The following is a 288,358-nucleotide window of genomic DNA, read 5'->3' on the forward strand; positions in this document are numbered from 1 at the left end:
CTACAGATGGAGCCTGGCTCATCCAGGCTGGGGCTGGTGAAATTTTTGCCAGTCCCCACCAGCTGGCAGCTCCCGCCAGGGGGCATGCACGCATGAGACGCTCACGCGCCCCATGGCAACAGAGCTCCTACCGAGTCCGCACCGCCTCCCCCCGCAACCGCTGCGGCCGTTCCCCCTTGCCACCGCGACCCCCCAACCCTGCCTGTCTCCGCTGCCCTGCCGCCGAAGGATTGGGACGTGCGTGCGCGTGAGATGCCCGTGCGTCCCAGTTCAATGTAGTCCCTGTCCACCGGCGCTCGCCAGAGTGGAGGCTCTGGCAGGTGCCAAGCAAAGATGACAGGGGCTACATCTGTATGTCGGGTGCAGGGATGAGCACAGAGGGAGTCCACAGGCAGCAAGATCTACGACTTTCGTGCTCTAAAAGCACTATTTCAAGAATGTATTTTTGCTGCTCTTGTTTGTCATTTTATTCAAAAACTTTATTGATAAAAAACGGTTATCACATAAAATGGTGGGAACCACATGGTAAAAGTTGCCTATATAGGCATGATACACATTAATCCTGTGTATATAAAAAAATATGTATTTGAATAAATAAAAAAATAGTTAAAAGTTATTTAAAGAACACCATTCATATCCTTCAAATTTTGGACAAATTAGAATGGAAACAGAATTACATCCTGGGAACAAGTGATGTCAGATCTCTTTACACTTCAATTCGACATCAAGAAGGATGTGACCACACTCTCCACTATTTGACAACTCCAAATTACCATCCAATCAAATCAATTTCATTATGGAAGGCATTGAATACATACTGCAACATAATTACTTTGGAACGAGGGCGTGTTCTATATTCAAACCTGTGGGACCGCCATGGGCACATCCTTTGCCCCTTCATATGCCAACCTATTCGGCTCCAAGTGGGAGGATGATTGGATATGGTCAAATAATAAACATCAACAAAATATCATACTTTGGAAGAAATACATAGACGATATCATCTTCGTCTGGGGAGGTGCAGAGACAGAACTGGAAGAATTCAACTGCTACTTAAATACCAATTTACTCAATCTTCATTTTACCACTGTCACAAGCAAAGAATAAGTAATTTTTTTAGACCAGGAAATTACAATAGAAGAAGGTACAATTACCACTAAAACATACACAAAACCAGTTGATGGTAATAACATTCTCCCCATATAAAGTAACCCCATCACAGAAACTGGGTCAACAATATTCCTTTAGGACAGTATAAGAGACTACGTAGAAATTGTACAAACAACATACATTTTTAGAAGAAAGCGAAAACCTAACAAAAAACTTTATGCAAAATGAATACAAAGAAAAATTTCTACGTGATCAACTAAAAACAGTTATAAACCTCAATCGCCAAGAAACCATTCAATACAAAGACAAAGGCCCTCAAACCAAACAAGAAATAACGTTCATTACCCAATTTAATAGCAATCATCACATCTTTGAAACCATCCTCAAAAAGAATTGGTCTATTTTGAAGCTAGACGAAGACCTAAAACCCCTTCTGACAGAAAAAAACAAGAATAATATACAAAAAAATAAATAAAAAAATCTTAGACAGGAACTGGTTTCTAATTTCATAAAAACAAACACTAATTGACATGAAACAACTACCAACGGTTTAATATAACATAAAGGAACACATCTCATGTCAATCAGAAGGTGTAATCAGGGCCGGATTAACAATGGGCCTGATGGAGCTACAGCTCCAGGCCCACTCTCCAAATAGGCCCATTTTGTAGAGGAGGACTGGGGCTTTCCAACGAGTCCAGCCCCGCGTCGCTAGCCCCCCGGGAACCGGAGATACCGCAAAGCAAAGCTGGAACATTTTCCCCATAGGATAACATAGAACCCGCTAATTCCGCCGCCCCCACCCATTTCCGACGACTGCCAGTTCCCCCCCTGGAATCTCAGAAGTTCAAAGTTCAATCTCATTCTAACACAAATCGCTGGTCCTTCAATTTGATACCAGGCTGGTTCATATGGGTTAATTGGTTCCAGAGATATTGCGGGTAAATCGATTTTTTTTATTTCTGAAATGTAATTTCATGGCTGCTCATGTTCTTTGAGGGCAGATTTCTCTGGAACCAAATGGCCCAGTTTCATGGGACCAATTTCAATCCCACTTAAAAGTTCTTAAATATGATACTGGTCTCATGTAAATGGGTCTGTTGGTTACGAAGATATAGCTGGTTAAACGATATAGCTGGTAAAAGAGGGGGGGGTTTCCTCTCCCCTTCACATCAGAAAATGCAGGGACTAGGCTCATGTCCCTGCATGATCCTGGGACCATATTCCCGGGTAAATCCCTGCTGCATTTTCTGGTGTGAAAGGGGTATTATTAAAAATAGCCGGTACCTGCAGTGCTCTGAATACAGCCGGGCAGCCTCCCCGCACTCTGTCCGGCTGTCAATGGCTGTCACTTCTGCCTGACAGCGGCTGTCCCCCAGTTACTGCGAGCATGTATTCCCCCTTGGCAATGAACATGTAATCCCATATGGCAATGAGCATGGAACCCCTGGCAATGAGCATGTAGGTAAGCAGCATTTATGTAGCTTCAATTTTAATTGGCATTATGGTGTGTGGCTTAACATGTAATGGGCATTATGGTGTAAATTTTTAATGCGCACCTTCGGCGTGCAATGTCCCTGTTTGAGAAGCATATTGTAAATTTTGGCTCAATTGGTTTTGGTATAGTGTGTATTTTGGCTCAATCCATGTGGGAAAATATGAATATTGCCTTAATCTGTGTGGCATAACGTGAATTTTGACTCATTCCATGTGGCATAATGTGTAAGAGGCAAGTACAATATAAGAGGGTTACTTTTGTGTTGCATGATTTGTATAAGGGGTATATGGTGTGGTAAACTTAGTTGACAACATAAAAGATGCTGAAATGTTGTCTACCAAGTTTTGGCTTTTAGTATTTTTTTAGGACTGGAATTCCGCCTCACCCCGCAAGTATTTTAGGACCACTCAACCAGAACACTGGTCATGCCACCCACATTATTAGGTGCTGGCCACAACCCCTATTATTGCGCATAATAGGCCCTTGATAATTTTCAGCTCCAGGCCCATTTCAACCTTAATCTGGCTCTGGGTGTAATATATCTTCTTTGCTGTCCCTGTGGTCAACAGTACATAGGACAGACAAAAAGACAGTTAAAAATAAGGATCTGAGAACATCTTTACAATATCAAAAGAGGCCTCACAACGCATAGTCTATCTAATCATTTCACACAGGTTGATAATAATAACACAACAGGTTTACAGTTTATTGGTATAAAGGTTAACTCACATTAGAGAGGTGGCAATTTAATTAAACAATTAAAACAGACAGAAACAAAATGGATTTATGAACTTCAAACACTGGTCCCAAAAGGGATGAACATAGATTTCAAACTCAATGCATTTTATAGATATATATTTAAAACAACTTTTCTTTCTTTTTCTTTTTCTTTCTTTTTATAATCTTTCTCTTTCTTCCTATCAAAAAGCACCTTTAGAATTTTTTTTATTTATTCAAATAAATATTTTTTATATATACACAGGATTCATGCGTATCATACCTATATGTGGTTCCAACCATTTTATGTGATAATTTCCGTTTTTTATCAATAAAGTTTTTGAATAAAAAGACAAACAAGAGCAGCGAGAATACATTCTTGAAAAAGAGCTTTTAGAGCATGAAAGGCATAGATCTTGCTGCCAGTGGACTCCCCCTGTGCTCTTCCCTGCACCTGACATAGGAACTGCAAGCCGTGGCCGCCGGACTATGGACCTTATTCTAGTTCACTCTTAGAGGAAAATTCCTTCTCAAATGGACAAAACCATGTGCACTGCAGGTGGGGCAGATATAACGTGCAGATAGAATTAGATTTGGGTGGGGTTTTTCTTCAAAGTAAGATCTATATTGCAGTGTAGAAATAAAGCAGTCAGTATTTTCCCTGCACAGAAACAAAGTAACTCACCCAAATCTAATTCTATCTGCACATGTTATATCTGCCCCACCTGAAGTGCACATGGTTTTGTCCATTTGAGAAGGAATTTTCTTCTAAGAGTGAACTAGAATAAGGCCCCATGTGACGTCACCATCTACACAAGACAGGGTAGACAGGGCAGGGCAGTGCAGGAGATGTGCGGCTTCACGCCACAGAAACAACTTCTCCTCCTGCAGTAACACGGACCTTGTGTCAGAGGTAGGGAAAAACTAGCACCACAGACTACCACATTGCTCAAGAAGAGCTGTAAACATTTTATTATTAACCTTTTATTTTTCTGGTGCTTTTTCTCATCTTTTGTCTCACTTTTTTTATTTTAAAACCTTAACAAGCGCTCAACTCCTCCTTATGGTATGGGGTAGCAATGGTCACCCCCTGGACCTTACACCTTGGGTGGCAGTACTGCTTGCACACCCATAGCTAAGACCCTGGATGGGACAGACCTAATTGTCTGTTCCCTATGCCCACAGTATAGTCCTTTTGTTGGGATTTCAGTAGTACTTTAAGATTTGCCTTTCTGAAATGTGCACTTTCGCAAATGTTCCAGCTATCGCCACACTTGAAAACCCTGCTGCCCGGCCCTGTTCAGGTGGATTTCCAAAGTTAGGAAGTGCAGGAGGACCCACTGAGAGCAGGAGGACTTTTCCCACCTGGGATCAAATTGCCTCAATCCACCATCTTGAGGTCCCAGGGAGAGCCCAAATCCAATTAGGGCTTAATTGGACAAAGTCTTCACTGAATCCTCCAGCGGCACCAAATAGGATACCATACAAATAGAGAGGACCAGCGAACTTTCCCCCATTCATCACCCCCCCCCCCATAGCAGAGTTTTTGGATACAAAAATTATGGTCAAGTGCACTTACCAGTTGGACTGATATTCTCAACAGTCGAGGCCTTGTGGTTTTGTGATCCATCCCACCAGTGAGATTTTTATATTTATTTTTTATGTAATTGTTATATGTATATACAGAGGCGTAGCGCCGGAAGATAGCATGGCGCCGGAGCTGTGCTAGCACCGGTACCGACAACTCGCTCGCCCGTTCCCCCGCTCGCCCGTTCCCCCGATCCCCTGCCCGCTGTGTCCGGGTCCGGGAGACAGAGAGAGACGTCCACTGCTGATATGTAATATTCACTTCTCATGCTGGAGTCGGACCACTAGCCAATGGGCACTTGCGGTCCAGCAGCCAATCAACTGGTGGCTGCTGGACCACGAGCGCCTATTGGCTAGTGGTCCAGCGCAGAAGAAATGAATTTTACATAGCAGCAGTGCACGTCTCTCTCCGTCTCCCGGACACAGCGGCATTATGGTGTGTTATATAGTATGTCATGGGCATTGCGGAGTGTTATATAGTATGTCATGGGCATTGCGGAGTGTTATATAGTATGTCATGGGCATTGCGGAGTGTTATATAGTATGTCATGGGCATTGCAGAGTTTTATATAGTATGTCTTGGGCATTGCAGAGTGTTGTATAGCATGCAATGGGCATCATCTGTGGGCTTATGTGTAATTGGAATTACAAAGTTCACTAAAATGTGCAATGGGCATTACGGTGTGGTATAATGTTGGTCCGTGTCCACTTTTCACTGCGCAGGAGCCTCACCTACTGCATATTGGGGGGGCACGAAACATGTCCTTGCTCCGGGCGCCGTGGCACCTAGCTACACCACTGGGTATGTATGCTAATGTTATTGTAAAACAATGATATTACATAAAGAATTTATTAAATTCAAACCATTGTTTATTCACTGTAACTCCAGCGCTGCTTCTTTGTTGTGAAACACCCACAGGGATTGACTACCCCTGTACCACAGTAGCTGCTTTTTGGGGGACACCTCATATACAGTACCAGGCGCCCTTTTTCTGTTCTTTAAAAGAACAGATATTTCCTTTTTCACTTTCGCAACTATGACTACCAGTGATAGGAGCGCACTGAATATTAAGGGAGGTATTCAATCCCGGGTCCCAAATGTTGGTACTTCCTAACATAAGGGACCCTGGCCCATTTTCGGTCCGCTCGCCTGTTTATCGGCAGGTGGGATTCAATGTCCCACCTGCCGATCGGTGAAAGGGGGTATGTCTGCGAAAATGGACGTGGATTGTCAACATCTGGCCATGATTTCGACAATCCATGGCCGTTTTCAGAAAACCGGGCCTGACCACTGTCGTGAAAGACAGCATTGAATAGGCTCCCACTGCTATTTCTCCCATTGGAAATAGCGGAGGCGATTGAATACCTCCCTAAGCATGTATTTTGAAGTAGGGAATAACTCTTGGGGGCACCCAACACATTAGAAATGCTGAACATGTCTCAGAAGATGTGGAATGCCGCATTATAATAGGGCAATTCTGCCAAACCCCACCCCAATGTTTTTTGAGCATGTAGTGATTTTGTACATTTTGCAGCAATTCGGTGCAGCACGCACACGGTGCACATTAAAATTGTGAGGCAATTTTCAGGTGAAAAAAAAAATACTTTTATTTAATGAAATCAAGGAGGTTGGGCCTTTGTACTTAAATATTCCCACTAGCTTGCAAACAAAGCATTTTTTAAAGACCGGAAATAGGGTATTTCATTAACATATGCTGTATTGCCACAGCATCACATTATCAAAGTCATTTGCTGACCTGTGTATGTCACTAGATAAGGTCCATGTTTGTTGCCATGGTTGCAGAGGTTGCTAAGGACAAACAGTATTTAACAAGCCACAGTGCCTGTCATATTACAGCAGCAGTGAATGTTCAGCAGGCAGAACAAATTTGTCCTGCGATCAGGTCTGAATTAGGCCCTGTGTAAGTACATTTGTGTAAATATACAAGCAGCATGTACATTTTTTATTCAGTACTTTATCTGATGTATTTAAAGTCTGCAAACTATGTATTAATGTAACTCACCAGATAAGGAGATATTTTAAAATGTACATTAAATCATACCTACCAACTGTTTTAGTCTTTGGGTTGCAGGACATGCTGCACTGTAGGTTTTCTGAGAAAAGAGCAGGACTATGATCCGAGGGGCAAAGCTACATGTGAAAGGGTGGGGCCAAGCTCTAAGACCCTTGTTTTTGTAATTTTCGGGCACGTGCCCAGTACTCCCTGAGTAGCTGTGCAACTCCCAGCTCCTTCCCCGCACTGAAAGAAGCCATGTGCACGGCATCTATCAAGTGAACACTAAGCAGTGGTGTTCATCTGCTCCACTGAACTTTTTTCCCCGCCCCCGGGACACTGCAACCCACGGGAGGGACAAAAGAACAGTGTCCAATTAGCAGAACTGTCCCGATGTAATCGAGTTAGTTGGGAGGTATAAATAAACACATGACATAAATTGTGTACACATATGTCCAAACTATGGCCCTCCAGCTGTTGTGAAACTACAAGTTCCATCATGCCTTGCCACAGTTTCGCTATTAGGGAATGCTAAAACTTTGGCAAGGCATGCTGGGATGTGTAGTTTCACAACAGCTCGAGGGCCACAGTTTGGACATGCCTGCCCTATAGTCTTCTATACATGTGCCACTAACACAAATGGCTTTTTGTTCTTTAATACACTACTGTACATTGAGAACTTGTTTTGCGTTTTTGCAAAGAATTAAGTATGCAATAATTATGAACCAATCAGCATAAGTGGCAGCACTTGATTCATATTTAAGGTTAATATTAATATTTTTGTACATTTAATAAATGTGCAAAAATGTCTTAAACCAATCACATAGGGGATACTTTGTAACATGCAAGAAATATATACAAATAGAGTACATACGCAGCAAATATGTAACAGGTTTCCCATATTTATATCTGCTCAGTATTAAGAGTGAAACATTGGATCTGCTATAATCCTAACATGGAATAATGTACTGTATGCAGAAACTTTCTGTATGGGTTAAAAAATGAACAAACCAAAGGACAGGTTAATTCATAATACTTGGCTTTTCTTTTAATGCTGTCATGCTGAGGACTGCTTAATGCTTACGCCTGGGTGCCAAGCTCTCTGGGACCTGTCAAGAAAGGATCTTTAAGTGTAATCTCTTGGTGGATTAAGGGGAGATCATATCTGTAGTGCTCTGTGAAGGAAATTATTTGTAGCACAATAAAGGTGACAAAAGAATTGCGATAAAATTTTGACAAAACGTGGATTTCTCACACTAAGAAATCCTGCTCATTGGTTGATGCTGCTTAAAGTGACATATGTCAAACTTCAACAAATAGCTTTGTTATGAACTCTATTTTCTAAGATACTATTGTAAAGCGCAACGGAATCTGCTGTGCTATATAAGAAACTGTAAATAAATAAATAAATAAGATGCATTGTGACTCAGTGATAACTGGTGAAGAAATCCTGTAGAGTTTCAAGTTAGTGTGTAAGTCAGTGGTTCCCAAACTGTGTGCCGTGGTACCCTGGGGTGCCTTGGTACACTTGCAGGGTTGCCTTGAGTTGGTGGTCCAGGAACATGTCAGATTCTTTATAATCAATGTAGCAGGCAAAACCAGTACTTTTGACTGCCAGTCATAACATATGTGGACAAACAGAAGTGAATCTTGACCCTCACCAAATAATGGGGCAGATGTATTAAGCTTTAACAAGAGATAAATGCAAGTGTGATAAGGAGAGATAAACGTCCGGCCAATCACCTGCTAACTTCCATGTTACAGGCTGTGTTTGAAAAAAGTCAGTAAGGAGCTGATTGGCTGGACGTTTATCTCTCCTTATCACCCTTGCATTTATCTCTTGTTAAGGATTAATACATCTGCCCCAATGGAACTTAAGGATGACAAATATATGCAATTTACTTTTTTTTTCTTCTAAATGTCTCAATAAGAACTTTCGGCAGAGTGGCACCATGAAGAAGATTCTGATAGTCTAGGGCACCGTGATTCAAAAAAAGTTTGCGAACCACTGGTTTAAGTTATGAAGCGTTAATGTCACAATCATCCCACACCAGCTTCACATGACAACTCTGTGCTCAGGATTGGTAATGGAGTCACTACTTACTCATGTCCTTACTTGTTGGAAAGGCCCAGCAGGGGTCCTATCAGCTGCTAAAGGAAAATAAGGGCCAAATGTAATAGGGTGAGATTTTTGGAGAGTTTTCCCATTTTTTTTAAGCAGCAATCAATTACACTGCAAAATCAGTTTGATTTTGCCATGTAATTGATTGCTGCTTTAAAAAACATGGGAAAACTCTCCCAAAATCTCTCACTTTCTGAAACTCTCACCCTATTACATTTGGCCCAAAGTGTCTCATTTGCAGCCATGGATAGAATTTTTTCCAATTTATTTTCAGAGAGGGCATGTGTACAGCCAGGGCTGTTTCTAGACACGTTGTCTCTCCCAGTGCTAACAAACAAAAATGCCCCCCCCCCCCCCCATAAATAATTTGTTAGTTAATTTAAGTGGTTTGGCTTGTTTAGAAGGAGTGTGGTCTAGTAGGAAAACAATTACCTTACACCTCCCTTTTGCAACCTGCATGACTAGTGTTAGGTGTCTGGGTAGATGCCCCGCCTGTCTCTCTGTCTTAGCACGGCAGGTGGGGACAGCGGCTTCTCTGCCCGGGGTTCGGGCAGTGCTAGGCCGAAGCATCGGGGTGTTGCTTGGCAATGTACCGAGCGTCCACCGCAGATACAGTAGGACGGGGACCAGTTTGTCCGGTGCTCCTGACCTCACTTCCGCCGCGGCGGGCAGAGGATTTGAATAAAAGCTGGCGTCTGCTTGCAAATGGCGCCGGTTATAGCATCCTGGTTCCTGCCTTGTGCGAGTTCCCAGTGGTGTGTTCCTGGTTCTTGGATCTCGCTCTGTCAGAGTCTCCAGTCGGTTCTTGTATTCCTGCGCTGCTACTACCTGATCCCAACTGTGGTTAACATCTTCCCAGATAAGTCAGGGGTCTCCCTGCAGTCCTTTCTACTCCCAGTATACCTGCTATTACATCTGCAATTTTGTGTATTTCCTCACTGTGAGGTTGGTACAACCTTTTAGGTTGTTTTAACTCAGTGCGGAATTCTTGGGTTAGTTGTTACTTTATACCATCACTGTGCATTGTTGCACCTGCACCGTATACCTCACCACCTAGGTCCACCGGTGCAACTTTATATACTATCTATGTGCATTGTTGCATTTACATTGTGTTTAATTGTGACCACCATTGTGCTTAATAGTCACCTTGCACACAGTTACACCCGGGTTGTTCCCCATTCCCGGGGTGGTTCTGGGGGTTTCCCAGCCTGCCCCATCGTGGTTAGTCAGTTGTCCTCTTGCCCCAGATTGTCTCGGAGAACACGTTGTCCACCTTAAAAGCTGACTGCATCGGGGTTGAACCAGCTTAACCAGCTCCTTCGAATGTGGTGGTTACAGGAGAAGCCTAGTTCCAGCACGTGTTCATTGACAACAGTCTGGGGCAATAGAGTTAGGGGGCAGGTCTGCTGTGGCCAATCCCAGTTCCGTTTGGGCCGCATCTACTAGCCCTAACAACTAGACATTGGTTACTGCAGGAATGGTCGTTCCCATGCTTAAGTTGGCTGGCTGAAGGCCACAGTGACATACATTAAATATTATGCTGCACACCTTGATGCTGATTACACATTATGCTGCACACTGTGAAGCCCATGATACATTATGCCCCACACGGTAATGCCCATTACACATTATGCCCTGTACGTATTGCCCATTACACAATATGCCCCACATCGTAATGGCCATTACACATTATGCGCCACACCGTGATGCCATTTACACAATATGTCTTACACCATGATGTCCATTATGCTGCACACCGTGATAGCCATTATACATTATGCCCCACACCATGATGCCTATTTTATATTATGTCACACACCATAATACTCATTACATATTATACTACACACTGTAATGCCTATTACATATTATGCCACAAAAGTGGTGCTTGCCTAAATGCTCATTGCTTCTCGGTTGATCCCAGGCATTACATGCCCTTTGCCAGTGGTTTCGTGATCAATGCCAAGGTTTCATGCTCCAGAACTGGACCCTCAGATAGCTGGAAGCAGCAGCAGCAGCACCGTCTGATCCAGCCAACAGGGTAGCTGAGCGGGTGGTTGTGCACTGTGTGACAAGATGAAGCATCTCTGAGCCCTTATAATGGCAGAGATTCAAAGGGGGAGGGACCAAGGGAGAGCTGATAAAAGGAAGAGCCACAGCCACACTAGCTCCATCAGGGCTGCGACCAGCTGTATGTAGAGTGAGTGACTGTGACTCACTGAACTCCAGCAGCGCCCTCATAGCCTGGCGCTGTACAAACACGCATACCCTTGTAAGCTTGCAGCAGGGCCCTCCTACCTCCAAGTCTGTCTGTTGTTACCCAGTTTGTCTTATCACTGTCTACTATTGTAAAGCGCAACGGAATCTGCTGCGCTATATAAGAAACTGAAAATAAATAAATAAATAAATACCCAGCATATGTGTATAGCCAGTCCTGGGGGGAAGCTGGCTCCTCGGCAGCGGACCATCAGTGCAGTCACATGGTGGACGGTGCAGTGCCCCATGCGACTGAACGGCTTGTCTGCCTCTAGAAATGGCCATGTGTACAGCTTCCAGATTTGGCAATGCCCCCCCCCCCCCCCTGTCCTGTCTGTCCTGAAAGGAGTCCTTGGTATTTTCTTATCTGGCTTTCAGTCTGGGGCATCCTCAGTTCACCTCACATACAATGGGACTACTTCATCCAAATTTACAATAATTACATTCGTTGCCTACGAAAAGGTAATTATTGCAGTACACATTGATCATCAGAACATACATTATGAACTTCTTAACTTAACTATACAATTAGCCACACACACAGCTGGAAGTAGGATATTGGCCACAATAAATGAAAGTGTGGGTGGGTAAAGAAAGTGCATGCAGTATGTACAGTACAGTAGCTCTATTTGGCAATTGTAAGCTCCTTAGAGCAGGGCCCTCTTTCTCACACTTCAATTACCCTCTATACCCATATCTCTTCTCACTTGCAATAGTTAATCTCTACCAATGACAACTGGTAGTACGCGGACAACTTCCCTACATTACAACCGTATTGTGTGCTGACAATTGTGATGCTAACTGCTACCTGTGCTCTGTTTTTGTTTTTTAGTTACTATAAGTTTAATTCTGTGTGCACAAATATTGTTCTAATGTTTGCCATATGTATGGCACAGTGAACCACTTGTGGTGCCTTATAAATAAAATGTAAGAATAATAATGCTCCATACCGCAAGTCATGCAAAATGACTACATGATGACTGTTACCCAGGTCCTACGACTGCAGTTATATTAAAGAGAACCAACTCAATTGGAGCACATTTAGAGAGAGATCAATTTTCTCCGTGACCACAAGCGGATGACAATGGAACTGGCTCTTGCTGTGTTCCCACTTTGTGCTGAAGAAGCAGAAATCATTATGATATGGATGCAGAAACGCCAAGCTGATCAGATAAAGTAAGGGATTTAAACTAAAGGTTCAAAGTAAAATGATTAAAGAGCTACATCTCAGTGTAAGGAAAGACATTTAATATGTAACAATAAAACAGTAACTCCTTCTAGCTGGTAAAGCAGGATGAAGATAGACAGAAAAAAATCATATGACAATTGTTCATGTGCCCTATTCCTTTATCCCCGTTCTTCCTGTGTCACATATAAAGAGGTCTACTAAATGTATAACACGCCAATGAAAACCATGAATTCTCCCTTATGGGGCTGATGATTCTGTGCATGGATGTAAATGGTGAGCTTTAGCATATCGCACAGATGTAAATGTACATGTGTCCATCCTATTCTGTGTCAGAATGATCTGTCTTTGCAGGAAATACTGGTTTCGCTGAGGGAACGAGGCAGCGTGATTGTATGGAACTAACTGGTGGGAGGGACATGACTGTGTTGTGAACGTGGAGGTAAGGCTCCATGTGGACAGGGAAGAGAAGCCTATTTCAGATGTATTACTTGCATCTAGCATGTGGCTGGTGAAAGTTCTAATACTAGTTATGACAGTTACCACGGTTGGCATAGAAACAGTGGGCGGTGCAGCGTCCCCTCATCCACAGGTGCATTAGCTTTACGGAATCTTGTATTTACTTTAAGGTAATAAATCTGGCAGAACCAGCCTCTGTATGGACAGGGACTAAATGGGATGAATCCTGTTAGACAGTGGCATCACTAGGGTGGTGCCAGAGGTGCAGGCCGCACCTGATTATCACCCTCAGATAGGGTAGCACCAAAATGCTGGCTCCTCCGCAGTGACAGGTACTGCAGTGTGACATTCTCCTGCAGCACTCAGCTTCTCTCACAGAGGAGATGCTAGGCACATCCCAGACTGATATCATTGAGATGTTATGCAAGGTCATGCCCTATATATTAGACCACGAACCCCATTATAGAGTGTGCATTTGGTGCCACCAGACCCAGTGACTCCAATGCTGCTAGATGAAGTATCCTAAAACCAAGCATGGATGTTATAAAATGTGATGCAGCCCATAATCCCTACTTCTTCTACTGTTTCAATAAACTATAATTATGTCAATAATGTCCTTTAATGTTGTTAATGGCGTTTTGCCTTTTTCTTACCTGCCACACTCAGTGGTTCAGAAAAAATGTCCAATTGAGCCTAATAATATTATTTAAATTAGTTAGGCTATTGGAAACATATTTAGAAAAATAATAAATTGAATCTCATTATTCTCCAACCTGAAATTCCTGTTTATGCAATTACTGTATAAACATTTCAGTTCACATTGTACTGTACGTCTCTGCTTTTAGCATAATGGATTTCAACAGTGTTTCTCTGGAGTATGTACAGAAAGTATTTCATGCACAAAACAAACTAAAAAACAAAAGCATAAATACATATTACATATAATCTGAAGAAAAGTATATTAGGTTACAATCTCAGAAAATAGGAATTGTGAAATACTGTATATAGATAATTTTTATTTGGTTTAGTGTTAATATTTAAGAGTACTGTATGTACATATATGTGCATATATATATATATATATATATATATATATATATAGCTACACTTTCTGTTTGAGGAGACACACTGGTGGCATCATTGAATTCATACAAATCATTTCTTCTTAAACAGAAAGTACATAACCATTTTATTGTACTGGAGATAAGCTATATTTAATGGAACCTGTTTGAAAGGGATCCACTGTGCTCATTTATTCTCCAACATACTGTTTATACGTTGACCCCTGAAGAAGTCTATGTATACAAACGCGTAGGGTTTCGAATATGTCATGTGTCTATTACAAATGTAGCAAACAAAAAGAACAGATGTTGTATAATTTTATGTTTTTAATAAAAATTATTTGTTACCATATGGATGTATAGCAACTGTCTTTCACCTTGAAAACTTTTGGTGATAGACTTGAAGGTGGTGGATTTTGCTAGCGCTCTCTATAATTACCACACCTATTCCCCTATTCCTTGTCATCTCCCACTAACAGGGGGGATTTATAGAGTAGCTGCTGCCATTTCTGTTAGCGGATCTAAGGTCACCTTTGTGTATATATATGTCCATTTCTCCGGCACTCCTGTCAGACTTCACCAACCTTGCTCTGGTGCCTTCCTGTGGCAGAACAAACTTCCACCACTCCTATATTGCACAAACGAGGCGGCACTCAGGAGACTTTTCAAACAACTTTTAGTGGAATCAAAATGTGCATCAATGTTTTGGGGTTCAACACCCCCCCATCAGGACGATAGTGAACCCCAAAACTATGATGCACAATTGATGCCACTAAGAGTTGTTTGCAAAGTCTCCTGAGTGCCGCCTAGTTTGTGCAATATATATATATATATATATATATACACACACACAGCATAGGGGGTCGGCGGCACTCGGGGCTTGCGGTAAATTAACTACTCTGGAGACGTTCTCTAGTTCAACGTTTCAACGCCTGCAGCGTTTATATCAAGAACAGCATATGAGATACAAAGTGTGAAAACTCACCATTTATCAGGACCAGGTACAGTGAGGTAGGCGCCTCTACCTCCTTCCTGCTTCCCGGTGGAAACCCGGTTGCTCGGAAGTGATGTCATCAGGCTGCCTCTGTTGCCTGGCAACCTGTGTACATAAACAATCAATATGTATGAAACATTCAGTGCCTGATTTACAAAATATAACAATAAAAAATGTTTGCTATTGGCAGAAAATATCATAATTGTATTAAAGCATGTGTGATAAGTACAGACGTATACTTTGCATAAATAAGGTGCTGAGTGCATAAATAAATGGCTATATACAACTTTGGCGCTAATATATACAAGGTGCTTAAACAAAAAAACGATATGTTATCAAAACGTGTCTGTGATATTAAACAATAATACACAAAAAATCGTGAAAAACTCCAAAAAGTGCTGTAGCTGCTTTGCTCATGTTTACCAATAAAAAATCACTATATTTTTTTAAAGACATTTTTTTTTTATAACAGAGCAAAGCAGCTGAAATGTTGAACTAGAGAACGTCTCCAGAGTAGTTAATTTACTGCAAGTCCCCTTGATGAAGTCTTAGATGACGAAACGCGTTGGGTACTGCCTGCTGACTCCTCCATAAATAGATAAGTTCTGCTATTACACTTTTACCTATAACCTTTTATATATCTCCGATTTTTTTAGCGATATTTCATGTAGGCATTTTTTACTTAGCTTCGCATTTTTTTTATATACTGTTTTTTCTATGAGATTTCTTGTACTGTATGTTCTTACATAATGCTATTGTGCATTTTTATATGTATTAAATAAAACTTGGGTACTTGTTTCCTAGCACGGCCACACCGATTCAGATCGGGGTGGTCGTGTCGGAAAAATCGGGTCGATCGCATCGCATGCGATTTGGTCGCATGCGATGCGATCGACGCGACCGACCGATTTTTGACCCGATTTTTTTCATTGAATCCAATGTAAATTGGGTCCCTGGGACCCAATTTTACATTGGATTCAATGAAAAAAATTCCCAACCCCCCCAAATTTAAGCGCGTTAACCCCAGCCCACGATAGACGCCAACCCGAAGCGTGGCGAGCGCAGCGAGCCCGCGAGGGGCGGCGGTACGCGTCCTCCGACCTTTTCATGCCCTACTATCCACGTCGGCGTGGAGTGAGAATAGAATAGTGTGGCGAGCGCAGCGAGCCACCGAGCCCGAAGCGTGGCGAGCGGACGCGGATACCTTCACAGGTAAACGCGTCCCTTCGCGGGCTTCACAGGTGTCCGCGTCGCCACGGACACCTGTGAAGCCCGCAAGGGGACGCGTATAACTGTGAAGGTATCCGCGTCCCCTCGCGGGGCTCGCTGCGCTCGCCACGCTTTGGGCTCGGTGGCTCGCTGCGCTCGCCACACTATTCTATTCTCACTCCACGCCAACGTGGATAGTAGGGCATGAAAAGGTCGGAGGACGCGTACCGCCGCCCCTCGCGGGCTCGCTGCGCTCGCCACGCTTCGGGTTGGCGTCTATCGTGGGGTGACGACGGGGACATCTATAATGTGAAATGGGTCATATTGGCCCATTTCACATTTTTTCACATTTTTACAGCATTTCAATGTTAAAAAATATTTTAACATTGAAGCCTATGCAAAAATCGGGTGCATCGCGTCGCATCGCGTCGGGACCAATGTTAATGGTCCCGACCGACGCGATGCCCCCGATATTGTCTCCTAGCCGGCAAAATGGACCTGATTTCAAAAGAAATCGGGTCCATCGGGGGTAATCGTGTCCCTTAAGTAAGGGACACGATTACTTAAGATTGTGGCCGTGCTAGGAAACAAGTACCAAAACTTGTATATGTTTTAAAAGTAAAATGTTTCCACGCACTTGGTATCAAAAAGAGCCCTTTAGATATCTTTTTTTCTTTTTTTTTTTTCCTTTATCTTGCCACTAGAAAACTTCTTTTTTTCTTTTTTGCCACTAGCAAACAACTAATTATGGTAACTCGGTTTCACAACTTAAAGTGTTATAAGGTTGAATAAAAGTCGTTAGGAAAAACAATTGAGTTGATTGTCATGCTCTGCTCCTTAGGATTATAACAACTATTAACCAAGGCTAGGTTTTTGATAAAATCACTCTAGAGCAGGTAACAAGAAGGTGAACCAACCGCTAAGAGAAACTAACAAAAAGCTGATTTATCCTTCCCTCCGAGAGATGGGTCCTTATATTCCTCTATATATATATATATTCTCCTTGGCTGTTTTAATGTATAGGCTGCTGTATGAATGTATGTATGTATACATGTGTTATGTAAACTTATATGTTATGTCTTTTTTTTCATAAAAAAATATAATAAAGATGAATAAAAAAAAAAAAAGTAAAATGTTTCCTATACAGGTATTTGTAGTCGCTTAGACCTCTATCCAAACCATTGTATCTTTACGCCACACCCCTTACCAAGGTGTTTTTTTCTTAGAGGTCAGCTGACACCCTTTTTTCTAAAGGTATACCTGTTTTTCAATACACAAACTAGGTTGTTCAGGACATAAGTGGCGCCCTACATCATCCCTTTTCTCCCTGGATATATATATATATATATATATATATATATATATATATATATATACATACAATCTTTGTAGTCCGGCAACTCCTGTGCTGACAGGTTCAGCTTTTTAATACTTGCCCGGGTGCGCGCTTAGATGGTTGGAATCCCCCCACATGCATAACATAACAAAAAAAGCGTCACTCCGGGTCTGGTGTCACACAACATACTTTACTGCGTAATGTCTACGCCGTTTCGGGCCAAGCCCGTTTTCAGGACAAATGTCCTGAAGATGGGCTGATTATCTTCCTGCGCTAATTCATCCATTATGATAGAAATGAGTCAGAACACATCACAGCTTTTTGCATTGCTTCAAAGCAGCCGGAGTGCCCATGCTGATCCCTATCCGCCATCAAAAGTACTTATAATGGCCATGTGTGTATTAGAACTGGACCATGGAGCAATGAGAGAAGGTGCTTTTGTCTGATGAATCCCATTTTTCTTTACATGAAATGGATGGACAGGTGTATGTCACTGAGGTCAGGACTTGCAACTAAGCCTGACCCCTAAATCTGTCTCTGATATAATTTGCCTGTGGAAAAGATGGCACCAGTATGCACTATGATAAGAGGACAAGCTGGCAGAGGCAGTGTGATGCTCTTGGCAATGTTCTGCTGGGAAACCTTGGGTCCTGCAATAATGTGGAGGTTAGCTTAACATGCACCAATATATTGTTGCAGATCAAGTACAGGCCTGTATGGCAATGGTATCTGCAGGTAGCAGTGGCCACAATGTGTCCAGCCACACTTATTCAGGAATGGTTTGAGGAATATGACAAAGAGTTCAAGATGTTGACTTGGGCTTCAAATACTCCAGATCTCAAACCAGAGACTACCAATGCTTAGTGACTGCAACCTCCGGCTGGCATTTTCCAAAGCTCTGGTGATGATACTGGATGTATTGCTGAGAGTGTCATGTGGGGGATAGTGTTCAGTGCATGTGACTCCCAGCTGGAGTCTGCTGGTAGAAAAATCAGCTGATGCTCTGTGTCCATGTGGAGAAATATCTGTGGCTGGTTAACTTTTTGCTATTAGGTACAGAGCAGGGCAGAAATCAATAGGAGCAATCCATGATACAGTAGCTGGCAGACAGAGTGGTGCACAAGAGGCAACAGGTGGTATAGTCGTAAACTCAACGCGTTTCTCTGCAATTTGCAGCTTTTTCAATAGGTGGAGGTAAGGTGTGGACTTACCTAATAAGGCTTTTTTATTTAATATACAGTATGCCCAATAGTATTATTGATATTTGTATGTGATTGTTATTTGTCAATTTTTGTTTTGTGTAAATTATTATTATTAGAAGTCATTGATATTAAACATTTTTATCTTATGCTCACAGTGTCTGTGATGCATTGGTAGTGCTCCATTTTTTTTTTTATATTTCTATTTGTGTGGAGGTTTACACTCCTCGATTTGGGTGAGCAACAGCCAATACGTTATATATGGCACCTTTATTATTTTATGTTATTGGAAAAAAAGTGTATCCTTATTCATTTTGTGTAGAGAATAATGTAAGTATTGGATGGATCTTAAATCATGGCATTTTCATTCAGGCTGCAGTGCTATTGGCTTTTAGTAATTGATTCCCTTTCTTCATCATTGTATGTCCCATTGGAAAGGTACACACCTAGTATTGGCCATTCTGGATTGAAAGCACATAGGACCTTATTATAAGCTAAGCCGGGCACACACTATGCCATGTGTACCTAGCGACATCGCCAGCAGGGGGTGCATACACACTTCTTGCCAATATTGGTAGCTCCATAATGCTGGACGTGGTCATGCTGAGATATGCTAATGATTTTTTTATATCAGGCATTGCAGGGCTGACGGTGGATGTTACTGACAATGCAAAGGAGCCACATAGCGGGTACACATTAGACTATGTGCCTCATATGTAGACATCATCTATCGGACCAGATGACATATTGTCTACTATGTACCTATCTTAATGATCTCTGAGCAACAGTGTAAAACTGGATAGATGGAAAGAATTTGTACAATTGGCCTTAAGCATATACAGTATATTGGGGAACTATAATTTCTGATTTACTTACGCAGTTTGGAGTATAATAAGGTGGGTGCAAAGCATACTGTATATGATTTCTCTGTTTAAATTATTTGGTTACTTAACTCTGGCATGTAGACCATTGTTTACACAATGACTGTTGGAGAAGCATTGTTAACATTTACCAATGGAGTCTGCTCACTACCAAAATGTGCTGGTACAAGACAATAGTTTAAATAAAAAAATTAAAAATTAATATTAAACAGACCTGCACTGAAAAAAATACACCTGGTAAAATGACTCACCCACGTACTCTGGTAATCTTTTTAATATTCAAAAGGAGATGTTTTAAAATAGCAAATAGCATAAAATTAATTGCAAACGCTCAACAATAGCATTCATTAATTTGAACCAAAGTAAATATAGCCACTGACTGGACAACTATATTAGGACTTATTTAAAAGCTGTATTAATGTATTCAATGTCTAAATCATCAGACTTAGGCCCTGATTCTGGTTGGTTCGCTAAGCAGAGGTAATTTGCTGTTTAGCGAGCCTTCATCTGCCCATCTGCATCTGCCATGCAAATGTCGGCTGGCCAGCGAATATACCCATCGCACTGCGAGAGAGCTCAGCCAATCAGAGGGCTGCCCAATGTTTTAAACAATGCTGCCGCCCCCACTGTCCCACGCCGCCTGCTAGGGCTACAGTGTGCTGGTGCTGGAATCTGGGCAGGGCACACAGGTGTGGGTGCCGGGATGGGGACATGATACACATGTGTGTGGGTGCCTAGATGAGGACAGAAGTATCACTAGCGGGCAGCGGGGGTCAGCGGTGGCGGCAGAATTGTTTAAAACACTGGCCAGCCCTCTGATTGACTGAGCTCTCAGCCAATCTGAGGGCTGCCCCGTGTTTAAAACAATTCTGCCGCCACCGCTTGCCCCCGCCACCTGCTAGGGCTATGCTACTCCTATGCCCATCCTCTTCCATGCCGCCAACGGTCCCTCTGGCCCCCTCTCTCCATCACCGCCGAAAGCGTTCCCTCTGCCCCCTACCCGCGGTTTGCATTTGAGCGATAACATGTAGTTAAAAAACCACATGCGATCGCGCCTGCAATTCGATAGATATTATGTGTAGAACATAAGATCTATCGATGTGTCATTCAACGGTGGGCCCACGCATTGCATCGAATGGTCCCTTTTAACATGCATACAATCATTTGATTTATTGGCCAAAATCTATGTGGTCGAAATCTAATGATTACATGCAAAATCTCACAAGTGTATGGGCAGCATAAGTATTTTGCATCTAGCAGTCACTGACGCCCATCTATCTTATGGTCAGGAATAAATGTGCCCAAATGAAAGCTCCTCTCCTTGATTAAACCTACTGTATCAAAATACAATAACATTTTATTATGTACTAAATACCATGGATATACTAAATTTTGAAACCATAAAATATGTATTTAATTGCGTCCATATTTTCAAAATAAATATATATATGACGAGCTGCACAATTCGCTTTCGGGTGTATTGTTAGTTAAAGTAAGTTGTCAGAGTATAATTACACTGGGGGAAATGTAATAGGGTGAGAGAATCAGAAAGTGAGAGATTTGGTAAGAAATCTCCAGTTTTTTTAAAGCGGCAATCATTTACACTTCAAAATCAAACTGGTTTTGCAGTGTAAATGATTGCCGCTTTAAAAAAAACTAGAGATTCCTTACCAAATCTCTCACTTTCTGATTCTCTCGTCCTATTACATTTCCCCCTGTATGTGATTTGCTTCTGTGATCTTCTTTTCCTAATGTTTCACGTTAACGGTGTGAGTGATGTCAAACGTCTTGTTATCTGAACTCTACTAAAACAAAGTACTTGCATTTTAGCAAATTGAACCTTAAAATAGAATGTATTTGAAAAGCAAAATTAGTAGCACAAAGGACATCAACATGACACTTGGTAGAATAGTGAAAAGCAGATAACCTCTAGATTACTTATCTCCGGCTTGTGTTAAACAAATACAGGGAGAGGCAACACAATATGGCATCAATAATTAAAACACATGTTGCTTGTTTTGTATCATCAGGTTACACTTTCCTTCAAACCGTTTATTTTTATTTAAGATTGTGAAAGTACTGAAAATACAAAATAGTTATGTAAATGGTCTACAATATAGTATATCTGAGAGCAGAAAAAATACGCTATTGATAGTTTGGCTCAAACAGTTTATCAATTATTGACATAGATGATTAATTTGTTTTACCTGCTTCTCTACATTATTAATTTATCTCCTTCAGTAGCGACCTTCAGGTGAAGAATGATGCACAAAAGAAGTTGTCGTGTAGTACTGGAAAAGTAAAATATCAATGTCTAGACAATGGATGAATCACTAGTGAAATAATGAGGTATACAAATTAGAAGTGTAACAAAGAAAACATTAAATCAGCTGGCAAAGGACAAGCCTCAGACCACAAGATTGAGGCATCGCAACCTCTTATACAGGTTGAGAATACCTTATCTAAACATGTACTTTTATTTTTTTGCTAAAAACCTACTGGCCACATCGGTAACTGGCACTACTGGGGAAATAACATGTAACTGGCACTAAATATTTGCAAGGACATGATTGCTTGGCATTAAAATTCAGTGCCTGAGATAGTATCCAAACTGTGTTTCATGTTTTAAAACCTTTTTTCATGCACGAAAAAAAATCTATTTGTGTGTATTTCATGTGTCTGATGAGCTTATACAACATAAATGCTAGATATCTCAAGATACATCTTTCAAATATAAAAATATTCCAAAATATGGAATAATCCGTTATCCAAAATTCTTCTGGTCCCCGCCATTTTGGATAAGGGTTACTCAACCTGTATCTGCTTTTTTTTTTAAAGTGAAAATAATCGACGATCGAATGGGATCAAATCGAGATTGAATCAAATGGTACGCTAAATGCATTCGATTTGACTATTTAGTACAGATCTGTACTATATAGTTTTGCCTGACAAGACTATTTTTCTATTCGATTTACACTACACAGGAGCGCGCATTGGGATCGAATCTGCATCGAATGTAGAAAAACCTTTCCATGCCCATTCGATTTTCTAATCGATTTTGCTTCTATAAGCAAAATCGAATAGAAAAAAAGTGCATATCTCACCATGTGTACAGTATTTACCCTTAGATCCCATTATCAGTCACACCATCAGTACTTGAACCAGACTTATTTGCACATGCAGTTTCTCCTTCTGGCCATGGGCACTTATGCCTGAGGTTGTGCATGTGTGTATGCAGCTACTTTCATTGACACGTCCATGACACTCCCATAACACACCCACTGAATGGACTATATTTTTAGCCGCCCCCAGTCCATCACTCGTCCACTACTTTTCTGATACAATGCTTCTCTTTCATAGCAAAGCTTTTGTGTGTACAATCTACTATATGTAACACATTTGCCATACCACTTTTGCAAAAAATGCACATGCAAACAATTGCTCAGCTGTGAGAACATTGGCATTGGGTGCCGTTTGCAGATAACTCAAAAACAGGCCTAGGGTGCATACACACTGTACATTTTTTTTAACCAATTTCATTGAAAGAAATTGATGACCAATTTCCCTTGAACTAAGTGTCCTGGATGAAAGATGTTGACGAAAGACGAAAGATGAAAGATCTAGCTACAGTTTATAGGCTCTTTTTGAAAGATATCCAAATAGAGCTGCATGCACAGTTGAAGAACAACCTTGATGAACAACTGGCGGGTATGCGCATCATCATTCGTCGTTCGTCGCATTCACACTGAAAGATATTTTTACCAATATCGTTCAGAAGGGCAAAAATGAACGAAATTGGTCAAAAAAATTGTACAGTGTGTATGCACCTTTACAGTGCCTTAAAAAGGGAGTAAAAACTTGTTAAAGAGGTATCAATATGAATTACCTATAAATAAAATAAATCATTGTATCATTGAATAGAATCTGACAATTAGCACATCTGAAATATATCCTGATTCCTTGTCAATAGCTTACAAATAAAGTGATCACAGCATAATTTTATCAATGATACGATCAGAGATTAAAGTCATGAATTCTACATTAAAAGACCATAAGGTGCTCCATCTGATCTCCTCGCTTTTCCTTCATGTTTAAGTAATATGCGGTGTAACCCAATAGCACAGGTGCAAGGCAGGATGAAAATGAAAGGCAGATTAGTCAATATATCAGGCTCCAGCTGAATGCAAGCACCAGACTCAAAAAAGAGAAAGTCGTAAAATGTGTTGCCAACAAAGCACTAAGAAAACCCAATTACATTAGCCACAACCCGTGGAGAGAGTGTCTGCCGTTCCAGGTTGATTCAGTAGTTGTCCATCCAGAACTTGTAATGGGGAAAAAAAAGAAAAGTCGTTTAGAGATTATAATGGAAGATGGTGAGTAGAATAAGCAAAGTCAAACCTTTAATTGCTATAAGTCTAGTACGTGTACCAGTGCTTGTGCAGATGGATTACAATGAGGTGGGGGCTATTGGAAAATGTTTTGAAGATAATGATAACAAAAAGGTTAAACGATATATTTACAAGAAATATCTAATACGTTTGAGAGTAATAACTAATACATGGTGCTTGCACAGTGCTAATATTTCAATAACAAACCATTAATAATATATTTGTGTTGGGTAAAGCCATAATAAAATGCCCTACAAATGTTTAATAGCAATTTCCATTTTTTGCAGTTGGCATTGAAATTGATGGACATCTGGATACTGATTCAGATACAGATGGTGAGTATTCTCTTAAAAGCAAGTCTGATCATGTGTACTATTATTGACATTTACAGTGTATAGCATCAATATGTTCTATAGAGCTATGAAAAGCCTGCAAAGAAAGTACAAAATGATAGCATACCACTAACACCAGTGCAAACTAAAGTCATCTATAAATGGGGGCACTGTATGGAAAGTATTTTCATGTGTGTTGTCCTGCTTTTCACACAATTCTTCATAACAGATTAAAATATGTAATGTGCTAAGTTAAAGGCATTAATTAGAAATTCACATACTAATATACAAATATAAACTTGTAGTTATTTAATAAATAACTACAAGTTTATATTTGTATATTAGTATGTATATTAGTATGTGATTTTCTAATTAATGCCTTTAACTTATCACATTACATATTTTAATCTATTATGAAGAATTGCATATTCATTAAGAACAATGACTTAAAACATACAGAATTCTCCCCAAACACTGTAAGAGTAGCGTATTTCTTTAGAAAAGAATGGACTAGCTAAGCTCTGAATACTGTACATATAATGCACCGCTTATCAAGTGCTCTCTATGGCAAACTTCAGAGAGAAGTACATTTATTTAAAAAAAAAAACGTTAGGAAACTTCTAATGGTGTTTGATAGTACAAAGCTCAGTGGTAGCTGTCAGTAGGACTTATTTCATAAGTTTTCTGAAGATGAATCTATCCTTCCTTAGCTTTGCATTTTGGAAACCTTATTACAATAGCCTGCTGGATTGAGTAGGTGGGAAATGGAGATTACACAGGAAACTACAGTACCTGAGGAAATGAACTGCTTCAGGTTTTTATTAAAAGAAAATCTATTTGAAATATATACTGAGTATATATATATATATATATATATATATATATATATATATATATATATATATATATATATTATGTTAGAGATTTATGCATGCTATACAGTATATATATATATATATATATATATATATATATATATATATATATATATATATATATACATATACACAGTGGTCGAAGTGGAAATTTTGAAGTGGGGGTATGGAAATTTTGAAGTGGGGGTATGGAAAAGTAAAGAGTGAATATAGTGCGCACCTTCGGACACCCCCCTGTCCATCAACGTCCCCTGCCAGACTGCCCCGTTGTACAGGGGTATTACAAAAGCACAATATGTGCTGCTGAGTGATCAGAGAGCATCCTGAGGGGGAAAAAAAACTTTTTTTTTTATCTTCAGATTAAAGTGGGGGTATGCCATACCCCCGTATACCGCCCCACTTCGACCACTGCATATACATATATTACATACACACAATATGCATGTTACTTTGACATTTTAGATATCATGTATTTTGTACCCAGTTTTCTTGTGATATTGGTTTACTAGTAGTGCAAAAAAATTGCAGATCTATGCATTCATATGTTCCTACATCTAATATACACACAGTAAAATATTTCCTTAATAACTGTGTGTACAACACAAATGTGCTTTACCTGTTCATGCCACCACATTTCTTATAGTGTGTACACACGGGGCAATATCGCTTCCGATGTTGCCGATATAGCGAACATCGGAAGCCATATCGCATGCAGATCGCATGCTTTTTTAGGGCTTGCAAGCCCGATGTGCTGCCGATGCGCGCTCTCGTGTGAGTGCAAATTGGCAGTGAAATAGAGAGGGCAGCCAAGACAATATAGTGCAGATCTGCACTATATAGTCTAAATTGTCCCTCTGCATGCATTCCATGCCATGCGAGTCCCGATGCGATCTGATCGTACCGGGACTCGCATCTCACGGCATATCCTGCCGTGTGTACACACATTTAGATGTGGTCATTTACATATTTAGCTATTTTGTAAATAAATAAAAATAAATATTTTGCAGGCAGGTGTATTGCTTCCCAGATTTGGTTTGCTTAGGCACAAATGAAGCAATTTTTAAATTGTATACATCGGTAATAGTGACACTTGATATATAGGCAGCTCTTATGTCCTATGAGGGCCACATGAGCAGTACATTAGCAAAATTAGAGGAAAATACAAGAAAAACTATATACTATAAATGGCTTAAAATAATCAGCCAATGATTTGTGTAATTTACTGCTTTTTACAATATAGAGAGAGTAATAATATTGCAATTTCCACCCTATCTCATTAAAAGAACGAGATTATGGGCTGGATTCTCTAATAACCCCCGGTGCACATCGCCGGCATTCGCATTGTTAATAAACGCATATGCAGTAATTTATGGGATTATTAACTCAAATGCGATGGGCGACGATGTGCAGCAGGTTCCCACTTCCCTCCCTGCACCCTTACCTGGCTGTAAGGGCTCTGTTTCCTACTCCCTGCACTCGGAAGTGGTGCAGGCAGGAGGAGATCACTGGTCTGGGCAGCACAGCAGGAGGCTGCCCGGACACAGGTGAGGGAGATGTGTTGTGAATCGGCATGGGGTGCGCGGGGCAGCGGGGGACGCGAAGGGAAGCCCATAGGCTTCCATGGGGTTACGCCATCTAGAACTGGAGTAACCCCACGCAGTGAAGCCCCGGCGGTGGGGCTTTGCTGCATATGAAAAACAGGGTTTTTACTGCATTTTTAGTTTGGTGAATCTCGCCCCTTATGTGATACTGTAGTGTTTGTAAAGGTCACACGTTCTGGGTGACTCCAAATATCCCTATCATGTATATCAAATATGTATGATGTAACAGCAAATTATATGTAGCCCAGCCAGATTCTACAATGGTTACTTAAGCTTCTGTTAGATGTTAGTGGGTCCCTCTATCCACTGTAACAGGTTAAATATAGGACTAGTCTATGTATGTCATACAATAATCACTTTGCTATAAGAGAGCAATGTAAGCTCTATCCATTTCCACTAGTACAAATGTACTATTACAGGGGGATTGCTGCATTTTAGGATTTGAATCTAATACAGTATCTCATATCTGTTTTACTGCAAGTTATAGAGTAAGTGACAGGATTAGCGTTGTCTAGCAGGAATTGTGCTACCATGACTCATGTTAGGTTAAATGAAACACTATGGCTAAAGCTTGACTACTGTGGGTTTAGGCTTTGTTAGTGTTATATCTTGGTAGTTAATAAGCAGCAGAATAAGGATCTCGGTAAGGTTTCTTTGTTTGTCATTTGACTATTTTTAAAAGTGAATGCAAGAGAATGAAATCGGCACGGCCAAACTGCTTCTGTGCCCAGGATACCAGAAGACCAGCAGCATTATGTATCATTCCATTTTCTAAAGCCACAATGACCTGGGTATTTGTATTTGAATCTCTACCTGTTACACCTATTACACTGCATTGTTATTAATGTTCCCTTCTCCCGCAGATGACGAAGATGAAGAGAACACAAGAAGGAATACAGGAGGCAGAAAGTCATCCCAAAAAGCATCTCAGATTAGAAATGACAGTGACGATAATAGTAGTGAAGATGAGTCACCACGAGGAAAGAGAAAGCCTAGATGCAGACCTAAGCCAAGAGGGGATGGTGATGATGACAATAATGACAATGATGATGATGATGAAGACAATGGAGGCAATAGGAAAGCAGGTTACAGGAACAGAGGCAGAAACACAGCTAACAAGAGGCTGAAGGAGGAACAAAATAATGAGACAGCTGAGAAAAAAGGGGCACAGCAGAAGGAGGATCAGAAGAAACATGGCAGGTATTGTTGTGTCCTGTAACTAGGACAGCAGCAGCTGCTGGCATAGATTCCTAGTCACAATCCTTCTCCAAATCACATGAGCTGGAATGATGCTGTATCGTACCATAATTGTTCCTTACGTATTGGATGAAGGTATTGTTAGTTCAATATACAGTAGATGTTGGAGCACAGTTGAGATTCCCGTTATCCTTATTGATTAATTGCCCTGCTTTTGTTGTAGAAGTGTGAGCTAGTAATTTTTTCACTAGGAAAAATCAGATTTTGTATATAAGTGGGACAATAAATGACTATAATACAGTACATTTGATTGTAACTCATCACATCCCAGTGTAATGTATCATAGCCCCTAACACATCACAGCGCAGAACTGAGATCCCTCGCTAAACTGGACTACTGTAATGTGCATGAAATAAAACAAAACAAAGACAAAAGAAATACTGAAAGTTAGTAATCTAGAAAATATATTGGGTAAGAATCTTATTTTTCTAATTGTTCGAAATATAAAAGTGCACTATAAATTAAATTGCACTGCACAGCTGTTGTACACAAATAATGTGGAATGGGTACGCATGAATTAACTACTAATGGGTGTGGATCAGTTGGTCACCAGCAAGTTGTTAGACAGTCATTAGGTCAACACCATTAGGTCGACATGCATTTAGGTCAACATGTGTCTAGGTCGACATGCAGGAAGGTCAACATGAGTGTATGTTGACATGGGTTAGGTCGACAGGGTCATAAGGTTGACAGGGTCATTAGGTGGACAGGGTCATTAGGTCGACATGGATAAGGTCAACTGAAAAAGTCGGCATGTTTTATTTTTGTATTTTTTTTTACCCTTATGTCGACACAGTCAACATAAACACTAAAATGTACTACCATGTCCCCTCGCATGGCTCGCTGCAATCACCATGCTTCGGACACGGTGCCTTGCTAGGCTCGGCACACTATTCTATTCTCCCACCACACCCTAGTGGATGGTAGGGCATGAAATACCGCCTGTCGGCACATGTCGTGTGGATATGTGTCCCGAAACTTACCACCACGTCCCCTTGCATGGCTCGCTGCACTCGCCATGCTTCGGGCATGTTGCCTTGCTACGCTCGGCACACTATTTTATTCTCCCACTACGCCCTAGTGGATGGTAGGGCATGAAATCCCGCCTGTCGGCAAATGTCATGTCAACATGGACACCGGAACGTACCACCCTGTCCCATCGCATGCCTCGCTGCGCTCGCCATGCTTCGGGCACTGTGCCTGGATACACTCGGCACACTATTTTATTCTCCTGCCTTTCCCTAGTGGATGGTAGGGCATAAAATACCACCTGTCGGCACATGTTGCCTCAAAAAACAGTAAAAAACCCCATGTAATGACCCTGTTGACCTTATGACCCATGTCGACCTAATGACCCTGTCGACCAAACCCATGTTCACCTAATGACCCTGTCGACCTAGCCCGTCGACATAAAGTCTTGTTGACCTTACTGCATGTCGACTTAAAGTCATGTCGACCTAAACTCACGTCAACCTATCTGCATGTCGACCTAGTGGTGTCGGCCTACTTGGTGGTGACCCAATGACCGTATCTCCTACTAACACTAGGAATTGACAGGTTGACCACGAGACATGCAGCATGGGGGCCCCTGGCAATAGGACCTCCTCTGCTGGCCTGGTTAGCATGGGGCTGTGTTCCTTAGGGAAACCAAGCCCACAAAAAAGTTCACCACCAATCCTTCCATGGAAAGCAACCACATGCTGACAGCATTAGGTCTCTTCCCTAACGCGGGGGAATAAAAATGGTAAAAATTTAAAATATTGTATAACTGGCAAACTACATGTTCAAGCAAGCCCTGCTCAGGGGCAAACGCAGGATTTTCAGAAGGGGGTTTCCAGAGGGGCAGAGCAAAGCCGGGTCAGTTAAAGTATTATAGATAGACCAAATGTATATAAATAATAATAAATATATATAGTGGAGTGGGCTTATTATTCATTATTTTCTGGTGGGAGGCCAGCTTGCTTGACTGCAGATATCTCCAATTTCTGAAAATAGATTTCTTAGATTTTAATGGAATTAAAAACTAGAGAATCCCACCTACCAAATGGTATTGGGGACTAGGGGATCAGCATTCAGGAGGCAGAGCAATCTGCCAATGAGGATATAAAACTACATACCAGGTGTGTGGAGCTGGAGCAGTAACCAGCTGCTGTAAGGCTGATATCTCTGGTTTTGGGCAGAATAGAGACAAGCTACTAGTGTACATCAAAGGGGGAGAGTCCCAGTTTTTGGAATATACCCTCAGAAAACCTCTAAGTCAGACAGAACCTGAAATATCTGACTGGGAAAAGCAATTAACAGGCTTGGATGGGGACCACTGCTTTGAAGTCAGATATCTCCGGTTGCCAAGGGCCGATTTTTAAAATTCTTGTACCACTGGAAAGAGGGGACCCTCAGCTTTCAGCCTAGAGCCCCTAGACTCCTGGGGGGCTTCTGGGTACTCAGAAACCACCCCTGCGTGCGCTACTGCTGCTATTCCTAAAGTGTATGAGAATGCTAGTCATTGCACCAAAAAAGTGTGTTCTTACTTCAAATCAGCAATCAAGATTCCCTTTAGGTCAACATTATACACATGCAGTATGTTATATCATTGACTAATTTAGCTAATATATTTAAACTTGTTTCAAAATAGCAAAAACCGTAAAAGAGTTTATTCTGCTTTATATTGGACAGTATATTTAAGCCTATTTATCAATTAACATTTGCGGGATATTCCCTAAAAAAAAAACAGCATTTTCAGGGGAATCAAGCAACTGTAATTTATCATTCAAATGTACAATAGAGGGACTGCAGCAAATATCTACAATATCTTATGTGGTCCTTCCATTTCCAACAGCAGCCACAGTCTCCATAGGCTTCTATGAGGGCTGTAAAGATTTATTATGCTCTAGAATGCATGGCATTCTGGAGTTTGGCCGATAGATAACGCCATCTCCAGGTGTCGTTATGCTATATAAGCCTATGGGCTACATTTTGCAAAAAGTACTAGGTTCTCCTGGCAATGGCCCCTGCACATGCTTGGTCAATGGACTACACATGGACAGTAGCACACCGGAGTCCTTGTTCCCACGGGTGACTTTTGATACATCCGTCTGAAACGTAATTTCTTAAGTGGCAAAAATAAATTACAATTGTCAGGTCTAAAACATGATACTTTATAGGTATAACCCTTAATTCTCTTGCTATGGTGAATCCAAAATCTAATATATATAATATTCAATTGTAGTAAATTCTATACTTCTTTAGCAGAACCTCTTTGAGTTATCATATAGGGGCAGATGTACTAAGCCTGGGAGAGTGCTAATGTGGAGACAGATAAACTACCAACCAATCAGCTCCTGTCATTTTTAAAACACAGTCTGTATCCGAGGCTTATGTAGATGTCTGTCTGTGAATGTTTTTGTGTGGAGCACCAACAGCAGTACAGAGAAAGTACAGATCATAAATACCGGTAACTATGACAAATTAAATGTGACTTTTATCGATAGTAGCAGTGTCATTGTTTAGGTAAAATAAGTATTTTTCTGTGGAAATACTTAAAATTCAAAAATGAAAGTTTGTTCACAAATGCAATAAAGGGTACATTTACTGAGGCCTCTAAAAAATCAAAAGAGGTGATATTACCCGTAGTGGCCAATCAGATTCTGTCTATCATTTTCTAGGATGCAATAGAGAAATTAGAGACAGAATCCCCTCTATTCATTTTTAGAAGCTTTAGTAAATTTAGCCCCAAGTGTTACCTGTAGCAGTAGTCCGCAGCCACGACTCTCGAGGCTCTAGGTTTTGTCCAGGCTTAGGTACAGGTGACTTAATTTGTACCCCATTCATCCAGTGAATAGCCAGGGATAGCCATAGAACCTGGACTGTTGGCGTGGCTTGAGGACCACAGTTGAGGACCACTGACCTAGCAGCCAATCAGATTATGTTGCTTTGCTACTACATTTTAAGAGATTGTAGAAAATGCCTGACGGTTACCATAAGTTACGAAACCTTTTATTATCATTTGCCTGTGTACAAGTTTTTATACTGTAGACTCCACTTTGTGAAAATTGCAGTAGAACATTTTTTATAATCCATGTAATAAACATGTAGAACAGAGAATACAGTAGTTTAAAAGTAAGTTGAAAACAGTTTAAGAAAACTGAGACTGTGATTGTGCCCAGCAAAATCCAAACACGCATGCTCTGTTTTGTACCTGTAGTTCTGCTATGTCCAGACTGTGCGGTGTGTAATGGTTTTTTTGGCTGGAGGCTCCCTTGTCTTGTTGTCTACCAAACAGGAATGCACTGACAGACAGCAAACCTATGAGTCACAACTTATACCGTTAATTTGGATTGGTTGGCTCATTAATGGACTTTATTATTTTATTAGCATTCTTATACATCTCCTCTTACTTACCTAGTATATTGTAGATCACGAAGGCTTCTGTGGAGCTAAACCACCCATTGTTCCATGTATATACATTACCTAGTTCCAAAGTAAACAAAGGGATGCTGTCTTAACTACAATATACTGTAGCCTGCCTGCTGTCTCATCAACTAAGATGTAATGCATGAGTAGAGGCAACAATTTCCCTTGTGCATGGAAAAGATTATCTTTTCAAGCATTTAATATTTAGTGATCTTTGTCAAATTAGAACATACAATTTGCATTAAACAAAATGAAGGTAATGTTATTAGAAAATGAATTTAAATCACTTTGAAATATAATCAATAATAAAAATAAAATCAGACACAATGGCCCTTTCAGATCTGATCACAGTACAAATTTGTTCTCAAAATGGGAAAAACCATGTGCACTGCAGGTGAGGCAGATGTAACATGTGCAGAGAGTTAGATTTGGGTGGGGTGTGTTGAAACTGAAATCTAATTTGCGGTGTAAAAATAAAAATAATAGCCAGTATTTGCCCTGCACAGAAACAGAATAACTCCCCCAAATCTAATTCTCTCTATACATGTTATATCTGCCCCACCTGCAGTGCACATGGTTTTGCCCATTTTGAGAACAAATATGTACTGAGATCAGATCTGAATAAGGGCCAATATTTTTTATTTTCATAGCGAAAGTACTTACACCAGAGAGCTGCATGTCTTATACATCCCAACAGGCCTGAATTGTGCTGCACAATGTCATTGCTTTTTATACAAATCCCTGTGACGCAAGCGTAAGAGCCCAAATAAAGTTGTATTTATTGATACTGTATAACCTGCAATTCAGATATTAGAATATACTTTATGTGGCCTAACTAGAAATTTAGTGACCCCCTACCAAAAAAATATTCTGCAGAACCCTGCCCCCTCCTTATTTAGAAATTATTACCTACATGTTCATTGCCAAGGATTTCTTGCTTATTACCAGGTGTTTCATGCTTTTTATCAGGGGTTACATACTTATGCCAGAGGGTTACATGCATGTTGCCAAAGGATTCTAACTCATTACCAGGGGTTTACTTACGGCTCACCAGTGCCCCATCTGGTACTTCTAGTTAGTGCTGTACACATTGCACTCCCATGATAGACACTAGGGGGAAATTTACTAAAGGAAATTTGTAAAAAAAATAGGTGTATTTGTATTTAGAAATACACTTCTTTTTTACATTTACTATCTCGAAAATACGGCAATTCGTATTCGTATTGATGTGATATCAATACGAATACGAATTGCCGTATTTTCAGGATAGTAAATGTCAAAAATAAGTGTATTTCTAAATACAAATACACCTATTTTTTACAAATTTCCTTTAGTAAATTTCCCCCTAGATGTCCAGGAGGACCTCTAGCTTATGGACCAGATGTATCAAGCTTCAAAAAGTGATAAAATGGAGAGTGATAAACAGCCAGCCAATCAGCTCCTACCTGCCATGTTACCAGGTTGGGTTTGAAAAATGACAAGTAGTAGCTGATTGGCTGGTTGTTTATCACTCTCCACTTTATCACTTTTTGAAGCTTGATACATCTGGCCCTATGTTTCCTCCATGGTGATGGACTTTTTTGGAGGGCTGCCTTAAGCAAATTCCAAACGGATGGCCTGACCGCATAGAATCTGTAGACAGAGACCCTGCGCCCCTCATCGCCGGCTGCACCCGCCACCGCTTCAGCTGCGGTGGCATAGTTACACTACTGGATATAGTAAATTGTCTCTGAATAAGAACAGAAGTATGCAAACTGTAGGTTTTAAGGGCAAATGTGCAGTAATTTGTCTTAGTAGTCCTGATTGCCCAACATGCAATAGATATCTTTTATTTATTAAACCCAAGTTCTCTATTTTCGGGGACCCACAGGAATGTCACAGAAATACTGCACACTGACACTTGGGTCTCATAACAATGTCACACTAATGCTGGGTACACATCAGCATGATGCTGCTCGTGAGCGGGTCATCACAGGAACGTACGAACTGCTCACGAGCTGACTGAGCCGCCGACCCGCACAGAAAAGGAACCTGATATGATCGGGTTCCGATCATGACGCGCACCCACTACAATGGTCATTTCTCAGATCCTACCTGCTGCAGGTAGGATCTCAGAAAAGATCTAACGAACCGCAGGGCCGAGCATCGAATCGGGATCACATAAAAACGTCAGCGAAATGACCCAAAACTTGGCCAATTTACATACAATCGGTCAAGATTGTATCTAAATTGGCTCATTTTGGGATGTCCAGGTGTGTACCCCACATTACACTGAGATTCTAAACAATGACACATTGACACTTAGGATCCCAGAACAATAATAGAAAAATGACACATTGACACTTAAGGGGAAATTTACTAAGATGTGAGTTCTATTTCACATGGGATGTTGCTATGGGCAACCAATCAGATACTACCTATTCTATTCTAGAAGGTGCTAGATAAAGTAGATCATGATTGGTTGCCCGCAGCAACATCCCATGTGAAATAGAACTCACATCTTAGTAAATTTCCCCTTAAGTGTCAATGTGTCATTTTTCACACTCTGTGAAACAGACCAATGATACTTTGACACTTGGCATCTCAGAACAATTGAACACTTAAGGTGCCCATACACTAGTAAGATTTATCTTCAGATCTGGCTGGTTGGAACAAAAACATGGTTATGGATGAGTGACCGTTTGTCAGTTTTCCAGCATTTCCAAGCAAATGGTCAACTGTCATTTGCTCTCATCCATAACCATGTTTTTGTTCCAACCAGACAGATCTGCAGATAAATCTGCGTGTGTATGGCCACCTTAATTACACATGGGGTCCCAGATCAACTGCACATGGCACTTCCGCCTACTTAAATAAGCATGTGCTGTTTCCTCTGCACTGGAATGGTAGCATACTACCCTGTCTAACTGTGATAGCACATCTTAAGTTTGAGAGTACTGAACAAGGAAGAATAACTCTTCCAATAGATTAAATGGGTTTATCAATGTATATGCATATAAATAAAGCTAAAATAGCATTTATAATATTTATTGGAAAGTTGTAAACCATAGCACACTAGTACGTCTTTTCCACCACCACAATAACTGGGCAATTATAGACGTGCGCACATTGAGTATTAGGGGTGCACAGGCACACCCTAATACTATGCCCACCCTTATGAACACCTCCCTGCCACTAGCAATACCAGCAATACCTTTTAACAGAGATGTTATGTGTGTTTTGCATTATTAATTGTACTAGAACATTGTCATATCACTACATATCTGTGTCATCCATATATGTTTTTGACTTTATTTGCATGCACTGTTACACAGAGTCATAAGAAGATTAAAACTAAAATACTCAAAAGATTGGTACTTATGTAGTATCCGGGCACATCGCATCGCATCGCATCGCATCGCATCGCATCGCATGCGACCAAATCGGATGCGATGCGATGGACCCGATTTTTCCATAGGATTCAATGTTAAAATGGACTGAGTTCATTTTAACATGGAATTCAATGGGAAAAGGGGTCCTTTTCATACTTCTACTATCCAAGTGGGCATGGAGTTGGATATAAACCTGTGGCGAGCGTAGCGAGCCACCGTGCCCGAAGCGTGGCGAGCGTAGCGAGCCCTGCGAGGGGACACAGAATACCGCCCCCTCGCGGGGCTCGCTTCGCTCGCCACGCTTCGGGCTTTATATCTAACTTCATGCCCACTTGGATAGTAGGGGTATGAAAAGGACCCCTTTTTCCCATTGAATTCCATGGACTTCATTTTAACATTGAATCCTATGGAAAAATCGGGTCATCGCATCGCATCGCATGCGATATGGTCGTATGCGATGCGATGCGATGCGATATCGCATTGCATCTGATTGTATGCCTTAACTTAAGGCATACAATCAAAAAATCGGGCGCCCAGATACTACATAAGTACCAAAAGATTATGGTGTGGCTAAAAGACGTTTTATATTGTACCGAGTGCCAATAGATTATGGAAGACACGCCTGATTGGCGGTGTTAGACACACCCAATGGGCAGTGTTAGACATGCCCAATAGGTGGTGCTAGAGACACCCCTTTGACGGTGCACCCCTTAACAACATGTGCTGCGCATGTCTATGAGGGCAATTACTCAGTGGAAAAGGGTTCCTGAACAACAACCCCGGTCCAGTAACCCTGGAAATCTGCCCTGGGTAGCTACCAGGGTTGTACCCGGGTAAAGGTGTAGTGTTTCACCAACAGGGGTGCTTATATTGTTTACTATTATTTTTGCTGAGCAAACTTTAAAAAAAATATTTAGTCAGTTCATGACAATGGGCAATTATCTAGAATTATCAGGCTCAGTAGTGGGCTGTAGCGCTGACTACACATTGCATGGAGGGGGGGGGGTTATTGCATATAGACATATCTATAATGTTATATGAAATATATCTGTAGGTCAGCGATGGGCAGGCGGGTATCGGCCGGAGGGGGTTTGGCTGCCATCAGCGGACAGGCAGCAAGCAGGTGGGTGGCGGGAGGCACCTGCACAATGGCCAGCCTCCCCTGCCCGGGATTAAAAACCCAGGTAAGAGCCATTTCCATGGCTCGTTATCTGTGTTTTACCTGCTAAAAACCCTGCTTTAATCCCAGATAAAAACTTTTACCTTGTCACCATTACCACTGACAAATATCCCGGGTTGGTGCGCATTCACATGCAAAAACCCGGGATTTTTTAAGCTAGAGGAAAAGCGGTAATAGGAAAGGAGAAGTGAAGGTAAATGCTGAGTCCTGGGTGCAGCAGCTCAGTGAAGCACAGTGGTGCTGCCAATGACTGTGGCAAGGCAGCCAGCACATATTTTACATACAACATTGCATGTATTTTTGTTTATATGTCTAAGTTGACTCCCCAATTATGCAATGTTTGGTTGGTGCTGAATGCATACAAAGATATTTCTTGCAAAATAAATAGAATTAAATGGAATTTAAATAATAACTTGAAACAAGAAAGTCTAAATAAATACACTTAGACGTGTAATGATACATAGACCGATGCCGTTTATGTTGTAGAGATTATTGGCAAAGTTATTTCCAGGAGAAATAATGTGGCCTCTAGGGATGGAAAGCTAAATATAGATATGATGTTAATTAGACAGAACACTATCTTTACTTCAGTATGAGAATGCTTTACATGTCTGAATCTCTGTGACATGATTAACGATTTGGCTGAAAGGACACATGTATGTCAGCAGCATGGAGTGTGCTATGTTTGTCGTGTAGGGAAATTACACTGTAAGCTTCTATGTTCTAGAGACTGATATAAAGGATTTACTACTCTGTAAAAAGTGACGAGCAATATGTTGGCGCTCTACAGATAATAAATAAATAATTGTTTAACATCGTAAATGAAGAAGAAATTGTGGCCAGAAGGAGGAAAAATCATTAGAAGTCTATAGCTTCTTTTATACTGGACGGAGATGGCCGAGATGGGGGAGGGAGAAGATGTCATGTGACGTCAGCTGCCCAGCCCAAGCAGGCATTGACACGTCTGAGTTCTGATGGGCCCGCTCTGAGTTTCTATGAGCATGCCCACCGTTTTTGTGGGCACGCCCATGAAATGCTGGGCAGACCACAGTGACCTCCCCTGCCTGCCCCCTGCCCGCCCAACAGTGAGTGAATGCCCCAGTGAGTGTAAAACTCGCTGAAGGCATTCGCTCTGGGGGCTTGCACATGCGCATATTAGCGTATTGGGACTAGGGGAGAATTCGGAGCTGAGCGATCAGGTCTGAATCGCCCCATTAGTTACAGCTGGTGATAAGGCTGGTATGGGAACAACTGAGCTTGCAACTAATAAACATTGTTATCTACAGTATTTCAAATCCCAGCATTCCAGTGTTGTTACTTATGAATGCCATTCATAAAGGAAACAATATGTTTGTGGAGGTGACCTTAAAAATGGAGACAATAAACCAGTTATTTCCTTTGAAAAACCTGGTAAATTGTTATGTCATAAATCCTTTCTACATGACTCACAGATGATAAGGCTTCAGATGGATAAATAAAATACATGCTTTATACCATTGAAATTTACCTTCTTCAAAGGACTTTCAGAATATTTTAGTCTTCATTGTTAATTGTTTGTATCCGGTGCTCTGGAACCATCCCCTAGAGCAGGGAGTGTGCATTCATGTGTGTGTGTTTAGAAACAATTATATGTGTGTGTATATATGTATGTATATATATATATATATATATATATATATATATATACTGTAAACCCGCTCAAAGCAAATGCTTTGAAAGCTACTCTGCTACCTTGTGATTGTCTCTGTGTTTGTGCATGTGTGAGAGAGAAAGAGATGTAGTTTCACTCACTGCCAACAGATGCCAGTGTTTTGAAGACACACAGATGGACACTAGACAATATATATATAAATATATATATATATATATATTCCAGGGGTATCCTCCACACTGAAGGCGGGGGATGTCAGGCACTCGCCTTTTTATAACAAAAGATATCCAATCCTGTTATAAAATCCAATCCAGGTTTTTTATTTTTACATCTAGTGATTTAAAGTCAGCATATCACAACTGTAATGTTTCCATGTGTGCCCCGACGTTTCGGTCCAAAATGGCGGACCTTTATCAAGGAGCCTATAAACACATGGAATAAGTGTTTTAGTAACCTGCCAACAGGGTACCAAAAAAAATACATCTTGCAAACGCATATACACATAAATAAAATATTACATTACTTGGTCAACATGAAGTCACAGCAATCAACGAAGTCATGGAAGGAAGCCCATGGTCAGAGGAGCAGCAGCTACCTGACACTGCCCGGGCCCGGCATTTATACCCTAGACATACACCTCTTAAGTGAGGACACCGCCTCCAATCCAGCTGAGCCGCGCTTCCGGAGTCACCGGAAGTTCGGGACCCGGAAGTGTCGGCATTTGGCACGCACGAGTGGTACGCATAGACTTCCGGGTTTCCCCGGCTACTATGATGAATTCACTCGGCGTTACGTGACTTGACCCGCAAGTGTGGAGCGCACATACTTCCGGGTTTCCCCGGCTGTTGTACTGCTCCTGCACGGATCTGACATTAATGACATATCTACACAGCGTCATAAGAAAGAGAAAAAATGACATATCGATACCGCTGTGATAGCTCTTAAACGTAGGGGCCATATTAAACTTGTTTAACAGAGTTATAATGTACTGTCAGAAATTTATATAATCGGCTTATTGTTTTTTTCATTAAAACGGCAGAAAAACGGCAGAAAAGCTGAATCAGTGTAGTCTGGGTGAGCCGGGGATATTTTAACCTGCTTTGCGTGGCATAACAAATTGTCTGCAAACTGCAGATAGTTGGTCTAACTGTATTTAATCAGTTTAATATTGTATTGATCACCAATTTTTTCATTATTATTATTATTATTATTATTATTATTATTATGTGCCACATCCAGCAGAAAAAAAGGGGGAGGAGGGGGTGTGTTTGGACACATTATTATGCATAATCCTAGCACAAATTGTTTCATAGGAAAAAAAATTGGATCATTATGTTGTTCAAATTAATGTGTGGAATCTACTATATATTTATTGATTTTTTAGGATTTTTGTGATTTTTATTGTTTATTATTTTTTATTATTTTATTTATTTTTATAATTATTGTTTTTACAATTACTTTTACATGGAGGAGCATGTATGAACTGTTACAAATATTTTAATAAATTATTTAAATAAATTATATTAAATAAATTATATTTTTATATATATTTTACCTAAGTACAATAAGAAATGATAAATCTTGTAACCTATTGGACAAGATTGGGGCACAACTGGACACCTACAAGAACGAACTAATTTCTTTCAAAAGGAGTAAACTCACAGCTGTCACAGCTGACTATCAAACTCATTCTGTGTACAGATGGCTGTCAGGTGGCAACAGTGGCAATTCCAGACGCAACCAACGCCCATACAAACCACGACGCCAACAATACCAACAACAAGGCAATAAAGGCTCATCTACCTCGGCTTTAGCATCAGACACTGAACTTTCCGGACAACAATCCGATTTTTTAGACGAAGTGACCGACAATACCCGAAAGCCAAAACGACGACCAAGAGGAAGGGGTCCAGACCACACCCTCGTCGCGGAGGTTCTGGGAAAAAGAGATCGAAGACCTGTCAGAACCTAGTCTACAATCTTTCTAACACCACATTGACCCCGGCCATGCTATCAGTCCTCTCAAGGGGATTGTCATTTGTCCCTACCACCACACATGACAAGTTCGAACTAATGTTGACATCTTTAAGTTTAGCAGAAAGCTCAGATTACGGGAACAGTTTGGGGACTCTACAGTGACCACGGATAGACCGACATTTAAACCAAACTCAACTTTTGACCCTACATCTGGAAATCCCAGCATTAAAACATTTTCAAGATTAATGGAACTGGACTCTCAAAGATTGCCCGACAAACCTAAATATCATAACTTAACTCTCGATGAACGCACTGCTCTCAATGAGCTGAAACAAAATACTAATATAGTGATTAGACCTGCAGACAAGGGGGGTGCTGTCGTCGTGCAAGACTGGAAACAGTACCATGAGGAGATTACCCGGCAACTGGGAGACAATAACACCTATCAGTGTGTTAACCACAATCCGATCCCAGAATTTAAGAAGCAAGTTGATAATCTCTTAGCCCGTGGTTTATCCTCCAAGTGGCTGACGAAAGGCGAGTTTGATTTTTTAACAGTACAATTTCCAGTCTGCCCAATCATTTATACGTTGCCAAAAATCCATTAATCCAACACGCAACCGCCGGGCAGGCCTATCATCTCTGCTAGATCCTCACTTCTCCAACCCCTTGCCAAATTCATCGATTACCACCTACAACCATTGATTACAAATAGTGATACTTACATCAGAGATACAGCCGATTTCATCGAAAAACTCCAACAGATAGAGATCACTGGTGAATTATATCTTGCCACAATGGATGTGAGTTCACTTTATACTGTTATTCCCCATACAGATGGTCTCAGAGTGTTAAAAGAGAAATTGGGTGGGAGAATGAACCAGTAGCCTCCGACAGCCTTTTTAATCGACATGGCGACCCTGATCTTAAGCTGTAACCATTTTATTATATGACAAGAGATACTACGTCCAAGTGTCGGGTACCGCTATGGGCTCAAACCTGGCGCCGGCATACGCAGGACTGTATATTGTCGATTATGAGAACACCTATATACTTATGAAATACAGAGAGCATATTAGGTACTTCAAACGATTCATCGACGACATTTTCGTACTATGGTCTGGTTCGAAAGATCAGTTCCAGAACATGGTACTGGAACTTAATAACCTGGAGCACCCGATCAGATTCACCCACCAGATCGAAGCCAATGAGATTAACTTTCTTGACATCACAGTGAGCCTAAATGCGGGGGTTCTACAGACAAGTGTTTTCCGGAAGCCGACGGATCGAAACACTCTGCTGTCTGTAGAGAGTCAACATCCGCCAGCTCTTAAAGAAAACCTGCCCATCTCCCAATTTATGAGGGTCATTAGAAATAACACTCTACCCACCACCATGGAAGAACAACTAAAAGAGATGACCACAAGATTCATTGAAAGAGGCTACTCGAAAGTCACACTTGATAGATGTTTACGGAAGGCGCGGCATAACATGAATAAAGTCCAACATAACGTTGACACCTCAGTTCGATCTAAAACCACCCAAAGAATGATATTTGTAAACACCTATGATCACGCCTCACCTGAAATTCAGAAGAGCATTAAAAAACACTGGCCCATATTGGCAACTGATAACACATTGAAACTAAATAAATACGGACCACCGATGATGGCCTTTAGAAAAGGCCCAAATCTGAAGGAAATATTAATGAGACCGATGGCCACCCCCACTGCCGAACAGAACACCACCTGGTTGTACTCGAGAAGACCAGGGTGCTTTCGCTGCACTGGTTGCACAACATGCAACAGTATGACCCAGGGTGCCACTTTCCCTCATCCTCATTCGGGCAAAGCCATTAAGATTAAACATAGATTACATTGCCAAATGGACCATGTGATATACCTGCTAAATTGTCCATGCGGTCTCGCTTACGTAGGGATGACCACCCGTAAGTTCCGCGAGCGCATGGCGAATCATCGGAACTCTGTGCGTGCGGCACTCGAGACAGGCAAAGCCGAACTGCCCATTCCACGGCATTTTTTACAAGCAAATCATCAAATATCCACCCTGCGTTGCCGTCTAATAGACTGGATTCCACCACCACTACAAGGAGGAGATCGGGGTCTACAACTAAAGAAAAAGGAAAGTCGATGGATTTACCAACTTGGGACATTGGCCCCCAGAGGCCTCAATGAGAATAATCCATTGAACATTTTTCTGAAATAGTCGACCACTGAAACTCCATGTATCTGTACATTTGCCCCCTCTGGGGTTATTTGGGTTATCTGGATTAGATCCTGATGTATATTTGACTATCCCCTGATACACTTTTTTTCTAACAAGATTTTTCTCAAAAGCAGTCATTTTTGATTGATTTTTGAATATTCCTCATTTTTGGATAATCTTTGCCCCTTTTTCTAGATATATCCCCTTTTCTCTAGATACTCCTCCTTTTTTCCAGATGTTTCCCCTGTTTTGGGATATCTCCCCTTTTCTCTAGGGATCCCCATAGTCTAGTGGTCCTAATTTTTGCCCTTTTTTCCTATTTTTTGCTAGATATTGCCCTTTTTTCTAGATGTTCTTTCCCTTTTTCCTAGGGGTCTTCACCTTCTAGGGGTTTCCATTTTTCTAGGTATTCTTGTATCTCATAATCTAGCAGTTCTCATCTTTCACCAGATATTCCCTCTTTTTTCTTGATACTCCCCTTTTCCAAGACACTCCCCCTTTTTCTAGGGGTCTTCACCATATAGTGGTTCCCATTTTTTCTAGATATTGCCCTTTTATCTAGATATTCCCCTTCCTCACGGATGTCCTTCTGCTTCGGGATATTCCCCCTTTTTTCCAGGGGTCCCGATCACCCAGTGGCTTTCCTTTTCTCCAGTTGTCCCCTTTTTTTCTAGATATTTCCCATTATCTAGTTGTCCCCATTTTTAAGCAATACCCCCTCATCCCGCTAAAATATATATAAAAAATATAATTTATTTAATATAATTTATTTAAATAATTTATTTAAATATTTGTAACAGTTCATACATGCTCCTCCATGTAAAAGTAATTGTAAAAACAATAATTATAAAAATAAATAAAATAATAAAAAATAATAAACAATAAAAATCACAAAAATCCTAAAAAATCAATAAATATATAGTAGATTCCACACATTAATTTGAACAACATAATGATCCAATTTTTTTTCCTATGAAGCAATTTGTGCTAGGATTATGCATAATAATGTGTCCGAACACACCCCCTCCTCCCCCTTTTTTTCTGCTGGATGTGGCACATAATAATAATAATAATAATGAAAAAATTGGTGATCAATACAATATTAAACTGATTAAATACAGTTAGACCAACTATCTGCAGTTTGCAGACAATTTGTTATGCCACGCAAAGCAGGTTAAAATATCCCCAGCTCACCCAGACTACACTGATTCAGCTTTTCTGCCGTTTTTCTGCCGTTTTAATGAAAAAAACAATAAGCCGATTATATAAATTTCTGACAGTACATTATAACTCTGTTAAACAAGTTTAATATGGCCCCTTTGTTTAAGAGCTATCACAGCGGTATCGATATGTCATTTTTTCTCTTTCTTATGACGCTGTGTAGATATGTCATTAATGTCAGATCCGTGCAGGAGCAGTACAACAGCCGGGGAAACCCGGAAGTATGTGCGCTCCACACTTGCGGGTCAAGTCACGTAACGCCGAGTGAATTCATCATAGTAGCCGGGGAAACCCGGAAGTCTATGCGTACCACTCGTGCGTGCCAAATGCCGACACTTCCGGGTCCCGAACTTCCGGTGACTCCGGAAGCGCGGCTCAGCTGGATTGGAGGCGGTGTCCTCACTTAAGAGGTGTATGTCTAGGGCAGGGGTTCCCAATCTTTTTTGAATCACGGCACCCTAGAGTATCAAAAAAATTTTCACGGCACCCCTAGGCCAAAAATAAATGTATTAGATTGGGTTAATATGTGATTCTTTGGGTCATGTATGTGGTAAAGGACAGGATTTGCTTCTGTTTGTACACATTTTATTATTGGCAGCCACCAGCATTGCTTTTGCTCATAAATAATTAACCATTGATAATTTGAGTTGGTCCTGGACTACCAACCCAGGGCACCCCTGCATGGGTCCCGAGGCACCCCAGGGAGCCACGGCACACAGTTTGGGAACCACTGGTCTAGGGTATAAATGCCGGGCCCGGGCAGTGTCAGGTAGCTGCTGCTCCTCTGACCATGGGCTTCCTTCCATGACTTCGTTGATTGCTGTGACTTCATGTTGACCAAGTAATGTAATATTTTATTTATGTGTATATGCGTTTGCAAGATGTATTTTTTTTGGTACCCTGTTGGCAGGTTACTAAAACACTTATTCCATGTGTTTATAGGCTCCTTGATAAAGGTCCGCCATTTTGGACCGAAACGTCGGGGCACACATGGAAACATTACAGTTGTGATATGCTGACTTTAAATCACTGGATGTAAAAATAAAAAACCTGGATTGGATTTTATAACAGGATTGGATATCTTTTGTTATAAAAAGGCGAGTGCCTGACATTCCCCGCCTTCAGTGTGGAATGTAATTGGGACTGTGTCTTTAAAACACATTTCCCTTGCCAGGCACCCCGATAACTGACTCTAATATAGTGTGAGTGCGGTCTTGCTCTGGACTATATATATATATATATATATATATATATATATATTGTAAAACGCAACGGAATCTGCTGCGCTATATAAGAAACTGTAAATAAATAAACAAATATATATATATACGAGCAAAGATGAAGGCGTCACTCTGGGTCTGTGTCAACTATTTTAATGGTGCGTATCAACGCCGTTTCGGGACCTCTCCCATCATCAAGTGTCCGAAACGGCGTTGACACGCACCATTAAAATATTTGACACAGACCCGGAGTGACTCCTTCATCTTTGCTCATATACACACTTCATCTTTGCTCGTATACACATAGGGGGTCTTTACCTCCTAAGGCAGGCACCCGGGCAAGATACATCAGCCTTTTCCTGTGGTCATAGGAGTTCCGGGTACTACAAATATATAAGTCCAAGCTGTTAAAAAGCACGGACGAAACGCGTTGAGGGACCTTTCTAACTGTCTTGGACGCCCACCTGAACTGCCGTGGAAACAGCATCAGATAAGCGTCATTTATTTTACTACATTGTACGTATTATAATTGTCATTATTTGCGGTGACAATAAACTGTGTTTGCAATATTACACTATTGTGCTCTCTATTTTTCTCACCTATCCCACTACCCCGGCACGGGTTGCTGAGGAAGAGATTTCAGGGAGAATCCATGTGGATGAAAAGCTATACCTGGGTTGCCATTTTATAAACATATAAAGCTCACTAAACAGTGGTGGGATACCACTGCAAACGGTACTAATATAACTGTGGGGTGCCGTTTTGTCCACCTGTGGTGAAGGGGAAACCATTATACTCGAGATTCTGCACTAGGAGGCGCTCTTCTCACCTTTTGTATATATATATATATATATTTTGTTAGAGAAACGCACACTCTTCAAATGGAGGAAAAGGAGTGCCAGGTCTTAAATCAATAAAGTCTTATACCAATAACATTCAGCCAATGATAGGACCAGCACATCCACTTTATGAATAAAGCAAAAAAGCATACATTTATTTAGAGGCAATGTATAAGGCCATGATACTTAACATGGGCAGCAGCAGATCTACATGAGTACAGCATGGATTTTGAATTGTGGCAGCAGCCGTGGGTCACACCAATACCCTGACGGGCCGTTTCGGCGCTCAGCGCCTTTCTCAAAGGGTATCAACAGGTATATGCCCAGTATAGCCTTAAATAGCAGTGGAAGAAACCATACTCACATGTCAGATGCGCCACAGACGCCATCCTTGCTGTGCTGCCATCGCTCCGCCTCCCTACTTCCGCCCGGCGTCAGGTACCTGCACCCGGAACCAAGTCACAGGGATAGGAATCATAAACGCACGTATACAGGACGCAGGGGGCTGTTCGGGCAGACGCACCGCACCGGATGTTGTCATTGTGACACATCTATCACCATGGAGACCCGGCATTTCAATTCAGTCTATAGTACAAGCAAAATATATAAACACACAAGAAAATACCAACAAAAATAAACGGATATGCATTGTCCAGCGTATAACAGTGGCAAGATGTAAATGGGTGGATGAATTATATCAATCAGTCATACATGACATCCACTTATATCTCCCATCATCTACTATTGAGACCACATATACACTGGGCATGCATTATCAAAATTAATAAAAACTAAAAGGAAACTTATAGAAGGCACATCTAGGTAACAATAGAGATCTGTGGACGCAATATTTACATACTTAATGCCAGAGGTCCTAAATACCTACAGGCTCCATTATACGGTCCCCCACACACATCTAAATAAATACTGACATATTCAGTTCCTCATTGAGGCCTGAAGGGGCAAGCGACTGCAGGTTGTAGATCCACTGGCTCTCGCGTTGGAGCAATCTCTTGTGCCGATCACCCCCTCTTCTCAATGGGGGGGATGTGGTCAATTGGCATAAACTTAAACTCGTTCATCCGGTGGCCACAGCTGGCATAATGCCTTGCAACAGGAGGAGTGGTGTTGTGTACTTTGATTAGTGCTTTCTTTATAGAGGAGCGATGTGCCGCTATTCTCTCCTTCAAAGTTCGGACAGTTTTGCCCACGTATACCCTGTGGCAGGGGCAAACCACAATTTACACGACATATTTAGTGTCACAGTCCATCCGGTGCTTCAACCCATAAGTTTGGCCAGTGATTTTATGCTGCCAATTGCTGCCCGTGATAATAAATTTACAATTCACACACCCAGAGCACCTAAATGAACCTTTTTTGGTATCCAGCCATGTGCCCACTCTATCCACTCTAGGACTAATGTCCGAGTATACAATTTGTTGTTTAATGTTTTTACTGCGTTTATAGCAGAAGAGAGGTGGTCTCCTGCATGAATCTCCCAATGCAGGGTCTGTGCTCAGTATGTGCCAATGGGCCATTATCGCGGATCGCACCAGACCAGATGTAATAGAATATGTGTTGGAAAAAAACATTCTGTCCATTTTCTCCTTCTTTTTAGTTGCTGTCTTCAAGAGTTCATCTCTGTTTAGAGCCAGACATTTGGATCTGGCCTCATTGATCTCTTTGATGCCATATCCCCGCGTATTAAAACATTCGCCCATTCTGTCAAGGACCTCAATTAGTTCTCCTCGTTGTGATGTAATTCGTACTGCCCTCAATAACTGGGCATATGGAAGCCCACGTTTTAGGGGTTGTGGGTGGAAGCTGGTTGCTAAGAATAAACTATTCTTGTCTGTTGGTTTTTTGAACAGCTTCGTAACAAATTGACCATCCACAATAGATACAGACACATCGAGAAAATCTATAGTGTCACAGCTATATGTGTGTGTGAACCGAATGGAGCCTGGGAGGGAGTTTAGCAGCAAGACAAACTCATCCAGCAAGTCCTCTCCTCCAGTCCAAACAAAAAACAAATCATCTATTAATCTAACGTACATAGAAATAAAACGAGAAAACTTAACATTGGACATAATGAACTTGCTCTCAAAATCATACATAAACAGGTTCGCGTACGATGGGGCCATGTTTGACCCTATCGCGGTCCCCTTAAACTGTAAATAAAAACTATTATCGAAAAGAAAATAATTTTTATGTAAAATAACCTCAATGAGCAAAATCAAAAATTCAATAGCTGGACCAGAGTAATGAGGACTTGCACAGATGGTTCTCCTGACTGCCTCAACTCCCTCCTCATGGCCAATATTTGTATACAGGCTGGCGACATCCATTGTCACCAGCATGCTGTTGGAGAGTGGCTCACCAAATTCGGATAACTTGTTAAGGAAATGTGTGGTGTCTCTTAGCCAGTAGGGAGTATTTTGAACAACAGCTTGTAGGTGAAAATCTACGTACTGGGAAATGGGCTGGCATAATGATCCAATAGAAGAAATTATGAGTCTCCTAGGTGGAGACTCCATGGACTTATGGATCTTAGGTAGCACATAGATGAGGGGTATTCGCGGCTACTCCTGTGTCAGGAAATCCGCTATCCCCTCATCTATCCAGCCATTAATTAGTCCCAGACCAATAATAGAGTCAATCTCCACTTTGTAACTGGCGGTGGGGTCAAAACATAATTTTTTGTAGCAGGTGGCATCCATTAACTGACGCAGAATCTCCTTTACATATTCAGCATAATCCAACACTACTATCCCCCCGCCTTTATCAGCGGGGCGGATGATAACTTCTTTGTTCTCACGCAGGGACCGTAAGGCCAATAGCTCATCATGCGTGAGGTTGGACCGCTGAATATGTACCTTTTTCAAGGTAGGCATCACGTCATTGCGTACTAATCTCATGAACGTCTCTATGGATGCATTGTTACTCGGGGGATCGAATGAGGACCGCACTTTAAAAGGATTGGTGTTAGGAGGAGTTATAACAGCCTTTGGAGCTTGTCTCAAAAAATAATCTTTGAGCCTCAACTGTCTATGGAACACAGGCCGAAGTAAGCGTACTCAATAAGGGACTTACTTTCGTCCCTACATTTAAACAAAGGCCCTTCGACTGTGAGACTGAATTGTACAAATTCCATAGCCAGTTTTCTTTTCGATAATAGTTTTTATTTACAGCTTAAGGGGACCGCGATGGGGTCAAACATGGCCCCATCGTACGCGAACCTGTTTATGTATGATTTTGAGAGCAAGTTCATTATGTCCAATGTTAAGTTTTGTTGTTTTATTTCTATGTACGTAAGATACATAGATGATTTGTTTTTTGTTTGGACTGGAGGAGAGGACTTGCTGGATGAGTTTGTCTTGCTGCTAAACTCCCTCCCAACAGACAAGAATAGTTTACTCTTAGCAACCAGCTTCCACCCACAACCCCTAAAACGTGGGCTTCCATATGCCCAGTTATTGAGGGCAGTACGAATTACATCACAATGAGGAGAACTAATTGAGGTCCTTGACAGAATGGGCGAATGTTTTAAGACGCGGGGATATGGCGTCAAAAAGATCAATGAGGCCAGATCCAAATGTCTGGCTCTAAACAGAGATCAATTCTTGAAGACAGCAACTAAAAAGGAGGAGAAAATGGACAGAATGTTTTTTTCCAACACATATTCTATTACATCTGGTCTGGTGCGATCCGCGATAATGGCCCATTGGCACATACTGAGCACAGACCCTGCATTGGGAGATTCATGCAGGAGACCACCTCTCTTCTGCTATAAACGCAGTCAGAACATTAAACAACAAATTGTATACTCGGACATTAGTCCTAGAGTGGATAGAGTGGGCACATGGCTGGACACCAAAAAAGGTTCATTTAGGTGCTCTGGGTGTGTGAATTGTAAATTTATTATCACGGGCAGCAATTGGCAGCATCAAATCACTGACCAAACTTATGGGTTGAAGCACCGGATGGACTGTGACACTAAATATGTCGTGTATATTGTGGTTTGCCCCTGCCACAGGGTATACGTGGGCAAAACTGTCCGAACTTTGAAGGAGAGAATAGCGGCACATCGCTCCTCTATAAAGAAAGCACTAATCAAAGTAGACAACACCACTCCTCCTGTTGCAAGGCATTATGCCAGCTGTGGCCACCGGATGAACAAGTTTAAGTTTATGCCAATTGACCACATCCCCCCATTGAGAAGAGGGGGTGATCGGCACAAGAGATTACTCCAAGGCGAGAGCCAGTGGATCTACAACCTGCAGTCGCTTGCCCCTTCAGGCCTCAATGAGGAACTGAATATGTCAGTATTTATTTAGATGTGTGTGGGGGACCGTATAATGGAGCCTGTAGGTATTTAGGACCTCTGGCATTAAGTATGTAAATATTGCGTCCACAGATCTTTATTGTTACCTAGATGTGCCTTCTATAAGTTTCCTTTTAGTTTTTATTAATTTTGATAATGCATGCCCAGTGTATATGTGGTCTCAATAGTAGATGATGGGAGATATAAGTGGATGTCATGTATGACTGATTGATATAATTCATCCACCCATTTACATCTTGCCACTGTTATACGCTGGACAATGCATATCCGTTTATTTTTGTTTGTATTTTCTTGTGTGTTTATATATTTTGCTTGTACTATAGACTGAATAGAAATGCCGGGTCTCCATGGTGATAGATGTGTCACAATGACAACATCCGGTGCAGAGCCCGAACAGCCCCCTGCGTCCCGTATACATGCGTTTATGGTTCCTATCCCTGTGACTTGGTTCCGGGTGCAGGTACCTGACGCCGGGCGGAAGTAGGGAAGCGGAGCGATGGCAGCACAGCAACGACAGCATCTGCGGCGCATCTGACATGTGAGTATGGTTTCTTCCACTGCTATTTAAGGCTATACAGGGCCGGAGCTACCACTAGGCAGCTTTAGGCAGCTGCCTAGGGCGCTGGCCACTAGAGGGCGCTGCTACATCTGTCAGTAAAAAATTAAGGATGTCTATAAAAGAGTCATCCTTTAACATTGTGGTAGGCACTGGAAAAGTGTGTGCACCAGCGCCCCTGCCCCCAGGCTGTTATGATTTGGGGGCCACCATCTGCCTGCAGCCGCGCTACATACACACATGCTGCGCTTGCTGTTGAGACGGCTGACCTGATGCCGCTGGGGCTGACTTGAGATTGAAGAGGCTGAGAGGTGAGCGCTGCGTTTCCTGCTGTTCAGTCTTTAGATCTCTCAGCTTTCAGTTTCTATCTCTGGCAGAGAGATCAGTCAGCTCCGCCCCCACCCCAGCACTCAGACTCAGCCTCTCTAGGCACCAGCAGCGTGAGCCGAGGCAGATTTTCAGCAGGCTTCATCAGCACATGACAGACAGTGCCTGCAACATGATGACACCAAGACAGAGGACTTCAGCCAGATGCCACGGAGCCATCTGTCAGTGAGCAAGGCAGTCTTTCCAGCTGCCATTGTTGTAGTTGAGTGCAGCATGGATGGGAATTGTTGGTATGCACACTGTGGGGGGGGGGGGTATTAAGATGCACAGTGTAGGGGATGGGAGGATGTACAGTGTAGGGGATGGAAGGATGTACAGTGTAGGGGATGGGAGGATGTACAGTGTAGGGGATGGGGGTGGTATGCAGTGTGGGGGATTGGAGTGAGGTTGTACACTGTGTAGGATGGGGGGGGGTGGGATGCACTGTGTGGGGGATAGGAGGATGTACAGTGTGGAGGATGGGGGGTGATATGCACAGTGTGGGGGATAGGAGGATGTACAGTGTGGGGCATGGGTGGTGGTATGCACAGTGTGGGGGATAGGAGGATGTACAGTGTGGGGGATGGGGGTGGTATGCACAGTGGGGATAGGAGGATGTACAATGTAGGGGATGGGGGTGGTATGCACAGTGTGGGGGATGGGGGGTGGGATGCACAGTGTGGGGTATGTACAATGTGGGGGATGGGGGTGGTATGCACAGTGTGGGGGATAGGAGGATGTACAGTGTGGGGCATGGGGTGATATCCACAGTGTGGGGGATGATATGCACAGTGTGAGGGATGGGGGATGTAGAGTGTGAGGGATGGGGGATGGGATGCACAGTGTGGGGGATAGGAGGATGTAGAGTGTGGGGGATGGGGGGTGGTGGTATGCACAGTGTGAGGGATAGGAGGATGTAGAGTGTGGGGGATGGGATGCACAGTGTGGGGGATAGGAGGATGTAGAGTGTGGGGATGGGGGGTGGTGGTATGCACAGTGTGAGGGATAGGAGGATGTAGAGTGTGGGGGATGGGGGATGGGATGCACAGTGTGGGGGATAGGAGGATGTAGAGTGTGGGGGATGGAGGGTGGTGGTATGCACGGTGTGAGGGATAGGAGGATGTAGAGTGTGGGGGATGGGGGATGGGATGCACAGTGTGGGGGATAGGAGGATGTAGAGTGTGGGGGATGGGGGGTGGTGGTATGCACAGTGTGAGGGATAGGAGGATGTACAATGCGGGGGATGGGGGTGGTGTGCACAGTGTTGGGGATGGGAGGATGTACATTGAAAAGAAAAGAAGGAAAAAATATTTATTAAACCATAACGTTGGAAACACAGGGATACTTATGAAATGCCCTTCCGTGCTTTCACCTTACTTTCTGGGAAGGGGGACTTATGGGGGGAGCAATCGGCTGAACTTTTGCCTAGGGCACCACTAAACCTTGCACCGTCCCTGAGGCTATACTGGGCATATACCTGTTGATACCCTTTGAGAAAGGCGCTGAGCGCCGAAACGGCCCGTCAGGGTATTGGTGTGACCCACGGCTGCTGCCACAATTCAAGATCCATGCTGTACTCATGTAGATCTGCTGCTGCCCGTGTTAAGTATCATGGCCTTATACATTGCCTCTAAATAAATGTATGCTTTTTTGCTTTATTCATAAAGTGGATGTGCTGGTCCTATCATTGGCTGAATGCTATATATATAATACTTTATATATATATATATATATATATATATATATATATATATATATTCCATGTACAAGGATCACACTCTCCACTAATAGTCCAGCAGCTGCCAGGGTGTCAGCTCAGGAACTCCAGATTACTCTGATAGTCCAATATTGCAGAAAAAAATTAGGACACTCACCGGACTTTCAATTTGGATGTCTTTTTAATCCATCTCAATCCATCAAAGTATAAAGTGCAATGTGCATGACAGTGGGCCACGGGCCAACGTTTCGGTCCACCTTTGGACCTTTCTCAAGGCCCCCACTCTCACCTCCTAAAGGCCCTTATTCTGATCGGTGCGTACTTTCCCGAATTCTTACGTAGCGGGCCGCACGCCCGTAGAAACGCCCACCGAGCCTCCGCATACGGACGGACTCACTGTTTAAGAAGAGGGCGTGTGTACGGACGACATACCAACCTTGCGTGTGCGGTGGACACGCACAGAATCGGCACGGTCTTACAGCGTAAGCACGGTCTTACCGCGTCAGAACGGACGGGAACCTGGCCGTACGCACCGATGCGGTGTATTTACGCACAAATCACCACTATTATCAGAACACCCAAATCTGTAACATGACCCACTTATGCAATTAGGCTACCTCATTCAAAAGGGATTGTTTTTAATGGTCATCTATTATTTATCTAATTGATAATTAAACACTTTAATATCACTTTAGATTAACCCTTACATCATGCTAAGTTCACCACATTCTTTCTTGCCCCTTTACGCCCATGTGTTATGTATGCATATTACATCATCAATTATTCTTCACATGCAAACACACACATACACATCAACACACTATGTACATCTTTACATTACCCTTCACTTTCAACCACTTTTATGCACTAAACCCATCTATATATACTGTATATCCCTTTTGCACCTTACATAAATTAACACCACTATTTATACTTATATACTTATATTTAGACTTATACTGTAAAATTATACATTAACACACAGACCACTTCTAACTTTTATGACAACAATTTATTAACAGATAACAAAATAACTTAATTAAAGGCTTCAGACCAGGAGGTCGCATACATTCTGGACCTCTTCAGCCATGTGCAGAAGGTGCTGGCGCAGCCTGAGGAGGGCCCCTCTCAACCCCTCGCCTTCTTGCCTCTGGTCATCTGTGGGCATGTTAAAGGGGGATCAACATTAATTATGCTATTCAGGTCGACCTTGTACAGTCAATCCTAAGTACCTACAGCATGAGAATTCATACATACAAACAATTACATAGGCAATACTGTTTGTAATGGAAAAAAAGATGGGCACACACACACAGTGGCTTACACTACACAATATGTGAGTGATAAAATTGCCAATGTATGTATCAAAATCATAACAACACTTGAGCCTCACTCACACTTCTCCTGCCTTAACACTCACCAATCTACTAGAAAGCTACATCCAATAGAACATGCCACATTTTGTCATACATATATACCTGCATGTCACTGCTTAATAGCTAAACTGCATGATAGATAGATACATTGATACATGGATGAATGGATGGATGGATGGATGGATACCACATTTAAAGGCTAGCCTAGTCCCTCTACCCCTTACTTCCTGATTCATTGTCACATTGCCAGATAGTTGAAAGTGCAGCACTAATCCGCTTCCATACACCAAACAATTTCTAAAGGCAATCCATCCTACAAAATAGCTTTGCAAAATACATGGCAACAACCAGGGTAACTGCCCACTTGTGACTCCATTATAAATCAGGCCTGGCCATACTCCATTGATGTTTTATTTGTGCTTGTATAGAAAGGCCCTCCATAAATAAACACTCATCACCTACGTGAGCCTCCAGATTCCACGTTTTCAGCTTGGCCCTATAACCCCTAAGTGTGTCTGTTGTAATCCACTTTTGTCTATTAATTAATAATAGAGTAAAACACACTAGATTCAGCAGTGGTACCTAACAAATAGAAGTACCACCAATTATTAATGATGCCTTATGTTTACCTACCACTTCCTTCAACCTCCAACACTTCACAGGCCTCCTCCTCGTCCACGACCTCCTCGGCCACCTCCTCCTGGCCCATCACCTCGGAGGCCACCTCCTCCTGGCCCATCACCTCCGAGCCCACCTCCTCCTGGGCCACCTCCTCCTGGGCCGCCTCCTCCGAGCCCACCTCCTCCTGGGCCACCTCCTCCGAGCCCACCTCCTCCTGGGCCACCTCCTCCAGGGCCACCTCCTCCTGGGCCGCCTCCTCGGAGCCCACCTCCTCCTGGCCGTGCTCACGGGCCTGTCTTGCACGGTCACGTGCTGTAAGAAAATTCAAAATGCAGAGTGTTAAATAAGGCACATGATTTGTTCATTCATCATGCAGCAAAAACAATGACATATTAGACCCACATTACAGCATGTCAAACATGAAGTACCACACATATAGTGTATGCCATGTTTAACTCGTGATCAGCTATGTTACCTTATTGGCTAAAAAAAGGTCATGGAAGCATTAATGTACAATTGGCCATTTAATGTGTAAACACTCACATCGTGCAATGCTGGCCCTTCTTTGCTGGAGCAATTCGGGCTGGCGGCGCCGCAGGACCATCGCACAGCTGGAGCGGCGATGGTCCTGCGCACCTGGGTGCGCGCGAATATGCGCCTGCGGGCCGCGGCATACGCATGGCGCTTCTGCCGGTTCGTGATGAAAGGGCCCGCATGGCCCAGCCTGATCTCCATAACGGAGACCAGTGCCCTCAGCTCCGCAGCAGAGAATGGGGCTGCTCTCCCATAGGCCGCCATCTTAGCAATGGCACAATTCAAGCAATCATGTCCTGTAATTGGTTGTTCAGAGTGATATTTGGTATTACCTTTATTGTTCATTTTGTCATTAACAGCGTGTATGCGCCACAACAGACGGCTAAACCATTGCATCGCAAAACAACACTTGCTGTACCTTTGCATAGTTGAGCAGACCATGCCATTATTTAGTATCTCCAAAACAGACAGGGTGAAAGAAGTTTGCAACCCATTATATATAATCTATTACATTCACCAAACATGGGTGAAAACAACAGGTGAAATAGTGTGCATCACTAGCCAGTTACACCTAACTGTACAAGGTACTAAACAAGACAGCTTTATTATAGTGAAAGCTATACACCAGAAACATAGCAAATAGTGCAAGCCCATTTCCCAATATTAGGCCATGGTGCCATGTGAACATTTACCTTCTACCGGCCCACACTAGAGATGTGGAATGAAATGTACCTAGCATCAAGCCAGTATTTGGACACCTTTCACATGTGATTTGGATGCAAGCACTGATTACTATTGCCTGAGTGGTGGACTGGATTGACATATGGAATGGGTTAGTGTCAGTTGTAGTACATACCAAACAAGTGCACAGTACAAATGTACTTTCACATATACATTTCATGTCTGGCCACAGTTTGAGGTGTTTATTGGTGTTCAAATCTGCCATTAACTAGTAAATCAGACTTAGCAAGTATGCCTGTTTTTTTTTTTTCGCTGGTATGTGCGTGGCCTATGCGCCGAACGGTTGACGCTGCCGTACGGAACGCTGCCGCACGGAACGCAGGGTGTCGCTGATGTACGCCAATTACAGAAATAGTATATAAAGGTGTGCTAGACAACCAAAATGTTGCTGCAAACATGGCTGGATCTCAATCTGATGGAGACCAGGAGTGCCAGGAACTTTTTCAACGCATGGACTCCAGCACCTCCTATGTGCCCCTCAGCACAGACCAGCCAGTGGGAGAAGAGCAGTCTGCTGGGCCATCCACATCAGCCCAATCTGCAGCTGGCCCATCTTCTGCCTCAGCAGAATCATTGGGAACACAACAGGTGGCTTCCCAACAGAGTAGCCTGGCCAGCACTTCAAGTACAACGACAGGTGGCCGTGGCCGAAATAGGCCAACGGAGGAACCAAGCTGCAGGAACATGGCATTCGAAGCGCAGGAGCTTGCCATACTGGTACCCCGCGCACGGGATTGGATCAAGTGTCCACAGGACAGGTTGACACACACAAGGAGATGGAAGATTTGGGAGGACATAACTGCGGAGATTAATGCGGTAGCTCCACAAGTTCGTGAGGCGGAGCAGGTTAAGAAGAGGCAAGTTCATGTGTGTAACATTTGAGCAGTACAAGACCAGTAATGTTTAAAATAGATGTTAGATGGAGTTGGTAAATGGCCGGTCACATTGCTTGGAGCCACAGACATGATTGCCATGTCATTTAATGGATAGTTAGTGTAGGGTGAGTGTGAATGTATCTTCTAAGGGTTGTTTTTATATTTTTATAAAATGTAAGTTGTGTGTAATGAAGCACATGTTGTAATCTGTTGCAGATTGCAATGGTTGCTACAGCAAACATCAGGAGTGACATGTAGTAATATGTAAACTTTGATTGCAGGTGGCACGACTTCAAAACCAACCTCAAGAAGAAATTGACCAAACGGTGGGAACACAGCCACACCTCTGGGGCTGGCCCCATGCCAGGCCGCCTGAAGCTCACCCCCCTGGAGGAGATGGCCGAGTGCTGCATTGCAGTAGAGGAGGTCCGGGGGGTGAGCAACATGGATAGCGAGGCCCCAGCGGAAGTCTTTGCTGCTTTTGTTGAAGGTAATTATTTGGCATGCCATAAGTAGTTGGTCCTAATTTGCTTGGAATGTGTTGTAATTGTAATTTTGTCTTTCACCAGCATCCCCACCGCTTGGTCAAGAATCTCTTGAGGAGGTGGCGGAGTCTGTGCCACCTGCCACCAGTGGCAGGCATGTGCAGCAGCCACCGGCCGACCCGGATTACGACAGGTGGGTGCAGGTGCTTGGGCAGATTCACTAGCAGGGAGACTTAGCCTCAGAGCGGATGCGTAGGACCGAGGAGGTCATGCAGGGTTTGGTCAGCACCCAGCACACAATAGCTGGGAGCCTGCAGGCTATGGGTGAGGCCCAGCAGGCCATGGCTGCCAGCCAGCAGTCAATAGCTGCAAGCCTGCAGGTGCTGGCAGATCAAGCCCTGCGCCAAAATGACCTCCTCCTCCACCATAATGAGCTTATGGTGAAGCTAGTTTCCAGCAATAGGGCCCTATTGTCATCCGTTATTATTATTATTATTATAATTTTATTTATAAGGCGCCACAAGTGTTTCGCAGCGCCGTACAAAGGAACAATACAAGGAGACAAAACTTGGCATAACATTGAATAAATAAAAAAAATACAGTACAAATAAAGAGCACCACAGTTCAATACACATTACAGCTTAAATGTAAGTAGTGAGGACCCAATCAACATACAACTAGAGGCTTGAGGCCAATGATGGAGATGAGTATGAAGATGGTCACTGAGTGTTGGAGTAAAGGAGAGCTGTGAGTGAAATGTGAAGAGAAGTAGGCTTTGACAACAGGAGGGAAGAGGGCCCTACTCGGAGGAGCTTACAATCTAGTAGGAAGGGGAGACATTCCCACCAGCAGCACTCCCTGCTGGCAGATGGGGAACACCATCCCCCCCCTCACCAGCATCTGCTCCACCTGGGCCACCATCCTAACGTGGCCGTGGCCGAAGAGCTGCTGCACGTGGCATGGAGCCTACCAGGGCCAAACGTGTCCGCAAATGAACTTGTGTCCGCATTAATCTCCACCCTTATGTCAAATCTTTCATTGAGCTGTGTGTGTCAGCTTCCTGTGTCCAATCCCGTGCAGAGGGTACCCACATTTGCCCTCGTTTCGAATGTCTTGTTTGGTTCCCCTGTTGGCCTCTTTCGGCTACCATTACTGTCTGCTGTACTTGAAGTGTTGGTGCTATACTTTTGTTGTGAAGCCACCTGATGTGTTCCTAATGATTCTGCTGTGGCTATGTATGTCAGAAATTCTTTTTATTTTTGTAATTTATTTTTGCACTTTCCTGCCATGGTACCTTTTAATTTGTTGCATGTAAGAAATAACATGCTTCCCATTTTATTTTTGAGGTTATTGTAATAAATGTATATTTTTATCCCCAAATGTGTGGTTTAATTGTTAAATGTAGAAGTGACATGTCTATTCCTATTAGTGATAGTAAGTTCTGTCCATTGGTTGCAGTGTAAATGTGTGTCCAAAGTGCAGCATATATTTGTGTGTTTAGAAATGGTCCATTTAATGGTTCCAATTGAAGCACTGACAAGCGTGTAATTAATGAGTAATGAGTAAAGGAGTGGATTGTATTGTGTTCAGCTGACATTGGTTGCGGTGCGCCCGTACTGATTAGGCATTCCGATTGCCTAGCGCTGGGGTAGCCAACCCTAGTCCTCGAGAGCTACCAACAGTGCATGTTTTGCAGGTCTCCTCACAGAATCACAAGTGAGCTAATTAGCTCCATCTGTGTATCTTTTAAAATGTGTCAGTGATTAATGAGTGCAGCTGTGCAGCAGCTAGGTTGTCTGGAAAATGTGAACTGTTGGTAGCTCTCGAGGGCTAGGGTTGGCTACCACTGGCCTAGCGCATGACAGAGTGGTGTCCGCAAAGCAATACTTGCTTATGAACACTGCATATTTCTAGCCTTTTGGTTCGCGAGCATTCGGTGTGCTGTCTGAATGCACGCCTACCAGAATGAGTGCACTCCCTCGTGTCCGCCCATGTTTACGCCCAGTTTAGCCCACTTTGAAACTACGCCCCTGTGTATTTCCGAATGACGGCCATAATACGCCCACATCTCCCGAGTGATTGCGGTGCACATTTCTGTACGGTATTAGTGAGAACAAGTACGGAGACCATGCGTGGCACATGCGCATAGCGTTGCCCACGCATGCGCAGACAGCTAAAAAACGCCATCCGAAAGTATTCGGAAATTTACGCATCAACCAGAATAAGGCCCTTAGTGACTTTAATATCCACTTAAATGTCCTTCCCTGCTAGTACTAGTGCTAGTTACCCAGTATTACAACTTGTCAGATCCAATAGTTGAAATGGGTAACAGCATATCCAAATTAAACAGCAGCAAACCAATGGGTCTTTTCCAAAATCACTGTGTCCTGCAGGCACCTCCCCAAAATTATATTGCTTGTCTGAAATCTATATTAAATTAAAGACACAAAACTGTTCCCCTGATGAAGTCTTTTTAAGACAAATGCGTTGGGACGTTTCTGTACATTGTTATTTGTGTCTGGAACAACTTTCTGAAAATAAAGATATCGAAAGAACTGCTTTGAGTGCTTCACTGGAGATTGGATCACCATATTTATGGACTGTTGTTCAATTAAGGTGCAATTCCACAACTGGGTGTTTTATATATATATATATATATATATATATATATATATATATATATATATATAAAAGGTTTAGAGTGCGCTTAAGAATACACAACAGTATGAAATTAAATTTAAAACATTTATTCCTCAGTCTTCACAAAGACTTCAAGCTTTAAAAGTACAGCAGGTCTGTTGCAGGTACAGATGGTGTAGTGGGCCCAACGCGTTTCGTCAATAAATTGACTTCATCAGGGGCTTGGCGGACAATAAGTCAGCAAGACATATACACACTTTTGTAAAGTAAAGGATCACATACAGTGTCCAACATATAAGGGAATAAGGCTCAATGCAGGACCCGAATAGGCATTGAACGTAAATAATCGCCACACGTAAGCTGCTAATGCATCAGTGAGATTTTTGAACTACATAGATCGTTCACACAGTGGTCTGTAGTTTCTCAATATCAGGCCTAAATAGGCAGTAGGCATATAGAGTCTGGAAAATGTATGCAAATGGTGCAATTATGTGGTCAGAGACCAACATCAACTGTTCAGTACAAAAATCTGGAATGGTTCCTAAGACACTTCAGAACTATTGGAGTGAAACCGGAAGTGTACAGCCTGGGATCCAGCAACAGCCATATACATGTATATATTACACAACAAAAGTGGAAGAGCGATAGGAATCTCTTCAGCAGAATGTTACCAAAAAGGTTATTGATAGTCCATGACTTAAACAGTTATAGATAACAGTCAAAGTACTGAATGACTTGTCCGGTATCTTTTATTTGATCGTGGGATTTTCATACAGAAATGGAAGTAACCCAACGGGTTTCATCTTATCTATCAAGACTTCATCAGGGGTGTATGTCTTCCAAGAAAATGGTGTTTACAAGGTAATAATTCCAGAATGATCAGAACCAATTCTGAAATGGTGATATTCAATATGAATACCCTCTAAGTGTGTAACTGAACCAAGAAAGTAAATTGGAGATTTTACAATCAAATATCAGCTTGTGCCTAGATTTGTCAGATTTCAGGAGAGCTATCTGCAAACTGAATGTCATGTCAACGGTAAGGAAAACAAATATATAATATATATTTATATAAACCATATGTATTTTTGGAGTCCTTGCAGATAGATATTTTATGCACAATAATGGATGCACATCCACCTCCACATGAGCTCCACAATGTCTGTGGGGCTCATGTAGAGGTGGCTTGGGACATGATGTTTCAGTTAGGTTAAAAAAATGAATATACTGTATCTATAAAAAGAAAACAGTGCTTCTTAATGCAATTAAACTCTGTAACAATCTGTTAAAACAAGTCTTCCTTTGAACTCTTTATTGAGATAATATAACACTAAAGAAATGGTGGAACTTTTCTTCCTCACAGTTTAAAAGCCATTCCTTCACATATCATTATTGTATGACAGGTTAAATAAATAGATATTTTAGCATGGTTAAATGCAGGAAGAATGTGATCTCCTCAGTATACTGATCATGTGACTTGCTTACATCATACACAGCCATTGTGATATTAACTGACTTTGAAAGAAAGGTCACTGCTTTGTAGAAAACTCAGATATCAACTGTACCTACTCACAATGTAAGGTACGCTCAACCTACAGCAAATATGATATGAAAATAATGATTGATAGATAGATAGATAGCAAAGGTAAAATTAAGGTATTATAACCAAAATAGGTTGATCATGTGCAGGACCGCCGACAGGGGGGTGCTAGAGGTACAGCTGTCCCGGACCCAGCCCTCTGGAGGGGCCCGGGCAGCTGCCCACAGTGGCATGGCACCTCCCCCCGCACCCGCACAATGCATCCCCCACCCGGCGCCAGCAGCCAGGCACGCACAATACACAATGCAGCCTGCATTACTAGTGGCGGCCCTGATCATGTGACTTATAGATGTAGCAATTATTAACTGTATCTATTTATACAAATATGTCCTCATATACTGTAGATTTAGTCACACCAAACTGCTGCCATTCGGTCCGCCAGATTCTTGGTCTATTCAGCAAAATGTGCTTTTTATTTGCACAAATAAAACAACTGGAAGCGAAAAAAAATTGAGCTGATGAATTTGATCTGTGACATTTAAAAATGTCTGTAGTGTATGAATGCATTTGAATCCAGGGCAGTGACTAGCTAACCCATGTGTCTGGGGGGAAGGCAGATACATCTTAACATCATGACAATGTGCCTATTTTCATTTGCAGGACTGTAGTAATCAGAGCAGTAATCTCATTGTTCCTTTGACCCTGATTAGATAAGAATCTTTTCATTCAGATTTGAAAGACTTTACAGTCTCCAAGAGGGTCATAGTCATTTGAAAAACTTACATTGTTATATAAATATATGTATGTATTGGAGTTTCCAGTTGCTTTCAGAACTTTGAATTTCATCTATCAAATAAAATCTCAGCCCTAGTCCAAGCGATAAATAATTTACCTACTGCTGTGAAATTAACATTCATGAGTTCCCCTTCACTGCCAACTGACAACACAAAACATGAAAAACACAAGTGACTGGCTGTCATCATGGGGAATCATAGGCTGCAGTCAGTCAGCGGTAGAACATTTGTGTCATTTTTACAACCATTGCCAGACCAACACTGAAGAAAGAAAAAAAGATTTTAGGCTAGAAATTATCAAAAGTAAAAATTTTATTTGGTTGAATTTCTGAAAAAAAAGTTTTGGTATGTCAAGAAATTTGAAAATTGTGTGTTCACTTATGTTTCCTTAGTTTTATAGGCTGTGATCTTGGAGAGGTTATATTAGAACCATTGCGGGTTTAGTTTGTTGCCCTTTCCCGCACAGGGAATTTGGAAACTTTTTAGTATGGGGCTGCAGATGTTCATATCTAGGAGATCACTGTTTTACAGGGCCCTTGTAGAAGTCAGTTTAGATTGACTTTGATCTACGAAGGATAAGAAAAGAATTCGATGAGAAGTGACAATCTAATGATTTTTCTCCCATGCGGCCGCATGTGAGTGGACGTGTAAGCATACGCATACACTCGCATGATAGTTAGTGGATTTGGGTGGTGGGGGGCATGGACATTTGGCGGGGCAGTGTTAACCTGATCATTAGGCTGTGAATATACACAGCGCAGTCAACAGGTCTGAATCAGGCCCATAGTATGTTTGCAAATGTGTGTAACTAAGCCCTCCGAGTATCACAATCATATACTTTGCTTAAAGTAATAATGACAGTCACTTTTAATTTTGACAGTGATTCCCAGTCATCATCATCCTCTGATGATGAGTCATTGACTGAGGAGGAAATGGCAAAGCTGATGGAACATGTTGAGGAAAAGAAGAAGCTAATATCTACCATTAGGAACAAGCCCTGGCGCATAAAGAAGAAACTTTCCATATTAAGGTACAATAACAGTAAGGAATGTCAGTCATTTAAATATCTGTAAGTGAATTTAGTTTTCTATGTAAAGTAATGACTATGGCCAATGGCCTTGCAAGTGTATAGATCACATTTGATAAGTGAAGGGTCCATTTGCTAGAAGTAATAGAATCCTTACAGTAAGTGTGAAAAATTACATATTCTATGTTAGAAAACAAATGACCATACATTGATAATTCCCAGCTACAGTAGGTGCGTTCTGTGGGGGCCTAGCACACACCAAAACATGTGGCAGTCCAACCACTACCAATCTCTGTGTATGGCACTTTCCTGTCATATTAGGGTATGTAAAGTATGCAACAAAATCATTTAAAAACTTGGTTCCTACACATTATGATAAATGCATTTTGTTTACACACTGAAGAACTCAGCACTACCCCTGTAACAGGAGATGGTTCATACCTCACTTCTTGGCCATGGTATTGTTGGCAGTCACTTTTGTAAGGCTGCTGATAGAATGGAACAATATAAATGTGCCATCTTTGGGCTGTACACACATTTTTGGTCAGTTTTCTCCAATGAAAAGGAATGGGCGTAAATGACTGTGAATGAATATGGATCGGCAAATGTATTATCTTCATGTGTTCAAGAGAGTTTGTGCTTAAACATTCCCTTCAAAATTTGGTTCCCAAGGTAGATCCCAGCAAAGAAAACTAACAGCAATGAGCTTGGTGCTGATACTAGACAGACATTTTATAAATATATAAACCAATTGATATTTACAGCTGCAGTAGACCAACGTGTCTGTACATGCACGCTCAAGGTTACACTCCAATGTCTCCTCACCTGCAGTGGTATAATTGGGTGAACCTTTCCAACACCAACCAATATAAGTCTCTGCGCTTCTTGTATTAAAAAAATTGCATTCATTTGCCATTTTTGACAATTGATGCTTGATTTGGGTTAATTCAACCATTATCTAACAGATTCCAGCAAAGACCTCAGGACAGACAGGGAACTATACAACTGAGGAAAGCAGGACATTTCTCATTAAAGCAGGGTTGCCTACCCTCCTGGAATGGATGGGAGGGTCCCGGAAATCAGGTCCCCCTCCCGGCCCCCTGTAAAGAAGGGCAACCCTCCCTCAAAGCCGCCCGGCTCCCGCAACCCCCCTAGAATCCTAGAGGAGGCAAAACGTCATCATCCCATTGTCGGTTTCTCGTGGGGTTTTGGATCCTATATAAGACTCCGCCGATTGGTGCCATCTTCACTCCAGCATTGGGGAGGGTAGAAGATGGACCTCAGTCTGCAGGTGGCGTGGAGTGTGTGCTGTCATGGAGTGCTGTATTTAGGTGCTGTATTGGGGTGGAGTTTTGGGTTGCTGTCCAGTAGTGCTGTACAGGGTGCTGCTGTCCTCAGGTGCTGGCCTGTGCTGTGTTAAGGGGTGTTGTGCTGTGCTGTACAGAGTTGCTGTACATTATGCTGCAGTCCTTCTGTGCTGTCCTGTGCTGTGCAGGGGTGCTGTCTCGTGCTTTAAAGGGGTTCTTTCCCATGCTGTAAGGGGGTGCTCTTCAGTGTTGTAAGGGGTTCTGTCCTGTGCTGTAAAGGGGTGCTGCTGTCCAGTGCTGTAAAGGGGTGCTGCTGTCCTGTGCTGTAAAGGGGTGCTGCTGTCCTGTGCTGTAAAGGGGTGCTGCTGTCCTGTGCTGTACAGGGGTGCTGTCCTGTGCTGTAAAGGGGTGCTGGTCTCCTGTGCTGTACAGGGTTGCTGTCCTGTGCTGTAAAGGGGTGCTGCCCTGTGTGCTGTAAAAATAAAGGAGTGCTGCCCTGTGTGCTGTAAAAAAAGGTGCACTGTCCTGTGTGCTGTAAAAAATAAGAATAAAGGTGTACTGTTCTGTGTGCTATAAAAATAAAGGGTCACTGCCTTGTCCTGAAAAAATAATGCGGTGCTGCCCTGTGTGCTGAATAAATAGGTGCTGTCATGTGCTGTAAAAGAGTTCTTCCCTGTGTGCTGTAAAAATAAAGGGGCACTGTCTTGTGCTGTAAAGGGGTGCTGCTGTTCTGTTCTGTACAGGGGTGCTGCTGTCCCATGCTGTACAGGGGTACTGTCCTTTGCTGTTAAGGTGCGCTGTCCTGTGTGCTGTAAAAAATAAGAAGTTGTTGCTGCCATGGGGTCGATTATCATCCCAGATAGTTAGTTGGAAGACCACTTCTACTATATTAACTAAGTAATTGATTGTCCAACAGTCTTTTGCAAGAAAGTTGAAACATGACAGCTGTCACCTTGTTGAAAAGCGGATTACTGAGGCCATAACAGCTATGCTGTGTTAGACGTGCGGCCTGTATTCGCCATTAGTGCAGTGGCATTTAGAGAGTTGATGGAGGTACAGTGTTCCCGGTACCAAATCTAGTCTAGATTCCACTGAACTAGACAAGCAATTCCCAGACTGTACAGGGACATTAAGAAAAGTATCCTTAGTGTCCTGTCCTATGTGCGCCGTAAACATATATAGGGTTGATGTCCTGTAGAGGGGCTTTTAGGCACCGATGTGGGCGCCACCGGTGCTGATAGTGCTGGAGGCTCAGGGGCGGAGGTGGGCGGAAGTCTTCTTCCGGCCAGACTCTCTTTTCAGAAGTGGTGGGGACATTACTAGGCAACGCCCTGAGCTTCCGTCCTTTCTCCCTGATTTGGGGTTTTGGGTTTGGGTTTGGGTTTGTACCCAGGTAACATCTGTGCATTGTTGTATGGTTCTGTTTCCATATTTAGGTTCTCTGAGTGCAGTACCTTACTGTGTAGGAGCTGACACTACACTGCAGCTCTTACCAGGGGAAACTCACATCATCCGAACCACCAGAGTTCTGAAAACAGTGGTTTGGGCAATAAAGGCTATGCACCTCTGCTAAGCTACGCCAATTGCACAAGGTCACACATTCTTTTTGCTGGCAGGTAAGTGAGGGTGGGTAAATGATTTGCCACAAGACAAACTTCCAAACAAATGTGGGCATCCACTATTTATTAATTCCTATCTATCTTTAATTGAAACCGAAAATTTCTGAAACCCAGCTCCTGATTGGCCGCTAGGCCAGCCAATTGCACCATTCGGAGTGAGAAGCGATGAATATGAACATTCAGCGCTTCTCAGTACACGATGGTGCCGGTTGATCTTTATTTTGTTTTGACAAGTATGTGGGCTACCGCGGATAGAAGAGGACCTGATCCATGCCATGGAGATGTAAGAATCAGTATGGATGTGGTGTGTGTGGGAGTGTAATAAAGTTCTACATTTCTTGCGTGTGTGGGGGGGGTTATTTGGCTATGGGTTCTGCTGTGGGATTACAAGTCCCAGCATGGCCAATAATGCCCTGCATGCTGGGACTTGTGGTTCTCCAAGTCCCAGTATGCGGTGGAGGCTTGCTGGGACTCATAGTTCCACTCATAGTTCCACAGTAGAACACAATGTTTTTTTCTATTTTTTACACCAAGATCAGCCTGGTACCCACCGCCCACGGGTACTGGAGACAGCACCAGGCTTCAACCTGGGCAGGTAAGTTCTGGAGGGGTGGGGGTGCATCATTGGGGGGGGGGGTCCCCACTTCCCCATGCCCCTGACTGGTCAGTAGGGATGAATGCTTTGGCCACGGGACCTTATATAATAAGTGTGGCATTACCCTGCTGGCTTGTTGGGCCTGATGCTGGTTTTATTTTTCAAATACATTTTTTTTCTAAATCCATCCTTGAAATCAATTTACATTTCTGTAAAACAAGAGAGGAGCGACACAAATCTGTGAATAGCCTTTGAAACCAGAGCTCTGACATGTAATGAGCTTCTCTTTGGCAGAGATCAAATTTTCGGTTTTAATTAAAGGCAGGTAGGAACGCAATACTGCTATCACAGTTACAAGGTGATGCACAATCTCTGAATGATTGCCCTGGATATGACACAAATAATGAAAACTTTTATATTTAATATATAGTGAATGCACATATTTTTTTGGAAGTTTCTTGTGGAAAATAATTTACCTGACCTCACCTACCTGCCAGCAAATAGAATGTGTGACCTTGTGCAATTGTCATAGCTTGGCAGAGGGGCATGGCCTTTATTGCCCAAACCACTGTTTTCAGCACTCTGATGATGTGAGCTTCCAGTGGCAAGTGTTGCAGTGTCAGCTCCTACACAGTAACAATAGTTGGGTGCACTTTGGTCACCCAGGGGCATTCACCCCCCACCCCCTCAGTGATGCCACTTGGTCCATTTAGTCCATCCCATTAAGTGTGAGCTTTTGAAAGCTAATTTGTTTTATAAAACTGATACACATCACAGAATGCAATCACTCAAGAAATGCAAAGTCATATGCCTGATTTCTGTATTTTTATTACTTTATAAAATATATTGATTTTATATATATATTTTATAACTTTTTTATCCAATTTTAAAAGTTGGCATAAAGCCTCTTACCTCTTATATGCATTTTCAAAAGTCCCTCTCAATGCCAGGGGTGCCGGATGACTGCCCGACAGGCAGGATCCTGACAGTCCGTATCCCGACATCGGAATCTTGATTGCTGGTGCTCCGACAGGGGGATCTCGACTCACAGGGGCCATTCTCCCTTGTGGGGGTCCACGGCCCCAATAGAGGGAGAATAGAACCTGTGTCAAGCAAAGCGAGCAACCAAGCCCGCAGCATGGCAAGTGCAGTGAGCCCGCAAGGGGCTTCTGTACACTCGCCCCCCCTGTCGGAGCACCGGCAGTTGGGATTCTGATGTCGGGATACTGACCTTCGGGATCCCCCTGTCGGACCACCATACCACACCCCAATACAACACCTCAAGGTACATGTCCTACCTCTTTTTATTAGGGGGGTGCACCTGGCCATTTTGGGGGTTTTAGTTTTGGATCTGTATTTATTTTGTGTTCTCTAGGAAGTTGAACCGAACTAGGTCATCTCTAGGATATATTTTTGTGTGTAGTAAACTATCTTTCATTTATTTATTGTGTTCTGTAAATGACCTCCAATAGGGCAGATAGGCAGCACCCAATTTAGGGCAGACAGGGCAGCACCCAGATATATGGCAGGCAGGGCAGCACCCAATTATAGGGCAGACTGTCAACACCCAATTGAAGGGCATGTAAGGCAGCACTCAGATATATGGAAGGCAGGGCAGCACCCAATTATAGGGCAGACAGGCAGTACCCAATTATAGGGCAGACATACAGCACCCAATTACAGTGCAGACAGGGCAGCACCAATTATGGGCCTTATTCTAGTTCACTCTTTCTGACAAAATCCTTCTTAGATGGACCAATGTGCACTGCAGGGGGGCAGATGTAACATGTGCAGAGATAATTCGATTTGGGTGAGTTATTTTGTTTCTGTGCAGGGTAAATACCGGCTGCTTTTTTTTTTTACACTGCAATATAGATCTCACTTTGAAGTAAAACCCCACCCAAATCTAACTCTCTCTGCACAAGTAACATCTGCCCCACCTGCAGTGCACATGGTTTTGTCCATCTAAGAACTAGAATAAGGCCCTATATGACAGATAGGCAGCACCCAATTTAGGGCATACAGGGCAGCACCCAATTATAGGGCAGACAAGGTAGCACCCAATTATAGGCTCGACAGGGTAGCACCCAATTATATGGCCGACAGACAGCACCCAATTATTTGGCAGACAGGACAGAACCCAATTATATGGCAGACAGGCAGGACCCAATTTTAAGGGCTGTACCGAATTATAGGTCAGACAGGCAGTACCCAATGATAGGGCAGTACACAATTATAGGGCAGACAGGCAGCAATATGGCAGACAGGACACCCTTGACTGATAGAACAGAGCAAACAGGGCACCCGGGACTAAGACAGCAGACACATCAAGGACCCACCTGATGCCACCACCCATAGACAAACACAAAGGTCCCTCCTGCTCACTCTCCTATGCTGGAGTGAACATGGCGCTGATCGTCGGGGAAACTCTGAGCAGGACTCGGATCTGAACATGCTCATCCCTTCTTTTTACTCATTATTAAGCTTTTCAGACAAATACTGTATACCTAAAAATGTACATCTTTATTGGCAAAAGATATACCACAGTATATAAACCAAGTGTATAACTGTTCATCAGGAGGGATAGGCCAGGGGGCTGGGTGCCATGTGCCCCACGGGCAAAAAAAGCCATGAAGCATTGGAGCCACTGCTGCACTGTGTGTATATACCGGACAGCCTGGAAGAATGATCCGCCCACCTCCTGGCTGTCAGGGTGAGGCTGCGGATGCTGTGTGGGGGGCTGATTGCTGTATCCATCATCACAGAGAAGGGGCTCTGTGAGAAGCGGAGCTTAGTGGCCCATGAGGGAGCAGAGCTTAGCAGGTGGGGGAAGGGGGATTTGGGCTGCCCAGCATGTGTTGAGCACTGCATGACTGGCTGTTGCATGCAGTCAGAAGTCTTCCCACAGTTCTCCTCCCCTCCTTCCCTTTCTTTCCACATGTCATCAGAGTTAAGCTCCGCCCCCAATACAACAGAGGAGCTGATGCTAATGCAGCTTATCAGTGTTGCTGCGGCTGCCAGGGCCATAACTACATGTGTGCCAGTGTCGCCTTGCCCCCAGTGCATTTGCACCACTCTCCTTCTGCCTGCTGCTGCCCTGTATGTTGTGTGTGGTGGCATCATGTACAGGGACCCCATCATCTATGCCAACCTTGCCCCTTCCAGATATGGCTGCTACTGCCAGACCTCCACAGCCATCAGTTACTTGCTATGGGGCACCCCCTCTTCAAGGAGGAAGCCCAGACTGCCAGATACCAGGACAGCACCCTGAACTTGATCACCCCCATTAGCATGGAGAAGCAGGGGAAGATCAAGCAGTAGCGCATTGTCCACTTGGAGGTGAAGGTGCAGGAGCTGAAGAGCAAAAAACACTGGCACTATGCAGGAGCAGGAGAAGCAGCTGAAGGGCTGGGTGCATGAGCTCTCCAGGCACGGCTGCCAACTGCTGCTGGGGGGAAGGGACACTCAGTGTTCTGAGAGCCTCAGCACAGCCTGTTCTGGGTGTCTTCCGGTGGCCCCATCCTCCAGACTGACTGCCAAACCATAAGGGGGTAGAAGAGAGGGGAAAGAAGCCCAGCCCACTACATTTGCAAAGATCTGAACCAACTGAAGGGGGTAAGAACTGAGGCCATTGAAGGTTGAGGGGGGCCAAGAACTTTGGTGTGTGGCATAATGTGTAATAGGCATTATGGTGTGTGGCATAATGTGTAATAAGCATGATGGTGTGTGGCATAATGTATAATGGGCATAATGGTTTATGGCATAATGTGTAATGGGCATTACGATGTGTGGCATAATGTGTAATATACATTACAGTGTGTGTGTGTGGTATAATGTGTAATCAGCATAACAGTGTGTGTGACATAATGTTTAATGGGCACTATGGTGGGCCGCCCCCTCCCGCAGCTGCATTCTGCATAATGTGTAAACAGGCTGTGACCGCTCCCGTTTGGTTTCAATAATAGCACTACTGTATGTTGTAATGTGAAAAACGGACACTAGTGTGTGGTGTAATGGGAATAACAGACACTACTGTACGGTGTAATGTGAATTGGTACTGATAGGTGACCCCGGCCCTTCCCCATGAAGTCTTGCCCCAAAATTGTTGTCGCTTGTCTTCTGAACACACTGGCCCTATTTTCAGTATAGGGGGCACAGGCGGGTGTGGTATATTATCCCGACAGACGGGATTCCAACAGTAATTACTCAGACGTCGGAATCCCGACTGCACAGCGTGGGGACCGCAATGAAGCCCCTTGCGGGCATGGTGGCGAGCTGCGCTCGCCACCTATTTTATTCTCCCTCTATGGGGATCTTGGACCCCCCACGATGGAGCAGTCGGGATTTCGACATCGGAGGAATGACTGTCGGAATCCCGACTGTCGGGGAGCCGTCCGGCACCCACACAGGGCACCAAAACGTCTAGTTATAGCACTGGCTGCTTACTTGGAAAGAGGTGGTCTGTCAGTGATAAGGAGCATCCGGCTGTACTCCTGCAGCTACTTCCACATTAAGATATTGTTTTTTTTTCCATTTAAAGTCACTCTCCCATCCAGGGTCTGTGGCTTACACAGCTTCAAGGAGACGGGCAGAGAGTTGGGGGCAGCTAGTGGGAACTGTGGGGGGCTGTGGGGAGCCGGAGTAGGGAGACAAAGGGCTCCAACAGAATGGGCCGCTCAGGCATCTTGTGCGTGCGTGCTCCCTTCTGCCTTATCTTCCTCTTCTCACATAATGATCAGTGAGAAGCAGGAAGTCAGCTCTGTCACTTTTGTCCAGTTGTTAATAAAGTTTAGACAAAAACATTTCACTGCTGAACTGAAGCTGCACTGGATTAAGGAGACAAGGGGTGACAGGCAAGAGTCCATAGGGCCATTTTATTTATGCATGAAAGGATTCAAAGCATGAAACAAAGTTTGCTTAGCATTCAAGTTCTCAGGCACTGAATTTGATTGCTAAGCAATTATTTTCTTGCACATATTTATTTAGTGCCAGTTACAGATGTCCCCAATAGTGGCAATTACATATCATGTCCCCAGTAGTGCCAGTTACAAATGTTGCCAGTAGTGCTTTTAGCAAAAAAAAAAATACATTCCGGAAACTATGTTTTTGGAATCATTTTAATAACCGCTGTCCAGATAAGGCAGGGCTGGGCAATTGCGGCCCTCCAGATGTTGAGGAACTACACATCCCAGCATGCCTTGCATCAGTTTCAGCATGGCCACATAGCAAAACTAATGCAAAGCATCCTGGGATGTGTAGTTCCTCAACATCTGGAGGGCCGCAATTGCCCAGTCCTGAGATAAGGGATACTCGACACGTATGATAAATTTGTGTAGTAGCACCTGTACTTGTCTCCAAAGCTTAATATTGTAGATGTGCATCATTGGAGGGACAGTAGTTGTATAGACAGGCAATAGGTCTACCCAAAATGATCGATAGTCACACTTTTGGAGAGGTGTTTTTAACCTTTGCTTGGCAGAGGTTAAAAATTTAACAATTTAACATTTGTGTATTGACTATTGTCATGGAGATTTTTTGAACCTGTTGACTTGTACCTGTTGACATTAGTCACAGTCGACCTTTTACCTGTCAACCTTTTGACCAAGTAAACCATATGAATCTCTAAATAGACACTGCCTATTTGGTCTCTGGAACTCTAATATTGCCATTCAACCCCTATCCTTATTGCAAGGGGCTGTTTTTCTGGAACCTCAGATCCACTGGCTGATTTTTTTTTTAAAGATATTTTTATTAATTTTCAAATAAAAACAGCATGATTACAAAATGACATAGTATAGTAGAAGAACAATTAGAATATTGAAAGATAATCATAATAGCAGTCTAGCATACAACATATACTGTATGAAATGAATAAGAATATGTAAAGAGCAATAGCGCCATAAGATAAGTCAAGTTTTAAAAAGGGGGGGGGGGGGGACCAGAGTAAAGGGACACACAAATGGGGAGGAGAGAATGGATAAGGGTAGGGAAACCTATAAAGATCTGAATCGGAGATCTATGATTATCAAAATCAACGAAACTTTGTAATATGTCATCTCAAAACATTACAAATTATAAGCCAGCAGCCACTTGACTAAGTGGGTTTGGCTGATTTTTTTTTCAATTCAAACTTAATTTATTAAACATTTTTAGGTCCACAACAGGAATATACACGAGTTGCAACATTAAATTAAATATTTTATTATAGTAGCATTTCGGTCCCGTGCTCAATTATATATATGTAAAGTACATACAGTTGTGCTCATACGTCTACATACCCTAGCAGAATTTGTGATTTGCTTGCCATTTGTCAGAGAATATGAATGATGACTCACAAACTTTTCTTTCACTTATGGTTAGTGGTTGGGTGAAGCCATTTATTGTCAAACAACTGTGTTTACTCTTTTTAAATCATAATGACAACAGAAACTACCCAAATGGGGCAAGCTCCAAGTGGATTGGAGATCTGTGAAAGATTGTATTCTGGATGGATTCACTAATTGGCTGAGACAAGACAAACCAACAGATGACCATTGTTTGAATTAAGAGTTTTGTAATCTAGAATCCACTGGTGAATTTATAATAGGTGCAGTCTTTGTGGTGCAAATGGGAAAAACTGTATCCATTTCTTGAATATTTACCTCTCCGGAGGTCCCGAACTGACAGCGGCAGCACTGTAGAAATCAAAATTGTGCAGCTGCCATTTACAGTACCTGGTTTATTTGAACATGCACATTAGAGTCTAAGCCCTCTCAGATTTCAGATTCCACAGTGCTCCTGGCAGAGAGGAGGGGGCCAGGAACAGAGGAGGCTGCACACGGTCCTCCTCCTCTCTTAATGTGCCCATACACTAGTAAGATTTATCTTCAGATCTGGCTGGTTGGAACAAAAACATGGATATGGATGAATGACAGTTTTTCAGTTTTCCAGCATTTCCAAGCAAATGGTCAACTCTCATTTGCTCTCATCCATAACCAGGTTTTTGTTCCAACCAGCCAGATCCAGAAGACAAATCTGCATGTGTATGGCCACCTTTAAAACGTCCCTGCTCTGATCATCCAGAAGTTAAGTACTGAAACTGTATCTGACACTTTGGTGCCAGCTGATTGTATCGGGAAACATGATAAGGCAATTGGCAGCATCATTAGAAGGATTCTATCATTACTTTAATTGCAACAGCTGTACTGCTTTGATTCATGGGTGTTATTTAGCTCACTTGTTATAGCTCTGACCACTTTGTAGAGCTGTAAGAGAAGTAACCTACTGTACAGTAGATGCCTGAAAATATTATCATGCACAGTGTGTTTATATTAGTGTAGGAGTTCCACTGAAATATCTGACTGCAATCACTGTCTTAGTGGGATGATTTCAAGTTGACTCGGTAAGCAGAGAAAATTGCTGCTTACTGAATGCTGAAACACTCGTCTGCCAAACGGCAACCACACCCCCCAGCCACCAAATCCCATCAGGACCATGCGAGGGGGTGTGTTCGCTAACATATGCCCTCGTATGTATCTGTTAGCAGGAGAAATCATTTGATGGTCTCCAGTGGGCGGGCAGCATTTATCTGTTCATTAGTAGGCTGCGAACAAATGCAGCCTAGCGTACAGGTCTGAAATAGGTCCAGGATGTCATATAAACTGGAAGTGTGACCATGCACCCTTTAAAATATATTAATTATAGAAATATTTTGTATGCACCATGAAGGGGTTGTTGTATGCACAAAGCCCCTTCAAGAAGCATGGGCCCATGTAATCAGTCCCCTCTCAGCGCCATGGGTAACATACTGTACCTCTGTGACAACTTGGACTTCATAGTCCCAATAAGATGATTGGTCTGTGCAGACTAATTGCCATCTTGCCTCCAAGCAGAGCCGGCCCTAGCCTAAATTACGTCCTAGGCAAGATTTTGACTGTTGCCCCCTAGCACCGCCACTAGTTCCGTCTCTGACCCTGCTCCCCTTTCCCAGCACCATCAATCCTCATCATAGCAGTTATCATTTTGGTGTCCCTACCCGCAATATTTTAAATAGAACCAGCGCACCCATTCTGTGCCTTTTTTGCTGAAAATTCATCTTATTTGCAATGTTATGACCAGCATACACAAGGAGCTTCTGATGATTAAAATGATATGCAGCATGCCTATATTCTGTGTGCGACTGTGGTTGTACCTGCATACGGAATGCTATGTTACAGTGATTTCCATGAATACACTATTTCATATGCAGATACAGCCTCACTCACACACAGAATATAGGCATGCTGCATATCATTTTAATCAGCAGAAGCTGCTGATGCCCCTAGGCATTCCAAATGCCCTAGGCAATTGCCTAGTTGGCCTATGCCTAAGGCCGGCTCTGCCTCCAAGTTGAGAAATATGTCTCATGAGCAGGTTACAGCACGTTACAGTATAGCAGGTTCAGTCCACATGCAGTCAGTATTAAAGGCAGTAGCATACAGGCTATCTCAGCATAGCAGACTCTTAAAAGGCTCCAATGGTCCCTATACTATATAGAGATGATCCGAACCCCCCCCCCCCCCTCGAACTTACCTGATCCGAGGCCGGATCCGAGGAGTTTGATGGTGGCCGCCATATTTCCGAGTTCGTAACGAGGCTGGACTTCATCTTCCCGCTGTCGGATTCTCGCGAGACCTGGGGATATATAGTTCCGGGCGGTCGTCGCCATTTTCAAACAGGCTGGTCATGTGTCCGTGCTGTCTGCTGAGGGGGGGGTGAGGGGGAAACCTGCTGGGGGGATGATTAATGCATAGAGGGGGGCTGCTAGTGCTACAGGGGGGGCTGCATTATTTTAATTAAATAAAAAAATTCAAAGCAAAAAAAAAAGTTTTTTATTAATTACTGCTGCCAGTGCCCAGGGTGCCCGCATGTGTGCTGTATTTGTCCAGGGGTGCCCCCATGTGTCCCGTATCAGTCCAGGGGTGCCCGCATGTGTGCCGTATAATCTATGGGTGCCCCCATGTGTCCCGTATCAGTCCAGGGGTGCCCGCATGTGTGCCGTATAATCTATGGGTGCCCCCATGTGTCCCGTATCAGTCCAGGGGTGCCCGCATGTGTGCCATATAATTCCATGGGTGCCCCCATGTGTCCTGTATCAGTCCTGGGGTGCCCACATGTGTGCCATATAATTCCAGGGGTGCCCCATATCAGACCAGGGGAGCTGCCCTTTTTTTTTCATGAAAATTAAAAAAAAGGTTTTTGTTTTTTTACTGCAAGGGCTGTTAAATGTGCTGTAGTCCAGAGTGCTGTATAATTCATGGGGTGTTGCGAAGTCTGCCATATAATTCAAGGTGTGCTGCTCTTTTTTATAATTAAAAGAATACAAATTTATATTTTTACTGTAGGAATGTGTCTGCCATATAATTCCATGCCTGCTGCCATGTGTGCAGTATCAGTCCAGGGGTGCCGCCATATGTGCTGTACAATTTATGGGGTGCTGCAGTGCTTAGTCTGCTGTATCAATCCAGGAGTGCTGCAATTTGATTATTAAAAGAATAACTGTTTTTACTGCAGGAGTGTCACTATGGGATGCGGTTAATTTCCCGGCGGTCGGGATCCCGGCGGTCGGAATCCCGACACTGGAATCCCGACCGCCGAAATCCCGAAACTTTCTCCCTCCGTGGGTGTCCACGACACCCATAGAGGGAGAATATAATAGCGTGCCGAGCGTAGCGAGGCACCGGGCCCGCTGCGTGGCGAGCGCAGCGAGCCCGCAAGGGGGGGCGATCCATGTCCCCCCCTTGTCGGGATTTCGGCGGTCGGGATTCCAGTGTCGGGATTCCGACCGCCGGGATCCCGACCGCCGGGATATCATATCGGATCCGTCACTATGTGTGCCGTATAATTCCATTTGTGCTGTGTCAGTCCAGGGGATCCGCCATCTGTGCCGTGTAATACCATGTGTTCCGTCATGTGTGCTGTATCAGGTCAGGGGTGCCACCATCTGTGCTGTATAATTCCTGGGGTAAGCCAAGTCTGCCGTATAATTCATGGGGTGCTGCCAAGTGTGCTGTATTAGTCCAGGGGTGATGCTAAGTATGCCATATCAGTCCAGGAGTGAGCCAAGTCTGCCAAATAATTCCTGGGGGTAGCCAAGTCTGCCTTATAATTCATGGGGTACTGCCAAGCATGCTGTATTAGTCCAGGGGTGATGCTAAGTGTGCCATATCAGTCCAGGGGTGATGCTAAGTGTGCCATATCAGTTCAGGGGTGCTATTAAGTGTGTCCCGAATCAGTCTAGTGTTTGTGCCACCCACTTGTGTCGCTTATCATAGTTATCCAACTACTTCTGTGCAACCTTTTGGCCTAAAAATAATTTTGTGAGGTGTGAGGTGTTCAGAATAGACTGAAAATGAGTGGAAATGAATGCTATTGAGGTTAATAATAGCGTAGGAGAAAAAAACACCAAAATTCTGTGATTTTAGTGTTTTTTATGCTTTTTAAAACCCAAAAACCAAAAATGGGTGACAAGCAGGGCCGTCTTAATGGCATTGTGGGCCCTAGGCAAAGCAATGCACTGGTGCCCCTACTAAAGTTTAAAAAATCATAACTTCCTGCAGTGTCTCTCCACCTGCTATCAGCCTTCAGCAATTAGCAGATTACAGCCATTACTTTTTTGGCTGCAGGCTGGTAGAGGATGTTTCCCAGATGCTCTGATTTTGTGTAATTTAGAAACAAAGCACCTGGACAGCAATCTCTACTAGCCTCACATGAGACTCCAGAGGCACCAGCAAACCTCAGCTCCAAGGCACCTAGGGCAAGATGTATCAAATGGAAAATGCGGTAAAACCCCGGTTTTACCGCATTTTCCTATGTATCAAAAATGATACCGCAGTGAAGGGTATTGCCACCTTTGGGTGGCGATACCCTATAGAAGCCTATGGGCTTCTTTTCGCCGCCCGCCGCCGACGCAAACCCGCCGCCTCGCCGACCCCCCCTCTGGCTTACCTTCCTGAAGGGTCCTCCTGGACCCTGGAAGGTAAACCTCTCCTCCCCCTATCGACGCAGCCGGACGTCCTTCCAGCTGCAGGGGGGAGGAGGAGGCGCAGGGGACAGCTTGCTTAGCTGTCCCCGGCGTGACGCCGTGTGAGGGATGCAGGAGCGGGCTGGGAGGTGACGGAGACCCCCAGCACACCACATTCCAGGTATTGCGGGTGGCCTCCGTCACCGCACCGCAATGCCAGCCGCATATGTTAGTACATATGCGGCGGCATCGTGGCGGGGGGGCGCGAAGGGCGGTGATGTATTTTAATACATCCCGCCCCTAGAATTGTTGGGCCCTTAGTCAACTACCCAGTAAACCCATGCATTACGATGGCCCTGGTGACAAGGAGAGAGGCTGCGGGTGACACAGAGGGTGACGGGGAGTGGGTGAAGGAGAGAGGTAGTGGGTGACAGGCGGAGTAGATAATGGAAAGAGACAGTAGGTCACAGGGAATGAGTAACGGAGAGAGGCAGCAGGTGACATGGAGAGGGTGATGGAGAGAGGAAGTGAGTGACAGGAAATGCGTGAAGAATAGAGACAGTAGGTGACAGGGAGCTGGCGATGAAAAGAGGCAGAGGGTGTCAGGTAGTGGGTGACGAAGATAAGCTCTGAGGGAACCTGGAGGGCAACAGGGAGTAGGTGAAGGAGAGAGGCTGTGGGTGACAAAGGGGGTGACAAAGAGAAGCTGCAAAGGAGGCACAGCGTGACAGGGAGTGGGTAAATGAGAGAGGATGTGGATGACAGGGCTTAAATTATGGAAAGAGGCAATGGGTTACAGGAAGAGGGTGACAGGCATTGGGTGACCTGGAGTAGTGAAAAGTGTATATATATATATAATTAGCTTACCTGGGCCCAGTAGTGAAGGATATGGAAGGCGACTCTTCCATCACTGGGCCATGTTTGAGTATGAGAAGAGGGCTGACAGGCCGACTGACATCTTTATCTTAGTAAATGTTTTAATAATAGGTTTATTTTTTGAACTGGCCATTATCTGGGCCAGATTCTCTAAGCTTCAAAAGTGATAAAATGGAGAGTGATAAACAGCCAGCCAATCATCTACTACCTGCCATGTCACAGACTGTGTTTGAAAAATGTCAGACATGAGCTGATTGGCTGGCTGTTTATCACTCTCGATTTTATCACTTTTGAAGCTTAGAGAATATGGCCCTATATGTGGAGTTTGTAAGTTCTTACTCTCTATTATTTCACCATCCAAAACAACATACCATCACACTTACTGGCTTCTCTGCTTCTCGTGTGTGCAGAGACTGATTTAAATTAGTAATCAGAATTTCAAAAGCACTTAATATGTTGGTGCAGTAAAAACAAAAGTAAAATGATAAAGAATATATACTACAGTATGTACACGCAGGCATTTACTGGTCCTCTGGTCATCCAGACTGTAGCATGCAAAGTACACCACAAATCAAATGTACTGTAATCTAAAATGTGCTGTACTGATGAAGGCTGAATATTATTTATTTTCTATGAGATAAGGCACATTGGGGCAGATGTATTAAGCCTTAACAAGAGATAAATGCAAGGGTGATAAAGGAGAGATAAACGTTCAGCCAATCAGCTCCTTACTGACTTTTTTCAAACACAGCCTGTAACATGTCAGTTAGCAGGTGATTGGCTGGGCATTTATCTCTCCTTATCAACCTTGAATTTATCTCTTGTTAAAGCTTAATACATCTGCCCCAATGTATGTACAGTACTGTAGAAACGTTAGACAACATTAAGACAAACCGAGACTGTATAACTCAAAATAATAAATGTTGACATTATCATTTGTATTGTGACTATGAAGTTTCCATACTTTATCGTAATCTGGGTGGCCATACACTGCTTCTATGTATCGCAGCAGTGTTTGGCCATCCGACCCCCCGACCCCCACTCCCCAAGATGCCCGGAACCTTCCTGGGTGACAAGATCACATTCGAAACCCTGCATGAGGTCATTTTACATGCAATGCATCACATGCGACCCAGTTCCCCGCCGCCAGGAGGGGGACCAACTCAGAGGTCATATGGGCAACAGGTCCAACCTCCCACTCAGGTCCAATGCTCTCAGAACCGCGCATTTGACCTGAGAGGGGTGTAAAACACATCCAATTTGGCCCAATATCTCTGCCCAATCCGTTGGGATCGGGTGAAATCGTCCCAAATCGGACTAGTGCATGGGCACCTTTACAAAGTTGTGACTACATCACGCAGCTAAAATTATACTGGGGGTGATTCTCTATCACAGAAATATGGTAAAAACCCCGTTATCTGGGTTTTTACCGCATTTCTGTATGCTGTACTGTGCCTCCGCAGTGGCAGCGCAAAAGCTGGCGATTCCCTGCAGAAGCCTATGGGTTTCTTACCGCAGAGCTGTTTGAGGGATCCATCACGGATCCCTCCCAGCATGCCCTGCGGCCGGCACGTCACTCTGCGTATGCGCAGATGGACTCCCGGGTCACAGACCCGGAAGTCCAGTGCCGGCACCGCATAGCAAGGGACAGCTCTTATCGCAAGAGCTGCTCCTTGCGTTAATAACCGCATATGTTAGAGCATATGCCGTTATTAATAATGCAATGCCCGGCGAAGGGGGGCTGCGGATGTTACAACATCCCACCCATAGTATCCCAAACCTATTTTGTTTTATAATCGATTGCTCAATCCAATAACAAAAGAGAAAATACTAACAATCATCTCTCTTCTTCTAGGGATGCTCAGAAGTTTGTGGAGAAATTTGAAGGAGCATTAGGGAAGGGCAAAGGAAAGAAATTCTATGCCTACAAAATGATGATGTTAAAGGTATGGGTAGTGGGGTGTATTACTTCAATGTCCTGTTTTCCTAGTCCTAGTACTGAACATGGAAGTTATAGTGCAGTGGGGAGTATAGGCTGGGCAGTGGGGAGTATAGGCTGCTGCAGCACAGCCTCAACACTGCCTCTACCCCCCCTTCAGCACAGGCTGCTCGGTGCCGTGTGCTGAGCGGAGAAGAGAAGCAGCAGCAGCCTGTCCTCTCTCTCCCTGATCAGCCATCCATACACTTAAACTTAACATAACTTTTTTCTTCAAATTTGTTCTAGTGCAGTTTAGAAATTGTTTGATATGGCTTCACATTAAGCTACTGTACACTGTATTGCCCACACATTATACTACACTGCGGTCCCCATACATTATGCCACAATGCAGTCCTCATACACTATGCCACACTGTAGTCCCCACACATTATGTCACACTGTATTGTCCCACACTACAGTGCCCACACACTATACCACAATGCAGTACCCACACATTATACCAAACAGCATTGCAGTTGCCTTTCCCTGAGAAAAATAAGGGATTACGGTTGTGACAAGGTAAGTCTAGACAGACATTTTCACCTTCAATATACCCTTTGTTCTTGAGAAAGAAAATGTCATCAAGCAGCCTCCAAGTGCCCCCATGAGGCCCCAGAAAAGTCTTTGTGAGGTCTGAGGCACATCCATCTGTCAGTGGCATAGGGTGCAGCCAGGGCACCCGGAGCATGCCCATGTCACAGCGTCCATCCCCGCCCCTCTGCCGGCTCAACGTGACGGGGGGTGTGGCAACAGTCCAGGGCAGCAGCATCAGGCTCTGACTGCTAATGTGATGTCACGTGAGTGACAGTGGGGGCCATGACTGGGGGATCGGCGGCAGTGCGGCATGTGTGCAATCGTGTGGGGGGTGCCATTAGGAGGTGCCTGTGCACCCCTGGCACCCCCCATGCACACGCCTATGTGTGCTTAACAGACAGGCGTGCGGGCGGCCGGGGTGGGCAATGTACGGAGCATGCAGAGTCATCGCTGCTCACTCCGTACATCGCCCACCACGGCCGCCTGCCCACCTGCCTTATTCTAGTTCACTCTTAGAGGCAGATTCCTTCTTAGCTGGAAAAAACCATGTGCACTGCAGGGGGGCAGATGTAAAATATGCAGAGAGAATTAGATTTGGGTGAGTTATTTTTTTCTGTGCAGGGTAAATACTGGCTGCTTTATTTTTACACTGTAATATAGATCTCACTTTGAGTTAAAACCTCACCCAAATCTAATTCTCTCTGCACAAGTTACATCTGCCCCACCTGCAGTGCACATGGTTTTGTACATCTAAGAAGGAATTTGCCTCTAAGAGTGAACTAGAATAAGGCCCATAGACTGGCACGCACCGCACAGGACACAGCAGGGGGGCGCCCTGCAAAGCGTTGGCGCCCGGAGCCACCCTAGCTACGCCACTGCTGTCTGTTTTCATCTACCATTTAGAGGATTACTATGATATGCAGGCAACAAATTACCTATAAATGGGAACTCTATATTTGGGCACTTGTGAATGCAAAAAGTTATTTCATTATTTTTGTATTGGTCCTGGGAATTTTTTTTTTATTTGGATGCTTAATTACTAAGAGGTTGCCCAGAAACCACACTGATTGTATTGCTTTAGCTTTTATCTCTCAGTGTCAAGGTGATTTCACCTTCTACTATAAATATATTATCGCCAATTATTTTCAATAGCCTGGATACCTTAATGCAGACTAATTAACTGAATGAAATTAAAAATATCTCTAGACAAGGCTTAACTGTTGCGCTCTAGATAATTAGCAAAGCACAACCATTCTGTGATACAGGGGGGAAACCTTTTCTTCTTTGCATATTTTTCACTATTTGGGGGAAATTTACTAAGATGGGAGTTTCACATGAGATGTTGCTATGGGCAACTAATCAGAATCTACTTATTTATATAGCACCTTCTAGAAGATGATAATTAGTATTTGTTTATTGCCCATAACAACATCCCGTGTGAAAAAGAACTCCCATTTAGTAAATAGCCCCCATTTGTGTCTTATTACATTTTTGCTGTAGCTGGACCCAAGATATCTTTTTAAAAGTTACTGAGGTCTCTAATGCCATTATAAACCAGTAATATATGAAGAAATGCACCAATTGTAATTGCAAACTGTATAAGTTATTGTTAATCAATACTGTGCTAAATTAACTCAACTTTATAGGTTGCTTATAGTCAGTAATTAACATACCTTTAAGATTTAATAGCTTTTATAAGCTGTATATTGATTTATTACAGTTCACATTAAAGTCAAGTTCAGCAGGATCTGAAGAACAAAGCACAGAATTCATTACAGCTTACACAAGCAAACAAGCATTTTTAATGTGTTTTTAGCAAGAGAGATAAAACACAGAAATTTTTAGTTATTTCTAAATATTTGAACTTTAACAAAGTGCTGATTGCAGTAAATGGAAATGATATGCACTTGTCAGGATTGATAGTGCATTACCAACCTTCATCTAGCTCAGGGCTGGGCAACACCAGCCCTCCAGATGTTAGTGAACTACACATCACAGGATGCCTTGCATTAGTTTTGCTATGTGGCCATGCTGAAACTAGTGCAAGGCATGCTGGGATGTGTAGTTCACTAACATCATCAATTCAGCAGATGTCAGGATACTGTATAATGCAGTCGTCAGTGCTGATGGAGAACTGCTACCTGTTTACTGTACAGTAGCTGATTCTGCTGTGAATCCTACGACATAGTTGGTAGTCTGTACCATTGCATTAGATAGTCCCATATAAATTGGTTGCCTGTATCTTACCTTATTCAATATAAAACACTTCTACTCGCTTATAAAGCTATTAACCATACTGCACCAGCTTATATCTCTTTACTTATCAAAAAATATCTCCCATCTCGCCCACTCCGCTCTGCACAAGATCTGTGTCTCTCTTCTGCACGGATCACTAGCTCCCATTCACTATTACAGGACTTTCATCAGGTTGCTCCCACCCCATGTAATGCCCTTCCATGCACAATAAGACTCTCCACTAGTCTCCAAACTTTCAAGCGTTCACTGAAAACTCACCTCTTCAGGCAAGCCTATCATATTTAAGTTCTACATGCATAACCCTCTGAGGCACTTGTGTATTATATAGCTTCCATTCTGGACTTGTAACTTGGTGGGACTGCTATGCTATTACTGGTGCCTGTCCTTGTGTTTCCCTCCTATATCCCTATAGATTGTAAGCTTGCAGCAGGGCCCTCCTACCTCCAAGTCTGTCTGTTGTTACCCAGTTTGTTTTATCACTGTCTACCATTGTAAAGCGCAACGGAATCTGCTGCGCTATATAAGAAACTGTAAATAAATAGATAAATATAAATGCTTCTCAACATTCCCATTTGGAAAATTATGAAACAGCTAGTTTGTGCACCCAATATTGCAGACCATGCCCTATTTATATAGATGTATAAATGAGCCACGCCACAAACTTTCTGATAGGCAGGATCCATTTGTTACAGAATGCTGACTGTTCTGTGAACATCAGGACAATTGGTAGGTAATAATATATTATTCACACTTTATCTGTACTCATTTTTTTGTACAATCTAAATAAATTTGATAAAGTAGTACAGTGGTGGCCAACCTGTTGCTCTTGAGCCTCATGCGGCTCTCCCCCTTGTAAAGTGCGGCTACTGCTCCCACTGCTGCCCGCCGCCCACCGTCTGTCCCAGTCCCCCCTGCTGCCGGTTCCCTGAATCCCTTCTCCTTCTTAGGGGAGGAGAGAGCGCATCGTGCATCTCTCCTACCCCTTACTGTGCATCCTTGTGACTGGGCCGTCCACCAATCAGAGCTCGTGGGCCAGCAGCCAATCAGGAGCCGGCCAGTGAGCTTTGATTGGTGGGCGGCCCAGTCACAGGGAAGTGAGGGGAAAGGAGACGCGCAGTGTGCTGTGCTCTTCTCCCATCGGTGACATGACAGGAGGACTGCAGGGGGACACCAGACTGTCCTCTCCCCGCCTGGCAGCAGCAGCAACAATGGTGAGTGCTGCTGCTGGGATATTTGCACTGTGGGGGCATAGCAGTTTGTGGCACTGTGGGGGCATAGCAGTTTGTGGCACTGTGGGGGCATACCAGCTTTTTGGCACTGTGGGGGCATACCTGGCACCGTGGGGGGCATATGTGTATCTGGCACTATTGGGGGCATATGTATATATGGCACTGCACTATTGGAGGCATATTTGTATCACACCCACCCAAGGGGTCAAAGTAGACTACGCCCCTTTTTTTGGCGCATGCGCCTTCGGCGCAAGCATTATGTCGGCTCTTTAGCTTGACTACCGATATTTTTCGTCTCTTTACCTCTGACCGGTTGGCCACCCCTGAAGTAGTAGCTCTCATATATCATTTGCTTATATGAAATGTGCATATAAAAGAAAAAGATGATGGAAATATCTGTCCATGTGATAACACAAGCCAGCATATATATATTTGTGTAATGCTCATGCCAAAAAGAGCTCATTCTCATTAGCACAAAGATAGAGTAGACCAACATACAGTCCTTAACCATACTGTAGTTACTTGCTCAGTGTTAGTAGTTGAAACTAATCATTTATATAATTTATCATTTATATAATTATATAATCATGATATAATCGTTTTGGCAGCACGGACGGTGTAATGGTTGGCATTACTGCCTCACAGCACTGAGGTCATGGGTTCAAAACCCACCGTGGCCCTAACTGTGTGGAGTTTGTATATGCGTGGGTTTACTCTGGGTACTCTGGTTTCCTCCCACAATCCAAAAATATATTGGTAGGTCAATTGGCTTCCAACAAAATTAACCCTAGAATGTCTGTGTGTGCGTGTACATGTGGTAGGGAATATAGATTGTAAGCTCCTCTGGGGCAGGGACAGATGTGAATGTTCAAATATTCTCTGTAAAGCGCTGCGGAATATGTGTGCGCTATATAAGAAACTGGTAATAAATAAATAAAAATGTAACTCCAAAAGGGGGCTGTGTACACCAATGCTTATCAGTGGTTTAAGCCACAGTGCAATAATATAAAATGTGAACTATTTCCGCTCTTTATGTGAACTATTTCCACCCCAGCATGTACTTGGCATAGGGACAGGGCTGAATTAATGTTTGTAGTTGCCCCAGGGTACCTTTTATGTTTTTATCCCTTTGAATGCCGGTTGCTGTGATAGATGTGCAAAATATCTTCTAAAAATGCCAGCGTCGCACCCACAACTGTTCTTGGTTTGGCGCAATATTTAACTAAACTTCATTTAATTGAATAACTAAAGTGATTCACATTCCTCAACTACCACCCTGGCATTTTAGCAGGTATTTAGAACATCTCTCACATCAGCATTAGCACTGAAAGGGTCAACACCGCTTTCATCATATTTGTCCCCATCACCACCTCCATATCATGTCATATAGTGGTTCCTCTGTCTCTGGATTGCTAATTATATTGAGCCTGCAAAAATATTTTTCATACAGCGTGACATTGGTCCTTATTCAGGTCCATTCGCAGGGCCGCGTTCGTTCACACGGTGCTAATGTTTGCTGTGTGCACATGTGCATTTTGGCACATGTGCATGCCCTGGGTACGTGCGGCCACTGCGAACAAACTGTCCTTGCAAGCAAAGGGCGGGGGGGGAGCCACTCGGGGGCGGTGGGGTAGCCCATTTTTATTTGGGAATGCCCAGCACTTCATGGGCATTCCTATAAGAACACTGGGCGTTCTCATGCTAATTGGCTGATGATGCGAGTGCGGGGGGTGGGCAGCTGACATCACCGGGTGTCAGCTGCCCGCCCACTTCCCTCAAAATGTGCACACAGATATAAGGTTGCTCTGAGCAACCATTGAATGATTTGGGTGTTACCATCGAATGACGTGGGTGTTGCCCCGCAGGCTGAGAATGGATGTTTATGTAAAACATCCATTCGCATGCCGAGCGAGCGTACACGCGAATGGTGGTGACAGCGTACCACCATTCACAAGACGGGATCTGGTTGACTCGCAAGGAGCGAATCAACCAGAATAACCTCGATTGTGTACAGTAAAAGTACAGATATGACAGTACTAGCCTTGGAAAGTGGCAAAGTGGAAAAGGATAAACTACCAACCAATCAGTTCCTACATGTTAACAAAGCCTGTAACATGGCAGCCAGGAACTCATTGGAGAGTAACTTACTGTAGTCTACATTTTATCACTATTCAAGACTTAGTACATCTCCCCCAAAGTGCCTTTAATCATCTCAGTCCCTAGCACTGAGTGGCCACGGATTAAAAAGGGAAAGAAAGGTATACTATTTAATGAATATGGGAAAACAACGGAACTTTACTACAGGAGGATTAATGCAATATATTATGCATGCACGGCAAAACATTCTGAATATTTAAACTCAGCGTGACAATTTAGAAATTGACAAGAATTTTCTATGGAGGGGTAAGAATGTGTGCTATAATGTGTGCTATACTTATACAATCTGTAAAAAAATAATCTGTGTTTTTGCATATTTACTGTATTTCATGCACCATATCATATTTTTAGAAATTGTGATTGGTTTTCTGGAAAAGACAGTAAATAATTTATTGTATTTATATATGTGTACTAAATTATAATGATATAAGCATGGGAATACGCTTTCAGCGTCTGCTAAGTTTATTCATTGCTTAATGTCATTCTTATTCATGTGTGAATAATTAAGAATGTCAAAGAAAATACAATGTGGCTTTAGCGCTCGTAGTAAGTTATAGTCTGGAACTATATGAATTATGGAACTAGTGTTTTATTGGTATTCAAAGAGTAACCTGAAAACATTGTCAGGGCACACTGTGATTAGAGAAGCTAAGATATTCATTTAATAATGATACAGTGAGGGCTTTAGGGGTCTATGTACTAAGTTTTGGAAATGGATAAAGTGGAGGGGGATAAAGTACCAGCCAATCAGTTCCTAATTTCCATATTACAGTCTGTGGGGCAGATGTACTGTATTAAGCCTTAAAAAGAGATAAACACAAGGGTGATAAAGAGTGATAAATATCCATCCAATTAGCACCTAACTGTAATGTTATTGGCTGTGTTTGAAAATGGCAGTTAGCAGTCAACTGGCTGGATGTTTATTAATCTTTATCGCTCTCATGTTTATCTCTTTTAAGGCTTAATAAATCTTCCCATGTTTCATAAATGACAAATATTCGCTTGTTGGTTGGCACTTTATTTCTAACCACTTTATACTGTATGTCTCTAAGGCTTAGTACATACAGTAGATCCACATTTTCTTTAACTCCAGTAAATTTGAATAAATATTGTAGGCTTCACTTTTTGGATCGGAAAATAAATATTTTATAACAGAATATTTGGGACCATGAAGGCCTACAGTGCTGGTGGGTGGCATAGGTGGCATCGATGACGCATAGACTGGAGGTGGACTGGACTCCATAGCAGCCACACCCCCTGCACCTATTGCCTTAGCTATAGGGCAAACATGGAATCTGGATCTGCCAATGGCAGGTACTCTATAAACAAGCTCTGCCCATATTCTTTGTGTTTCTTATTTTAAAGTGGAGCACACTCATATAGAGTTATTGTGCTGTTTTAGCATTGGGTACACTTATCTGAATTGCATCATGTATTGCAGAATGTACGCATCACTCTGTAGCAAGAATTTTTGGGGACTTTTACACTTAGGACTAAAGAGAAAGAATGGAGGAGGAAAGGGCAAGGATAGTCTTGATTGACAGGTCACCCGGACCCCTGTGAAAATAAACAAATAAGAGGGAGAGAGAGGACAGGCCGCCGCTGCAGATGTCTCTTTCCCCAGTTCAGCACAAGGCACTGATCAGCATGTGCTTAGCTGGGGAAAGAGGGTGTGCCGTGGAAGCAGCCTGTCATCTCTCTCCCCACTGCCCGGCTCCCTGCAATGGTGGAGGGGGAAATGGGACCCCCCAGCAGACCCGGGCCCATGGTCATGCTCCCCCTGCCACTGCACACATCTATGCTCACACCCATGCACATACACACACGTACACACACACCCATGCATGCACACACACACTCGGTCTCAGAACCCCACACAGTGCATGTTTTACAGGTCTCCTCACAGAATCACAAGTGAAATTATTAGCTCCTATTGTGGATCTTTTCAAATGTGTCTGTGAGTTATGAGTGCACCTGTGCACCTGCTGGATGTCCTGGAAAATGTGAATTGTGTGGGGAACTGAGGACTGAATTTGCAAATCACTGGATTAATTACTACATAATTAAAAATAGTAAAATTGTTATTATTATACAGTATGTTGAATGCATCCAACTAAACATATGTCTGTAGTGTAAAAAATGCAATTTTTTGCCTATATTTCCCCATATAAAAGTTTTAAGAAAGACTTATGTTAGATAAGTATTAAGGAAGTCCATTTATTTATATATGCAAAGTCTATCTAATTTATTCATGTCGCACGCAACCAAAAAGCGAATGTCCAGAATTATAATCAATGAATATTATTTATAAATGTAAGCAGATGAAACTGTATCATGGATTACACAATATAACAATACAGATATTATAATTAATATGATTAATTACACCAGCATCCTTTAATACAGTTAACCTCAGTGTTATATATGTGTATGTGAATACAGTGCTGGGGGCGTGGCTATGAAGCAGCAGCCATTTTAGGATAACTAACCTTGTGTCCACCATTTTAGATACCGCCACATGCAGCACAAAGGAACCTTAACACACTTGGGACTCAAAATGCCGCATGGCAACCAAACATAAACTGACTGTACATTCATAATTTCTATCCACAACATTACTCCAAATTACCACTTACCGGCATCATGCGATACTCACAATCCTGAATATAACTTGCACATTCAGCAAACACACTTAACCTGCAGCATACACAATTTGAATATCATTAAGCTACAATGTACTTCTCTGAACAGAGCACCCAAATGGCACTATACAATCCAAGGCCTTGCTATATCATAATCACATCACATGGCATTACACTCGCCATCCTAACACATGCAAGCGACACTATTACATTCATATAGGTTTTATCCGCCAGTTTATCTAGATATTCTCACTGGATATTACTCAAAGCATTCACACACTTGAATACAAAGAGTCCATACAATATACTATAAAACTCTTCTACAACCATACTAGGACACACATGGGCTAGTTTAAATATCAATGTTAACCGTCTACCTACACAAAGGTTATACTGTAGGCCGGAGCCTGAGCACATGTTATTCCAGGCCTCCTTCTAAATACCTAGTAATAGCATCCACCATGCTCAAATCAGTTAAATCACTACAGCTTATCCTTTCAAATACCAATCTATATGTTTATCCATAATCTACCAACCGCTGCTATATGTAGCTATTGTGAAACACAGTACAATCCATGATGATATCACATGGCTGAGCACATGGCACATAGCCGATAGGCCTACACTTTATGGCCTAACAATCTTTCATGATACAGGGTTGTAAATCTCAATCTAACCAGTAAAACATATCCTATCTTAACAGATCAAAACATCACTCTTGCTGATCAACTCCTACTTCGCTCACAGTTATTTGAAACACATCATGCTACTCATACAATGAAATACAACATTCCTGGCTATGTATTATTGAAGCTAGAATACATCTTTCCTATATCTCACACGTAGCTCTCTGCATCATAATACTCCTAAACATCCAGTCCATTAATCATATCCTAGTCCTGGCACACAATTCAGTTTGATGATACATATTTACTTATCACGTCCAAATCCACATGTAATGGAAGGAAACTCCTGGCGAGGTCAGACTCATCTTCCCTGCGTCGAGTTCAAACAGCAACTGCCTGTGTGGTTCTCTCTTGCTTTCCAAGAGAACTCTCGGGGGAGGGGAGAATCCATTCATTCACATTGTATCAATAGCCTATAGACACGCCCCCGGTTACTGTATTTCCTGGGTGGTTAGCTGGTGTTTGGGAATGTTAATGACTTCATCTCTAATGCTGGTTTTCTGTGATTACTCTAATGTGAATTTATAATTTGTATAACATGTGAGTGCAACATGATATGGAATTCTAATAACTGTCATCTGATAGCTAATATGATTCCAATCATTTAGAGACTAAACATGGCGTATGAGCTAAAATGTGTAACTTGATATGCAATATTTTCCTGGTTTATGAGATAAAAGATTATTTATCTCAGACTATATTAATGTTATGGGCATGGTTAAAATCTTAATTATGGAAATTATATGCTGGGAAAAATTAGGCATTGACAGTATTAACTGACTTTCAAAAGTTAATTGTACTGTATTTAATTATTTTGTTTCAGAAATGGATAAAATTTAAAAGGGACTTTGAAAATTTTAAAACAACATGCATACCATGGGAAATGAAGATTAAAGAAGTGGAAAGTAGGTGACATTTTGAATAAAGTTTAGTACTACAAAATTGATGTTATGTATTTGCTATTTATTTAATTAAAAACATTTAAGTAGTGCATAACAAATTTTCTCTCTGTAATATACTGCCACAAACATTTTAATTGATTTTAAAAATGTTTTACATAGAGTATATACTAGCTGTTGCTCGCACTTTATTTGTACAAGTGCGAGCAGGCGCCAGCACTATTAGCAGTGTTTCACAGATTGGTGGCAACCATTCCTTCATGTAAAAGTTTTATCAAAATTAGTTAATTGTTTCTTTGTTTTTTATTTAACTTAAAATAAACAGACAGGCATTGAAATATTATAAAGATATTGCGGTTTCATTCATTTGTGCTGTTCTACCTTTTCTAAGGTCACTTTGGATCATCTGTTGCTTCATATTTTATATTCCTGAGATGGATGTATGGAGTGAACCTAGTGCTATTTGGTCTAATATTTGGACTTGTTGTAATACCAGAGGTACATTTTTTTTTTTTTTCAAAAGGTGTTTTTTATTAATGAACTTGAATGTGAATGTGCAATTTACTGACACAGTATATAATAAAGAGCAGAAAAAAGATGCAATGTAATGTGGTGTCAATAGCATATGTCTTATTAGTCAAAACAACTGTCAAACACTAGTAAATTATATACAAATTACAATTATCACATGATTTGATCAGATCACTCCTATTGATTTGTATTTGTGACGGGGCCCACAGTGAGACACATACTATAGCATATACTGTATGTGTGTTTTTATGTTTTGGCAAGAACCTGGAATTTCTACATGGATCAAAAAAGGACTTTTGCCTAAAGGTTCCGACTAGTGAGTAATGAAAAAAAAAATCTATGATGGTTGTGGGTAAGGGTCAACTGACTGAAGGAATTTTTTACAGTATCAGATCTTCCAACAGACCCCTTTTAATTTGGGGAATGTCCCGCCCGGGGCTGGCAGTGTCCTGTGGTGGTGGTGGTGGTGAGGGGGGGGGGTACAGTTAGGAATCCACTCTGACCACCACTGTTCTGAGACAGAGGGGCTAGGGGCATAGCCAGCAGCTTACACAGCGCTGGCAATACCCACCATATTGACAAAAAATGGTGCGTGGCTTGTGGCCGTGGCATCCGTGAAGCCATGCCCCCTTCTGCATAGCTCACAGCCATTTTTGCACACACGCGGCTCTGCCACACGAGTGTATCGGTTAGAGAAGTGCTGATGTTGGGTGGTATGCAACATGTGTGTCCATTTTACAAGTGTTCTTCAGGTTCAAGATGGTTCTATCTGTACCTGTGATTCTCAAAGTACAGTATCAGAATGGCCTATCAAACATTTATATTGGGCATGAAATTGCTAGCTTGGATCTTTTGTGTGCCAGCAAAGAAAACAGTTTATTTTTATTCATTAATCAGCACTTTACTGTTTTTGCCTCGGTAAAGGGGAGGAGCAGGGGTGGTTTTCCATTGCGCTGGCCAGCATGGAGCTGATTAGGACTATGGAATGGACCCCCTATCCCATGTTTACACCCTGGTATATAGTGATTCCATCCTTTGCTGGTAAAGTCTAGTGCTAGGTAGTGGACATTCAGGGGTTCCACCCAATCTTTTCACAACCAACTCCAGGCTTAAAAGAATACTTGTGGTTAGCAATTGGGGGGGGGGAGGGTACATACATACAATTTTTTTTATTTATGAACACCATCAAGAGAAGGATCATACCACTTCAAGCTGCAGTGTGGTCGCAGCAGGATTGGGGTTTAGAAACAAATGGTTATTGATGCATATCAGTAGGGTTCACCATCAACCATCGGTCGATCCAGAATGATGTCAGTTTCAAAACACATCTGAACCCACCGACTAAGTAAATTTTTCCATGTTCTAGATTATTTTCTGACTGCCTGTATGATGACAAATCTGTTTGAAAATTTAAATTCTGACTCATTATACTCATGTTAAACTTCTAAAAATACTTTATTTGTCCAAACTATGTTGGCATCTCTGCCATTTAGATGTTACAATCTTTAATTTCTTTTCGGACTTCATTGTATTATGCCCCTTCTGGACAGAGGTGTGCACCCCCATATGGGAAGTTTTAGGCCTCAAATAAACTCCAGACCCCTCCATAGACTTTTTGCATTGGTTCCCCATAACGGTTCTCAAATCCACCCATTATGTTCTTCATCTCAATATCTTGCTAAGTTATACCCAAAACTCAATCACATATTGAATTGAAATAGTTCCCATAGCCATATGCGGTTCTATAATAGTGCACACGGGCCCCTGGACCAGGGGTGACCACACTGCACACACTGATCCCATGCATACTTTCCCGCGGGGCATGTTAGCACCAGAGATGCTAATCACTGGCTTATACGGCCACTGGATATGTACCCAGAAACAAGGTGCGGGCACTATGTTCCCAGATACCATTGAGTCAGCATCACTCTGCCTTGCATACTGCATTATCATAGGTATTTAAACTTTACATGCCATTGCCAGTATTGAGTCAGCATCACTCTGCCTTGCATAATGCATTATCATAGGTAATTGTGCAATTGTATTAAGAATTAAAGTGAATTAGAATGTATTAATGGCTGGGATGCTATGTAACCTCTTACCATTTGTTTATCTTAGTGTTATTGCTAGTGGGAGAGGGGCACTGGCTGGATGCTTTTAGTATTTATAGAGGATACCAGGCTGACCACAGCCTGGATGACCATTGAAAGCTGACTTAATATTTTTTTTAAATCATAAATTTTATTGAATGATTGTAGTTACATAACATAGTCAGCAAAACAAACATGCAGTTGTGATGACATTTGCAGTACTTAATATAACGGGTCACTGCAATGAACAGATTAGACCAGAAATAATGAAACCTGACTATAGTAATCAGGGCCGGTGCTACCCGCTCAGCGAAGGGTGCAAAGCAGGGAGGCGCCAGGCTACAGAGGCGCTGCTCCCCTCTCTGCATCCCCCGCTGTTGTGTGCTCTGAGTCTGCTCAGCTGTTCCTGCTGACTGCCACAGCCTTTCGGAACGGTAGGACAGGCAGCGGCGCCAGCAGCTACAAAATCCTCCCACCCACTGTACCTCATTGAAAAGCTCAAAGCAAGACGACAGTGACAGCAGCTCCCGAAAAGGGACGGGGCTACACTGAACATAGGGGTGGGGCTTACAACAAAATGGGCGGAGCTGCACGGGAGAAAGATTCCTGTATGTCCCTGTCACAGCAGCAGCCATGCTATGTTAAAGTAAGTGGAGGGACAATCAGTGAGACAATGTGTGTGTGTGTCATTATTCATGTAATGTAAGTAGCCCTGCTAATGAAAACATTATGCATGTAAAGTGTACTGCTACTGCGGGCACTATGGGGGTTATTCTGGTTGACTTGCAAGGCTGCAAATTTGCAGCCTTGGGAGTCCACCAAACCCACCTAGCGAATGCAGGGCCGCCCCCCCCCCTCCCCCTTGCAGAGATGGGGGGGGGACACCCCCATTATCCGATGGTCACCGACCATCAAAAGATGGTGCAGGTGCACGCATATCAAGTGACTTTCATGTCACTTAGATTTGTGTGCACCCTCGGGAGGAAGTGGCCAGGAAGCTGACATCTGGTGATGTCAGCTAATAACCAGACCCCCCCCCCCCCCCCTCCTCGGCATCATCGGGAGATTTTGTACGTTCTCAGGAAACGCTCGGCATTCTCATGGGGAAATTGCTCGGCCTGCTGTCGCACATCCCCGGCCCGCAATCCTGGGTGCGTGCGCCCATCGAACACCCTGTTTGTCATGGCCGCACGGACCCTGCCTCTGTACATGTGCAGAAATGCATCTGCAAGCGAAGGGACCTGAATAAGATCCAATGTGTGTAAAGGGTGCTGCTACTGCAGGCACTATGGACCTTATTCTGGCTGACTCACTAGGTCCACCAGTCCACCAGACGCCGCCCATCTCCCCCTTTTTCATGCCACGATTCTCCACACAGCTGCAAATAGATGATTGCATAATCATCCATTCCCACCTGGGGAGAAATAATTTGATGGTCACGACCGTCGAACGATTTCTCCAGTGCTCGCAGATCAGAGACAACTCTATGGTGTCTCTGATCTCTGAGTGTCCTGTCCGGGAGCTGGGCGTTCCCATGGGCAGTACCCCCCACCGCCGCCCCACGCCCGCACTGCTATGTGTGAGCGGGATCGCGAATACGGAAATCGCTGTGCCCTCTCACACCCTGTATCTGCACATGCACAGAAATTCTGTGTGAATGCACCCCCTATAAATAACCCCCTCTGTGTGTAAATGGGGCTGCTACTGCATGCATTGTGTGTGTAAAGGGCACTGCTGCTGCAGGCATTATGCGTGTAAATGGCGCTGATACTGCAGGAATTATATGTGCAAGTGCCTCTACTGCAGGCATTATGTGTGTAAGAGGAGCTGCTACTGTGGCCATTGTGTGAAAGAGGAGCTACTACTGGAGGCAATATGTGCATAACGGCAGTTTCTTGTATGGGCATTATGTGTAGAGAAGGCGCTACTACTGCAGGCATTATTATATTTATAAGGGGCGTTACTACTGCAGGCATTATGTACATAAGGGACGCTGCTATTGCAGGCATTATTGTGTATATAATGAGTGCTACTATTGAGGTGTTATGTGTATAAGTGACACTACTACTGTTGGAATTATTTTGTTTATAAGGGACTCTACTACTTGTAGGCATGTGTAAAGGGCACTATTGTATATTATAATGTGGATAAGGGGCACTGTGGTGTAATAAGAATCAGGGGCACTACAAGTTGCGCAATGGGAATAAGATTGTGCTACCGTATGGCGTAATTTGTAATGGGGATACTGTGTATCCATTTCTTATGAGACCACAACCTTTTTCAGAGCGTACCTCTGGTTTTCACTGTTTCTTTGTAAAGTATGGGAGGGTGCAAATTTATAGTTTGCAGGTGGGCGCCGAACACCCTAGCACTGGCCCTGATAGTAATGATTCAAAAGTGAAGTGAGATCTTTGGTGTTATTGAGTGACATTAACCGACATATCCTTAAATAGGGCAGTGTCCGGAGTGCTATACAATTTAGCTCAATGTGGGCTTATATTAATGGATCTTCACTGTCACTTGGTTTCTTGGTATAGGTACGGGAGTAAGCTGTACGGTTTGAAGGGATATATGGGGGGAGGGAAGCGGGGGGGTCCCAATGATGGGGAGAAAGAAGTTATGGGAAGAGTCGAGAATAGTAAGTAGTAAGTTAGATCTGAGGAGATAAGTTATTTGCATGTGAAAGGAAGTGTTAAGATTGACCAGAAAAAGGGGTGTTGTGATATGTATACCATGGGAGCCAGACAGAGTGGAATTTACAAACAGTGTTGTTTTGTAGACTTGTGATATATTCCATTTTAGCAATGAACCACATTCTTATTTGATTCCTTTGGGAAATGGTCAATTGGGGTGCATAAGAGTAAGTTAGTTAGATCAATGGGGGTGGGTGGGACGACAAGTTGAGAGAGGAGGGCGAGAACCATCTTCCAGAAATGGGCTATAATTGGGCAGGACCACCAGATATGGTAGAATGTCCCCCTCTGCCCACAGTTTCTCCAACATAGGTCTGATGAATTAGGATAAATGCGGTGAAGGCGAGTTGGGACCAGATGCCACCTGGAATATACCTTGTAGGAATTTTATTTTATTGATACGCTAATTGAACATTTTGAAAGCTAGTCAAATTGATTCCCATTCCTCCTCCTCTTCACGTTTGTGAATAAAAAGCTGACTTAATACTTTGTCAAATTTTAAAGTAGGAAGATTTTTAAGTAGAGAGAAAACAGTTACATAGCTTAAGCCTAGACTTAGCCTGGACTTAAACTGGACAGAAACAGACAACCAACTTGGTATCTTGGTATCAAAGTGACATAGAAAGAAAGAAAACAACAGCAACTCAAAAAACCAAGGGACTGCTTTGAGTGAGCTTACTTCATACTAACAACATACTACTCCTGTCTGCTTAATCCGGTTATTCATCCATAATAACACAATTTCTACAACTGCTAAAACTTTGAATATTACTCTATGCTTGTATGTGCACTGGCTGTTTTGAAAATAAACAGCTGTACCTCTAATGACTTCACCTCTCCTGCTCTTCCATTGATAGTAGGTGTCCCCCAACATTTTATTCTTGGCCCTCTTCTTCTCTATCTCTATACGTCCTCTCTGGGTGAGCTTATTTGCTCACTCGACTTCCACTATCACATCTATGCTGATAATACTGAAATCTACCGATCCTTTCCTGATCTCTCTCCCTCTATCCTCACTCATATCTCCAACTGTCTCTCTGCTATCTACTCTTGGATGACCCAGCGCTTTTTTAGACTTAAAATATCAAAGACTAAGCTGACCTCTTCCCACCCTCCTGCATAAACCTGACAATCTCTCATCCTAACCTTCTGTTTATGCTCACTTCTACCCCTTCTGTGTCACCCCTGTCTGTCTAACCCTCCCCTTTAGAATGTAAGCTCTCACGAGCAGGGCCCTCTCTCCTTATGTGCCTCTCTTAGAATATATAAACCTCTGCCACCCTGATGATTGCTGCAGTGTCCTGTCCCCTGATGCAACTATCCATATGTACCATGTACTTGTCCTAAACTGTCTTGTGATGTAATTTGGCATGTGTTTTTGCTCATAACTATGCTCTGTAAAGTGCTGCAGAATATGTGTGCGCTATATAAAAACCAGTAAATAATAATAATAGTATCTGCGCATGCGCAGTAGACACTGGCATAATGCCAGAGTTTTCTCGCCATCAGAGAGGAGGGAAGCTGCACACGGGTACTCTCCTCTCTTAAAACGCCCCTGCCTATAGCAAATATATGTTGCAGATGGAAGGGTGACCATCTTGCTATGCGGAGTCCCTATTCTCATTTTGATCTAAATGAATCACCAACTGTGGACCCTGATGTCTGAATTAGTAATTTTGTAACTTCTCTGTTATGTGTATTTGATGCCAGCTGATGACTTGTCCTCTCTATCTTTATTTCCCTTTGTTTTTCCTTTCTTTCTTTCTTTCTTTCTTTCTTTCTTTCTTTCTTTCTTTCTTTCTTTCTTTCTTTCTTTCTTTCTTTCTGTACCCCATAGTGATACTTTCCTTTATACGCCATAAAATTGTAATGTTGAAAGTTTTCTAGCAAGTGACATTTTGTAGCCAAAGCACCTAAACATGACATGCAAATCCTATGAGCCTGCAAGGAGTCTGAAAGTCCACGGCTATACTCATAATAATATGTAATTATTTACCCTATTTAAATGCATACTAACAACTCCTCCAAAAGCTGGAAGTTGAAATGAATCCAAGGTGAGACAAACGTCATGAAAAATCTCTGCATCATTATTTTAACTTTACTATTATAATGTATGGTTGTGTATTTGGCCATATTAAGTTAGGGATTGGATTCATAATTCATAAGCACTTTTTTGTGTATCTTGTTTTTTGTTTTATTTTAATCCTCATATATATTTTCTCTCTGTGCCTTTTTGTTATACATTATCTTTTCTGCTCTTCTCTTTTTCTTACAGCTTATTTGTTTGACTCAGCTAAAAAGAATCACTTGTTTAATATAATATGATAGACTGCTACAGAAAAACTCTTAGTTTCGATATTTGTACTACTTCAAAGGAGCAAAGGAATAAAACATTTATATTGATTTGTGCTTCACAGTTAGAGGGATGTGAAGCTTCCAATTGCAAGTTTTTACATAAACTCTTAAGCCCTGTACACACGGGGTGTTATATTAGAGCGACCAGAGATGGTCACTGATGAAAAAGAAACTGCTAGAGGAGCCCGGCAGTGGAAATCAGCTGGTCGCAGGAGCATGTTCCTGCGACCAGCGATCACTATGGGCAGACAACGGGAGCGCGCACCCGGTGATTTATCGCTGGTGCACGCTCCCATATTTGCTATAATCGCCCCCGTGTGTACACACCATTAGTCCCTCTCTTGACCCCCACTTTTCAGGGTAGCTGAGTAATAATACAGTAGTAGTAGTAGTAGTAGTAGTAGTAGTAGTAGTCGTAATAATAATAATTAATAACACAATCTTGGTATTATTGAACTTAATTTAAATTATTTGATATTCCTTTATATCCCAGCATGATTTTTTACTGTGCTGTTATCTTTCTATTCATCAGATTTTAATGGGGCTACCCTATGGCAGTCTACCACGAAAAACAGTGCCTAGAAAAGAAGAAAGGACTGCAATGGATTTTTCTGTTCTTTGGGACTTTGAGGTACTGATTTAGATATCATTGGTATAACAGTCTGGCAAAAAGAAGATATTCTGGTGTGTTTTATTGGCTATTAGAGCTCTTCTCTACAACGTGGTAGATAAACAATTACAATGCTATTGCACGGTCTAAGCAATAACAATTACAGTAACTGATGTTGTGAATTAACTTGACAAGGTAATTCACATCACTATAAGCTAAACTCCTCTCTGGAGACTCTGCAATTCTCTCTGCTAAGTACTTTGCAAAACTTCAACTTCTTCACTTTAGAGTGAAATCTTTGGAAGGTAATTAAGGTTTAGATCAGGCATGTCTAAACTATGACCCTCCAGCTGTTGTGAAACTACATGTCCCATCATGCCTTGCCACAGTTTCGCTATTAGCGAATGCTAAACTATAGCAAGGCATTATGGGATGTGAAGTTTTACAACAGCTGGAGGGCCAGAGTTTGGACATGCCTAGTTTAGATGATAGTTATAGAAGTTATGTGCACTCATCTATTTATGCTTTACTTTGCAGGGTTATGCCAAATATTCCGTTCTATTCTATGGTTTCTACAATAACCAACGCACAATTGGTTGGTTAAAATTCAGACTGCCATTGTCCTACTTCTTAGTTGGGGTTGGTGTATTTGGATACAGCCTCATGGTTGTTATCAGAACGTAAGTACTTTATAAGTAAAGTAACCTGTATATCAATGAGTGTATAACCTCTGCAGCTGTATTATCCATTGTGTACCTACCAATCACATTGTGCTTCTGAACTGGTGCTGCTAGAAAACTTGACTCCTATTTTCCAATTAAAACAAAAATACTCTCATGAAAGGAGGCGACGACAACTTATTATATGCAAATGACATGTTAAACATGCTCCGTTAATCGCCCCGTGTGTATGCCGCTTTATTTGTATTTGTTTTCCTCTGTAAAGAGCAAAATCCAAGTGTTGCCAGCCAAATGACTGACCATGACCATTATTGTTAGAGTAAAATGTTTTCTTTTTCTTTTCTAAAGATCTTTTATCAGCCTTCTAGTGCAAGCATTAAATGCCTAAATATTATATTATGGCTTTAAAATATATATTTTTATTTATAGCTATGCAGAATGTTTTTTAACTGGCTGCTATGTAATTACTGTCTTAATTTATGATCATTAATTAATTAATTTACATTAAGAGGCAGTTGCACCCTCTAAGGGTCCAAACTTGCTGTACAGTAATGAGATCATTTTCCAGCAATTACATATTAATTTATTCATTTTTTTTTTTCCAAAAAAAAAAAAAAAACATTTTGGAAAAATTGTAGTGTTATGATCAAGTGGTACTAGGTGGCGCTGTTGAATGTTATGATGCTGCCAGGACTTACTAGGGGACAAGGTGACTATTGGATACTGGGCAAGGTAATAAGTAGACTTGTGCAGGTCCAGTTTTACATGGATCTCAAATTGGATCTTATTGGCTAATCCGCTGTCACATGTTTTGGAGCCAAAACATGTGACAGTGGGATAGCCAATAAGATCCCATTTTGAGATCCAGGTAAATCTGGACCTGCACATCTCTATAAGGAACACCAGGGAAGGGTATCCACGAACAGGCTAAAACAAACTGAAACCCCAAATTGACACAGGAAAAACTAACACAGGTAAACTAAAAACAATAAACTATCAGTGTCCCAGCACAAAGGTGCAGTATAACCTGGGAAGGACACTGATAGAGCAGAGCAGCAAACAGGTGCTGAAACCAATTAGAATGACTGCTACTTTGCACAAAGTGAAACATATGATATTAATGCAGGATTAAAGGAAACAATGCATAGGATGTGATTACAGCAGAATTTAAATGCAAGGTTCAATACTACAGCAGGACAAGGGTTCAGACTGGACCCACAGACAAGGTTCAGGACTTCAGCAGGACAGGACTTCAGACTGGCATAAACAGGCAGGTATCAAAACCCCTGAACTAGGGATACCAATCCCTAGCCATTTTTTCAATTGAAAAATGCTCAATCACAGGAAGCCCGGGATTTACTTAAGGAAGAAGTTGCAGTGAGGCTAAAGAGCCCTGCTGCTACCTGCTTTGCCACCATTATCTCTACACCATGTCCCTCAGTCCTTCTATCCCTCTTCTCTCCCAGTCAGTCCTCCCTCTCTCTCTCCCATCAGACCTTTTCTGTCTGTCTCTCTTGCTCCATCCTCCCACTCCCATCCTCCCACTGGCTTCCGCATATACCGGGCCCATCTGAGCTGGCTGGAGACATGGTGCAGTGATCAGGCGGGCAGACGTGGATGGTTGGAGACCCGGCGCAGTGATCAGGTGGCCTTGGACCTGGCTGGAGACCAGCCTGTGATCAGGCAGGTTGTTAGGAAGTCAACTCAGCGAGCAGACACGCTGATGTCAGCCGTCCGACATCTAAATGCGCTGTCCAGCATTTAAAAAACAACAACAACATATCTGCTCAATCCCAAAAAACCCTGATCCCGGGATTGGCCACCCTACCCAGGATTTAGCTTAACATTCTGCAGAAGACTGGAAGCTGGAACTGGGACTCAGACAGGGAGATTGGAAGCTAGAGTAATCAACAGGCGGGATTCAAGCAAGGACCGAAATCAGGTAAAACAGGAACTAGAACCTCAAAGACAACAATATATAACTGGCAGGTAAAGGGCAGGCTGGAATATATAGGAAGCAGGTCTCAATCAGGATGGCTGGGAAAGGACAAGCCTTCTGATACCCAAATTAACCCCTTCCCGACATTTGACGTACATTTACGTCATGGCCGGGATGTACTTCCCGACACATGGCATAAATGTACGTCATGACTTTAAACTGTCACTGCGTCTCGAGACGCAGTGACAGAGGGACGATGTCTGCTGTCCCTGACAGCAGACATGTCCCTGCATGCCCAGGGGGGGGCTGCGATGTCGCCCCCCCGTCGGCGATCGCTGTGATTGGCTGTTCAGTGTGAACAGCCATTCACAGCGTTTTCCTGTGTTACCAGCGAATCAGACGCTCGGTAACACAGGTGTCAATCACCGCCGGGCGTCAGGGGGCATGAGGGGGTCATCGGTGACGATGACACCTCACCCCACCCTCACCCCACCTGCCCCCAAGGCTGTGATTGGTCCGTGGGACCCACGGACCAATCACAGCCAAGGCGCGACATTTAAACTAACGGTGACTGCGCTGCAGACGCCATTCCGGTCTGGAATAGCGTGCAGAGCGGTCACCGTGCCTATCTGCCGTGATACTGACCTGATCCTTGCTAATACTTACCTGATCCTTGCAAATACCTTACCTGATCACTTGATCACTGCTTGTAGCGTGCTGGACGCTTCCTGGATCTGACTTCTTGGGACTTCCTGCTGCTGCTGCAGTGTGATAGAGAGATAGAGAGAGAGATAGAGAGAGATAGAGAGATAGTGACAGAGAGGGCTATATTTTGTGTCTGCTACCCCCCCTTTTTGGGGGTGCAGGTTTTTTTTATATATAAATAACTGTCAGTGCTGCTGCTGCAGTGTCATAGAGTGATAGATAGTGATAGATAGTGATAGATAGTGATAGATAGTGAGAGATAGAGAGATTTGTGTCTGCTACCCCCCCTTTTTGGGGGTGCAGGTTTTTTTTTTATATATATAACTGTCAGTGCTGCTGCTGCAGTGTCATAGAGTGATAGATAGTGATAGATAGTGAGAGATAGAGAGATAGAGAGAGATAGTGACAGAGAGTGATAGAGAGTGTATATTTTGTGTCTGCTACCCCTCCTTTTTGAGGGTGCAGGTTTTTTTTTATACATATAACTGTCAGTGCTGCTGCTGCAGTGTCCTAGAGTGATAGATAGTGAGAGATAGTGAGAGATAGTGAGAGATAGAGAGAGATAGAGAGAGATAGTGACAGAGAGTGATAGAGAGTGTATATTTTGTGTCTGCTACCCCCGCCTTTTGTGCTGATCACTATATCTGAGGTGATCAGCAACTTTTTGGGGGCGCAGAGGTTTTTTTTTTTTATATATACCTGTCAGTTGCTGCCAGTTGCACTGTCAGTTGCACCAAAGGTTGTGCACCTGCTGCCCCTCACTGGTAATCAGTGTTGCATCACTGATCACCTTTTTTTTTTTGAGGCTGCTGTGGGTCTTTTTTTAATTTTTTTTTTACACACACTGTGATTTTGTGGGTGTCCTGTGGCCACTGTGCGCTGATCAGTGACGTACATCACTGATCAGCTTTTTCGGCACAGGGTTGATCTATTTTTTTTTTTTTGATCAAATTCCTGTTGCCTTTGAGCGCTGTTCAGTGACGGACGTTACTGACCAACATCTGTGCTCAATTTTTTGCGCAGGACCTTTTTTTTTTTTTTTTAACCCCTTCAATTTATTTTTTTTTTAATTGGGTTCAAATTCCTGTATAAAGTATTTTTTTTTTTTCTGCACTACATACACACTACACACTACATACCCCCCGGGTTGAAATAAAGTTTGTACCCCCCCCTACACTATACACGTGTTGAAACATTTCACTACCAGTAACACAAAAATAAAAATGGCATCCCAAATGTCATCCCAAATGTCATCCCAGTCATCCAGAAGAATGTATTCAGCGGAGGAGGCATATGCCATGCTTGCCTCTGATTCTGACACAGCCAGTGAGGCAAGCGGGGAATTTGAAGGATTCATCTTAACCTCATCTTCCTCCTCTAGTGATGAGGGACCCCCTCAAAGACGCCCCCGTAGAGCAGCTGAGACCCCCCCCCCAATAATTGATCTCGTATGGACCCCACCACCAGACAATTTTGAGCCCCAGGTTCCTGAGTTTTTGGCCATGCCAGGAATCCAATTTGATTCCACAGGTCTCAGAGAAATTGACTTTTTCAAATTATTTTTCTCTGATGATTTTATAAATTTAATTGTGGACCAAACTAATTTATATGCCCAGCAGTTTATTGCTCAAAACCCCACGTCATCATTTGCTAGGTGGACCCCTGTAGATGCAGTAGAGATGATGACGTTTTGGGGTCTGGTGTTTCATATGGGCATAGTAAAAAAGCCAGAAATTAGGCAATATTGGAGTACAGATGTTCTGTACAGCACCCCATTTTACCGTATGGCCATGCCCCGGGCTCGATTTGAGACGATCCTTAAATTTTTGCATTACAACAATAATGCACAGTGCCCACCCAGAGATGATCCCACCTTTGACCGGCTATTCAAAGTCAGGCCGGTCATTGATCATTTCAGTGCCAAATTTGAAGAGATGTACATCCCAGATAAATTCATTTGCATAGACGAGTCCCTTATACATTTTAAAGGAAGGGTTAAATTCCGCCAGTACCTTCCCAGTAAGAGGGCAAGGTATGGCATAAAAATGTATAAGCTGTGTGAAAGCACCTCAGGGTACACCCACAGGTTTAGGGTATATGAAGGGAAGGATTCAAGAATTGAACCGCCAGAATGCCCCCCCTCCCTCGTAGGTGTTAGTGGAAAAATTGTCTGGGATTTAGTGCACCCCTTCCTGGATAAAGGTTATCACCTCTATGTGGATAACTTTTACACCAGCATCCCCCTGTTTAAGGCCCTTGGTTCAAGAGGTACAGCAGCTTGCGGTACTGTGCGCAAGAACCAAAGAGGCCTCCCAAAAACGCACATTGCCCAAGTAATGAGAAGGGGTGACAGTAGCGCACGCAGGGGGGGTTTCCGAGTACCCAGAAACCCCCCCAAGGAGTCTAAGGACTCTAAGCTGAAAGCTGAGGGTCCCCTCTTTCCACGAGTACTAGAATTTTTAAAATCGGACCTTGGGAACTGGAGATATCTGACTTCAAAGCAGTGGTCTCCATCCAAGCCTGTTAATTGCTCTTCCCAGTCAGATATTTCAGGTTCTGTCTGACGTAGAGTTTTTCTGAGGGTATATTCCAAAAGCTGGGACTCTCTACCTTTGAAGGACACTAGTAGCTTGTCTCTACTGTTCCCAGAACCAGAGATATCAGCCTTCCAGCAGCTGGTTACTGCTCCAGCTCCACACACCTGGTATGTAGTTTTATATACTCGTTGGCGGATTGCTCTGCCTCCTGAACTCTGATCCCCTCATCCCCAGTACCATTTGGTAGGTGGGATTCTCTAGTTTTTAATTCCATTAAAATCTAAGAAATCTATTTGTGGGAACTGGAGATATCTGCAGTCAAGCAAGCTGTCCTCCCACCAGAAAATTATGAACAATAAGCCCACTCCACTATACACCCCTCCTCTGCGTATTAAATATCCTCTACCACCCAGGAAGTTATGTATCAGGGCCCCTTCATTCAGACCAATGCCCCCTTCTCCCACCTCATCTCCCACCATCTGTGCAGTAAAGGGGTAATTAGTGGAAATTACTGATCCAGGCCCTGCATGCTGAGCGGTTGATATAATACCCCCTACCACCCGCGGGACATCAAAACATATACTGGGTCACCTAAATGTCCATCTCCGTACTTTGCTCCGCCCCTCTGGAAACCCCCTTCTGAAAATCCTGCGTTTGCCCCTGGGTGAAAGCAGGGGAATATGCACCGAAAATATGTTGTTGGTCAAATATAAGGACAAGAGGGATGTCCTTATACTGACAACAATTCACGGAGACAGTACCACCTCCGTCCCTGTACGAGGTACCAGTACCCACACCTCCAAACCTAATTGTATCCTGGATTACAATAGGTACATGGGCGGAGTGGATCTTTCAGATCAGGTACTGAAGCTGTACAGTGCCCTGCGGAAAACAAAAATCTGGTACAAGAAGCTGGCCGTGTATATCATCCAGATGGCACTGTATAACGCTTACGTGCTATTCCGTTCTACCGGCCAGAGGGGGACATTTATGCACTTTCAAGAGGAAGTCATAAAGGGCCTAGTATTTGGGAACCAGCAGGCAGAGGGCCCCAGTACTTCTAGTACTGGCCCCCGTATTGTACCAGGCCAGCGTTTTCATGATGAAATCCCCTCCACTGGAAAAAAGGGCAGGACACAAAAAAGGTGCAAAGTTTGCTATAAAAAGGGAATAAGAAAGCAAACTATTTTCCAGTGTGACACTTGCCCCGACAAACCCGGCCTATGTATAAAGGAGTGTTTTAAAATATACCACACATCTATGGATTTTTAGGTTCATCATTTCACCGTGCTTCGGGGGTCTTGCTAATGCCACATAGCACCCACCATTCATTCCACCAGAATCTGAGCCGCAAAATCCAAAAATCACTCCTTCCCTTCTGAGTCCTGCCATGCACCCAACTGGTATTTTTTGGTCACATGTGAGGCATTGCCGTACTCGGGAGAAATTGGGGCACAGATTTTGGGGTGCTTTTTCTCCTTCATACCTTCTGAAAATGAAAAATTTTGAGCCAGAACTGCATTTTTGTGTAAAAAAATGTAATTTTTCATTTTCACTGCCCAGTTGTATCAAAATTGGTGAAACCCCTGGGGGTTTGGAATGTACACTATACCCCTAGATGAATTCCCTGAGGGGTGTAGTTTGCAAAATGGGGTCACTTGTGGGGGGGTTCCACTGTATTGGTGCTTTGGGGGTCTTGCTAATGCGACATAGCACCCACCAACATTCCACCAGAATTTGTGCTGCAAAATCCAAATATCACTCCTTCCCTTCTGAGTCCTGCCACTTTTTGGTCACACATGAGGCATTGCCGTACTCGGGAGAAATTGGGGCACAGATTTTGGGGTGCTTTTTCTTCTTCATACCTTCTGAAAATGAAAAATTTTGAGCCAGAACTGCATTTTTGTGTAAAAAAATGTAATTTTTCATTTTCACTCACCAGTTGTATCAAAATTGGTGAAACCCCTGGGGGTTTGAAATGTACACTATACTCCTAGATGAATTCCCTGAGGGGTGTAGTTTGCAAAATGGGGTCACTTGTGGGGGGGTTCCACTGTATTGGTGCTTTGGGGGTCTTGCTAATGCGACATAGCACCCACCAACATTCCACCAGAATTTGTGCTGCAAAATCCAAATATCACTCCTTCCCTTCTGAGTCCTGACACTTTTTGGTCACACATGAGGCATTGCCGTACTCGGGAGAAATTGGGGCACAGATTTTGGGGTGCTTTTTCTCCTTCATACCTTCTGAAAATGCAAAATTTTGAGCCAGAACTGCATTTTTGTGTAAAAAAATTTAATTTTTCATTTTCACTGCCCAGTTGTATCAAAATTGGTGAAACCCCTGGGGGTTTGAAATGTACACTATACCCCTAGATGAATTCCCTGAGGGGTGTAGTTTGCAAAATGGGGTCACTTGTGGGGGGGTTCCACTGTATTGGTGCTTTGGGGGTCTTGCTAATGCGACATAGCACCCACCAACATTCCACCACCAAAAATCACTCCTTCCCTTCTGAGTCCTGCCATGCACCCAACTGGTATTTTTTGGTCACATATGAGGCATTGCCGTACTCGGGAGAAATTGGGGCACAGATTTTGGGGTGCTTTGTCTCCTTCATTCCTTGTGAAAATGAAAAATTTTGAGCCAGAACTGCATTTTTGTGTAAAAAATGTAATTTTTCATTTTCACTCACCAGTTGTATCAAAATTGGTGAAACCCCTGGGGGTTTGAAATGTACACTATACCCCTAGATGAATTCCCTGAGGGGTGTAGTTTGCAAAATGGGGTCACTTGTGGGGGGGTTCCACTGTATTGGTGCTTGGGGGGTCTTGCTAATGCGACATAGCACCCACCAAAATTCCACCAGAATCTGAGCTGCAAAATCCAAAAATCACTCCTTCCCTTCTGAGTCCTGCCATGCACCCAACTGGTATTTTTTGGTCACATGTGAGGCATTGCCGTACTCGGGAGAAATTGGGGCACAGATTTTGGGGTGCTTTTTCTCCTTCATACCTTCTGAAAATGAAAAATTTTGAGCCAGAACTGCATTTTTGTGTAAAAAAAATGTAATTTTTCATTTTCACTGCCCAGTTGTATCAAAATTGGTGAAACCCCTGGGGGTTTGAAATGTACACTATACCCATAGATGAATTCCCTGAGGGGTGTAGTTTGCAAAATGGGGTCACTTGTGGGGGGGTTCCACTGTATTGGTGCTTTGGGGGTCTTGCTAATGCGACATAGCACCCACCAACATTCCACCACCAAAAATCACTCCTTCCCTTCTGAGTCCTGCCATGCACCCAACTGGTATTTTTTGGTCACATATGAGACATTGCCATACTCGGGAGAAATTGGGGCACAGATTTTGTGGTGCTTTGTCTCCTTCATTCCTTGTGAAAATGAAAAATTTTGAGCCAGAACTGCATTTTTGTGTAAAAAAATGTAATTTTTCATTTTCACTGCCCAGTTGTATCAAAATTGGTGAAACCCCTGGGGGTTTGAAATGTACACTATACCCCTAGATGAATTCCCTGAGGGGTGTAGTTTGCAAAATGGGGTCACTTGTGGGGGGGTTCCACTGTATTGGTGCTTGGGGGGTCTTGCTAATGCAACATAGCACCCACCAACATTCCACCAGAATCTGAGCTGCAAAATCCAAAAATCACTCCTTCCTTTCTGAGTCCTGCCATGCACCCAAATGGTATTTTTTGGTCACATGTGAGGCATTGCCGTACTCGGGAGAAATTGGGGCACAGATTTTGGGGTGCTTTGTCTCCTTCATTCCTTGTGAAAATGAAAAATTTTGAGCCAGAACTGCATTTTTGTGTAAAAAATGTAATTTTGCATTTGCACAGCCCAGTTGTATCAAAATTGGTGAAACCCCTGGGGGTTTGAAATGTACACTATACCCCTAGATGAATTCCCTGAGGGGTGTAGTTTGCAAAATGGGGTCACTTGTGGGGGGGTTCCACTGTATTGGTGCTTGGGGGGTCTTGCTAATGCGACATAGCACCCACCAAAATTCCACCAGAATCTGAGCTGCAAAATCCAAAAATCACTCCTTCCCTTCTGAGTCCTGCCATGCGCCCAAATGGAATTTTTTGGTCACATGTGAGGCATTGCCGTACTCGGGAGAAATTGGGGCACAGATTTTGGGGTGCTTTTTCTCCTTCATACCTTCTGAAAATGAAAAATTTTGAGCCAGAACTGCATTTTTGTGTAAAAAAATGTAATTTTTCATTTTCACTGCCCAGTTGTATCAAAATTGGTGAAACCCCTGGGGGTTTGAAATGTACACTATACCCCTAGATGAATTCCCTGAGGGGTGTAGTTTGCAAAATGGGGTCACTTGTGGGGGGTTCCACTGTATTGGTGCTTTGGGGGTCTTGCTAATGCGACATAGCACCCACCAACATTCCACCACCAAAAATCACTCCTTCCCTTCTGAGTCCTGCCATGCACCCAACTGGTATTTTTTGGTCACATATGAGGCATTGCCATACTCGGGAGAAATTGGGGCACAGATTTTGGGGTGCTTTGTCTCCTTCATTCCTTGTGAAAATGAAAAATTTTGAGCCAGAACTGCATTTTTGTGTAAAAAAATGTAATTTTTCATTTTCACTGCCCAGTTGTATCAAAATTGGTGAAACCCCTGGGGGTTTGAAATGTACACTATACCCCTAGATGAATTCCCTGAGGGGTGTAGTTTGCAAAATGGGGTCACTTGTGGGGGGGTTCCACTGTATTGGTGCTTGGGGGGTCTTGCTAATGCAACATAGCACCCACCAACATTCCACCAGAATCTGAGCTGCAAAATCCAAAAATCACTCCTTCCTTTCTGAGTCCTGCCATGCACCCAAATGGTATTTTTTGGTCACATGTGAGGCATTGCCGTACTCGGGAGAAATTGGGGCACAGATTTTGGGGTGCTTTTTCTCCTTCATACCTTCTGAAAATGAAAAATTTTGAGCCAGAACTGCATTTTTGTGTAAAAAATTTAATTTTTCATTTTCACTGCCCAGTTGTACCACAATTGGTGAAACCCCTGGGGGTTTGAAATGTACACTATACCCCTAGATGAATTCCCTGAGGGGTGTAGTTTGCAAAATGGGGTCACTTGTGGGGGGGGTTCCTAACTTTTAGCATCTTATGGTGCCTAGAAACCTACATGGTGCCTAAAAAATAATCTCATAAAAAGGAGGCTCCAAAATCAAGTAGGTGCTCCTTCTATTATGAAGCCTGTGGTTTGGTCAACGTGCACACTAGGGCCACATATAGGATATTTATGAAAACAAAAGAATTGGGGGAATCAATTTTTAGTCACATTTCTCTAGTAAAATGTACTGTGTTCCTTAGAAAAATGTATTAAAATTGCAAATCTGTAAAAAAAATGAAATTTTGAAATTTCACCTACACTTTGTTTTAATTCCTGTGAAACACCTAAAGGGTTAACAAACTTCCAAAATGCTGTTTTGAATACTGTGAGGGGTGCAGTCTTTGAAATGGTATCATTTATGGGGGTGTCTCACATACAAGTCCCTCAAAGTCACATCAGAACTGAACTGGTCCCTAAAAAAATCAGTGTTTGAAATTTTCTTGAAAATTTGAGAATTTGCTATTCATATTGTAAGCCTCCTAGTGTCCAAAAAAATGAAAAGGAAGTTGAAATAATGATGTCAACATAAAGTAGACATATGGTCTATGTTAGTTATTAACTATTTTGAGTGGTATGATTATTTGTCTCACAAGCAGAAAATTTAACATTTTGCAAATTGCTAAATTTTCCATTTTTTCACGACATTTTGGTATTTTTCACAAAAAAACACAGACTGTATCGACCCAAATTTACCACTAATTTGAAGTACAATGTGTCACGAAAAAACAATCTCAAAATCACTGGGATAAGTAAAAGCAAAAAAAAGTTATCCCCACTTAAGTGAGACATGTCAGATTTGAAAAAAAGGGCTCTGTCAGGAACGCAAAAACTGGCTCTGTCAGGAAGGGGTTAACTGCAGCTGACACAGAGGTAATGGGCTGAATATGTAGCAGCTGAGACTGCACACTGAACACATACAGATATCAGGCTGCAGTTACTCAGACCCACCAGAAGCTGCTCGTAACATGCAGTAGTATCGTAAATACAGATGTTTGGATTCTGAAATGTTATGAGCCATAATCTCCAATTGTCTTAGTTGTAATGATGATGTGAAAGGAATATAATCTAGTTTCATTTGAAATTTCTAAGGGACATATTTATCACAATCTTTATCTCAAATGTGAATGGAATGTGATAAATTAGCCCAATCTGAAATTGAATACATTGCAGGGATGTATTATTTATAACATAACAACCCCCTACTACTTCATTTACTTACACACAGCCAGAACAGATAATCAGCTGTAAAGTCAGCTTCAGCTTCACAGTAATTGGGGATCACAGCAAGAGCACAGTGATCCGATGACCGCCTGCTCTCACAGTATCACTGGTCCACCTGGGTGTTATTATTGTTTTCTTTTCTTTTTTTTAAATTTACACAATGATCAGCCTGTGTGCCTATCAAACACACATGGCTGATCACAGTACATCTTTCAGTGCGTCCGGCAGAGAACAGCTTTCAGTGCCATCAGGTAGAGAAGGCTGTGCAGGGGTACTGGATCATGTTATGATATAGTGGATCGAAGCTGTCTAGATTGACCATATTATGGTTGACCATAATTAGACACCTAAAGGTAGTCTACCGCGTCAAGACAATAACAGAAGTTAGACGTCAGCATTAAATCGACAAGAGCATGGTCGATGGTCCCATGGTTGACATGAGTTGTTCACGTTTTTTGTGCCAAATGTCACAGGTGGCCCTGGGTACACTGTATATGTGCAGAGTGTCCCCTCGCATGGCTGCTGGGCTTGCCATGCTTCAGGCATGGTGCCTTGCAATGATTGGCACGCTATTATAATCTCACTCTATCTCCACTTGGATAGTAAAGTATGAACGAAGTCGATTGTGACCAAAAAAAGTTAAAAACTCATGTTGACCATGTGACTGTTGGTCACGCCCCCATCACTCTAACTATGGCATCTAACTTTCGTTAGCATCGATCTAGACATAGTTGACTATCTTTAGGTGTCTAACTAGACGGGTTTGACTAAGCATGGTCAACCATAATAGGGTCAATCCAGACATCGTAGATCCGTCGACCAGATACCCTGGAACCAAAGGGAAGCCCAGATAACATGATCTCAAGATAGCATTATTATAAAAGGTGTTCCTCTGTTAACTTTATAGCAACTTCAGGAAAATCTAATTTCCAATTCCAATATGAGAAATGTGGTCTGGAATGTTAATTTAAGGGCTTGGAGGAGAATTTAGCTAATTATTCTCCAATTGGCCATTAGGTCATTCCTGTGACTACAGTAATATAATGTGATTTTTTTTTTAAATACATGCCAACCACAGGGGGGCCCTAGCTAGAGGGGGCCCAGGGGTACTGACCCCTTGTGCCCCCATTATAATCCGGCCCTGGGGTGTTCTGGTTAATTCAATCCAAAGGAAAAGAACTGAGGGGTGCTGACATTTTTACATATGCAATACTGTTTATTACAGCATACAACCAAAACACATAATATTGCTTTAAGTTGTACTGTATTTAAGACTGAAGCACCTCTTAAATACGCTGTAACTGCAGTACCCTTTGGGATATGTGTCATAGGTTTAGAACTTAGAACTTGTGTATTGCAGTCATTATTTTTAATTACGACTTTATACAACATCCAGCTGCCACAACCAGTTGTCTACCAAAGCATTAAACACCAATGTCAGGGCAATAAAACTGATCTAACTAGATGTGTAATTGATTTGACTGCTATTTATCACTTGAGTCAAAAGAACACAGGTTAAGGTTAATCTAACTATTTCTACAACAATCCTTTGCCTTGTTGTTTCATTTAGCAGCTGTTGCACAAGTTTTCTCTTGCTCAAACAGGAAGAAATAAAACCTTAAGTGAACTGAAAAAATATTAGCAACAATTTACGGAGTAGCAATTCATTCTATTTATGTTATTTTCTCCAATTTCGTGGATTTTTTAATTTTCTTGGAATATTTTAATATCATTTCGAAACAAGAGCCTATTTTGTAATTTGCTAAATCAATTGTTTACAAGTAATAACACAGACTATATGAATCTAAACACCATTGTTCTAATTGCTGCAATTTGTAGTAGGAGTATACTTGTGGAAACCTAGCTCATAATGTAGGACACTATTCATTTTTAGTAATTATTTGATGGGGTATTTTGTTTAAATGCCTGCTTATACTATGTTTTTCATTTTGTGCACAATGTTTTATAGAACATTGTTTCTATCATTGAATGCAAAAATGTATTTATTATTTATTAACAGGCTCTTATATAGCGCACACATATTCCGCAGCGCTTTACAGAGCATAGTTATGAGCAAAAACACATACCAAATTACAGTACAAGACAGTTTAGGACAAGTACATGGTACATATGGATAGTTGCATCAGGGGACAGCACACAAGCACATATCAGGGTGGCAGATATATATATATATATATATATATATATATATATATATATATATATATATATATACAGCAGCAGACAGGTGGGTGGCACTCCCAGAAATAACGACACTAGGTCCAACGGATAAACCGATAAACGGATAAAAAAAAAAAAAAAAAGGTTTATCCGTTGGACCTAGTGTCGTTATTTCTGGGAGTGCCACCCACCTGTCTGCTGCTGTATATTGGACTGATCTACTCTTTCCAGGGAAGGCACCCAGCCTAAGTGTATGTAGCGGAGTGCCGGCCAAACCCCCCCTTGGCTTATATATATATATATATATATATATTTATATTCTAGGAAAAGTACATGAGGAGAGAGGGCCCTGCTCGTGACAGCTTACATTCTAAAGGGAGGGTAAGATGGACAGGGGTGACACAGAAGGGGTAGTAGTGAGCATATATAGAAGGTTAGGAGGAGAGATGGTCAGGTTTTATGCAGGAGGGTGGGAAGAGGTCAGCTTAGTCTTTGATATTTTAAGTCTAAAAAAGCACTGGGTCATCCAAGAGTAGAAATCAGAGAGACAGTTGGAGATATGAGTGAGGATAGAGGGAGAGAGCTCAGGAAAGGAGCTGAAGATTTCAGTGTTATCAGCATAGATGTCATAGTGAAAGTCGAGTGAGCAAATGAGCTCACTCATATACAGTACCTAAACAGATTCCCGCAATCGCCGATATAGTTGACTATATTGGCGGTGGTGCGGGAGTATAATATTGAGTGTACAAACTTACCAATATCATTCACAATATAGGCCAGTGACATCACCCGCCCCATGCTTCTTACATGCAGGCTTTTGATGATATTGTACAGATGACGAGGGGGGGTACAGATATTGAGCATACACACTGACTGATGTTCCTGCTGTATAATGCCGTGTTCTCACTGCCAGTGAGAAATACACAGCTTTTCCCCGGCATTAAAATGCCAGGGACTGCAGGGACAGACCCCCGTTCTCACTGCAAGGCAAATTCCCAGGTGAAGAAGTTCTACCTGGTAATTTGCCTTTTAACACAGGTTTTTCTGCAGTGTGAATGGGTCAACCCGTGTCTGCATACCCGGATCTCAAACACGGGTAAAAAGAAGGGTTTCACCCATGTATGAGACCTGGGTATGCGACCCGTTCACACTGCAAAAAAAACTGTGTTAAAAGGCAAATTCCCGGGTCGACGCAATAGACCCGGGAATTTGCCTGCAGCGAGAACGGGGTATTATTAATGATATTGGTATCGTGCATATCCTTAACGATATACAGATGGAGCCACTGTCATATATTCCTATAATAGGATCAAGTGAATAATTGGATTACTCTACTAATCCCCTACTGTATTGTTCTATGTATTGTATTGCAGCTGAGAACAATAGGATAGCCATAGCTAGCCATGCTGATCCATGGCCTAAGAAAGATAGATGAGATGGGCTCCTACTGTATATCTCCCAGTGTGTACACACCATAAATGATGCAGTGTCTGGGCTGTGGCCAAGAATTTTCTGCAAATAATGATGAGTATCGTCAGCAGTATCTCTTCAATTATCCCAGAATGACCTTAAAAAATATCTATATTTATTGCCTACTACAGGTTGAGTATCCCTTATCCGAAATGCTCGGGACCACGAGCATTCCGGATAAGGGAATATTCCGGTTTTTGGAATAATTTTTTTTTAGTCATACTTACCTGCCCCTGGTGGGTCCCCGATGGTCCCTAGGCGTCCATGGAGTCCTCCGGCGTCCACGGCAGGCCACCAGCACCGTCTCCGGAGTCTCCAGCGGTCCCAGGAGTGCTTTGCGCAAGTTCCCAGGCGCGCCGGTGACGTCACCGGCGCGCGCGCGCACTCGCGCAAAGCACTCCTGGGACCGCTGGAGACGCGGGAGAGGATGCTGAAGGCCTGCCGTGGACGCCGGAGGACTTGGTAAGTATTAAAAGAGGGTTAGGGGGGGGGGGGGAATTTGAATTATTCCAAAAAAACACGGTTTTTGGAATAATTCGGATACGGGATGCCCTAATACGGGATACCCGACCTGTACTTAGCAAAATAACTATAAATTGCCTAAATAATAATAATTATGAGATTAAAATTACTTCATTACTCTATTTTCATATTCATTCTTCCTCTATATAATACTTGCATGCAACTACAAGTGCTCTTTTATTATAAATTACTGCAAGGTATTATATTTAAATACACTATAACTGATTTAAGACCAGGCCTTTCCATTATTTTGCTTAATCTACTAGTAAGGAATCGCTACACAAATAATTGAAAATAAATCATTTTAATATAGGATTAATTACAGGTTATTGGCACTTATTGTATTGCTGCCTTGCAGCCAAACATACTGTAAGTGACACAATTCTAGTCTCTAGGGGCCTCTTCTAATCATGTGCTGTCTACCTAGGGTTTACCTAACATCACCAGGCATGTACATAATCTCTGGTCTGGTCTCAAGGCCATGCTGGCGCCGTGAAACTACACAAGTACCGAAAAATCTATTTAAGGTTTATAAGACCTATGGTTTTTAGTAGAGATGTGCAGGTCTGGATTTACATGGCTCTCAAAACGGGATCTTATTTGGCTATGCGGCTGTCATATGTTTTGTAGCCAAATAGATCCTGTTTTGAGATCCAGGTATAAACGGACCTTTACATCTCTTGTTTTTAGAAGCTACTGCTGAAAGTGGTTACCTAGCTGAAAATTGTCTTGCCTGCATAGTCTATTTATCCATGCAATTACGACCTGACGGACCCCGGTATTGCAAGCAAGGGGAAATACTGGGACATTTTGGCTAATTGTTTATATGATTTTGATTATACTGTATAGTCAAAATTGTTAGCCAAAATCGAACCGTGTGTGCACACCTTTGTACAGGTTGAGTATCTCTTATCCAAATATCCCTTATCCAAATTATTCCAAAAACCAAACATTCTGGAAAGTGAAAAAAAAATGACATGATCTATAACTGGCACTAATTATGTGCAAGACAATGATTGCATGGCATTCAAATTCAGTACCTGAGACAGTGCACAAACTTTGTTTATTGTTTCAAAACCTTGTTTTATGCACAAATAAAATATTTTTGGTTGTACTTCATGTGTTTGTACAGCATAAATGCATACTTACCTACATTCTGGCTGCCCTTTCCGGGAGAGGGCAGTCAGCTCAGGGGGGGGGGGGTATGGCTGCGGGGAGTGAAAATGGCCGGGGAGGGGGTGGAGCCACATGGGTGGCTACTTGCGTGTGGGCGTGGCCAGAATGATCGTGCCATGTTAGCTACGCCCCCCTTATGTGCAATGCCATTTTTACGGCATTGCACTGTGGTGGGCGGGGCTAAAACGGTGCGATTCGCGTAATTTGACCCGCGGTCGTAGGTGGCGGCGAGGGGGGGACGCGGGTGGCGGGGGGGGGTCATGGGTGGTAGCGGGGGGGGGGGGTTGCGGGAGCCGGGCGGCTTTACGGGATGGTAGGCAACCTTGCATAAATGCAAGATACCTCAAGATACATAATTGAAATATAAATATATTCTGCAATACGGAACAATCCGTTATCCAAAATTCTTTTGGTCCCGAGCATTTTGGATAATTATTAATTAATTCAGTGACATTTATTCCAAAGTCAGTAGCTGTAGCTAAGTGTACACCCTGAGGACATACATTTGCGAGTCATTGGCTCTATCTTTAAAGCTGAAAGTTTTATTTTGCCTCTAGTAATAAACTGCTCTTTTGTCTTCTAGAATGGCTAGTAATGCCAACGAAAGCACAGGTGACGGAGATGATGGGAACTTCAATTTCAGCTTTAAAATGTTCACAAGCTGGGATTACTTGATAGGAAATCCAGAGACGGCAGACAACAAATTTGCATCAATAACTACTAGCTTTAAGGTAAAATAAAAATTCTATTGGTATTTATGTTACAGGGGAATTGCATCAATGGTACATTCGTTACTATTCTTTATTGCACATTTACATAAATGATCCAGCATTTTCACAAATGCATATTGCCATTTCCTTATACTTTTTCAGTCAAAAGAGAATGTGGAGATAAAAAAGGAGTTTCTGTGAATAATAGCTATTAGTATTGCAAGGTTTTGCAACCAATGTTTCTACAATATGATGGTCATTTTATTAGTTTTATTAACATTTTTTTTTAGAAAAAATTCCCTGCCAGTTCTCGTTCTGTGTCCTTTCAGCCTGTGAGTCTGTGGTCGTCTCCTGTAGCAAAGTGCTTTTTCTCCAGCCGTGCCTGTAGTCGCTTGTCTGCAACTATTTAGAGCAGTGGTCTCCAACCTTTTTTGGGTCGGGAGCTACTCACGACAAAATAAACCGCCCGAAGAGCTACTAAAGTAAAAATTTGTAAAAAATCTGCATAATATCCAAAAAAATGCCCTTTACACATAATGCCACAAACCGTAATGCCCCTGACACATTATGCCACACACTGCAATGCCCCAGACACAATATGCCACACACTGCAATGTCCAATATGTCACAAACATACCTCCCAACACTGGAGGCAGAGGAGAAGAGACATCTGCGCCAAAAATTAGAGGGTTCAGCTACTACCGTGGAACTACTGCGAGGCTACATCCCCCATTTTTTCCGCTATGGGGGCATGGTCAGCTCTCTAAGAGCTGTAGCCACATGGGGTGCGGCCATGGAAAATGGGGGTGTGATACACATATGCCCTCAATAGTGCAGTGCCAGATACACATGACCCCAATACTGCAGTCCGTGATACCCATTATAAATATGCCCCGCACCGTGATGCTTCATTATACAAATGCCCCACACCGTGATGCACCATTATACATATGCCACACCGTGATGCTCCATTATGCATATGCCACAATGTGAAGCTCCATTATACAAATGCCCCACAGCGTGATGCTCCATTATACATATGCCACACACACACGATGCCCATTATACATATGCCAAACAATGTGAAACTCCGTTATACAAATGCCCCACAGTGTGATACTCCATTAAACATAGGCCACACCATGATGCTCCATTATACAAATGCCCCACACCGTGATGCACCATTATACATATGCCACACCATGATGCTCCATTAATCATATGCCACACACCGTGATGCCGATTATGCCTATGACCCACAATGTGAAGCCAGGGCCGGTGCAAGGCACCGGAGTGCCCCAGGCGAGTCGGGGTGGGGGCGCCCCGGTGCCGGGGGGAGGGAGGGGGGGGGTGGTACCTGTGTAAAAAAATTGCTGCCCCGGCGTCCCTGCAGTGCTGGGGCGGTCAGGGGTGTCCGTGCCATAGGGGTACCTGCGGCGCCGTCATGTGTATAAAGCTGGCTGCGGCCGGCGGGGTCCCTGTAGTGAATAGCAAATAACTAGAGCTTCCGGCGCCGCCGCGCGCATAGCGCTAGTTATTTGCTATTCACTACAGGGACCCCGCCGGCCGCAGCCAGCTTTATACACATGACGGCGCCGCAGGTACCCCTACGGCACGAACACCCCTGACCGCCCCAGCACTGCAGGGACGCCGGGGCAGCAATTTTTTTACACAGATAGCTGGGGGTGAGGGGCGAACTGCCGCCCTCCAGGTGCCGGCGCCCTAGGCAAATGCCTAGAGCTGCCTAGTGGTGGCGCCGGCCCTGTGTGAAGCTCCTTTATACATATGCCCCACACCTTGATGCTCATTAAACATATGCCACACAAATGATGCCCATTACACATATGCCCCACACCTTGATGCTCATTAATAAATAATCATCAAGGTATGTGGGGCATATGCCACACACACGATGCCACACACATGATGCCCATTATACAAATGCCCTTACAGCGTGAAGCTCATTATTAATGAGCATCAAGGTGTGGGGCATTTGTATAATGGGCATCATGTGTGTGGCATCATGTATGTGGCATATGCCCCACACACCTTGATGATTATTAATTAATGAGCATCAAGGTGTGGGGCATATGTTTAATGTGCATCATGTGTGTGGCATATGTTTAATGACTCATTAAACATATGCCACACACATGATGCCCATTATACCTCAAGCAGTGAAAACGGAATGCAGGCTGACCTCCTGCCGCCAAGCAAGGAACCGCTACGCGGCAGGAGGTCACTGACAGCCCAGAAACAGGCCGAGCTACTGGAAAACACCCGGCGAGCGACGGGTTGGCGAACGCTGATTTAGAGTATACCTGAACCAGTGCTTAAGTTACAGTTTAGCCACATCACCTGTCCTGTGTGTCAATCCATCGGCCCAGCTTAACTCTCTCCAAGTTTGCATTATGGCATTTGAAAGAATTTGCAATAGCTTCAAGGGGCGTCTGTTGACTTTTCTGGGCAGCAGCTTTACTTGCTAACAGTAGCAGTTCTTTTGGACCCACACAGTTCATGTATACTAGTTCCTCTCACAGGTGCACAGGTGTGTTACCAACTGTTACATTTTAAAGATTGACAGGTGGCCTTGAAAACATGTTAGAGGTCCTGAGCACTGGTGCATCATAATAGGTGCAAAGTGTACGGGGAACACTGTCTGCTGAGTCCAGGGGCGCGCACACACCACCATTTTTTTTAAGCATATACTACTAAATGGTTACATTTATTGGTACTTGTTTCCTATCTGGGCGCCCACGATCAAAATCGCGGTCATCGGGGGTAAAAATCGCGGTGATCGCGGTCATCGCGGGCATCGCGGGTAAAATTGGATGGTCGCGATGCCCGCGATGACCGCGATCACCGCGATTTTCCCATAGGGAACAATGTTAAAAAGGCTGATTGACCGCGATTTCACTGTTAAATGGCTCAATTGACCCGATTTGGCCATATTAACCCTGAATTAGGCCCAATTAACCCTTAAATGTCCCCACCAATTTTTGACGCCACCCCACGATCCACGCCAACCCAAAGCGTGGCGAGCGCAGCGAGCCCGCGAGGGGCGGCGGTACGCGTCCTCCGACCTTTTCATGCCCTACTATCCACTAGGGCGTGGTGTGAGAATATAATAGTGTGGCGAGCGCAGCGAGCCACCGAGCCCGAAGCGTGGCGAGCGCAGCCGGATACCTTCACTGTGAAGGCCGCGAGGGGACGCGCATAATTGTGCAGGTATCCGCGTCCCCTCGCGGGGCTCGCTGCGCTCGCCACGCTTCGGGCTCGGTGGCTCGCTGCGCTCGCCACACTATTATATTCTCACACCACGCCCTAGTGGATAGTAGGGCATGAAAAGGTCGGAGGACGCGTACCGCCGCCCCTCGCGGGCTCGCTGCGCTCGCCACGCTTCGGGTTGGCGTCGATCGTGGGGTGGCGTCAAAAATTTGGGGGGACATTTAAGGGTTAATGGGCTCTGTGGCCCATTTAACATTGATTCCTATGGCCAAATCGGGTGGATTGAGGCATTTAACAGTAAAATCGGGTCCATCGCGGCTTTTAACATTGATTCCTATGGGAAATCGTGAGCATCACGTCGCGGGCATCGCGGGTACATTTATGGCCGGCCGCGACGCGACCGACACGATTTCCAAGTTTAACATTGGTTTCAATGGGAAATCGCGGGCATCGCGTCGGTCGCGTCGCGGCCATACATAAATGTACCCGCGATGCCCGCGACGGGCGCCCAGATAGGAAACAAGTACCCATTTATTTATTTATTTACAGTTTCTTATATAGCGCAGCAGATTCCGTTGCGCTTTACAATAGTAGACAGTGATAAGACAAACTGGGTAACAACAGACAGACTTGGAGGTAGGAGGGCCCTGCTGCAAGCTTACAATCTATAGGGATATAGTGGGGAAACATAAGGACAGGCACCAGTAATAGCATAGCAGTTACAAGTCCAGAAGGGAAGCTATATAATACATAAGTGCCTCGGAGGGTTATGCATGTAGGACTTAAATATGATAGGCTTGCCTGAAGAGGTGAGTTTTCAGGGAACGCTTGAAAGTTTGGAGACTGGTGGAGAGTCTTAATGTGCGTGGAAGGGCATTCCATAGGATAGGAGCAGCCCGATAAAAGTCCTGTAATAATGAATGGGAGCTAGTGATCCGTGCAGAAGAGAGACGCAGATCTTGTGTAGAGCGTAGTGGTCGAGATGGGAGATATTTTGTGATAAGTGCAGAGATATATGCTGGTGCAGTATGGTTATTAGCTTTATAAGCAAGTAGAAGTGTTTTATATTGAATACGGTAATATACAGGCAGCCAGTGGAGGGACTGGCAGAGCGGATCAGCAGACGATGAGCGTCTTGCGAGGTAGATCAGCCTAGCAGCAGCATTTAAAATGGATTGCAGTGGTGAGAGTCTGTTCTTGGGAAGACCAGTTAGGAGACTATTGCAATAATCAATGCGGGATATAATGAGTGCATGGATAAGAGATTTGGTAGTGTCTTGTGTGAGATACGGTCGTATTTTGGATATGTTTTTTAGATGCATGTAACATGATTTGGAGACAGATTGAATGTGGGGAAGAAAGGACAGTTCAGAGTCGAGGATGACCCCTAAGCAACGAGCTTGTGGGGTAGGGTAGATTATCGAGTTGTCAACAGCGATGGAGATGTCAGGATGGTAACTGTTCTTAGTTGGCGGGAATATAAGTAATTCCATTTTGGAAATATTGAGTTTGAGTTGGCGACAAGACATCCAAGATGAGATGGCAGAGAGACAATCAGAGACTCGACCCAAAACCACTGGTGACAACTCTGGGGTTGATAGATAGATTTGAGTATCATCAGCATACAAGTGATACTGAAATCCGAAAGAGCTGATTAGATTGCCAAGAGAGGAGGTATAGATTGAGAAAAGCAGAGGACCTAAGACTGAACCTTGCGGAACTCCGACTGACAGAGGTAATGAAGAGGAAGTAGAGTTAGAGAAGCGAACACTGAAAGAGCGATCAGATAGGTAAGATGTGAACCAGGAAAGGGCTGTATCATTAAGACCTAGGGAGTGTAGTGTTTGTAAGAGAAGAGAGTGATCGACGGTGTCAAATGCAGCAGAAAGATCAAGAAGAATAAGTAGTGAGTAATGGCCTTTAGACTTAGCCGTTACCAGATCATTCACCACTTTAGTCAGTGCTGTCTCAGTGGAGTGTTGAGAGCGAAAACCTGACTGAAGTGGGTCTAATAGGGTGTTAGAGTTAAGAAAGTTTGTGAGGCGAGAGTAGACAAGTCTCTCCAGTAGCTTGGAGAGGCATGGGAGCTGAGATATAGGACGATAGTTAGAGAGAGAGTTAGGGTCAGAATTCTGTTTTTTTAGAATAGGAGTTATCACTGCATGTTTGAGCAGAGAAGGAAAAGTACCAGTAGTAAGAGAGAGATTGCAGATTTTAGTTAAGGTTGGAATAATCACAGGAGATAGATTTTTAATGACTTGCGCAGGTATAGGATCGAGAGGAGAGGTAGTAGAGTAAGAGGATAAGAAGAGTGCGGATACTTCCTTTTCATTTGTGGGCTCAAATGAAGAGAAAGTGCCAGAGGGTTCAGGTGTGGCAGAAAGAGGGTTAGAGATTGGTGAGTATACCATTTCATCTCGGATGTTATCAATCTTTTCTTTAAAGTAGGAGGCAAGTTCTTGTGCACTGATGGTAGCCGTGGGGGAGGAGGGGGAGGGTACAGAAGAAACTTATAGGTGTTAAAAAGTCACTTAGGGTTAGTGGCATGAGAAGAGATGAGAGATTGGTAGTATGTTTGTTTGGCAGTGTCCAAAGCATTGCTGTAGGAGTGGTAGCTAGTTTTATATGCGAGGAAATCAGTCATACTACGAGATTTGCGCCATTGGCGTTCTACTTTATGTGACTGATTTCGTAGTTGTCTTGTTGTTTTGGTGTGCCACGGTTGGCATCTAAGCCTACGTGGGGTGTAATGGGTAGCTGGAGCCACGTCATCAAGGGCCGTTTCAAGAGTCTGGTAGAGGTGGGAAACAGCAGAATCAGGAGAGGTAAATGTAGAAATTTGTGAGAGCTGTTGTTGCAGGGAGGTGGTAAATTGTGGAAAATTAATTGCATTAGTATTTCTGCGGGTTAGAGTAGGCTTGCATGATTTCAGTGTCAGTGAGCTTGGGGTAATGGAAGAGAGTGAGAGGGTAATGAGATTGTGATCAGAGAGGGAAGGGAGTGTTAGTAAAATCAGAGACTGAGCACAGCCTGGTGAAAACAAGGTCAAGGCAGTGGCCTTCCTCATGAGTAAAGGAGTCAGACCACTAGGAGAGGCCGAGAGAGGTGGTTAGAGAGAGGAGTTTGGGAGCATGCAAAGATGGTGGACTGTCAATAGCAATATTGAAGTCACCCAGGATGACAGTGGAGATGTCAGAGGATAAGAAATGGGGGAGCCAGGCAGAGAAATCTTCCAGAAATTGAGTTTTGGGAAGCCCAGGTGGGCGATAGATAGCAGCAACACGCAGAGAGAGTGAACTTTAAATGATGTAAATGTGAGTGAAGGAGCAGATGGTAGAACTGAGTATGTGAAGTCTTGTGACAGTAATATACCAACCCCACCTCCTTTACAGTTACCAGGCCTGGAGGTGTGAGTGAAGTGGAAACCACCATGTGACAGTGCTGCAGGCGAGGCCGTGTCTGATTGTGTGAGCCAGGTTTCTGTAACTGCCAGCAGGTTGAAGTTGTGAGAGATGAAGAGGTCATGGATGGATGTTAATTTATTGCAATATAAATAGGTTACATCATAGCACTTGGTAGTATCTTAACCAATGATAGTTTTCACAATTTAAGCTTTGGGAACACTATATCTTGTTTATGGTCATTATTTTGAATGCAAATAACATCATATTCCCTGTGTTGTATCCTACAGGAATCTATTGTGGATGAAGAAGAAAGTAATAAGGATGAAAACATTCATCTTACTCGATTTCTCCGCCTCCTCGCCAATTTAATGATAATATGCTGCTTATGTGGGAGTGGTTATCTTATCTACTTTGTCGTAAAGCGCTCTCAGACATTTTCAAAGATGCAGAATATCGGCTGGTATGAAAGAAATGAGGTACTATTTGTATGGTATAATAATAATAAGAAGAAGAAGAAGAATATTTACATGGTATATAGGGCCAGATGCACTAAGCTTCAAAAGTGATAACATGGAGAGTGATAAACAACCAACCAATTAGCACATGTCTGACATTTTTCAAACACAGTCTGTGAAACGGCAGGTAGGAGCTGATCAGCTGGCTGTTTATCACTCTCCATTTTTTCACTTTTGAAGCTTAGTGCATCTGTCCCATAGAGTGAGATATGATGTATGAAGAGCACTATATGACATGTACATTGAACTTCAGCATGTTACAGTATGTATGCTAACATAAAGAAAATCACTGTTCTCTATGAAATCTGCAAACATGTAGTGATTTTGGAAATCATTCAGATGTAACAAAAAAATGATAAGTGCATGTCTGTGGCTTATCGTGTTTGCAGTCATTGGTATGTTTGTAGAGCAGCAGCGCTGTCCCCAGAGATTTAGCTGCCCGCAAGGTCTTGTAATGTTTGCTAGAACTAATGCACGTTCATTGGGGGCAGCCAAGAGGTAGGTCACAGCACCTCTGCAGTAGCCTAACGCATGGATCACCAGAGGGGGCAGTTTTCGCTCCCTTACTCTTGCGGTCAAGATGTTTGTACAACTTGGCAGTATTGTGCTTTTAACTAGTATATATAGTTTTATCAGCTCTCCGATGCTCAATAAACCTAATAAATCTCAATTATTTTATGCTGGAGCATGATTTCCATATGTTAGCAAGCTCCAGCAGGCCCTGGTAGCCATTCAAATGTAGCTGGGACCTGTAATTTACCACAGTAAAAGAAAAATATTTATTTTAATATTAACATCATTATTAGTTCATCACCCCCATCCAAGGTATGTTGGGAATATCCCTACTGCTACCAGCACGTTATGTTTAGGAGGGACCCTCCCGCTAGGGAATACAGCTACATGCTGATTCGCCTTAAGCTAGTTGGAGCTGCGGTGGCATCAAGACCCCTGGCTGGTAAAGCCTAGTACTGATTGTGGACAAATTGAGGGGAAACCCATTTAACTTTGGATGGGTGACAAATATTTTGTAATGGGTGCTGGCTATCTCGCTGGCCTCAAGGGATCTCTTTAATTTCACATTATTTCTGTGACATTTATAGCAATTTTAAAATCCTGGACTATTACATCCAATGTCTTTAACCTTTAACATAATAAGAATCAGGATGCCAACTTGTGTCAAAGCTGTCTAATATGACGCTATTACAGTATATTCCACCCAGTGGTGGAAGTACTGGGAGCGGTACTGCAGGAGAAGGGTCTGGGTTGACGGTTACAAAATATTTGGTTTGTTTGAGAATTACAGCATATGGACATTTTATGAATAGACTATGTTATGGTCTTAATATCATTTCTTTGAAACATATTCCCCATGTTTTGCATAGAGACAAAACTTTCTTTGACTAATGATTCTTTCCTGTGATGATTTTGTAGGTGGAGATAGTAATGTCTCTGCTTGGAATGTTTTGCCCCCCATTATTTGAAACAATTGCAAATTTAGAAGATTATCATCCCCGTGTGGCACTGAAGTGGCAGCTAGGCCGAATCTTTGCTTTGTTCCTTGGAAATCTCTACACGTTCTTACTGGCCCTGATGGATGATGTCAATGAGAAAGTAAGATGGGAAGTACAAACTGTACATGCAATATTTTATAGATACAGTATATATTTGTGAATAGACTTGTGTCATAAACCCTTATCATCATTGTTTTACAGTTAGCTCAAGAAGATTCTGTAAAGAATATTACTTACTGGACAATGTACAATCACTACAACTCGTCCACATACACAAATGGAAGTGACACTACACCACCACCTCTACATCCAGCCGATGTCCCTAGAGGTCCTTGCTGGGAAACTAACGTTGGAGTTGTAAGGACATCCATAATTATTCTGTTATTCTAACATAATACTGTAGCTTGCTTGTAAATGACATTCTTTTAACATCTAACCTAATCAATATTAACATGTCATTAGTACTGTAACAAACAGGGACAATGGCAAATACAAATAGAATTTAATAGAGATGTCTGTTGTGTTTCTGTAACTAAGGACTCCAGAGAGAAGCAAGCTACACATAGATCAGTTACTGGGTGTAAAAAAGTGTCGTAGCCTCAGGTGTGAACAACCGGGGCTATTCAATTACACACTCTTTTTCTCACCCGGTACATTAAGGGGTCATCAAATCTATTGCAGTAAGTTTTGCCATGGAAAAAATGGTCTTTTCTTACATTTTTTTGTAGGGCAATTCAATTAAATTCCCCTGGGGATCAATTAGTCAGAGTAAATTACCGCAACTAATTGAATTCCTCCTGAATTGTTAATGAGTGAAAAAAAAGTATTGTGTGACAAAATACTACAAAGCAGTTTATAGATAATATATAGTAATTCATAACAGTGCCTATTCTATTGGAGTTTGCAATGTATTTCCCCTACTACACATACTAACATGCAAGTTTGATTTCTGATAAAAGCCAATTAGTGTCAGTTTTTTTTCCACTCACAGCAGGACTGCAAGTGACTATTCTAAAACTTTACCTCTTGCAACTCCAGCCACAAACTGTTGATCAATCATTCAAGACTCCGAGTCCTGTGTAGTTCCATAAAAGATCAATCTTTCAGCTATACTATAGTATGACAGTATAATAAGAATCTATCCACCTTATCTGTTATCAGCATATATCAGGCCTACTGTATAACAGCCACTGTCTGGCTATGTGTCATATCTCACTTTGTTCTCCAATGCTCATATCCTAACTAGGAGTTTGTAAGGCTGACGGTGTCTGACATTCTAGTGACATATGTCACCATCCTAGTTGGGGATTTCCTTCGTGCCTGCTTTGTAAGATTTATGAACTACTGCTGGTGCTGGGACTTGGAGGCTGGCTTTGTAAGTTATCTATATTTCTCAAAACAAAATAACTTTTCACTATCAATCTCTTGCACTATCTGTACTGTTATTTCTATTATTATACTTGTTATTTATACAAAGGAAAAGGGAGGGGGTGTGGACAATGTGGTGGAGGTGTGGTCAGACCCCTTTCTTATTGAATATAACAAAACAATGCAAGTTGCACTGCACAGGGTGGCTGTCAATTCTGGCGGTAGATAGGTGGTAGGGTGTGCATGTTCAAGTCAGGAGAGAGAGGACTGCTGCTGCTGACTCTGCTGTCGCTTTCCTCAGCCTGGGAAATAGCAGCTTGTTCTGAGTTGGGGAGAGAGGCTGCTGCAGCAGCAGAAGTCAGTTCTCTCTCTCTCCCTGCACTGTGGCTTTGGGCAATGGGGAGCCAGTTGCAGTGGGAGCCAGGCCTCTACCAGACCCCTTAAACAGGCAAGACCCAGGTAAGTAGTACCCATTGCCCCCTCTTGGCTCCACTGTATATCATTCCTAGCCTCACAATCCCTCTGTACAGAGGAAAAACAATACACACAAAGCACGAAATTGCTCATTGTGTATGGGTGCGTACCAATCTGATAACCGCTCTATTGGATCAAAACATTTATCAGATCAGCACACTTTATCAGGTGTGTACCAAGCTTTAGACAAAAATCCATCACCTACTGTGATTGTCATTGCCTTTTTTTATACATACTTTAGAATACCTGAGCTGGTAATGGATTTAAGGGGGGACCCACATGCCATTGTTTTCTTTAAACATTTTTACCAGCAGTATGTTGAGTAGGGAGGCTGCCATGCTTCTTCGTCCTCCTGAGGAAGCGAATCCCTGCCACCCCCACCAATTTCTGGGTCCCAGGACCTGCATAATGTAGCAGACAGGTACTGGAAACCATGCATCCATGCAAGTGGCAGCTTGACTGCCTATACACAAACCACAGCTTCTATGGACTGCATCAGCTGCAGCTGATTAAAGCTGGATTGGGCTGATGACAAGTTAGGGAGTGGCTCCGATAGGAACCCAGCTCTCTGCCTGTGGAGTCTATGACTGACAGGTGGGACTTCCAATAGGAAGTTATCACCAGTCACAGTGAAGCCAGGGCAGGCACGGAAGGCACTGTCTGTATTGAATGACCACACCCCTTCTGGGTCTGACCACACCCATAAAGATGGGCACCTACAGTACACCTGAATCCCCTTGATGGGATATTCATGACCCAAATCGAAACTGTGCAAGTCAGGGGTTTTTTTTTGTATTAAGCTGCACATTTTCTGCAGCTTGACCAGTTCTGCAAACATGGGGCCTCACAAAGATGAGGTTGTTATTGTCATTGCTGCTGCTATATTTTTCCATTCTCAATCACAAATATATACTGATATTGGCAGAAGCTAACCTGAGCATAGGGACGCCCATGTGCTGGTGCACCATTGCCATCAGATGGCATACAATTGCTGATTTACAGTATCGGTACCATTGTCGCAGATCGCGTCATGTCACAAAATGCATCTATCGGCAAACAGGCTGAGCTGGTCTCCTGGGATGCAGAGGGCTCTTTCATAGCAAGTAAGACCCCAACTGGTAATGTATTTATATAGCTCATATAGGGCGAGATGTACTAAGCTTGAAAAGTGATAAATTGGAGAGTGATAAACCACCAACCAATCAGCTCCTGCCTGTCATTTTTCAAACACAACCTTTGACATGGCAGGTAGGAGCTGATCGGCTGGTGGTTTATCACTCTCCATTTTATCACTTTTCAAGATTAGTACATCTGGCCCATAAAGAGCTGTAAACAAAAAACAATATAAGCCTTTTATTTTAAATTTATTTTTATTTTAAGGTGCTTTCGCTTTCTGTTTTTTATTTTTATATTTTTCTTTCCTCTTCTCTCACTATGGGCGATATTCTCTAATAATCCCGGCCACACATCGCCGGCACTCGCATCGTTAATAATCGCATATGCAGTAACATATGCGATTATCAATGCAAAGGCGATGGCCGGCGATGTACTGTGGGTCCCCCCTCCCTCCCTGAATCCTCACCCAGCTGGGAGAGGGCTCCTCTTCCTCCTCCCTGCACCCAGAAGCGGTGCAGGCAGGAGGAGATCACTGGTCTGGGCAGCACAGCAGGAGGCTTCCCGGACACAGGTGAGGGGGATGCGGTGCGGATTGGCGGGGGGCGCGCGGGGCAGCGGGGGACGCGGAGGGAATCCCATAGACTTCCATGGGGTTATGCCATCTAGAACTGGCGTAACCCCCCGAAGTGAAGCCCCGGTAAAAAAAACAGAAAACTGGGTTTTTACGGTATTTTGTGTTTGGTGAATCTCGCCCTTTCTCTTTTCTTTATTCTTATTACATTTATTAGCGCTCCTTTTACTACATTTAAATTTTGCATTTTTAATTGAGCTGCTGGAAGTGGTAGCGTAGTGCAATTTCTTGTATGTTTAATAGTTTTTAGCTTAACCCATTTAGTGCAAAATCTCTGTGAGAGATGTGCAAAATATCCACTAAAAATGCCACCGTCACTCACATTTGTTATATAAATTTGAATAAAAAATGTTGAGTAAAAATATTTCCTACCTATATAAGGTAAACATTAACATTGCAGGTCATTAAGATGAATAAAAATGTTTGCTTGTCAATTTTCACACCTATTTTGACAAATTCACTTGGCACTTGATAGTACTTTTTTAAATCGTAAAATATATATATTTTTTCATACTGAATATGAACACTTAATAACATGGGACATTTACTTCCCTGTAGCCTTCCTATGCAGAGTTTGATATCAGCGGTAATGTGCTGGGATTAGTCTTCAATCAAGGAATGATTTGGTAATGTAATTTCAAATACTTGACAATCTGTATTGTGTTGTGTCCTACATGCTTTGCTTGTCTTGCAGAGGAGATTTTAAATGACTGTTTGTGCAACATTTCTTTTAATTCATCAGATGAGAATCTTCAGTCTTCTGATGGTCTTGTTTAAACTAGATTTACTTAAAAAGAAAATAATCAGCAACCACTTTTTACAAATAAACTTAGAATCAGAGTTCCAAGTATAAATGTTTATAAACATATATTTTAATTGGTCTATATACAACTTAGAGTCTAGTCTTCTATGCTTACAGTCCAACATTCAATGTTTTCCAAGGTTTAATAAAGAATCCAAGACTTGCAAATCATATTAAACAAAGTGGAGACTGCTTGTCTGTTATGCAGATAATTATCTTAATACTTTCCAGTACTGTTAAACTATGACCATTATGATCTTTGCACATTAATATGCCAAAAATGTTAAGTGAACAAAGGGAACCTTGAATCAATTTAGAGACATGAGGGGGAATTACTTACAATTTGTCTCGCCAGGCAGCACTGGCTCTGTAAAAGAATCACTTAATTGACAATGATGATGATGATAGGCAGAGGGACATGTGAGGGAAAAGATGGAGGACAGCGAGGAAAATGTAAGGGAAATTAAAAATGGAGGGCAGTGAGGGAGACATGTGAGGGAAAACATAGATTTTGATTGATATTAAGCACTGCAGCTAATACCAAAGGGGATTTACCATACCCCTAATAGTTGTGGACAAAAAAAAACAAAATGGTACAGCGCTGTGCTTAATAAATGTTAGTAAATGTATTAAAATAATTTCATAAATTAAATAAACAATTAAAAAATAATTACTATTCAATGTGGCCAACATTGGGACAGACAAGACTAACAAACATGTAATGAAAAGCTCCCCTCAGGTGGACCCCTTGCAATTGGTCTTTTTGGGGTAATTGGTAGCAGCATGCAGTTAAGTAGCAATAATGGAGGGTTAGTGATAGCATAAAGTTAGTAAAATTGTCCCTCTGTTTATACCGGTAGCTTTGCAAATCACAATCCTTAATTCATTTCAAATGTGCACATTCAATAAGCCAATACTTAAGTGGGCATCCGGACAAACAATAGGGAACCAGCTTGCAATCTTCCAAACGAACCTCTCCGACCACTGAATGCAATATTGGAAGTGGTCCTATCTGAAATGGCTACATCTGTACTGTCAGGTGGCAGCTTCTATCCCCAGTCCATGTGAGGGAAAAGATGGAGTGCAGTGAGGGACATTTAAGGGAAAAGATGGAGGGCAGTGAGGGAAATGGGAAGGAAAACATGGAGAGCATAGGGGGATGGGTGTGGTACAGGGGTCCGACAGTCGGAATCCCAACAGTCATTAGCCCGATGTCGGGATCCCGACTGGCCGTACCCAGACAGCATGGTGAGTGCAATTTGGCCCCTTGCGGGCTCGCTGCGCTCGCCATGTTGTGGGGACTGTGGCTTGTTACCAGAGCCACCTATTCTATTCTCCCTCTATGTGGGTCCTGGATCCCCACGAGGGAAAATACCCGGTAGCCGTCGGAAACCCAGATGTCGGTGTTTTGACAGTCGGGATCCCAACGTGGGGTAAATGACTGTCGGGACCCCGTCCGGCACCCTAGGGGGACATCTCAATGAAAAGATGGAGGGCGGCGTTGGACATGTGAGTGAATTTAACTTTTAATGAAAACATAGTTTCCATATTGCACACATTGTATATTCACATGGTTTAAAGGTTTTTCACCCATGATGCGTAAAATATTGTGACATTGTTTGGAAAGTACTGATTACTAGTGAGCATATTTATTTCAGTTGTGTGTAACTGGGTGAATGGCTATTTAAATGAAGGCTACATGAGAATTTGACGGCAGATAAGAACCACTTGGCCGAACTAGTCTGCCCCTTTTTTAAACATGTTACCTCAAACCATATTTGATCCTTATTTTTTTGTAAGGATATCAATATGCCTATCCCAAGCATGTTTAAATTGTACTACTGTATTTGCCTCTACCACCTCTGATGGGAGGCTATTTCACTTACCTACTACCCTTTCTATGAAGTAATTCTTCCTCAAATTTCCCCTGAATCTTCCTCCCTCTAGTTTCAGTGCAGGTCCTCTTGTTCTGTTGCTCCTCTTCCTGTGAAGAATGTCTCCCACCTGTACCTTGTTAAAACCCTTGATATATTTGAAAGTTTATATCATGTCCCCCCTATCCCTTCTCTGCTCCAAAGTATACATATTAAGATCATTGTGAAAAGGGCATGTAAAGGGTGTGTACATGGAATTGTGGGTAATGCAGAATTTTGGTATGCATGGAGCCATCTGTATGCATAGGGCTGGTGGTGCAAGTGCACATTCATAATAAAGGTGGCTAATCCAGCAAGCAGATGTATAGATGCTGGATGTGTGTATAAATGCGTACAGCGTTACATTTCTAGGTTTAAGTTATGTGCACAGTGCGAGTGTCAAGCTTGCATGCAACTCTGAATTGGCCTTTATGTTTTCATATGTGTATTTTAAAATAAGATCAGTATTTCCTCTTTATTCTATGATGTTGTTATAAACTTTTGCATCATTCTATAAACCAATCAACTGTTAAATCCTTATAGAAAAATGTCAGACAATACAATTGCTGCATTATACGTAACGTAAAATGCAGTACAGTACTTTGATTCTTTTTTTCCTTGCACCTTAACTATTCCCATAGAAAATGTTTTCTCTTGCCTTACAGGATGGGTTCTTTCTATGCACCCGGATTGATAGGAATAAATGTCCTTAGGTTGCTGACATCTATGTACTTTCAATGCTGGGCAGTTATGAGCAGTAATGTTCCACACGAACGTGTCTTCAAAGCATCTAAATCAAATAATTTCTATATGGGATTGCTTCTTCTTATTCTTTTCTTGAGTCTGTTGCCAGTGGCCTACACAATAATGTCTCTCCCACCGTCATTTGACTGTGGACCATTCAGGTATGACCTTAAATATACATGAAGTAATAGAACGCTTGAACTATAAATTTGATGCGTTAGATAAAATACTTACATTTTATGATAACGATATTGGTTTTAATGAGTTCTTTTGATAATATATTCATTAAAAAAGGAAAAACTAAGCAAACCAGAACCTAGTTCTCCAGCTGATGCTGCCCATATTTGTGTAGATCTAGTGACTTGGCCTACGGCTGTGTCCTCACCTACAGCAAGTGTCTATTTACAAAGCCCTGGATGGATATAAAGTGAACAGAGATAAAGTACCAACTAGGTCCTAAATGTCATTTTACAAACTGCCTGTAACATGGCAGTTAAGTGCTAATTGTTTGGTACTTTATCTCCGCCCAGATCATCTCTCTCCAAGGCTATGTACAGTGTGTAGCGCCGATTACGCATTTCTGCAGATCGTGCACAATATCTTCTGACCATATTGCACGGTAACCACAAGATATCATACTAAATGCAGAATGGTATGGTAGATCGCGCCATCGTACCACTGCATTATGGTGTGTACACGATAAATCATCTAGTTGGCTCTCGGATAGCTCAGGAACACATCACCCTAGCAAGTACGCAGCCTAACACCTGCCATTAGACACATACAGTATGCATCAAACTTTATTGATTATTGGATGGTTAGAATATTTCCAAGTGATTATAATGTGTTTTATGTACATTATATACAAAGTCATTCTTTGTGGTTCTAGTGGGAAGAAGAGAATGTTTGATGTTATCCAGGAAACAATGGAGAGTGACTTCCCACCTTTCGTTGCCAAAATTCTCAGTTCTATAGCAAACCCTGGGCTGATTATTCCAGCTATTCTTCTCATGGTGTAAGTTACTGTATTATTTATCAGTATAATTATCAAAAGTCATTCATTTTGTTGCTTCCATGTCTTTATTTACAAAGCACAATAATACACACCACAACACCTTGGAAAATACAGTATGCATACTGCAGACAGTCAGAGCTTCAACATCTAAAAAAAGTTTGCCCTGATAGTACAAAGTCTGTACAGGTGCACTGCGTACTGTAAGTGTGTAAATGTCACATGTGTTGAAAGCTTATGAACAAATGAAGCTTGTCCCTTTCACAAGACATTACTAAAAATCTGATAACTTTTTTAAAATCAAAGAGACAAGGTTTCAGACTGTGCACTTGATTTTTACATCATACATATTTTAACCTTATACTGCATAGGAATATAATGTATTTTTCACACAGTTTTGATATGGGGCCAAGACCATGCACTCTCTAACAGTTAGGCAAACTAATGGCTGGCAACACCCCCTCTGGAGATTGGTCACACCCCTAAACATAGATCCCTCCCACTGTATTCCTCCAGTGGGCCCGACATGCTCAAATTTGACACTGCTTCTGTATTATTATTATTATTATTATTATTTATTTTAATATATACGTATGGTAATTATATGTGCAGGTTTTTAGATATAAAATATGCATTATACTGTATATGAGCTAATCTTCACCAGACCCGTAATGATCCAATTGATGTGCCTACCTATTAATGTTCTACCTAATTATGCGCTATTCTAACCCAACCACTCAATGTTTCTTCCAGATTAGCCATTTATTACCTCAATGCTGTTTCAAAAGCTTATCAACAAGCAAACATAGATTTGAAGAAGAAGATGCAGATGGTAAGCTTTAAATTCATTGCCCAGTAAAAACATCATTCAAACTTTGAGACATTTTATTACAGCAAAGAGAATGGAAACAATTTTGAAAGGCAAAGAAAAGAAAATCTGCACTCAATTTTTTTTCGCCAATTGAGAAATTAGTCAAGCAGTTGTTATTTTATGGTACATTACCCCGGGCTGCCAAAGTCAATTACGTTAAAATATTTAGCATGTACCTAATTTAGATGTAATAGATTTTCTTATGGAGTTAATAAGAAAATACCTTAATGTCTACAAGTCATGGTGTTGAGCCATAATACTGTTATCTTTATAATTGCATGGAGATCTCACTGTGCTTTCCTTGCCCAGCAAAGAGAAGAAGAAAAAAATAAACGGAATAACAACACTCAGGCTAATTCTGTTATGAGAGACCTGGAAGAGTTACTTCCTCCAAGTGCAAGGAACGCACTCAGGCTGCAGGCTGCTGAAACAGGTATGGGAGCATACTCTATCTTCATTCTTTTACGAGTTTGCGCTTGGGTTAGAGAGATAGGATTTGGGGATTCTAGAGTTACATTTAGGGCAATGACTCATAATGTTGGTACATAATAGAGGACTTCACTGGCCTATCAACATCCACCAGTAGTCTGGGAAATCTTATTATTTTTTTAATTTATTTTTTTATTTTTATACAGTTAAAAATGTTATTATTGTTTGTACACCAAGAACCATTGCAGAATGATCTTCAAAGGAAAGAGACGTTTATTAGACCAGGTAAAATAATTGCAATATAAGTCTGTGATATTGGAGAACATTTGACACCATAAACCCAATATACTTGACCTTATTATTGACAGTTTTTTTTTTTATATTATCCAACTGAAAAGTTTCACATTCCTATGCATTTATTTAATACTATACTATAGTTAATTTGTATTTTATTTTTTGGCACTGTAGTGAAAGGGAAAATTTGCGCCCACATCCATTAGCCACATTTCCTTACATTTATTTTCCAACACTTTTATTTTGCAATTGGGTGTTTATGAACTTTAAATGGAACTTAAGCCCCGTACACATGGGAGAGATATATTGCTCAGCAATATATTGCTGAGCAATATATTGCTGAGTGTCTCTCCTGTTCATCAGCGACCAGAGATGGTCGCTGATAAATCAGGAGACTCTGCCGGTGGAAGAGGCAGGGAAATAGCTGATCGCAGGAGCAAGCTCCTGCGACCAGCGACCATCAGGGGCTGCACACGGGAGCGCGCACCCGGCGATTCATCGCCGACAGCACACACAAATCAATGGCAATATGGTCGCTCAGCGACCATATTCCCAGCGATATGTTCTGAAATTGCACCCGTGTGTACGCACCATTACACCATTGCTAAGGGTATGTGGTTGATAGGTTGACAGTAATTAGGTCGACAGTCAATAGGTCAACACAAGCAATAAGTCGACATGGGAAAGGTTGGCATGAAAAAGGTCAAGATGAGTTTTTATTGTTTTTTATTTATTTTTTAAATGTGGTTTTTCATAGTTAGCTATCCACGTGGACATAAAGAGAGAATATAATAGTGTGCTGAGTGTAACGAGGGGACATTGTACACTTATATGGTGTCCATGTCTACATATGTCAACATAGACACCGGAAAACTGAAAACCGCATCTCAACCTTTTATTATGTTGACAAATTACTTGTGTCGACCAGGTGACCATGTCGAACTATTGTCGGAATTTTGCCTGTTTGTGGTCAATCTATTGATCTAATTACTGTTGACCCTATGATGCCTAAGAAGGTGCTCTGTGCCTCATTAATTGTCTCTTTCCTGTTTCATAAGAGAATCAATCTAACCCTGCACAAAGAAATTCAATGCCGGGTTATGGAACAGGCAACAGTGCACCGGGATTTGCTGGAAGAGAAGGCTCGGTAATGCCAGCACCGCATATTGCCATTACAAGTCCACCTGTGCCAAGACCCATGGGTCCACATATGGGAGGATCCCCACGCTTCCCTCACCCACATCCGAGACATTGAAATGACTGGTTCTCACAATGAAAACTTGACCTTGTCTTCCACTGATATTTGCTAAGCAGGTAATCTGTTAGAATGTGTACTGCTTCACAGTCCTATACAAAGCACAATACTCTACATCAGAAGCTCAGGGTTATAAACTTGTACACAGCTTGAAATGATTTATATTTTGGTATCATAAAGTAAGTGTAGTAATTAAGGGTAGCATTGCTAAACATTAATTAAACATTGTTAAACCAAATAAAATAACACAGACTAGTGGTGCTCAGAGAGTGCTGACAAAGGCCCCAGCTCCTCACAGAAACTCCCAAACAGCCCTAACACTAACTGCGACCTTCTCACTAGTCACCTGCCAACCTTTCAGCATCAGTCATCAAGATAAAGTCCACCAGATGCTCTCTTTGGGCTAGATATATCAAGCTTCAAAAATTGTGGAGAGTGATAAGCAACCAGCCAATCAGCTCACTGAATCAATCAATCACATGGCACTTTTCAAATCCAGCCTGTAACATGTAAGTTAGGAACTGATTGGCTGGCTGTTTATCACTCTCCATTTTATCACTTTATTAAACTTGATTTTTCTGGCTCTTCCTCCCTTTCCCAAAAATACATACAAACAGTACTCCTACTGTGCCTTCACTGCTGCTCTGTTGGATTAATCACATGATTTCAAATGGCCAAAATGTAGGGGAGAAATGCACTGTAGTCAAACAGGAAAGACGCACATTTCCTATCCTCCAAATACACGGGCTTAACAGGCAAACACCCCTGGTTCCTTTATAGCACACTACAGTATACATATAAATAACAGTATTTTCTGAGAATGTGTTTTACAGTATACGCCATTTAGAGTAAAATATATATGAATTACTTGCCTTTAAATTTGAGTTTAGTTGGATATTGAAATAGGCAGATGCAAATTAAGCCTGTAGCTCCTAGATTCGCATGCAGCACACTGAACGTATGTTGTCTTTCAATGGAGAACTGGCTAAATTTTACTTTTCATGAACACTAATTAAATAAGTAATGAAATAAATAATCTGCAGATATAACTGACAGTTATAATACTGACATGCTGAGCTTATTTGCTAATACAACATTTATTATTTGTATTATTATTATTATGTTCTTTTCCAGTTCACGAAATACCAGCTGTAATTGTTCAATACATCCTGTCAGCTTCAGTAACTTCACTTACAGGCCACCTGTCGTAATGTATCTTGCCTACAAATTGATATTGTAGAAAAACGTGTAATATAGTGAATAATGTCATTTGTTTCATTAAAGATATTTTGTTTTCACTGAGTATTTGCATGACTAATCTGTTTGCTACAGTATATGAAGCAAACCAGTAGAACACCCAAGTCATTTACAAATCTGTAAAAAGTACAGTAGACACATGAACTATTTTTCAGGTAATTTTGCACGTTGCAAGGACGGGACACAGCATTTTCTGGAAGTGGCCGCAGTGGCCGTGTGACTTCACACGCAGCCTCTGTGGCCCAAAACATGGCCAGCCTGTGTCTGGCTCTGCAGCTAGGCTACTGCTCATGTGCGAGCACTTCCCTGTGGAACGCAGTGCTCATTTTTTGGGCGGCACATCACTTAGTGGGATCCAGTGAATGCAGCGGCCTTGCCCTGTGCTCGGCGGGGCCCCTGACTACTGCCAGGGGTTGCTGCTTTGCAAAATTTAAAAAAACTGCAATCAGGCCTAAAACAGGCCCTATATCTGGAAATCTGGGTCCATTTCTACAGGAAAGCACATGGCTTAGTTCCTTAAGATGGTGGCCAGTCTCAACATCGGGTTCAGCAGGAACCTGGGATTACTGTATGTCCCAAAAATGACACCAATCACCGGATTTCCCGGTAATATAGCACATATGTGCAAATTTGATTTTACTAGGTACTAGGCTCAGAAGCTGCCCTATCCCGGGTGCTGAGCAGCGGCCAAAGTCAGATTAAAAGGGGGGCACAGAAGGCAAGTTAGCCCAGGCCCAGCTCCTTTAGAGGGGCTTGCAAGCAGTGGCATATTTATAATGGGTGCAATGTGTGCAGTGCACACACAGTCCACACCACGCACACTGCAACCATTCTTTTGGTTGAGAAACACAGTCAAGACATGTTTAACCATTACAATAGCTGAGGTAGTCAATACTACAGGGCTGTACAGTCAGACATTCACAGAGGATGGTGAGAGAACAAGAATTTGCATCTAGCTATTGAGCTCAACCCGGAGCAAGATAAATTCTATTATTTTCCTGTTCTCAGTCTGAACATCGAGTCCTTCTCTACAGCTTAACAGTAATTAATAATAATGCTAATAATAAGAAACAGCCTTTCTAGATGTAACATTGGGGCAGATGTATTAAGCCTGGAGAAGAGATAAACTGGAGATAAAGTGGAGATAACTTGGAAGAGTCAATGCACCAGCCAATTAGCTGTGTTTGAAATATGACAGTTTAGATCTGATTGGCCGGTGCGTTATCTCCTTCCACTTTATCTCCAGTTTATCTCTTCACCAGGCTTAATACATCTGCCCCATAGACCTGACTTTCGTGAGCACGTTCTTATTAACTCCGACATACTAGTAAAAGAATAGAATAAGAAGAGAAAGAAAAAAGTAAGAAGAGAAGTGAAGGGGAGGAGGGGGGTGAATATCTGTACATTGGATCTACACATTGGCCTGTTTGTCCCACAGTTGTTATTTGACTCTACGGTAAAAGTAAAATAGGTTATTTACATTCACAGTCAAATACAGACATAGATGAATTGATGAACCACTAAGGATGTTAGGGGCTAATCCGTGATTAGGCAAAAAAAGCCTTGACACATCTGCTTAAGGAGTCATTTGGTAGTCAGTTGTGAGGAGGTGCGTAAAAGAGTCCAGGATTGGTATTCCGAGAAGAGGTAAATCTTGGTGTTGGAATCTTCATCGAGAGTCGAGATATAAAGTTCCCATTTTTTGCAGAACCTCATCCCACCTGTAAAAGAGTTTGTAGGTAGATATTTCCTTTCATAATAAAGTTGCTCTAGCGTCAACTTGTGGAATTCCCCGATTGTGGGGCCAGTCTTGGCCATCCAATGTTTTAAGATCAATTTTTTTGGATATGGAAAATGATAGTGAGTAAAGGAAACATTTTATTAAGATGAGGCTCACCTGACCAGTCTGAGAAGTTAATGCATAAGCAAGCTTTTGGCTGGGGTGTCAAGTTGACCTGAAATTTAGAGTTAATAAATGCGAATACTTTGTTCCAAAAGCGCCTGATTTTGTAACAGTCCCAGAGGGAGTGGCAAAAGGAGGCCCCCATCTTCCTGCATTTTGGACAACTTCCATCATCATCAGGTACAAAATGGGCTCTGATCCCTGGAGCCAGATATGAAGTGGTGTTACTTAGGGATGAAAGCACAGGAGCGGACAAGTTGATTGGTAAGAGTTCTGATTTTGTTATGTTAATCTTGTAGCCTGCGCTTTCTCCAAATATCGTTATGAGTCTCAGGATTTTTGGAATGGAGCTAAGGGGGTCCGACTGGAACAAGAGCATGCTATCCGCGAACAGGGCTATTTTCAGTTCTCGCTTTCCTATCGTTATGCCCCTGTAAGCGTCCGATTACCTCAGGAGCATAGCCAGGGGTTCTAAGGCTATAACAAACAGCAGGGGCGAGAGAGGGCATCCCTGCCTCGTCCCCTTCTGTATTATAAATAGATCAGAGAGAAGTCCATTGCAGGAAATACGGGTTTGGGGATTGTGATAGAGCAGACTAATCGCATTTATAAAGGATTCAGGAAATTTGAACTTTCGAAGAGTGTCGTATAGGTGTGGCCATTCTATGAAATTGAAAGCCTTATATTTGTCTAAAGAGAGGATGGCACTCTGTAGTGGAGGGGAAGGAGATTGGGATGCTACCAGGGCAGCAATTACCTTTCTGACATTTACCACAGAGTGCCTCCCCATGATGAATCCTGTCTGATCAGGATGGATGATATGTGGCATGAGTGGCTTAAGTCTATCAGCCATAATTTTTGCTAGAATCTTGTAGTGAAGATTAAGGAGAGAAATAGGACGGTAGGATCCTGGTAGGGATATGTCTCTGTCTGGTTTAGGGAGTATTTTGAAGATGGCGGAATTAAAGTGTAGGGGAGGAGAATTTGTCAATATGAAGTTGTTAAAGGCAGCCGCTAAGATGGGGGAGAGTTCCAATGACAGAAGCTTGTACAATTCTCCACAATATCCATCAGGGCCAGGAGCTTTATTTAATTTCAAATGTCGGATGGCTGCCAAAATTTCCTCTACCATTATTGGGGAGTGCAGGGAGTTTACCATGTCATTAGTCAAATTTGGGAATAGGAGTGAATCCCACAAGGTGGGGGATGATCGAGGACTAAGTGATTGAGGGGAGGGGTCAGAGGCTGCACATAGGCCTCCTCCTCTATTAAAGCGCCCCTGCTGGCACGTCTTTAATTGTGCAGAATAAGTGTGAAAAAGGGGTGGGGTTACAGGGCACTGACTGTTCTGCACAATCAGTGCCAGCTAGTCAGCAGCATGGGATATATGAGGGGGAGATATCTGACTATACAGCAGCAGCCAGCCTAAATGGTGAGTGTGACTCAAGGAAGGGGGCAGGCACTTCATATATGTATGTATGTATGTATGTACAGGTATGTATGTGACTATTATATATGTGTGTGTGATTATGTATGTACTGTATACATATACTGTAGGTTTTTGTATAAGTGGGTAGTATGTATAGATTAATATTTTCATTTCTAAATTTAATCCCAGGATTAAGAATTTTTTAATCCAGAATCCCGTTGCAGGGAGTATGCACCCCCCCCCCCCCCCCCCCCCCCTGTTCAGCAGACATAAACATCTAACCCCTGCAATTTATTGTACTTTAGGTGAAAAAATATTGATCTTTAATAAGTTTTAGGAAATTGAATGTAAGTTCCCCTATAGATCATTTGGCAAATGCACCATACAGAGGACATGTGGTTAGCATTCCTGTAGACCAGATCCGACAGTCGTAATACCAATACCAGCATCAAGCCAAGAACATATGGTGATTTACATTGGATCAGTCCCCAGCGTATTCTCTCTGGGAACTGATGGCGCGGCTCTGCGCATGCGTATGGGCGATTATACGTAGTGCAGGGCCGCTGTGCGAATGCCTTTGGTGATTCGCACAGGTAGGGGAGGAGGGGGCGGGCAGGGGCCAGGGCAGGGGAACACTCAGCATTTTATGGGCTTCCCCATGAAAACGCTAGGCATTCCTCTCTGAGCTTAGGGGGGGGGGGGGGGGGGCGGCAATGCCTGTGGGTGAGGGCAGCTGACGTCACATGACGTCAGCGCCCACCCCCTCCTCGGCGAACTCCCACGGAAGTAAAATTCAGTTTAGACTCCCCTTCGGCCGCATAAGAGGGGATGTGTTCTTGGACACATTCCCTTGCATGTTACTGAAGGGATATGGGCAGCGCTGGCGGGGTGCGGCAGGCGGCGTTAAGCTCATTAACACTGCTTAGCGAGCTGTACTGAATCAGGCCCTTAGTCCAAGTAATAAAAAATAAATAAAAAAACGGTACAGTATTCAGTATTGTGTAGTCTGTGTTGACAGTGACAAAGTGTCAGTGTCACAGTCTGGTACTCAGGGGTGAACACAGTGTGAAAGCTGCTACAAATCCTTTAGAGGCCGAATTATCACCATCTGAATCTTCAGGATATGCTGTGATAATATTGGCCCTGTCGCAATGCAGTAATTGGTACTTGTGTACTAGCACGGCGCTCACGATATTTGGTCGCACGACATATAATCGCATCGAATCGCATGGCATACACCAGATACACTGCGATGCGATTTCAAATTGTATAAGCCCCCTATACGATATTAAATTGTATAAGCACCCTAATGGGGGCTTACAATGTTAAATGCACCCCCACGCCATCCCCACTATGAACGTGAACCCGAAGCGTGGCGAGTGCAGCGAGCCGGCAAGGGGTGGCGGTACGCGTCCTACGACCTTTTCATACCCCCACTATCCACGTCGGCATGGAGTTGATCTTATAGAGGCCCTTATTCTGATTGATGCGGACTTTACCGCGTTCTTACGGATTGCGTCTTTACGGCGTCTGCGCATGCGTGTAGAACGCTACGCGCATGTGCCACGCCTTGACTCGGTACCAGTTCGGACAAAGCCCGTCCAAAACTGGTCACCGCAATCAGTCGGGAAATAGGGGCGTATTATGGGCGTCATGCGGAATGACACATGGGCGTAGTTTCAAGTGGGCAAAACGGGGCGGAAACATGGGCGGACACGGGGGAGTACACTTATGTTGGGGGGCGTACATTCGGAAACCACTCCGAATGCACGCGAGCAAAAAGGGCAGAAATGTGCGGTGTCCACAAGTGTACTATTGCTTTGCGGACACCACTCGTTCATGCGGTAGGCGAACGTACGCCTAATGACTACAACCATTAACACCTGAACCCAATACAATCTACTCCTTTACTCATTACTCACTAATAGGACGCTTGTCAGTGCTTTAATAGAAACCATTGCACTTACATTGCTGTAAGGGTTAATGTGGGCTATGCATGTGTTAGGCATGCTTGTAAGGATATATTGGAATCTAATTGATTCCAATTCCAAATAAGCTGGTTTTTATGAGGCTAGGTAATTGAATAAGTGGGTCATGTGATGTTTTGCAGAAGATAGTTCATAGTGGGTTTTTTTGCGGAAATACTCCGCTTACGTGCGGTAGCACCGCTTGGCTCCCGTTCGGATGCGGTATTCCCGAGCATACTCTTGTAATACTCTGTGATACCGTGCCGAATCGGAGTGTTTCTCCCGCACACGCATGCTTTGTATGTCGTCCGTAAACACGCCCTGTTCTTAACGAGTGAGTCCGTCCGAATGCGGAGTACACGTGGGCGTTTCTACGGACGATGGCCGCATGCGGCAAAACACCGTGGCGTGCGGACCGCTCCGTAAGAATGCGGGAATATCCGCACCGATCTGAATAAGGGCCATAGTGTGGCGAGCGCAGCGAGCTACCAAGCCCGAAGTGTGGCGAGCAAAGCAAGCCCCGCAAGGGGATGCGTATTACTTTACATGTATTCCGCGGCCGCTCACCACGCTTCGGGATCGGTGGCTCGCTGCGCTCGCCACATAGTGCTTTTGATGAGTTGAGAGACCCTTTTAAAAAATTGGAAAGTCTACCACCCTCGAGGGTGAATACAGTATTTTGAGAAATAAAAGAGATTTTTTTTTTCACAAAAAAATGTGTTTTACTTGCATTTTGCCACAATTATCAAACTACCCTCATACTCTCTGATATTATCCTGCTTCTTATCTCATTAGTCCAGACGTCATCACAGTTACTTATCTGTCAGTATAGACCAGTGGTTACCAAACTGTGTGCCTAGGCACCCTGGGGTGCCTTAGGACACTTGCAGTGGTGCCTTGGGTTGTTGGACCAGGATCAATTAATTTTATTTACTGGCAAAATCAGTGCTTGTGGCTGCCAATATATGTGGACAAACAGAAGCAAATCCTGTCCCTCACCACATAACTGTGACATACTGTATAAACACAATGCACTTAATTTAATATTTTTTTTCTGAATTTCTCGATAAGAAGCATTTGGCCTAGGGGTGCCTTGAAAATATTTTGATGCTCTAGGGCGCCGTGATTCAAAAAAGTTTGGGAACCCCTGGTATAGACGTATCATCACCAGTAATACGATTTCTGGGCTAGCTGACATCATTGTCACCATTACTGTAGTAGAGGGAGGCTGAGGCACTATGTGCTTGGGCTACATCTTCAAAATCAGATTATTTTTGTTTTCAAACTTGGCTATACAGTATGTACACTTTTACAGTACATGCCAATGATGCTCCTGTTTTTGCAGTGTGCTTCTACTAGCAACTACAGTAATTCAGTCAGGATATTGTAATCCTAAACAATGTATATTCTACAGTATAATGCACAATAAAATATAATTAACCTGCCAAACCTCTGGCTTTGGGTAGTGTGTTATTAGTCTATTGTCTTTGTATATCCTTAACAAAAATGTAACCTACATTAAAATCAGCGTACAGTATGGCCTAACCTCCATGCTCACATCTGCTACTGGTATACATACCATATCCCGGAACTGAACATGCGGGAGGTCAAATTACAGACCCCCGCATTGCAATACAGAACATCCTGATATCCCCCTACCCCTCCCTTACAGCGGCCTAAACATTCCCCCCTGCAGCCTGACCCTAATCCTCCTTGATATTGCCTAAACCTAACCGTGTACCCCAATGCCTAAACCGAACCCCCGCACCTTGCAGTGTCAAAACCTAATCCTCCTCCCTGCTGGCTAGCGCTAAACCCCCCCCCCCCCCCCCCCATACATCCTAACCCTATGACTCCCCCACTAGTGCTGAAACTACTACTGCTTCATTACTGTATTTCAAAATACTTGTCTTGTCACTATATACAGCCACTATTATAATGGTGAACTAAATAAAACTTACACACATAGAAAACTTCCCAATACCTATAATTCCATCAGTGACTATTTGGCATTTTGCAGTACCAGAAGCTTCATATAGTGAACTACAGTACTGTAGATACATAATTAAATAAAAATAGTCTATAGTCCAATCACACCCCATTGTTACTCAGTGACCTTCTTTGCCTCAGTATTCGCATTTCTATGAGAGCACGTTGCTTTTTCCCTCCAGACACCATTGTCGCTTTCTCCACTACAATCAATATCAGACTTTTATTCTTGGTTGCCTAGGGTTACAATTAGCTAATGATTCAGAATCTGGTGATGTTTTATACAAGGGAAAAGGGATGTTGCATCTGCATTATTTAATGTTAGCATTAGATGCAGATCATTCAGATTTTTCAGTTTTCATTACATTTTAAAGGAATAATTTTTTATCATTTTTAGACTAATTCTAGGAACGTGCGGCCTGGCCAGAGTTGAACACAATATCGATGTGGTATGCAATGGAGGAATATTTGCCACTGTGCACACATCTATGCTGCACTGCGCATGTGCCACCATACTTTAGCAATGGTGGGGGTAGATAGGATTTACCCATTTGCGGTTAACAGGGGGTGGCTACTGCAACTGCGATCTTGTATGCAGACAAAATGGCTCTGGTTTTTCAGTTCTCTCAGTCTACATGGACCATAGACTCAGAAGGTCGATGATCCACTGATGTGCATCATATGGATGCATCTTCCTGCACAAGGGGTGGCTCTAAGACGCCTCCAGTTGGTTACAAATCTCACCATCTCTGGCATTTGCATAGATCGCACAGCGGCTGCGCACTGAATAACAGCTGCCATTTTATTTGTGTATATCTCTAATTCAGTCACAGACTGAAACAGACAAAAGCAGAGCAGATGTCCTCTTTCTCATTAACACTGAGGTCTCATTCATTAATAAATGTTAATAATGACAACAATTCACAGAATAAAAATTGTTAAAAATTGCATAGATGCAGTACACTAATTGGAGGTCCTCATGGTCAGATGTCGACATCAACACCGTGTTGACTTTTTGCTTGTGTCAACTTTTTTCCAGGGTTGACCTTACACATGTCGACCTTTGGGTGTCGACCTAGAACCACACTTTGTTGACCTAATGAATCACACCCACATGTCAGTAGGTCAGTATGAATCAGTGATTGAGACACTTCATGATTGTATATTCACTAGTAAGCCCGCTCGAAGCAAATACTTTTGAAAGCTAGTAGATGTAGTTTCACTTGCTGCCAACAGATGGCAGTGCAAGCCCGCTCAAAGCAAATGCTTCCAAAGCTAGGAGATGTAGTTTCACTCACTGCCAATAGATGGCAGTGTTTCGAAGACACACATCTCAGCATCATACTTATTTACATTGGCTGTATTCTCACAAAATGGCTGCCTTTGCTCTGTCAGCGACTGGATCAGTGTAAATAACATATTTTTACATACAATGTAATCCTATAGTGAGGAGCCCTCTGTCTGTGTAATTCCTATTTGTAAGGGGAATAAAAAATGCATACCCTGCAATTCTATGCAGTTTTCCTACTAAATTAAAATACAAACTTTTTGCTTCCAGGAAAAACTCAGTTGAATAAATCACGACCAATGTCTGCCATGCAGGCCCAGGAGAATCCGCAGGATTGATTTTCGTGACAAACTGCATCGGGTTAGCATATATAATGTAATTGGGTTGTACATAGGGAATACTAATTTCTGCACTGCTTTACTCCATGATAGTGGCTATTTAATGAAGCCACTGACCTTTATATCGCTCCTACAGTAATATATATATATATATATATATATATAGAGAGATGCTGGGGGTGCGGCGGCACTCAGAAAAAAAGACAGGAAGCAAGCGGTTTTGTGTACCGACGTTTCAAAAGCCCGTGGGCTTTTTTTATCAAGGTGCTGTTGTGAGAACAAGTTACAAGAAGTGAATCTTACCTAAATAGCAGACAGCTCCGTCCGTGGGTCCCACACGCTCCGGCCAGGCGGCGCTGGGAGATGACATCACACCCATTCACAGGACGTGCAGGGCGCACGGAGAGAGGCTTGGCCACTATGAACCAATGGAAATACAGCAGTTTGTAAACAAAACACTCGTGCTGGGCAATAAGAGTATCATAAAATATACAGATACATGAACAACAGTGAAAAAACGTAACTGAGGCTGCTGCAAGCCTGTTTGTGCTTATATATAAGGAATAAAGTGCAATGTGCATATGGACAATAAGTGACATATAACATACAATTAAAAAGACAATGCATTATAAAGATTGCGGACTAGTGGTTATGTATATATGCATATATGGTTGGTTCTCAACTGTCTAGTAGCGAGGGTATATAGCAATTTCATGAGTATTAGAACGCGTGTGGCCAACTAAAGGTAGCTATAGTGGACATTTGTGTTAGCACTTCATATGTCGACTAAATCGAAATATAGGTATAGTTGCATGATCCAAGTTGTGTTTAGGTCGTATCTAGAGGAAACAATTGAGGCCAAGGTTTTCATTAAGGCCGCGAGGGGCCAAAGTACCCAGCGTGAATATCCAGCGGCTCTCCTTTTGTAACAGTGCCAGAGATCTATTACCTCCTCTAATTGTTGGGGGTACATGGTCTATGATTTTATATCGCAATGTTGCGATCGAGTGTCTGGCTTCGCTGAAGTGTCGTGCCACAGGCTGTTCACTTTTGCCTGTGGCAATTGCTGTTTTTATGGCCGATCTATGTGCGGCTGCCCTCTCCTTAAATTGTCGGTCCGTTTTGCCGACATAGTGTCGGCCACACGGACAACTAATGAGGTATATTACAAATTTCGACGCACACCCCAATCGGTGTCGGATCTTATATCGTTTGCCAGTGTAGGGATGGAAAAAACTGTCACCAGGTGTCAGGTGGCTGCATGTCGTGCATCCACAACACCGGTAGCAGCCCAATTTAGGCGTGCTAAGAAAAGTGGTTTGTGCAGGAGGGGGGTACTTGATGTCATTGTGTACTAGTAAATCTTTCAGATTTTTGCCTCTTTTGTATGCACTCATTATCGTTTTGGATTTGAGCCCTGGGAGTGTAGGGTCTGTTCTTACAATTGGCCAGTGTTTTTTGGCAATTTTGTTGATTTTGGGGCTTAGGGAATGATAGGTATTGACCCAAATCACCCTGTCTGCTGTATTGTCTTTAGATTGGGCTGTCAGGGCTTCTTGGCGAGTCAGCGCTGCTATTTTGTTTTTAGTGACTGTGACCTCATCGGTGGAATATCCTCTTTGTACAAATTTTTCGGCCATTAAATCAAGGGCTGGGTGCAAATCAGCAGCTTCGCTGGTGATTCTGTGAACACGCATTAGCTGGGAATGCGGAAGGGCCTTGATGAGGGGAACTGGATGGTGACTCGTAGCCAACAGGATAGTATTCCTGTCGGTTGGTTTAACATACAGCGAGGTAGATAGTTTGCCCTCTGTGATGCAGATGTTTACATCGAGGTAATGGACTAGGGTGGGGTGCATGCTATATGTAAATTTAATGGGGGAGTCTGAGAGATTGTGCTGGTCAATCTGTCTAGTGAGAAGAATTTCATCTCCTGACCAAATGACCAGCAGGTCATCTATATAGCGAGTATAGAAAATGAGCCGCTGGTCTAGGTCAGGGTTCTTGGTGAAAAGTTTTTCTTCAATAGAAAACATGTATGCATTTGCAAATGAGGGGGCCACAGAGGACCCCATTGCACATCCGTGCAATTGCAGGTAAAACCTGCCATTAAATAGGAAAAAGTTCCTTTTTAGGGTTAATTCCAACAGTTGAAGAAAAAATGTCAGTGAAGGTCCTGTATATCGGGGATTGTTCGTAAGCAGTTGACGAACTGCCTCTAGTCCATCTGTATGTGGTATAGATGTGTATAAATTAACAACATCGATGGTCCCCATCAGGCAATTGTCAGGAATAGGGCCCAAGTCTGCCAATTTGGCCAGTAGTGTGGTTGTATCTTTCAAGTAGGTCTTTTCGTGTTGGACACATGGCTGAAGAAAAAAGTCCAGATACATGGATATTTTTTGATACAGTGACCCCCGGGCCGAAATAATGGGCCTACCTGGGGGTTTGTCCAGTGTTTTATGAATTTTTGGTGTTAGATATAGAAGTGGGGTGATGGGGAAGTCCGTGGTCAACGCCTCCAACGTAGCTTTATCGATGGTGTGATCTCTCACCGCTGAAGTCAAGACATCATCCAGTTCTCTTTTGTACGATGGAGCGGGATCTTTATCCAATAGCAGATAGGTGCTAGTATCAGCCAGTTGTCTCTGTGCTTCTGCTACATAATCGGACGTGTTTAAAACCACCACTGCTCCGCCTTTGTCGGCTGGTCTAATGGAGATAGTAGGATCATTGCTGAGGCTTCTGAGAGCCATCCATTCTAGTTTGGTAAAATTGCCATACCCTGGCGTCTTAATGTCCAACTTGGCAATGTCCTGTTCTACCATGCGACAGTAGGTTTTGATTGAGGGGTTGTATGATATAGGGTCAAACCTTGATTTCTTACGTAGACTGGCTGGAAATTTGGGCAATGGTGTCGACAGTGCGGATGTGTCCACAGTATTGTTTTGAAAAAATTCTCTGAGTTTAAGAGATCTGTGAAGTTTAAATTGTTCAACCTTCATAGTAAAGGGGTCCATTTTGTTATGTGGCACAAAACTAAGACCCTTGGACAATACGGTTTGTTCAATGGCAGTTAACGGTCTATCAGAGAGGTTAAATATCAATTCTTGGGGTGGCGTGGAGGTTGGAATCGCACTTTTGTGCCGCGATCTCTGGTTTTGCCCCCCGCGCCGTGTGAACGGCCTGTATCTCTTGGGGGTAATGCGTGTACTGTTGCTCCTAAAGGGAGCTGACCAGGGTTATTCGGCACAGTGTCTTGGTCACTTGCTGAGGACCTGTCATCTCTAGATGACTCGCTGTCCAAACCTCTACGATTAAATCGTGAGAATTTGCGTCTAGGTATGTATCGGGGCCCTGTATCTCCACCTGTTAACCACGGGTAGATCGCATGTTTGGCATAATCTTCATTCACTTTATCTTTTTTGTTCTTTTTATACTGGACTAACTCTTTTTTATATTTGTCCATTTGAGTGTTGAGTTTGTTGAGCCAATCTGTTGTGGTATCCATGCTTAACGTGGGTTGGTGTTGGGTTTCAAATGCTGAGAGCTTCTCACGGATGATTTTAAGCTCCCGGCCCACTTCTTCTATGACTGCCACCATGAGATCTAGTGAACATTTGTTCAGTATGGATGTCCACGTTTTACAAAAGGGGATATTGTATCTCCCTATGGTTGGTGTATTTTTAACGCGAAATCCACGGGGGATTTTGCGCTCTCTCACGGACGGAGCTGTCTGCTATTTAGGTAAGATTCACTTCTTGTAACTTGTTCTCACAACAGCACCTTGATAAAAAAAGCCCACGGGCTTTTGAAACGTCGGTACACAAAACCGCTTGCTTCCTGTCTTTTTTTCTGAGTGCCGCCGCACCCCCAGCATCTCTCTACATACAGAGCATCACTGCCCTGCACGGAAGGCACCGGAGCTAGTAAGCTAACTACAGCATCGGCTGTAAGCGGAGTGCCACCACAGTACTTTGTATTTAAGACAGAGTCTCAGTGACCCAGTCTGGAAGGCACCCGGAGTCCCCCTTTTTTTTCCATTATTATCTAATCTTTGCTGGTGAACCTTGGAATCCTGCGTTGTGGAATCATTTCCTTGTATCCACCACAGCAGGTGACCTGTTTTTAACGCTTTTTTCTTCAGCACAGCACTTGCCTTACACAGGCATAGCACATTGCATAGCACTAGCACTTTATTCAACAGTGCACTGAAAATAAATTTTGTGGAACTACTGCACTCAGCACTTTTCTCAGTAATCATGAGCCATAACGCAGAGGACCAAACCATGGATGCTGCAACTATGCAGTCCAATTCAAGAGTGGAGCTCACACATGGGTCAATCTTCAGCTACTCCGACTCAGATTATGAAAGAGTCCTATTCAAAGACCCCTTCCCGGCAACTAACGAAACACCAGACCATCTACAATTATACCAGGAATGGGCAAAACTCAAACGCAGAGAAACTGACTATTATTATCATGGCGTTACACTATCCGAATACGTGAGAGAGCGCAAAATCCCCCGTGGATTTCGCGTTAAAAATACACCAACCATAGGGAGATACAATATCCCCTTTTGTAAAACGTGGACATCCATACTGAACAAATGTTCACTAGATCTCATGGTGGCAGTCATAGAAGAAGTGGGCCGGGAGCTTAAAATCATCCGTGAGAAGCTCTCAGCATTTGAAACCCAACACCAACCCACGTTAAGCATGGATACCACAACAGATTGGCTCAACAAACTCAACACTCAAATGGACAAATATAAAAAAGAGTTAGTCCAGTATAAAAAGAACAAAAAAGATAAAGTGAATGAAGATTATGCCAAACATGCGATCTACCCGTGGTTAACAGGTGGAGATACAGGGCCCCGATACATACCTAGACGCAAATTCTCACGATTTAATCGTAGAGGTTTGGACAGCGAGTCATCTAGAGATGACAGGTCCTCAGCAAGTGACCAAGACACTGTGCCGAATAACCCTGGTCAGCTCCCTTTAGGAGCAACAGTACACGCATTACCCCCAAGAGATACAGGCCGTTCACACGGCGCGGGGGGCAAAACCAGAGATCGCGGCACAAAAGTGCGATTCCAACCTCCACGCCACCCCAAGAATTGATATTTAACCTCTCTGATAGACCGTTAACTGCCATTGAACAAACCGTATTGTCCAAGGGTCTTAGTTTTGTGCCACATAACAAAATGGACCCCTTTACTATGAAGGTTGAACAATTTAAACTTCACAGATCTCTTAAACTCAGAGAATTTTTTCAAAACAATACTGTGGACACATCCGCACTGTCGACACCATTGCCCAAATTTCCAGCCAGTCTACGTAAGAAATCAAGGTTTGACCCTATATCATACAACCCCTCAATCAAAACCTACTGTCGCATGGTAGAACAGGACATTGCCAAGTTGGACATTAAGACGCCAGGGTATGGCAATTTTACCAAACTAGAATGGATGGCTCTCAGAAGCCTCAGCAATGATCCTACTATCTCCATTAGACCAGCCGACAAAGGCGGAGCAGTGGTGGTTTTAAACACGTCCGATTATGTAGCAGAAGCACAGAGACAACTGGCTGATACTAGCACCTATCTGCTATTGGATAAAGATCCCGCTCCATCGTACAAAAGAGAACTGGATGATGTCTTGACTTCAGCGGTGAGAGATCACACCATCGATAAAGCTACGTTGGAGGCGTTGACCACGGACTTCCCCATCACCCCACTTCTATATCTAACACCAAAAATTCATAAAACACTGGACAAACCCCCAGGTAGGCCCATTATTTCGGCCCGGGGGTCACTGTATCAAAAAATATCCATGTATCTGGACTTTTTTCTTCAGCCATGTGTCCAACACGAAAAGACCTACTTGAAAGATACAACCACACTACTGGCCAAATTGGCAGACTTGGGCCCTATTCCTGACAATTGCCTGATGGGGACCATCGATGTTGTTAATTTATACACATCTATACCACATACAGATGGACTAGAGGCAGTTCGTCAACTGCTTACGAACAATCCCCGATATACAGGACCTTCACTGACATTTTTTCTTCAACTGTTGGAATTAACCCTAAAAAGGAACTTTTTCCTATTTAATGGCAGGTTTTACCTGCAATTGCACGGATGTGCAATGGGGTCCTCTGTGGCCCCCTCATTTGCAAATGCATACATGTTTTCTATTGAAGAAAAACTTTTCACCAAGAACCCTGACCTAGACCAGCGGCTCATTTTCTATACTCGCTATATAGATGACCTGCTGGTCATTTGGTCAGGAGATGAAATTCTTCTCACTAGACAGATTGACCAGCACAATCTCTCAGACTCCCCCATTAAATTTACATATAGCATGCACCCCACCCTAGTCCATTACCTCGATGTAAACATCTGCATCACAGAGGGCAAACTATCTACCTCGCTGTATGTTAAACCAACCGACAGGAATACTATCCTGTTGGCTACGAGTCACCATCCAGTTCCCCTCATCAAGGCCCTTCCGCATTCCCAGCTAATGCGTGTTCACAGAATCACCAGCGAAGCTGCTGATTTGCACCCAGCCCTTGATTTAATGGCCGAAAAATTTGTACAAAGAGGATATTCCACCGATGAGGTCACAGTCACTAAAAACAAAATAGCAGCGCTGACTCGCCAAGAAGCCCTGACAGCCCAATCTAAAGACAATACAGCAGACAGGGTGATTTGGGTCAATACCTATCATTCCCTAAGCCCCAAAATCAACAAAATTGCCAAAAAACACTGGCCAATTGTAAGAACAGACCCTACACTCCCAGGGCTCAAATCCAAAACGATAATGAGTGCATACAAAAGAGGCAAAAATCTGAAAGATTTACTAGTACACAATGACATCAAGTACCCCCCTCCTGCACAAACCACTTTTCTTAGCACGCCTAAATTGGGCTGCTACCGGTGTTGTGGATGCACGACATGCAGCCACCTGACACCTGGTGACAGTTTTTTCCATCCCTACACTGGCAAACGATATAAGATCCGACACCGATTGGGGTGTGCGTCGAAATTTGTAATATACCTCATTAGTTGTCCGTGTGGCCGACACTATGTCGGCAAAACGGACCGACAATTTAAGGAGAGGGCAGCCGCACATAGATCGGCCATAAAAACAGCAATTGCCACAGGCAAAAGTGAACAGCCTGTGGCACGACACTTCAGCGAAGCCAGACACTCGATCGCAACATTGCGATATAAAATCATAGACCATGTACCCCCAACAATTAGAGGAGGTAATAGATCTCTGGCACTGTTACAAAAGGAGAGCCGCTGGATATTCACGCTGGGTACTTTGGCCCCTCGCGGCCTTAATGAAAACCTTGGCCTCAATTGTTTCCTCTAGATACGACCTAAACACAACTTGGATCATGCAACTATACCTATATTTCGATTTAGTCGACATATGAAGTGCTAACACAAATGTCCACTATAGCTACCTTTAGTTGGCCACACGCGTTCTAATACTCATGAAATTGCTATATACCCTCGCTACTAGACAGTTGAGAACCAACCATATATGCATATATACATAACCACTAGTCCGCAATCTTTATAATGCATTGTCTTTTTAATTGTATGTTATATGTCACTTATTGTCCATATGCACATTGCACTTTATTCCTTATATATAAGCACAAACAGGCTTGCAGCAGCCTCAGTTACGTTTTTTCACTGTTGTTCATGTATCTGTATATTTTATGATACTCTTATTGCCCAGCACGAGTGTTTTGTTTACAAACTGCTGTATTTCCATTGGTTCATAGTGGCCAAGCCTCTCTCCGTGCGCCCTGCACGTCCTGTGAATGGGTGTGATGTCATCTCCCAGCGCCGCCTGGCCGGAGCGTGTGGGACCCACGGACGGAGCTGTCTGCTATTTAGGTAAGATTCACTTCTTGTAACTTGTTCTCACAACAGCACCTTGATAAAAAAAGCCCACGGGCTTTTGAAACGTCGGTACACAAAACCGCTTGCTTCCTGTCTTTTTTTCTGAGTGCCGCCGCACCCCCAGCATCTCTCTACATACAGAGCATCACTGCCCTGCACGGAAGGCACCGGAGCTAGTAAGCTAACTACAGCATCGGCTGTAAGCGGAGTGCCACCACAGTACTTTGTATATATATATATATATATATATATATATATACGCTGGTTGTAGAGATAAAGATCCCTCTGCCCGGCACTCACATACATCAAAGAAAGGCGACCTCACACAGGTCTAAACGGCAACGTTTCGGGAATTTTATTGTATTCCCTTCGTCAGGACAACACTACAGCATCGAACCAAACAACATTAAATACACTTACCCCTCCACCATAACGAGCGCTCCCCGCCGCGCCGTTCCCTGGAGTCGCGATGACGTCATTTTCCTCCGCCCGCCTGACGTCTCACGTCGGCTACCAAGGTACTGGGCGCCGCTTGAGGCGCTGTGTCCCAATCACCCTAAGTGACATGAAAGAACAAAAAGTGAAAACAAATCAATAAATACAAAACATAACAAAATAACAAAACAGCCATCATGTCAAACGCCACAGTGAGTATTAACTCGCAATAGTGGCTGCTTAAATGGTATGGTCAGAATACAAGCGCAAAGTGACATATTGAAGATCCTACTGTAAGGGCAAGAAACAATATTCAAACATGCTCCTAAACTGGGATATAACGTCCACTAGTGCGATCTGAACCATATCTGTCAGAGTCAGGATGCTGAAAGCATGTAGAGACCTACACCTAACTTACAATCACAGGGGCTGTATCTCTCCGGGGCTGAATGTGAAAAGCAATATAATAGCAATTAGGACTAGCTAAGGAAATATAAAGTAGAGAGATACAGGATGCGCTGGAACCAGAGACAAAAAGAAAAAGAAAAAGAAAAAGAAAGAGAAAAAGAAAGAAGAAGAAAAGAAAAAGAAAAAAGAAAAGGAAAAAGAAAGCAGAAAACCTCTGGTCCCCAGAGCCAATGGAGAATGTCTACAAAATAATGTCCAATGATCACAGAAAACATTTCAAGGACATGAGCTCATTAAGGCCCAACGGGTGGACTGTCTGCAGGGTGTGCATCCATTTTGCCTCCTTTTGTAGCAGGGTCTTGTTTCTGTCTCCTCCCCTGTAGTTGGGGGGGACCCAGTCTATCATTTTATATTTTAGGGAGGCCATGGAATGGCCCAATTCCCTAAAATGTCTGGCCACGGGTTGTTCGGATCCTCGTCCCTCGAGGGCTTGTCTGATGCTGGAACGGTGCATGCCCATTCGCTCTTTAAAAGTCCTGGAGGTCTTCCCTATGTATAGAAGCCCACAGGGACATCGGATGAAATATATCACAAAGGATGAGCTGCATGTCAAGGGGTAATTGATTTTATAGCGTTTCCCGGATCTTGGGTGCACGAAGCTATCTCCGATTTCAAGATAGCCACAGGTGGTGCATCCCAGGCATTTGAAGTTGCCGGGTTTACGTGAAAGAAAGTTGGTTGTAGTTTTATTTTTAAACTTAGTGAGATCATTTTTGACAATTTTGTCCTTTATGTTTGCTCCTCTTCTGTAGCCTGGGACCAGCCTAGAGTCTTTGAACATAGGCAGAAGTGGATCATTGGTCACACTCGGCCAAAGATCCTTTGCAATTTTGGTGATATGCCCTGACCCTGTGGTAAACTCCATCGGCCATATAGTTTTTCTTACAGCCTCCTCATCTCTCTTGGGATGGAGTGCTTCGTCTCTGGAAATGGCTAATGCTCTTCTCTTTTCTTTTTGTAAATCACGTGCCGAGTATCCCCTCTGGAGAAATTTTGTCAATTTGGATCTCCGCATCTCTTCTGTTGCTGCATAAGCGGATCATGCGTAGGAACTGGGAAAACGGGAGACCACGCTTGAGCGCTGCTGGATGGTGACTTGATTCGCTCAAATACGTGTTCCTGTCCACGTCCTTATGGTAGACAGAGGTAGTAATAGTGTTGTTCTCTAGGGTCACTAGAACATCAAGATAGTGTATGCTGGTATCACTGTACTCAGACGTGAACTTGATGTGGGCATCTCGCATGTTGATGTTTATGAGGAGTGTTTTCAAATTATCCTCGGTGCCACTCCAGAATATACAGATGTCGTCAATATACCGGCAGTAAAAGGTGAGGAAGGGTGCGCAAATTGGATCATCGAAGAACACTGACCTCTCCACCAAAAACATAAATGCGTTGGCGAAGCTCGGTGCCACCGAGGAACCCATGGCACACCCTTGTTTCTGCCTAAACAGCGAACCATTGAAGGTGAAATAGTTCCTTGTTAAAGTTAAGGATAATAACTGTATAAACAGGTCGACATCTGGGCCCTTGTAGTGTTCATTCAACTGGAGCAGTGATCTTGTTGCTTCCAGGCCCCGCTGGTGGGGGATGCTTGTATACAAGCTCACCACGTCTATTGTGGCCATGAAATTTTTATTTGGCAGGGGCGAGAGAGCTATCATCTTTTGGATGAACGTTGTAGTGTCCTTGAGAAAAGTACTCTGCATTTGAATAACTGGCTGCAGGTAGTGATCCAGAAACTGCAACACTATATAATAGACTGACTCTCTGGCAGCAATTATTGGCCTGCCAGGGGGTTTGACCGGATTTTTATGCAGCTTTGGAAGACAATAGATCAGTGGGATTTTAGGATGTTGTACCATGATACCATCTTTGATTTTAGTAGATATGAGTTTCTTGGTTACGGCCAAATCCAGAATGTCTGAAAGCTCTTTTTGGTATTGTCTCGTGGGGTCTGAGGAGAGTTTCTCATACACCGATGCATCACCCAATTGTCCCTCTAACTCTTGTATGTAGTCTTTGGTGTTTTGTACTACAATTCCGCCCCCTTTGTCTGCCGCGTGAATAATTACATCAGTATATTCACTCAAATTCTTGAGTGCTTGTTTTTCAGCTTTTGTAAGATTTTCATTATATGAGGGCATTCCGGATACTTGTCTGATGGTGTTATCCATAGCAGAAGTAAATTGTTTAATGGCAATATTAGACGAGGAAGGATCAAACGATGATTTGTTAAGGAATGTAAGATATTCACTGTCTGTGTGATCTTGTTTGCCATACATTTCCTTTAGTTTAAGGCCGCGATTAAATTTGAAGAGGTCAATTTTGCTTTTAAAGGGGTCAAAGGGGTTTAAGGGCACAAAGGATAATCCCTTGTTGAGGACGCTGACTTCACTGGTAGTCAGGGTCCGATCCGAAAGGTTAAACACTACGGTATCCTTCCCCGCCAGCGCTTTCCTTTCCCGTGCCCACTGACCCGCTCTTCTGCTGTAGATCCTCTTGCGGCGGCTCTCCTGTCTCGGGGAGTAACCCCTAAAGGGGGAAGCATGGCCTCCCTAAAATATAAAATGATAGACTGGGTCCCCCCCAACTACAGGGGAGGAGACAGAAACAAGACCCTGCTACAAAAGGAGGCAAAATGGATGCACACCCTGCAGACAGTCCACCCGTTGGGCCTTAATGAGCTCATGTCCTTGAAATGTTTTCTGTGATCATTGGACATTATTTTGTAGACATTCTCCATTGGCTCTGGGGACCAGAGGTTTTCTGCTTTCTTTTTCCTTTTCTTTTTTCTTTTTCTTTTCTTCTTCTTTCTTTTTCTGTTTCTTTTTCTTTTTCTTTTTCTTTTTGTCTCTGGTTCCAGCGCATCCTGTATCTCTCTACTTTATATTTCCTTAGCTAGTCCTAATTGCTATTATATTGCTGTTCACATTCAGCCCCAGAGAGATACAGCCCCTGTGATTGTAAGTTAGGTGTAGGTCTCTACATGCTTTCAGCATCCTGACTCTGACAGATATGGTTCAGATCGCACTAGTGGACGTTATATCCCAGTTTAGGAGCATGTTTGAATATTGTTTCTTGCCCTTACAGTAGGATCTTCAATATGTCACTTTGCGCTTGTATTCTGACCATACCATTTAAGCAGCCACTATTGCGAGTTAATACTCACTGTGGCGTTTGACATGATGGCTGTTTTGTTATTTTTGATTGGGACACAGCGCCTCAAGCGGCGCCCAGTACCTTGGTAGCCGACGTGAGACGTCAGGCGGGCGGAGGAAAATGACGTCATCGCGACTCCAGGGAACGGCGCTGCGGGGAGCGCTCGTTATGGTGGAGGGGTAAGTGTATTTAATGTTGTTTGGTTCGATGCTGTAGTGTTGTCCTGACGAAGGGAATACAATAAAATTCCCGAAACGTTGCCGTTTAGACCTGTGTGAGGTCGCCTTTCTTTGATGTATGTGAGTGCCGGGCAGAGGGATCTTTATCTCTACAACCAGCGTGTATTTGACCAGCCAAGGCACCCCCCTTATATATATATATATATAACACAGAAGGGAATCCAGGCACTCTCGAACAAAACACAACAACTCCGGTGCCTTTCTGTCCCCACGGCAGGGGAAAGATATAACCAGGATAGGTAGACGGCACTCTGGAGATTTGAATAGAAACTGCACGGCGGCAGATCAAACAGTCATCTGATGTCTTGATAAAGGGTTTCAATCCCGAAACGTTGACACACAGACTGACTTTTGTCTCTTTGACTGTTTGATCTGCCGCCGTGCAGTTTCTATTCAAATCTCCAGAGTGCCGTCTACCTATCCTGGTTATATATATATATATATATATATATATATATATATATATCCCAATACTTCTCCCGTGCTACGCTTTGCGCTACTATTCCCAATAATAATAAGTTCAATACAATACACTTATATAGAACACAATTTAGGTTGCTTCACCACAATGTATCCTGAGGGTTAGGAAACAAAACCCACAGATTGCTCCCCAGTAGTGGTATAGCGCCCAGAATAAATCAAATGTCCACAAGTTCCATAATAAACCAAATGATGAATAAAGCGATGATTTTCCAGAGGTTTGATTCTAGATTCTAGAGGTTTATCCCAGAGGAGAAGGTGGTTCTCATAGGAGCTTTAAATTCATTGGCACCTAAACAGGAACTTCAGTGGTTCAATTGCCCTATTCTTGCGGGATTTTTCACATTATTCGTATTATATGGATATTTCACTAATTGTTTTTTTTTCAACTACCAATTCCAGACTATTTGGGTTGAGGACCCATTATCTATAATTATTGAATTAATCAATGGATCACGACACTTGTGATACAATATAAAGACTGTTAACTGTTCCCCTGATGAAGTCTGTGTAAGATGAAATGCGTTGAGACATTTTGTATACTACTGTTGAAGAGACAAATAAAACAACCTTTGGAAAATCATCGCTTTATTCATCATTTGGTTTATTATGGAACTTGTGGACATTTGATTTCCTCTGGGCGCTATACCACTATTGGGGACCAATATACACATATATATATATATATATATATAATAAGCTGAAGGTATAGCGGCACTGGGAGACTTTTCAAACTTCTTTATTGGCGTGCAAACATACACAATGTCCCGACGTTTCGGGGATCAACCGTCCCCTTCTTCAAGGTGTGTAAACAAGTGATAACTAAGTGTGCTTACCTTATATCCCCGCTGGCGCTTTACCCGGTGATTAACACCGCCCCCCCTGAGGGCTGGCGTGCAAGAGACGGAGAGCGGAAGTTGTCATGGTGATTTCCGGCTAAGCGGAGATCTGTGACGTGGCTGTTGTCAAGGTAACTAGACGCTCCTGCCTGCTTTGGCTTGCGGCGTCTCTATGCGTATATGCCGGTACATGCCGGCGTCGTCTCTGCGCGTCTATTGCCATGGTAACCTTACTGCTTTATGTGATTCCTTCCGTTCTCCCTCTGATCACGGCAGTCCTTCACCCTGTGTAACTATAAGTGACATGAATTAATAAAACAATACTATGCACGTTATCCAGTGTTACATTATTAAACATCTTTAGTTCTATGACAGTTTCCTTGCGGGGCTAGGCTGGCTAGTGCTGCCTCATAATTCCTCATGTAGGCTGGTATATTTAAAAATTGTGGGTTTGGTTAGCATAATCTATAATAAAAACAGGGCGTGCAATAGTGTTGATAAGAGGTGTCCCGCGGGAACTCTCACTTCCCTCTTTAGGGCGCCATATAAATAAAGTGAAAAAATCGTGCTAAATATATAATGTAAGACACTCCTCAAGGAGTGAAATAAGTGCCCAGTTCTGATACAGAACATATATTAAATGCTACTCCTCCCATATATAAGTACAAAAAAAAATTTTTAAAACAAATTTTAAAAAACATTCCATGAGAATTTTTCGTTGAGACCCCTTGGGCTTAGTGTTCCCAATTGTTGGATCCAACGTGCCTCCAGTTGCAGCAGTTTGCCTGCCCTATCCCCCCCTCGGATGCTGTCAGGCACATGATCAATGATCTGGTGCTTCAAATCTTTCAATGTATGTCCTGTGTTGGCAAAATGCCTGGCCACCGGTTGTTCCGAGATTTTTCCTTTCTTGTGTTCTTTAATGGCTGTATTTATGGCCGATCGATGTAGGGCCATCCTCTCTCTGAAGGTCCTAATTGTCTTCCCTATATACTGGAGCTGGCAGGGGCATGTGATCATATACACCACATGCGTTGTTGTACATGTCATAATGTGCTTATTCTTGAAGATTCTATTCTTCTCTTTATTCATCACTGTGGATCCTGTGATCATGCTTGCGCATGTTGTGCACTGCAGACACTTATAGCATCCCGGTTGTCTTCTTAGGAATGTTCCTTGGGTGCCTAGTGCCAACTGTTTCTCATATCCTGTGATATCTGAGTGAACCACCATGTCCTTAATATTTCTATTTCTCATATGGCATACCATTGGCCGTGCCTTCTTAAAGGTTTTTAATGCTGGGTCACTGGATACAATGGGCCATAGGGCCCTTGACGCCCGGGGCAGGACTGGGCTTGCTGTCGAATATTTACATGTCCATGGTATGGTGTCTTCTCTTGTTTTGTTCTTAGAGGCCAGAAGGTCTTCCCTTGGTATTGTGGCTACCTCTTTTTTTATTTTTTCCAGTGTTTGGCGACAATACCCTCTCTCTTCGAATTTACTTTGGATTTTGTTCATTTCAGTTTCCAGAGTTGACCTATCGCTAGTTATTCTAGACACTCTCATGAACTGTGATTTCGGTAGCCCTGCCTTCAAAGCTTTCGGGTGGTGGCTGCTCGCTTTCAGGAGTGTATTCTTATCGGTTGGTTTTACATATGTTGATGTCTGCAGTCTGTTGTTAACTTTTGTCAATTGCACATCCAGGTAATTGACACTAGTTTCACTGATGGTATAGGTCACTTTGATGGTTGAATCTCTGTTATTCACTTGTTGCAACAGTGTTTCCAATTTGCTGATGCCCCCTGTCCAAATTATACAGATATCGTCGATGAAACGAGTGTATAAATAAATGTCTCTACTGATGGAACTATCCTGGAAAACATCAGTTCCTCCTCTGCCAGCATGAAAATGTTTGCAAACGAGGGCGAGACTGAGCTCCCCATTGCACACCCGCTGACTTGACGATAGAATAGTCCATTAAACAAGAAGAAATTTCTTTCCAGAGTTAGTTTCAGCATTTGGATAAACAGGTCGATGTTAAGACCCTTGAACTGTTCCTGTTCCAAGAATTTTTTCATTATCTCCAGTCCTTTCTTATGGGGAATATTAGTGTACAGGCTATTAATGTCAATAGTGCATAGCACTGTGCCTTCAGGTAGTATTCCCAATTCGTTGACACGACACAGGAAGTCTGTGGTATCCTTCACTAGACGCCTCTGTTTTACTACTAGTGGCTGTAGCATGGAGTCTAGGAATATGGATATGGGCTGAAAAATGGAGTCCCTCGCCGATATTATCGGGCGTCCCGGAGGGTTCTTGCTATTTTTGTGGATTTTTGGAACTGTATAGAACACTGGGACTATAGGAAATTCTTGTCTCAGTGCTCTCATCAGCTTGTTTGTTATATGTCCTTGTTGGACTGCCTCCTCCAGCATTGTATCCACTTCCCGCTTGTACACGGTTGTTGGATCCCCTTCCAGTAGTTCGTATACATCTGGGACTTGTAACTGGCCCAGCGCTTCTTCCTTATATTTTTTAAGGTCTATCATTACAATCCCACCCCCCTTATCTGCGGGGCGGATCACTACACTACGATCTTCACTGAGGTTCTTAAGAGCTTTCCATTCAGTGCTAGGTAGGTTATGATGTTTTTTTGTTGCTGCTTGGGAATATCTTCTGATGGAGTCATCCAGCAGCCGAGTGTACGCTTTAATAGATGCATTACTGGATTGGGGGTCATATTTAGACTTACTTCGTGATTGGATGAATTTTTGATGGGCCATTTCTTGGCTTGGTGGGTCAGTGTTTTGGTAGTGTTCTTTAAGGCGTAGCTTGCGTGAGAACTTATACAGATCGATGCCCCATTGTATCTCGTCAAAATCTTTTGTTGGTACAAAACTGAGGCCCCTGGAGAGTACCTTCTCCTCATCCGGGCTGATCGCTCTGGATGACAAATTGAAGATCATTGACTCTGCGTGGGGGTCTTGGCCTTTACCCCGCGCGTGTTGGCCCCCCCTGCGGGTGGGCGTCCCCTGCTTCTTTTTGTGGCCTCGCCTAAAGGGACTACCGGTGATGGTCCTGGCACGCTATCAGAGTCTGCACATGCAAACTCACTGTCACTGTTTGATGTAGCCTGCTCCCTGCGAGGAGTATTTCGCCTCTTGCGCCACTGTTTATTTCTGCCATATTGGGGTTTAGTGTATTCTTGTTCCCCTCCCATTAGCCATCTGTAGACTCTATTTGATTCATAGTCTTCTTTTACTGCCGCATATTTGGATTTTTTGAACTTCACCAAATCTTGGTGGTATGTGTCTATTTGTACCTGCAATTTAGACAACCACTTCTGGGACTGATCTTGTTGGGCCGCTAACGTGAATGCTGGTTCCACATTACTCAATTTGTTGCGAGTCGCTGTTAGCTCCTTGCCGGCCTCTTCAATCACTAGTAGGATCAGGTCCATACTACATTTGTTAATAATGCCCACCCATTTGGTACAGAATTCGGGGTTGTACCTCCCGATTGTGGGCATATTACGGATCCTGAATCCTCTAGGTATATACTTGTCCCTATAGTAGTCGGATAGTGAAATCCCATGCAACAGGTAATCTGTTTCCCTCCTTTTCAGTTTCAGCATCTGATGAAACAAATCCTCCACATTGGAGGTCGAACTCTGTGAATTCAGGCATTCCCTGAATAATAAGCGGTCTGCATCTGCTGGGGAATAGCTATATAGCCCTCCTGCGGACGGGTTAAAGCCTCTACATCCTTCACTTTCTTCCATCATACATCATAGCCAGAACCCTCCGGGACGCCCGATAATATCGGCGAGGGACTCCATTTTTCAGCCCATATCCATATTCCTAGACTCCATGCTACAGCCACTAGTAGTAAAACAGAGGCGTCTAGTGAAGGATACCACAGACTTCCTGTGTCGTGTCAACGAATTGGGAATACTACCTGAAGGCACAGTGCTATGCACTATTGACATTAATAGCCTGTACACTAATATTCCCCATAAGAAAGGACTGGAGATAATGAAAAAATTCTTGGAACAGGAACAGTTCAAGGGTCTTAACATCGACCTGTTTATCCAAATGCTGAAACTAACTCTGGAAAGAAATTTCTTCTTGTTTAATGGACTATTCTATCGTCAAGTCAGCGGGTGTGCAATGGGGAGCTCAGTCTCGCCCTCGTTTGCAAACATTTTCATGCTGGCAGAGGAGGAACTGATGTTTTTCCAGGATAGTTCCATCAGTAGAGACATTTATTTATACACTCGTTTCATCGACGATATCTGTATAATTTGGACAGGGGGCATCAGCAAATTGGAAACACTGTTGTAACAAGTGAATAACAGAGATTCAACCATCAAAGTGACCTATACCATCAGTGAAACTAGTGTCAATTACCTGGATGTGCAATTGACAAAAGTTAACAACAGACTGCAGACATCAACATATGTAAAACCAACCGATAAGAATACACTCCTGAAAGCGAGCAGCCACCACCCGAAAGCTCTGAAGGCAGGGCTACCGAAATCACAGTTCATGAGAGTGTCTAGAATAACTAGCGATAGGTCAACTCTGGAAACTGAAATGAACAAAATCCAAAGTAAATTCGAAGAGAGAGGGTATTGTCGCCAAACACTGGAAAAAATCAAAAAAGAGGTAGCCACAATACCAAGGGAAGAACTTCTGGCCTCTAAGAACAAAACAAGAGAAGACACCATACCATGGACATGTAAATATTCGACAGCAAGCCCAGTCCTGCCCCGGGCGTCAACGGCCCTATGGCCCATTGTATCCAGTGACCCAGCATTAAAAACCTTTAAGAAGGCACGGCCAATGGTATGCCATATGAGAAATAGAAATATTAAGGACATGGTGGTTCACTCAGATATCACAGGATATGAGAAACAGTTGGCACTAGGCACCCAAGGAACATTCCTAAGAAGACAACCGGGATGCTATAAGTGTCTGCAGTGCACAACATGCGCAAGCATGATCACAGGATCCACAGTGATGAATAAAGAGAAGAATAGAATCTTCAAGAATAAGCACATTATGACATGTACAACAACGCATGTGGTGTATATGATCACATGCCCCTGCCAGCTCCAGTATATAGGGAAGACAATTAGGAACTTCAGAGAGAGGATGGCCCTACATCGATCGGCCATAAATACAGCCATTAAAGAACACAAGAAAGGAAAAATCTCGGAACAACCGGTGGCCAGGCATTTTGCCAACACAGGACATACATTGAAAGATTTGAAGCACCTGATCATTGATCATGTGCCTGACAGCATCCGAGGGGGGATAGGGCAGGCAAACTGCTGCAACTGGAGGCACGTTGGATCCAACAATTGGGAACACTAAGCCCAAGGGGTCTCAACGAAAAATTCTCATGGAATGTTTTTTAAAATTTGTTTTAAAAAAATTTTTTGTACTTATATATGGGAGGAGTAGCATTTAATATATGTTCTGTATCAGAACTGGGCACTTATTTCACTCCTTGAGGAGTGTCTTACATTATATATTTAGCACGATTTTTTCACTTTATTTATATGGCGCCCTAAAGAGGGAAGTGAGAGTTCCCGCGGGACACCTCTTATCAACACTATTGCACGCCCTGTTTTTATTATAGATTATGCTAACCCAACCCACAATTTTTAAATATACCAGCCTACATGAGGAATTATGAGGCAGCACTAGCCAGCCTAGCCCCGCAAGGAAACTGTCATAGAACTAAAGATGTTTAATAATGTAACACTGGATAACGTGCATAGTATTGTTTTATTAATTCATGTCACTTATAGTTACACAGGGTGAAGGACTGCCGTGATCAGAGGGAGAACGGAAGGAATCACATAAAGCAGTAAGGTTACCATGGCAATAGACGCGCAGAGACGACGCCGGCATGTACCGGCATATACGCATAGAGACGCCGCAAGCCAAAGCAGGCAGGAGCGTCTAGTTACCTTGACAACGGCCACGTCACAGATCTCCGCTTAGCCGGAAATCACCATGACAACTTCCGCTCTCCGTCTCTTGCACGCCAGCCCTCGGGGGGGCGGTGTTAATCACCGGGTAAAGCGCCAGCGGGGATATAAGGTAAGCACACTTAGTTATCACTTGTTTACACACCTTGAAGAAGGGGACGGTTGATCCCCGAAACGTCGGGACATTGTGTATGTTTGCACGCCAATAAAGAAGTTTGAAAAGTCTCCCAGTGCCGCTATACCTTCAGCTTATTGTATCTACATCCTAATAGAAGGCACGGAAGCAGCTGCAAAGACAAGCAGGAGTGCCGGACCGTCTACTAGTATATATATATATATATATATATATATATATATATATATATATATCCTTTTCCATTTCATTGCAGCATGGTTTGGTCCAGAAATACATTGCTGCTGTTATTGGGTAGCATGGGCAATGTAACACATCTTCCAACTTTTAAAATATGCAGGCCAGGACCCCCCTACGAAATTTTGGGAACATTTCTGGCACAGTGGGGGCTTGGCCAGTGGCTCCGTGAGCTGCTCGTCATGCCCCCAGCCCCTCTGTTTCTGGGAATAGAAGCTATGTGCCCGGCCGGACTGGGACCAGAAATCGGCCCTGACATTTTGAGCACACAAGCCCACCTGCAGTAGGCGGAACCCTTGGGCGTCGAAGCCGCGCGGCAAAAAGTGGATGTGGCCTCATGGAAAGGAGGCATTACACATTATGAAACACACCTTAATGCCCATTACACATTATGGACATAATAATAGCCCCCTATACCCTACAGTACTGTACATCACTGACCCTTTAAATTTTGGACTCCTCTATATACTAAACTGCATTACTGCCCCTTAGGCTACACTACACTGTAAAACATCACTGATTTATCTCTCTTTGCTACATCAGAGGAAAACTGTGTTGTGCAGTTGAAATGGCTGTCGGGCCGTATTTGTATATTTCTTTCTTATGCCCTGAATAAAATATTGTTGGACTTGAATATCTGAGTGCCGGTCCTTGAGACTTCTCGTTCTACAAGAGGGTGAGTGTGAACGTGACTGGGAACCTACAAATGATGCCCACTATTCATTACACAATAACCGAGTGCGGTCTTCCATGACCTTTGCTACATCAGAGGTAAAGAAACACTGGGAAAAAATAAGCTCTAGGTAAGAGAGAGTCTAATAACAGTAAGGCATATGTATACGTATGTTGAGCAGGGGATAGAGCGAGGGGGTGGGGAAGCATGTCTGACATCTCTCCCTTCTCACACTCACCGCAGCTGCTGCCGGGACTTCTGATTCCCAGTTCACACTGCTGGGCCTCCTGTTCACCCATGCACAGGGGCTCCACCGCATATAGACAGCGTCAATGGGCCTCCCACTCTCCCCGGCACAGGTGGCGCCGGGCCTCCTTCCCCGGCACAGGTGGCGCCGGGCCTCCTGCTCCTCCGCAATTCACCTTCTTCCTCCCGCGTCACGTGGCCAGCTGCCAGCCCCTCAGCTCCCCCACGCGCTGGTCAGAATGGAGGGGGCGGAGAAAATGCGTGGCTGTTGTGTGATGATGTAAATATGCTAATTACATGGCCGCCCGGCATTTAGCACACGCCAGTGCTGTAAGTGCTAAAGTACAGTAGTAAAGCCTGAACAAAATCAGCCCACAGGGCCATCGGCCCTTTTGGCATTTGCCAGAAGTGCCAGATGGCCAGTCCAGCCCTGCTGTGTGCATGTGCAGAGCAGATATTCAGCAGAGCAGAGCCAGGCAGGGGGGTCTCCCAACTGCCCCTTCACTGCGGGACACTGCCAGCCCTGGGCAGGACCATCCTAATAAAATGGACAGTCCTGTGAAAATGGGTACAGTTGGGAGGTATGATGCAATGGTTAGCTGGGCCATTTTTGCTGGATTTGGCTCTGATTTGTTTTGAATTAGGCAATCCACCATGGCATAATTTGAGTTTTTTTGTTCTTTGAGTATTTTTAACCTCAATATCATTCACACCCCTGCAGTAAAGGAAAGCCTACAGTGCCAGCAGTGCAGGGGTACTGGCGGATTTGGCAGTGCAGAGGTTCCTGTTGTGTAAGCATAGCATGGGTGCGTTTTGGCAGTGCTGTGGTGTCGTGGCGCCAGCCGTACAGGGGTAACAGTATTGCGGGACTGTGGTGGGGTGGGGTCTGCCATTTTCCAAAAGTTTACCCCCATGGAAATGGGCTACCAGTTATTGGCTGAAAACTGGGACAGATGGATTTTTCAGTCAATCAGCGGTCAACCACTGATTTCAATTGAAATTTTTAAAATGCGCCTGAGGCAAAATATCAATATCTGACAGCAGCTCTAGTTTTTGTCTCAGATTTAAATCCAAAGTGGTTAGGGGGATCCAAGCCTTGGCTCGGATTGGCAGGTTGGCATCTCTAGTTATATATCCTTCCTCATAGCACCATCATGGCCCTTACTGTATGGATATTGTATATTCTCCCATTTCTTGTGTGGGGGTACTCCAGTTTCTTTGCAAAATCCAAAACTATACTTGCATGTTATAGGTTGGCTCCCAACAGGGGAGTAACTCCCAGAGTAAATGAAGGGACACCATCATGTACAGCAGCACCTGTGTAGTTCACAGCAGGATACAAGTGTATACTGATGTTATACAAAAGCAGCTCTGTGGTGCATCTACTTTCGCTGCTTATATTATTGGCTCTATCACTGGAGCCTGCTAACACCTGCTATATGGGACGGGATGGCTGCCGCCTGCTAATGCCAGTGAATGCTGATTTTGCAAGGAGCAAAGTCTGTCCCTTACCCACTATCTACTACAAGATAGACTATATGGACAAAAGTATTTTTAGGTCTGACCATTACATCAAAAGGGATGGCAATGATATTGTATTCAAATACATATAATTTAAGAGGGAGTTGTCTTTATAGATGTTGCCTTGCATACTGGGGCACAGTCATGGTGGAATAGAAAAGGCCTTCCCCAAACTATTACCCTCGGGATGCATACAGATGACCAGCAGTTTGGATGCTAGCATTCAGAATACTAACCCCAGCATTCTGAAGTAGAGAATCCCAATCGGGGTCAGGTCAAGGGGGGAGGAGCACCACTCAGCAGTGCCACCAATGGCTAGGGGGTAGAATCACATAGTAGTTCTGTCCAGGCCCAGCGCTGGCTAGGAGAAGGAGTGATAAAGTCACTAAGTTCACTAGTAGTAGTAGTAGTACGTTTATTTATAAGGCGCCGCAAAGTGTCCGCAGCGCCGTACATAGCAAACAAAAAAAATGACGAGGTAACGTACAGGGTGTGTTGAAAAATACAGTATAAATAGGGGTATAGCTGGTAGAACTAAAATCAGCATCAGTTCAGAAGTAGGTGTCAAAATTGTCGAGGAGACTGAAGATGAAGTAGAGGAAGGGAAGAACAGGACAGGAGTACAGGTGAGGTAAAGAGGTAGGGTGAGTACGTGAGGAAGGAGGGCCCTACTCATAAGAGTTAACATACTAAAAATAGGTGGGTGGACGAACGAAAAACAATAGGATAAGTAGGAACGGAGGGGAACGGAGGCAGGATAAGAGGATCAAAAGAGGTTAGGAGGAGGGATAGGCTAGTCGAAAAAAGTGGGTTTTGAGGGAGCGCTTGAAGGAGGTAAGGGAATCAGAAAGCCTGATGGGTGGCGGGAGGTTGTTCCAGTGCAGGGGGGCAGCGCGAGAGAAGTCTTGGACACGGGAGTGGGAGGAGGTGATTAGGTGAGAGGTCATTCGGCGGTCAGTGATGGAGCGAAGAGGACGGGAGGGAGTGTGGATAGAGATCAGTGAAGAGAGGTAAGGAGCGGTGGAGGAGGAGAGACACTAGACAATGCTGCTGCTCGCCACCGATGGGATATACAGTAACTCCTGTGCAAACTTTATCTTTCTAGTCCCAGAATGCCAGGCACTATGATGACATGCTGCGTGACATCATCACACCTACTGCTGCTGTCCTGCATTATCAGAGGACAGACTCCACTAGAGGAGCTGTGCGTCTTGGCATTCGACAGATGTCTACCAGTAGTGGGACTGTTGGAAAGTAGAATACATTTTTTGGGAAAAAAGGAATGAGAGATAGATAACATTTACATTGTATCATCTTCACCATTTACCAAGTATTGTTAAGGTCTATAAACACTGGGTGACTATGCCCAGCGTGTATGGACAGGGATGAGGCGCGGGGAAAGAAGCTCAGTACATACACACGGTGCGGCTTTCCACCTGCCCGGTGCCGACAGAGGGGGGGGGGGGGAGAAGGCATTGCATAGCGCAGCACTATGCAAAGCCGTCCTGAAAGCCGCTCATCTGATGGTAATACTAGCAGATGAACGGCTTTCCCAGCGATGTTGCGGGAGCATGCAGCAGCGCTCACCGCTTATCGCCCGGGCATACACACTGGTGGCTTTAAGCTGAAAGCCGCTCAAACCTGCTGTTTTGAGCGACTTTCAGCTCAAAGTCGCCCAGTGTGTAGCAGTACACACCCACAATTCTAGATGCCTTGTTGACAAGCTCTTTTCACAATCTCTCCAAATATGGACCTAGACACGTCCTTTGGGTGGAGCATGACATGCCCCCCTCAGTGGGATGCTTTGCAAAATTCTACTACCAACTATAATCTCCCTGAAACTTGTTTTCAAAAATAGGCAAGTATGTCCCATAGGGATAAGAGCTCCACTCTGTTTGAAATGTAAAGGGCTCTTTTCTATAAAAGTCTCTGGGCACTGTTCAGTGTCAAAGTATTACACTCAGAGTCACTATTTTATCTGCATTGCAAAATTTCAGTGGAGGTGACAAGACTATGTTAAAAACTTGTGCATATAATCTGATGACAAAGTCAATGTTGACACCAAGGCCGCAGATGTGGAGAACAAGGGAGAGCATTATGTTGTTAAACCTAAGGGAAATATAGTGATGTTAGGTAATGAAAAGAGTTTATGGATCACAATAGAAAAAGGAGGAACACATAGTGTACATAAGAGATAAATCAGTGATAATAAATTAAAGTTTTATTATTTAAAGTAAGGTCACAGATCTAAAGCAATACAGTACAGTATGTATTTTTATTTTGAATACGTATAAAAGGCCCGAATAAGCTATTATTACACTATTTTTGTTAACTAGCACCACCATGTGGTCACAGTAGGCACTTCATATGACTTTTACATGGTCACTTTTTATTTATTCTTGTAAAAACGAAATTATTATTAGAATATTTTATTTACAAGGCACCACGAGTGGTATATACAGCACAAAGGAGAACAATACACGGTACACAGCACTTACCAACTAAAGCAACTGAAAAACTTAAAAAGAGAACAGGTATCAATTAGCACCACAATTATCATTGCATAGGGCCTAATTCAGACCTCGTTGCTGGACAATTTTTTTTCTCAAAATGGACATGCTGCACTGCAGGTGAGGCAAATGTAACATGTGCAGAGAGTTAAATTTCGGTGGGTTGTTTATGTGTTGGTAAATACTGGCTGCTCTTTTTCCAGAGACAGAGGGCCTGGGGGCAAGGCCAGCAGCTCACAGAGCCGCTGACTATGCCCACACAGCGGCAAAAATGGGTCATGGCCTTGCGGGAGAGCCGCGAACATAGGTCGCCCTGTTTGCTGCTAGGCCACACCCCACATTTCGGGCGCATGGGCAGGGTCCCGTTTTGTCTTTTTTCACAGGTTGGGAGTTATGAATTTATATTTTAGTTTCAGCAAACCCCAACCAAATCTAACTTTCTCTGCATATGTTACATCTGGCTCACCTGCAGTGCAGCATGGTTTTGTCCATTTGACAACAAATTTGTCCTGCGAATCAGGCCCATAGTACAGCTGAGATTTAAGGGCAGGGGGCCACCTTCCCTCCTGAGGGGATACAGACAGGTTACATGAGGCATAAGCAAGGTGGCCTGATGGCATGCTTTGATGAACAGGTGGGTTTACAGCACCCGTTTGAAGCTTTACAAGGCCAGGGATCTTGTTCCAATGAAGGAGGCAGCACAGTCAATAGAGAGTATGGGGGGGGGGGGGTGTCAGGAGATTATATGTATACTGTAGTTCAGTATTTCCCAACCCTGGTCCTCAAGTACCCCCAACAGTGCACGTTTTCCAAGTCACCCGGCAGGTGCACTCATTATTCAGACACATTTTCAAAGATCCACAGGTGGAGCTAATTATGTCACCTGTGATTCTGTGTGGAGACCTGGAAAACGTGCACTGTTGGGGGTATTTGAGGACCAAGGTTGGGAACCACTGCTGTAGTTGCATGTCATCTTCAAAGAGGTTCTATGGAAGGCTGATGGAGCTTATGAGGTGTACAGGGAGAAGCGAAGAGGGCATGGGCCAGAACCCTAGGGGACACCAACAGGAAGGATGGAATACCGTTAAGATGGAGCTGGAGGCAGGCACCATGAGGGGGCAGTTAGTGTGGTAAGAGGTATGCAAGAACTATGCAACAATAGTGCTGGAGAGGCCAAAGACCTCTGGAGGGTGTGGAGAAAAAGAGGATGATCCACAGTGTCAAAGGCCGTAGAGAGGTCCCGGATGATGAAAAGAGAGCAGTGACCCCTGGATTTGGCCAAAAGCAGGTCATTGGTGACTTTTACCAGGGCAGTTTCAGTGTAGTGGAGTGGGTGAAAGCCATATTGAAGAGAATCAAGAACGGAGCTGTCAGAGACAGTAGCTGGTGAGACGGCTGTATACAAGCTGGTTAAGTAGTATACAGGTGAACAGAATAATAGAGATAAGGCGCTGGTTACGTTGTAAGGAAGAGTTAAGGTTAGGTTTTTAAAGAAAAGGTGAGACAAGAGCATGTTTGAATGAAGAAGGAAATATGCCAGTAGAGAGTGAAAGGTTGAAGAGATGAGCAAGATGAGAGCAGGCAGTGGGGTAGAGGGAGTGGAGGTGGTGTGAAATGAAGAGGTCAAGAGGGCAGGTGGAGGGGGTCAAGATAAGATGAGAGAGTGGACTTCATTGTCTGTGCTGGGACAAAAGGAGCACACGGTGGTATAGCTTGGGCGAGAGGATGATGGGTGCAGCAGGGCTGCTGAGGGGAGATGGATTGCCTCAATTTAGGTGGAGAATAAGTAGACAAAGACAGGCAATGAAGGTGTATCAGAGGAGAGGAAATGGGGCAAAGAAGAGTGCTGAAAGTATAAAATAGGTGGTGGAGACTGGAGGGCTGAGAAGAGATGAGTAGTTGGAAAAAAAATCCATGGTGACAGAGAGGGCAGAGCTGTAGAAAGAGAAAATAAACTTGAAATGGAAGAAGTTGGCCATATCCAGTTTGGTGAATTAGTTAACTCACTGTTGTATGTTGATAGCGGTCCTTGGTATGCAGTACCTACAGTAGGTCGACAATGTCTAGGTCAACATTAATGGTCAACAGTGACTAGGTCGACACCTGGAAATGGTCGACATACAATAGGTCGGCATTGACAGAAGGTGGACACAAGAAGAAAAACCCAATAGAAGGTGGATACAACTTTAAGGTTGACTTGGACATGATCGACACTCAAAAGTTCGACAACAGTTTTTTAGTTTATTTTTGGTGTAGACAGACTTGGTTCATACTTTACTATCCAAGTGGGCATAGAGTGAGAATATAGTAGTGTGCCAAGTGCAGCAAGGCACCGTGCCTGAAGCATGGCGAGCCATGTGAGGGGACACGGTACACTTATACGTTGTCCATGTCGACATATGTTGACAAACACAAAAAAACATGAAAACCTTGCATCGACCTTTTGAGTGTCAACCCGATCCCTGTTGACCTTAAGGTTGTGCTGACCTTCTGGCAAGGTCGACCTATGGTCTGTTGACCATTTTCAGGTGTTGATCTAGTCATTGTCGTCCATTAGTGGTTAACCTAGTGACTGTCGACCTAGACATTGTTGGCTTTGTTTTTCTTCTGTTCATCTCTAGTATAGCTTCGATTTTCAGATTAAAATTTGACACTCTACACTAAGACAATTCACATCTACACACTTCACAGCCGACACAGATGCACAGATGAACCTATACATTTGGATAAAAAAATACAGTGAAAAATAAAAGTGATGTCAAATCTCAGCGTTAACCATTATTTAGGTTACATGAATAGAAAAAAATGCTGTGCAGGTGCTCTCCCCACCTTGCAACCATGGTTACCCTGATGGCAGGGCAACTTTTCCCATAAAACATTGGGTTTGAATATAAATCTGAAGCAAGCATAGTCGAGTAAATACCATTTGCAGCAACTTGGCGATTAGGAATGGGTGGAAGTAAATTAACAACTGTGATCCAACAGAAAATTCTCTCTCCTTTGAAAAAGTGGCCCATGTTATATAGGGCACACTTTAGGGTAACCAGTTGCTGCTGTTACTTCTGTTACCACTGGACGAGGTGGATGGGCCCACATATTTGGCAAAATGTATGCTAACAACTTCAATTACACTCCATCAAAATTAATTTAAATGATCGGTGTTCTTAGCATTTAAGAGCTGATTCCAGTTGACGCGTTCCCCTGTGCGTTCACACAGGGGAGCGATGTTTCACGGCTACGCATGTGCATAAACATTTATACGCAATGTGCAGACACTTGTTGCGAGCTGCCTACCCTCTTTCCGTACAGTGAGCCCGCAGATCTATGACACCAGAGAGGTGTCTTAGATCTGCAAGCGCTTGCAAAATCATTGGATGGTCGACGACCATCGAATGATTATGTCCCGCACGCAAGGCTGTGAATGGATGTTTATGCTAAACATCCATTCACATGCGTGGGGGATATTCTGCATGCGAGCGGGGGCAGGCACTCATGCAGGCGGCGTATAGATGACACGCAAAGTTGCGAGTTTCACAGCTTTGCGTGTCAACCAGAATCACCTCCTTAGAGTATGCATCAGTATTTTTCCTCTATAGTACTAGAAGCCTTTACTTGGTAGCACCTCTCATTATGTTTAAAAATATGGTGTGCAGTCCATTCCCCCCTCTTTCCCCAGTTGCTGAAATAGTAAAATGGAATCATTGGCAATGGAGTATGTAGTTACACCGTGTGCATTGCAGGTGGGGCAGATGTAAGTTGTGCAGAGAGAATTAGATTTGGGTGGGGTTTTACTTCAAAGTGAGATCTATATTGCAGTGTAAAAATAAAGCAGCCAGTATTTACCCTGCACAGAAACAAATCTGAATCTCTCTGCACATGTTACATCTAACCCCCCCCCCCCAATGTTGCGGGATGTGGTGGGGAAAGATATATTGGGCCAGATGTATTAAGCCTTGAAAACTGATAATGTACCATTCAATCAGGGGCTTTACTCCCAGAAGCAATGTAGATGCCTGCTGATTGGCTCCAAGCCCTGAAGTGGCACCTGTATGTACAGCAGCACACTTGCTGCTGCCCAGTTAAGAAGCCCTCATAACACCTCCAATAGGGGATAGGAAATGGTGATGGGCTGGGCAGGGGGGTACAATTAGGTACTTGTGTAGTTTCACAGCAGCACTTCCCTGCGGATCGCATTGTATGCAAATATCGACCCCCACTATCCACGTCAGCTGGAATCGTGGCAAGCCCCGCGAGGGGACACGGTACGCATCCTCGCCACCCGTTCATACCCTCACTATCCACGTCGGCGTGGAGTTGACTTTATAAAGTGTGGTGTGCGCAGCAAGCCCCACGGGAGGACACGGATTACTTGACGTGTAGCAACGCTTTGGGCTCGTTTTCCATTTCCGCTCGTCACACTTTATAAAATCAAGTCCACGCCGACGTGGATAGTGGGGGTATGAACAAGTCGGGAGGACACGTACTGCGTCCACTCACCATGCTTCGGGCTGACGTGGATAGTGGGGGGGGGGGGGTGCGCTAAATCGCATCGCAGATCGAATCGTATGCAAATCATATGCAAATATAGCACACGATTTGCATACGATCCGCTGGGAAGTGCCGCCGTGAAACTACACAAGTACCTACAATTATGTAGCAATAGAGCCACCAGCGATGAGCTGGGAAGGCTCTTGCGCCTGTCTCCCAGCTGTCAGGCTGCTGCACAGTGCATACTGCTGTGTCCAGTTCGGCCTTTATTTTAAACATAATATACATACATACACACATGCATACATATATTTATATAAAGTGGTACGTGTGTGTGTGTTCAGGGGTGGTGGACACCAATATTTACCTTGTCTCCGGGCAACTGGGATGAACTTACGCCACTGGAACCACCAGTGAACACTAATGGTGTGTACACACGGCAGATATGCCAAGCTATGCGAGTCCCGATACGATCAGATTGTATCGGGACTCGCATAGCACGGCATGCTGTAGTGACACAATTTTGACTATATAGTGCAGATCTGCACTATATAGTCTTGCCTGCCCTCTCTATTTGGCTGCTGATTTGCGCTCACACGGGAGCCCTACAAAACCACACAATCAGCATGCGATATGGCTTCCGATGTTCACTATATCGGCAACATCGGAAGCCATATCGGCCCGTGTGTACACACCATAATTCTGCATGCTGCAGACGTCTGAACCACAGAAGCCCTAATAATTCACTGCAGCCTTCTGTTCCTGTAGGATGGCTGGGAGCACTATCTATAATGTTATAATTATAAAATAATAAATCTGTGGGCACCAACTTCAACTTGCCTCCAGTAACTGGTATGACCTTACACCCTTGCATTCAATCAGCTTATAACTGTCATGTTACCGACTGTGTTTGAAAAATGTCAGTTAGGAACTGGTTGGCTGGTACTTTATAACTCCAGTCTTTATCACTTTTCAAGGGTTAGTACATCTGGCCCATTGTGCAGGTGTTCAGTGTGTATGGACCGCACAATATAACATTCCATCCACAGGTCATCTAGTTTGTACCCAGCTTAATACTCCCCCTAGTGCCCCCCCCCCCCCCCCTAATTAAATTCTCCCCTAATTCTGCTATTTCAATATTCAAACAGTAACAATTTACCTTATATATTGTAAACATAAACACAATAATGGGTTAATATTTATGATAACCTGCCTTTATGGTTAACGTTCTAAATTTAGCATATTTTGACAATATAAAATAAATGTGTCTTAATAACAGAAACATGACAAACGTGTAATCAGGATGCGAACAATATGAACTATTTTGCAACAATATGAAAGTGCTGTGATTTATGAGGGCTGATTGTAAAATGCCACAAACACATCTGGCAGACATTACATGTTGTGCAGAACCTGAATCGGATTTGTCTGGTACATTGAGAGTTTATTTTCCATAACCAACTCATCAAAACATTTTCCCTTTGAAATACGTCAGTTACTGTACCGATGGGTCGGCCGAACACTGGATTACAGAGCTATTCAATAGAAATGAATGACTTGAGACTTTATGTAGCCTTTTTTTTTCAGCTTGTGCTATGTGCTTAACCATTTACCCTTAACCCAACATCTCTGTGAGAAAATGTCATTGTCGCTCACATACTGTAAATTCAAATAAAAAATATTGAGTAAAAATATATATATATATATTTCCTAAATAAGATAAACATAACAGGTCATTATGATGGATAAAAAGGTTTGCCTGGCAATTTTCACACCTATTTTGACCAATTCACTTGGCACTCAAAGGGTTATTATATATTTTACACATGGGTTACAAAATGAAGGCTATAGAAACCTATATTGGTAAAATGACAGTGGAACCAAGATATATTTTGCAGAATGGTAGTTTGAAGGTATATTGAGTTACTGACAAATGTATTCAGAGTGTGAAAAGAGGAATCCATCCACACAGGGAAGAAAGCTGGATGTGAGCACACCTAGTGTTTGGGTTTAGTAAGCTTATGATGTGAGAGGTATAATGGGGCAGACGGCATTTATTTTAGAGATACAGTGAACATGATACAAAAAACATGTAATAGTCAAGATGATGCTTATCAATCAAAAAATCACTAGCAAAAAATAAATGAATGGAAAGAAATATGTCCAAGAGAGGATATATAGAAGTCTCCCTGTGTGGGGCACAAGCCTTTGATTTAAAATTTAACTTTTAATAGGTATGTTTTAAGAAATCCCTCAAATAAGTGAGGAATATATTACAATAAACATAGAACATGCAGCTGGACAAACGTGACAATAACAACAATTATTTACAATTGGTAAGAAAGCAGTGAAATATTAGGGCTTTCTAAATTTACAGTATCCCAGGATATCTGGATGTAATTTTTAATTTATATACAATGTTGTATGTTATCCTGGTGTCGATACAATTCTAACAGTCTGAAATCAAAGAGAGGGGTGTTGGTGTCAGAGTGGGCTCATGCAATGGGGGACACATCACTGATAATTGCTACAATAGCCATATCCCTTCAATACATGAGCAAGACACACTAGATTAAAGGCGTTTGTCTGAGTCTTAATCTTTTGTAATTATTTATTTTAACAGCAAACAGAAATATCATGTAAAAAGTGTGTGGCAGACACTGTGAGAAGCTGTTAAACAATGTAGCAGAAAGTGTCTGTAGTTTGAGCAAGGTCTATGACCTCTCTAGATAAAACTCTGTAGAGGTAAGGACAGTGGTAGGTTAGCAGATACTTGAGTTGTATGTGCACTCTGGGTGGCTGCTGCCTACGCATGTAACCAATGGTTTAGTGAATGCGTAGTTGAGCGGACTCAGGGTGTGTCACAAGTATGGTAATTGTGTGAAAGATAGGTTTCTGCTGTTGCCGCAGGTAACCCCCCTCACCCAGATGTCAAAGACAGAGCAGAGTCAGTGGGTGGAACTGGCGGGAATGAGAGAACCTCTGAGTAGGGGGGAGTGGAGGAGGATATAGTAAAATTGGTTCACTGTGTCCCTTCGTGAAATGCTGCTGTCCAATTGAGAAAGCCCCTTCGGTGAAATGTACGTTTTGGAATAAGTCAATCTCCCGCTGTGCACGAGCGGGAGCTCTACCTTCTAACAGCCTGCTGGTCTCTGTCTGAGCCCCCGCACCGCAATTACACCCAGGACCGGCCGGACAGGCACACCAGCTACCTCCTGCGGGATATCTCAGCCCTTTGGCTCAAGAAAGTACCACCCCCGGGAGAACACACTGACAAACCTGCAGGCGCACATTGCGGTTCCTCCAGCAAGTGTTTATCGTGACACCTTACTGCCTCAGAGCTGGCTTGAAAAGCTTTTAACCGCAGCGAGCTCTGACACTATCCACGCCGAGTCCCGGTCCGTAAGTTAGCAGTACCCCAGTTTGGTCTGCTCTACAATTTATTACTATATCTCACAGCAAACTTTTATCATGTCTAACTACTAATATCTGTGGCACTCATCAGTGCGATTTGTTTAAATAGCCGCAGCACTTGCCAGTGGCAATTAACTTATTATAAGTGGCACCTCAGTGTCAACTTATCTAAAATACACTGTAACATTTGTTTCTGTATCCGCAGCACTTGGAGTGTTTGGTACATATCAGTGTGAATTGGGGAATAGCTGCAGCATTTGCCAGTGATAAATTCGCTCACTATAAGTGGCACCTTCAGGGTTAACATCTGTCCAAATATCCGCAGTATCTGCTAGCAATATACACAGTAACATTTGTCTAAATATTCGCAGCACTTGCTAGCATCTTGGCACTTGTCAGTGCGAATAGTCCATGGGAATTGTTTAAATAGCCGCAGCACTTGCCAGTGGAAATTAACCCATTATAAGTGGCAGCTCCAGTGTGAATTTATCAAAAATACACTGTTACATTTGTTCACGTATCCGCAGCACTTGTAGCATTTAGCACGTGTCATTGTGAATTTGTGAATAGCTACAGCATCTGTCAGTGATAAACTCGCACATTATAAGTGGCACCTTCAGTGCTAACATTCGCCCAAATATCCGCAGCACTTGCTAGCAACACACACTGTAATATCTGTCCAAATATCTGCAGCACTTGCTAGCATTTTCTGCACTTGTCAGTACGAATTGTTTAAGAACGGCAGCATTTGACAGTGGTATTTTTCTATCATAAGTGGCACCTTCAGGGTTAATTTTACACTGTGATAACTGTCTAATACCTGTAGCACTGTTTAGTGTTTATCTGTTCCAATCTGTGGCACCTAGATAGTATTAATCTACTAGAACCCCCACAACACTCACCAGTGTTAATTGCTCAAAAACTACAGCACCTGCCAGTGTGAGTGGTGTGCATCTGGGTCACCCCAGATAGTGCTAATTTGCTAGAATAACTGCAGCACTCGTTAGCACCTACTCTATCAAATCAATTTGCTCAATATCCATAGCACTTGCCAGTGCTAATTTACACTAGGATTCTATCACTGCCTTAGACAAATAACAATTTTTTTGTCTTTACACCTGTTCTATATAATCTTTTGGTACTTGTTTCCTAGCACGGCCACACCGATCATGATCGTGGGCATCGTTAGTAAAAATCGGGGGCATCGCGGCCATCGCATGCACTAAAAAATCAGGTGCGATGGTACCGACGCGATGCCCGCGATTTCCCATTGGAAACAATGTTAAATGCCTTAATTTACCCGCGATGCCCCCGATTTCCCATAGGAAACAATGTTAAATGCCTCAATTTACCCAAATCATCATAGGGAACAATGGTAAATGGGCCAGAAACTCCCAAAAACACCCCTGAACAGTGAAATGTCCCCCCAAAAGTAGTTAACGCCACCCCACGATGGAAGTAGTTAACGCCACCCTGTGAAGGTATCCGTGTCCCCACACTGCGCTCGCCACGCTTTGGGCTCGGTGGCTCGCCACACTATTCTATTCTCAACTCCACGCCGACGTGGATAGTGGGGGTATGAAAAGGTCGGAGGACGCGTACCGCCGCCCCACGCGGGCTCGCTGTGCTCGCCACACTTCGGGTTCACGTTGATCGTGGGGTGGCGTAAACTACTTTTGGGGGGACATTTCACTGTTCAGGGGTGTTTTGGGGGGTTTCTGGCCCATTTACAATTGTTCCCTATGATGATTTGGGTAAATTGAGGCATTTAACATTGTTTCCTATGGGAAATCGGGGGCATCGCGGGTAAATTGAGGCATTTAACATTGTTTCCTATGGGAAATCGGGGGCATCGCGTCTGGACCATTTAAGCCTTTTTTAGCCGCCTGCGACGCGACCGACGCGATTTTGACTTTTTTCAATGCATTTCAATGGGAAATCGGGGGCATCGCGTCGCAGACCACTAAAAATTACACCCGATGCCCGCGATTGTGGCCGTGCTAGGAAACAAGTACCAATCTTTTTCTACCATAACCCTACTTGCCCTCCTAATTGGGTGTTGTCTCATAGTGCTATTAATGTGCTTCTCCTGCAATGTCAGTTAGACAACAGGATTGATACTAAAGGGCACTGATAACCACCATTGGAGCCACTACTGTATATTCATTGGCTACACTGCCTAAGTAAAATCGCTCATCCCCTGTCCACTACAAAGGGATATCTCCACTTGTACACAGGGGACAGCAGCTTTTCACGAAGGGACACAGTGAACCAACTTTACTATATCCTCCTCCACTCCCCCCTACTCAGAGGTTCTCTCATTCCCGCCAGTTCCACCCACTGACTCTGCTCTGTCTTTGACATCATGGTGAGGGGGGTTACCTGCGGCAACAGCAGAAACCTATCTTTCACAAAATTACCATACTTGTGGCACACCCTGAGCCCGCTCAACTACGCATTCACTAAACCATTGGTTACATGCGTAGGCAGCAGCCACCCAGAGTGTACATACAACTCAAGTATCTGCTAACCTACCACTGTCCTTACCTCTACAGAGTTTTATCTAGAGAGGTCATAGACCTTGCTCAAACTACAGACACTTTCTGCTACATTGTTTAACAGCTTCTCACAGTGTCTGCCACACACTTTTTACATGATATTTCTGTTTGCTGTTAAAATAAATAATTACAAAACATTAAGACTCATACAACGCCTTTAATCTAGTGTGTCTTGCTCATGTATTGAAGGGATATGGCTATTGTAGCAATTATCAGTGATGTGTCCCCCATTGCATGAGCCCACTCTGACACCAACACCCCTCTCTTTGATTTCAGACTGTTAGAATTGTATCGACACCAGGATAACATACAACATTGTATATAAATTAAAAATTACATCCAGATATCCTGGGATACTGTAAATTTAGAAAGCCCTAATATTTCACTGCTTTCTTACCAATTGTAAATAATTGTTGTTATTGTCACGTTTGTCCAGCTGCATGTTCTATGTTTATTGTAATATATTCCTCACTTATTTGAGGGATTTCTTAACACATACCTATTAAAAGTTAAATTTTAAATCAAAGGCTTGTGCCCCACACAGGGAGACTTCTATATGTCCTCTCTTGGACATATTTCTTTCCATTTGTACTTACCCTACTCCCAGGGAGCACCTCCTCAACCATACTATATATAAATTTGTTGTTTGGAGTTAGCCTTTTTCTCACTGAGGTCAGACTGTCCAGTGCCCTAGAACCTATCCCTACCCCCTCATTTCCCTTTTGTCTTGCAAAAAATAAATGAATACACAAGTACTGTAAATAAAGACTATCAGAGGTAAAGGATAGGAATAAATTATTAATTAACATAGTAGTGGCAATGATATTTAAAAAAAATTATAATGTTCTCTATATTTTTCTCTTGACTAGAAATCGCGACCATTAAGGGCTGGATGCGGGAGCGCGCTCCTAGAGATTTATCTCCCACGACAAAAAAACCCCACTGGCGATATAGTCGCTCAGCGACCATTTAGCCAGCGATGATGGCTTAAATTGCTCCGAGTGTACAGGGCTTTATGAGAATTAAAAAAAGAAAACATGTAAGACAACAGAAAGCACAGATACCGATTAGCTTTTATAGGTAATTTACTTTGTTATGATTGTTATTTTGTTATTTACCCATTTACTATAAAAATGGTGATATATTTTTAGACATAGAAATTTGTACAGTACTTAGCGTTAATTCAATTTCTTTTACCTTGATGACTGTTTTATTTTCAAAACAATATGAAAATGCAGAACATCAATTGTTATTAGTAGCAAGTAATCATGTATATAAATCTAGAGAATAGATTTAGCAAGGAACAAGGATTTAGCAGAAGAACACAATGAGGGTTCATGATCTTTTTGAGAGGTAAATCTAGGTTATGACTGCTAGATTTTGGACAACAACTTGAACTGCTCCATAAGCTCCATTTTAGCAACGGCAGAAAGATGAACTTCATCAGGACCATCTGCTATACGAAGTGTTCGAATAGTTGAATACCTGAAAGACATGCTTTACTCATCAATCCCATGCCTTTTATTGTACAGTAATACAGCCTTATTAGAGCACATTACATACAATACACCAGGGAAAGGGATATATAGGAAGTATGCTGACAGGGTATAGCTAGGTGTATGGTGTGGGACACATACAGATGATAGGTGTCGTGGGATGTTGGTGTTCAGAATATCAATGCCAGCATCCCAATGGAGGGATTTCAGACAGAGGTCTAGTAAGTAAACTTACCTTCCCCATGTCCTCCCCGAACCTTAACACCCCCACCCCGCAGCCTAACCCTAGCCACTGCGCACACCCCCCTGCAGCCTAACAACCCCTGCTAGTGCCTAACCCTAACCTCCCCTAGTGCCTAAACCTAACCCCCATTCTAAGTTCATAACCCTAACCCTACCTCCCTGCAGCCTAACCATAACCCTCCTCACAGCCAAACCCTAATTCCTCTAGTCCCTAAACCTAAGCCCTTTTCTAAGTTCCTAACCCCCCTCCTATGCAGCCTAACCCTAAGCATCTTCATTAATGATGGTAATCCGGCGCCAGTGTCCTGGGATGTTAGTGTCAGTATTATAAGCACCGGCATCCCCACCACTAGGATGGTGAATGCATACCGTGTGGTACACATCTCCTGTCAGTGCTTGGACTGTTCATTAGCATTTTTAGGCACTGGATTAGCATAATAATTAGGTGAAATGGGGTTGGGGGTTTTTGACTGTGTGGTGTGTTATTAACTTTTAGACTTGTCAGGCAGACAGCAGAATGCATACAATGATATCCAATTAGCTCATAGGTGTGCACAGCACATTTTATTAGGGGGTGCACTGTCAAAGTGGTGTGCCTAACACCACCATTGGGTCTGTCTAATTAGGCGTGCACTCACTACAATATAAAACGTCTCTCAGCCACACCATTTTTAATCTTCTAATTACTCTGTGTAACAGTATGTGCAAATAAAGTCAAAATCATATCTGGATACACAGATATGTAGTGATATGACAAAGGTGTAAAACAATTATTAATGCAAAACACACATAATTGATTGATGGGCACTTATTTTAATGGAATACAGGTCTAAAAAGCAAAAGTCTTTGGTAAAAGGTATTGCTGGTATTACTAGTGGGTGTGGGGGTACAGCATTAACACTCAATGTGCGCACGCCTATGAATTAGCTGCTATAACTTCCTGCAGCTAATGGATACTCCAGTGCTATCCAATTAGCCCTGATAACATGCCACACATTACAGATTATGCTTCAAATGCCTCATGCACCCAAAGCATAATACCCGATAAGCCACACGTGGATCCATGATAGCACATGGGTCAGAGAAGTCAATTAAGATCCCTGGAAAACGGTGAAAACACATTAGGACTAAATGGATACTCCCCCATTTGTGTTCTTTATATATTATCGTTTGACATATAAGTGTGCCAGTGACAGATTAATTTTGCAAAAGCTTGTGGTTTATAGATGCATATTTTCTGTAGAGGTTACAATATAGATTGTAAGCTCCACTGGGGCAGGGACGGATGTGAATGTTCAAATACTCTCTCTGCAAAGCGCTGCGGAATATGTGTGCGCTATATAAGAAACTGTTAATAAATAAATAAATAAATATAAAATGCTCCAATTCTCAAGTACCAGAGAGAACCACTCACATGAAAGCCAGTGGAGAATCCTGAGATACCCCAGCTCCTCCAAACACCTGGATTGCACGGTCTGCTACCTGACATGCCATTCTAGGAGCCACAACTTTGATCATTGCAATCTGCAAATACATAAAAACATTATTATATATATTTATAATAAAATATATATTTTTTTTTTGCCACATCCAACATAAATTGTTGTAGTAATGTTATATCAAATGAAATGTGATATAACATTAACATTGAAACCTAATTTGTGGTTTATTTATGCTACATAAAAAGGTGCCACCTACAGTATTTGTGTCACATGGTGCATTAGAAAAAGTGCTACATTAAGACAGTTGTTGTTGATAAGCCTGCATTGGAGGACAACTATAACCAAACTTTTGATATGAGAATTTTAAGCCTTTCCTGAATTGCATGGGTGTGGATCATTAGGTGGACAGTGTGAAAGTGGACAGTCATATGGTCAACTACTGTTGGTCTATGGTGAAAAAAAGTTTGACATAAACTAGGTCAAAATGGACAAAAGGTTGACACAAGCAAAAGGACAACATAGAAATGGTCGACATGAGTTGTTCAATCTTTTGGTGTCTATGTCGACATGGACCCCCAATTAGTGTAATGCATACCTTCGCATTGGCTTGCTTTACCATTCCTAATTGTAGTCCATGAACAAATCATCTGGATGAAAAAAAAACATGAAAAGTGCATGCTGGCCTTGACCAATTGCTTGTGTCGGCGTTTTTGGCAATGTCAACCCAGTGCATGTTGACCTTTTGGCCATGTTGACATTTTGCCTGTCGACCAATAGTGGTTGACCTTTTGACTGAGGGAGCTAGAGGCAGAGGGTAGCAACTGGTTTACATAGTTACATAGTAGGTGAGGCTGAATAAAGACCTGCGTCCATCTAGTTCAACCCATGTTTATAGTAGCTTATCCCTTGTTGTATAGTATGTTCTGATATTTTTAAGACAGATTACGTTACTTATTCGTACCCATAGATAGGGAGTCCTAGTGACCAACTGTAAACAGCCCAAATTTATGACAAAATGTTCGGGTATTGAATTCTGTATATGGATGATGGTGCTCGGTTTGGGAGCTAGGCACATTTCCTGTAATTGGGAAGGGACTTATTGTAGGCAGCACATTGTATGGTACTTGTGTAATAGCACAGCGCCAGTTATGTAGTTAGCGTAGCGTCCCTGTCAGAATCAGCGTAGTGTTCGCACGGCCAACGTAGTTAGCGTAGTCAGTCAGAAGTAGCATAGTGTTCCCGCAGCCGCTTAGCGTAGTTAGCGTCCCTGTCAGAAGTAGCGTAGTGTTCCTGCGGCCAGCGTAGTCAGCGTCTCTGTCAGATATGTGTTCTTAAAACACCCCCACTATCCACGCCAGCCCAAAGCCTGGCGAGCGGACGCGTTACGCGTCCCCCTGACCTGTTCATACCCCCCCTATCCGGCGTGGAGTTGATTTTATAAAGTGTGGCGAGAACAGTGATCCCCAGAGCCTGAAGCGTGGCGAGCATAGCGAGCCCCGCAAGGGGACGCGGAATACATTTATGAAACACAGCATAACTGCGTCTCAGACAGCTGGAGCGCCTCTCCGCCAGTGCCCGCATGATCCCCTCTCCGCCGGAGTCTGCCAGCGCAGGGAAACTGGCGGTCACCAGCGCTGTGTGAGAGGCACTCACTAGGCTTGTACAAAAAAGAAAGGAGCTAACCGATGGTTAGTATAGAGCGCTTTCCCAGAGTTGCTTAATCAAAAGCGGCTGCTTGTGAGAGTAGTCAGCTCTCAAATAGTAAACAGATTAAATAAACAGAAGAAAGCAGCGCTTAATGTTACCAATAACACAATAATATTTAATGACAATAAAAATACAATAAGAAAACAATAAAAACAATGTGAAATTAAAAAAGATTATATGGAGTAAAAGAATATTTGCGTGGACCCAAATTATAGTCACCAATTCAAGGATGGTAGTCACCAATTTATGGATGGTAGAACCTGCTCTGATCCTGGGAAAAGTTGTTTAGAAGAAGTCCTTATTGGACTTACAACCTACAACCGATGGCACAGGTGGAATTAGCCTTATCGGGAGTCCTCACTGCTGCGAGGGGTCAGGTATCCAAGACTCCTTGATCAGCAGGACTGTGAAACGCGTTGGTGTTGTTTTGCCTGGACCCCTCTTACTTCAAGGACAATCACCATACAACAGAGTTCAGCCCCACCTGCTAATCTATCTGTTCGGATTCCCCCACTTCTGGAAGTCTCTTGCCATTCAAATCTTGGATACCTGACCCCTCGCAGCAGTGAGGACTCCCGATAAGGCTAATTCCACCTGTGCCATCGGTTGTAGTCCATCTTAACAGCTTCAGGATACCACAAGTGGCCAATAAGGTCATTTGACCCGCGGACCCCCCTCCGCCGGGAAGGGGGTTCGTGGGAGATGAAGGGAATTGTGGGAGGGTTGCCCCCCTTTCCGGGGGCCGGGAGGGGGGCCCGATTTCCGGGACCCTCCCGGCCAATCCGGGAGGGTAGGCAACCCTGGCGAGGGACCTGATTCAAAGATTTGCGTAAATTGACATTACTTGTATTTGTGGCACTAACAGGTGAATTAAATTGCCGGCATGGAAATTAAAAAAACCCACAGCACAGGATTTTTCCTGCAACTGTGGGTTTTGTTATTCAATTGTAGGACTCCAGGGCTGAGTTTTCCTAAAATGTTTATTTATAGCTTAATTAGGCAGTAATTACTCAACTTTCCAAGTGGTATCTTCTTCACCACCGTCGGCATCTGGATCACTGCAGAGTATGTCAGCTGTACGAGTGCCAGTGAGTGTGTGTGTGAATGTGCAAGAGTGCATGTGAGTGTGTGTGTTTATGGAAATATATTTATAATGATAACCTTGTTGTCTGTACCTGTTTGCGAGCCTGTGCACTACCCACTGTGTCTATGGCTTTTGCAGCTTTCAGCGTGAGCAATCTTGCCTGATCAATAGCAATGCGGCTTTCTGCTATCCAGTGAGCCACCACTTCCTGTGTGAAGAAAAACAGGGACAGCACATTCGTTTATAAAAAAAAAGTGTATAGACATCCTGTAATCCTACCACAGCATTTGACTAAAAACAACATACAAGTAGTGTGTTTGCTTATTCCCTAAACATCTAACAGGAAATAAAGCATTCCCTAAGGCTTTTGTGTTGCGTCTATTATCACGGGGAGACATCTGTTTACCTGCAGATCTCCTGAAGAGAAAGAAGATTTATGAGAGATTGTGCATAGCATCCTGTTTAGGAAAAAGGTATTCCATGGAAATGCACTGCTATTAGGAAAAGTTTCATTAAAAGCCATGCCTCAAACATCACCAGTTTCTATGTCCACATATAATGCTGCAAAAGGATGCCAGCTTTGCCCCACTTACAGATGTGTCCACATACATCTATCCTATGTGCACAAAAAATTGCGTTACATATAAAACATAGTTGCCTACCCTCCTGCATTCTGCAGGAGACTCCCTGAAATAAAAGCAATCTCCCTCTCTCCCTCATTACTCTAGCAATCTCCCTCATTTCAACCTAGCCCACATTACACTGTTACATTTATGGGGAAAAAAGGAATGAGAGACAGATACATTTACATTGAATCAACAGCACCATTTCTTAGCACTTTACCAAGTATAGTAGCTCTTACTAACTGCTTTGGGGCTCATCTAAATTTGGATAGAAGTCATTTTAAAAGATTCCTCTCAGATGTAGCAATGCACACCCACGCTTCTAGGTGCAACGTGCACAATCTCTTTTCGCAATATCCCCATATATGGAACTAGACACGCCCTTTGGGTGGAGCATGACATGTACCCTCAATGCGGCACTGTGCAAAAGATTTACTACCAACTATAATCTCTCTGAAATTAGTTTCCAAAAGTAGACAAGTATGATATAAAAGGAAAAGGCTGTAGCGTAGCATTTCAGATACAGATACAGCAGCGGGTGAACACAGAATACAGGCATGCCACATATCATCTTAATCAACATCAATCTTAATCCTTGTGTGTCCTATTCACACTGTTTTAAATAAGATGCACTGTAATAGAAAAAGCTGGGTACTTGTTTCCTAGAACGGCGCCCATCTCGTTGATTGTATGCCTTAAGTTTAAGGCACTTAAGGCATACAATCAACGCGATGGACCCAATTTTGTGTCAATCACCAGCTAATTTGTTGGTGAAAGACAAAAACGCGTTGATGTGACCGACGCGATCAACGCGATTTTCCCATAGGGAACAATGTTAAATTATTTTTAAAGTGAAAATCGAGTTGATCGTGTCGGTCACAGGCCATTATAATGGCCTGCGATGCGATCAACGCGATCAACCCGATTTTACATAGGTGACAATGTGAAATGGGCCAATATGGCCCATTTCACATTGAATATGTTAAAAAAGAATGTTTAATGCCCCCCCCATTTTTAACGCCACCCCAATATTGACGCCAACCCGAAGCGTGGCGAGCGCAGCGAGCGCAGCGAGCCAGCGAGGGGCGGTGGTACGCGTTCTCCGACCTTTTCATACCCCTACTATCCACGTCGGCGTGGAGTTGATTTTATAAAGCGTGTCGAGTGCAGCGAGCCACCGAGCCCGAAGCGGGGTGAGCCCCGCGAGGGGACGCGGATACCTGTGAAGCCCACGAGGGGACGCGGATACCTGTGACGCTTGGCGCTACCACGGGCTGTTTACCAGGCAAATAGGCTGGGGGCCAAATGTATTAGTACTGAAACAACGTCCAACAATAAAGACAATATGCCTCAATTGATACATTCCCAATATCATTACAACCACATTACGATATCATGTTCTGTAACCCCAAATAATGCTGTCTGTCACCGTGACCCCCCATAATTATGCTAGCCCTTGTGCTTACATGTTGATAAAGCTTTTTTCCAAATGTCTTCCTCTGGGCAGCTCTTGCACACATTAGCTGTAGAGCAGCCTCTGCTGCCCCAATGGTCCTCATACAGTGATGTATACGACCAGGACCAAGACGACCCTGGGCAATCTCAAAACCTCGACCCTCACCTGAGTCAGGGAAGACAATTACATGTGAATCCTTAGACAAGTGTTATTTGGTGGTAAAAGCATTATATAATGGAACTAATGGGTTAATCTGAGTAAACACTGGTGAACCATAGTCCCATGAACCACAAGAAGACAGAGCTATGCATAATTGTGGGCACTTCAGATAAGATACTTCAGGAAGATAAATAAATTATACAACTATTTCAAGAGAAAGCAAACAAATGCCAGGAAGAAGAAAATAACCACACAGCGCCTAAATACTAATGTAACACAGCATGATTATGGACCTTGCTGCATTAATTCCTGAGAAATATAAAAAGAATTATGAGAAAACATGGTTGTGCAAATATGTATACAGCTGATGCATACACTGCAGTCACACTGTAAAAGGAGGTCAAAGACCTCACAGCAATGTGAGCAAATCACAAGCAAGCAAACACCATTTCATTAGAACAAGAACAATGGGTGACATATAATAGGATGCGAAAATGTGATTTTTTTGTGTGTTTTTCCGCATTTTTTGCCGCAAAATCGCACATTCTGAAAGTGAGATTTTTAGTCGCGCCGGAACTCGCATCCAGATGTTTTCCCATTTAAAATATACAATTTGCATATTTAATGAGATGCGAAATCGGGAAAATGTGTCTAAAATTCGCCACATATGTAGCCCAGGTTCTGACAGGTGAATTTGCCAAAACCCTGCACAGATCATTGAGATCTGTGCATGGTCCTCCAAAAATTGTGTAAAAGTGTTTTGGTACTCTTTACCTAGAACGGCGCCCATCGCGACCATCGAATGCACTAAAAAACGGGTGCGATGCGATGCCCCTCTATTTCCCATAGGGATCAATGTTAAAAGTGAGATTGGACGCGATTTTAGTGTTCAATGCCCGAGATTTTTACATAGGAAACAATGTTAAATGGGCCACAGAGCCCAAATAGTCACCGTCAAGTGTGAAATGGCCCCCACAATTGTTAACGCCACCCCACGATCAATGTCAACCCGAAGCGTGGCGAGCGCAGGGACCCTGCGAGGGGCGGCGGTACGCGTCCTCCGACCTTTTCATACCCCCACTATCCACGTCGGCGTGGAGTTGAGAATAGAATAGTGTGGCGAGCGCAGCGAGCCACCGAGCCCGAAGCGTGGCGAGCCCCGCGAGGGGACGCGGATACCTTCACAGTTATACGCGTCCCCTCGCGGGCTTCCCAGGTGTCCATGGCGACGCAGACACCTGTGAAGCCCGCGAAGGGACGCGTTTACCTGTGAAGGTATCCGCGTCCCCTCGCGGGGCGCGCTGCGCTCGCCACGCTTCGGGCTCGGTGGCTCGCTGCGCTCGCCACACTATTCTATTCTCAACTCCACGCCGACGTGGATAGTGGGGGTATGAAAAGGTCGGAGGACGCGTACCGCCGCCCCTCGCGGGCTCGCTGCGCTCGCCACGCTTCGGGTTGACGTTGATCGTGGGGTGGCGTTAACAATTGTGGGGGCCATTTCACACTTGACGGTGACTATTTGGGCTCTGTGGCCCATTTAACATTGTTTCCTATGTAAAAATCGCGGGCATTGAGGCATTTAACTGTAAAATCGCGTCCAATCACAGTTTTAACATTGATCCCTATGGGAAAATCGCGGCCATCGCGTCGCACCCGTTTTTTATGTGCCCGCGATTTTTTACCCCCGCCGTTCTAGGTAAAGAGTACCAGTGTTTTTGTTTTTTTTTAAATAAAAATGGCGTTGGGTCCCCCCTCGTGAGCATAACCACCCCCCGGCTCATTGAGCCGGACCTGGTTCCAAAAATACGGGGGACAAAAAGCGTAGGGGTCCCCAGTATTTCTGAAACCAGCCCCGGACTCTTGGACCGGTCCTGGTTCCAAAAATACCGGGGACAAAGTATTTTGAAACCAGCACAGGGCTCCAAAAGCCCGCAGTTTCATGCCACAGCCGGGGGACACTTTTTATATAAGGTCCCCCGACCGAAACATGAGCACCATGGCTGGTCAGCATTGGACCACCAGGCGTCACCCATCCAGGGCTGTCACCGGCGCCCGTGGCCAGTGGATGCCGGCCTGATAGGGTTAATTCACACATTCCTAACATTGCTTTATGCAGGAGAACTACAAGTGCCAGCAGACCTCCCCCGCATGCTGGGACTTGGGGCATTAATGGGCCCGCTGGGACTTGTAGTCCACCTGTAAAAAGAATGTTAAAAGAAAAGACACACACACAGAAAAGTATAACTTTATTTCACACACAAACACACACCTCACTTTTACACCAATATACTTTTATCCAGCACTGGTCTTCAGCATGGCCATCTCACCCCGCACTGACAGCGGGGTGAGCCGGCTTTCTCCTACACAGCTAACACCTTCTGTAGTGCTGTTCCAGCGCTACAGAGCTTGATAGTGTGATTGGCCGATGTGTCTCCATGGAGACGCATAGCTCAGCCCTGATTGGCTGAGCTATGCATCTCCATGGAGACACATAAGCCCAAGACGCTATCAGCCTCTGTAGCGCTGGAACAGCACTACAGAATGTGTTAGCTGTGCAGGAGAAAGCCGGCTCACCCCGCTGTCAGTGTGGGGTGAGCTGGCTATGCAGGAGACCAGTGCTGGACCCTGAATTGGTAAGTATATTGGTGTAAAAGTGAGGTGTGTGTTTGTGTGTGAACTTAAGTTATACTTTTCTGTGTGTGTGTCTTTTCTTTTAACATTCTTTTTACAGGTGGACTACAAGTCCCAGCGGGCCCATTAATGCCCCGCATGCTGGGACTTGTGGTTCTCCAAGTCCCAGCATGCGGGGAAGGTCTGCTGGCACTTGTAGTTCTCCTGCATAAAGCAATGTTAGAAATGTGTGAATTAACCCTATCAGGCCGGTGTCCACTGGCCATGAAAGCCGGTGACAGCCCTGGGCTTCAGCCCTGGATGGGTGAAGCCTGGGGGGTTCAGCCCTGGACGGGTGAAGCCTGGGGGGGGACCCCTTTATTGGGGTGGGTACCCACTCCTCCAGGTACCCCGTCCAAGGCTGACCAGCCACGGTGCTCATGTTTCGGCCGGGGGACCTTATATAAAAAGTGTCCCCTGGTTGTGGCATGACACCGCAGGCTGTTGGAGCCTGGTGCTGGTTTCAAAATACGGGGGACCCCCAGATTTTTTTAACCCGTATTTTTGGAACCAGGACCGGTGCAAGAGTCCGAGGCTGGTTTCAGAAATACGGGGGACCCCTACACTTTTTGTCCCCCGTATTTTTGGAACCAGGTCTGGCTCAATGAGCCTGGGGCTGGTTATGCTCAGGAGGAGGGACCATTTTTCTTTTTTTTTTACACACAAATTCACACATTACCTCAAATTCGCACATTTTCATGACTAAAATTCGCACATTTTCATGACTAAAATTCGCCCATTATCACACTTATCGTACTTTTTTTCCCGGAACACGCACCTCATTAAATATGAGAATTTGCAGCAAAAAATGTGATTTTAAAAAGTGCGATAATGGGCAAATTTGAAAGTGTCTAAAAATCGCATCCTATTAAATGTCACCCAATGTGTCAACAAATATAACAATTCAAAAAAGGTTGACAAAAGATTGAGTAATTAATACGTATTTATATGGAAACAGATATCTTAAAAAATGTGGAAACTAAACATATTAAAGCACTAATGAACACAAAGGTAATGACCAGCACCTACTTCCACAGGATACAGCTGTCTACAATGTTTTAGTGATACTGTTGGATTAGACCAAAACAAGACCATAAACGAAAATGAAAGAAACATTGCTCTGATAGGGCAGGGAATTCAAAATGTGATACATACCCAAACTGCTAGTACAATCAGGACAGCAACATAGACATACATGTTATATACTGTGGCTCCCTATTGTATATGATTTATGTTCAATATAATAATACATTATTTAACAAAAAATCTTACAGTGTGATCATTTGGATTCATGCACAAATATTTCACAATTAAAAGGGAGGCAATTATTATGTTTTTAGAACACTTCTGCACACAACATGCAGCATATTTACTGTATAACAATATACAGTATGTACTCTTATTCCCCACGTCTGGTAACCATAAACTGCTGCACACAAAGTAAGCTTTGAGAGGATTTCTCAGTGACAAGCTTTCATATACCTGTATTTAACATAAATGCAACAATAATGAGCCATTTGTGTACAGTTTCTGAGCCAACAAAACAATGTGTGAGGCACTACTGGTGGCATAATGTGTGAGGACTACTGGGGGCATAATGTGTAATTGGCAGGCACTACTGGGCGCATAATGTGTAATTGGCAGTACTGGGGAAATAATGTGTAATTGGCATTACTGGGGAAATAATGTGTAATTGGCAGTACTGGGGAAATAATGTGTAATTGGCACCAAGGCGTTCTAGTGCTGATGTTGTGAGGGCAGTCAAGTTGACAGCATTGGTATACTGAAGGCCAGCATGCTGACCTCTGGGATGTAAACCACATCATGCACAAGGTGATACAGGTTGAGTATCCCGTATCCGAATATCCGCTATCCGAATTATTCCGAAAACCATACTTTCCAGAAAGTGGAAAAAAAAATTGTTTTGCTAAAAACTCACTGGGGACATATGTAACAGCACTACTGAGGACATGATATGTAACTGACACTATATATGTACAAGACAATGATTGCTTGGCTTTCAAATTCAATATCTGAGATAGTACACAAATTTAGTTTCATGTTTTGAAACCTTGTTTTTTGAACAAATAAAATATATTTGTGTGTATTTTATGTGGTAATAAAATATATTTGTGTTTATTTTATGTGTTTATACAGCATAAATGCAAGATACTTCAAAATACATCATTGAAATATTAAAATATTCCAAAATACGGAATAATCAGTTATCCAAAATTCTCCTGGTCCCGAGCATTTTGGATATGGGATACTCAACCTGTATATAATAATCCATGTAGTATAGGTGATTGTATAATGGGGATATGGACACTAAGTTTACAAGCATTAGGTCGACACCATTAGGTCGACATGCATGAAAGTCAACATGACTGAAGGTCGACATGCAGGAAGGTTGACATAGGTTAGGTTGACACAAGCATTAGGTCGACATGGGGTTTTTCATGTTTTTTTGGAACCGACATATGACGACAGGCAATATTTTATGGCCTATCATCCACTAGAGTATGGTGGGAGAATAAAATAGTGTGCCGAGCGTAGCAAGGCACCAACCCTGAAGCATGGCAAGCGCAGCGAGTCCTTCAAGGGGACGTGGTGCTACGTTTCAGTGTCCATGTCGACTGTGTCGACATTTGGGTAAAACAAAAACAAAAAAACATGTCGACCTTTTGACTGTCGACCTTCCCCCTAATGCTTGTGTCGACCTAATGACCCTGTCAACCTTACCCATGTCGACCTTCAGTCACGTCGACCTTCCTGCATGTTCACCTTCGGTCGTGTTGACCTAATGGTGTTGAACCAGTTGCTGTCTATCCAATGATCCATACCCGTATAATGTGTAGTAGTATAACTGTGGATTGTGAGCAGCTGGATGCTTGGAGTAATGTCTGCACTCTTCCAGTATGTGTGCTTGTCTATATGTAGGGGCGGCACCGTGAAAAGAGCTTTCTCCCGGTGCCACAGCTCCATGCTACACCTCTGCCCATAGCGACCTATGTTTTCAGTTACAAGGCTAGATGTCATAACTTTTCAGCCACCTTCCTGTTTTCTGTATGGTTTGTGGAACGGGGATTTCCAGACACATCTGTTACACATTCCTTCAAGCTAACAGCCGAAAGCTATAAAAAGGCTAACTCGCCAATTTAGATTGCTCCTAAGTACAGTACTACGGTATTATGAAATCCAAACATTTCCCAGAGAACAGGGCCATAATTACCCTAGGCAAGAATAATAAAAAACAGAGCACTTATCTATCTAAGCGATTGCTATGTGGACTTACCCAGAATAAGGTTGGAGATTGGGACTCTCACGTTGTTAAAGTGTACTTCAAAGTGTCCTCCATGATGGGTATCTGAGAATATAAATTCCTGTTGAAACTATAAATAAATAAAACATTTAAAAGGACAATTGGTTGTGAAATTCTACATTAGTATTCACCTCGGATTCATATTAGAACAGGCAGACAATTAGTAATTATCAGTTCCTTGGCTGAATCTGTGATTTCTTTCTGATGGATTGGGCCAAGTGATCAAGTGAAAAATGGCAAAATTGGATGTGTTTGACATCCGATCCGATGTGTGGTCCCATGAGCATAGGATCTGAGTCGGAGGTCGGACCTGCTACATGTCCGACCCTTAAATTCGTCTACCCTCATGGAAGTGTGGAACTGGATTGCATGCGATATGTCACATGCAGAAAGACCGCATGCGATCCTTCCACCCAGGAAGGTCCCGAGTGGATTAAGGTAGAGAGACTGGACATACACTGCTGTGACTTCTCACAGTAGAGTACAGGGCCGTCTTTTCGTATGGGCTTAATGGGCACTTGCCCAGGGGCCCCAGGTGTATAAGGGCCCTAAACTGATAGCTGAGAATCCCCTTTTTCCAGGGATACCAGAATTTTTAAAATCGGCCCTTGGGAACTGGAGATATCCATCTTCAAAGCAGCAGTCCACATCTGACCTGTTAATTGCAATTCCCAGTCATATTTCTCAGGTTCTCTCGGACTTAGAGTTTTTCTGAGAGTACATTCCAAAAGCTGGGACTCTCCCCTTTCTGGAGACACTAGTGGCTTGTCTCTATCATGCACAGAACCAGAGATATCAGCCTTCCAGCAGCCGGTCCCTGCTCCAGCTCCAAACGACTGGTGTACAGTTTTATATTTTTTGTCAATGGATTGCTCTGGCTCAGTCCTGATCTCTGATCCCCAAGTTCCCAGCACCTCCTGAAAGTTGGGACTCTAGGTTTTTATACTATTGAAGGCTAAGAAATCTATTTCCAGATAATGAAGATATCTGCAGTCACCACCGGAAAATGATGAATATTAAGCCCACTCCATTATCCAACCCTCCCCAGCGTATAAAACACCCCCTACCTCCCTGGAAGTAATTTACAAGGGACCCTTCATTCAGCTCAGTGCCCCCTTCCACACGTTCGTGTTCAACCTCCTACCACCTGTGCAGTAAAGGAGTAACTAGCAGAAGTTACTGTTCCAGGTCCTACATGTTGAATGGAAGATAGAGCACCCCCTGCCACCCGTGGGACATCAAAGCTGCTGCTGATAGCACCCCCTAGGAGGGGAGAATGGGTAAGGGCCCCAGTGCATTGCTTTGCCCAGGGGCCCACACTGCTGTTAAGACGGCCCTGGTAGAGTATGGCCACCTTTATACTTTTAGCATTACCTTCATATCCAAACACCTTCAGTGCTCTTACAAGGTCTACACCTTTTGTATCCATGGGCACAAGGATCATACTATGTTGTTTGTATCTGGGGAAGGCAAAAATAAAACACAATCAGTCATACAAAGTGAACCTGAATGTTGTGATTGCATCCTGGCGGTTTACTTCCACGATTTGTCGTACTCAAAATCTAATGGAAGTTAAAAAAACTAAAGACATAATAAGCTAGTGGTTCCCAAACTTTTTTGAATCTAGACAGTATTAACATTTCTTCATGGCACCCCAAGACCAAATGTTTCTTACTTAGAAAAAAAAATATGAAATAAAAATAATTGTGTTTATATGTCATGTTTAGGGTCAGTTATAAAGGCCCTTATTCTGGTCGGTGCGGATACATCCGTGTGCGTTCGGCCCGCCGATGTTTTGAGTCTGCGCATGTGCAGAGGCGTCTCTGCGCATGTGCGAGCGGGGCGTACGGCCAAATCCCGCATGATATGTGAACACTCCGAACAGTGGGTGGAGAGGGGCGTGAAGGGCTATTTGGGCTCATTACCATATGCATACACCCCGCGTTTCATGGGCGTTCCCATGCAAACGCTGGGCGTACATATGGTAATGCGGCCGTGACGCACGTGTAGGGTGCGGACATATGACATCGCCGGATGTCAGCTGCCCGCCCAGATCCCTGCTTTTGCACGGAAAAATGTCCGTGTGGTCTGAGGTTGCGGGAGCTGGTGGAGCACTCGGTCTGCGACCATCGAATGATGGGGGAGGTTCCCTTAGATGGAGGAGGCGTATTCCGTGAAAAATACACGTGCGGTCCGTTCGGCCAGCTTCTTACCGCGTACGGACGGAGTTGGCGATCCGTATGGAAGGCGGGGTTTCGCACGCACGGTCCTGGCCGCATAATCGGATCAGAATAAGGGCCAAAGTGAGGAAAAGGGTTCACTACTGTTTGTCCACATATGTTATTATTATTGAAAGCCATATGTACTGGTTTTGCCTATTACAATGACCAAATATAATTTCAATTGGTCCTGGACCACCAACCCAGGGCATCCCTGCAAGTGTCCTGGGGCGCACCTGGGGCGAATATTGACTCATTGCACATGCTTACAGCCCGTAGCACACATGTGATAAAAATCCTGCTCCTTTTCTATTCACAAACCCTTTGCAAGGTGATTGACAGGAAGTAGTCATCTGGTCATTGTTTAGTGGGAGTGCCTAGGAAAAGGCTGTGAGTGTCTGGGGAAACACTTGACATACCTGAGCTTGTAGTGGAAGGTGTGTGACGTCAGTTCCAGGCCGGATATGGCTTTTTCCATTGCACCGCCGCGTAAGTCCCTGGCTACCCTGAGCCTGCTATGACTAGTGACCAGTGTACAAACCAGTTGCTGTGAGCCATTTACGATGGATTTTGGACATATTCACTATGCTGCGAATAGATATGTAGCCGTACACATCCATTCGCACAGCAAGCACATTTATTTACATGGTGAACACTGAACACTGGCCGCTGTGAATTCGTGTGATCTGGTCTGAATTACCCCCAATATCTTCTTGTGTATATTGTGCACAAACAGGGTAATGTGTCCTTAGCCTTTACTACTAATACTGCCCGAGCTATCTTTACACTATAATTTGGCGGAAGAAGACACATTTATTACACTGGAGCTAATTCTGAGTCAGACTGAGTTTCTGTGAGCAGACACAAATGGCAAGTTCTAGCACACAGCACATGTGCAGATGCGGATTTCTGCGGAATTACACTCTATTCTGAGTTGGACGGATCTCACTTAGCGGTCTTACAGGAAAATGGGCATTACTGTATGTAGCAGGACCGGAGCTCTCCTCTACAGTGGACATGTCATATGTACTGTAACTAGAGATGACTGCTATTCGTGCATACTGAGGTGGGAAGCCTGCTTTAGACATATCTGGTGCACCAAGCATGAGGAAAGTACAAGTGCCAATACTAATCATGGCGGTTGCAGTGACTGGCTAAAAACAGAAGGTAGAGTGGCTTCTTGCTTGCACACACACACACACACACACACACACACACAAATCCTTATTAGCTACCCAGGATCTCACATTAGAATAAGGTAGTAAATATGGCTGCTACAAATATTTGAGGCTGGCTAAATATCGCATCTGCATTTGAGATGATTGACGCATGTCAATATGTATCTGACTTGTGTAAGTATTGTTTTTAAATGTGCTTCTTTCTATGTAGATTTGGAGAATCAGCACTCGCCATCACATCGCCGGGTCATACACACTGGGCGGCTTTTGAGCTGAAAGCAGCTCAAACGACAAAACGGAGCTTCTTTCATATCAAAATCACTAAGTGTGTATGGGAGTTAAGGCTCCTGTCTCTTCTCCTTGCTGAAGCTGCCACCACTGGTCCTGTGCAGCAGTTCTGTGAGATTCGGTCACTTGGTCGACTCCATTTAGGTTGACATGGCTACGGTCGACAATGGAAAGATCAACATGAGTTTTTCACATTTCTGTTGAGCCATCATGTGCGGACAGGCGGTATTTCATATCCTACCATCCATTACGCATGGTGGGAGAATAACATATTTATTTATTAACAGTTTCTTATATAGTGCAGCATATTCCGCTGCGCTTTACAATAGGAGACAGTTATACAACAAACTGGGTAATTACCGACAGTGAAAGGTATAAGGGCCCTGCTCACAAGCTTACAATCTATAGTGTGCCAAGTGCAGCGAGGCATGGTGCCCAAAGCATGGCGAGTGCAGTGAGTCACGCGAGGGGATGCAGTACACTTTGACGGTGTCAATGTCAACTGTCAACTTTTGGGACAAAAAACGTGAAAAACTCATGTCGACCTTTCGACTGTTGACCTTAAGCCTTTGTCGACTTTCCAACCCTGTTGACTTTAGTCACGTTGACCTATTTCAGGTGTCAACCCTAAGCCCTGTCGACCTTCTATGGTCAATACAATGTTCCAAGCAAGTGGCCATCAACCAGAAACCCCCCTTGGTTTGCCAATGGGATACCTAGTATTTGCGGGTAAAATGGATGTATCCACCGAATAATGATTTGAAAATAGGCCCCAATGTATCATATGTTGTACTAACAAAATACTTTAGTATTAAACATAATTTAATCTTATGAAAATAAGGAAAAGGTTTAATGTATTACAGACTCCCCAATAATAAGTTCCTCTTTAGACATTGGAAACAATATGGTTGGTTCTAAAGTAATAATTTACATTTGTCTGTGAAAATAGGCCTATATTTAACATTCAAATGATTTATTGATGATACCTGGAAGAGGATGCATTTTCTGTTTTGCCCATTACAATCGCCACTTTGCAGTTGGGATTTCCAGCACCTGCAGATAAAGATTAAACAATGAAATAAATAAATAAATGTAAAAGTGCATACACACTGTACAATTTTTTTGACCAATTTAGTTGAAAGACATTTCCATTGAACCCAGTGTCCTGGATGAAATATGTTGACAAAATATATTGACAACAAACAAACGACGAATGATGATGCGCATACCCGCCAGTTGTTTATCAAGATTGTTCGTCAACTGTGCACGCAGCTCAATTTGAATATCTTTCAAAAAGAGCCTATAAACTGTAGCTAGATCTTTGTATTTTCCTCTCCACCATTGTACTTTTTGAGATGTCCCCACTTTTTCCTGTATGGAGTGTTTTTCTTTCTGCATGTGTATCCCTGCCGCCTACTTTTCTTTTTTTATATATGTATACACATTTATGGTTGTAGATAATATTGTGATGTTATTAGTTGAATTTCAGGAGAGTCTATGTTTTCATAGTACAGAATGAATTGAAAATATCAGGAATGTTAACAGACTAAAGGTGCCCATACACTAGTACGATTTGGGACGATTTCACCCTATCCCGATGGACTGGGCCGAGAAATTGGCCCAAATCGGATGTGTGTGACCTCCCCTCTGACTATTGTACAGTCCCCTCTGCATTGTCGGATCCTACAGATTGAACCTGCTGCACATAAAATGTATCGGATCAGACCCATCAGCGGCGCATCGCAGGTGCTTTTTAGCACGGATCCGTAGGTGTGTGCCGGCGGTGAATTGGCTGGTCTTTTGAAAATAATTTTTAAAATTCTGCTGCCGCTGCTAATCCCTGCTCTCCTGCTCCCCGCTGCTGCTGCAGTTCCCCGGGAAATTAAATGCGATTTATCGCAAGTAAAAATGGCACATCAAGTACCGGGGGAGCTCAAGGGTAAATTAGTCTGACTCGTCCTTAGGACAAGTCGGACTAGTGTATGGGGGCCTGAATACTGTAGATGTGTGATTTGCTGCAAAAATTTTTAAGCAATTTAGCTTTTTATCTATGCATATTGAAAGCTAAGTACAGCTAAAAACCCTGTCATCAGGTTGGAATTTAAGGTTATTGGTCTGAACTCTGAATTCTCCCACCAGCTATGTTGCATCCAGATAGTTTTGGCATAACACACATCTACAGTCTCACACACATTTTATTTCCCTTGATGATTAGATAGATAAATGAGCATACTTGCTTACTTTGGAAAAAAGGGAGATTATGAAAGCAACACCAACAGATACAGTATGTCTGGTTATATTGTGACTGTGATGCATTTCCATTTCATCACACAAGTGGCAGCATAGTTGATGAAATGTAAATGCATGCTCCCACTATGTACTGTACTGTATTCACTACATAGGGGGGTATTCAATCTGGGGTTACGGCTGTCGTACTTGCTCGACAGCTGTGACCCTGTCCCGTTCTCGGTCTGTTCAACCAAGAAATCACAGGTGGGATTCAATGTCCCGCCTGTAGCAGGCCGAGAAGGGGGCGTGGCCGCGAACTGCGGCTGGGAAGGGGCAAGCTGCAGCCAGGAGCACATCACTACCCGGCCGTTCTCGGCAGAACGAGCCCAACTGCTTGTGAAGTCAGGCTCGTTCTGCCGAGCTCCCCTGTTCAATGCGGTCAAGGAAGACAGCATTGAATAGGGCCCGGCGGTCATCTCCCCTGTCGGTAGATGGTCGCCGGTGATTGAATACCCCCCATAGCAGTGGTTCCCAAACTTTTTTGAATCATGGCACCCTAAAGTATCAAAATATTTTTTCAGGGCACCCCTAGGCCAAAAGTTTGTTACCCAAAAAAAAAAATTTAAGTTGTGCTTAAATGCCATCCTTAGGTCCAGTTATATGGTGAAGAAAATGATTCACTTCTGTTTATCCACATATTTTATAATTGAAAGCCACAAGCACTGATTTTGCCTATTACATTGAACATAAATAATTTGAATTGGTTCTGGACCAACAATCTGAGGCACCCCTGCAAGTGCTCCAAGGCACCCCAGGGAGCCTAGGCGCACAGTTTGGGAACCACTGCCCTATAGTATTGATATTGGTTTTCATCTTCAGTAGCTACAATGAGATCATTTTTTCAAATTGGCCTTAACTAGATTTCTGTAATTGTGAAATGAATGTTTATATGTTTAAAAATATCTTTAAAATGTAATTGCAGTGTGCACTTCTACAACATTTGCACATATAGTGACCAATTGTTGAACAGATTGAATTCACAATGCTTACAAAGGACATAGGCAAACATATGTAGGTTCATAGAGCACATGAACACGAGCTGGGAAAAAAACATGAAATGAATTAGGAGATGAATTACAACCTGTCACAACAATCTAAGACTGTTTACCATTAAATGCGCATCTTGTTAAATTCATTTCATGACAGTTGACACATGGTACCTATAATGTATTTCCACACTTTAATAAATCCAACTACACTGTACAGTACTTACTCACTTCAATGAAAACATGTGGATCAAAGCATTTACAAGTTTCAACAATTGGCTTTCAATAAGAAATGCAAAACTACATAAAGAACATATATTATTTTTCATTTCAGCTACTGTCAGAAATTGCAAACTAATATGACCCACATTTGCTTTAAACAAATAGAACACACATAATTTTTTTTTAAATAAATGTAAAAGTAGAAAACCAACATCGTTTCGTCTTTTGAAATTATTGGTGCTTTAAATCTAGGGGCTAAATCACTACAAAAATCAGGCCCATTGTCAACTATAGTGTAATATTATGCTGTTTAATTACTACAGTATGTTATAATTAACACATATACACTACAACAGTATTATCTATTTCATAATTATCTTTTTTAATAATATGAAATGATATCCTCAATATGTTCTATACCACAAATCAATATATAAAAATGTTCTTTAAGAAAAAGAAAACAGGGTCCCTTGTCTCTTGTTATATATTTGTGTGTGTATGTATATACAAGTTGAGTATCCCTTATCTGAAATGCTAGGGACCACGAGCATTTCGGTTAAGGGATTTTTAAGTTTTTTTTTTTTTAAACATACTTACCTTGTTCCCCTGATGGTCCCCCGGCATCCACATTATCCACGACGTCCTTCAGCGGTCCCTGGGCTGCACCTGCGCAGTGCACTCCTGGGACCGCTGAAGACGCTGAAGAAGATCCCGAAGGTAGTCGTGGACATCCGGGGACTTGGTAAGTATGAAAAAAGGGGCAGTGGGAAAAATGTTTATAAAAAAAAATATTCTAAAAAAAACCCCACGGTTTTTGGAATATTTTGGATAAGAGATCTCGACCTGTATGTATGTGTGTATATATATATATATATATAACACAGGTAGACCGACAGCACTCACTCGGCTTTCAATAGTCAATAAATACACCAGACTTTGGTTATCATAGCTATGATAACCAAAGTCTGATGTATTGACTATTGAAAGCCGAGTGAGTGCTGTCTGTCTACCTGCGTTGCATTTGACTGTTCCTGCCAGGACCGTCTGGAAAGGCACCGGGGTAAAAGCTATTTGGAGTGCCAGTCTCTCTCTCTCTCTCTCTCTCTCTCTCTCTATATATATATACACCCCTGGAGTACGCTGCAGACCAGTTAAGGGTACTTGAAAATAATATTGGTAATGGTGGAAGAAGTAGTCTCCAGATAATTGAGTTAGGTATAGAAACCTGCTGGCCCGAATGCTGGAAGTGGGTTCCCAACACCAAATACTGAGATGTTTCTCCACTGACTTATAATATTGACTAAATAACACTTAAATAACAACCATACGGGTTTATATACAGTATACATAAAATAATATCCCATTGTGGAAAATTGATCTACTATGGAAATACTCCCAGTATTTAACAATAGAGAAAGGTTTCCAAGTGTCCTAGATAGATCTGTGCGCATCACATATATTAGGGTTCTGCAATATGTTTCAGATGAACAAAAAGTATTAAAATGACAAACAAAGGAAACATTACATTTTTTCAAATTATTTGCAATAGGAGTCTGCAAATGTCTAAAACAGGTATGTCTTCTATATGCTGGATGAAGATTTCCATAGTAGCTTCCAGTGACTACAAACAAATACCAAAACATCACAAACACAACATAAGTCGCCAGAGGCGTAACTAGAATTTTGTGGGCCCCATAGCAAAATTTCTAATAGGGCCCCCCCGGCAATGCCCATTACGCATTATGCGACACACTGTAATGCCCCTTACAGAATATGCTACACACCACAATACCCTTACACATTATGCAACACACCGCAATGCCGCTTACACATTATGCAACACACTGTAATACCCTTACACCATCTGTGACACCCCGCAAGGCCCTATACACAAAATGTGACACACCGCAATACCCTTACACCATATGCGACACACCTTAACACATTATGCAACACACCGCAAAGGCCATTACACAATATACAACACACCGCAATGCCCCTTACACAATATGCGACACACTGTAATACCCTTACACATTATGTGACACACTGCAAGGCCCATTACAAACTATGCCAATAGTCACAGCCTGATATGATAAACACATTAAGAAAAAAAACACAGAAACTCAGATCAACATATGTATATATATATATATATATATATATATATATATATATATAAAAAAGTAGCTAAATCATTTTAAAATGGTGCTGCTACAACATGTTTATCTCACCACCAGCAGCAGCAGCAGCAGCCAGCCGGACTTCACCCATACTTTCTGTCGAGGCCACAAAGTGAGCTGTCAGCGTGGGCCAGTCTGCCATGCAGGATGAGGGGTGGGCATTCTGTGCATCACTCCTCTCCATGTTCGGGCTTCACATGGTGACAGTACCCCAGCTCCCTTGCGGCTCTTTCTGCGGTCACTCAGTGGCACACAGCGCCAACCTCACCAACCCCGCCAGCCTCCTTTCGCATGCTGCTGCCTCTCGCCTGACTACTACTGCCGGCGTTGCACAGCGCTACCCCCCGCCCGTCTCCTTCCTCATTGTACAACTGGCTTCTTACTTGCCGTAGTGGAGGCGCGCTGAAGCAGGCGGCCGCGGCAGCTTTATAATTAGTTTAACTACCGAGGGTGCAGGGGACTGCTTGCTGTCCACGGGCCCACCCCGCCGCCGGGCCCCATAGCAGCTGCACCCCCTGCACCCTTGGTAGTTCCGCCACTGTAAGTCACATGTTCTGGACCAAGCTCCTGGAGCCATTCATGGGTCAGAAATGTCACCACTTATTAGTACTTTTTGGGAGGTGTATTGTCACAATGGATATGGTCACCACGAGGGCAAGTTCTTGACAGAAATGTCTTCCAGCACTTGCGGAAGGCATTGGTGATCATACCAGTTCCAGTGATGGTGCGCTGCTGAATGAGGGGTACAATAGATACATGACCAGTCTCAGCCCAAAAACAGCCACCATCTGCTTGGCTACACTGAGCTTACTGTACTTCTGTGGTGACTGGGCTGACTGGTGTTTAGTCTTGGGCAAAAGTGTAGATCCAGGATTGATTGTCACTGAATATTTACCAGGCAAAATATGAGCAACCATAATGAAACCTGGCCAAAATGTTCTGCACCAAGTCACTGAGCCTTTCTATGCCTTTGAGTCAGCTAATGGGCCACCCAGTGTGCAGAAACTTTGCACATGTCAAGTTTTTCTAGAGTATCAAGCAGATGGATCATGATGAAATGCCTAAATCCTTCTCTTACTGGGTCACGGTCACCCTGACATCGACCTCAACTATGGCTGCATGGCAGCAACGCTGTCCTCCATAGCAGCAGACACATGATGGCTGCCGCACTCCTCATCTTCCTATTGCACAGTGTAATATAATATTGCCAAATGATTTCAGCAGAACAATGAATCCATCCTTTCTGTGTTATTTGAAGACTAAACAGCTTCTCTAAATGTTATGGGGCATTGTAATAAATGTTTGTGTTCGGTCTATAGCTTCATTTCTTGCTCCACTCATGGCATATATATATAAATGCTTGTTTCAATATAAGTCTATATAAGTCTATTCAAGATTAGTTACAATATATTTTGGGAAATATTGATACTAAATAGCTTACAATCTATTACCTACCACATGTACACACGCGCACACACACACACACACATTCATTCTAGGGTTTAATTTTGTTGGGAGCCAATTAACCTAGTAGTATATTTTTGGATTGTGGGAGGAAAACCACACAAACCCTGCACATACAGGACCAGGGAGGTAATCAATTCCATGACCTCAGTGCTGTGAGGCAGTAATGCTAACTATTACACTACCGTGCTGCCCATTTTAAGCTGCAGAAAATAACCAATGCTCATGAGTAATTGTATTATAAATTTGTGTATGTAAATTGGAAAAAATATAATATAAATCAACTGTGTACCTCTCCTTGGTTTTACAGATTCGTCCTTCTATTGCGTAGTAAAGTAGGGACAGATTATTTGAAATGTTAAGCCTTCTTTAAATGTAATATTAATTTACTCTTAATACATTCTTTTAATAACTGCTAAAAATATGCATTACTGAATTCCCTACAAATGTTTGAATATTTATCAGAATACCAGAATTACACAGCCCACTCGTATATTTCCTGGAACTTTTTGTGGAATAGTTTATCTTCCTTTCCAGAAAGGGAGGGGTGGTACTGGCAAGAACACAAAACAGGCTTGCAAGCTTTTTTTCCCCACCAGACATTCTTATACGCTACTCAGCACCGAAAACCAAGCAACTTGCTGTAAAAGAGGTGAGTGTCTTCACTGCTTGTTAAAATGCTGTTAGCACAACTTTAAATAAAAGGTCTTGCTTTAGAGAGGATGTACTGCACATAATACAACAGATCAAACAGTTTATATAAAACAAAATAAAAAAAGCAATGACTAAACAAAATAAATAACAGAATTCAAACTTTAGTTCTGCTTGCAATGCCACAACATAGAATAACTCCATAATAAAGCTCTGAAAAGTGGCCACAAGTTTCTCAAGTGTATTGTATAATCAAGTTATATTAACAATTGTGATCACATAACTCATGTTTAATTTATTTATTCATTCAACTTTTTTTTGCAGTGATGCGGCTTTTCTAAACACGACAATGCTATTCCATATGCCAGCTTGAACAAAATCACACAAAACATTAATTATTTCGCTATACAATATGCATTAGACAGAACAATTTGTTTCCAATACAATTTTTCCATGTGTCACACAAATCATTTTTTGTTGCAGGACAATTGCACTAAGTAACACACAGACAGCTCTTGTACACTTCTGAGTGCATCTATTCGCACCAGTGGTGTTTTCTGTTTTACACAGCACAGCCTGACAAATGGCCAAACAAAGTCCTGGGGGACTATGTTTTCTCAATGAAACAAAAGCAGCATAAAATATACTGAATATGCTAAAAAGATTGTCTGAAACACATGCAAATGTTATTTTATTGTGACATCATATGAGATGTTTAACAGTGTACAATGAAACTAACAAAGCTTCAAGGCCACTAGTCCCAGAGGTGTTCTGAAGCAACATCTTTTTTTTAATTAGTGAATTTCTCAACAAAATCAATGGAGTTTTGAAAGTGTGTGTAATTAAAATAAGGTTATTTTAGTACAGAATCACTATTTATCTTTCTTGTGAATTTTAGCACCAAAAATCGGATTTTCAACTGTTTTTATGTATTATATGGCTTGTCATAAATAACAACATGACAACCAGACTTCTAGTACAGCATAGCTGCTATGCACATCAATTAGTGCTGCAGGGAGTTATAGCTTAAAGGGCCCCATACATCAGCAATTAATTGTGACAATTTTCAGATATGGAGATGATTGCCACAATTAATTTTAGATGTGTGGGCTCCCCCTTTTGGCAATCCTAATCAATATCGCCAATCGATTGCTTAATCAGGTTTTTAAACATGTGTAATAATCTGGTATTATCTGCAGATCTTTTTTATATGTGTGGGCATTCCCAATTCGTCTTCTTCATCTATTTACATTATGAACAGCAATCGATTGGGCAATTTCCAGATATGAAGATGCAATCTTTAGATGGAAAAATCTGCCGATCACTGAAATAAATCTGTAATGTGTGGGCAAAGTCAGATAGATTGTAAAATCCATTTATCTGGCAAAAAAAATCCCTGGATCTGGAAATCCATAAATTGTGATTGCTGATGTATGGGGCCCATTACTCTGCAAATAGAATGAAACGTGTATCCATTTTAAATAACAATACCTGAAAGCCTGCTGAACTGTTCTATGAGGGGATTATTGAAGGTGAGGGTGCCTGTGAGGTGCTTACTGAAGTGGATGCTGTTAGGTGATTATTGAAGAGGGCAAAAAGATGTGAGAGGTAGACATTTAGACCTTGGTGGTTGAAAAGGGACCACACTAACAGTCCAAGCTTCATGGTCCCAAAAAATGTAGGTCTGCCACTGCTCACACCTGATACTGTAGTGTGTTTGGAGAAGGGTAAGAGGAGTATCAAGGAGAAAGGCTAACGGTGCAGCATCTGAGAATAGCAAATAAGTTATAATGTTCAAGAAATCTATTTTTTTCATTTAATTTCTTAAAAGCCAGTTTTACTAAAATAAGTTGTGTTTTTATTCAAAATGTTTAATGCCAGTGGCATACCTACTGCTAATGCGTGTGTGTTTCTGTGAAAAGTGCAGTTGCAATTTCTATTTTGTATTACTATTTAGATTTAATTAATCATAATATGTAATAAGTAGGACTAATGCTAAACATTTACATGCAGTTCTTAAGGTGCACATACACGGTACAATTGCCGGGTGCGATGAGATGCGCGCTCCCACGCACATCCCATCGCACAGCTCAAAATGTGCTGCACACACTTTTTGTACTAGATTGCATCACAAACCGTATGTGATACAATCTAGTCCAAATTGTATACAATAATTGTACCGTGTATGGGCACCTTTAAATTCAGTTTCACCTGAGTGTACTTTGTATGTATTAATTTGTTTCCATATATTCAGATGTAACAGAAAATAATCAGAAAAAATGGTTTTATTGAAATATGTAAAATAAATCAGCTCAAACAATAACATTATTAAATGTTATAAAGCATTAAAACACGTTGATCAAGATTTCTAGTACATGATTCAATATTTTTATTAAAATATTAATGCAAAAAAACTGGTTAAAAATCAAAAAAGCTGGAAGGGGAAGGTTTAACAATTGTTTTCCGCAACCCTACTTCCTTTACATCTTTGGACAGAGATTTGCTATTGCTGCACAGTATTTGTTAATAAAAATTAGATATTCAGACAGATGATGAGTGTACCAACATAGAGAAATTAAACCATTATGGTTAATATTAGTAAGTTGGCGGTGCACCCAAGAGTCTTTGCAGAAATTTTGTGGAGTGAAAGTAGACTCTATTTTTTGGGGCACTCATGTTGATTCAAAAAGTTTTACTTTTTTTTTAAATTAGACAACTTTTTTATTAAGTCAAAGCTTCAAATCAGTATAAAATACATTACTGTATATTAAGGTATAATAATCGAGTAGAAAGTCAATAACATAATGGCCCTTATTCTGATCGATGCGGATATTCCCACTTGCGTACGGGCCGCCGATGTTTATCTTCTGCGCATGTGCAGAGGTCACTCTGCGCATGTGCAGGCGATTTCGCCGCAAGGATTCTCTATACGCCGCACAGGGGGCATAGAGGGGCGTGAGGGGCTACTTATCCTCATTACCCTATGCATACGCCCCGCGTTTCATGGGCGTTCCCATGCAAACGCGGGGCGTATGCATGGTAATGAGGCCGTGACGCGTGGGTACGGGGCGGGCATCTGACATCGCCGGATGTCAGCTGCCCGCCCCCATACAAGATTTCACACGGACAAGTGTCCGTGTGGTCTTGTGTTGCGGGACCTGGTGGAGCGTGCGGCCCTGCATTCGATGTTCGGCGACCATCGAATGCAGGGGCTGCTCCCACCATGGAGGAGGCGTATCCCCGTCCAATTTCATGCGGATCGCCACATATCCGCGTACGGACGGCAGGTGGCGATCCGTATGGAAGGCGGGGATTCGCCTGCACGGTCGTGGACGCATATTCTGATCGGGCCGCACCGATCAGAATAAGGGCCTATGTCAATAAGTTTTAAATAAAAAACAAAAGTCCTTTTGGAGGGAGGCCTCCAACCAGTTTATGTGGAAAATAAAGAACAATTTATCTTTAAACATTGCCAAGGCTAGAGGGGAGTTCTGGATCCACAACTGAAGGATCGTTTTGTGGGCAGCAGATGAAATTGCCAGCATCAGTTTCTTTACAGGTGTAGGGGCTCTAGTTTCTTCCAGGAGGAGGCCAAATATGGCCCACTCCGAGGTGAGTGGAGAGAAATTTACCAGATTCTCGTTGGCAAAGCTTCGGACCTGCACCCAAAACCTCCTGACCAGTGGGCAAGCCCAAAAACAGTGGTATACAGTAGATCTGCCTAAGGGTGGTTGCATTTGGGGCATTTTAAGTCTAAAATCTGCATTTAAAAGCCTCGTGAGAGATATGTATGAATGATGGAAGATGTTTAGGTACATTTCAGTGAATTTGGCCATTGGAAAAATAGTAATTAAAGTTTGTAGTGTTTTTAACAGTATGTCTGTTGTTAAGGAGGGGAAGTGTTCTAACCATTGATTGAGGCCTGTTCGTTGTGATGAGTAATCTATGGTCTTTTTACATTTTAATAAATATATTTTTTTAAATATTATGTCTGTTACAATCACAGATGACTGTTATTCATGTGTACAGTTGTGCTCATAAGTTTACATACCATAGCAGAATTTGTGATTTTCTGGCCATTTGTCAGAGAATATGAATTTCTTTAACTCATGGTTAGTGGTTGGGTGAAGCCAGTTATTGTCAAACAACTGTTTACTCTTTTTAAAATCATAATGACAACAGAAACTTTAAAACTTTTAAATCAACATGAGTGCCCCAAAAAATATAGTCTACTTTCGCTTCACAAAATTCCTATATATCTTTCCCAGTATTGTTACTCTTCTGTTTAAAATATTCCCAAACACTCCCTTTTTATATTAGCAATGCTTGCATTTGTTTTTCCCATTCTGCTACTCTTCCATTGAATTTCCACTGGCCATACGTGCTAATCCAGCTAGCCTTGCAGATTCACGAATATTGCAGCTTGTGCTTTTTAGCAATCTGTGCATGCACTTAAACTGCATCTGCATCGCGATCGCAGTCTAAGTAGCGAAGGGGGAAGCATTGGACCACTGCAGGGGTGGCAGAATGATGAGTCTGGATAACTTAGGCATGTCTGGACCATTTGGGGGGCCTTGCCAGTCACTGTGAACTGAAACATTGCCAGCCTTTGCCTCGTTTCAGCCGGCAGTGTGCGAGTGCTTTGCTGTGTAGTTAAGTGCTTGCACAATAGCAAAGGCAGTCCATCTTTGTGTTTCCGTGTTTTAAGCAAGGCCTCCTTGCAAATAATGGTGACGCGATGACGATGATATCATAGGCTTTCTCCCAGAGTGCTGATCTGCTGTAGGCTCAACGTGTTTCGGGAACTGAAGGTGTATGCTACACCGAAATGCACTGAGCCTGGACAGCAGCTAGTGCCAGCACCTAACCATCCACCAGCTCCTCTGCCCCAAAACCACCTCAACTTCCAATATTACAGTCAAAACATTTTTCTTTAGATGTGGAAAATAAGGCAGGAGTGGGTACAGCATGAGGTAAAACACAATTAAGGTGTTTTAAAACTAAAAGAAAAATTAAATGCACCTAAAAACCATAATTTTTATAGTTTGGCTAACAATAAGGAAATTAACAAAATTGTAATTATAGATAGGGGGATTTCCTAATAACCACGATGGCTTGCTGGGGGCTATTTAATTAGCCCCAATAAGCCGGCAGGTTTTTATGTGGTGATCTAATAGGATAGCCCAATAAAAAACATTGGTGAAACATTGGGAAAATAGTGAAAAACTGATGTTTTTGACTCCGAATGGTTTACCAGGGGTAATTGGATACCCCTAACAAATCTATTGTTACTGACCACTCAGTATAAAATGTATGCAATGACTTTATAAAAAGAACACAGTTTGAACTTTGTAATATGATTGTATATGGTAATTAAAATAGTTTATTTACACAAACCAGGTCATTAAGACACAGCTCCCCAGGTTTTCTTGTTGGAATGCTATTTGATTGTTTTTCTTTGTAGCAAATAAATAAATAAAATATGTAAATGAGTGCTAGTAACAGATACACCATAGAGATAAGTAAAACGTGTCTGAATCTTGGTGAAAAAAAGGGTTTTTCTATTCTTTATTTTTTTTTTAGAAACAATGTTCAAGCACCACATCATCTGGATATGAAAAAAAGCAAGAAAAAGACTAAACAAATAGAAAAATTAAATAGAAACTGCATTATAAATGTGTTTTGGCCTTTTTGCTCAAGTTATTAAACTAAAAGTTATGGTCATGATAAAAATACTCAACATATAAACATGTAAGATGAACTGTATACTTCCACTCTCTAGACAATGGAAATAGGGATTGCAAATGCGGGAAAAATGTACTCTTGGCACAGATGTTAGCTGGATCTGCTGTTGTTACATTAACTAACATTAACTGAAGGGTGGTTGAAGTTGTATAGTGGATTAAAGGAAGAAATATGTAAAGGGAAAAACACTAAGGCGAGAGAAGAGTGTATTAGTATAAGGGAGAACTTAGGTTAGGTTAATAGTGGCGGATATTACCTAGGGGCTTTAGGACTGCAGCCCCTGTGTAAACAGACTGCCTGGCAGTGGCTTCCCATTGGAAGCACTGCTGGCTAATCACAGTGCCAGGGTGAGTGTTTCTTTCCCTGTGCGAATTCCAGTCTGGACTGTGAGGAGACACTCCTGTTATGATGTTAGCCTTATCTGGCTTCTAGGGGCTGCAACCGATGCAGTACTTTGATGCCAGCCTTTTGCTAATTAAGCCCTGTCTCTGGATGTCTCTGGATTTAGGCTCCATCTCCCAAAACTAGACTTAATCCCCTCCTCCAGGTGAAATCAAGCATCAATCACCAGGATGCCACAGAGCAAAGATGCAATGCAGACTTTCCACTTTCGCAAACAGGACCTGCAACACAGGGGGTGGCATCAGACGGTCAGTGATTGACAGTTTGATGCTATTTGGGGGTAGGAAGGGAGTGGCAATGGCCTCCGTTTGAAAAAATAGAGTCGTTTTTTGAACATAGTTTTCCTGGTCTCTGCGACATGAGTCTTGTGTGTCCCCATGGGTGCCGCAAGCTTCCTGATGGTGTGCGAGTGATGGGATGCCTGAGTCCTAGGATGCATGCCGGATTACTACTGCAGTGAGAGGCATCTACTTGTAATAAACGCCTCCTGCTGCATTGCTATACAGAGCTATTACGGTTGTTTCCAATGAAGCAGCATTGATAAATTCATCTGAATGAGCCTTTATGTAATCAAACAAAGGCAAATTAAAAGGCAAAGCAGTAACGGGGTCTAGCATTAAATGTTACAATTTGAAACATGAAGTTAAATGACACTTATAGCATATTGGTGCTACCAGATATATAGCAATAAAAAAACTTGTGCAAACTGTATAGAATGGTCGCAATTGGGGATAATGATCTAGAGAGATTAGAAGAATGAAAACAAAGAGCAATAAACAAAAGGGGGGCATTGCAATGTCCCCCATACATACTCATAAATACAGATTTAACGGGGATTATGAAGGATCTGGTGGTCCACTGCATAAATGTACCCTAGTTTTCTCAGACAGGTCTGATTTTCCTCCCTAACATCTATAAACTGTAACTGAATCTATATTCTACTGTCAAATTTGGAAATTGGGTGACAGCTTTCTGTTTCATATGTATGAAAACTGTATGTTATGAAAACATCGATAAACCACAAATCCCTCTCTTCCCCAATAGAAGCAGTACAATGGAACATCAGATAAATGCCACATTACTGACAAGTGAAAACTATGAAGATTACACAAATATGACCTATGACTATGACAGTTATGAAGAACTCTGTGTGAAGCATGACATAAGAAGGTTTGCTGAGGTTTTCCTCCCAGTATTCTACTCTGTGACATTTGTGGTTGGGGTGGCTGGCAATTATTTTGTGGTTGCCATATATGCGTACTATAAAAAGTTGAAGACTAAGACTGATGTATACCTGCTGAATCTGGCAGTGGCAGATCTTTTGCTGCTCTTCACACTTCCTATATGGTCAGTGGATGCTTCCCTTGGATGGCAGTTTGGAAAAGAAATGTGCAAGATAACCTCAGCTTTATATACCATAAACTTCAGCTCCGGAATGCAGTTCTTAGCTTGCATTAGTTTGGACAGATACTTTGCAGTAACCAGGGCAACAAGCCAACAAAATTTTAGAAGAAGATGCTGGGCAATTTGCCTGTTTGTGTGGACCACCTCCCTGTTGTTGAGCATTCCTGATATTTATTACAATGACGTAAAGGAACACAGCGGCAAACACCAATGTCTTCCCACATATCCTAAAGATGCTATAAGACAGCTTACTGCCTTAGTTCTGATCCTCGAAACAGTGTTTTGTTTCATAATTCCTTTTCTTATCATGTTGTTCTGCTATTCCGCCATGGCCAGAATCCTCGTAAATTCTTCCAACATTAAAAGGTCACGACCAATTAAAGTATTGCTGGCTGTAGTAGGAATATTTCTTCTTACTCAGCTGCCGTATAATGTTGTCAAGTTCTGGAGGGCCATAGATATAATATATGTTTTGATTACAAACTGCAAGACCAGCAAGACCATTGACGTAATGATGCAGGTAACCGAAAGCATGGCTTTATTTCATTGCTGTCTCAATCCATTACTGTATGTTTATATGGGAACCACATTTAAATCTTATATTACTAAAACAGTAAAAAAATTTAGCTCATGGAGGAGACCGAGGCCTCAGAGTATTGAAGAGTACCCCATGTATTCTGAAGATCATGTAGAAGAAACAAATAGTTTCTCAATCTAATGCGGCAATTCAATTAGTGGCAATGACCGCACAGGGCCGTAGTTCCGACCGTTTCTCTGGTACCTCACAACCACCAGCATTGCAGGTAGTCCTTGCATACCACACAGACACTAATTGAATATGGTTCTTAAAACTTCCGAAGTTGACTATTACAGATGTGTATACACTGCATAAAACCACATATGAAATATTTTAATCTGTTTAAAAAGGTCATGTACAATGTATGTTAAAGCAACTTTTATAAATATCTATATAGTTTATACATATATTTGTAGTTCGAATGTATAACACTAACTGAATATATATTGCGTATGGTCAAGGGTAATGCTTTATTTAAGTTAGAGAGTACCATACAGTATATAAAATTGCCAAGGGTGCACTTGAATTTCCCTGTTTGCGAGGATCAGTAAAAGGCTGACTAAAAGAGTAGTGTGACTAAAAGAAAAACTGACTAAAAGAGTAGTGTGAATAACAACTTATGAAAATTGTTGTTGAGTACTTGATCTGCCACTAAAACAAAGCTCGTGAGAACAGCCAATCGGCAAATTATTAATACAAAGGGCAGTATTCAATGATCCGGATTCACCGTTTTTGGGGGGCGAATTGGGCTGTTTTCACTCCATATACCTGCCTGCCACAGTCCCCCGGCGGCATTCACTGCAGGGGTTAAAAATCGCCATCAGGGGCAGCGAGCCCCTAAGGCATTGAATAGGGTGAGAGGGAGGGCTGGCAGCGAATGCTCCAGCCCTCCGGAACCCTGCAAATGTGCAGCGAATCCTAAACAGGATTCGCTGCACATAGCCATAATTAACATTGAATACTGCCCAAAGAAGGAACATTAAGTGAAAAATATACCTAGTCCCTAACCAAGATTTGAAAACTGGAAACATATGTACAGAGCATACACACGGTGAGATATGCACTATTTTTCTATTATTTTTTTGCTTATAGAAGCAAAATCCAATAGAAAATCAAATGGGCATCGAATGATTTATCTACAAACGATGTAGATTCGATCCCAATGAATGCTCCCGTGTAGTTTTCATTCATTTTACAGGCGTTACTTTGAACCCAGGGGAAAGAACACAGCCAGCAGCTAGACACAGTGGGACCCAATTCCTGATCACACACTACTCCTCTGCTACTCCTTAATAGAAGGATACGCATAAGGATATGCATACCACTCACTTCCACTCCACTCGTAAGTACTAAGAATGTTTGAAATTGAGAGGACTCAGAAATGAAAAGCCTAATCAGTTTGGGAACCTCTGCACTAGATGATTACTTGGAAGATATATTGTTCCAATGCGGACCAGAACAATCTGTTGGCAACATCTCTCAGAGTGCACCCATGGTCGTGCACTCCAGATCATTGACTTGGTTGTCTTAGCGGGTGTGCTGCATGTCCATTGGGATGACCACGGAATGATGGCATGCATTTTAAAAGGGGCTTCCAACTGTATATCACACCATCGTCCAATGCATCATGCAGTGTGTACAGACAGCATGATATATTCGCTGGGTATACACATCATTTAGTGTGTGCCCGGCCCCAGCATTATGAACACAAAGCAACATAAATGAACAATGAACTAGAACATGAGTGATGCTGACTTATAAGAGATACTTGGGTATCACTGACTGTGATATTCCATGGTTGATCTCTTTGGATAAAAATATAAAAGAAACATGGTACTGAAGATTGACATTAACTTCAATCTTGCGTTACAAAATAAGGCAAAGAGACTGAAAGCTTGTCAGTTAATTGGATGACATAAATAACGTGCTTTTATGTTGTACAAAATTATTCCTGGTAGCTGATGTAATTTAATTCAAACACCTTTGTCTACAAACTAATAACTAATGCAGGCAGCCAATCATAATATTAAATTAGGTTAGCTTCAAATTAGCATTTTACTGTTTTTTAGAAGAATGCTTCCAGAATGTGTGTAGAATGCTTGTGCTTATTTATATTTCATGATGTGTAGCACAGTGCTCTTTTCATAGCTTTTGTTTACCATGTAAAATAAACACCTTTTATACTATTAGTGATGCTTCCAAAACTTCACAGATAAATTATTCCCAAGGACAAAACATGACACAACAGTGTACGGATCCAGAAGTCTTCAACAGATAAAGCAGCTGAACTGTCTTGTGCACCGTACTGGCTATCAAGTGCATTCATATTGTCAGTTTATAAAGTGGATTACATTTGTTAGGGGGTGTATATCAAAGGATAGACAGTGTCTAGGTCAGGTGTAGGCAACCTGTGGCTCTTCAGCTGTTGTGAAACTCCAAGTCCCAGCATGCACAATTTTAGCACTTTCTAATAGCAAAACGGTGGCAAGGCATGCTGGGATTTGTAGTTGGAGAGACACAGATTGCCTACCCCTGGTCTGGGTGGACACAAAAAGGTCAACATGCACAAGGTCGACATTGGCAAAAGGTTGACACAAGCAGAAAGGGTCAACACGTGAAAAGGTTGACGTGGTTTTTGACACCTAACGACATGGACTCCCAATTAGTGTAGCACGTACCCTTGCCTGGATCGCCATGCTTTGGGTGCAGTTGCCTAGCACCACTGCTGCTGCATTTGGCACACTTTACCGCCCCAATCAGAGTCCATGTGGATGTTAAAGTCTGAAAAAGTCCAAGATATGAAGAAAAGAAAACATGAAAATCTCAGGTTAACCTTCTCATGTGTCGAACATTGCCATGTCGACCTTTTGCTTGTCACCTTTTGTCAACATCTAACTAGTGCATGTGTCAACCTTTTATCAATGTCAACCTATCATCCAGATCCCATACACGGTCATGTCTTACACTCCTATAAAAGCATCCCTTACATTTTACAGCTCTCAACATATGCCAATATACTGACAAATATTTTGAGCAATGATCTGTTATTCTGTATTCCCTGCTGGCACACTGTCGCTACTGCAGCAGCTGATGATGGCCACACGAGATGATGTCATCATCAGGATGAGACCTGGATTACTTCTGTGGTGGTGAGTAGCTTTGCTTATTTTAATGGAAATAGATCCCAAACAGTTCTTTCAATGCACCACGGAAACAGTGGAACAGGTGAAAGGAGTGGCTTAAGTTCACAGTTCTTTCCACTTTGGGCAAATATATATTGGAATTGATATAAGTAACCCAGCACAACACTGCAGGCACAAATATAACCTCCAAATATATCTTCCATCAGAAGAGGCAATGCACTTTAACTGCAGCCAGGTGCAGGATTTTGGACACTTTTAAGGCAGTTAAAGCTGATCTGCTTTTGTTTATCTTGATAACTTGTCATTTTAAAATTTTCCACATCTCCTACAAAATGCACCCTAAGGTAGGGTTGCCTACTTTTAAAGTATCCTCTCTGAGAGAAGCTCGGAGTGGAGACTGTCAGCAGCACTCCAGGGGGCGGGGCCTGATGTAGAGGTCATCAAGCCCCGCCCCCAAGGCTGCAAATCCCGCAATTTGCGTGTCTTAGAGGAGAGGCAGAGCTCATTTGCATCTTTAGCCCCTCCCTGAAAAGCCACGACTTGCGGGAAATTAACTCTGTGTCGAGTGAAAAATTGCAGATGTGGCCACTTTGCATGCAATCTGAATAAGACCCTTAAGGTGCCCATACTCGGTATAATAATTGTATGCGTTATGGACTAGGTTGCATCGTATTGTGTGTGAGCTAGTTCAAAAAGTGCAGCACATACTTTTTGAGCTGTGCAATGGGATGTGCGTGGGATCGCACATCGCATTGCACACAAAAAAAGCACAGTGTATGGGCCTCGTAAGGGTGAAATTTAATAGGATGAGAGATTTAGAAAGTGAGAGATTTGGTAAGTAATCTCCAGGTTTTTTTAAAGCGACAATCATTCACACTTCAAAATCAAACGTTTTTTTTTTTTCTTACTTTGTTACCAAATCTCTCACTTTCTGAATCTCTCATCCTATAAAATTTTCCCCTAAATGTCTATATCCGGGGTGGTCATTCTACAGTGCCAGAGTTCAAGTCATCCAAGGTGATTCTTAACATTAAAGTGTTAGTTATTTATTTTATTTATTAACAGTTTCCAAAATATTTTATTGAACCTCAAAAGACAAGCAATATAGCAAACAATAAAGAGAAAACAACATAGAGTAAAAATGAGGATCAAAAACCATTTTCAAAATTTTCAAACAGATAACACTATAAAGGTCTATTCTAAAAAATTTAAAAACAGGGAAATGCTGTATAAAGTCTCTAGAGCACGGATATTAGAAAAAGAATTAAACTCAGTATAGACATGAAACTGTTATAATGTTAAAAATAAAATAAAAAAATAAATAAAACTATAACACTAAAATGAGAATCATTAAAAAGAAACAAATTAATTAAATACAAAAAATAAAGTAAATAAACAATATAACAAAATACTTTCCCAACGACAAACCAGGACCTCTAACCCATCCATGGACAGATCTAGCCAATCAGCAGGAAATAAAGATAGGAAAGACAGAGTGTTTAATGGAAGGGAAAGGTGAATAGGGATAAGATAAAGGGAAAGAGAAGTGATTGCCGAGAATTAGAGGGTATAGGAGGAGTATTTTGTAGGAGTTGAATGGAGTACCATGAGGTATTTTGCACTGAAGTTCCAGCTTACTACGAGATGGTAAGTTTTGGATAAATTTGTCCCAGCAATTAAATAATCTTGGAGTTAACGATTCTTTATGCAATGAAGATCATGGGTTTCATTACCACCATGGCCCTGAGTTTGTATATTCTCCCTGTACTTGCGTGGGTTTCCTCTGGGTACTCCGGTTTCCTCCCACAATCCAAAAATATACTGGTAGGCTAATCAGCTCCCAAACAATTAACCATAGAATATCTATGTGTGCGTGTATATGTGGTAGGGAATATAGATTGTAAGCTCCACTGGGGCAGGGACTGATGTAAATGTTCAAATATTCTCTGTAAAGTGCTGCGGAATGTGGTCAGCCCAGTCAATAGTTGCATATGCCACTGTTTGGAGGGACTGGACTTGTAGGTAAGTTGTAAGTTAATGATGATGATTCATTGAATGTGTCTAAGTGAAACCTACTAATGAAAATAAAGTGTAAATGTTGCAAGTGATTGTTTATACTGAATATAGAAATATTAAAAAAAGTATTTGTACTACTCTGCAGGAGAATGAGAATGTTTACCATATGTTTTTTATCTTATTTAATACATTTTATTGAATTATACATAGAAAATTGTAGTCACTGGCAGAGTAAGGTATAAAATTCCTGGATTCGAAGATGTTGCCCATATGTTTACTAGTTTTGCTTGTAAAGTAATAACAATTTATATTTGCGTCTTATTTTTGTCTTGTATTCCAGGCACATCTGTTATTGTTACTTGCATGGGCAGGGAGCCGCGTTTGCTAACTATACTGCTGCCAACTCACAATAGGTTGCACAATGAGACACTTTTTTCTTGTCACGCATTGTATTTTCATTTGTGTCCAACCATGAATTAGGCCCTGAGCGAAAACAATTCTAAAGATATTAAAAAGGGTGCGGTTCAATAGAACTACAGAAAATAGATAGACAGTCAATAGGTCGACATTCTTTAAGGCCCGTCAGGCACGTAAAAAAAAATAAGGAATTTGGTACTCACCGATAATTCCCTTTCTCCAAGGCAGCAGGGGACACTGCAGAGTCATGACGTATAGGGATAGCGTTGGTGCTGTGGAGTCGGCACTTTAAGATGCTTTTGAAGTGGCTGGCTCCTCCCCCCTCTATCCCCACCAAGCCCCAGTCTTAGTAAAACTGTGACCGAGAGAGGAAGAGAAACAAAGGCAAGAAGAACTAGAAGGAGGAGGATACAAAACATGACATATACAACATAGATCATGTAATATTTAATCAGATGAACGATCTGAGTTAGTAAGTAATGTATAGATAACAGAATCACCCAACATAGCAACAACAACATGTATGATACACACATGGTAAACTGAGTCTTCCTGAGGAAAGACCAACTTGTAGGAACATGGTAGTAACCTATATAATCTGGCAGGAAAACAGCGCTGGGAGGGCGTGGAGTGTCCCCTGCTGCCTTGGAGAAAGGGAATTATTGGTGAGTACCAAATTCCTTATTTCTCCCTCGGCCAGCAGGGGACACTGCAGAGTCATGACGTATGGGAAGAATACCAAAGCACTACTCCCGGGTGGGAGAGCGCTGATATTCCCCCAGAACAGCCCTGCCAAAGGATGCTTCAGCCTTGGCAAAGGCGTCGAATTTATAGAACCGGGCAAAGGTGTTCGCACTTGCCCAGGTCGCCGCTCTGCACACCTGAGAGAGGGAAACCCCTCTTGCCAGGGACCATGATGTGCTAACCGACCTTGTCGAATGAGCCGTAATGGCTGAAGGGACATTCCTGTTTGCATGTCTGTAGGCCTCTTTAATGGTGAGGCACATCCAACGAGCCAACGTTCTTTTGGACGCAGGCCATCCCCTGCGTTCATGACAATAGAGAACAAAAAGACTGTCAGTCTTCCGCAATGCTGACGTTTTTTCCAAGTATATTCGCAATGCCCTTACAGCATCTAGGGAAGCAGAGTCTTCGGTGAAAGCTGGAATGATAATCGGCTGGTTAAGATGAAAAGAAGAAACCACCTTAGGGAGAAAAGAACTATTAGTCCTTCATTCTGCCCTGTCAGTGTAAAACTGTAAGAAAGGGGGGCGACATGATAAGGCCCCAAGTTCCGAAACACGACGCGCTGAAGCTAATGCAACTAGCATAACAGTCTTCCAGGTGACATATTTTAGATGTACCGAGTCTAACGGTTCAAAAAGGTCTGATTGCAAGTATCGCAAAACCACTGATAAGTCCCAGGGTTCAGTGGGTGATCTGAAGGGAGGTTGAAGCCTCAACACCCCCTTTAAAAACGTTTGTATCTCTGGAATGACCGCCACCCTGAGGTGAAAGAAGAAAGATAGCGCCGCCAGTTGCACCTTCAGAGAAGCTAAACGAAGACCTTTATCCAGTCCTTCCTGGAGAAATTCTAGTAACCTAGGTAGGCTAAACACCGCCTTAGGGTAGCTGAGCCTTTCGCACCAGGAGATGTAGGACTTCCAAATCCTGTGGTAATGGGCTGAAGTCACACTCTTCCTAGCATGGAGCATTGTTGGAATAACCCTGGATGGGATACCTCTGCGTTTCAGCAATTCGGCCTCAACAACCATGCCGTTAAATGCAGAAGCCGTAAGTTTTGGAAGGTGAATGGTCCTTGGAGAAGCAAGTCTTCTCTTTGAGGTAGGAGCCACGGGTTGTCTATTGACATTAGTTTTAGATCCGAGTACCATGCCCTCCTCGGCCAGTTTGGGGCAATTAAGATGGCTGTTGTTGTTTCTCTTTTCAGTTTCTTCAGAACTCTTGGAAGCAACGGGAAAGGTGGAAATATGTATACCAGCTGGTAGTGCCATGGTATTGATAGGGCGTCGACTGCCACCGCTCCTGGATCCAGGGACCTGGCACAGTAGAGAGGAACCTGATGATTCAATCTAGAGGCCATCAGGTCTATGTCGGGGGTCCCCCACCGAGGAGTCAGTTGATGGAAGACCTCCGGGTGAAGAGACCACTCCCCTGGAAGGAACGTTTGGCGGCTTAGATAGTCCGCCTGCCAATTTTCCACTCCCGGAATAAATATTGCTGAAAAGGCCTTGGAGTGGGCTTCTGCCCATTCTAATATGGGACGGACCTCTCGCATGGCTGCCCTGCTCCTGGTGCCCCCTTGTCGATTTATATATGCGACCGCGGTCACGTTGTTTGATTGTATCCTGATCTGTAGACCTCGGAGCAGGTTGTGAGCCTGTAGTAAAGTTAGTCTGATGGCTCTTAGTTCCAAGATATTGATTGGAAGCTTTGCCTCCTGCAGCGACCAGCGTCCTTGGAACCGGTGGCCTAGGGCGACTGCTCCCCAGCCCTTGAGACTGGCTTCTGTTGTGACGACTGTCCATATGCAAGGGCTGAAACTGCGGCCTTGAAGCAGGTTTGGGGTGTGAAGCCACCAAAGCAGGGATGAGCGAGCCTTCTGAAACAAGGTGATACGCTAGTGAATTTGAAGGTGTGAGCCCGACCATTGTGATAGTAGATTCTCTTGGAAAGTCCGAGAATGGAAGCGACCGTATGGGACCGCCTCGAACGCAGCTACCATCAGACCCAAGAGCTGAGTGCACAGATGTGCTGAGAGCCTTCGCTGATGCAGAACCTGTCTGACCTTTGCTTGTAGAGCTATGATCTTGTCCGGTGGTAGGAAAATCCTTTCCTCTACTGTGTCCAATATGAGGCCCAGAAATTGTAGGCGTTGTGATGGGTTGAGTTGGGATTTTTTGAAGTTCACAATCCACCCATTTTTTACTAAAAACCTGCAAGTTGTCATGGCATCTGCCATAAGTTTTTCCCGAGTTGGAGCTTTGAGGAGGAGGTCGTCTAAGTAGGGGATAATAGTTATCCCCTGCAGACAAAGGGCCTTGGTCATGCATGCCATTATTTTTGTAAAAACCCGAGGAGCGGAAGAAAGTCCGAAGGGTAGTCCCCTGAACTGGAAATGATGATCCTGCAGTGCGAATCTCAAGAATCGCTGATGAGGTTCCAGATTGGGACGTGCAGGTACGCGTCCTTTATATCTAGAGACAGGAGAAATTCTCCTTTCTCCAGGGATGCAATAACTGACCGAATCGATTCCATCTTGAATCTGTGGTGAAGAACAAATTCGTTCAGGGACTTCAGATTTAGAATGGGTCGGGCAGATCCGTCTGGCTTTGGGACCACGAAAATGCTTGAATAGTATCCCGTGCACTGCTGATGGGCTGGCACCGGGATAATTACTCCCGACTCGAGCAGAGTTTGTATGGCTCCGAACAGGCTCAAACCTGCCTCTACTGATGGAGGGCTACCTATTGGGAAGAACCTGTTTGGAGGCTGTGTGGCAAATTCCAGTTTGTACCCCTGGGAGACAATCTGGAGAACCCACGCGTCGGTGCAATGAGACCTCCATTCCTCCGCGAACAGTAACAATCTGGCGCCCACCTTGGGATCCCCCAAGTGAGCAGGTAGGCCGTCATGCCACTGGTTTGTCTGTGGCCTTGGGGTTGAGAAAGAGATTGGCAGTGGTCTGGGGGGCTCTGGCCCCTCTGCCTCGGCGGCCTCTGAGGGAAGAAAAACCTCCTCTGGCTCGCCCCCTGAAGCCCGCATTACCCCGAAAGGAGCGAAAGGAAGGACTTACAAATTGCCTCTTCGGTGCAGGAGCCGAAGAGGGCAAAAAGGTCGACTTCCCCCCAGTGGCCTGGGAAATGAGCTTGTCCAATTCTGGCCCGAAAAGCATATCTCCTGAGAAGGGGAGTGCTTCCACCGCTTTTTTAATTTCTGGCTCAGCTTGCCAAGAGCGTAGCCACACAGTGCGTCTAGCCAGGACGGCAGAAGCTGAAACCTTTGCTGCTAATATGGAAACATCAGAAGCTGCTTCCCCAACATAAGTAGAAGCGTCCCTGATACATTTTGCCAAGGGTAGCAATTCCTCCTTGGGAGTATCCTATTCCAGGCCCCTGATCAAATCAGCGGCCCATGTCTCCATTGCCCTGGCCACCCATGAGGAGGCGAGAGCTGGACGTAAAATGACACCTGCGGTAGTATAAATATTTTTGAGAGCACTGTCAAGACGTTTATCTGGTGCTTCTTTAAGTGATACCGCTCCCGGAATGGGGAGGGTGGTTTTCTTTGATAAACGTGACAATGAAGCATCCGGAGTGGGAGGAGTCTCCCATCTAGCTCTAGACTCGGCCGAAAATGGGTATAAGGAATGAAATCTTTTAGACATCTGAAACTTCTTATCAGGTGTCTTCCAGATTTTTACTAAGGGGTTATCTAATTCCTCAGAGTCTGGAAAAGTTAGTGGTTGTTTCTGAACCCTGCCAAAAATGGATACCTGAGGCGGGGTAGGCGAGTCAGCAATATTAAGAGTAGATCTGATCTCTCTTATGAGACCCTCAATGCCTTGAGCATCCTGATCGTCTAGATCATCAGCAGGTACATTCTGATAAGGTTCGTCTATGTAGTCAGGGTCCAGTTGGTTATCATCATCTGGGACGAAAACCACTGAAGTAGCCTTCCTCTTCCCGGTTCCCGGAGAGGATGGTCTAACCTGTACTGAGGCAGTCACAGACTGCTGCAGTGAATCCACTGTGGAGGAAATTTGAGTCAATTGGGACTGAAAAACCTCCCTATCCCGCTTTGTTGCCGCTAGCTCGGCTGTGAGGTTAGCCAGGATAGCCTGCAAAGCCTCTGGGGACTGTAAGGGAGACTGAGGTAAAGGTGAATGGCTCACACTGGTTCCCTGCTTAGAGGCATAGCATGACTCACAGAGGGATACTCCCTTTACATGTTGAGTGTATTGACCCTTGCAAGTCTTACAGGTGTAAACCTTTTGTGCTGCTTTAGAAGAAGTGGTCCTGTCAGCCATGACAAACAGTATATAACAAATAACACACACTCACACAGAAGTAGAAAGTACAGGACAGCTGAAGCTTGTGCTTCGATAGGGAGAGAGGAGCCACAACCCTCCCAATAAAGGCTACCAATATATATAATGGTGCCTCAAAATTACCCCCTTAAGACTCACAGTGTCCCTGCGATCGTAGGGAAGAGCGCTGACAGTCGCAGATGCTGGAAAACCAGGTGCTGCCGGTCACAATACACAGCGTGCAGGAGACTTGCTGCTAGTTCCGAACAATGGCGCCGCCGGAGAGAGGAAGAGTAAACTCCGCCCCCCTTCTGGCGCGTCCTTCCCGCGCCGATTCAGTGGCGCCAATTTTAAAAGACAGCAGTAATGGAGAACGCCGCGAGCACTGTAAGCTGCGGCTGTCTCCGTCTCACGTCAGCCGGCCCCCTGCTAATGGCGCTCAGCGCCGCTTACCCGTAGGCAGCTCCTGGAGTGCGGGGGAGAAGCCTTGGGCCCGTCCTGCTAAGCTGCGTGCAGCAGCTACGGATCCCCAGAGCGGTGGCTCTGGTGGCCTGAGTACCGGAGGAAACACTGCGTGCAGTGTCGACCGGACCCCTCCAGGTCCCACGTAGCAGGCAGATGCCTGTCCTCAGTAAAAATTAAAAGTAAAAAAAATAAAAATAAATTAAGTCTCCTTAAGGAGACTCCCACGCAGTGACCGACTCCATCGGGCACTTTTACTAAGACTGGGGCTTGGTGGGGATAGAGGGGGAGGAGCCAGCCACTTCAAAAGCATCTTAAAGTGCCGACTCCACAGCACCAACGCTATCCCTATACGTCATGACTCTGCAGTGTCCCCTGCTGGCCGAGGGAGAAAGAAGATAATTACTTCATTAGGTGTTATAATATTATTTGATTATCACAGCACTATTGCATTTGACAAGCAGCATCTACTGTATTTTCATATTGCTAATGGGTATTACTTTACTATATACAGAGTTATGGATTTGTTTGCAACATAATACTGTTCTCCAGCCACAACCAGCATTTAGCAGTATGACATCATACATGATATCTTCTGATTGACTGTGCTGCAAGACCAACCAATAGGTATTGTAAATGACCTGCAGGAGTGCGCAATTGCGGGTATACACTGTGTGAAATACAGGATATAGCATTACAATGTGCCTGGAATATCGTGTGGATATTGCTCAAGTGTATCCCTGGCCCTAGATAGAAAACAAATTAAAAAACAATGTAACATAACGCCCCCCAAAAATTGTGAAAACGGGGGTCATTGCTCTAGGCCACCCATCCACCTTGTAGTTTGTTTTATCCTCTGTAATCACTGTGAGAATTATTGGAGTGCCGCTTCCCTGGTGAACTGTATCTTAACTGTATGCGGGCACCCATTTGAATGTATTGCCTTCATCAAAGATGATTTAATTTCACAGTTGCTGCTAGATCATTTTGGCTTTGATCAGGACTCAGATAACCGGTACGCAGGTGCCATGTAATATCCCCAACCCTAAACTCAGAGAACATGCATCACACCAGAAGGATAAGATTGAACAGACAAATGTCTTAACATTAATTCTGTTTACGAACTTGTAAAACTTATGCTTTCAAGTTACTGACCGTAGTACAAGACAAGCTGCGAGTTAACCTCAACTGCTACAACTTACCTGGGAAGAGACAATTCAATCACAAACTGCCTATCCAGATAAAGTTCAAGTACAGTAATGCTAATTGCACAACCAACCTGCCAGTTAACTCAGCTAGATACATACATAGTATTAGTATAATTGAATTACTGACAAAATGCAAATAATGGAAGATATTCCTAAAGAAGCTCATTGATTTGAATATGCAACAGTACAAATGTAAATGTTTTGCAACATGGTGTTGGTGGATGGAGCAAGACATGATGTCCCAGATGTGCTCAATTGGATGTGCCAGTCCATAGCATCAATGCCTTCTTCTTGCAGGAACTGCTGACACACTCCAGCCACATGAGGTCTAGCATTGTCTTGCATTAGGAGCAACCCAAGGCCAACCGCACCAGCAATGGTCTCACAAGGGGTCTGAGGATCTCATCTCAGTACCTAATGGCAGTCAGGCTACCTCTGGCGAGCACATGGAGGGCTGTGCGGCCCCCAAAGAAATGCCATCCCACACTATTGCAGACCCACTGCCAAACCAGTCATGCTGGAGGATGTTGCAGGCAGCAGAATGTTCTCCTTTATGTCTCCAGACTCTGTCACGTCCACGTGCTCAGTGTGATCCTGCTTTCATCTGTGAAGAGCACAGGGCACCAGTGGCGAGTTTGCCAATCTATGTGTTCTCTGGCAAATGCCAAACGTTCTGCACGGTGTTGCGCTGTAAGCACAACCCCCACCTGTGGATGTTGGGCCCTCATACCACCCTCATGGAATCTGTTTCTGACCATTTGAGTAGACACATGAACATTTGTGGCCTGCTGGAGGTCATTTTGCAGGGCTCTGGCAGTGCTTCTCCTGTTCCTCCTGGCACAAAGGCGGTCCTGCTGCTGTGTTGTTGCCGTCCTACGGCCTCCTCCACGTCTTCTGATGTACTGGCCTGTCTCCTGGTTGTGCCTCCATGCTCTGGACACTACGCTGACAGACACAGCAAACCTTCTTGCCACAGCTCGCATTGATGTGCCATCCTGGATGAGTTGCACTACCTGAGCCACTTGTGTGGGTTGTAGACTCATGCTACCACTAGAGTGAAAGCACCACCAGCTTTCAAAAGTGACCAAAACATCAGCCAGAAAGCATAGCAGCTGAGAAGTGGTCTGTGGTCACCACCTGCAGAACAACTCCTTTTTCTGTTTTCTAATTGCTAAGGTTTTGCTAATTGCCTATAATTTCCACCGGTTGTCTATTCCATTTGCACAAGAACATGTGAAATTGATTGGTTTTACTCACCACTACTCCACCACTTCTTTCCATTAACTATGTAGCTATCTCCATCTCTTTGGATAAGGCACTCCATGTTTGTGGCGTCACTGGATGCTACATCTGGCTCTAAAAAAAAATCAGCATAGGGCAATATTTGTTACTAGTTCTATAGATCAGTCATATTTCAGGTCTCTGCAGCTTTTTTATGTCTGTATTGTGAAACGACCATTTCCATTAAGACTTGTGCATTAATGGTCATAATTAAATTTCTGATCCAGCAGATAACTGGCAGTTCTATACCAATCAGTGTCCTTTATACCAAAGCTTAGTGAAATCACAAAGGCTGTTTAAGGCGTAACCAGTCACATAATCAGCCTACTGAGTTGAGAAAACACAACTTGAATTGATTTCACCATTCATATCTAGCTGTTTAAAATTTAAAAGTTAAAATACGCTTACATTACACTATGAAGAGTTATATCAGCAGATACAGCTGATCATTTACCATTCTATATAATCTGTGATTTTATGTCAAAGCTATGTGACATCAAAAAAGGCAGTTTATTTATGATTTCTGCCTGTCACATCATTAGCTAACTAAGGTGAAAAAGGCAGATGTATTAAGCCTTAACAAGAGATAAATGCAAGAGTGATAAAGAGAGATACATATCCAGCCAATCAGCTCCTTACTAACTTTTTTCAAACAAAGCCTGTAACATGGCAGTTAGGAGGTGATTGGCTGAACATTTATCTCTCTTTATCACCCTTGCATTTATCTCTTGTTAAGGCTTAATACATCTGCCCCACTATGAGATGTCGTATCACAGATAAAGCCAATAACTGACAGTTCCCCACTAGTCAGTTAATTATATACCAAAGCTGAATGAAATACCAATGGTTGTGTTTTTACTATAAGCCACTCACGGTATTAGCCTATAGAAGTGAAACAAGATAACCTGTATTTCTTTCACCACTCACATCTATCGATCTAGTTAAAATAAGCTTATAATTGACAGTTATATACAAACTTAGACACCCTTGTTGTTGCAGCGCCTATCACCACGTGTGACTCCCATAGTGATTGGCGTGATCCCATCGTAATGCCCTTGCATCTGATTCACTCCAAAGGCTTATAGAAAATGCATTGATGGCAATATCACAGCATGGCGATTCCATGCCGCAGGTATGAATTTGGCATCCCAAATAAGATGAGTAGCCGTATTACCGCAATGATGAGTAAGGCTACATCTTTAATAGTCACAGCTATAGCTAAGAAGTGACAATCATAACAGTGACTCCTTTACCAAAGATGAGTGGCATCACAAAAGTTAATGGCGCAAGCAAGTCATATGATAAACCTACCGAGGTGGCAAATCACAAACTGCCAGCATTTAGCTACCGCTATCTCTCTGAAATTTGCTTAACCCCTTCCTGATACAGCCAGTTTTTGCCTTCCTGACAGAGCCCTTTTTTTCAAATCTGACATGTATCACTTAAGTGGGGATAACTTTTTTTTGCTTTTACTTATCCCAGTGATTTTGAGATTGTTTTCTCGTGACACATTGTACTTCAAATTAGTGGTAAATTTGGGTCGATACAGTCTGTGTTTTTTTGTGAAAAATACCAAAATGTCGTAAAAAAATGGAAAATTTAGCAATTTGCAAAATGTTAAATTTTCTGCTTGTGAGACAAATAATTATACCACTCAAAATAGTTAATAACTAACATAGACCATATGTCTACTTTATGTTTCCATCATTATTTCAACTTCCTTTTAATTTTTTTGGACACTAGGAGGCTTACAATATGAATAGCAAATTCTCAAATTTTCAAGAAAATTTCAAACAGGGACCAGTTTAGGGACCAGTTCAGTTCTGATGTGACTTTGAGGAACTTGTATGTGAGACACCCCCATAAATGATGCCATTTCAAAAACTGCACCCCTCACAGTATTCAAAACAGCATTTTGGAAGTTTGTTAACCCTTTAGGTGTTTCACAGGAATTAAAACAAAGTGTAGGTGAAATTTCAAAATTTCATTTTTTTTGCAGATTTGCAATTTTAATACATTTTTCTAAGGAACACAGTAGATTATACTAGAGAAATGTGACTAAAAATTGATTCCCCCAATTCTTTTGTTTTCATAAATATCCTATATGTGGCCCTAGTGTGCACGTTGACCAAACCACAGGCTTCATAATAGAAGGAGCACCTACTTGATTTTGGAGCCTCCTTTTTATGAGATTATTTTTTAGGCACAATGTAGGTTTCTAGGCACCATAAGATGCTAAAAGTTAGGAACCCCCCCACAAGTGACCCCATTTTGCAAACTACACCCCTCAGGGAATTCATCTAGGGGTATAGTGTACATTTCAAACCCCCAGGGGTTTCACCAATTGTGGTACAACTGGGCAGTGAAAACGAAAAATTTAATTTTTTACACAAAAATGTAGTTCTGGCTCAAAATTTTTCATTTTCACAAGGAATGAAGGAGACAAAGCACCCCAAAATCTGTGCCCCAATTTCTCCCGAGTACGGCAATGCCTCACATGTGACCAAAAAATACCATTTGGGTGCATGGCAGGACTCAGAAGGGAAGGAGTGATTTTTGGATTTTGCAGCTCAGATTCTGGTGGAATGTTGGTGGGTGCTATGTCGCATTAGCAAGACCCCCCAAGCACCAATACAGTGGAACCCCCCCACAAGTGACCCCATTTTGCAAACTACACCCCTCAGGGAATTCATCTAGGGGTATAGTGTACATTTCAAACCCCCAGGGGTTTCACCAATTTTGATACAACTGGGCAGTGAAAATGACAAATTACATTTTTTTACACAAAAATGCAGTTCTGGCTCAAAATTTTTCATTTTCAGAAGGTATGAAGGAGAAAAAGCACCCCAAAATCTGTGCCCCAATTTCTCCCGAGTACGGCAATGCCTCACATGTGACCAAAAAATACCATTTGGGTGCATGGCAGGACTCAGAAGGGAAGGAGTGATTTTTGGATTTTGCAGCTCAGATTCTGGTGGAATGTTGGTGGGTGCTACAGATGGGTCAGGTCCCATCTTTGCAGGGGATGGCGCTGGCGTCGCCAGCTGCCATCCCCCGCCAGCGCCATGGCGATGGTGAGAAGGGGACGCGCGCGCTCGAGAGGGCGCGCGCGTCCCCTTCCGACGGCGCTTCCATCAGTTCCCCGGGTCCCCGCCGGCTTGCCGGCGGTAACCCGGGGTCCCCGCCGCCTGCCCGCACCCCCCACTAACCCCCCCTAACCCTGTCCGTCTCCCTGAGGCGGAGACGGACAGGGTTTCCGTCGCGCTAGCGACGGAGACTGAGACGCGCGTGCGCGTGAGACGCACGCGCGTCTCAGTCTCCTCGCTGGCGAGGCTGCTGGCGGGTCGCCAGCGCGTACGTTCTGGCGACCCGCCAGCAAGGATGTAGACCATAACATACTGTATGTCGCATTAGCAAGACCCCCCAAGCACCAATACAGTGGAACCCCCCCACAAGTGACCCCATTTTGCAAACTACACCCCTCAGGGAATTCATCTAGGGGTATAGTGTACATTTCAAACCCCAGGGGTTTCACCAATTTTGATACAACTGGGCAGTGAAAATGAAAAATTACATTTTTTTACACAAAAATGCAGTTCTGGCTCAAAATTTTTCATTTTCACAAGGAATGAAGGAGAAAAAGCACCCCAAAATCTGTGCCCCAATTTCTCCCGAGTACGGCAATGTCTCACATGTGACCAAAAAATACCATTTGGGTGCATGGCAGGACTCAGAAGGGAAGGAGTGATTTTTGGATTTTGCAGCTCAGATTCTGGTGGAATGTTGGTGGGTGCTATGTCGCATTAGCAAGACCCCCCAAGCACCAATACAGTGGAACCCCCCCACAAGTGACCCCATTTTGCAAACTACACCCCTCAGGGAATTCATCTAGGGGTATAGTGTACATTTCAAACCCCCAGGGGTTTCACCAATTTTGATACAACTGGGCAGTGAAAATGAAAAATTACATTTTTTTACACAAAAATGCAGTTCTGGCTCAAAATTTTTCATTTTCAGAAGGTATGAAGGAGAAAAAGCACCCCAAAATCTGTGCCCCAATTTCTCCCGAGTACGGCAATGCCTCATGTGTGACCAAAAAGTGGCAGGACTCAGAAGGGAAGGAGTGATATTTGGATTTTGCAGCACAGATTCTGGTGGAATGTTGGTGGGTGCTATGTCGCATTAGCAAGACCCCCAAAGCACCAATACAGTGGAACCCCCCCACAAGTGACCCCATTTTGCAAACTACACCCCTCAGGGAATTCATCTAGGGGTATAGTGTACATTTCAAACCCCCAGGGGTTTCACCAATTTTGATACAACTGGGCAGTGAAAATGAAAAATTACATTTTTTTACACAAAAATGCAGTTCTGGCTCAAAATTTTTCATTTTCAGAAGGTATGAAGGAGAAAAAGCACCCCAAAATCTGTGCCCCAATTTCTCCCGAGTACGGCAATGCCTCATGTGTGACCAAAAAGTGGCAGGACTCAGAAGGGAAGGAGTGATATTTGGATTTTGCAGCACAGATTCTGGTGGAATGTTGGTGGGTGCTATGTCGCATTAGCAAGACCCCCAAAGCACCAATACAGTGAAACCCCCCACAAGTGACCCCATTTTGCAAACTACACCCCTCAGGGAATTCATCTAGGGGTATAGTGTACATTTCAAACCCCCAAGGGTTTCACCAATTTTGATACAACTGGGCAGTGAAAATAAAAAATTACATTTTTTTACACAAAAATGCAGTTCTGGCTCAAAATATTTCATTTTCAGAAGGTATGAAGGAGAAAAAGCACCCCAAAATCTGTGCCCCAATTTCTCCCGAGTATGGCAATGCCTCATATGTGACCAAAAAATACCAGTTGGGTGCATGGCAGGACTCAGAAGGGAAGGAGTGATTTTTGGATTTTGCAGCTCAGATTCTGGTGGAATGAATGGTGGGTGCTATGTGGCATTAGCAAGACCCCCGAAGCACGGTGAAATGATGAACCTAATAATCCATAGATGTGTGGTATATTTTAAAACACTCCTTTATACATAGGCCGGGTTTGTCGGGGCAAGTTTCACAGTGGAAAATAGTTTCCTTTCTTATTCCCTTTTTATAGCAAACTTTGCACCTTTTTTGTGTCCTGCCCTTTCTTGCAGTGGAGGGGATTTCGTTAGGAAAATGCTGCCCTGGTACAATACGGGGGCCAGTACTAGATGTACTGGGGCCCTCTGCCTGCTGGTTCCCAAATATTAGGCCCTTTATGACTTCCTCTTGAAAGTGCATAAATGTCCCCCTCTGGCTGGTAGAACGGAATAGCACGTAAGCGTTATACAGTGCCATCTGGATGATATACACGGCCAGCTTCTTGTACCAGATTTTTGTTTTCCGCAGGGCACTGTACGGCTTCAGTACCTGATCTGAAAGATCCACTCCGCCCATGTACCTATTGTAATCTAGGATACAATTAGGTTTTGAGGTGTGGGTACTGGTACCTCGTACAGGGATGGAGGTGGTACTGTCTCCATGAATTGTTGTCAGTATAAGGACATCCCTCTTGTCCTTATATTTGACCAACAACATATTTTCGGTGCATATTCCCCTGCTTTCACCCCTTCTCATTACTTGGGCAATGTGCGTTTTTGGGAGGCCTCTTTGGTTCTTACGCACAGTACCGCAAGCTGCTGTACCTCTTGAACCAAGGGCCTTAAACAGGGGGTTGCTAGTGTAAAAGTTATCCACATAGAGGTGATAACCTTTATCCAGGAAGGGGTGCACTAAATCCCAGACAATTTTTCCACTAACACCTACGAGGGAGGGGGGGCATTCTGGCGGTTCAATTCTTGAATCCTTCCCTTCATATACCCTAAACCTGTGGGTGTACCCTGAGGTGCTTTCACACAGCTTATACATTTTTATGCCATACCTTGCCCTCTTACTGGGAAGGTACTGGCAGAATTTAACCCTTCCTTTAAAATGTATAAGGGACTCGTCAATACAAATAAATTTTTCAGGGATGTACATCTCTGCAAATTTGGCACTGAAATGATCAATGACCTGCCTGACTTTGAATAGCCGGTCAAAGGTGGGATCATCTCTGGGTGGGCACAGTGTATTATCGGTGTAATGTAAAAATTTAAGGATTATCTCAAAACGAGCCCGAGTCATGGCCATACGGTAAAATGGGGTGCTGTACAGAACATCTGTACTCCAATATTGCCTAATTTCTGGCTTTTTTACTATGCCCATATGTAACACCAGACCCCAAAACGTCATCATCTCTACTGCATCTACAGGGGTCCACCTAGCAAATGATGACGTGGGGTTTTGAGCAATAAACTGCTGGGCATATAAATTAGTTTGGTCCACCATTAAATTTATAAAATCATCAGAGAAAAATAATTTGAAAAAGTCAATTTCTCTGAGACCTGCTGAATCAAATTGGATTCCTGGGATGGCCAAAAACTCAGGAACCTGGGGCTCAAAATTGTCTGGTGGTGGGGTCCATACGGGATCAATCATTTGGGGGGGGGGGTCTCAGCTGCTCTACGGGGGCGTCTTTGAGGGGGTCCCTCATCAGCAGAGGAGGAAGAGGAGCTTAAGGCGAATCCTTCAAATTCCCCGCTTGCATCACTGGCTGTGTCAGAGTCAGAGGCAAGCATGGCATATGCCTCCTCCGCTGAATACATTCTTCTGGATGACTGGGATGACATTTGGGATGACATTTGGGATGCCATTTATATTTTTGTGTTTCTGTAAGTGTAATGTTTCAACATGTGTATAGTGTAGGGGGGGTACAAACTTTATTTCAACACGGGGGGTATGTAGTGTGTAGTGTGTATGTAGTGCAGAAAAAAAAAATACTTTATACAGGAATTTGATCCCAATAAAAAAAAAAAAAAAATTGAAGGGGTTAAAAAAAAAAAAAAAAAAGGTCCTGCGCCAAAAATTGAGCACAGATGTTGGTCAGTAACGTCCGTCACTGAACAGCGCTCAAAGGCAACAGGACACCCACAAAAACAACGTGGGTGTAAAAACAAAAAAAAAACAATTTAAAAAAAACTGCAGAAAAAAAATGATATCAACCTGTGCCAAAAATGCTGTTCAGTGATTGTACGTCACTGATCAGCGGCCACAGGACACCCACAAAAGCAACGTGGGTGTAAAAACAATTTTAAAAAAATTTCCACAGCACTCTCCAAAAAAAAAAAACAATTTAAAAAAACTGCAGAAAAAAAAATGATATCAACCCTGTGCCAAAAATGCTGTTCAGTGATTGTACGTCACTGATCAGCGCTCAGCGGCCACAGGACACCCACACAAGCAACGTGGGTGTAAAAACAAAACCCCACTGCACTCTCCCAAAAAAAAAACAACTGCAGATCAGTGATGCAGTGATGCACCACTGATTAGCAGTGAGGGGCAGCAGACACACAACCTGACAGGGTATATATATATATAAAAAAAAAAACCTGGACCCCCAAAAAGTTGCTGATTAATTAATTAAAACTGACCAGCACAAAAGGGGGGGGCAGCAGGGGGGGCAGCAGTCAGTTGCACACGCAGCACAACCTTTGGTGCAACTGACAGGTATATATATATAAAAAAAAAAAACCTGGACCCCCAAAAAGTTGCTGACCAGTTAATTAATCAGCACAATCAGCACAAAAGGGGGGGCAGCAGGGGGGGGGGGGGCAGCAGTCAGTTGCACAGGCAGCACAACCTTTGCTGCAACTGACAGGTATATATATATAAAAACCTCTGCACCCCCAAAAAGTTGCTGATCACCTCAGATATAGTGATCAGCACAAAAGGGGGTGCAGCAGACACAAAATATAGCACTCTCTATCACTCTCAATCACTCTCAATCACTCTCTATCACTCTCTATCACTCTCTATCACTCTCTGTCACTATCTCTCACGATCTGTGACTCTATGACACTGCTGCAGCAGCACACACAGAAGTCACAAGATCCAGGAAGTATCCAGCTGCTGGCAGGACGCTACCAGCGGTGATCAGCGGTGATCAGGTAAGTTTCAGGCAAGGATCAGGTATGTATCACGACAGATTGGCACGGTGACCGCTCTGCACGCAATTCCAGACCGGAATGGCGTCTGCAGCGCAGTCACCGTTAGTTTAAATCACGCGCCTTGGCTGTGATTGGTCCGTGGGTCCCACGGACCAATCCCAGCCTTGGGGGCAGGTGGGGTGAGGTGTCGTCGTCACTGATGACCCCCTCATGCCCCCTGACGCCCGGCGGTGATTGACACCTGTGTTACCGAGCGTCTGATTCGCCGGTAACACAGGAAACCGCTGTGAATGGCTGTTCACACTGAACAGCCAATCACAGCGATCGCCGACGGGGGGGCGGCATCGCAGCCCCCCCTGGGCATGCAGGGACATGTCTGCTGTCAGGGACAGCAGACATCGTCCCTCTGTCACTGCGTCTCGAGACGCAGTGGCACTTTGAAGTCATGACGTATATATACGTCATGTGTCGGGAAGTACATCCCGGCCATGACGTATATATACGTCAAATGTCGGGAAGGGGTTAATTATAAAGGCAGATAGAGCTGTTTACTACCCACTTGATACCAAAAAGTGAGTTTTATACCAAAGCAGAGTGGCATCACAAAAGCTGTCGAGGATACATGCCACATGATAAGCCTAGTGGGGTGATGAAATGCATCCTGATTGCATTTCATCACTGTTATCTAATATTATTTTCATATAACATTTGGGGTACAATAAGCTATCTATACACTGAGCGAGTCATATCAGCAGATATAACGGATATCTAGGGTATGATATGGTAATGGTTATAAACTATCGCCACTAGATGGCGCTGCTATACTTAAATAGTGTGAAAATTAATAAATAATGAGCCATTTAGAGGAGAATATAATTTTCTTTTTTAATAAAAAAAAAACGTATCAAATCACAATTAAAAAATACAATTCATATACCTAAGTGCACTCAAATAAGACATACAAGACATACAACAAATAACATGCAAAAAGGCAATACTTTTCAATGAGGCTTGGATGGCTATATATGCAAGGCTTTTGGCAATTGTTAGTCTATTGAGGCTGCAAGTGAGCAATATTTACCAGTCCCATATAAGCATATTTGGATCTCCTTTATAGATAATCACGTGGGCACAATTTCCTTTTCAGAGCTCCAGATGATAGTCCCCTTTTTGTGAGGTGTAATCCTCTGCTTATTATGGGGACTGGCTCCAGGTGCTAGTATCCATGTTAAAATGGTAGATCCAGAAAAGTTGTTGGATAGGGGCGACAGGTATACCGCGCTGTAGCGGGCTCCAAAACGCGTTTCTCTGCCTCCTGTTATAATCGGCGGCTTCCTCAGCTGGATAACTGATATCTGTCAGTTCTTTACGAAGAAGTGACTTTAATGACATCACAAAGGCTGTCTATGCTGCAAGCCACCACATGAAAGCCATCAGAGGTGTTCAAATGCAACCTGTTTTCCTTTCTTCACTGATATCTACTTATACTTATTTTCATAGAACAGTTTTATATGAATATATGTATTAATGTCTTGCGATATTACTTCTCACAGGTTTCTGAAGCTTGGATGGTTGCATTTTAATAGATTACATTTTAAATCACATGTAAGTGTAAAAAGCCTTAATAGGAAAAGTTACACTGTAAGTTTTTTTGCCTAATTCTGTTCATAGTTTTTTCATAGAAATATAAAGCCACTGCTCCTATCAAATAGCTTATCTGTCATATGCCATCCCGTCCACTAACTCTTACCAATGCCTTCCCCATGTCTAAAAACGTTTCTATCATGATAGCCCTGCCCACCATTTCTATCACATTTCAATAACATGCTAGTCCCACCAGCTTTTCTATGACCTGCTAATCCCTGTCCATCAGGTTTTCTCATACATACAGATGTGCTTACTTACATCTATCCTCCCAGCATGTTAAACAGCCCTTCTATCCACATAATGCCATGGAAAGACTCGGTCGCTCAGTCTTTTTGTGCCTTTTATTCAATTAAAATGCATGTTATTCTCAATATATATATATATATATATATATATATATATATATATATATATATATATATATATATATATACATATACACACACACACACACACACACACACACACATACATATATACACACACACACACACACACACATATTCAGGCCACTAGAGGGTACCCAATGGAGTTCAGTTTGGGACACACACACACACACACACACACACACACACACACACCATATGTACACTGCACCACCCACCATATACTGCCCCTATATACCACTTCCATATTCTGCACTATGCATATACACACACTGCAACCCCTATACCCCTCCATATAGAGCTTCCTATATACAGGGCAGCGCACTCCTTCATATACTATATACTATGCTGCAAGCCCAGTTTACTTGTCATCCCAGGACTCAGCAAAAAGTAGCAGCAGTATCCCAGAAAGGGATTCAGGAACCACGAAACGGAGGCACTGGGGACACGTTAGGCCATTTACTGGTGGGGAGGAGGTAAATCAGTCCAGTGACTAAAAGCAGGAGGGGTCAGTGCTGAGGCTGCAAATGATGTGTCCTGGCGGAGGGCAGGGTCTGACAAGCGCAAACACACACACACACCTGCTCAGCATGACACAGCCCCGGCTCCCACCAGTTGCACTTTACAAGCATGTTACTACTGCAAGTAGTCACAATACAAGATATTTGAACAGATGTAGAAATCTGTAAAAAGTGTTCTCACCTGTCATGCAGAAACATGACTGAATTTGTCCTGCAAGTAGAGGCTCAAGCCACTGTTTCTTCTGCTCCTCTGTACCATACATGTGCAGCACCTCCATGTTGCCTGTGTCTGTAAAAAAGTATTAATTACAATTACAAGATTAACAAATTATCGACTCTGGAACTATGTTATGACTCTTTATTTAGAAGCGTAGAACAGCCTGAAATGTGCAAGATTCAGCATCACCTGGGCTTCAGTATGGTGGTTGCAGAGCATGCACAATGCAAATAGATGCAATACATGTACCACAAATAGTATGTTCAACTTAGCACAGCTCTATTGTGCATAAAGGGAACACATGTCATTAATAAACCAAATTGTGCCAAGGGACAGCACTGTACCACATGTGTTAAACAGCATCATAACGAAGGTAAGTAAATAATAGAGTGCACTAATATTAGATGACCAAACAGTAGCTCATACATGTTTATTTTTCATGAACTTGTTATGTCTGTTTCTCTTTCCATGTATATCACCACTAGGGGCATCAGGCACCTGTGGACTTATCTCTCTGTCTCCAGACTCTGAGGGATCAGGTGCCTGATGATTGGAGGCAATCTGCTCAATTGGACACCTGTGAGCGGTCTATTTAGTCCTCCCCAGACCAGCACTCAGGGCTGGTCATTGTTCTATGTTCCTGTTGTGGAAAGGAGTGTTTCCCTGTGCCTTGTATCCTGTGCCTCGTGTATTGTGCCTCAGCCTTCTACAGCCGTTGCCTCGTGTCCTGTGCCTCGTCTCTTGTGCCTCAGCCTCCTACAGCCGTTGCCTTGTGTCCTGTGCCTCGTGTATTCTGCCTCAGCTTCCTACAGCCTGTGCCTCGTGTCCTGTGCCTCGTGTCCTGTGTCTCATGTCTTGTGCCTCAGCCTAAGCCTCAGCCAACTGCCGGACCGCCTGCATCTGTACCCGGTACCTCTGTGTTTATTCTGCTATCCAGCCACTTCGTATTTTTGTTTCATAAAGTTTGTTCCTGTTTTCTGCATCAGTTCCTGTGTTCTTCGGTTTTTCAATAAAACACCCCGCATTCCCCTGCATCAGTTTGTTCATTGGTTTTGTTTTTCCTGGAGCACCAAGGGTTAACCTAACAGAATGACCAGCCAAAACAGACAAGAGAATACTAAGGATCATGTCAGTCTGGATTCTCTAATTAAAACCTTGTGTGCAGAGCTCCCAGGTGTTTGCAGGGTTGCTGATGACTCCTGTGAAAAAACTGCAATTAACCCTTTGCATGCAGACATCATTTTATTGCGTATTCAATTGACTCAAGTCTGTGTCTTTTTTCCTGACTTTCTGAAGAAAATGTCTGCATTGTTACAAGTTTATTCTGCTTCTGGTATTCCTGGACATGTGACAGCAAAACAATCCTCCATACCGCAAGAAGGGCCTACCAGTTATTCCTGTCCTCAAGATACTCTTTTACCATCTGTCGATATGGCTCCTAATATAGTCCATACACTAACTGGTGGTCCTCGTGCTCCGCTATCGGTTACAGAACGTGCATTTCGCAGGAATAACTTTTTGTGTTTATATTGTGCCAGCCCTGAACACTTCTTGAACTCCTGTCCTCATCGCAGGCCTAAAATTGGGGAACTTCTGGCCAATCCTCAGCCAGAGTCTCTACCCAGAGCTGCCCAGCCAGAGTCTCTACCCAGAGCTGCCCAGCCAGAGTCTCTACCCAGAGCTGCCCAGCCAGAGTCTCTACCCAGAGCTGCCCAGCCAGAGTCTCTACCCAGAGCTGCCCAGCCAGAGTCTCTACCCAGAGCTGCCCAGCCAGAGTCTCTACCCAGAGCTGCCCAGCCAGAGTCTCTACCCAGAGCTGCCCAGCCAGAGTCTCTACCCAGAGCTGCCCGGTCCGATGTCCCGGTCTCCGCCAGAGGGTCCGATGTCCCGGTCTCCGCCAGAGGGTCCGATGTCCCGGTCTCCGCCAGAGGGTCCGATGTCCCGGTCTCCGCCAGAGGGTCCGATGTCCCGGTCTCCGCCAGAGGGTCCGATGTCCCGGTCTCCGCCAGAGGGTCCGATGTCCCGGTCTCCGCCAGAGGGTCCGATGTCCCGGTCTCCGCCAGAGGGTCCGATGTCCCGGTCTCCGCCAGAGGGTCCGATGATCCGGTCCCCGCCAAGGAGCCCGATGATCCGGTCCCCGCCAAGGAGCCCGATGATCCGGTCCCCGCCAAGGAGCCCGATGATCCGGTCCCCGCCAAGGAGCCCGATGATCCGGTCCCCGCCAAGGAGCCCGATGATCCGGTCCCCGCCAAGGAGCCCGATGATCCGGTCCCCGCCAAGGAGCCCGATGATCCGGTCCCCGCCAGGGGTTCCGTCTGTCTAGCCCCAGGAGGGGGTTCCGTCTGTCTAGCCCCAGGAGGGGGTTCCGTCTGTCTAGCCCCAGGAGGGGGTTCCGTCTGTCTAGCCCCAGGAGGGGGTTCCGTCTGTCTAGCCCCAGGAGGGGGTTCGTCTGTCTAGCCCCAGGAGGGGGTTCGTCTGTCTAGCCCCAGGAGGGGGTTCCGTCTGTCTAGCCCCAGGAGGGGGTCCTATCCAGCCCCAGGAGGGGGTTGCTATTGCCCTGGCCTCCGGGTCAGAGGACGCTATTGCCCTGGCCTCCGGGTCAGAGGACGCTACTGCCCTGGTCTCCGGGCCTGAGGACGCTACTGCCCTGGCCTCCGGGCCTGAGGACGCTACTGCCCTGGCCTCCGGGCCTGAGGACGCTACTGCCCTGGCCTCCGGGCCTGAGGACGCTACTGCCCTGGCCTCCGGGCCTGAGGACGCTACTGCCCTGGCCTCCGGGCCTGAGGACGCTACTGCCCTGGCCTCCGGGCCTGAGGACGCTACTGCCCTGGCCTCCGGGCCTGAGGACGCTACTGCCCTGGCCTCCGGGCCTGAGGACGCTACTGCCCTGGCCTCCGGGCCTGAGGACGCTACTGCCCTGGCCTCCGGGCCTGAGGACGCTACTGCCCTGGCCTCCGGGCCTGAGGACGCTACTGCCCTGGCCTCCGGGCCTGAGGACGCTACTGCCCTGGCCTCCGGGCCTGAGGACGCTACTGCCCTGGCCTCCGGGCCTGAGGACGCTACTGCCCTGGCCTCCGGGCCTGAGGACGCTACTGCCCTGGCCTCCGGGCCTGAGGACGCTACTGCCCTGGCCTCCGGGCCTGAGGACGCTACTGCCCTGGCCTCCGGGCCTGAGGACGCTACTGCCCTGGCCTCCGGGCCTGAGGACGCTACTGCCCTGGCCTCCGGGCCTGAGGACGCTACTGCCCTGGCCTCCGGGCCTGTTGCCTCTGTGACTCCTGCACAGTGGCGGATTCAGGGGGGGGGCACCCGGGCACGTGCCCCCCCTGTCATTTATTTTGTAGCTGAGGACCAGGGCTTTCCAACGAGCCCAGCCCCGTGTCTCTAGCCCCCCGGGAACCGGAGATATCACCTGGGAAACTTGTACCGTTTTTTCCCCATAGGATAATATGGGACCCGTCAATTCCGACCCCCACCCGGTTCCGACGGCTGCCAGTTCCCGCCCTGGCATCACAGAAGCTTGTGGTTGATTACATTAAATTCCAAATCGCTGGGCCTTCAATATAAAATCAGGCTGGTCCAAATCGGTCATTCGGTTCCAGAGATATTGCATGTAAACTGATTTTTTTATTTTTGAAATGTAATTTCATGGCTGTTCATGTTCTTTGAGGGCAGATTACTCTGGAACCAAACGTTCCAGTTTCACTGGACCAAAATCATTCAAAGCCCACTCAAAAGTTCTTCAATATAATACTTGTCTCATGTAAATGGGTCAGTTGGTTCCGAAGATATAGCCGGTTAAATTAGATAACTGGTTAAAGGGGGGAGGGGTGGTTTTCTCTCCCCCTCACACCAGAAAATGCAGGGACTAGGCTGGTGTAAAAGGGGCCAACCTGGGAATGCATTTTCTGGTGTGAAAGGGGTATTATTTCAAATAGCCGGGACCTGCAGTGCTCTGAATACAGCCAGGCTCTGCCACTGTCAGTGGCTATCACTTCTGCCTGGCGGCGGCTGTCCCCCATTTACCACGAGCATGTATTCCCCCTTGGCAATGAGCATGTAATCCCACATGGCAACGAGCATGGAACCTCTGGCAATGAGCATGGAACTCTTGGCAATGAGCATGTAGAGAAGCAGCACTTATGTAGCATAATTTTTAATAGGCATTATGGTGTTTGGCATAACACATAATGGACATCATGCCGTGTAACTTAACGTGTAATGGACATTATGGTGTAAATGTTTAATGCAAGCCTTTGGTGGACAATGTCCCTGTTTATGAAGTGTATTGGGAATTTTGGCTTAATCTGTGTGGCATTATGTGAATTTTGGCTCAATCCATGTGGCATTATGGGAATTTTGGCTCAATCCGTGTGGCATTATGTGAATTTTTTCCCAATCCGTGTGGCATTATGTGAATTTTGGCTCAATCCATGTGGCATTATGTGAATTTTGGCTCAATCCGTATGGCATTTTATGCATTTGGCTCAATCCGTGTGGCATTATGTGAATTTTGACCCAATCCATTTGGAATTATGTGAATTTTGGCTCAATCCGTGTGTGTGTTATTATGTAAATTTTGACTCAATCCATGTGACATTATTTAAATTTTGGCTAAATCCGTGTGTGTGTTATTATGTAAATTTTAACTCAATCCAAGTGGCATTATGTGAAATTTGGCTCAATCCATGTGGCATTATTTGAATTTTGGCTCAATCCATGTGGCATTATGTGAATTTTGGCTCAATCCATGTGGCATTATGTCAATTTTGGCTCATTCCATTTGGCATCATGTGTAAGAGGCAAGTATAATGGGGTCTAGTATTTTGTTGGATAATGTGTAGAAGTTGTATATGTGTTGACACGCCCCCTGTTGAGTGGCTACACACCCTTTTCCGGAGCGCGCCTTTGGCGCGCGCACAACTACATCCTTCACTTGTCGCCATGGTGGGCCTGCGTACTTTAAATGCCAGGGCCTATTTTTAATTCCATTCCCACCCTCTCCTGCCGCTTTCTTAGCATGTACACTGGCACCACTAACACCGCACCTCCCCCACCCAAACCCTTTTTTATCATGGTGCCCCCCCTGTCATTTTATCCTGGATCCGCCCCTGCTCCTGCACCCCCCGGTCTTGAGTCCGCTCCTGCTGATTCCGTTGGGCATAAATTGAGGGCCGCCGTGTCGGCCGTCAGTTGCAATGTTTTTTCTTTTAGAGCATTTCCACCCGATGCGCCAGAGGTCCGTGAGGGTCCACCCGATGCGCCAGAGGTCCATGAGGGTCCACCCGATGCGCCAGAGGTTCGTGAGGGTCCACCCGATGTGCCAGTGATCCGTGAGGGTCCGCCCGACGCGCCAGTGATCCGTGAGGGTCCGCCCGACGCGCCAGAGGTCCGAGAGGTTCCGCCTGACGTGCCAGAGGTCCGAGAGGTTCCGCCTGACGTGCCAGAGGTCCGAGAGGTTCTGCCTGACGTGCCAGAGGTCCGAGAGGTTCTGCCTGACGTGCCAGAGGTCCGAGAGGTTCTGCCTGACGTGCCAGAGGTCCGAGAGGTTCTGCCTGACGTGCCAGAGGTCCGAGAGGTTCTGCCTGACGTGCCAGAGGTCCGAGAGGTTCTGCCTGACGTGCCAGAGGTCCGAGAGGTTCTGCCTGACGTGCCAGAGGTCCGAGAGGTTCCGCCTGACGTGCCAGAGGTCCGAGGGGTTCCGCCTGACGTGCCAGAGGTCCGAGAGGTTCCGCCTGACGTGCCAGAGGTCCGAGGGGTTCCGCCTGACGTGCCAGAGATCCGAGGGGTTCCGTCTGATGTGCCAGGGGTCCGAGAAGGGGACACCAGTACCACAACCCCAGACATAGTCTTCGATGACACAGGGTATATTCCCGGAACTATCTTTTTTGATGGGAATATTTCCACGCTTAATGCCTTTTTCTGCCAGCCTTGGGAAGGTACAAATATGGAGGAATTGATTGGCCATATGTTGATGAGGTTTAGAGGGGAGGCACTGGCATGGGCGAATTTTTTGGTGGAGTCTAAAGATCCAGCATTGCACGATTTGGCTGCCTTCACTGAAGCAATTACCAAAAGGTTCGGTCCACCGGAGGTTTGGGACATTCTATAAGACTCCCTCCAGGCCGCTGGGCTCTGTAAGGCTGCCCCATCGGGTACTAAGAGAAACAAGAAGAACAGGAGGAAAAGATGACTCTTAAGGCGTCTGGAATCCGCCTTCTTCTGGGGGGCATTATGTGATGTCTGTTTCTCTTTCCATGTATATCACCACTAGGGGCATCAGGCACCTGTGGACTTATCTCTCTGTCTCCAGACTCTGAGGGATCAGGTGCCTGATGATTGGAGGCAATCTGCTCAATTGGACACCTGTGAGCGGTCTATTTAGTCCTCCCCAGACCAGCACTCAGGGCTGGTCATTGTTCTATGTTCCTGTTGTGGAAAGGAGTGTTTCCCTGTGCCTTGTATCCTGTGCCTCGTGTATTGTGCATCAGCCTTCTACAGCCGTTGCCTCGTGTCCTGTGCCTCGTCTCTTGTGCCTCAGCCTCCTACAGCCGTTGCCTTGTATCCTGTGCCTCGTGTATTCTGCCTCAGCTTCCTACAGCCTGTGCCTCGTGTCCTGTGCCTCGTGTCCTGTGTCTCATGTCTTGTGCCTCAGCCTAAGCCTCAGCCAACTGCCGGACCGCCTGCATCTGTACCCGGTACCTCTGTGTTTATTCTGCTATCCAGCCACTTCGTATTTTTGTTTCATAAAGTTTGTTCCTGTTTTCTGCATCAGTTCCTGTGTTCTTCGGTTTTTCAATAAAACACCCCGCATTCCCCTGCATCAGTTTGTTCATTGGTTTTGTTTTTCCTGGAGCACCAAGGGTTAACCTAACAGAACTAATAAACATAGCTATTTGGTAGAAATGAAAGCCTTCATCTAGCCTTCACTACAGATGTGCCCACCTGCATCTTATGGGGCATATACTGTATATGGGCTTGGTGACATCATCCTCATCCCCCAGACATGTGGTACCTGGTCTCCTCACCGGGCTTCTCCCGAAGATGGACAACCAAAGGTAGGCAACTACGTTTGCCTTTCACATAGAGGAGTATTTCTATCCAGAGAGATGTGAGAACCAGCTACAAGTTCAGGAAAATGTAACATGTGCAGAGAGAGTTAGATTTGGGTGAGGAGTGTTCAAACTGAAATCTAAATTGCAGTGTAAAAAAACCAGCCAGTTTTTACCCTGCATAGAAACAAAATAACTCACCCAACTCTAACATGCTCTGTACATGTTACATCTGCGGGTGGCAGGGCAGCATGGTTTTGCCAAATAGAGAAAGATTTTGCTTTTGAGATCCTTACAAAGTAACCCCCTTTATTTGCATTTTAGCATGATAATAAAATGTTGTATTTTATAGCAGATTCTGGTTTGGTCACTAGCTGCAGCTCCTTTTCCCAACTCGTTAACTTCCAATACGGCTTTCCTAGTTCTCAAACCACCTCTTCTGCTCTTTTCCCATTTCCTTCCCTGCCTTCTCCTTTTCCATCGCTCTCACTTTCACATCAGTCTTACCATCTTTTCCTCCCAACAATTGAATGTCTCCTATGCTGTACAATGGGAGAGCTGCAGAATATCTCATTGTCGTCTCTATGGAACATGCACAATAACTCACATTCTGTAATACATGGGAAAAAAATCTGGGCGCAGGAGTGGCTCTCAGTCGTCATGTGCTCCTGGCAGGGGAGGTAGGCCATATGTGTTGGGGAATGTGGCTATGAGTCTGGGAATATATTGTGAGATGACAGCGTGGCTGTAGGTCTGGTGTATGTGAGAGGGGAAGGATAACTTGGCAGAGAAGCTGATACTGCTTTAACACTGCAAAATGCCGGTTCGCACAGGGACTTTAAAACGAGTCCCGCTTTGCACTACTGGCTTGGCCTTTGGGGTTTACTAGACAAAACTGAAATTCCCACAAAATGTGTTAAACACTATAAAATGCTACTCAGAAAAGCCGGTAGCGGACACATCTGTATCTATCATGCGCTTGAAAAAAGTCAGGCAGGTAGAAGCACCTCTTCTGGAGAACCGTGAATAGATGCCATGTGCATTGAGGTAAGGGCATACAGTACAATAATCAGTGACTCCATTGGTTGGGGCATGCCTCAGTAGCGATGAAGAGGGTAGTGGGCCGGCCCCAACGGTGATCCAGGTGGGCGAGGCCATGCCCCCTCACTGAAAAGCCATGCCCCCATTTTTCCTGAAAAAAGGTTATACTCCTGCAACCCCTGCCCACCCCAGAAACCTAGTGGGAACTACACAAGCATGTGCGAATAGCTGAACTCACAATCCTCTGGAAATACAACTATTTGCTCCTGGGCCCGTATAGCTTCTGCCACGATGCATGAGCACGTACCATGAGATTGTACTACTCTATGGGCAACTTCTGTACTTGCCCACTTTTTAGTAGGTTTAATACATACCTACATCTCTTTTCCCAGATTGTGCTGTTTAAGCACTGTCATGATCTAAAACAGAAATAGATTTACCTGGAGCTTGACAATTGAAAACTTCTGGGGCAAAAAAACATTTTCCTGTTTCTTCAGCAATGAAAGCATAGTCCGTCTGGCTAAGACCACTGATGGCTGGAAGGAACAGGTTCCACAATCCTTCTGCTTTAGCCAATTCCTGTAAGGATTTTTAACAAAAGTCACAAATCTGATTGTATACTAATCATTTTTATTAATTAACCATCAGAATAAGATGTTACACAGTAAATCCCTACTCAGATAAGCTTCAAGAAAATGTACTGAAGTTTTTGTACAAAGTATAGTAAAATAACGAACGTACAAGATCTTCCACAACTTATATATAAATAAAAATATATAAATTCCCTTATGTGCACAAATATCTAATTATTTTTAGATCAATTTTTTTTTTAATAAATGCCCTCACTTAGGTATTTGCTTTTAATAGACAGTTAGCACAGTCTTGCATAAACAGAAAGATAGTTTGTTTATAATATAGTGCTATTTATAAAAAAACAAACAGATTTTTGATTAAAAAAAAAAAAACTAGCAATCAAGATAATAAATAAATGCTGTTGTAAGATATTTCACATTCATCTCTCAAAAGAGTGGGGGAGCCCAGAATCAAGATCTTTGGGTCCATAATAGTTATAGATGGCCCTGCACAGTGACATACCATTGTTTTCACTTCTTTTATTAATAAAAGAAGAGTAATTCAATAATCTGCAAAACATAAAAAAAAGGTGAAACCTAACTAGGGATAGACATCGCATTGTGATGTTTTGCAACCATCCATGGTTTTGTTTTGATGGTAATCGCGGCATTCTGATGTTTGTCGCCATCGAATGGTAAACAGCAGTGCTTCTGTTCCCTCCAGCCAGCCATGCTGAAGATGTTAGCATATGCGCAAAAAAAGGGCTTCTTTGCACACACGCAAATCATATGAATACTATTTTTACTCATATGAATACTTTTTTCTATCCAATGCTTTTGATGCGATGGTCAGTGACCATCATATCAAAAGATTTGATGCTGGATGCCCAGCCATCATTTGATGATGGGCTTCCGATGTCCATCCCTAAACCTTACAAGTGACCGTAGCTATGCTGGAGTATTTCTGCTACTACTGTTATATTAATGTTAAATACCTTGAGCTTTTCTAGGACCAATGGCTTCTTCCATCTCAGTGGCGAGTTTTCATATTTAATATAATAGTCCAAAAACTCCTAAAAGCAAAGTAAGCAGAAATCACATGCTAAATTCAAGAACAAAAAGCGAGCACACTCAAGTAGCAGGTTATCGCAAGAGCTTTCTCTAGTTATAGAAGCTTATGCTATAAAAAGAATAGGTGAGATACCATAGTTTTAGGTAGATTCACTTTCTGCTGAATATTTGTTGGAATTCATGGGATATACAGTTACACGCATCAGTATTAATAATCAGAGAGCTCCATACAGAGCAGATTGTAATTTATTGACTCCTCGCTAAACTACAGCCTGTAGTTTCCCGCCCAGCGATGTGCCCGCAAAATATTGTGGGCACATCACTAAACTGTGAGATCTTCACTACACAGCGAAGCGCTAGCACAGTACATGCTGCCCCCTGGCTGCACAGCCTAGCTGCGGAGCCAGGCTTTGGACCGTAGCATCTGCATGTGACATACAGCAGCCACATCAGCCCTCCCCTCGAGTGATCAGCACACACTGGCGTGTTCTGGACTGTGCCCACAAAACTGTCCATAGCTGCCCCCCCCACCCCACAATGGTCCGTTCCCGTCCCTATTTTGTGAGGAGGTCTTTATCGACCCAAATAAGCATGCATCAGTCTTCGGGCATAACGAACACACTGGGCTATATAAAGAATGATATAATTTAGAAGAGCCCATAATAATTATATTACCCAGCTTGTATGCACCTTTATTTTTAATGTTAGGTTGCAAATAGGGCTAGAATTAAGGCTCTAACACTACAAAAATGCTGGCAACATTATGACTGTCGATATGCATAATGTGGAGATTGTGAACAACTCAGGCCCTATTCTGGAGTCAACCTTTTGAGTGTGAACACAACATACAGTACCACATCCATTAGTAGAGGGTTATCATCATGTGTAGCAAGTGACTAGATTGACAGCTCCCCCTGTCCAATACCTACTGCATACAACAGACACCCACAGATGTAGTATTTTAAGATCCTCCCCCACAATTGTGAAATATGTAGGCCTGGTCAATATGTGGAAAACCTTCTTAAATATCAGGGGGACATAAAAACAAAACCCAGGAAAGGGGTGACTTAAACAGAAAGTGAAATGAAAGATACAAAGTGTAGTTTGTTCACACAGAACAGCCACAATAGTGCTACATCCCCAAAAAATAGGAAAGCAAAAAGAGAAGCAAATGCAGCAATACTGGATTTAGAAAAAAGTGTGGAAATGGAAATTTAAATGTATTATATTATGATCCACAATGAGTAAATCCTACCTCCCAACATTTAAAATTGGGGCAGCGGGACTCGTTCGTGGCGTTAGCCCACTTTTTCATCACTATGGGTGCATGGCCAGCACTCTATAAGCTGATAACCATGGTAAATGGTAACCAATATAAATGACAATATAACCTCCTGGGAGTTAAATAAGCACATATTGAAAAAACATGTAAAAAAAAATTGCACCAGAAACATACACCAGCTAATTGTAGGAAAAACTAGGTGATATAAAACCAGCAGTAATAGTTAAAATAAGGATGATCCCTATCATGGAGTCTTTATGATAAGGAATTGGTTAGGATTGAATGTAGCATATGTTTAAAAATGGGACAGTAGTGATTATACCTGTGCACAGCTAGATCTTGAACATCGGTTGGCCAGCCCAGCCTTATAGTAAACAGAAACAGACAAACAAGAGACACGCAATCCCTCCAATAATGACGCTGAAAAAGCTGATGCTATGTAGCAGTCTATTTTGGAACAGGACATACTTCCGGGAGCCGCTGCAGTTCTCTCTTTAACCCCTTAAAATTTTACTGCAACTCTGTTACTAAGTAACAAAGGACATAAACCATTTTCAGTTAGATTTATGTCAAACTTAAAGTAAATATTTTTTTAGCCATCGCATAATAAATATGTTCTGGCTGGGCAAACACAGGCACAATGAAGCACTAACCTGCTGTGCTGGATACACGTGCTGTTGCATAAACTGCTTTACTCGGTGCAGAACGTTTTGCCCTTTGGCACTTAGAAAGAAGAGATCGCCAGGAGAGACCGGTAACTCTACGATTGTGTTGTCCCTTCAATAAAAATAGTATTATTTTGTTATGAGCAGACATGGACACGTCACCAGTGGTATAAACATTTATAGACATTCTCTTAAATATGTACATATATAGAAGAGGCCCATACACATTCCCAAACAGCCGAACAGTCATCTAAATCCACTTTCTTCCCAAATTAACTTCCCTTCTGGGTTTATTAAGGTGTCAATAGCACTGGAGAAGGGTGGGCATAGAAAGGCTATTTAGAGCTGAGATTGAAATGACAAATGTGTTGAAAGAGGTGAGGGATCTTGAGGATGGCTTACTGTAGTGGTTTTGATGGAAATGCCTAATTTGCTGGTACTGATGGAAGGCTATTGTAGAAAGACCATGAGCAGACTGTAGAAAAACTAGGGGGAAAATTTTTTGTTTTGTGACATCCTCTAGAAATCTATTTACATATTTACATAAATGTTAATAGGTGTATGGAGCAACTTTAGGGAAGCCTATTACTAGGTTAGCTATAATTAAAAAGACATTGTACAATAAATATAGTTAGGTCTATAGATATTTGGACACTGATACAACTGTTGTCATTTTAGCTGTCTACCAAAACATACTTACAGTACATCCACATACATCTATCCGTCATGCTTTACAAGTTGCATTATACAAAACACTTGAGTATCTGTGATTTGGTAGTTTATTTGCAAAACGGTGTGGATAGAACGCACCAGTAGCATCTAATTAAAATGACATGTGTCGTGCCTATATTCTATGTCTGACTATGGCTTCATCTGCAATCGAAATGCCACATTTCTGTGTTTTTAACATAGATTTTTTATTGCAGATACAGCTGTAGTCACAGAATATAGGCATGCTGCATATCATTTTAATCAGCAGAGTTTGTATGTGGAGATTATCTGCACTGCTAAAATGCATTGGAATGGAAAAAGTAGAATGCAAAAACATGCTGCGCTACTGAGTGATACCACTGCATGGTGTGACTAAGGAGATGTTAATGCACCAGTAGACTAGCTGTAGGTGGACACATCTGTATTAAACAATTAGTGGTGTGAGAATACTAATGGAGGAGAGCAATCTCAGGAGAAATGTGTACACTCATATTGTTCACCTGGATGATGAAATTAAAGACATCAGTCCAAATGTTTTGATGAGTGGGCATGGCTAGGATATATGGGATAAAGGAGTCTCAATTCCCCTAGAAAAAAAATAAGATGGAGAAGGCCAGATTTTATGTATATTATCCTGCATTATGTAGAGTATGTGAATAATCTAACTAACGGCGGCTGTGTCGGGATATTTTAAAAATAGAACACATTTTTTTTTTCAAATTAGATAGTGAAGCTTGTTGATCAACTCCCGATTTAGTAATGAGAGTGGGAGTTTAAAGTTATACCAGGATGACGCACAATGATAAGTATGATATTGCAGATACTTATAGAAGGCACTGGGAGGTATATGGAACTTTTTTTGAAATTTGGTAAAATATGCAAGATATCTTGCTATTTATTACCGTTTAGCTAGTCTGAGTCCACTTTCAGCCAAAGGTTGAACCATGTCAGCAAATATACTAGCATTCTCACTACTGGAATTCCCCAGGAGGAACCTTGCATGAACGCCCTGAATAACAAGATAGGAGGAAAACAAATAGTCATCATGTGAAGCAGAAAAAAAGAAGAAAGGAATTTCCTGGTCTTAAACGTTGTCTTTGCTCAAACTTAAGCTAAATAAAAATACAAAATCACAGATATTTACCTCTATCTTAAATATTGGATAAGTTACATTGATTTTAGGTGGATGAATTCAATTAATCGTGGCAACATTTTGGAATTTATGCTCATTGTTTTGGGCAAATGAATTAATGTTTATTTTTTTTTATTAAAAAGGAACCCTCTATCAATAAGTTCCTGAATCTCTGGGTGAAATTTAATAGGATGAGAGATTCAGAAAGTGAGAGATTTGGTAAGAAATCTCCAGTTTTTTTTAAAGGGGCAATCATTTACACTGCAAAATCAAACTGGTCTTGAAGTGTAAATGATTGCTGCTTTAAATAAACTGGAGATTTCTTACCAGAGAAATCTTATTAATTTTCACCCCCTGTGTTTTCATGATCGTGGCAGTAAAAAAAAAGCATTAATTGCGGAATTTGTACCACCTGCAAATGTTTTAGATATCTGGGTTAATAGAATTGCCCCCTGGGAATCAATTAGCCGTGGTCTTTTACCAAGGCTAATTGAGGTGTGCAATGGGCAGACAATGGACATGATATAAGTAATATAGTAAGTAATATAGTATCACGCTGGATCTTTGATAAAGCCGCCGATAGACGTAGGCGGGGAAACGCGCCACGTATACATTTTTTTTCATCCATCCAATGCCGGCATACAGGAGTCTGAATTGTGAACCAGGCTGAAGTAACTTTCACTATCAAGGTACTCTGGCACTAATCAGCTTGCTACAGCCATCACTTCAGCAATATCCCAACTTAAATGTATATATATTGAGCAATCAACATCGATTGGCTCACTATATATTGAGCGACTGAAAGTCAGTGGACTATCAATCGGGATTTTAACCAGAGAATACCCCTCCATTTTTGCATTTTATAGCTTTTTATATCTTTTCAAGCTTTTTTTAATTTTATTTTTTAATTTACATTTTCCCCCTTTTTTTGTTTCTGTATCGGCCGGTACATATCTGTACAATTATTAAATGTCACGTTATTTTTATATCTAATTAATTAATTAACATAAATGGTATATTAATTATAATTTGACTGGCTTTTATTAATATTATTAATATTTATATGTTCCTAGCGGTTTTTCTATTGGTTCTGTTCATCTTTAATATAGTATGGTCGCCATGTTCTGGTCTAGAATACCATGAACAGTTATAGGGCCTGATTTGAGTCACACGCAATGCTCATGTCCACAAATTGTGCGCTTGCGCGCCCCCTGGACAACGGAGCCTGTCTCCGGTGCCCGCCGCCTCCCCTGCCGTCACCGCTCGTCGCTCTCGCCGCCCTGAGCACCCCCCTAACCCTGCCCATCTCCCTGAAGCGGAGACGGGAAGGGACACGCAGCATCCCCGCCGAAAGACTGGGACGCACGCGCGGCCCTGTTCAGTGGGGGCTCCATCTGTATGTTTTGCAACTGCATATGTGTGAAAGTGTATGAATACAACTAAAGCACATGTGTTATACAGAGAGTATGCACAAAGATCCTGCTGCAATTGATGCTGACATTATTAGATTTGTGGCAGAAAATTGATGGGCATTCTTGGATGGTGACTGGGAGATGGCTAGAAGTCCACACAAAATTGTCCACCTCATAGGTGTGTAATCGGATTGACACAGACATGTCAATGCAAGTGACTGCATTCATAGATGCACAGCTGCAGGCATAGGAGGGAAGAGTCAGAAAAACTACACCTACCTAAGGGGTAGTGCAAGTGCTGATGGTGCACTGATCATGGCATCTAAAAAAACATGGTATGTGATGCTGAAAGTAGGCATCTCAATCCTCAGATGCAGGCTACTATACCAGGGGAAGGGATGATACTAGCATTTGCATATACTTGAACCCATGACTCTGGGAATGGACACAGCAGCGTCCATCTCTGAATCAGGTCATTGAAGCAAATTCATTCTTCAGGACCGTAGCAGCCCTATGCATGTATGCAACTAAGGCTGTATACATAGAGGGTGGAACTTACCTGTAGTATCCCAGCCACCTTAAAGAAGGTAAGAGCAAGAAAGAAGTTCCAGTCTTGCACCGATGTGGATACACCCCGGCAACGGCTGTAAATGCTCATCAGATCCTCAAACGCAGGCATTCCTAATAAAGAGTAAATAGAGCAGCTTTCAGACATGTACTTTAAGATTGGTAGAACTTCATCCACTGCTCAGATCTCATGTTAACCATCTACTCCATGTATACTTGGCATTTTATTTGGCCTTTGTGTTACAACTGGATAATTCAGTCACATGGGTACTTTAATTTAAATGAGAAAATACACTTTCTTTGAGGGAGACTGCACACCATGAGTTAGCGGCGGTACGCGTCCTCCGACCATTTCATACCCCACCATCCACGTCGGCGTGGAGTTGATTTTAGATAGCGTGGCGAGCGCAGCGAGCCGGAATTGTGGCGAGCGGACGCGGAATACATGTAAAGTAATACGCGTCGGCTCGCCACGCTTCGGGCTCGGTGGCACGCTGCGCTCGCCACACTATATAGAATCAACTCCACGCCAACGTTTATAGTGGGGGTATGAAAATGTCGGAGGACGCGTACCGACGCCCCTCGCGGGCTCACTGCACTCGCCATGCTTTGGGTTGGCGTTGACAGTGGGGGTGGCGTGGGGGTGCATTTAACATTGTAAGCACCCATTGCTTATACAAATAAAAATAGTTAATCTATGGAATACTGCGCTTTTTCTGTGCACAGCGTATCATACAATGCTTTATTATCTAGATAGCATTGTCTTGAAGCAGGGGTGTTATCTCTTAGCATGGTCGCAAAACTAATCTGCTAAATTCTAGATACCGAGTGTTCATCTTTTTCTTTTTGGCCGCGGTGTAGGCAATTATGTGTCCAGGCTTGGATGCAGCCCAAATAGGTTAATATCGTCTATGTGTTGGAAGTTATCATCTATGTAGTTAGTGGTGTCCGGACTGACCACTTTATACAATATATTGCGAAATATAAAAATTGCAATATTCTCCTTATTGGGACCCTATTTAGAAGTGCACAAGACCCATCCCGATACAGGTTGTATGGCAAATTCTAAAAGCAGTATACCAATAATATATATGCAAAATTGTTTTAATCTATTGAATGTTTATTTTTGATTATATTTATATAAATTTATTCTTGTGTTATCAAATGTATTACATTTGAAATAAGGTGGCCACCTATCGTATATCTTTTTATTCATATTTTACAGCAATATATCTTATATCTTCTTTGCTAGTTATTAAAAACAAAAAATAAAAAATAATATTTTTAAAAATCATTTGTATCTGTGTATTGTGAATTCAGCCAAAAGGTTAATTGAAAAATTCAGCGCAGAATTTCTTTTGTTTTGATGATTGAGTGTTCGGTTCTAGAAGTCTGAGTCATATATATATATATATATATATATGGTTCAGACCTAGACCAATTAGAGGTGAATACACTGACACCTCTGTATAAATTCTGCAGCTTGTCCAACATAACCTCATATTGAGTGGGATAAATATTAAAATATATATACAAAAACACAATCTATTACATATTAGTGCCTGTCCCTCTAGAGAAATCTAGTGCTCTTGTATAACCAATCTTAACTTGTAACCAACTATATGATATTATCAAAATCTCTACAGTTCTATCATTTTCAATATTTTTTTTAACCCAAATGTTAGGCCGACAGTGCCTATTATTGCTAGTACTAAAACAACCAAATAGGTAAAGGTTTAGGGGGGGGGGGGGGGGGAGGCTCGTGCACTCTCAGCACCCTTCAAGCCGTACCCCTTGGGTCACCATTAATAATCAAGATGAATTTAAGTAAACAATATACTAACAGTATTATAATCTTAACACAGTTACAGCGGTAGTATACTTGCGGAGCACCGGTGACTACAGTCAGTCAGCATCCGACAAAGATGGAGGATCACATGTAGCAGAGTCCAGGTAATTCTGGATTGACTCAAATATGTCAAAGAAGTGTGCGAAACAAACACCCGCTTCAAACAGTGACTTGCATATAGGGGCAAATTTCTGTTCGCTTCATCGCCACCTGATATGAGAAGTCCTGGAACAACAGAAGTCGTTCACCCTGATATTGTAGGCCTCCCATCTTGCGGTAAGCTTCCATCACTGTTAGTTTGTCCAAATAATTTAAAAACTTAAAGATGACAGGTCTTGGTTGTCATCCCTTGGTCTGGTTATCTGGGCCTATATGGGGTACACGTTCAATTTGCATTGACCCAGCGGATGGTAGACACTTTAGATTTTCGGGTAGCCAGTTTGAGACCAACTGCAATAGTTCCTGATGTTTGACCGTTTCCAGCAGGCCAATAAATCGTAAATTATTTCTACGATTTCGGTTTTCCATTTCCTCTAATTTGTCATGGATGGCCAATAGGGTAGCTTCCTGGGATGCTATTGTGTTTTTAGCAGCGATGAGATCGTCTTCAACATTGGAGATACGTTGTTTGGCTTCCTCAAATGGGAGCCGTAGTCTCCTAGTTGAGAGACCACTGACTCAATAGCTTCTTTTATATCTGACAGCTTTTCATCAAGCAAAGATGAAAGTATAGCGGCAATTTCTTGAGCCCTTGTAGTAGCTGAGGAGCTTTCTGCGGGGGAACTTATTTCCTGGGGTGTTCTTTTATCAGCTGGCGAAGCTGGGGGGCTAGTCACGAGTGAGGATGAGGGTTTTGCTTCTCGGTTCTTAGCCGTAGATCCGCTCCTACCTCCCCTAGACGACTTCCCCCACGTATTTATCCATAGTTGGCTCGGATGTGTAACAATGGCTTGTTGGTCTGGACAGTTTTTGTCAGTCTGCTGTATTTCAATAAAGTGGTGTAACTTTCAGCATAGCACTTAATGGATACTTCACAGTCACTAGCAATATGTTATCCTGTGACTGGTTAGTACACCATCCAATGTGTGACATTTGTGCAGTCGCAGACGTATATAATTACCAACTACAGGTGGGGTATGGTGTACAGTCCCCAAAGGCTCCGCTGCCCTTTTCCGCTAGGTTATTAAAGGTTTGTGGGTCTGTAGAAAGGGGGGGGGGGGGGTTGTAAAATAGCGTGACTTGTGGCAGAGTCTGCCTTCACCAATATGGCCCACAGAAGTGCTGTGCAGGATCTACAGTCGTAAGGGTGTCAGCAAGCTGGCACTTTTCTCTGTCAGGGCTCGCCTCATCTAATATGGCCTCTAGGGGGCATGTTTTAGCCTCTGCCTAGTGTTGCAGGGCCTGTCTGTGCTGGGAGGTATGCAAGGAGGCTGAGGCCAAGTAACAAGCAGATGCTATGTCCCCAATGAGTATCAAGTGTGCTAGGGAGATAATGTGAGGGGTCGCCTGGTTGCTTGTAGGGGGTTATAACGGCGCCTGTCTGTTGCTGTCTTCCCTGCAGCCCCCTAATGGTATGGGTTGGGCAGCACTTGCGGGCAGAGTGTCTACTCAGCTATGTATTAGGACAGCCGTCTCTCACCACTGCTGTGGCACTTGCCTGCTTTTTTTTCCCCTTTATGCAGCAGCCTGTATGCTACTCTACCAAGATGGCGACCGGAGTCAGGTGAGCGCCCGTTTTCACCTCTCTGCTGTCGCCTGCATCCCGATAGCTCCACTGCTCCATCCTCGGGTGTCTGGGGGGGCTGTGGGTGTTTGAAAGTGCCCTCACTGGTGTCTGAGTGGGCGGGTGTCGATGCCGGCACTGTGTAGCGTGCCTCCAATATGGCGCACACTCTCCCTCGGTGCCGGGTGTGTGGCACGGACTCCGGGGTGGTTTGTTGTGGTGGGGAGCCGGAGTCTCGTCACTTGCCCACTGCTGTCTCCTGCCCTTGACCTCCGATGTCCTGAGTTGCAACCGCCGACTCTTCACGCGGCCTCTCTGCCGTTTCAGGGCTCGGGGCTGGAGAGCTCATTAAGACGCGTCCATTAGCTAGGTCCGCCCACCGGAAGTCTCTTTGTGTTGTTGTTTAAGTGTGTTAAAATGTTGACCCAGGGTAAAACAAAACATACTGAAATTATGAGTGTAAGAACGAGGGACACACAGGAAGACAAGGGTTTGGTATATGACCCTAGGATCGAAACCATTACCCATTGAAGAATACCATATCTGAAAAATGTATATAATGTAACGCCCCTGTTTTTATTTTGGTCCCAAAAACCTGTACATTACTATCCTTCGTCACCCCGAGTAAATTGTTAGGTAAATTTGGTCCCCATTTATCCATAATCTAGGATTGGACAAAGCGCAGGTTTATTCCCCTTTTATGTTTACTTCAGATATCGCAAATAATTTCTGTTAGGATTATGAATTTCTTTTATGTGTTTAGAAAAATTTTGAGATGCGACAGTTTTGTTATTACTGTCAAATTCGAATTGCATACACGTCATTTTAGAATGGTATGGCCACCATCTTGGTTCGCAGAGTTACGCAAATAAAGTATAACCAAGTTTTGTAATAAGGCGAACCCAGTGCGCTGCCAAACTAATACACATAAATGCATATCCCACACTCACACGTAATAAAATATAGTTTATATGGTTTTAATTCGCAGAACATAGTTTAACTGGTAATACACGATCTTTCCGTGACATATTTCGCATCTATAGGTTCCGTCCGTTTACATGTGCTCAGAGAAATCTAGGAGATCAGGATGCAGCTGGTTTCAGTGTTGATTTACGACCCCTATGACGATGCCTGAAGACAAAGGACACTGAAGTGCATTCCCCTGCACCAATCCACAAGAAGCGACACCTGATCTCCTGACCAATGGAGACCCTCACTGCTCCCTTAACTTGGACACTATAAGAGAGCAGATCCAGCATGGGATCGGTCTCACTTTTCAATCTTCTATTTCCTGGACTATATTCTGATAGAATATAGTGAGCTCGGACCAGACAGCGCAGCTCTTTAGATGAGATGGTAAACTTTGCATTCCTGTATGTAGATACTGTAGTTGTGGCTGATTGTATTTGTATCTCTTCTTTTTCCCTTGTTAGCCTAGAATCTATTGTTATATTGTATTACAGAGTGTATATCTTGTAATCCGTATTCTCTTATTTCTGTAACCCCCTGTTGTCCTCTAGGGACCAAAATATATGATACTGGGACTAAATCCTTTTATTTATCACTGAGTCTTGGCTTTTATTCGCATAAAGCGACATAGGGTTATAAGGAAATTATCCTTACATTTGTACTCCAGTTTGGGTAATAAGTACAGCGAAAGGATACCGCATTATTGGTATCGGTATACACGTGTTGTTTGTATGTGTATGGTTCGCTACGCTGCGTTATGCTTTGTACGCTCGTAGCTATGAGTAAAAGGTTATCAGTTTGCGAAACAATACGTAAACTGCGCACTTCACTTATTATCCATCGGGTTATACTTATATGGACATTGATACAATGCCACAACAAGCTACCTCCTGCAGAAGCTAAAAAACAGGACACAGATGTACTTGCAGGAATTCTTGTAGGTTATTACATAAAACCCAAAGGTCTGTGAATCTGCTAAGCCACCTCTGTGTCACCACCCAGGAACACCTAATACAGCTTTAAGACATGTCTGAGACCATCCTTCTACCATGTACCTTAATAGCAATTCCCCGGACAGACTTAGATACAGTAAATGCCCAGCAGAAAATAATCATTACACAGTGTCTGACCTAGGCAGTGCTAGGGATTCAATGGCAGCTAGCAAATATGTAAATATGTTTTCCCCAGGCCTACATTACATTTTGGAATGCACCATATCATTTAAATACATGGGGTGCAGAATAAGGTATGAAATACCTTTAGCTTATTTTAAAATATAAAATGAAAATGTGTGGAAATGCCACTAATTTTAACTTTAAATTGATGAACAGGACTGAATTATTTCTGTGTTTTTATTTTATACAGATGAGATGTGGGAGAGGATTGCCATGATGGTGACCATGGAACAGAAGAGTGTAGAAAGGACAGTAAAGGTTGTAAAATGGATCCTTATAGACATTTATACTGTACCTTCAGTCTCATTACTTACCTTCAATATCAGCGAAGGATTTGGCATGACTATGCCCAAATAGACGGACTTCTGGAGGCCAAAAATAGAGTGAAGTCAAGTAAGCTAAGTCTGTCATAGAATGTCCAATTGTGGACAGCTCCCAGTCCAGAACAGCTACAGATGTGTCCACATACATCTTGGCTTTTTTTCTCAATTTGTCACAACATGTAAAACACGGCTTAGCTGTTTTTCTAAATGTAGCAAGTAGATGGAGTCTAAAAAATTTCTGAAGCAGTATAACTTATATAAAGTAATAGATTAGAGAAGCAAATTTTTTGAAAAATCGCAAAGCGTGACTTTTGCAGAGTCCAAGGTGTGCCATATTGTGCCATACATGGTGCAGTAAAACCAAGATGTACAAGGACATAACTGTATCACACGGGCCTATGGAACAGAACAAAATGACAGGAATCATGTAAAATCTAAAATAAACATGCATATACTGTAGGATAAAAAGAAAAAAAAATTGGACTATATTTTTGCATTAGCTGTGCATAACATGGCTACTTCACTATTATGGGCAGTATTTGAAGGGTTAAAATTTGGAACCCATGAAGCATATAAGAATTTGCACGTAGACTGTTCTCATTATGGTTAGACTGTTTTTCCATGGCTACATTACAAGGTTACAGATAATAAGCCTGAGCGTGCCTTATCACCTCATACTGAGCTTCTACTCCCCACCCTCCCCCTCTTAGTATTGGTATGCAGTATGTTCATGCATAAACTCCTGTATAATAGAAACCCCCCCCTTTGCTACTCATTTTCTTTGTGTAATATCTTGTATGCCTCCTGTTTAATCTGCCCAGCAACTGTTAAACGAGCCAATAACAAAGTAACACGTACATTTTGTATACTCCCATGTATTCTGCTTTTAACTAGCTGCTCTTGTGATATTAAACAGAGTGTTTCTTAACTCAACACCGTGTGTTTGGTGTGTAGTTTTAAGATACATTCTCACGGGTACCTAAGGGGCCACCAGGTCGAGGGGCTACACATTTATCCTTACAATTTGAGGGCTTCGTCCGGGATTCAGCCGGCCGTCCCCTCCACGGGATTGCGGCCACCTGCTGAATCTGAGAATCTGAACTCATTCCGTGTTCCGGGAACACGTGACAAGGTAATATTTAAGTCCGGGACTTAATATTACGTAATTGTATGTAAGGAAATTTATGACGCCATAAAATGTATCAGGGATACAAGGACCAGGGGTCCACGTCATAAAAAAGGACCAGGGGTCCACGTAAAGGTAATTCAAGTCCGGGACTTGAGATTACGAAACAGGTATCCGGGATACCGCAATTGAACCAGGGGTTCACAGAGAAAGCCTCCTCGATCTGATCGCCTAAATATATGTATGTACATGTTTGTCTGTTAATGTTGCAACTGTGTATTTGTTTAAAACACTCAGTAGACGGGTGGTAAGTGCACGTACGCTGAAGTGTTCTGTCTGCCTTACTGTATGTTTTGTATTAAGGATACTCAGTGAACGGGTGGTAAGTGTACGCCACTGAGTGTTATTGCTGTTTAAAAGTGATCCTAAGTAGATTTGCAAAGTGATTTGGCTACTAAATGTAATTTTGTTTAAAGTGATTTTAAGTACAATTGCGACTTGACTTGTGACAGATATTATTGTGACCATATTGACTGACATACTGTTATATTATGGGATCACATTAGAGTAAAGAAACAGAATATTCCCCGCTTTTAACAGGAGAGACATGTAAAGAATATGTTGCCCGTGTCTCCCCCACAAATTACTATTTCATTAAACCTTGAGTAGACAATTTAGCGGGATAGATAGGATAATTAAAAATTGTCCCAAACCAATAATAACACCAATAGGATGCATAACATATTTAAAGAAAGCATGCAAAGGACGCAGCTTTACCCAAGAAGGCATAGATGCTATGTGGGATCAACTTGCTGCACATATGAATGAAGTGTTTAAAGCACGCTCATCTCTCCCCATAGCTGTAAGTTGTAAGCAGAAAGTGTCAGAAACAGTGACAAATTTCTGGAAGAGATTCAAGAAGTGCTGGACCGAGGAAGCAGGTCTGCCGCTTCTGCATAATGATAATTTACTTGTTTCTACTTTCATTAATAATCTGCTGCCGATATATATATCCTCGCTGTGAAGCAGAGTGTTTCAACTTGGACCTCTGATACAGTGAAGGATTTAAAAAAAAAAAAAAAAACATTTGTATGAAAAGGAAGCAGCAGGTTGTTTTGAAGTTAAAAGAAACACTGTCACACCATCACATACCCCGTTCACACGCTTCCAAAATCAAAACAATCCTAGGAGACAGAATAAACCATTCCGTCCTCCTAGAGACAGACTACCTCAGAGGGCTCCTGCGGGACCCCCACCCAACAGGCAGACAAGCTGCTATAACTGTGAAAGGGATAGCCATTAGGCTAGAGACTGTCCGTTCCCTTCAAACAAACCCCGACAGGTCAGTAACCCCATGCAGCCCAGCCAACCCAGACCTAGAGACAACCCCAGATTTCAGATTGACTGGCAGGGACAGACCTTAAAGGGCCATGACATAGGAAGACATGAATTTACTGTAATACCTGACTGCCCAATCAATTTGCTAGGCAGAGATCTTCTCTCTGTGCTGGAAATCACAATCAGTCCATCAGAAGCAGGAAAAGGAATTGATGTTTCATCACCACACTTGCTCATGACTGACAGTTCTGACCCAAACACAGAATTAGACACTGTAAATCCTCAGATATGGTCAACAGGACCTCAGAGCAATAAACCAATTAATTGTCCCCATTGCACCCATTGTACCTGATGTACACTCACTCATCTCAGCCATCCCTGTAGATGCCGCCTACTTCTCAGTAACCGATTTGAAAAATACATTTTTTAGCATACCTGTGGACACCCAGACACAACTGTTATTTGCATTTTCTTTTGAGGCCAGCAGTTAACATGATGCAGACTGCCACAGGAGTATATTGACTCCCCTGTTGTGTACAGCATCGTGCTCCAAGCCACATTCCCTGGCACCCCCCCTATGGTTCAGTCCTGCTACAGTATGCAGATGATCTGCTTATCTGTAGTTCAACAAAGGAGGCATGCCGAGAGGATGGTATATCACTGTTAAACTGGCTCTGTGAATGTGGGCACAAAGTGTCAAAAAGCAATGCAATGGTGCAAAAAGAATGTTGATTATTTAGGATTTGTCTTGACAAAAGGGGAAAGGAAAGTCAGCCCACAACGCATACAGTCTGTACTGGGTCTGGTCCGCCCAAACACTATTATTGCAGACAGTGGATTTCTGACTGTTCCTACTATGATAACATTTTGAGACAAGCCACACTCAATGACAAACCTAAACAGATACAATGGTCACAAGAAATGTTAAACGCATATGAAATCCTTAAATGTATGTTGATGAAAAGTCCGGCATTGACCCTCCCAAACTATGTACAACCATTTCATTTATATGCAAGGGACAAAATGTAAAACCATGGCGGGTGTGCTGACACAAGAACATGGAGGTAAGCTGCGCCCCGTGGCATTCTTTTCCAAAGTGATGCCGGTGTCGGTCCAAGGTATGCCTGCCTGTCTTCGGGCACTGGCGGCCTGTGCAATGGTAGCTGAGATGGCAACCACACTCACCCTAGGCTCACCCACTGTTCTCCATACCACACATAATGTTGTAGCATTACTTAAAGGGCTACACACACAACATATGTCAGCCCAGCGACTTAGTGGATATGAGGTTCTGTTGCTAGGAAGCCCCTCACTTACCATTAAGTATGCAAACGCATCCTCAGGCCCCGCACCCATTCTAAATGCACTTTTAGGACTAATGGGCTCCCAGGATGACATTCCTGACGATCATGACTGCTCTGCATCAATAGAGTCAGAGACCTCCCCTAGACTTGACATTTCCCCTGTACCAATACCAGGTTCTGACCATGTATTTGTGGATGGTTCTTGTAGTAGACCCAATGACTCGACATATCAGGCAGGCTACGCAGTGGTACGCCTCCCAAATGACATTTTAGAAGCGAGACCCATTCCATATCAATCAGCACAAGCTGCAGAACTCATAGCGCTCACAAGAGCTTGCCAAATGTAGAAAGATAAACCTGATCACTGAACTACAAAGCTCAGCATCACAAAAAGACTTGGATGACTGGTTATTTCCAATATTGCAGAAAAATCCTATAACAGGATTGATCTGCAAAGAGGGGAAGCCATGCATACCACAATCAAGCGCCCCATTGTTCATTGCTCACTACCATGGGGTAGGACACCATAGCAAAAACACCACAGCTATACTTTTGAGCAAAGACTTTTATATCACAGATGCTAAAACATTGGTAGATTAGTACATTAGCAGATGTATTACCTGTCTGCGCAACAACCCTAATAACCCAATGAAAGCAAAGCATCAACACCTGGAGTACCCAACTACTCCTTTCATATATTTGTAAATTGATTTTACACACATACCTAACAAAGGTACAAAACAGGAGTATGCTTTGGTTATAGTGGATATGTTTTCACGATGGCCAGAGGCATTCCCAACAAAAAGCAGAAGATGCAAAAAAAACAGTTGCACGCATACTAACACAAGAAATCATCCCTAGATGGGGATGCCCGCTCCAAATAGATAGCGACAAAGGCACTGCCTTTACAGCAAAAAATCACACAAGCTTTAGTGAAAGCATTTCAAATAGAGAGGAAATTTCACATTCCCTATCATTCTCAAAGTTCAGGGATAGTGGAGAAAAGGAATAGGACTTTAAAGGATAAACTTAGGAAAGCAACAGGAGGAACATTTAATAAATGGAAACAAACCCTCCCCATAGTCCTAGCAGAAATTAGAATGACCCCCCCAACAGACTCTGGGTTATTCACCCTTTGAAATTTTAATAGGAAGACCTTTCCCCACGCCCTGGGCTAAGAAACCATTAGTAGTCCAGGAGGGAGACCTAGAACAGATTAGAGAAGAGTATGTTAGGTCCCTCATCACCAGACTTAGTGAAATTGAACATGGTGTTATTTGTAAAAATCTTTTTAATCCACAGGAATCAACACATCCTTTCCAGATCGGAGACAAGGTCGTTGTGAAGGTTCTCCCCAGGAATAAAGGTCCAGGAGACTTCACCTATGGTCCAGAAACAGAGATCGTAGCAGCAACAAGGACGGCTGTCCTTACAGAAGAGAGTCCAGTGTGGATACACGCATCCAGGGTAAAGAGAATCCCGAGTAACGTCCCGGATAGAGAACAGATCAAGGAAGGGGTACTAACGGGAGTAGACAACTCTGACCCCCAACAAGGCGAGGTACTAATGGGGGCAGACAGCCCTGACCTCCTACATGATGGAGAAGATGACTCACCAGCAGATGAGGTCATTCTAGAATTCTGGACGATGGTGGATAACGTATATTATTCTATTGATTCTTGTTTGCCAGATACCTTTGCACAAAAACTGAAGTGGACATGACTGAAAAGGCAGGCGTATACATTTTCTGGTACAATTTTTTCAGCACCGAGGTAGCCGCCTACCAGATAGACTTTTGCACCATTAACCTCTGTGTCTCCAAACGATGGACATAGGGATGTAATAAGAATGGTCACCCAAATGGTATAGAACAGGCCCTTGTTCAATTAGCAATCTATATATTGATTGTTCTTACAATTATCTGTATTGTTGTTTTTTGCATTATACCATGTTGTAGAAAACTTGCTACTAAAGGTATTGAGAATACTCTTATGTATGAATCCATTGCCCCTGCACACGCAAATTCCCCTGAAGGCTACAAACAATATCTTGCTAAGCACAGAAATAAGGAATTCCGTAAGAAGAATCATATCATCTAAATTCATGATTCTAAGAGGGGATTGAAGGGTTAAAATTTGGAACCCATGAAGCATATAAGAATTTGCACGTAGACTGTTCTCATTATGGTTAGACTGTTTTTCCATGGCTACATTACAAGGTTACAGATAATAAGCCTGAGCGTGCCTTATCACCTCATACTGAGCTTCTACTCCCCACCCTCCCCCTCTTAGTATTGGTATGCAGTATGTTCATGCATAAACTCCTGTATAATAGAAACCCCCCCCTTTGCTACTCATTTTCTTTGTGTAATATCTTGTATGCCTCCTGTTTAATCTGCCCAGCAACTGTTAAACGAGCCAATAACAAAGTAACACGTACATTTTGTATACTCCCATGTATTCTGCTTTTAACTAGCTGCTCTTGTGATATTAAACAGAGTGTTTCTTAACTCGCCACCGTGTGTTTGGTGTGTAGTTTTAAGATACATTCTCACGGGTACCTAAGGGGCCACCAGGTCGAGGGGCTACACATTTATCCTTACAGTATTCAATGACAAAGTTCTCCGTGCATGGAGAGCGTTTTATTTCGCTCTCCATGCACTCTCCGTGTTCCGGAGGGCTCGCTGCCACTCCTGCTCCCTCTATTCAATGTGGTTAAGACTCGCTGCCACTCGCGGCGAGTCTTAACCCCTGCAGCGGACGAGCGTCCGCGGCAGGGAGCTTTCAGGGAGCCGGGGGACGGAAGCAGCCAGAGAGATTATAGTCTCCCTGGCTGCTCCAGAGGAATGTGGAGATGAGGGGGGCTCTCCGAGACCCAGGCAGCACAGGCTGCCCCCCCCCCCCTATAGCCAGCGGGGGACCCAGTATTCACTGCACCCGATCGTGCATATTAACGATCGGGTGCAGTGAATATATGAATATGTAATGAGCGGCTCGAGCGCTCCGGCCCCCTGCTGGCTGCACTGTGTAAAAAAAAAATAAAAAAAATATATATATTTTTTAATTAAATATATATTCATGTGCTATAAGCACATGAATAAAAATAACATGCCCCTTCACAGAAAAAAAAACAAACAGATTTTTTGACACCAAGGGTGAAATGTAATAGGATGCGAGAATCAGAAAGTGAGAGATTTGGTAAGAAATCTCCAGTTTTTTTTAAAAGCGGCAATCATTTACACTGCAAAACCAGTCTGATTTTGCAGTGTAAATGATTGCCGCTTTAAATAAACTGGAGATTTCTTACCAAATCTCTCACTTTCTGATTCTCTCATCCTATTACATTTCACCCCAAAATTAAAAAAAAAAACCTTTTAGTTTAAAAGTTCACATTCCAGCTCCCCATCAAAAGATGGAGAATTGCTACACGGAGAGACACGGAGAAAATCACTTAGAAAGACGGAGAGAATTTCACATTGAATAGGGTTGCTCGCTTTTGGAGAGCAAAATGCTCCGTCCAAGGCGAACAAAGCACAAATTCTCCACAAAACACGGAGAACTTTTCTCATTGAATACTGCCCTATGTAAGACGTGCATAGTAGATTAGGAGGGTGAAAGATTTTGTAGGAAAAGCTATTTTAGAGCTATACCTTTGGAGATCATTATGTGTATAGCCTTTTTTTTTTCACTGAAAAAACAACTTATCCTTTTACATGTTGATCCAAAACTGTTATAAGCTGTGATTTGGCTCTTACAGGGGTATATGGGAAAAGTGAATTATCTACTAGTGTGGTATGCTTGTTATCATATGCAAAGCAGACAAATATCAACAAATAAATACAATCAGTGGCGCATACAGGGGGGGGGGGGGGTTCTGAGTACCCAGAAACCCCTCAGGAGTTTAAGGGCCCTAGTCTGAAAGCTGAGGGTCCCCTCTTTCCATGGGTACATGAATTCTAAAAATCGGCCCTTGGGAACCGAAGATATCTGACTTCAAAGCAGTGGCCCCCATCCAAGCCTGTTAATTGCTCTTCCCAGTCAGATATTTCAGGTTCTGTCTGACTTAGAGTTTTTATGAGGGTATATTCCAAAAGCTGGGACTCTCCCCCTTTGATGGACACTAGTATCTTGTCTCTACCAGAGATATCAGCCTTCCAGCAGCTGGTTACTGCTCCAGCTCCACACACCTGGTATGTAGTTTTATATTCTCGTTGGCAGATTGCTCTGCCTCCTGAACTCTGATCCCCTAGTCCCCAGTACCATTTGGTAGGTGGGATTCTCTAGTTTTTAATTCCATTAAAATCTAAAGGTGCGTACACACTGGGGGAGATATATTGCTGAGCAATATATTGCTGAGCAATATATTGCTCAGCAATATATTGCTCAGTCTCTCTTTTTCATCAGCGACCAGAGATGGTTGCTGGTGAAAAGGAACCTCTGCCGGGGGAGCCACAGAGGTAATCAGCTGGTCGCAGGAACATGCTCCTGCGACCAGCGATTAGAATGGGGCTAAAAACGGGAGCGCGCACGGCTTAAGAAATCTATTTTCGGAAACTGGAGCTATCTGCAGTCAAGCTAGCTGTCCTCCCACCAGAAAATTATGAATAATAAGCCCACTCCACTATACACCCCTCCTCTGCATATTAAACATCCTCTACCACCCTGGAAATTATGTATCAGGGCCCCTTCATTCAGCCCAATGCCCCCTTCTCCCACCCCATCTCCCACCATCTGTGCAGTAAAGGGGTAATTAGTGGAAATTACTGATCCAGGCCCTACATGCTGAGCGGCTGATATAATACCCCCTACCACCAGCGGGACATCAAAGCTTCCCCCATCCCACATTGCTGTTGACGCCCCTGTATGTATGTATGTATGTATGTATGTATGTATGTATGTATGTATGTATGTATGTATGTATGTATGTAGTTATATATATATATATATATACACACATATACAAACTGGTATCTCCAGGCCTCAGAGAAGAGAGCGGCACTCACGGGTTTTTGGAAGAAGATTTTATATAATCATTGTGCAAAATACAATAGTCTCATGTTATCGACGTTTCAATGCTGAACGCCTTTTCCTCAGGAAAGACATAAAGTGCTGGGTGTGCTGATGTGGGGAGAAAGGAAAAAATCTCCCCACATCAGCACACCCAGCACTTTATGTCTCTCCTGAGGAAAAGGCGTTCAGCCTTGAAACGTCGATAACATGAGACTATTGTATTTTGCACAATAATTATATAAAATCTTCTTCCAAAAACCCGTGAGTGCCGCTCTCTTCTCTGAGGCCCCGCCATAAGCCTGGAGATACCAGTTTGTATGCATGCAAGTGAAGGCACCACGGTGAGTAAACCTTTTGTCCGGAGTGCCGAGCGTACTACAGTATATATATATATATATATATATATATACATATATATATATATATATATACACATACATACATACATACATATATATATACATACATACATACATACATACATACACACACACACACACACACACACACACACACATTTGGTCTATCTATACTACTTTAACTGACCCGGCATATACTGGGTCATCTAAGTGTCCATCTCCGTGCTTTGCTCCGCCCCTCTGGAAACCCCCTTCTGAAAATCCTGCGTTTGCCCCTGACAATGTTTACCTACAGAATGTATATAATGTATATGATGTATAGTGCAGCACATATGTTATTTTTTTTTTTGGGGGGGGGGGGGGGGATTACCTCAGTTGGGTGGAAAATTATGTTATCAATCCTGAAATCTCCATGGACTAGAGACTCTTCGGTATCATTGCTTGGCAAGTTCCCCATCAGCCAGTCAGCCAGCTGGGTCATTGCTGGAATATCCTGATGTGCAGCTCTTTCATACTGCTTCTTCCAGGTAGTTACCTGTAATGTTTACGAGATTGTTTACTTTGATCAAAAAATAAGGTTTTTTTCATATATCCTTAACTCAAATAATCACAACAGAGGGAATACATAAATCAAACTCCATTCCTGTGGACATTACTCCTATTTTACCCTTCTTGGTTCTGGCAAGCAGTCACAGCTTGAGCTAGCTCCGAGGGCACTGCTGTGGGTGGAATCCCCACTACACCGCTGTGTGGTTTAACACAGTGATTATCAACCTCATTCCTCAAGGACCCCCAAAAGTGCACGTTTTCCAGGTTACCTGGCAGGTGCACAGCTGCTATTATTACTCGCTGACACATTTTAAAAGATCCACAGGTGGAGCTAATTATTTCACCTGTGATTCTGTGTGGAGACCTGGAAAATGTGCACTGTTGGGGGTCCTTGAGGACCGAGGTTGAGAACCACTGGTATAATAGACAGGGGTGTTTAAACCGGGGGCTCAGGAACATTTTCTCAGCAGCATGGAGATATATTTCTCTCATGTTTCACTGAGAAAACAACACTGGGGGTCACCACAGCAGAAACGGACTCCCAAAATGGCAGCTACTCCTTCTTCCCCAGTGACATGGAAGATGAGATTTAATAGAATGCGATTTTTAGTAAGGTTCCAAAATCGCACCATATCGCATTTTTGGGGAATTTGACTATTTAATGAATTCACGCCCAAAAAAATGTGGGGTGAGCCCTGCACAGATGCCGTTTTTCACATCTCATTAAATATGCGAATTCGGGGAAAAGTGCGATTTCGGCTGTTTTTGGAGAAAAAAAAAATCGCAAAAAAATCACATTTTCGCATCTCATTAAATGTAATTAAATGTCACTACAGAGGCTGATAGCGTCTTCGGCTTATGCGTCTCCATGGACGCCAATCAGGGCTGAGCTATGCGTCTCCATGGAGACTCGTCGGCCAAACACGCTATCAGCCTCTGTAGCGCTGGGACAGCGCTACAGAAGGTGTTAGCTGTGCCGGAGAAAGCCGGCTCACCCCGCTGTCAGTGCGGGGTGAGCTGGCTATGCAGGAGGGAGACTAGCGCTGGATCCTGGATTGGTAAGTCGATTGGTGTAAAAGTGAGGTGTGTGTTTGTGTGTGAAATAAAGTTATACTTTTCTGTGTGTGTGTTTTATTTTAATATTCTTTTTACAGGTGGACTACAAGTCCCAGCGGGCCCATTAATGCCCCACGTGCTGGGACTTGTGGTTCGCCAAGTCCCAGCATGCGGGGGAGGTCTGCTGGAACTTGTAGTTCTCCTGCATAGAGCAATGTTACGTATGTGAGATTTAACCCTATCAGGCCAGCGTCCACTGGCCATGGACGCCGGTGACAGCCACGGGCTTCAGCCCTGGACGGGTGAAGCCGGGGGGGGGGGGGGGGACCCCTTTCATGGGGGGGTCCCCACTCCTCCAGGTACCCCATCCAAGGCTGACCAGCCACGGTGCTCATGATTCAGCCGGGGGACCTTATATAAAAAGTGTCCCCTGGCTGTGGCATGACACCGCGGGCTGTTGGAGCCCGGTGCTTGTTTCAAAATACGGGGGACCCCAAGATTTTTTGTCCCCCGTATTTTTGGAACCAGGACCGGTCCAAGAGTCCGGGGCTGGTTGCAGAAATACGGGGGACCCCTATGCTTTTTGTCCCCCATATTTTTGGAACCAGGTCCGGCACAATGAGCCCGGGGCTGGTTATGCTAAGAGCTGGTTATGCTTTAAAAAAAAAAACACTTTAACACATTTTTTAAGACAGGACCATGCACAGCTCTCAATGATCTGTGCAGGGTTCTGGCCAAATCACCAATCAGAACCTGGTCTAAATGTTTAGCGATTTTTAGACACATTTTCCCAAACTTGCATCTCATTAAATATGCAAACTGTATACTTTTCAATGGGAAAACATCTGGATGCAAGTTCCGGCGCCACTAAAAATCGCACTTTCAGAAAGTGCGATTTTGCGGCAAAATCGTCGGTTTTTACAGTTTTTCGCATCTCATTAAATATGCAAATTCAGGAAAAAGTACGATTTTGGACGTTTTTGGTGCAAAAATCACACTTTCGCATCTCATCCCAGGGGGTGGGGGTTGGCAGGGGGTGTCGGGTGATGCGCCGTGTGATGCGGTGGTTGCTATAACTTTTCTCTACATGCTGTGCATAAAGAATCTTTTAATCGCTTTTCTCACAACTTGCTACCTATGCAGAGTTGGCCACAAACAAGAAATAAAACCATGCTCATGTGCAAGCTCCAGAAAACAGTAGGCGAGGCATTGCTGTGTGTACGAAACATGGGCTTAAACACAGTACAGGTTGAGGATCCCTTATCCAGATATCCCTTATCCATAGTTTCCAGAATTCATATTTTTTTTTGGTAAAAGAACTACTGGGGACATCTGTAACTGGCACTACTGGGGACATCTGTAACTGGCACTACTGGGTACATGATAAGTAACTGGAACTACTGGGGACATCTGTAACTGTCACTACAGGGGACATCTGTAACTGGCACTACTGGGTACATCTGTAACTGGAACTACTGGGGACATCTGTAACTGGAACTACTGGGGACATCTGTAACTGGCACTACAGGGGACATCTGTAACTGGCACTACTGGGTACATCTGTAACTGGAACTACTGGGGACATCTGTAACTGGAACTACTGGGGACATCTGTAACTGGAACTACTGGGGACATCTGTAACTGGAACTACAGGGGACATCTGTAACTGGCACTACTGGGGACATCTGTAACTGGAACTACTGGGGACATCTGTAACTGGCACTACTGGGTACATGATAAGTAACTGGCACTAAATACTGTATGTGGAAGAAAATGATTTCTTGGCATTCAAATGTAGTGCCTGAGATATGACTCCAACTTTGTTTCATACACAAATAAAATATATTTGTGTGTATTTCATGTGTTTGATGTGTATATACAACATAGAAGCAATATACCTCAAAATACCTCACAGAAATAAAAATATTCCGAAATACAGAATAATCCGTTACCAAAATTCGATACTTGTGGAGTTTCACGGTGCCAGCATGGCGCCGTTCTACTTCCGGTTTGTACGCTCGGCAAACTATCTAAAATAAAGTAACTTAAACCCATGCCAACGTGGATAGTTCATACCCCCACTATCTATGTTGGCACGGAGTTGAATTTAGATAGCGTGGCGAGCCACCGAGCCCGCAGCATGGGCGACCAAAGCAAGCCCCGCAAGGGGACTCAGACGCATGGCGCCATGTTGGCGCTGTGAAACTACACAAGTACCCAAAATTCTTCTGGTCCCAAGCATTCTGGATAAGGGATACTCAACCTGTACTATGTGACTTTTTTTTTTTTATGATTTCTTTTATTTATATACTTTTCCTTTTTTTATTATGTTTGCATAAAGTGTATATAATAAGTCATACAAAGCAAGAAACAAATGAAGACAATGAAACAAAATGCAAATATAAAATTATATATTATAATATTTTCTTTTTTTTTTAAAGTCCACTGTTATAAACGCATCAGCAATCAAACAAAGTGGGCACCATGTTATTTTCTTTTTAATAAAAAACTATCTGTTACCTGTCTCTGGCAGTATCCCTTTCCCTTGCCGTATCCTGCAAGATTTAATGTGTGTATGCTAAATGAATGGAGCTGGGCGAGGGTTTCAGTTACAGCAACATACAAAGCTGCTCTCTCGGCAGGGCTGACTTCTGGCAGCGTCACATCTCGGAATATACGACCCTGAGCAAAGGAGAAAGAATACATTTACAAAGTGCTCAGAGTCCAAACGCCATTACGAGGAATTAAGCAAAACATAATAAAAATAAGTAATGCCCCAATAGAAGAAGAATAAGAACATCCAGATTTCTTCTAGCACTTTATATGGAGTAATGCCTCATTGTGTTTTCTGTTACTTAAGGCTAGCTGTATCAAGCCTTTAAAAGATTAAAGTGGGCACGTGGAGAAGTTGCCCATATCAATGACTTAGCTTCAAGGTAGCGTAGACCAAGTACATTCTATAAAATGACAAATTGGTTGCCACAAACTGATAAATTAGTAGTGTGTAGAGTGTTTGCTATCAGAACAGAGTATCTATGACCAGACTTCTGTCAAATTGATATATAAATTTGTGGTGTCCAACGGACTTATATAAGAACCAAGATGCAAACAAACATTCCGCTGGTTTTAGAATAATATTTTTCAATAGGCACTTCGGGAATATATAGAAGTGTGATAGCTCCTTTCCAAATATGTTATTTGAAAAAGCTTATTTTGGACTGTTTTATATTTGTATTTAAATGCTTTTAATGATTTGTGGTTATAAATTGTATATGTACTGTGTAGTCTATAATCAAGACATGTTGTGGTGCTACAAATGGCATAAACCAGTATTTCCCAAACTTTTTGGAAACACGGCGCCCTAGAGAATAACATTTCATGGCACTCCTAGGCCAAATATTGTTATTGAGAAGTTTAGAGAAAAAAAAAATTAGGCAAATAGTGTTTATACAGATGGAGCACCTGTCAGTCAACCAGATGCCCTGAGCTGGCGCAGGCTGTCGGACAGGAGCTCTAACTGATGGGGACACGCGAGCGTCTCACACACTCGCGCATCCGTGTCAGCAAGGTGGCGGGGAGCAGCTTCCCTACTCGTCTCCGCTTCAAGGAGATGGGCAGGGAGTAGGGGCAAACTGGGGGAGCGGTGGGGACTGGCGGAGGACTCCGACAGAATGGGGCACGTGAACATCTCGTGTGTGTGTCCCGCCTTCTGTCGGCTGTCGCGTGATTGGCGATTCTATCGCCAGGAGCAGCTCCATTAAGTGTTGCTCCATTTATGTCATCCTTAGGTCAGTTATATGATGAGGATATTGATTTGTCCCTATTTGTCCACATATGTTATGATTGGCAACCACCAGCACTGGTTTTGCGTCTTACATTGACCATAAATAATTTGAATAGGTCCTGGACCATCAGCCTTGGGCACCAGTGTCCTGAGGCACCCCAGGGTGCTATGGCACACAATTTGGGAACCAAAATTTAATTAATGAAATATGAAACCATGTAACTACCCCTAGTCCAGATTTAGCAAAGAGAACAGCCCTAAATAACAATGTTTTTCAGCAAGAAGAAAAACGCTGTTGCCCCCTTAGTCACAGATAATTCTTACATAAAATGTATGCATTTTATTTGGATTCTGTACAATTAGGGGTAAATGTGCTAAGATCGGAGTTCTATTGAATATGTAATGTTGCCCATAGCAACCAATCAGATTCTACTACTTATTTATTTAGCCCCTTAACGGCTGCGGATTGTTGCATCCACGTCCGTTTTATGACAATCCGTGGCCTTGTCAGACATTTTACGGACTTTACAACACTCGATAGCCAGAATATTGAATTCTGATTGTCAAGTTAGTATTGGATCAGATGAAAACGGCCGGGATTCCAACTGTCAGGACACTTCAACAGTCAGAATCCCGGATTGAATCCCCCCTTATTGTCTACTTAATTATTTACTTAATTGTAAACTTCTTTACAGAAGTTTGGTGCAATAGATATTGTATTAATCATGTTTTGGAAGTCCTGCAAACTCCAACCCACCAAAAATAACAACAAAAGTATACAAATACAATCATGCCTTTATCAGCTTGAATCAAATTATGTAGGGTACACATTACACTAACAATTTAGCTGGATTTAACCAACACGCAATGAATCTGTGAACAACATCGTTCACAGATATATCGTGTGGACACACCTGCAGATGGTCAGTACAATATGTTGTTTGTAAGTTGTACAAATAATATATTTGAAATTGTGTACACAGCCTAAGGGGGGTTATTCTAGTTCACTCCTTCTGGCAAATTCCTTCTTAGATGGACAAAACCATGTGCACTGCAGTTGGACAGATGTAACTTGTGCAAAGAGAATTAGATTTGGGTGAGTTATTTGTTTCTGTGCAGGGTAAATACTGACTGCTTTATTTTTACACTGCAATAGATCTCACTTTGAAGTAAAACCCCACCCAAATCTGATTCTCTCTGCACAAGTTACATCTGCCCCACCTGCAGTGCACATGGTTTTGTCCATCTAAGAAGGAATTTGCCAGGGGGCGTGGCTTGGAGCTCGGAGAGGAAGGAAGCATGGCCACGGAGCTCCGTGCTGAAGCCTGTTAAAACACCTTATCCCGGCTGACCTCTTTGAGTCTCCTGCCTCCTTGAAACACCGTACGCCCTCCCGGTGTGTAGGGAACTGCTAAGAGACGTCACCGCTTCACCGGGCTGCCAGAACGATACCCCGATAGCTGCGGCCTGGCTCCGACCTGAGACCTCAGAAGCCGCCACTCCCCGCACTCACACCCGGTGGTGCTGGACCATCGCTGGAATCGGGTGAGGAATTAGAGTGGATGGTTTCCCTGAATTCCGGCTACAAACAGGGTATGAAGTGCTAAAGGAGAAGTGAACACCCTGATTCAGGCTTGTGACGCAGCTTCAATTACATCCCCAGCGCCATCTTGAAGGGTGAGAAACCATACAGCACAACTTGCATTTACTAACTGGCACCCGTTTTAAATATTATACAAAGCTCTGTGGGATCCATACCACTACAATTTATGGACACCTGTACACACTATTGATACAGAAATAAGGCTGACTGTACATACAGTGCCTTTGTACTTTTTCTGCAGTCAAATACTGCTTGCTATACTGGACTGTTATTAAAGACACTACATACTGGACGGCCATAATCCTCACTAGAAAAAGTGAGTAATTCTATCTGGCTGTATGCCTGATTTTCCACTACTTTATACAGACTTATATTAACACTTTTGTTTACCGGCACTGAAATACCAGTGAGGATATGAGACATTACAATATGTCAATATATATTGTGGACTTCCTTGTCGCTATGAAAAAACAGATCTCCTATCCTATGGGTGCGCTTGGGAAACACAGGTGACTCGCCTAAGTCTATGTAAAATCTTTTCTGGTCCTTTCAATCTATAAAAAAAAAAAAAAGTGTATATGTATGCATATGTATGTGTGTGGATAGATGCATACATATTGATATATACCTGTGGGCCTTGAGTGCATCTAATATCAGTATCAACGATGCCATACATGTATGTGTGATATGGGAAGACTTGCTCAGTCTTGCCCTTGATATAAAACCTCGAATGTTAAAATAAAGCATAGTGTGCTCCTGACAGGACGAGGCAGATATTATCTACTTGTGCACCGCATTTGATTTCAGCATTATAAAACACCAAGCTGTCGGGTCACAGTAGAAAGAGATCAAGATCACCTCGCAGAGCCTCCCAGAAGATGGATAAGTTTCTGGGCGCCGCTTCAGCAACTAAAACTGCCCCTCAACCACAACGTCAGGGTCAGGAAAAACTACAAGGAGATCATAATACAATACCGCAGGGAGAGGACCCAGCAGGAACTCCAGCTTCAAAGAAACCAAATCCCAGACAATTCATTGGACTCATCAGGTACCTTTGAAAATGCCTCTTTAACCTATACAGATTTAGTATCTGCAATACACTCCGTAATGTCTCCTTTATTGCAAAAAGCAGTTACAGAAATATCCGACAGAATAACATCCCTTTCCGTCGGAATGACAGAAGCTGAGACTCATATAAGTACCAACACTGACAACACTGTCACTTTACAATCAGCTGTTCAAACATTGCAACAGGATAATAGAAAGCTTAACGAAGCTCTAGTCAATATGGAAAATAGACAGAGACGCAATAATCTTCGGATAGCAGGTCTCCCGGAGTCCCTAAAAGGTCCAGCTCCGGAACACTTCGCACACAACACCCTGCCTAAGTTGCTACACATTGAATCTGCATGTGCGGATATCGTTATAGAACGAACACATAGATTGGGACGCTACCAAACCCAAACACAGGAGAGGCCTAGAGTGGTTATTATGAGGGTATTAAACTACCTCCATAAACAAGCTATATGGACTGCTTCGCGCAAAATTAACCCCATTGTCTGGGAAAAGAATAACATCAGGGTTTTTCAAGATTTGTCATTAGAAGTTTCCAAAGCAAGAAGATCATTCAACAATGTTTGTGCCACTCTAATGAAAGACAAACGCAAATTTTATGTGATGTATCCAGCTCGGCTTCGAATGTTCACCGCGACAGGCTTCAAAGATTTTGACAACCCTAGAGCAGCGGAGGAGTTTCTAGCAAAGTCTACACCCGCACATTCTTCTGAAGATATTTCTGACTTAATCCCCCCGTGAAGAGGTTTTATGCTGCCTAATTGGATCATAACTGAGGTTTTTTACTTCTGCGAATCTTCGGATCTTAAGTATTGCTACTAATTTTATACCCTCTGTTGTAGTATTCATGCTAAGGTTTACAATCGTTAAAGTGTATTTAGTAATAGGTTCAGTGGAGCCTAAAAAGCTCATTTACTACAAAATGGTTTCCTAAAGTTAATACTAAGCTAATGGAGACGTTAACTGGTACATTCTCTAATGTTTAATTACAGGAGGTCCGAGTTAAATAATGTCTAGCAGGCTTTATCTTTATCTTTTTTCTTTTATTATGTGTTGTCTGGTCTACCCCTTTCCCTTGTGTTTTTCCCCTAACCCCAGCTTTAAATATTATCAGCTGTCAGAAATGTATCATACTTATTCCAATAGATGTCTTTATGTATAGGCTCTTTGAACGTCAGAGGTGTCCACACTCCTGCTAAGCGTCGTAAAATCTTAATGTATCTGAAAAAACAAAACAGTGAAATAGCATGTCTACAGGAGACACACCTAATGCCTCCAGAAATTAAACATGCTTGGCTGGAAAGTCATAGGCTCAGCATCGCTTAATACAAAATCTTGTGGAGTTGTTACCCTGGCAAGGAAGAGCTTAGACATACAGATTGAATCAGATATGTCATCCTTCGTACTAATATTAATGGTAAAATATTTACAATATGCAATTTATACGCCCCTACACCGTATAGAAAATCCTTTTTTGTGAACCTGCTCTCCAAGCTGCATGTGTGTGAATTGTCTAATATGATCTTATGTGGTGATTTTTAATTTGGTTGTCTCAAATCTTATGGATAGAACCCCAGTTCAAAAACGCCAATCCACACTTCCAAAGATAGGGTTCACTCTGTGAGGAGTGTGGTGGATGTTCACACAACCTAATGACTTGATTTATTCCCTGATCTATACAGGGTAGAGTGGGCCCCAGAAAATATTTTTATCAGATGAGGGGGTGCTGTTCCCTACAGCATTGGAATATACATTTTGAGGCAAAGAGAGAAAAGCGCTGTCTGGGGGAACGCACTGAAAACTTTAAAATATAACCTTTATTACTTTTTGTTTTAATATTCCCTATGTCAAAAATAGGGGGAACAAACATAAACAGCTGAAATTTTTAGAGGTTAAAATCACATACAGTACATACACAGATACATATAGTGTGTTTAAAGAAAGAAATGTTTGTGTTTAAAAATTTACACAGATATCTGTCACAGAAAAATGTCTATTTTATGTAGCCCTAAGAAAGAATGAATTTGCTACTAATGATTTTTTACTCTGATATTGCAACCTGTTGTCGCTATGTTACAGTTTGTAATATATTACTGTTTAGCCTCTTGACACAGGGCACAGTGGTAGGATTGTTGTTGTTACATTACTATAGGTAGGTTGTTACCTTACTATACAGTGAATTCAAGGCTTTATAATCCTATTTCACATAGTTGTACAGTCTATTGGTGCCCTATTGTGGTCAGTTCTAATATGCACAAGCAATCCCAGTTAGTGGGGCACATTTAATTCCGTGAATGGAGATATGTGGCATCTGTGAAAGCCTTCTCCTAATCCAGATACACTGTATCACTGAAGTGTGCTCATACTATGCACCATCTGTGTAAATTTTTAAACACAAACATTTCTTTCTTTAAACACACTATATGTATCTGTGTATGTACTGTATGTGATTTTAACCTCAAAAAATTTCAGCTGTTTATGTTTGTTCCCCCTATTTTTGACATAGGGAATATTAAAACAAAAATTAATAAAGGTTATATTTTAAAGTTTTCAGTGCACTTCCAAAAGATAAATGTTTCCTATACCATGGACTCCTTAAATATGATAGATGTATGGCGTGCGTTGAACCCTACTGACAGGGAATATACCTGTTTGTCTCTAACCCATTCCACCTGGTCGAGAATTGATTACATTTTATTAGCTGAGTCTATGCTAACTAAACTTGTTTCTACCCAAATATCCCCTCCTGTAATATCTGACCATGGCCTCGTATCAATGATTTTGAATATAGGGCAAAAAACAACAGGTAGACCATTGTGGTGTTTCCCATCCCATTTAACCCAGTCACAGGAACTCAGAGATAGACTTTTTCAAGTTTGGAATAATTACAGCCTGGAAAACGACAGCAGTACATGCTCTAACCCAGCTATATATTGGCAGGCAGCAAAATCCGTAATGCTTGGAGAACTTATAGCATTCATGGCTAGACTTAAACGACGACAACAGTCATCAGATCTAGACTTACAATCTAAACTAACAACTGCTTTTCAGACATTCAAACTTAACCCGACTCCTTGTAACAAAAAAGAGTATAAACTAGCTAAGATGCATTTTGATGAACATTTACAAATTCAAGGGGATCGCTATTTATTTAATATAGATGCCAAATTTGATACATTTGGGAATAAGGTTGGTAAGCTCTTAACAAATTTACTGAGAGGGCCAAGATCTTCAAATAACATCCATCCCTTAAAAAAAGCGGATGGAACCTTGGCAGAATCAGACACTCAGATATTGAACGAAATGCAAAGTTTCTATGAAACTAACTGGAGTAACACGCCAAGGATGCCCCCTATCCCCACTTTTGTTTGATATAGCGATTGAACCGCTAGCAGTGGCAATTAGGTCTTTTCCCGATATTCAGGGAATAAGGATTGGTGAAGAACACCTAAAGATAGCACTTTTCGGGGATGATACTTTAATTTTTATTTCCAACCCCTCACTCAGTGTTCCAGCTATTTTAAACTTAGTTGATTCGTTTGGTAATATTTCCGGATATAAAATAAACCTATCTAAATCAGAACTTCTGCCATTGGGTACTTATAATATAGATACTTTAAAATCATTAAATATTCCTTTTGCTATAACTTCTTCACACTTCAAGTACCTTGGTATTAAAATTGCTGCCGACTTAACAAAAATATACAACCTAAATTTCTCACAGGTTATCTCAGATATTTTCATAAAATTAGACTCATGGAGTGAAATGCCGTTGTCTTTGTTGGGTCGTATGGCAGTGATACAATCGATAATATTCCCAAAGCTTCTTTATTGTTTTGCAAATGCTCCCATTGGCGTTGAAAAAAGGCGATATTTTAAAGGTAGAAGCTATTTTTTCAAAGTTTCTATGGTGCAAAAAACGTCCTAGGATTGCCAAATTTAAATTAAAGTCTCCAAAAGATGAAGGCGGACTGGGCTACCCTGATATCCAAGCCTATACTTCAGCTATATTTTTTAGATATATTAGCGATTGGCTGTTGAATACCTATCTATACCGGCCAAAATTTAGACAGAGCTATTTGCTCTCCTTATGCCCCGGCAGCTCTAGTTCAATCCGTGAGGACAGACATTCCACCAAATATGAGATCCCATATATTATTTAAGGACACATATGCGGTTTGGATTAAAACAAACAAAATGCTTCATAGAGATATTCGGTATTCTTATTTCATACCATTTTGGGGTAACCCCTCTTTTATACCCTCTTTGGAAAATCCCTGGTTCAAGGAATGGAGAGACAAAGGTCTTGACACCTCCTATAAAGTGTTTGATCCTGGAGGCGGCGTATCTTCTTTTCAAACCTTAGTAGATAAATATACACTGCCAAATAATAATAGATTTATGGGTACTTATGTAATATCTGGGCCGTTTTTCTTATGAGACCACGCTTCGGGCACGGTGGCTCGCTGCGCTCGCCACACTATATAAAATCAACTCCATGCGTAGTTGGATAGAAGGGGTATGAAAAAATGGGGTGCATTTAACATGGGAGCCCAGATAATACATAAGTACCGATTTATGTATTTTCAAATCCGACATTTTTTACAGAAACAAAATATGATGGGCTCTCTGCCTATTCTAATGCGCTTATTATCCAAAGTAAATACAATTGACTTGTTACTGGTGTATTTACTATCACATTGTATAAACTAAAATATTTGTATAGACTCCTGATAACGAAAAAACAATCGACCCAAAATCAATGGGAGTCATTGGTCAATAGATGGAGGATTGATATTCCTTCTATAAGAAACTTAGAAGATATTATTAAACTACAAACTATTTCAAGGAAATCTCTGACATCAATGTATTACCAAGAAGTCGATGTTCGAACAATCCATAGAGCATATATCACTTCATACCGCAGACAGTTTATGGCAGAGGATGAACATGGATACTGTTTAAAATGTGGAACAACTAAAGCTGACTTCGCCCATTCTATGTGGGATTGTTATATTAATATATGTTAATTTGACCTGTGACCTGGCGGCGCTCATGGGATTAAACTTTTATTCTTGGCCTATGGAAGGGGTGGAAAAATGTTCAGTACCCCTGTTGATAACTATACTTACCTTGGCAAGAAAGTGTATACTTCTACACTGGACTAAAAAATCTGCTCCATTATTATTAATGGTAAAACTAAAATGACTGCAAATAGTATATTATGAATGGAAATATGCTCGATTAGACCCCCACAAGGGGACACACACTTTCCAACGTAAATGGTGCCTATTTCTTAATACTCTTGATGATACCACTAGAGAACATTTCTCTAAAAATGTACACATTATTGACTGAGTAGTCTACCCCTATGAGCGCCGTTGAGGTCTAGTTATTCTTTTTGGACATCATCTTCAATGCAGATGATTTATGACACTGATAAAAATAAAAACTGAAAGCAATATTACAATCAAAGCTGGCTATAGTTCCTCCCCATCCCTTCCCTTCTATCCTCGGTGCGTCTTTGTCATTGTTAATATGTCTTATATATCTGGTTTGTAAGTAACATATTCAAAACTAATAGGTTACAACACATTGCAACATAGTGGCAAAACCTTTTATGCCTAGGAATTATAAAAATTAGATCCTATGAATGTTAAAAATTTAGTTCATCAATCTTTTATGCAATCTCACTAGATACCGGTTTAGTGTATACCCGTTGTGTATTTCTTTTTGAATCACTTGAAAAGAATCATACAATGTCTTTCTGGTATGAGCAATGATGTTGTCAAATGTTTGTTTACTGTAAAATGATTGTTTATTGACAAAAACTTCAATAAAAATTATATAAAAAAAAAAAAAAGGAATTTGCCAGGAGTGAACTAGAATAACCCCTAAGTTTGCCTTGAAAGTTCCAAGCAGATTATTATATAAATCTACACAATATATGAACTTGCATAATATTGCTGACAATAATAATAATAATAATAATAATAATAATAATAACACCTATTGTATAGACAGAAAAAAAGAAGTACGGTATACAATACAATGTTATGTGAGGAATTAATGTCGGAGTTTAGAAGTGAAAGAATTTTCTTTTCCTATTTTTAGTATAAAGTATTTTCATGTATTAACAAATATACCTGCACATGCATCATCACATAGAATTCCGTTCCAATGACAGTCACATCTGTGCAGTATAGTAAGGGTTTTGGCACAGGGAATCCAGCAGTAAATAATGCCTTCTGCACTTCATATTCTCGCTCAATCTAAAAAAAAAAATATATTATATATATAATTTGAAAGATTCATACACTGAAACTAGCACACTTTATTATTTAATTATATTTTTATTTATTATATTATTCTAAAAAATAATTTCAAAATCACAAATGAGGGCTATATATATATATATATATATATATATATATATATATATATATATATATATATATATATATATATATATATATATATATCACTAATTACAAGCCTGTAAAAATAACAGCTTAGGGGTGGGTATTCAATCTGGGGTTCTGACTGTTGGAACGCCCCGACAATCGGAAACCCAGGCCATTTTCGTTCTGTTCGACAGCAACTCGACAGTCGGAATTCAATTTTCCGACTGTCGAGTGTGGGAAAGTCTGAGGATTGTCAAAAAGCGTTCAAGAACTCGACAATCCAAGGCCATTTCTGACAAAACATAGAGACATAGGCCCTTATTCAGATCTGATTGCAGTACAAATTTGTTTGGAAAATGGGCAAAACCATGTGCACTGAAGGTGGGGCAGATGTAACATGTGCAGAGAGAGTTAAATTTGGGTGGGGTGTGTTGAAAATGAAATCTAAATTGCAGTGTAAACATAATGCAACCAGTATTTACCCTGCACAGAAACAAAATAACTCACACAAATCTAACTCTCTCTATACATGTTAACATCTGCCCCACCTGCAGTGCACATGGTTTTGCCCATTTTCCAAACAAGTTTGTACTGCGATCAGATCTGAATAAGGGCCATAGAGGGAACAGAAATATATGAAGGGCGGTATTCAATGTCGGGTGCTACAGGGGAAATAGCGACCGCCGCATATTCAAGGCTGCCATTTCTGACAGCATTGAAGGCAGATTTCAACAGTCAAATCCGTTTTGTTGGAAACGCCCATGGATTGTAAAATTCATGGCCATTTCTCGACAATCCACGGCCGTTTTCACTGACATGCCCTTTTCGATACTAGACAGGAAGAACCTGTCAAGAATCTGTCAAGCTGGGCAAAAACGGCCCGGGATTCCGAATGTTAGGATGTTCGACAGTCAGAATATCAAATTGAAGACCGCTCTAAGTCTACAAAACAGTCTTTTTTTTTAGAAAGATAAAGCCAGACTTGGTTATTGTTTATTATATTATCAGTCCTTTAATAGCTGCACATGTTATTCACTAATATGAATCTAGAATAAAGATAGTATGGCAGTGCTAGAAGGCTCTGTAATGTGTAAAGTCTCCAATGTCATATAAAAGGATTAATAAAAGTTTACTAACTTCTAATGGTGTCTCTTAGGGAGGCCTTATACACGGAGCGATCTGTGCTCCACCTGTCTGATGGGGTCAACTTGACGAGTTGTGGGCAGGCTCATACTATTGGCCAATACTATGCCAAAACTTCATATAATAAATATTTTAAGGAAAAAAAACAATGTTTTAATGGCACCTGCTATCCTGTTTCTATGTTGTATTACTAAGGGTCACATTTACTAAGATGGGAGTACTATTTCACATGGGATGTTTCTGTGGGCAACCAATCCCAATCTACTTCTTATTTATTTAGCACCTTTTAGAAGATAATAGATAGTATCTCATTGGTTGCCTAGCAACATCCCATCTGAAATAGAACTTCTACAGTATCTTAGTAAATTTCCCCCTATGTCTCAGCTACTGTAGGTAGCACATCCCATTATGAGTAGCTACGGTGTGCAGACCAGGCCCCCTCCCCTTGAATACATACTGTTACCTTGTTATTTTTATTTAAGAAAATGCTCAAATAATACTTATAAGATATATTGCACCATGAATGAAGGGTCAATACCTTTGATAAGGAGCAAGGAGATAAGAGGTTTTTTTTTTTACTGGGAGTATACAAAGAATGACTCTCAGACCGGCTGCAATCTTCAATACTTCCAAGATCCTTCAAGCATAGTGAATGATTAACAATATTGAGCGATTACATACTTGTT

At 43.0% G+C, this 288,358-nt stretch overlaps 3 protein-coding genes across 3 annotated transcripts in view; 2 read left to right on the plus strand and 1 right to left on the minus strand.

The window, feature by feature from the left end:
• The first annotated feature begins 12,389 nt into the window (after positions 1–12,389).
• On the plus strand, positions 12,390–138,950 carry LOC146005784 (transmembrane channel-like protein 2). The gene is made up of 21 exons (XM_083145210.1): positions 12,390–12,481; positions 23,750–24,003; positions 24,306–24,353; positions 27,690–28,026; positions 63,649–63,798; positions 81,029–81,119; positions 91,479–91,560; positions 91,946–92,052; positions 99,756–99,854; positions 100,371–100,513; positions 118,004–118,151; positions 125,050–125,238; positions 126,709–126,888; positions 126,990–127,145; positions 128,035–128,163; positions 130,936–131,003; positions 133,758–133,997; positions 134,726–134,851; positions 135,602–135,680; positions 136,029–136,152; positions 137,501–138,950. The coding sequence occupies exons 1-21, from the start codon at positions 12,390–12,392 to the stop codon at positions 137,695–137,697; spliced, it is 3,039 nt and encodes a 1,012-aa protein (XP_083001336.1). The 3' UTR covers positions 137,698–138,950.
• A 44,879-nt stretch (positions 138,951–183,829) lies between these two features.
• ACAD11 (acyl-CoA dehydrogenase family member 11) overlaps positions 183,830–288,358 on the minus strand; it is a 110,219-nt gene continuing 5,690 nt past the window's right edge. Inside the window, 19 exon segments of the mRNA XM_083188582.1 lie at positions 183,830–184,689; positions 186,358–186,467; positions 189,268–189,384; positions 191,266–191,420; positions 197,380–197,451; positions 198,781–198,866; positions 202,078–202,144; positions 230,568–230,666; positions 241,344–241,451; positions 249,913–250,051; positions 251,040–251,117; positions 253,051–253,174; positions 254,676–254,782; positions 256,877–256,998; positions 262,915–263,050; positions 263,308–263,319; positions 272,430–272,594; positions 276,185–276,346; positions 286,272–286,397. Of these exon segments, the coding sequence (XP_083044708.1) occupies positions 184,578–184,689; positions 186,358–186,467; positions 189,268–189,384; positions 191,266–191,420; positions 197,380–197,451; positions 198,781–198,866; positions 202,078–202,144; positions 230,568–230,666; positions 241,344–241,451; positions 249,913–250,051; positions 251,040–251,117; positions 253,051–253,174; positions 254,676–254,782; positions 256,877–256,998; positions 262,915–263,050; positions 263,308–263,319; positions 272,430–272,594; positions 276,185–276,346; positions 286,272–286,397 (2,097 nt within the window). The 3' untranslated portion in view covers positions 183,830–184,577.
• Positions 208,776–219,203, plus strand: ACKR4 (atypical chemokine receptor 4). The gene is made up of 2 exons (XM_083188581.1): positions 208,776–208,887; positions 216,078–219,203. Exon 2 carries the CDS (start codon positions 216,088–216,090, stop codon positions 217,153–217,155), a length of 1,068 nt encoding a protein of 355 aa, XP_083044707.1. The 5' UTR covers positions 208,776–208,887; positions 216,078–216,087; the 3' UTR covers positions 217,156–219,203.

This window comes from Crinia signifera, chromosome 5 (genome assembly GCF_055691185.1).
Source record: "Crinia signifera chromosome 5, ASM5569118v1, whole genome shotgun sequence".
Lineage (NCBI taxonomy): Eukaryota > Metazoa > Chordata > Amphibia > Anura > Myobatrachidae > Crinia > Crinia signifera.

Coding starts and splice junctions, on each gene's coding strand:
- ACKR4 (XM_083188581.1), top strand. CDS start 216,088: ATGGAACATCAGATAAATGCCACATTACTGACAAGTGAAAACTATGAA.
- LOC146005784 (XM_083145210.1), top strand. CDS start 12,390: ATGGAACTGGCTCTTGCTGTGTTCCCACTTTGTGCTGAAGAAGCAGAA. Junction 133,998..134,725: donor TTTGACTGTGGACCATTCAG/GTATGACCTTAA, acceptor TTGTGGTTCTAG/TGGGAAGAAGAGAATGTTTG. Junction 135,681..136,028: donor TGAAGAAGAAGATGCAGATG/GTAAGCTTTAAA, acceptor TTCCTTGCCCAG/CAAAGAGAAGAAGAAAAAAA.